General features: G+C 41.7%; 10 protein-coding genes and 3 long non-coding RNA genes across 23 annotated transcripts; 9 read left to right on the top strand and 4 right to left on the bottom strand.

Moving 5' to 3' along the window:
- Positions 1–8,047: 8,047 nt before the first annotated feature.
- Positions 8,048–21,421, top strand: sncga (synuclein, gamma a). Of its 2 annotated transcripts, XM_078160647.1 has the most exons (6): positions 8,048–8,297; positions 15,769–15,810; positions 16,153–16,280; positions 17,285–17,311; positions 19,468–19,524; positions 20,641–21,421. In XM_078160647.1, exons 1-5 carry the CDS (start codon positions 8,177–8,179, stop codon positions 19,522–19,524), a joined length of 375 nt encoding a protein of 124 aa, XP_078016773.1. In that variant the 5' UTR covers positions 8,048–8,176; the 3' UTR covers positions 20,641–21,421. The 2 variants fall into 2 exon arrangements, with proteins under 2 accessions (XP_078016773.1, XP_078016775.1); XM_078160649.1 differs by lacking the exon at positions 17,285–17,311.
- Positions 21,422–26,953: 5,532 nt separating this feature from the next.
- Positions 26,954–30,518, bottom strand: LOC144458408 (uncharacterized). The gene is made up of 3 exons (XR_013487901.1): positions 30,359–30,518; positions 29,588–29,740; positions 26,954–27,540 (listed from the first exon to the last, which is right to left on the bottom strand). It is a non-coding gene; the product is annotated as an uncharacterized LOC144458408 (long non-coding RNA).
- Positions 30,519–38,990: 8,472 nt separating this feature from the next.
- On the top strand, positions 38,991–45,309 carry LOC144467485 (uncharacterized). The gene is made up of 3 exons (XM_078176156.1): positions 38,991–39,189; positions 42,041–42,556; positions 44,473–45,309. The coding sequence occupies exons 1-3, from the start codon at positions 39,111–39,113 to the stop codon at positions 44,517–44,519; spliced, it is 642 nt and encodes a 213-aa protein (XP_078032282.1). The 5' UTR covers positions 38,991–39,110; the 3' UTR covers positions 44,520–45,309.
- Positions 45,310–62,652: 17,343 nt separating this feature from the next.
- Positions 62,653–75,357, top strand: LOC117248086 (uncharacterized). Its single transcript, XM_078176155.1, has 3 exons — positions 62,653–62,867; positions 65,067–65,642; positions 74,561–75,357. Exons 1-3 carry the CDS (start codon positions 62,789–62,791, stop codon positions 74,605–74,607), a joined length of 702 nt encoding a protein of 233 aa, XP_078032281.1. The 5' UTR covers positions 62,653–62,788; the 3' UTR covers positions 74,608–75,357.
- Positions 75,358–78,238: 2,881 nt separating this feature from the next.
- LOC117248066 (uncharacterized) lies at positions 78,239–81,937 on the top strand. The gene is made up of 3 exons (XM_078160839.1): positions 78,239–78,388; positions 80,108–80,419; positions 81,134–81,937. Exons 1-3 carry the CDS (start codon positions 78,325–78,327, stop codon positions 81,178–81,180), a joined length of 423 nt encoding a protein of 140 aa, XP_078016965.1. The 5' UTR covers positions 78,239–78,324; the 3' UTR covers positions 81,181–81,937.
- Positions 81,938–83,950: 2,013 nt separating this feature from the next.
- LOC117247959 (uncharacterized) lies at positions 83,951–91,081 on the top strand. Its single transcript, XM_033612632.2, has 3 exons — positions 83,951–84,101; positions 86,532–86,966; positions 90,893–91,081. The coding sequence occupies exons 1-3, from the start codon at positions 84,074–84,076 to the stop codon at positions 90,943–90,945; spliced, it is 516 nt and encodes a 171-aa protein (XP_033468523.1). The 5' UTR covers positions 83,951–84,073; the 3' UTR covers positions 90,946–91,081.
- A 2,903-nt stretch (positions 91,082–93,984) lies between these two features.
- On the bottom strand, positions 93,985–106,621 carry shld2 (shieldin complex subunit 2). 2 transcript variants are annotated; one of them, XM_078161012.1, is made up of 11 exons: positions 106,479–106,621; positions 101,511–101,697; positions 99,435–100,360; positions 98,575–98,725; positions 97,927–98,034; positions 97,650–97,844; positions 96,795–96,941; positions 95,856–96,062; positions 94,978–95,221; positions 94,693–94,808; positions 93,985–94,512 (listed from the first exon to the last, which is right to left on the bottom strand). In XM_078161012.1, the coding sequence occupies exons 2-11, from the start codon at positions 101,671–101,673 to the stop codon at positions 94,340–94,342; spliced, it is 2,430 nt and encodes an 809-aa protein (XP_078017138.1). In that variant the 5' UTR covers positions 101,674–101,697; positions 106,479–106,621; the 3' UTR covers positions 93,985–94,339. The 2 variants fall into 2 exon arrangements, with proteins under 2 accessions (XP_078017138.1, XP_078017139.1); XM_078161013.1 differs by having other exon boundaries at positions 101,511–101,691; positions 106,479–106,538.
- On the top strand, positions 106,314–130,203 carry LOC117248168 (glutamate dehydrogenase, mitochondrial-like). Its single transcript, XM_033612935.2, has 13 exons — positions 106,314–106,876; positions 116,443–116,523; positions 118,090–118,145; positions 119,594–119,657; positions 120,855–120,949; positions 123,440–123,619; positions 124,833–124,970; positions 125,340–125,477; positions 126,157–126,237; positions 127,423–127,546; positions 127,692–127,783; positions 127,879–127,941; positions 129,934–130,203. Exons 1-13 carry the CDS (start codon positions 106,450–106,452, stop codon positions 130,051–130,053), a joined length of 1,659 nt encoding a protein of 552 aa, XP_033468826.2. The 5' UTR covers positions 106,314–106,449; the 3' UTR covers positions 130,054–130,203.
- A 6,274-nt stretch (positions 130,204–136,477) lies between these two features.
- On the top strand, positions 136,478–168,512 carry nfkb2 (nuclear factor of kappa light polypeptide gene enhancer in B-cells 2 (p49/p100)). Of its 4 annotated transcripts, XM_078160867.1 has the most exons (24): positions 136,478–136,520; positions 138,617–138,749; positions 145,342–145,381; positions 147,197–147,272; positions 149,323–149,363; positions 152,320–152,418; positions 152,605–152,756; positions 154,364–154,476; positions 154,586–154,744; positions 159,663–159,767; positions 160,201–160,289; positions 162,414–162,552; positions 162,894–163,028; positions 163,687–163,914; positions 164,010–164,151; positions 164,619–164,733; positions 164,940–165,147; positions 165,280–165,449; positions 165,541–165,643; positions 165,798–165,970; positions 166,190–166,271; positions 166,415–166,584; positions 166,720–166,831; positions 167,651–168,512. In XM_078160867.1, exons 2-24 carry the CDS (start codon positions 138,733–138,735, stop codon positions 167,722–167,724), a joined length of 2,742 nt encoding a protein of 913 aa, XP_078016993.1. In that variant the 5' UTR covers positions 136,478–136,520; positions 138,617–138,732; the 3' UTR covers positions 167,725–168,512. The 4 variants fall into 4 exon arrangements, with proteins under 4 accessions (XP_078016993.1, XP_078016997.1, XP_078016995.1 ...); XM_078160869.1 differs by lacking the exons at positions 136,478–136,520; positions 138,617–138,749 and adding an exon at positions 141,789–141,890; XM_078160868.1 differs by lacking the exons at positions 136,478–136,520; positions 138,617–138,749 and adding an exon at positions 145,006–145,241.
- Positions 168,513–170,380: 1,868 nt separating this feature from the next.
- psda (pleckstrin and Sec7 domain containing a) lies at positions 170,381–275,436 on the bottom strand. Of its 6 annotated transcripts, none has more exons than XM_078160866.1 (19): positions 275,057–275,436; positions 269,731–269,764; positions 241,926–242,040; positions 237,240–237,514; positions 236,864–237,150; positions 233,441–233,675; positions 233,107–233,366; positions 205,488–205,685; positions 205,321–205,401; positions 204,731–204,843; positions 202,675–202,733; positions 200,584–200,673; positions 186,939–186,982; positions 184,302–184,492; positions 182,339–182,409; positions 181,547–181,704; positions 181,148–181,292; positions 180,907–181,050; positions 170,381–176,712 (listed from the first exon to the last, which is right to left on the bottom strand). In XM_078160866.1, exons 5-19 carry the CDS (start codon positions 237,145–237,147, stop codon positions 176,365–176,367), a joined length of 2,421 nt encoding a protein of 806 aa, XP_078016992.1. In that variant the 5' UTR covers positions 237,148–237,150; positions 237,240–237,514; positions 241,926–242,040; positions 269,731–269,764; positions 275,057–275,436; the 3' UTR covers positions 170,381–176,364. The 6 variants fall into 6 exon arrangements, with proteins under 6 accessions (XP_078016992.1, XP_078016991.1, XP_078016989.1 ...); XM_078160865.1 differs by having other exon boundaries at positions 241,932–242,040; XM_078160863.1 differs by lacking the exons at positions 269,731–269,764; positions 275,057–275,436 and adding exons at positions 245,317–247,924; positions 264,411–264,627.
- Positions 192,463–198,107, top strand: LOC144458405 (uncharacterized). The gene is made up of 2 exons (XR_013487898.1): positions 192,463–194,312; positions 196,457–198,107. It is a non-coding gene; the product is annotated as an uncharacterized LOC144458405 (long non-coding RNA).
- LOC144458404 (uncharacterized) lies at positions 207,262–209,957 on the top strand. Its single transcript, XR_013487897.1, has 2 exons — positions 207,262–207,395; positions 209,437–209,957. It is a non-coding gene; the product is annotated as an uncharacterized LOC144458404 (long non-coding RNA).
- A 3,528-nt stretch (positions 275,437–278,964) lies between the features above and the next one.
- LOC144458426 (cystatin-M-like) lies at positions 278,965–279,930 on the bottom strand. Its single transcript, XM_078160892.1, has 3 exons — positions 279,754–279,930; positions 279,346–279,468; positions 278,965–279,150 (listed from the first exon to the last, which is right to left on the bottom strand). The coding sequence occupies exons 1-3, from the start codon at positions 279,928–279,930 to the stop codon at positions 279,085–279,087; spliced, it is 366 nt and encodes a 121-aa protein (XP_078017018.1). The 3' UTR covers positions 278,965–279,084.
- Positions 279,931–288,358: the final 8,428 nt, after the last annotated feature.

Genomic DNA, 288,358 nt, shown 5'->3' with positions numbered 1-288,358 from the left:
TTTTCAATAACTTTACTTAAAACGTCAGTTTGAAACAAGCCAATAGTTTTTCAAGGACTCAGCATCATTTGTAAAGTGCTAATTCTTTAGCTATTTAGATATTCAAACCGTGTGTTTCTAAAATATCATAAAAACTGTTGTTTGAGGATACACTGGCCACAGACACGTCTGACTGCACCCTCGAGCCTGCAGCTCAGCTGACTCAACTAGTGCCATCGCCGGATCCCGGCTAGCGCTAACACCGGGAGCTAACTTTCCTACTCTTCTCCGTGAGTGAGAGCGATGTTTTAGCCTGGCTACATTTTACAATGCTAATTGCAAATGTTAGCTGGGCTGCCGGGCTACTCACCTAACACAACCGTAACGGCTGACCCATTGCTGGGACCGAGCCGCTAATAACTCAAGCTCCGGACATTAACCCATGCTACGATTATAACATTAAATTTAATTGAATCGACATAGCGACATGTGCCTAACGTTACTGTAACACTAATTAAAACAGACATTTGACTTTATGTTGTACCTGTCCAGGAGAAGAAGAGCTAGCTCCGAGTCAGATTGTAGCCCCTTTAGCTCTCGCAGTGCTCTCCACCTTGGAAATGCAAGGCCAATGTTAAACCGAGTTCTGTCTCTTCCTTTATCCGACAACTTCTTTGCCAACAACCATTGTTTCTTAAGAGGTAATGTCAGATCCTGGTCTTCTTCAGGTGGACGTTTCGTTCCGCTCTCCGCCATTTCGCTTCGAAAATACGCGCTGCCATTGCTCACTGACTGTAGCTTTTTATAGGGAGGGAGGGCCAAGGGCTCCGAGAGGAGGGAGGAGGCAGCGATTCACATCAATTCAATCAATCAATTTTATTTATAAAGCCCAATATCACAAATCACAATTTGCCTCACAGGGCTTTACAGCATACGACATCCCTCTGTCCTTATGACCCTCACAGCTGATCAGGAACAACTCCCAAAAAAACCCTTTAACGGGGAAAAAACGGTAGAAACCTCAGGAAGAGCAACTGAGGAGGGATCCCTCTTCCAGGACAGATGTGCAATAGACGTCGTACAGAACAGATCAACATAATTAATGAATGTACATGAACGCACAGCCAGACCGGCTTGTAAACAAGGGGCTGGAGATCAACACAGAGAGGGGGTGTGTGACGTCATGCTATACTCCAGACAGATCACATGGAGAAACTGTCCAAACTTTAAGCATCAACTGTTGTAAATAAAGACTGTTAGATTTACAAGTGCAAAACATGAAGGAAAGTTATGTTTGTATGTTCTGTTCAAGGAAAAAAATACCCACATTAAACATTTCTTGGAACAACCATAAAGATAAAGACTGTTAATCACTGCGGTTATCAACCACATGTTTCCTGCCACGTCCACCAGGCATCAAGCAACATGTGTGTTAGATTATGCAAGACGTGTCAGATGTGACCTTTCTCTGAGGATACGGTTTGTATGTTTTATTCAGACAGTGGTGTGTACGATTATCTTTGTTATTAAGGGTGTAAAACAGGAACATTGACAGAGGTTTTCAGTCCTGAATTGTTTGCTAACATTAGTCTTTATCTAAAGATGCAGAGTAAAAATTAAGATGACTGAAAAGATGTGTAAATGTCCACGAGGCTAATTTAACTCAGTTTTAAAGTTGTGTTTTTTACTGTTTCAGCAGTACAGCAGTGATGTTCACGTTAGAGTTTGAGTGCAAATGCTGCACCTGCCAGAAACCAAGTTAAAATGTGTGCACGTTACATTTGCATCAAGAAAAGGAAAAACAGTCTGTGGAACATTAGGCAACAACAAAAACATCAGACTAAACTATTTAGGATGTGGCGTCCCACACCTGCATGTTATCTGTATGTCTCATCTTGGTGACATTTATGCACATGAAATAAACTTGTCACAAAATGACTCAAGGTGACGAGAGGGGAGAATTAACCAAGAACCAAAAATAAGTAATTCAGTGAACATTTAAAGGGAAACCCTGTTTTTTCATGTCTTTGTGTCACAGTGACAAATGGAGACAGCAATTTTTTAAATTGGTCTGGTATAGAGTGTGCCAGGGCTGACGTCAAAACCCAGAAGTTTAGCATTGCGCTGGTTCCCGGAAGAGAAAGTGAATGTGATTTTTGCATTGCGTTTTGGATTATGTCAGAAAATAAGCTCTGTGGCTAACACAAGTTTATGATACTTACAGGTTTTGTTCAGCGAGATAATCTTCACATATGAACACCTTTCATACCGCATTTGAAGCTTAAATGCGATTGCCAGAAGTAAAAAGCTAACGTTACGCTTTAACGGACTACATGACTACTCCACGGTCGCATGACTCTTGACGTCACCGCCATTAAGCCACTGGTCAGCCTAAACTATCAACATTCAGTGAGCGGCGCTATGGCAGGTGTCACAGTACACGGCATTTCACAGGAGGCAACTGATGATTTTTGGAGACATAACGATCAGATGTCATTGAGAAGTAACCAAAAGGGCCTAAACTACGCATTGGAGGGATATATTCATCATTTTATTGTTGAGAAGGTCGATGAAAAGCTTAAATTACAAGCCAAAATTTACAGGTCACAGTGTACGCTTGTGAACCGCATCTGGTTGCCGTCACCATCAAAGACAACAAGTTAAAGTGCCACTGAAGTTAAGGTTTTTGGCTCAGAATATGAGAAAAGGATAACGGCCTTTTTACCATCTTTACCAAGAGTGTCTCTCCGTTAGTTTGGTGCTACAGTATTTACACTGAATCATTCAGCATAACGTTTGCCAACCTTTGTTATCTCTGCCATTACAGATAAGTTAATGAAGCTAAGCTCCAGAAGTTAACGTTAGCTTAACTAGAGCCCTTTGGACAACAGCTAACAATGATGTACGATCACCAAAGTACAAAACTAGAACAAAATAGGCTAATGAACTCCCAGCAAACAAGGTGACATGATGAACAACGCAGCTAGGAGCTAACGTTAGGCTAACTTTAGCTAACGTTAGCTAGAGATGTTAAAGATAACTTTATATTTCTTTCCAGCAAAGTGACAATATGTTGCCTCAAACACAATGTTGACTTATCTTAGAACAGATGTAGACATCATTGTTAATCTTATTCACGTTGAGTTGATGTTGTGGTCTAACGTTACCACACAACTTTATCCATAGGAGACACTTTTCTCGCTTGAGATGTGGTTTAAAGTGTACAAAATACACCTGGTCGCCCAGCCTCTCAGGATACCTTGTGTCAGAGTTGCATGTACCCCATAAAACCGAACAAAACTGACTTTCTGTAATGCATTTCAATGGATGTCCAGGCAGAGAATGTCCCAGTGTATGGGAATGGCTATACGCACTGTGATTGGCTCATTGCGTTTGAGGGCGGGACTTAGCCATAGGTGAATTGTGCATCGCCGATCTACGTCCATTACAAGTGCTTGTTTTTGCCAGTGACAGGCTCAAGTAGTTGTTAAAGGTGTCTGACAGTGTTACGCAGAGTTTGTCTGTTAGTGCTTGAAGAAAATCAAGTTAGAGCTTCAGCAAAAAAATAAACCACAAAGAGATGCAAAACAACCAATTAAAGACTCAACACAACACACAGACACAAACCTGTGTTTCAAACTGTGCCTTAGTCTTTATCAACATTATGATCACAATACTGGACCTCACAGGGTGTGGCAGCTGTGATCTGGAGGATCTAAAATCCCACAGAATCTGAGTCCAGTCCTGTAAACTGTGTGAAATGAGATTTAAAGGTTGTGTGGAGGTGTTAGCTGTTGTTATCTATGAGGAGCGCCTGGTTCTCGGAGGATCTCAGGGCTGTACAGCTCGCTCCAAATCACCAGAGCGAGGAATCCAACACCAGCCTGCTAATTGATAGGTGCGGTGTTTTAACGAGTGTGTGTGTGTGTGTGTGTGTGTGCGTGTGTGTGTGTGTGTGTTAGTTTTGCTACATGCCTGTCTCTGTAATCATTTAGTTTTCCTAACAGCAGTGACATGAATGTTTCTGCAGACGCAGCAACAGCTCAGCTCCGCCCAGCTTTAACAGGTCGACCTCCGCCAGAGACACTTTGCTAGCTGTGTTTCCTGCGCTCCACCTGGACGGATGTTTCTGATGTTGCCTCTGCACCACACATGACACACTTTGTGGTATACAGTAGTGTCCTCAGTGCAGAGACGTTCTGCTCGTGGTACAGATTATTAAAACTGTTTTAATACATCAATGACAGCTGAGCAGGCAAATCGTTCTGTTTGCGCATGAGGGTTTATAATCAAAGATACTCGTGCTTCTGAGCAAAACTACAAAACCATCTAAATATCTAACAGATGTTTCCAGCGTCTTCACTACCATTATATTGTGAGGCGACCTGCCCCACCCACCAGACACCAGGCTCCACCTGACCAACTCACAACTGTCAGTTTCACTCATTGATTTTTTATTTTTTTTTAAATAAATAAATGGATATTTAGAAATACACTTGACATTTAAAGTGAAACGATGTCCCTTAAACAGGTGTAGCAAGGGTCATCAACAAGGTGTATCCAAGAGCCAGACTTTTCCTAAGCAGACACTGATGAAGGCTTAACTTAAAGCTGCTACAAGGAACTTTTAACTGGATATGCAAAAGTCTCTTGTTTCTGCTGATGTCTGTGCGTGACCTACAACAGCAAATGAGACCATCGGTGTGAAGATAAGCTATTTCTATATAGTGTATATCCATACCTTTAGGAAACTGTCTCCGGGTCCGCCCCAGGTCGCTTCCAGGACCAAACGATTAACGGCACTCAGACGGCACACGTCATCTTACCTAGCTGTTTACATGTATAATGACACTTATAAATAGTCGCTATTCCTCCTCCTCGACCCGACGTCCGCGGGGAGTTAAAATAGCAGCAATCATCGGGTAAAAGTTCTGTGAAAGCACTGGACTCACCAACAGTCAGCCACGTCTCAGTCACACAGATAAAATCCAATCCTCAGGAAGTCAGGAAATCCTTCAGGATAAACGTTTTGTTCGCTAGCGATCTAGCATTTACCAGCCCAATCCTGGCAGGAGCCGGCGGGTCCACGGCGTTAGCTGTCCGGGGAGCCACACACAGAGGCCGCAGGTCTCGGGGACGAGGAGAGCAGGGGCCGCGGGGCTGGTTGGGCTCTACATTCACACAGGAAGTGAACACCAGGCTCCAGAATGGAAGTGTGGTGTTGTTGGACCCATCCCCGTCTGTCCCACCCGCCCTACAGGGACTTCCCAGCTCCTTAAGTTACGTCGTTACAGGAAGTGTTTCAAGCTGATGCCAACCAGCGGCGTCTCATACCGCTGTGAAAGGTGTCTGATGCTGAGTCGGGAATAAATTGAAAAAAACAAAAGTAAAGTTAAGATTACTCTGTGTGTGTGTGTGTGTGTGTGTGTGTGTGTGTGTGTGTGTGAGTGAGTGCAGGCTGATGGCTAGTATTGATCAATACTGTCAGCTCTCATTGCCACGGTAACCCACAGCATCCCATAATGTTGCAGCTGATGTGTCGGCCCACCCGTCCTGGAAAAAATGAAATGAAATGTGATCTAAAAATAGACGCGGCGCCAGTTGCTAGCCAATCAGAGACTGAGGGGTGAGGCAGCCAAGGGTGTGTCTGGGAGCGTGTGTGTGTGTGTGTGTGTGTGTGTGTGTATGTGTGTTGTGCTGACTCACATTCAGGTTAGCCATAGCGTTAGCTCAGCTGACTCTCAGCACTAATGCAGTCAGCAGGAGGCGGAGTTAGCATTATGAAATATAAACCAATGGGCAGAGTTGGAGGAAGTACTCAGATACTTTACTGCAGTAAAAGTACTGACACTACTCTGTACAAATACTCTTTTTCCTGTGACAGGAAGTGATCCTCTGTTTTTCTTCTTCCTTTGTGTCTTTAATGGAGGAGGAGAGCATGCTGGGAGAAAAGACAGAGCAACTTCTCCTGCTCTATTTTTACTTCAAAGCTTTGTGTGTGTGTGTGTGTGTGTGTGTGTGATCATCATTTGATTAGAATCAGCCACACAAATCACAGATACTCTGTACTTTACTGATATTTTAAATGTTTTCCAGATATTTTTAAGTTATTTTATTAATATTTTACAGGTGACTTTCCCTTTCATTTTACCCACCTAAAATGAAGTGCAACACATAATCCCACAAGACAATACATATGATTATAGACATTTTTCAGATGACTTACTGCAGCTTTTGAATTTTTTTTATTTAGGTTTTTTGTTTGTTCTTTGGAATTTTGCTGATTTTGTTGGGGGTTTTTTTCAGACATTTTCCAGATGTGGTGCACAGTGGGTTCCTGGTTTGAACCCTGGGTGGGAGGAGCCCTTCTGTGTGGAGTTTACATGTTCTCTCTGTGTCAGCGTGGGTTTCCTCCAGGTGCTTTGACATGTTCTCCCTGTGTCAGTGTGGGTTTCCTCCAGGTGCTCTGACATGTTCTCCCTGTGTCAGTGTGGGTTTCCTCCAGGTGCTCTGACATGTTCTCCCTGTGTCAGTGTGGGTTTCCTCCAGGTGCTCTGACATGTTCTCCCCGTGTCAGCGTGGGTTTCCTCCAGGTGCTCTGACATGTTCTCCCCGTGTCAGCGTGGGTTACCTCCAGGTGCTCTGGCATGTTCTCCCCGTGTCAACGTGGGTTTCCTCCAGGTGCTCTGACATGTTCTCCCCGTGTCAGCGTGGGTTTCCTCCAGGTGCTCTGGCATGTTCTCCCCGTGTCAACGTGGGTTTCCTCCAGGTGCTCCGACATGTTCTCCCTGTGTCAGCGTGGGTTTCCTCCAGGTGCTCTGACATGTTCTAACTGTGTCAGCGTGGGTTTCCTCCAGGTGCTCCGACATGTTCTAACTGTGTCAGCGTGGGTTTCCTCCAGGTGCTCCGACATGTTCTAACTGTGTCAGTGTGGGTTTCCTCCAGGTGCTCCGACATGTTCTCCCTGTGTCAGTGTGGGTTTCCTCCAGGTGCTCCGACATGTTCTCCCTGTGTCAGCGTGGGTTTCCTCCAGGTGCTCCGACATGTTCTAACTGTGTCAGCGTGGGTTTCCTCCAGGTGCTCCGACATGTTCTCCCTGTGTCAGCGTGGGTTTCCTCCAGGTGCTCTGACATGTTCTCCCTTTGTCAGTGTGGGTTTCCTCCAGGTGCTCTGACATGTTCTCCCCGTGTCAGCGTGGGTTTCCTCCAGGTGCTCCGACATGTTCTCCCTGTGTCAGTGTGGGTTTCCTCCAGGTGCTCCGACATGTTCTCCCTGTGTCAGCGTGGGTTTCCTCCAGGTGCTCCCACATGTTCTCCCTGTGTCAGTGTGGGTTTCCTCCAGGTGCTCCCACATGTTCTCCCTGTGTCAGTGTGGGTTTCCTCCAGGTGCTCCGACATGTTCTCCCTGTGTCAGTGTGGGTTTCCTCCAGGTGCTCCGACATGTTCTCCCCGTGTCAGCGTGGGTTTCCTCCAGGTGCTCCCACATGTTCTCCCTGTGTCAGCGTGGGTTTCCTCCAGGTGCTCCAGCTTCCTCCCACAGTCCAAAGACATGCAGGTTAATTGGTGACTCTAAATTGTCCGTAGGTGTGAATGTGAGTGTGAATGGGTGTCTGTCTCTATGTGTCAGTCCTGTGATAGTCTGGTGACCTGTCCAGGGTGAACCCTGCCTCTCACCCAGTGTCAGCTGGGATAGGCTTGAGATATTTTACCAATTTTTTCAAGGGGACTTTCCTTGATATTTCTTACTTATTCTACTGAAATTATTTTGTAGATTTTCTTGACATTTTTCAAACGTTTTACTGGAATCCTACAAGACATCTGAACCCTGACAGACACTGTGTGAAGAAAGACCAGTTTTAATCCCAACATTTTCCCCTGCTTGCTTCCTCCTCCACTTGTTCTCTTCTTCCTCGACTCTTCATCTCTTTTTCTTTCTCCGCCTCTCCCCACCACTCTCCTCTCTCACTCCACTGCACAACAACAGTCCCATGTTGACTCCATATATCACTCCCTCTCTCACGTGCCCTCTCTCCACCCCTTCCCTCCCTCCCTCCCTCTGGTCCATTAGCAGGAGGAACAGATCGCTGACAGAAGAGAGGAGACGAGACGGTCGAGGCAGACGGAGCAGAAGAAGGACAGGCAGAGGAGACAACAACTGAGAAGACAGAATAAGATAAAAGAAGAAGACACAAAGCATCATGGAAGCTTTCAGGAAGGGACTCTCCAACGTGAAGGACGGAGTGGTGGCTGCCGCAGAGAAGACGAAGGCCGGTGTTGGGGAGGCCGCTGCCAAGACCAAGGAGGGGGTCTTCTATGTTGGTGAGAGGGTGGATGGATGGATGGATGGATGGATGGATGGATTAAAAGTACAAAGTGTACTTTTTTTGTGGTGGAAAGTGAGACGGATTGTTAATAAAAGTAAAAGATGAGATAGAAAAAGATGGTTGGAGGAAAAGGGAAGAAGGGATGATGGGGAGATGAAAGGAGGGAGAGTGGGGGAGAAATAAAAAGAGAAATTACTAAAAAAAAACTTGAATTTGACGTAGAAATCAAATCTGAAAGTCGTCAGATGGAAAGCGAAGGAGGGAGGAGATGAAGGGCGTGATGGGTGGAGTGCATCGTGACATTGTTCATTGCATTTGACATAAAGGTAGCGACAGGACAGAAAGGAGGGAGGAGCAGATGGATGGAGAGAAGCATAAAAGGACAGAAGAAGGGATGGAGGAATTAAAACTTCTCATCTGTGGGTTTTTTGGCAGGACGGGTGGAATTCTAGTACAAACTGGTATGATGCAGGGAGGGATGGAGGGAGTGACAGGTGGAGGACAAGAATCTTTGAATATTAAAATCAGAAAAGAAAAAGAAAAGTGAAATTCATTGTGAGATGGTGAATTAAATTTGAAGATGTGGAGCTCTGTTTGGAGCAGAAATGATGGGAAAAGGGCAGATGGAGAGATAAAGGTGAGGCATAACTGGAAGAAGCAAAGGAACAAAACTTGATGTGAAATTTTACATCAAATCATCGAAACTTGAGTTTTTGGTGGAAAGCAAAGAAGGGATGGGTGGAGGCTGAGTAAAACTGGAGATGAACGGAGGGATTAGAGGGAGAACAGGAAGCTGAATTTTAAAATATTAAATCAAATATAAGAACACGAAAGTGAAATTCATCGTGACATGGTGCATAAAATTTTAAAATCTGCAGGAAGGAGGGAAGACAGGATGGATGGAGGGATTCTGGGAGGAATTAAAAATGGCGAAATGAAAGTAAATTTTCTTTCAGATTTCACGTCAACATTTTGATCTGTGGGGTTTTTGGTGGAAACCGAAGGAGGGATGGACGGAGGACGAGAGAAATTCAACAACAAGCTGGCAGTGATAGATGAAGGACCGGAAGCTGGATCGTAAAATATTCAAAATGTAATTCATTGTGACATCGTGCATTAAATCTTAAGATGCTGAAGTCGATATGGAGCAGGAAGGGGGGGGGGGGGGGGGGATGGAGAGGTGAGGGGGAGGGACAGAGAACTGGAGGAGGTTACTGAAGACTTTTAGGCTTTCAGAGCGTCTGTCGGCTTTTCCAAGAAAAAGACTTGTCGTGTTTGTGGCAGGACAAGTCGTCAACGGCGCCATCATGAGGACAGACAGGACGTCGCCTGCTACTGCTGCTCTCATCCAGCAGACAGAGCATGAAACACTCTCTCAAAGTGACTGGAAACTTTTTAGATCATAAACATTTTGACAGCTAGATGCCAGAATGTTGCTTAAAACAAACACAACACTGATCTCCTCGTCACTGCCTTATTTCCACAGTTTATTGATCAGAGAAACAAAGTGCAGCTTCACAGCTCTGAGAATAAGGAGAGATGAAACAAACTGTGTGTGTGTGTGTGTGTGTGTGTGTGTGTGTGTGTGTGTGTTTAGTCTTTGTTGACATGACACAACACACAGAGGCCCACAGGAAGTGATGTCACACTCCCCCTGTGGTCCATGTTGTTGTGTTTTGCTCTCACCTGTATTGTGGGCTGCTGACGGATGGAGAGACTGAGGGAAGGATGGAGCTCAGTGAGTCTGTCAATCATCAGACTGCAGTCTGATCTGAACTAAGAGGTGAAATCTGCAGACACATGAACTGTGCTTTGTGGGATGTGGATGTATGAAATCAGGCCCCTCATCTCATTTGTCGGTTCGTACATCCTTGATTCCTTTCCTTACCTCCTCGTCATGGGTACCAGATATTTGGTGTAAAGTCAAACATGTTGTCAGTGGTCGTTGGCCTTCAGCAGGGTTGTGCCTTTTCAGTGATTCTGTTCTTCATTGACAGGATCTCGAGGTACAGCCAGGGGGAGGAAGGGGTCCAGTTTGGGGACCTCAGAATTGTGTCTCTGCTCTTTGCAGATGATGTGGATCTACTGGCTCCATCACACCGTGACCTCGAGCATGACCTTGGGTGGTTTGCAGCCAAGTGTGAAGGTGTCGGGATGAGAGTCAGCACCTCCAAATCTGAGGTCATGGTTCTCTGCTGGAGAACGGTGGATTGTTCCCTCTGTGTTGGGACAGAGTTGTGATTGATTGATTGAGTTACTGCCTCAAGCGAGGGAGTTCAAGTATCTCTGGGTCTTGTTCCCGAGGGCACATTCACTGTGCCTGGTGAAGAGGGAGCTGAGCCGGAAGACAAAGCTTACGATTTCCTGGTCCATCTGCGTCCCAACCCTCACCTATGGTCATGAGCTCTGGGTAGTGACTGAAAGAATGAGGTCACAGATACAAGCGTCTGAAATGAGTTTCCTCTGTAGGGTGTCTGGGCTCAGCCTTAGAGATAGGGGGAGGAGCTATCTGGAGGGAGCTCGGAGTAGAGCCGCAGCTCCTTCGCATCAGAATGCGGTCTGTTGAGGTGGTTCAACATCTGATCTGGATCCTCCTGAACACCTCCCATTAGAGGTGTTACAGGCACATGCCACCGGTAGGAGGCCCTGGGGCAGACCCAGAGCACACTGGAGGGATTATATATCTCCTGTGAGGAGCTGGAGAGTGTTGCTGAGGAGAGGGATGTCTGGAGTACTTCACTCAGCCTGCTGCCTCTGAGACTCAGCCTCAGATAAGTGGATGGAAATGGATTGAAGGATGGATCAATGAATGGGTGCAAGAAGGACTTCCGCGATCCTTCAAGATGGAGCGCTGAGATCGATTTCCAGGTCACAGGCAGAAGGGCAGAGGAGACGGGGAGGCACTAAACAGAGAAATAAGAAGGCCCTGGGACGTCTTTATGGTCACAGGGTCCTCTGTTCCCCAGTTTCATATGACATGTAAGAAATGAGAGGGCTGATCAAGTTCTACAAAATAAACAAGACCACGTGTTTGTTCTTTACTTGTAAACCATTACTGGATGTTAAAACATGCCGTACTCTAACTTTGGGTTATTCTTCAAACATTCATAAATGTATGAATCTAGTGAAAAATCCTGACTTTATCATAGAGTTTCAAATGATGGTTTGAAAGAAGAGACTCGGACGATCGCAGCAAATTAAACCTCATGAAATAACGTGGCACCACTCCGGAGCTCCACCCTGTCAAAGATGCTTCTGTTGCTCTTCTTCTGTTTTGAGTCTGTCCATGTGTCTCCTGATATGAATGGACACTGAGAGACATATGAAGGATGTCTCTGCAGATCTAACTGCTAAAGAACAAAGGGAAATTCAAGGACATTTGAAATGTAGTTTATTCTGGAACAATCTGTTCAGCCACCATGAAGACATCAATGTCGAAATCAAAAAAAGTGTCCTGATTTGTAATTTGAACCTTGTGTCAGTGGGCTGTGGACTGTGTGTTTGGTTTTGACATATTGACCTGCAGGGAAACAGACATTACTGAGAACATTAAACCCTTTAAAAGCTCTCCTTAATGTGTCGTGTGAGGAGGATATTGAGCTGCGGTGAAATCGGGAGCAAGCTGGAGCTCTGACCTGGATTAACCTCTGATTCAGACCAGAGCAACTTCACTGAAAGAACTTAGTTCAGGATGAAGATCACAGTTGCGTCAACACTGTGTGAGGAAATGTTGTCTTTCCACAGAGACGTCTGATGTCGTCTGATGAAACAGCATTTTTGTTGAATTACCAAGTAGGATTTTTATGATGTGAACCCAAACTGTAGACCGGACTGAAGAAGCACGTGTGACACTCAACTGTCCCACTGTGACCACAGACACATGAACTAACCACTTCCTACTTATCATAAATATGCTTTTGAAGTGAGTCACATGACTCCATGTTGAGAGAGTCTCTATTCCAAGACTAGATTTTTATGGCTCCACATCAGCGACAGACGTGGTCGGAGGCATTATGTTTTCGGGATGTCCACCTGTCTGTCCATCTATCCCACTGTTACATATATATATATATATATATATATATATATATATATATATATATATGAACTTGATCCATCTCATTCTTGTGAACATGATACCTCAGGAACGCCTTTAGGGAATTTCCTGAAATTTGGCACAAATGTCCACTTAGACTGATGATTAAACTGATAAAAATTTGATGGTCAAAGGTCACTGCAACCTTGTGTCCATGTTATTCTCATGAATGTGATATCTCAATGTCTGAATTTTTGTTTTTTAAATTTTGCACAATCATCCACATGGACTCAATGATGACCTGATTAGAATTTTCTGATCAAAGGTCAAGGTTACTGTGATCTTATTTCCTTCTCATTCTCATAAACGTGATATCTCAGGAAGGCTCTTAGGGAATTTCCTGAAATTTGGCACAAATGTCCACTTGGACTCAAGGATGAACTAAATAGTTTTTGGTGGTCTGTCTGTCTGTCTCATTCTTGTGAAAACTATATCTTAAAAACACAATGAACACCTTGAGTGTTGGCACAAATGTTCACTTGGATTCAAGGATGAGCTGATTAAAGTGCAAAAGTCAGTGTGACCTCACAAAATATGTTTTTGGCTATAACTCAAGAATTCATACGCTAATTATGACAATAACTTACACGATTGTTGAACACCTAAAATGATGAAATGATGATATTTTGTGTGTGAAGCGTCCATGTTCTCACAAACATGGATGAAAACAGTTGGTGCAACTTGGCTGGTTTACAGGGCATTCAACCCAGAGGCAGTAATTCTAGGTAGTCATTAGAATTGTTACAAACGTCACAGGGATTTGACGTTTTCTTAAGTTCCACTTTCACCGTTTCTCTGTTCTTAGACCTTCACCGTTAGGAAGGTAAAACTCTGAAGTTTGTCTGAGATTTGAAAAGTCAAATTGTTCCCTAAATCTAAGGAGTTGATTTCAGACTCAGATCGTTCCTTATGGGCGTCTGCCAGAGATTAGAACACAATGATTCTTTAATTGTAGTTGCACTGATCCACAGTCAGGAAAGATAAAGCCTCCATTAGAGGAGATAAAACCTGCAGGCTCATCAAATATGCATCACATCTGGTTATACAGTCAGCTGCCTTCCTGTAAGGGACTGACTGAACTGAGGCTGATGGATCAATCATCAGTCTCAGTTCAGTCATCAGCCTGGTCTCATTCCAAAGTTGTCAAATTCTGGTGCTTGGGCAGTGACTTGCAGTGTCAGAAACCAACAAAAAAAGCCGTCCTTTCATGTCGGCATAATACACGATTGGTTGCTGTTAAAGTTTAACGGTTCCCGGTGGTGTCTGGGGAAACGCAGCGGGACAAGGACAAAAGCTAAGATGGCGAAAGTCAGAGTGGGGCAGGCGGAAGGGGTGGTGAACTGGTCCAACAAACCACGACTTTCACCCAAGAGAGCGATGTTCACTTTGTGTAAGATTATAAAGCCAAACGTTCTTTTCTCCTAAACCCAACCATGTTCTGTTGTTGAAGGGAAAAAAAGTCAGTTCACAGCGTTGTACCAATGTAGTGCTTTTATTTTCAAAGAGACTGCATGTAAATGTTAAATTTCCTGTGAAAACAGAAGTGTATTTTGAAACAACACATCCAGGGTACCTTGGACGCTGTACGTGGACGTGGAAACCAAACGTCAGTATGTGACGAGGTCGGGGTGAGGATGTGTTGTCAGCCTCAGTTCCGTTATCAGCCTCAATGGTTCGGCCGCCTGTGTGGAAACAGCTGCTGTGTTTCCACACTGAGCTGCTGTAACTGTAACTTGTTTGTCTGAGCGAACACAGTCCGTGATTCACTGTCTGCTGCTCACACAACAAAGAGTCTGTTCACTTTAATCCGTCACATGTCCAACCAGCAGGACGCCCACTGGGAGAAACATCACTCTCAATCTGAATCTGGACCGGACAACAAGACGCCGGCTGAGAGCTGAAGTCCACTTGATACTGATCCAAAAATCTGAAGAAAAAAACAAAACAAAAAAAACCCCAGAGACATGAAGGCTGTTGTTGTTGAGTTTGGTCCAATCAGAGTCTGGAAAAATAGGACACAGTCTGAGAGAGACAATAAAGTAATGATAAAATAATGAGAGCAGAGTGGGGTCGATGCTGCGCTGGTCGTCTGCGTGTAAACTGGGTGACATGGATAAATAATGCAGAGAGCAGCTGAGAGTAAACCAGGTCACGTCCAGAGTCACTTTCACACTCCAGCTGAACAGATGTTTGTTGAAGCTGCAGGCAGAAGTCGACCACAATTATTTTTATTTTCTTCACCTGTCATCATATCTTAAAAAAGTCGCCACTATTTTCTTTTTACGGAACTTCACCGGCCAACCGTTTCACTGTGCAGAAGGAAGCATGATCTGTTTGGTTCTGACATTTAAAAAAATCACATTTAATCTGAACTTGTGATATATATTAAATCTAACTGTTGATTTGTCAAATCTTAGTGTTAAATCTAAATGTTAAATGTTAAATCTAAAATTCGAATCTAAATTTCAGATTTGAAATCTAAAAGTTAGATGTTTAATCTATGTGTTTACTATGTATATCAAATCTAAATGTTGACATTTTTGAAAAAAATTAAATGTTAAATCTAAGTTTTAAATATAAATGTTAAATGTTGAATCTAAACATTAAATGTAAAAGTTTCGTGTTGTATCTAAACTTTAAATGTTAAATCCTAATACTAAGTCTAAATGTTAAATCTGAACATTAAGTCTAAATGTTGAGTATCGATGTTAAATGTTGGATCAAAAATCGAAATGTTACATGTTAAACCTGAATGTTAAATATAAATATTAAATCTAAATATTGATTCAAATTTTTAAATGTTAAATACAGGTATTAAATTTAAATGTAAATTTTAAATCTAAATGTTAATTAAATTCTACGTTGCCACGTTTCTGTTCTCCTGCTGTGTAATTACTGTCAGTGAAACTTAACATTTCCTGCACATTTCAAAATAAAAGCCTGACAAGAAGCAAGAAGAAAGGTGCACTTCAAGCTGGTAAAAGGCTTTTAATTTGAAACACCTGCAGGACTGAAACCTGAGACAGTAAAAGAAATGAGACGTAATCAGACTGTTAAACAGAGCAGAGCACTGAGTGTGTGACGGGACGCTGTGGTTTTACTGGTCGAATGAAATTACTGGAAATTCTATTTATTATGTTATATGATAATGATTATAAAATTAAATTTAAATTAAAGCAAACATGGAGGAAGTGTTGGTTTGTGTCAATAGAGGGTTAAAAGAGGAGCAGATCAGGAAACAGACTCATTACTTTTAAATTATTGCTATGAATGAAATGAGAAATAAAAGGCCTTTCTCTACTATTAGACAGGAAAATAATATAAATGTATTCACAGTTCAATCATGTTTTGTTTTTTTCCTCTTTTCCAGGAAACAAGACGATGGAGGGAGTTGTGACCGGTGTTAACACAGGTACACACACTGCTACACACACTGCTACACACTAATTAGCACCCAGACAAAAGACGTTTTAAACTTTTCTTGAGTGCCTCCGACATTCCTGTCCACGCCCCGGATCCTATTTATAAGCTGAAGCTGTTTGTACAGATGCACTGGGAGACTGAACTCAGGGCGTAAAAGCCTCTTTAATCAAACCACTGACTCGACTGCAGGGGCCAAGAAATGAATAAACAACAAATAAAACTTTAATATTGTTGTAATATTTACAAACTTTTCATCAGTTGTGTTTAACATGAGGAAACGGCATCTGTCACGTATCTGTGTTATGTTTACTTCCTGTTTCCTGTCATCCAGTCGCCCAGAAGTCGACCGAACAGGCCAACGTTGTAGCGGACACTGCGGTCACCGGGGCCAACGAGGTCGCCCAGGCAACGGTGGAGGGGGTGGAGAACGCAGCTCTGGCCACCGGATTCGTCACCAAGGTGTGTGATGTCACATCACATGACCCAAATTAGACATTTTAATTTTGTAAATTAAAATGATCTATTAATGTTGTTGTTTTTTTTTAAATTTACTTTCCTTTCATTATTCTTTAATTGTAAGTAGAAATAATTATTTCAATTTAAAAATGTTAATATTAGCATTTTATTTAATTACCCGTGTAATTAGTTGCAGCTGTCTGAAATTATCTCTAAATGTGTAATTATATATTTAGACTAATTAAAGTCAACATTTTCTTATCAGTTTTAATCAGTTTTAATTTCAGTTCATGAATGTTCATTTTAACTTTGATCTAATTTTATTATTCATGTTATCTGTTTATGCTGTTATATATATTTGAATATTAATTATTAAAGTTTACATTTTATGCTTTTTTATTTAAAAAAATAGCTTACTTTAATTTCAAAAATTTTAATTTTAACTTTTAATTGAATTTTATTATTTTTATTAGTTATGCCTGTGTAAAATGATCTATCAATTAATATTAAATATTTAGGTATTATTAAATATTTAAATATTAGTTATTTCTATGTCTTCCTTTAATTTTAACTTCATCAGTTGTCAACATTCTATTTATTTATTTATTTATTTATTCTTAGTTAATATTGTATTTTAATTATTTTTAAATGCAGTTTTGGTTTAGAGGGGAAGTGATCAAGGTATATCAACACGTTCAAAATATTATTCTATTATTTTAGAGGCAGTTGTTGCAGGTATTAGTGATGTAAACAGTAAAGTCTAAAACATAAGGTTTTTATTTTCATTTCCACTGACAAAATAAAATGTTTCACAGATAAATAAATAATAAAAAAAACAGTGAATATGAAGAAAAACAAATGGTAGTGGCATAAAAGACAAAAATAGATTTTCCTCTGCCTCAGTTATAACACATATAATCCCACAACAATTAATATTATAATTTTTGTTGTGTCCATAACTTTTATTTTTTTCTCTTCATGAATCTCTGCTGATTGGCTGGGAACAGGAGGAGGAAGAACCAGTGTCTGAGGAGGTGCCTGATTGGTTGAGGGGGGATTACGTGACTGATTGGCTGCATGGCATGACGCTCGTTGCCCGATAAAACTTTCTGACTTTAAAATGCTTTTTCAGGACTCACAGCTTTTTACATCAAACTCAGGATTATCTTCAGAGACGTTATTACATTTGAATCATTTACTTTTATTTAAACATCTGCACACTGAGACTGAGTGCGTGTCATTAGCATCAGTGGTAGTACTGGGAGAGTTAACTGGTCAAAACATTCTTGTGTCCAACTTTTGAATACCGATGCTCAGTCAGTGGCCATACACACCAAAATATGGCGCTCCAGATGCTCCTTCAGCGTCACTTCTTATCGCTCACGTGTGAGTTTACACATGCTTAGTATCTTTTCAGAATGAACAAATGTTTTCACAGGAAACGCACAGTTTCCACTCATTAGATGTGTACAGCCTCTTTTCAAAATAAATGTACAGCATAAGTTTAAAAACACTTTATTTTTAGGTTTCCTTCCTTAAATCTTGGTTTGGCTTAAAATAAGGACTTTTGTTACTAATATGTCATCATATTACATATGTCACCACGGTAGAATGCTACACACACTAACACACACAGGAAATAAACAGTGGGCTTTGTTTGACCCCACCCACCTTCCCTTTGCAGAGTCTTGCTTTTGAGGGTCAAAAAATGCTGCTGCGCGGTGCCTCTTATACGGCAGCTAGATGTAGCAGTCCTGTGTTGGTTATTAGTCATGGTTGTGGCAGTTGTAATAGTAAGAACAGATTAGCTGAAAGAGCAGTAAACATTATCTACTTTTTTAAATCTTTATTTAACCAGGAAGTCCCATTGAGACTGAAAATCTCTACTAGATGGTGCTCTTGGTTTAAAGAGAGAGGCTCCAAGAATAGCAATTCAGTGTGCCTTCAACCTTTTGATGAACAAAAAGCGCCATCTAGTGGGCTCAGAAAATAAAGAAAAAGCTTCATGAGGCTTCATTTGGCCATCACTACTCTCAAGCCTAGAAGCCTCTTATATACAACCTAACTTTTATAACAGATATTTAAACAGAAATAATACATGGCTGAGGCACCCAGTAGCTCAGTGGGTAGAGCGGGCGTCTCATGTACAAAGGCAGTGTCCTTGCTGCAGGGGCCCGCGGTTGGATTCGACCCTGCAGCCCTTTGCTACATGTCATCCAATCGCTCCCACTCCTTCACACTCACCACTGTCCTATAAATTAAAGGCCAAAAATATAATCTTTAAAAAAAGAAATGCTAGAAGGGTGCTGATATCAATGTGTGATGACAAACATTATTTATTTAAATAAATTTAGTATCTTTTTGTAACTTTTAAGCTGTGTGCTTCCTCCTTTTTGATGCGGCCTTTGAGCCAGATCGTGTCAGTTTCCTCTGACACATTTATAAAACTAACAAAGCATGAAGAAGAAAGAATGCATGGAAAAGGAAAGACTGTTTGCTCTGCTGAAATCCTCTTAATGTTCGCTGTTATGCCGATGACGCCTTGCTTTACTTCACTAACAACAACTGCACCCTTCAGAGAAAGAAAGTTTACGTCGTCGTTCTACTTTCAGAATCTATTGTCTTAACTGTTTATAATTATGTTTGTTTACTGAGTTTAGTTCGGATGGGTTTCACCATGGTGATGATTAACATAGCATCCTGATGGTTGTGTTTACCTGAAATCTGGGAAACAAAGAACAAAGAAAAAAGCAATAAGAAAACTACAGATCAGGTTGGAAATGAGTTTTAAAGGGTTTATAAATATTCAGTCGTGACATCAACACTGACTAACATGGCTGTCTCTTTCAGCTTCAGCTCATCTTTGGCTTCATCTCAACAGAAAGATTTCCCTGCTCTCCTGCTGCTGAACCGTTCTACAGATACGAAGTTACACTCCTCCCATAGCAAACGATTGTTAAATGGTTCAATCAGACGGGACCAATTTAAAAAGTCAGTTTTGTAAACAGGATGTTGTGATGTGTTAAATCTTCAGTTTATTAGTAACCATTTAAACCTTGAAGAGACAAACACGTCATGTCATTAGTTCCACCTGCGTAACTTGTTCTGGGAGAAGTGTAGTTTTGTATGTGAATGGATTTGTACAAAGTTTGGTGGCAGTCATGTGACCTCTGCTCCATCTCTCCTGCAGGCCAGCCTCCCAAAAACAGAAGCCGAGGGAGAACAGACTGAACAGGCTGCACAGTAGGTGAGAAAACTACCAACAATAAAATCACATTTTCAACCCAAACAGGAGGAAAAGGAGCTTTGCCTGGGGACTACTGGCAGATTTATCCACATTTGATGCTTTAGTTTAGGTTTACTTTAGCTTTACCTCTGCTGGTGGCAGCTGTCTTTCCCAGCTGCCACCAGCAGAGGTAGATGTTGATATTTGGTGGAATTTAGGGTTGTGATGTCAGGGGACCAAAATACAGTTAAAGCCAAGCCCCCAGCACCGCCAGTCAGCAGTGATGTCACGGAGAGTCACCCAATCGGTGCTAGGCGTCTGCACCTGGAGAGACACAAAGATCCTCACAAGAAACGAGAGCTCGGACTCTCCTGAAACATCACCGCTGCCGCACAATAAAAGATACACATTGAATGATACAGCTGGTCCTAACAGGGAGCTTGGATGTACAAACAGGACGTGAATGGGCGAGTGGTGAGGCTGGAAACAGGACAGTAGTGTGATGTGTCGCAGGGCGGCGCCACTGTGGGGTTGTACAGAAAAAATAATAGGCGGCTGTTTTGAAGCGCGCTGTATGCAGCGGTGTGTTTTGGACTTTAGGAGGAGTCTTTCAGTTTGTTCCACCTTGGCTTTATTTAAATATTCACCCGAAAATTCATCATCCTGATAATCGGCACATCTGGGTGATGCTATCAGATGTGCGTTAGCATGTTGGGTGTGTTTCCTTTCATGCACAAGTCTCTCTTCAGTGTTGTCGTAGTTGAGAGGGAGCCTGCAGGCTGCTGTTTCATTTGCGCTTGCAAAGGCGTGACTGACTCACAGCCAATCGGCTTGTTGTGCTGACCTCAGAGCATGTTGCGAACAGCGTGTGGTTAACAGTTTCTGAGAAGAACTAACACTCATGAACTTTGGTTCCACATCACATGCATCAGGCGACACATTGTGTGTTCTTCACGCACCAGACGGCGATCGTTCAGCACAAACCGTTACAGCCCTGCTCACCGAGATGAACGTTGATCCAGCGTGGGTCGACGCCGACACTGTGCTGCATTAACTTTGGGAAAATGGTATCTAAATATCAAACCACAAAACCACTATTAATTACCTTCCCTTCATTTTGTTTTTCTGTGTCTCCAGAATCTCGTCTTTCTAGACCTGCAGCCACTTCCTGTTTCTTCCTGTCCAATGAGCAACGAGAGAAGAGGAACCTTTACATTTTATCTGTCACTCAACGCTTTGACCTCTGACCCTCCTCATCCACTGTGTGTAACCTAACCTCATTAACCAAGAGAAACCCTCCTTCTCAACATCATCATCTACCCTCCTGTTGCCATGGTTACACTGCCTCAGCATCATAACTCCACACACTCACACAAACACTGATGTCACTTTTTAACACTCTGAATTGAATCAGGTCGTACAAACTCATGCTCTCAGCTGATTGGTCTGTGTGGGATGACATCACCCACCAGGCCGAGAGTTCACATGGCTATGCCGCAAGTGTCCTACAAGCCACGCCCACCCCCTGTCAATCACCAGACTGACTCCGCCCCTCCCCCCGACAGACAGATATCTGAAGCCTTCTAAATGCATGTCGCTTTACTGACACACACACACACACACACACACACACACACACACTAATAATTAACCCTGTGATTCACACACACACACACACACACACACACACTAATAATTAACCCTGTGATTCACACACACACACACACACACACACACACACTAATAATTAACCCTGTGATTCACACACACACACACACACTAATAATTAACCCTGTGATTCACACACACACACACACACACACCTGCAGTCTGTGTGTGTGATATTAACGGAGCTTCAGAGCTGATTTCTTCTTTTACAAAACAACAGAAGTGAAATAAAAACAAAGTTTAAAATCCACCTGAGTCGCTTCGTTTCTTCTTCTCTGTGTAATCAAAGTAGAATCATATAAATCCTGTCAGCGCACAAAAACAAACAAGTGAAACTAGGATATATGAGCGCACTTTGTTCTGGACCACAGTAAACCTGTCAGAGGGGCTGAGGCAGACTCAGTCCTGACGCAGAGTTTCTTTCAGGACCTCGGCTGCAGAAACTGGGTCAGTCTGATTTATTTACACCTTCTCCTCATCGTCTGGGTGATGCTGCTCCCTCTGACACACACTCACACACAGATCATGTCCCTGAAGCTCACAGCATGATGCTGAGACACGATATCTAAATGTATGCAGAAGGAACAAGATAATCGCACATTATGGCCACAGAAATGAACATGGGACAGGTCCCCGGGCACAGATACGCAAAGGGCCCCACCACCTCTGCTCTTCCTAGTCGGTACATGTTAATTTGACATCGGACGTTTTGCAAGAAAAGGGCGGTACAGGGCATTCTCACCACAACACATGACCAAACAGGAGTTGGTCTGTTTCAGGAGAGCATAACACATGTTCATAGCCCCGTATGTCCATAAATGTGTCCACATCTCTCACAGCGAGGGCTGAAACGATTCCTCAAATAATTCCAATAATTTGATTACTAAAAAGTAATCGTTAAACTCAGCACAAATATACAGCGCGCTGAGTTTTGCATGGACAGTTGTTTCTGTTGCACAAGCTGCGCAGCCGTAACATGGATGTAGTGTGGTTTGCAAAACGATGGAGGAAGAGAGACAAAAAGAGGAGACACCAAGGAAAAGGACAGGAAGTGTAGAGCGTGGGATCACTGCAGGTTAAAATGACAACAGTTCAGAGTGTGTTGCAAATCAGAGTTAGCATGCCACAGCAACACGTCCTCAATGCTGCAACATCTAAGTCAGAAACATCCAGTGTGTGATCGAGGTCACCGACACAACAAGGTACTTAACGTCACGTTTAATTACTGATCATACTGATCAGATCATACGTGTGTTATGGTTTTATAACAGCTGATCAATAAGAGAAGTCAGCGCGGCGGCTAACGTTAGCTGTGATGTGTCATGTGTGTGAGCTGCTAGAGAATACAGCAACACATGGAAACTAAAATGCTGAGGTCAGTTTGTTGAAGCCTGAGCTTCATTCATGTTATTATGTTAGTCACACACACACTCACTCACACACAGCCCTCACTCACTCACTCACTCACTCACTCATGCACACATGCACCCCCTCAATCACTCTCAGACACACACAGTAGAAAATGGATCCTAGATGCACAGATGGAGTGCAGCAGGTGTGAGGCACCAACTGACCACAGTGACAGAGTCTGAACTCCCCGTCACAGGAACTTTAAGGATGATAATTATGTCATAAATATCAAGTAAAAAAAATGAATTATACTCTGAAGTCACAGAGTCGTACTTTGGCAGCTTTGTGCAGAGGGCTCCACCATGTTAACTGAGTTTACACACAGCACATGCATCATGTCACCTGTCACAAATGTTAAAGTGCACACTGCAGACAAATGTTGAATTTTGCTGCTCGTCTCTGTCGTTTCACACACTGTTATTATTTCTGTTCTCCACAGTGAGACCAGACTGTAAAACTCAAGCTGGTCCTCACAGAGACAACAAATTAAAGATGCTTTAACATATGAGAGGAGTTCCAGATCATTGTTCTTAATAGTGTTATTAAAATAGAAAATATATTTCCCAGTTCATGGTATACCCACCTTACACCAACCGACTCTTCAAGTGATTTTACTGTCAGAGACAAATGAAAATTGACAATTGAACTGAATTGAATTGAATTGACGAATTGACAAATTTCCAGCGTGTGAATAAAATCATGGGAGTTTCGCTCCTGTGAGTTCAATCGTTCAGTGTGAGGTGGTTTTAAACTCAGGCCGAGCTGTCTCAAAGCTCCAGTGTGTCAGATTCAGGAGGACTGAGTGACGTCTGTCAGTGAGGATTACAGATTACAGATTACAGATTACAACCATCTGAAACTTCTCCTGGTCAGAGTCCCTTCACTGCTCAGGAGCTGAATCATCCTCAGAGGTCTCTTCACACCAGGAAACACTCTTGTGTCATGTTTTTGTCACGCTGCTTGTTACAGAGGGGCTGCTAACAGCGGTGGCTACAGCCAGGGTTTGGTTTGTCCATTCTGGGCTACTGTAGAGACATGGACATCTCCCTGTGTGGTGTGATGTGTTCATATGTTTGACCTGATTCTTTTTCTCTGTAGAGCTGTTGCAGGTCTCCCTGAGGACCTCCCTCCACATGGTCATGTGACCTCTAGCATCTGATTAATGCCCCACTTGGCCACGCCCACTCTCTGTCTCTTCCTTGTTAGATTCATTTGACAATAAACTTTATGTGACTGGACATATGTTGTTGACTCCTCTGTGTTGCTCCCCTGAGCCGGGGCGTAATATCTTGGGGCCTCGAGTTTCTTTGTCGTCCTTGGCTGAGTAGGTTTGTGTATGTTTGCTCGGTGGCACGTGGTGGAGGAGGGCTGCTGAGTTATCTTCCTTTTGGTGAGTATCTATGGTATGTCTAGTGTTTTGGTGCAGTTTGGTTTTTCAGTGATCTCCCTGGTTAGTTAGGGAGTGATGGCTGGATCGAGTCATTGGTCCTTCCTTCAGTCACTCGTTTCTTATTTTGCCTTTTTTGTTTCAGGAGTAATCCTGGGTGGAGACCTGGTTTTCTGGCAGGGGTAAGCGTGTCAGGGCCTCGGCCGTGTGGTCGAGTGGTGGTTTGTGCACTCAGACACTGGCTCACTGTGGGACTGTGGTGAGATGCTGGCAGATGAGTTGAGTTAGGTGGGTAAGTTGCAGCTCAGCTACTTGTGGTGTCCGTGAACCTGACTGATGTTGATCAGCTTTTGGTTTGTCAGGTTTAAGTATTGAACTTGACTTTTGGTGGGCCAGATTTCCTTGAGTTGAGTGTCGTGAGTGACACCGGTGGTCACCTGAAGGAGCGACTTTGGGAACAATTTGGTGCAACTTTTGTGGCTTGAAGGGTTCGTTCTTTGTGACTGTGGCTTTGATATCCATTAGAGAGAACCTTTAAGTTGCTGCTGTTGTGTGGACACTTTTGATTGTGGGCTTTATACACACTGGTTTGTTTTGGTGTCCCTTTGAAGGACGTTAGTGTTTGGACCTCAGTTGTGATTCAGTGCAGGAGAGACCTTAAATGCAGCCTCCCTTGATGACTTTTTTAAAGCACCTTCAGAGGAGCTGCTTGATCAATTTACCAAAGATCAGCTGCTGAAACTTTAACGTTCAGATTACTGCTGAGTATTAAAGATGATGATCTTTCCAAGACTGATCCTGCACCACAGGTCTCAACTGAGTCTGCAGATTTCTGTCTGACCCATCCGAAGATTCAACAAATGTGTCACCTTCACTGTCAGATGCTGCCGCTCAGCTGAGGTTACAGAGCTGAACGGACAGAAAAGAGAAACGAGTGCTGTTGGAACATGAGCTGGAATTTGAACACGTCTGAACTGTCTGAGTTTGGCGTTAAAAACATCAGCCTGCTTCCATCATTTGAGGAGAAGGATGCAGAAACATTTCCCTCATTTTGAGCGTGTTGCAGCTGTGTGGCCTCAGCAGGCTCAGACGCTGCTTCTCCAGAGTGTGTTGGTAGGAAAGACTCAGGAAGCCTGTTCTACTCTGAGCCATCAAGAAAGTGAAGGTTATGATGCAGATAAAAATGCTATCCTCGAGGCTTATGAGCAGGTTCCTGAGGCCTGTCGCCAACGATTCAGAAGCATTAGTGAGCCTGATGAGCAAACTTATGTGGAGTCTGCAAAGGAAAAAGTAAACAACTGTTTATTTCAGGTGGTAACATGTTTCGTGACACTGTAAATGTAATAATCAAACCCAAAATCCAGTGGATCATGTTTGTTGCTCCTAAAACATAATATATTACTGTAACTCCCTGACGCCAACTGTAAACGTCTCATAACGAAAACACAATGATTCTTATTTTCAGCTGAGGGAAACACATTAAATATATTTTTCCCATTTCTGCTGAAATATCAAAATCAGTTTTGTGTCACATGAGAGAAAAACAGCTGGATCTGGGTCACATGGCCTTAAAGGGAGCGCTTGCTTACCTGTACATCTGTGTTTGCATCACAGTCTCGCACAAGCGCACACACGTGAGGGCGGTGCCCAGAGAGGCAGTCAGAGCTACAGGCTACAATGAGGCTAAAAACAGAGTTCAAATGAGGTTTTTCCAAACAACTTTTTATGTCGGGGCTTCAGGACACTTGGATCACTACGGACGAGCAGTATGGAGATATTTTGTGGTTTCAATGATGTGTTTTTGGACGTTTGAATATGGGGCGCCGTCAGCCTCCATTAGGTGGAGTTGTGTTGCTACCTCCTCTCCCCTTGGATCTCTGCAAGTGATGTGAGGACTCTAAAACTTCACCTGAGCCTCCCTCGGCATATGGGTGAGTAGATAATGGCTGAATCTTCATTTTTGGGTGCACTATCCCTTTAAGTCTATGTGGCGATGTGAGTGAAGAGGAGGGACGAAGGAGAAACTGTGACACGATCCCCATTTTCTTTCACTAAGGTTTCAGGCTTGGTCGCGCCGGCCAGCTGTAATAAAGACTGGCTCTGTCCAACTTCATTTGTAGCACCTGCATGCAGGTGAAGTTGGTTATGTTGGTCTGGCTGCACTGAACCAACACAGTCAGCAGGTGGAGCTGCTGCACAGGTTAACGTACTTTGGAAACACACAGAAGTTTCTATGAAATATCACGCTCCTTCTCAGAGGCAAAACTCATTTTTTAATTTTCACTGTGACTTACACTTCCTGTGGACATCACTATCTCTGATGTCCGTCCAAAATAAACGACCGATAATCATAAAAACAGACGCTGCAGAACTCGTCTGAGAATCATCATGTTTCAAAGTTTCAGCTGTATATCTGGTCTTATTAGAAGATTCTGACTCATGCATTCATGAAAAATCAGGATTTTTGAGATGGAGCTCATTATGAACTGTTAGCTAATGATTATTTTCATTGTTGATTGATCTGATGATTTTCTCCATTAATCAACTGATCGTTTGGTTTGTAAAAAAATAATGAAAAAAGTGCTAAATGTTTGTCACAATGAAGAGACACCTTCACTATGTTTGTTTAACCTCAACATTATTACTGAGTCATTCAAATTATTAACATGATTCACAGGAAACATTTGCAAAATACTGATACGAGAAAAATGACTTTAACCAACAGAAATCTGTCGATCAGCTAATTGATTAACGGACTGATGGTTTCAGTTGTTTATAGATAAACATCAGACTCCATAAACTCTTGATGTGTTTTAATGTGTAAAGTAACTGAAGCATGAGAGAAACATGTAGTGCAGCAGAAGTAGAAATACTCTGATGAAGTAAAGTACTGTGAGTTTATACTTGAGTAAATGTACTTAGTTACATTCCAGCACTGTGAATATTTAGTGACAGAAGATCAAACAGAACAAAATCAGAACAAACTGCTGCTGAAACTGTTTAATTAGCATTTGATCACAAGAGACAATTTGCACTGGTGTTTAATACATTTCATTTATGACAATGACTGTTGAACTGAATTAATGACACAAAGGACTGCTGTGTCCATGTGACATTACAGGTTTTTAACCAAATATTAACACAGTTTATAATATTTTCAAATCTTACCTACCAAACTTCACAGATTTGGACTCTACAGATAATACATTTTAATTTGAGTTCACTCTCATGGTGTGAAACCAGTAAAGAAACATGTCAAAGTGTTTGTCACCAGCAGGAGCCAGTCACTAACATTCAATTTAACTTTAAGTTATGTCATTGTGCATGTTTCATACAGCTATGTTATTTTTATGATTTAATGTTAGAGGGTTTGAGGATGTCTCTGGTGGCGTCACGTTTTCTGTGTAAAACTCAAAAACAAATCATTTGTAAATATTGAAAGCAACAATGTTCCAGCAGTTTGGGTGGAGTTGCTCCTCTCTGAGGACACTGCAGGTGGAGCCTCGATGGACGTGGTCTGCAGGGTGTTTGTTAAAAGAAGCTTTTGCCAATATTCAACACAGCATCCATCCCTGAAAAAAAAGACAGAAAACAAAGAGAATATTAAAACTTTACCACAAAACATCAAAACAAACTGCTGATGATCAGATCAGTTATAAGAGCCTGGTCTCACTCTGAAGTTGCTGAAATTCGGCGCTTGGTCAGTGACTGACAGCGTCAGAAACCAACGAAAAAGGCATCCTTTAATGTCAGCATGATATGCGGCCCGCTGCCGTTATAGTTTAACGACGCCCAGTGGCATCAGGTGGAAACACGACGGGACAAGGATGAAAGTTAAGGCGGCGAAAGTCCAAGTGGGGCGGGGCGGTGGATGGATCCAACAGACACTGACTTTCACCTGAGAGAGCGGTGTTTGTGTCCTGTAAGATTGTAAACCCTGTTCTGTTTTCCTAAACCCAACCACATGTGTTGTTGAAGGAAAACAACATCAGTTTGAGGTGTTGTACGGACGTAGTGCTTTTATTTTGAAAGAGACTGTATGCAAACTGTAAATTTCCTGTGAAAACAGAAGTGTATTTTGAAAACAGACAATGCATGTAACAGGCTGAAGTTGACACGGCGTCCCAGAACGTCAACAACCAACACACCCAGGGTACCTTGGACGTCATATGTGGACGTGGAAAGTCCATGACCAAACGTGGACATGTGACGAGGTCACAGTGAGGATGAGTTAGTTATAACCACAGTTTCAAACTCTTTGACTTTTGGCATAAATTTGTGCTTAAAAAAAACCTGTGAGACTTTTTTTGATGGGGTTAGTTAGTCACAGTGACGTTTCCTTCTCCACAGTGAGCTCAGTCGGTCAGACCGGACTCTGTGATGTTAGCGGAGGCACTCAGGAGTTAGAAATACTTCAAGTATAAATTCTTTCAGTATTCAGTGTATCCCCTCACTATGATGTGTCAGAGCATCACACCCACGTGTTGACTGTAGCACATATTTGTTATGTTGATATGTGAAACACTTGTGTTAAAAACTTGTGACAGTTTTATTTCTATTTTATTACCTAACATTTACATACTTCTATTTCATACTCTTATTCTTCCTTCTCATAATTCTGTGCTCTTTATACCAGAGCAACTGTAACCAATCACAGATTCCCCTCAGGCATTCTGATTACCCCATAATGCACCACACAGCGCCACAGGAAGTCATTCCTGCCTGTTGCCAACAACCTGTACAGCTCCTCCCTCAGACTGACATCTGGACTTTATTCACACTCTGAATTTATAATTCTTAATTATCTATTGGGTGCAGTTATTCAGCTGCTGCAATATTTCTTTATCCTGCACATGGTTCTGTTCTTGTTTGTTCTATCAATGTATATATTGTAGTTATATTTCACTCTTACAGCCTCAGCTCAGTGACGATATTCTTCTTCAGTATTTTTATATCTTAAGCACTAGTGTTAAACACTGCAGCATAATGCACATTCTACTTTATATTTGTTATTTTAATGTACATTTTCATTTCTATTTTATTTAATTTAATTTTATTGCTTTAAATTTACACACCTCTATTTTATACTCTTAGTTTTGCTTCTTATTTTTCTGTTCTTTATGTCGAAGCGATTCTTACCGTGAGCAATTTTCAATAACACCTCAGATCACGGCTGCAGGCAACACTGTCGGTGCTGGTGATTTACACAGTGATGTAATATTATTATCCACGTTAGCATGTTAGCATTTAGCTCAAAGCACATGGTGGCAACACGTTCTCATCCCAACTCATCAAATACTTCGTCAGTTGCCGTTAACATCAGCTACGATGTGTTCGGGACCCTCCTGTATCACTTTTGGACGTTCAGGGACGGCGTGCTAATTAAGCTTGTTACATGAATCCTGTCACACGATAAGCTCCAATGGCGTCCAACATTTTGGACCCTGCGGCTCTCCGTCCCCTCAAAGGTCAGCAACATCAAGATGGGTTATGATGAAAATCTGCAGCTTCACCGAACTTAAAGTCAAATTCAATAATCATGTCAATTTAACTGGATTTATTTGGATCTGCAGATAAATTCTGCTGTGAGCAGACCTGAAGTCAGTTTGAAGGACTCACCTCCTCCTCCTCCTCCTCCTTCCTCTTTTTTTTCTTTTTCTTCTTTGTCTTCTTTGTCTTCCTTCTTGCCACCCAAAATGTTGGAGAGCATGCCTCCTTGATTGTTGTCACTTCCACCCATACATTTCTTCACCTGGTCCTCGACGAGGGACCCTGCAGAACAAGCAGTGAGTTGGTCAGCACCTGGTGAGGTCACACTGTGATATACAGGTAGGAGCCCACAGTGATATTTGAATGGCACCGTGGGGCCCCACACAGAGGCCTCTGTGGGAACCAGTATGATGACACAAACTATTTCAGGTTGTAAAATCAGTGACAAGAAGTTCCTGTTTGTCTCTTCATCCAATAGAGCGATTAATAAAGTTGTTTTGAATTTGAAGATAAATTTCAGATTCTGGTTGTCATGCCGATCACACATTCTGCCTTTCAAACTGGAATAAAGATGGACGCACACCTGGCTGTCACAATAAGGCAGAGTTACTCCCTGACGACGACGACGAGCAGATCTCACTGATCATCGAGCTGCAGCTCAGATTATTAAACTTAAAATAGGAACAAGTTTTAATCTAATTTAAACTGTCTGCTGAATGAGACTTTCTGTCTTTGGAAAGTTTCTACTCGAGTGTTTCAAACAAACTCCTGCCTGTTTGATAAAAGCTATAAACACTTCCTCTGAGTGCTCTCTGCTTTAACAAAGTCACAAATAAACGTCTGTATCTTTAAATCTCAAACAGGATCTGATCTCTGACTGATATGATCAATCATACTCACCCGCTATGTTACCGACTTGCTCAGCGCTCACCCCGCAGCTTTGCAAACAGCCTTTGATCGTATCTTCCATACCTGACGATGTGTCGAGTGTGTGCTGAGTGTGTTGAGAGTGTGTGTTAAGAGTGTGTTTCTGGGTGGAGGAGGTTTGGTCTTATAGCAGCAGGTGTCCCTGCAGGTGACGCCTCTCTGGTCTCGCCCTGTTGAGCTCGGTGACGTCACTGCAGCAGCACAGTGAGTGTCACAACTAAATCGATTTGCACCTCGAGGTCATAATGATACCCACATTCCTCGAGGCAACGAGGAATTTTATTGTGTCTCAGGAGGCAGAGCTGGTCACCCACCAGTTGGAGGATTGGTGGCTCCATCCCAGCTCCCCCAGTCCGCATGTCGAAGTGTCCTTGAGCCCCAAATTGCTCCTGATGGCTGCTCCATCGGTTTGTGAGTGTGTGTGAATGGTTACTGAGTAGCAGGTGGCACCATGTATGATAGCCTCAGCCTCAGACACCAGAGTGTGAATGTGACTCAGAGTGTAAAAAGTGCTTTGAGTGGTCAGAAAACTAGAAAAGTGCCATACAACTGGGGCGTCGGTGGCTTAGTGGTAGAGCAGGCGCCCCATGTACAAGGCTGTTGCCGCAGCGGCCCGGGTTCGACTCCAGCCTGTGGCCCTTTGCTGCATGTCACTCTCTCTCTCTCTCTCTCTCCCCTTCACGCTTACCTGTCCTGTCCATTAAAGGCTAAAAATATCTTTAAAAAAAAAGTGCCATACAACTGCAGTCCATTAACTGTCAGGTGTGTGTGTGTTGGTTCTTTGTTCAGCGTCCTCCCTTCAAAGGAATTTAAAAAACGCTGCCTGACTCATCACAACACTTTTATTTATCTGCACATGAACGCCCTTCGACAAAGAGTGTGAATAAAAACGATTATTAATTGGCGAGTCCTTCAGAAAAACACATCTTCACTTGTAGAGATACTGAATGTTCAGACCCACTGATAATGACTGTGGGGAGATCTGAAGATGTAGAGAAACTAAAGCAACACGACCTGACATATAATATGATCTCATTACTGCAAAAAGGTCAGCAGTATTTTATATAGACCCTTTAACTGTTAGTAAACAGCATGACGTTCTCCACATGAAATTCTCCACAGACATTAGCTAGCGCTAGCTAACAAGTTCTGTTGTCTTCTTTTAGACAATGATACAAGTCTCTCTGAATCGTGTGTGCACTGTGGTACTTGGGAGCGTTGATAAATTGGGAGCGCTGTCTGAATGTAGCGTTGGGTTATCCAGAGCAGCGCACTCTCAGAGTGGCAGAGCGCACTCTGGACACTCTGTCTGTGGAGACGGAGCAGCAGAGCGCCGAGCGGAGTGAATGTGTGATTAACTTAACCGTTGGTTCATTCATGTAGAAATATAACGCTGCGTTTCTTCCACCAACAGGGCTCTCATTTTAGTGTAGAGCGTCAGACTGAATTTACCAACGCACCATGTCAGGTCACTCACTCTCCGGGACCGCCAGTGTTACTTGAATAAGTAAACAGTGACCAACGGGACCAGACTGGCCGACCCGTATGCTCTCACTCAGTGGATGGATGATGTCACAGGAAGCCAATCTTACAAAGGAGGACCACACTTGTTTGTTTTGCTATGGAAGCTAACGTTAGCTAATGTGCTAAAAAGTTAGCGTTGCAGAGAAATCCAATCTTCCTCTTAATCCCTCCCCAGTTTCTGATGAGGTGGACATGATAACCCTTAATACACATAACCTTATTCATCCCTACAACAGGAAATACTTTTTCCCTAACCTGGGCCGCTGCAGCTAAAGCCTTGTACATAAAGCGCCTGCTTTATCCACTAACCCACCACCCTATTGGCTAGTATTTTGTTGGCTAAAGTTGACATGCAGTCTTGTCAAACTGTTCAGTAACAGCTGATATTCCCTGAGATAAGCTCTCATTGTTTTCCTTTTGTGCAACAAGTGATCTCATTCAGGAGGCTACAACATCAAATGAAGACATGACTTACTGTACACATGTGATAAGGCACCCTCGTCTTGTGTGTGCACCCTCTTCTTGCTGCAGCAATGCTATTTTCTGATTGGCTGATGGGGAGCTGTGTCTTATTTGTATTGGCTGGAGCGTGGCAAGCTCTTGTTGAGCTCTACAGTACCCACAACGTCTTGCCACACGTTCCATTACATATACAGCAGTGTAACTTGGTGGGCGTTTATTATAATCATTTTTTCATGTTTGAGAAATACCCGGCGTGGCGAGGGAGAGTGTGAAAAGGTTAAAGTGCGTGTCACACTCTCAAAGTGTGAGACTTGAGAGCCCTGCAGCAACGACTTCCAGGGTCAGGTCAAACCATCCACCACCACTCCCCCCCTTAACCTGCCTTATTGTCCTGCTGCGTTTCCCCCTGACACCACTGTGTATCTTACCAACATTACAGGACGTGTTTCATGTGCATGCTGACTGCAGGTTTCCACCAGAGATGAACTGAATGTTCATTTTACATTCAGGATCGTCTGACAGCAGCCACCTCAAACAGCTGGTTTGCACAACCAAAAAACTTCAGCACAAACCGTCAGAACCGTCTCAGGGAAGCTTATCTGCTCGTCGTCCTCACCAGGGACTCGACCTGACAGCAGTTGAGTGGGCAGCTGCTCACTGTCGATGGCGTCGATGGCGTCGATGGCGCGTATAAACAGCATCATATTGTCATATTTTTGTGGGGCAATTTGTTATTGTTGTCCCAATGACAAGTTTAGATTGTTTTATTATACAAATTATAACAAATACAAATTCAACAGACCTTCAACAGACTTTATCTTATGATTATTAATCACAGCATATTTAACTCTCCTTAAACCTGTGAAAAATGGGAAGAAAAAAGTGTGTTTACATTTCTGCTCAGTGTTAATATGTCTCTGCTTCAGTTAAAATCAGTCACTGTCACTTTAAGGCTGAAACTATGTGGATGTGTCAGAACTTTCACCTGACAGACGGGTGTGATCAGAAGTTTTGTCTGATGAAACACTCAAAATAAAAACAGCCTCACAACAATAGACAAACCTGTTTGTCAGAGTGCGGCTGAAATATTTTAATGTGCTGCTTTATCTTCTTTGTTGAGCAGCAGAGGGGCGTGTCCACGTCATCGGACACCAGTCAGGGGGGTATTCCAGAAAGCGGGTTCAGTGAAAACTCTGAGTGTGTTAACCCTGAGATGAGGGAAACAGAGAGGTAAGTCAAACTCTGAGTCAATCACCATGGCAACTGACTCTGTGAACCTAACCTGCTCACTGGCAGGTTTTCTATAAGACACCCTGAGTTCACCCTGTCTCCTCCCTACTGCTGAGCCTGAAGCAAGCTGGCAGACACACATGGGCTGTTCGTATGTAGGCAGAATTAATTCACAATGCTTTACGCTGGGAGAGGATCTTCACACCCCGTCTAGATGTGCTGTCTTTCCCCAATGAATATCTGAACCGTACCGTTTTTCATCAGACTCAATCATTTACCGGCCACACATGTCAAATCTGACACACTGCAGACGTGCGCTCTCATCAGAGCAAATGTTTTTTTGTGAACGGTAGCTTTTATATGACATTGGTGATGATTTGCGGCCTCTGCCTTCTTTCTGTTGGCTGAGTAGAACTCAAATGTTACTCAGCAGGATATTAGGCAAGAGGACACACAAGCTGAAACAGTATTTTTGGGGGGTTTAAATTAGTAGTGACCTACAGTACATAATGACATAGCCACTGAATGACAGGTTATTGAAGCTACTTTGTTTAATAAATCAAATATGAATCAAACTAAAGGAAGGTACAGTCATGGCCAAGTCAAATGTGTCTTACCTGTTTGAATGATGTTTTTATATTTCATTTGAAGCTGCTTCCAAGTGTGTTTTTCCCCTGTGAGATTGAACCTACATGAACATCAGATTTTATTCAAAACCACTGTTTCACCTGTAAGCTACGATTTTAATTAAGTGTGGTTAAATGTTGAATTAATGGACTGGTGCGTTCAAACGTACGCATTGACTCGGGCAGCAGTTTTCCCCCATGATGCCTTTCTCTCCATTCATGAGCGCCTCCAATTCCACAGGTGTAAAATAAGTTGATCACTTTTTCTCTCCGGTTGCCATGGTGACTCAAGGTATCAGGGCTCCAATGATGATGGCTTTTTATTGTGGTTGTGCACGTGCTACAGATTCGAGGTTGCTGGACAGCGGCACGGTGGAGACTGATTTGTTTGCCCACGGGCGGCTGCCGTGGCAGGGCCGCGTCACCGTATCCTTGATTTTCGGTTTTCCAGCAGACCATTCAAGCAAGTCCGGCTTCTCTGCTGCTAACGCTGCTGCCGGGATACAGCTGAGGAGGAGCCAGCTGCTAATGCTATGTACTGGGACACTGCTAATGCTGTTTGCCGTGCTGCTGTAGCTCAGTCGTAACTGTAACTGATGCTGAGACTCCACTGACTGCGTGACTGGTAGACGGCGGTGGGTGGCGCAACAGGCCAAAACACAGATTCAAAACATAAACATGATTTGCAGACCATAAAATATTTTTTTAAATGCGAATATTCTGGCTGTACTTTTGTTGTCAGTGAGATCAGTATGTTATATGAACATTATTCCTTAGTCTCTGTGACATATTAGGAGGATTTTACGACTATTTGCTTTAGATTTCTTACATATAGCTCCTTTAACTCAAGGTGAACATACTCAGAGTTGATTGAACTAATTCAAATCAGCTGTTCTGGAACTGGATACTCAGAGTTTGTTGAACCTCCTACCTGGAATACCCCTCATGAGTCATGGTTATAGTTGTTTATAGAGTTTCAAAGTAAACTGAAATCAATAGGTGACAGACAATGATCTATTTAATGACGCCCATCTGAGTCCAAGTCCTGGTGGCAGCACGGGGCCCAAACATCTGTCTCCTAAGGTCAGACAGGATGTATAATCCCTCCAGGGTGTTCTGGGTCGTCTGCTGGTCTCCTACCAGCTGGATGTGCTTGGAAAAACCTCCAGAGCTCCTTAAACCGTTTCTACTGCAACACGATATCAGCCCGACCCAACAGCCGTACGAAGACAGGAAAGGTTCATGTCCTGTATGAAATCAGAAGTCAACGACGAATAAATTCAGGTTACATACATAAGTCCACTTAAGTAACATATGTAAATTAACTGACATAACAGGTGTACTTATGTGAACCCAGATCACAGTCTCTCCCATGACAAAGAGTAGTTTTTGTGCCTAAACTTAACTAGAAGTTTATTTTGAAAAGACACGGTGTGTTGACCAATAGGAGCGTCCTTCAACAGTAAAGATAGTGAAGACAGAGGAATGATGTTGATGCAGGTGAAACTCAGACACGTCACCAGGATCAAACAGACGCTGTGTTTGTTTACATTTTTTCCAACTGAAGTCAGTCGCCGTAGCTCCTCCCTCCTTTTGACATCACACAGGTCATGAAAGAGGGTCAGCTCTGATTGGCCAGGGACCAATGTGTAGTCCGTCAAGTCTTTAAGTTGAGCCACGTTAAGACTTTAGACACTGACCATCATAACAGACACAGAGAAACTCTGTTCAGCCGCTTATATCCACAGTCTGGATCAAAGCTACGGTCCAGTACAGCACCCACATTCCCAGTCCACCTGCTGGCCCACACTCCTTAGCCTGATTTAAACTCCTCTAACTGGGACAGTGCTTCACGGTCCACCTGAAGGGTGATACACCAGCAGAGTGGACGTGGGTGTGCTAACTGGTCCAGCTGCAAACCACCCCAGTGCTCCCAGTCTGAAGACACCAACAGAGCCACATCATCAAAGGAACAAATGCATCATCATACCTCATAGCATCAACCCTGGCACCCTGCACTCCTGCAGAGTCCTGGACAGACAAATGCATTTACAGCTTTCCACCATGTGGCTCAGACCTCCTCCAGAGGTGGTTTCAGCAGCCAGCTTTTAATGAGATCTGTCTGCACAATGTCTCCTCTCTGCTAGCTCTGCTAGTTTTGGGCTAATTAAGCTTCTTATTTCTATTTTGCAAGGGCTGGTGGTGCTTCCTGTGCTTGGCGTTGGACGATGGTGGCGTGGGGCTGTGAGTCACTCACAATGACGAAGTTAACTCACCAGTCCTTCTGCTCGCTGGCCAGGTCGAGTTTTCAAATGTAAACATCAAGACAAGATACCGACGGCTTTTCAGGCTGCTGCACACTGATGCATCAGCAACTGTTTAAAAAACAGCTGATGTTTTTACACTAAACACACACACACAGAAAACATACTGATTATATTATATTTGATTTCTGCCAGTATGCCTCCAGTAGAACTTTCAACATAATACACATATAAAACTTATTAGATTTATGAAGTCACTCATTAAATTAGATTACAAATATGTCTCTGCTTCAGTTAAAATCAGTCACTGTCACTTTAAGGCTGAAACTATGTGGATGTGTCAGAACTTTCACCTGACAGACGAGTGTGATCAGAAGTTTTGTCTGATGAAACACTCAAAATAAAAACAGCCTCACAACAATAGACAAACCTGTTTGTCAGAGTGCGGCTGAAATATTTTAATGTGCTGCTTTATCTTCTTTGTTGAGCAGCAGAGGGGCGTGTCCACGTCATAAACTGAGTGACAGCTGCATAATGACTTCATTTATACAAATGTAACGCCCAAATACTGGGCGAGGTCGGACACCAGTCAGGAGTCATGGTTGTAGCTGTTTATAGAGTTTCAAAGTAAAGTGAAATCAGTGAGAGATGAAGAATCATCTATTTTCTGACGCTCGTCCAAGTCCAAGTCCTGGTGGCAGCACGGGGCCCAAACATCCGTCTCCTGAGGTCAGACAGGATGTATAATCCCTCCAGGGTGTTCTGGGTCGTCTGCCTCCAGAGCTCCTTACCGTCTTTAATGCAGAGTTCAGATTACACAACATCAGCCCCACACACAAACGAAGTCAAGAAAATGATGGGCGCAGATACAATACTTGATCATTTTATCCCATTCAACGTCCCAGGGCCGTCTCACTTCCAACTCGTCAAATATAGCAGCCCAGTTTGCGACCCTACGTGTTACACCCACACTACATCACTGTAGTTATAATGACGGGAGCAAAAGAGGTGACGAAGTATAAAGAGCAAGATGGATGATCAAACACAGAACTTTGATCCAGGAGACTGCCGTTCATGTCTCGTAGCAACTTATTTCATTGACAAAAACTGCAACATTCTCTCCATGACAAAAACGTGACAAGCTAAAAATAGATCTTGACGATAAAAACTAAGACAGAGTCTATGTTTCAACGAAAATGTTAGTGGTGGACTGTCAGACACTGAAAGCAGTGAATGGCCGTGCTTGTAATTATCTTCAAATGCAGCATGAGGGACAGGCTGGTAAACTCCAGTAAATAGTCTGCACCGCGATGTTTCAGTAGCCAGCAGAAACAGTCAGAGCGGAGCAGCGTCACCCCCTTAACCTGCCTTATTGTCCCGCTGCGTTTCCCCCTGACACCACTGTGTATCTTGCCAACATTACAGGACGTGTTTCATGTGCATGCTGACTGCAGGTTTCCACCAGAGATGAACTGAATGTTCATTTTACTACAGTGAGATGTCTCCAGTGTTGTTTCTGTGAATTTGGCAGTACATCCAACCAGCCTCACCAGCTCAGGACGTCTACATCCAACGTCTTCACTTTCAAGTTCATCTTAGAGCAGCCACTCAAACAGCTGATGGAACAGTTGGTTTGCACAACTGAAAAATTTCAGCACAAACCGTCAGAACCGTCTCAGGGAAGCTCATCGTCGCAAACGGACGTGTTTTTTCCTTCACCAAACACACGTGGTTGGGTTTAGTAAAAAAGAGTTTGGCTTTACAATCTTACAGGAACACTGCTCCCCTGTGTGAAAGTCAGTAGTTGTTGGACTCATCAACCACCCCTAACCCTACTCAAAATTTCACCGCCACAACTTTCCTTCTTGTCCGGCCGCGTTTCCCTGACACTGACCAGCACTGTTAAACCAAAAGGGCAACCAGCGGCGTATCATGTTGACATGAAAGGACATCTTTTTTCATTGGTGTCTGACGCCAGAAGTCACTGACCAAGCGTCGGTATCCAAAGATTTCAGAGTGAGACCAGGTTGTCACATCTTACACTGAACATGTACTGAACAACAACAACAATGGAGATGAAATACGTTCATATTCTGTAGGTTATATTTCAATGTTTCACCACTTTGGGTACACAGAGTTGTGAAATGTCCCTGGTGTTAGTGTACAGCACTGAATCTCTGATACTGCGACTGATTAATTAGTTAGTCAGTTAGTCATTAACGTGTGTTTTCTAATTAAAAATCTTCCACCATCCACCGACTCACATCAAACACATTTTCTTTTTTCACGTGTCATGCCAGGTCACATCACGTTGGCAACAAGGTACATGTGTCATTATTGTTGGGTGTGACCGGCCCAACACATAATAAACACACACACACACATGCGGTTGATTGTCCCGGGGCAACACCTGTACTCAGCCACCAGACACCTGATCCTCCTCCAACATCCAGGTTCTGACACTCACTGTGCTGCTGCAGTGACGTCACAGAGCTGTGATACAGACCGACCTGATTCCTCAACAGGGCGAGATCAGAGAGGAGTCATCTGCAGGGACACACACTGCTATAAGGCCAAACCTCCTCCACCCAGAAACACACGCAACACACACTCAACACCATGTTTAAAGCTTTGGGGGAAATCGCCGGGGATGATGTGGTCAACGATTGCATGAGGGAAATCGCCATTAAAAAAGCAGGTGAGTGTCATTTCTAAAATCAGTCAGAGATCAGATCCTGTTTGAGATTTAAAGATACAGAAGTTTATTTGTGACTTTGTAAAAGCAGAGAGCACTCAGAGGAAGTGTTTATAGCTTTTATCAAACAGGCAGGAGTTTGTTTGAAACTTTCCAAAGACACTAAATAATAATAATGAGGCTGAATTTGGGGTGTAAAATGTTAATTACATATTTGATTTGTTGGGTTGGGACATGTCTGAACTTAAAGTGGGAACAAGCTAATAAACGATTTTCAGGATGTATAGATTATTTTCAGACAATGTGGAACAGTTATATTTTTATAAGATATATTTTAATAAGACCTATTATCATTTTTCACATTTAAATTTCGAGGATTTCTTGAATCTAAATATGTTCATTCTTTTAAAATTTCAACATTTAATTTTACATTTAAACTATTTTGAGATTGTTACACCCCACCCTTGGGCGGCCCCAAAATAAACATGAGACACTTTTAAATGGGATTTATTAACAAAAATCATGCAAACAAGTAAAATCTCTGGCTGAGAGTCAACAGGAGCAGCAGTCCCTGCACCACATACTCTGACAGCCAGTTATACGTCTTTGTTCCAATTCTTGGGGCAAAACTTTGGGGCGGCTGTGGCTCAGAAAGTAGAAGATCATCCTCTGAGATCAGGGGCTCAATTCCAGCTTCCACAGTCTGCGAGTCAGAGTATCCGAATCTGTGATCGACATGTTAACAAAAATATGAAATGTACCTTTTCCTGTAAATGCTCTTCAGACAGATGTGCGGGGGGATCTGCGCTGCAGTCGCCTCCAGCATTTCAAATTAAAAGCATTTGTTTTAATCTCCTGGGAGGAGCAGACGTGTTGTTTTCACAGTTAGTCAGCTGGTAGAGGCCTCGAGGGAATTTAATTCATGATTTTACCTTCAAATATGTTGCACTCCCCACCCATCTAATTCAGCTGCTGTTTTCATGGGAAATACTGAGAGAGAACCTGGAGGAGAAAACAGAACTTCACAGGGTCTCACTCTCCTGGTGGCTGTAGAGGGGAACGATGTACATGTTATTCCTTCATACGTGACCATTTCTCAGGTCTAGGACAGTCCAAAAATATCAGTAAACATGAACAACTCTCTCTCAAATCCAGAAACCAGAGTGTTGAAACTCAAATTTGTGATGTCCTCAGGTATAAACAATGGAGCTGCTCCATAGACAGTGAATAGTGAAAGATGTTATAGATGACAGACCAAAGAGTCGCGATAAGATGAGTTGAAACAAGCAACTACTGTCAATGCTCTGTTCTGTAACGTAGTAAAAAGCTGCCAGTCCACAGGAAGTGACCACCATGAGACGGCGTATCATCTCTAGTCAACGACTCTCTGTGCTTCTGATCTGTAACACTGACAGGAAGTGACCACCATGAGACGGCGTATCGTCTCTAGTCAACGACTCTCTGTGCTTCTGATCTGTAACGTTGACAGGAAGTGACCACCATGAGACGGCGTATCGTCTCTAGTCAACGACTCTCTGTGCTTCTGATCTGTAACGTTGACAGGAAGTGACCACCATGAGACGGCGTATCGTCTCTAGTCAACAACTCTGTACTTCCGTTCTGATTTGCAGCTTTTCAGACTTATTTTGTGGCTGAATATAATTTGTAGCTTCTTAAAATCTGAATGAGGATATTGAAACAAACAAAACAGCATCAGATGGACTGTATTCATAATCATGTTTTTTGTTTTGTGTCATGGACAGGCTGCAGTTTTTGTTTTTGTTTTTAAAAGTCAAACCAGCATGTTTGTGTGCTCCTTCTCTGAGGAAATAGCCAAGGGACTGTCTACACTTTGACTGAGCAATTATTTTTGAGAAAAGTGGAGCAAAGTAAGGCCTCCACCTTTGATTCATGAGATCAGAGGCTCATGTTAGAGTCAACGATCAGATATTTCATGTGTTTCATGACATTTTTGCCATTGATTTCCTGTTATGTGCGCCTCATATAGAACACCGTTGGCAGACTAGTGTAGCCAAGAACAGACAAACCAAACACTGCTCCAGATAGAGAGATTTTCGTGTTTTTGCATTGGCCGCTATAGCCAGCAGCCCCTGTGCAATGAGCAGCAACTGAAAATCACTGATTTTGTCACGTAAAATTCTTTATTCAGTGTTTTTACCAGTTTAAACCACCGGGTACGTTTGTTTTGGAGAGGAGGAAGAGACGGATTGTTTTTAGAGTCACTCAGATTATAGAGGCCTCAGGGGAATTCAACTAATTAATTTACTTTCAAATATTTTGTCATCCCCACGCATCTGAGGAGACCACTGTGAGTAATTCAGCTCCCGGTAAAAAACCTCCTGCATGATGAACACTGAAGGAATCCTAACCAGAAGTTTCAGCTGGTTGTAATTTACAGTCCTCACCACTAGACACTAAATCCCCCTACATCTGACTCACTATTCCTTTAAATTAAACTATCAAACAATAATTTGGTGGTCCCTCTGCAGTACCTCTGAGGACCTCCTAGGGGTCACAGACCCCCTGTCAAAGACCAAGGCCCTATGACATCACAAGTTTGAGACTTACTTCTGTGGTTTTATGTCTTTATGAGAGAATCACTCATGTTCACAAATGTTGACTAAACTTTGGTCGGCCATGGAAATAATGGAGTTTGGAGTTCTTAACTGTTTCTGTCATTATACTGGTTCCCACAAAGGCCTATATATATATATATATGTGTGTGTGTGTGTGTGTGTGTGTGTGTGTATTGAAACATCACCGGGGGCTCCTACCTGTGTATCAATGTAACCTCACCAGGTGCTGGCCAACTAAACACCTGTTTGTTCTGCAGGTGATGCAGTTGAGGATGGACTGAGGAAATGTCTGGGTGGTGGAAATGACAAAAGAGATGGAGGTGACAGCAAAGGAGGATTCGACATAGGAAACATCATCTCAGGCGCGTGTGGCGGGAAGAAAGAGGAGAAAGGAGGATTTGACATAGGAGGTGTCATCTCAGACGTCTGTGGTGGCAAGAAAGAGGAGAAAGGAGGATTTGACATAGGAGGTGTCATCTCAGACGTCTGTGGTGGGAAGAAAGAGGAGAAAGGAGGATTTGACATAGGAGGTGTCATCTCAGACGTCTGTGGTGGGAAGAAAGAGGAGAAAGGAGGATTAGATGTAGGGAACATCATCTCAGACGTCTGTGGTGGCAAGAAAGAGGAGAAAGGAGGATTAGATGTAGGGAACATCATCTCAGACGTCTGTGGTGGCAAGAAAGAGGAGAAAGGAGGATTCGACATAGGAAACATCGTCTCAATTGTTGGTGGTGGAGAGAAACATGATGACAAGAAGGAAGAGGAAGGAGCAGGTGAGTCCAAACCGACGTCATAGCAACATTTAAAACGGCAGAATTTCTCAGTAATGTCTGTTTAGTCCAGAGGAATCAGTGCAAATAGTGGACTTGAAGTTCAACTCTGGTGAAGACATGAATTTTAATCGTGAGTCGTCCTGACATTATTGACCTTTGCAAGTACACATAGTGAGAGGGTCCAAAATATAGGAAGCTATTGTTTTCTCAACGCGAGGAGTTCAGAGCGCTGCGGCAAAAATGCCAGGCCCCTACAGTGCAGAAACATGAGGCACGTCACAATGCAAAAACACAAACAAAAAGCTTCCTTCTCACTAAAAACTATTACAAAAAGTTTCATTCTCATTAAGGAAGGTTGCAAAACATTTCATTCTCATCAAAAACTATTTCAAAAAGTTTCATTCTTATTAAGAACTATTTCAAAAAAATTCATTCTCACTAAAAACTATTACAAAAAGCTTCATTCTCACTAAAAACTGTTACAAAAAGTTTCATTCTCACTAAAAACTGTTACAAAAAGTTTCATTCTCATGAATAACTATTACAAAAAGTTTCATTCTCACTAAAAACTGTTACAAAAAGTTTCATTCTTACTAAAAACTGTTACAAAAAGCTTCATTCTCACGAAAACTGTTACAAAAAGTTTCATTCTCACTAAAAAACTGTTACAAAAAGTTTCATTCTCATGAAAAACTATTACAAAAAGTTTCATTCTCACTAAAAACTGTTTCAAAAAGTTTCATTCTCACTAAAAAACTGTTACAAAAAGTTTCATTCTCATGAAAAACTATTACAAAAAGTTTCATTCTCACTAAAAACTGTTACAAAAAGTTTCATTCTCACAAAAAACTGTTACAAAAAGTTTCATTCTCATGAAAAACTATTTCAAAAAGTTTCATTCTCATTAAGAACTATTTCAAAAAGTTTCATTCTCACTAAAAAGTGTCAGAAAGGTTCATTCTCATTAAAAACTATTTCAAAAAGTTTCATTCTCATTAAAAACTGTTAGAAAAAGTTTCATTCTCATGAAAAACTGTTACAAAAAGTTTTATTCTCATTAAAAACTATTTCAAAAAGTTTCATTCTCATTAAAAACTATTTCAAAAAGTTTCATTCTCACTAAAAACTGTTACAAAAAGTTTCATTCTCATTAAAAACTGTTAGAAAAAGTTTCATTCTCATTAAAAACTATTTCAAAAAGCTTCATTCTCACTAAAAACTGTTACAAAAAGTTTCATTCTCATTAAAAACTGTTAGAAAAAGTTTCATTCTCATTAAAAACTATTTCAAAAAGTTTCATTCTCATTAAGAACTATTTCAAAAAGTTTCATTCTCACTAAAAACTGTTACAAAAAGTTTCATTCTCATTAAAAACTATTTCAAAAAGTTTCATTCTCATTAAGAACTATTTCAAAAAGTTTCATTCTCACTAAAAACTGTTACAAAAAGTTTCATTCTCACTAAAAACTGTTAGAAAAAGTTTCATTCTCATTAAAAACTATTTCAAAAAGTTTCATTCTCATTAAGAACTATTTCAAAAAGTTTCATTCTCACTAAAAACTGTTACAAAAAGTTTCATTCTCATTACAAACTGTTAGAAAAAGTTTCATTCTCATTAAAAACTGTTAGAAAAAGCTTCATTCTCATGAAAAACTATTTCAAAAAGTTTCATTCTCATTAAAAACTACTTCAAAAAGTTTCATTCTCATTAAGAACTATTTCAAAAAGTTTCATTCTCATTAAAAACTGTTAGAAAAAGTTTCATTCTCACTAAAAACTGTTACAAAAAGCTTCATTCTCACTAAAAACTATTTCAACAAGTTTTATTCTCACTAAAAACTGTATTTATTGTTTTGGTGTTTTGTGGTTTATCTTTTATATTCTCTTGTCTTTGTCTTTCTGTCACTTTCTCTCAGGGCTGGATGTGAAGGACGTCATCGGAGGACTTTCAAAACTCTTTTAACAAACACCCTGCAGACCACGTCCATCGAGGCTCCGCCTGCAGCGTCCTCAGAGAGGAGCAACTCCACCCAAACTGCTGGAACATTGTTGCTTTCAATATTTACAAATTATTTGCCACCAGAGACATCCTCAAACCCTCTAACATTAAATGATTGAAAATAATATAACTGTAAGAAACATGCACAATGACATAACTTAAAGTTAAATTGAATGTTAGTGACTGGCTCCTGCTGGTGACACTTTGACATGTTGGGTATGTTCATGTTTCCTTTGCTGGTTTTACACCATGAGAGTGAACTGAAAACATGATGGAAATTAAAATGTATCTGTAAAGTCAAAACTTGTGAAATTTGGTAGACAAACTGTGAAAACATCACTTCACTGGGTCAGTATATGGTTAAAATATCTGTAATCCTGAAGCCTGATGAAGCCTCCTACATGAGGAGAAACGCTGTTTATTTGTTTGGTGTGGGAATAAAGCATGGGAGCAGCAATACTTCATGTGCGACAAATCTTGATTTTCTTAAGTTTTTCCTTTGATGTCAGCACCGATTAGAAAAAGTTTATTTGGAGGATGTGCATTCTTTATATTTGTTTCACTAAAATATCTGTAATGTCACGTGGACACAGCAGTACTTTGTGTCATTAATTCAGTTAAACAGTCATTGTCATGAATTGAATGTATTAAACACCAGTGCAAATTGTCTGTGTTACACTTCTGTTTTCACAGGAAATGTACAGTTTGCATACAGTCTCTTTCAAAATAAAAGCACCACGTCCGTACAACACCACCAACTGATGCTTTTTTCCTTCAACACACACATGTTGTTACGTTTATGAAAAAAGTCTTTACAGTCTCAACACCAGGGTTCTCAAGTTTTGATCTCAGTTCAGAGTGAGGTTTTTGCTGGGTGGCAACGGGCCTTGGGTATGATAGTTTATAAAGGATTAAAAATTCAAATAAGTCATCAACCATCTATATGTGTTTAAAATAGCTGCTGAAATTAGCAAGGATTCTTTTTTTAATATTTTTTGGGGGCATTTAGCCTCTAATTGACAGGACAGTTAAGCATGAAGGGGGGAGAGAGAGGGAGTGACGTGCAGCAGGGGCCACAGGCCGGAGTCGAACCTGGGCCACTGCAGCTAAAGCCTTGTACATAAAGCGCCTGCTTTATCCACTAACCCACCACCCTATTGGCTAGTATTTTGTTGGCTAAAGTTGACATGCAGTCTTGTCAAACTGTTCAGTAACAGCTGATATTCCCTGAGATAAGCTCTCATTGTTTTCCTTTTGTGCAACAAGTGATCTCATTCAGGAGGCTACAACATCAAATGAAGACATGACTTACTGTACACATGTGATAAGGCACCCTCGTCTTGTGTGTGCACCCTCTTCTTGCTGCAGTCAGATCACCTGTGTCTTACCCAGATACAGCAATGCTATTTTCTGATTGGCTGATGGGGAGCTGTGTCTTATTTGTATTGGCTGGAGCGTGGCAAGCTCTTGTTGAGCTCTACAGTACCCACAACGTCTTGCCACACGTTCCATTACATATACAGCAGTGTAACTTGTTGGGCGTTTATTATAATAATTTTTTCATGTTTGAGAAATACCTGGTGTGGCGAGGGAGAGTGTGAAAAGGTTAAAGTGCGTGTCACACTCTCAAAGTGTGAGACTTGAGAGCCCTGCAGCAACGACTTCCAGGGTCAGGTCAAACCATCCACCACCACTCCCCCCCTTAACCTGCCTTATTGTCCTGCTGCGTTTCCCCCTGACACCACTGCGTATCTTACCAACATTACAGGACGTGTTTCATGTGCATGCTGACTGCAGGTTTCCACCAGAGATGAACTGAATGTTCATTTTACATTCAGGATCGTCTGACAGCAGCCACCTCAAACAGCTGGTTTGCACAACCAAAAAACTTCAGCACAAACCGTCAGAACCGTCTCAGGGAAGCTTATCTGCTCGTCGTCCTCACCAGGGACTCGACCTGACAGCAGTTGAGTGGGCAGCTGCTCACTGTCGATGGCGTCGATGGCGTCGATGGCGCGTATAAACAGCATCATATTGTCATATTTTTGTGGGGCAATTTGTTATTGTTGTCCCAATGACAAGTTTAGATTGTTTTATTATACAAATTATAACAAATACAAATTCAACAGACCTTCAACAGACTTTATCTTATGATTATTAATCACAGCATATTTAACTCTCCTTAAACCTGTGAAAAATGGGAAGAAAAAAGTGTGTTTACATTTCTGCTCAGTGTTAATATGTCTCTGCTTCAGTTAAAATCAGTCACTGTCACTTTAAGGCTGAAACTATGTGGATGTGTCAGAACTTTCACCTGACAGACGGGTGTGATCAGAAGTTTTGTCTGATGAAACACTCAAAATAAAAACAGCCTCACAACAATAGACAAACCTGTTTGTCAGAGTGCGGCTGAAATATTTTAATGTGCTGCTTTATCTTCTTTGTTGAGCAGCAGAGGGGCGTGTCCACGTCATAAACTGAGTGACAGCTGCATAATGACTTCATTTATACAAATGTAACGCCCAAATACTGGGCGAGGTCGGACACCAGTCAGGAGTCATGGTTGTAGCTGTTTATAGAGTTTCAAAGTAAAGTGAAATCAGTGAGAGATGAAGAATCATCTATTTTCTGACGCTCGTCCAAGTCCAAGTCCTGGTGGCAGCACGGGGCCCAAACATCCGTCTCCTGAGGTCAGACAGGATGTATAATCCCTCCAGGGTGTTCTGGGTCGTCTGCCTCCAGAGCTCCTTACCGTCTTTAATGCAGAGTTCAGATTACACAACATCAGCCCCACACACATACGAAGTCAAGAAAATGATGGGCGCAGATACAATACTTGATCATTTTATCCCATTCAACGTCCCAGGGCCGTCTCACTTCCAACTCGTCAAATATAGCAGCCCAGTTTGCGACCCTACGTGTTACACCCACACTACATCACTGTAGTTATAATGACGGGAGCAAAAGAGGTGACGAAGTATAAAGAGCAAGATGGATGATCAAACACAGAACTTTGATCCAGGAGACTGCCGTTCATGTCTCGTAGCAACTTATTTCATTGACAAAAACTGCAACATTCTCTCCATGACAAAAACGTGACAAGCTAAAAATAGATCTTGACGATAAAAACTAAGACAGAGTCTATGTTTCAACGAAAATGTTAGTGGTGGACTGTCAGACACTGAAAGCAGTGAATGGCCGTGCTTGTAATTATCTTCAAATGCAGCATGAGGGACAGGCTGGTAAACTCCAGTAAATAGTCTGCACCGCGATGTTTCAGTAGCCAGCAGAAACAGTCAGAGCGGAGCAGCGTCACCCCCTTAACCTGCCTTATTGTCCCGCTGCGTTTCCCCCTGACACCACTGTGTATCTTGCCAACATTACAGGACGTGTTTCATGTGCATGCTGACTGCAGGTTTCCACCAGAGATGAACTGAATGTTCATTTTACTACAGTGAGATGTCTCCAGTGTTGTTTCTGTGAATTTGGCAGTACATCCAACCAGCCTCACCAGCTCAGGACGTCTACATCCAACGTCTTCACTTTCAAGTTCATCTTAGAGCAGCCACTCAAACAGCTGATGGAACAGTTGGTTTGCACAACTGAAAAATTTCAGCACAAACCGTCAGAACCGTCTCAGGGAAGCTCGTCGTCGCAAACGGACGTGTTTTTTCCTTCACCAAACACACGTGGTTGGGTTTAGTAAAAAAGAGTTTGGCTTTACAATCTTACAGGAACACTGCTCCCCTGTGTGAAAGTCAGTAGTTGTTGGACTCATCAACCACCCCTAACCCTACTCAAAATTTCACCGCCACAACTTTCCTTCTTGTCCGGCCGCGTTTCCCTGACACTGACCAGCACCGTTAAACCAAAAGGGCAACCAGCGGCGTATCATGTTGACATGAAAGGACATCTTTTTTCATTGGTGTCTGACGCCAGAAGTCACTGACCAAGCGTCGGTATCCAAAGATTTCAGAGTGAGACCAGGTTGTCACATCTTACACTGAACATGTACTGAACAACAACAACAATGAAGATGAAATACGTTCATATTCTGTAGGTTATATTTCAATGTTTCACCACTTTGGGTACACAGAGTTGTGAAATGTCCCTGGTGTTAGTGTACAGCACTGAATCTCTGATACTGCGACTGATTAATAGTCATTAACAGTGTTAATTTTGACAAGAATTTTTAATTTCATTTTAGTCTTAGTCACTCACTAAAGACTGGATTTAGTTAAAGACACATTTTAGTCTTTTAGTTTTGTTTTGTTTTAGTTAAAATTTAGTCAGTGGAAATCAGTTTTAGTTTTAGTCTCATTTTAGTCTTTTGATGTAATTTGACAGTTTTGTTATACTGTAATAGATTTTGCAAAAGGATGTTTGTCATGGTAGTAAAAACTCCATTGTAAGCATAACTTTAACTGTGTGTTTAGTCATTTAAACTAAGAATGTACCATATTACTCTTGTATAATAAAAATGAATGTCTAAGGCTTGTTAGAAAAAAAGTGCAATAATCATGTCCTTCACAGGTTCTTGTTTATTTTCTGTATATTTGTACAACAAATGACTCACACCCTGCAAGAATAAAGCTCCAGTCCTCTTAAGACATCAAAAGAAGATCATAACAGCTTAACTGTTATTATGCCCATTTTAATTTACTATTTTCTTACAAGGGCATCAAAACACATTTAATCATATGCCCATTTTAATTCAGTGTTTGTTAAAGGACCGCCAGGATTACAGCGCCCCTCCAAGGGCCGCAACGGTCATGTGTAACTTCATTGTTTATGCTGCCCGTGTGCTCAGAAGCACACAAAAACATGAATTTTTGAGTAATTTCCGAAAAGTTATGAAAAAATAAAAAAATATTACAGACTGACAACCACTGTCCAGTGTCTCATGTTAATTAATTAACACTATTTATCGGCTTTTTATAATGCCTTTTTTTTTTTTTTTTTTTTTTTGCTGCAGCACTGTCTCGAGTTGAAAGTTGTGATTTGCTGAATACATTCTACAATAATAAATTAGATTAACTTTTGGTCTGTAATATTGTTGGCTAAATTACACACTTTAATAAAAAATAATTTAAGAATAAAAGAAATAAACACCAAAATAGTTAGTGGAAACTTTTTTTTTATTGATCCTCCTCTCTGACATACTAACACACACACACACACACACACACACACACACACACACTGAACACGCGACTGAATGAATGAATGAACATTGGAAGCGGTTCAGCCGCAGTCCCGCCCGCTGGCGTGGTCACTGTAGAAGTTACATTCGTTTTTTATTATTAACAAAATCTTTTTTTATTGACCATATGAATGGTTTCGTTTTCAAATAAATATTTGGAAACAAAAATGTATGCTTTGGGTTACTTTTACAGAGTTTTACAGGCGTTGTTGTTCCCAGCTTCGCGCTGCGGAGCCAAGGCTTGTGTGGCAAAACTGGACGTGCACCGCCACCGCACGGAGGGCGGGGGGAGGTCATCCAATCAGAAAGATAGACTGAGAGTTTGAATTTGAGTTAAGATAATTAATTGGTTAAAAAGGAAAACAATCAAGGCATTGAGGACGGTTGTAATCCAGATTGTCCGGCCGGCCAGCGTCAGCTTCTTCGTCACGTTTTTACTCGTCACTTCATAATGAACAGAGATTTCGTTTTAGTTTTTGTTGTCAGTACTTATTCAATTTACGTTCTCGTCACAAATTAGTCACGGAATAAAGGGTCGTCAACGAAAAGTTTTTGTTTAAGTTTTAGTTGACAAAATTAACACTGGTCATTAACGTGTGTTTTCTAATTAAAAATCTTCCACCATCCACCGACTCTGTATGAGAGACTTTCTCATGGAGGTGGTAACCGTGGCAACCTTCCATCACCTCTCAGGTATTTGCATCTCAGAGCATCAAACACATTTTCTTTTTTCACGTGTCATGCCAGGTCACATCACGTTAGCAACAAGATACATGTGCCATTATGGTTGGGTGTGACTGTCCCAACACATAATAAACACACACACACACACACACACACACACACACACACACACACACACACACATGCGGTTGATTGTCCCGGGGCAACACCTGTACTCAGCCACCAGACACCTGATCCTCCTCGCCGCCATTAGAGGTCATAAAACTCTTTTGTGATGAAGCAGGCTGGCCGGTCTGACCACAGAGATGACACAACAGCAGTGTCATCAACACAATCAGAACAACTCCAGTACAAGAAATAAAATACCAACAAAGTCACGGCAATCTGGACGAATTAACAAGTTCACATACAAATTAGAAACTCATGAGTTTACGGATTAAAACTGATTTAATTCAATCTAAAAAAAATAATCAGATTTAAAACTTTGTTCAGTTTGTTAGTTTAAAGGTCCGGTCTGTTTCATAACCAGCTGAAACTAAGAACCATGTTTGTTCCCTCAGAATGAGCTGTTTATATCTACACAGGGAGCAGGTGCTCGTCTACAGAGATCACCATGTTGCTCCACCATGTTTCTACAGTAGCCCAGAGCGGACAAACCAAACACTGAGTCTAGACTGAGACTTTTGTGTTTTCGCATCAGCTGCTGCAGTTAGCAGTCCCTCCACAATGAGTCAGAACTACAGAATGATGAGGTCTGTGTCTATAGATGACATCCCCACTTTAACCTGTCGTCCTGGCTCCCCTTGCCTCGGCATGTTTGTTCAACCAGGTCTCACTCCAAAGTCTTCGAAATCCTGCACTTGGACAGTGACTCGCAGCATCAGACACTGATGAAAAAAGCCATCTTTTAACATCAGCATGACACCCGAAAAGTTCCTGTTACAGGTTGACGGTCGGGGGGAACACGGTGGAACAAGAGCGAAACTTCAGGCAGCAAAAGTCTGAGTAGGGCGGATGGGAGGGGAGGTGGATGGGTCCAACAACCACCGACTTTGACCCGGGAGGTCGGTGTTTACTTCCTGTAAGACTGTAAAGCCAAACCCTGTTCTTTTGTCCTAAACCCAAGCACGTGTGTGTTGCAGGAATATAAACGTCAGTTTGTGGTGTTCTGAGCACTGCAGTTAGTGTTTTTAGCACTGGAGAGCAGCGTACATTTTGTTTTATCTGCATTTAATACAAGTTTGAGGTTTATAAGTGTATCTTGCAAAGCACTGGAAAAAGTCCAACATTATAAAATCGTGTCATCGACATCAAAGTGGACATTACAGTTTTGCAAAGACAAAACTATCTGTGTGTTCCAGTCCCAATGCTACTGTATGATATAGTATGCCAGTAAAAGATTCAGTATGTCCCAGTACACAGGATGTCAAATGCAGTACACCAAAAATTCCAGCATGTTCTACTACATCTGGTCAGATTTTGTAGTTTGCAATCCCGCATGCTTTTCTGCTATTCTGACGCACAACCCACTGCACAGCAGACGATTTATCCTACCTGGTCTCTCTCTGAGGTCGTTGAACTCTGACACTTGGGCAGTGATGTGCAGCAACTGACACTGACACTGTTGGACCTCATCAATCTGTAGTTCTGACAGTTGGCGTTGGGTTTTGAGGCACCATACATCCTACATCCTCTCACTGGGGTTACTTGCGTAGTATGTATGCTCTAGTCCATCTACGTCTTGTTCCAGTCACTCATTTCTCATCAGGATGCCCTGGTTCCTCAAAACCTGGTGCTGTGTCAACCTGGGCGGCGTCCAAGCTGGTATGACTCCTGTGTTTGTGCTTTCACTCCTCCTGAGGCGTAAGGGTCCGGACTTGATGTGTGTTGCCCGCCCTGACCAGGAATCAGATAGTTATTTTGTTTTAATTTTGTTTTGTTTTGTTTTTGCAGTGATGGGATCATATTATATGTCAGGTTGTGTTGTTTAACTCAACTCAACTTTATTTATAAAGCGCTTTAAAACAACCACAGCTGAAACAAAGTGCTGTACATAGGAGGTCATAAAACAACAAAACAGTGAGATAATAAAAAGCAGTTAAAACAAAAAAAACAATAAAAACAGAGTGAGGTCTCATGCTGGGTTCAAACCCAGTGAGTAAAAGTAGGTTTTAAGGTTGGTTTTAAAAACAGACAGTGAGGAGGCCTGTCTGATGTGCAGAGGTAGATTGTTCCACATTTTTGGAGGAGCAACAGAGAATGCACGGTCTCCTCTAAGTGTTCGCTTGGACCTCGGTACCTCAAGGAGCAGCTGATCAGCTGACCTGAGGCACCGGGCAGGGGCGTAGGGGTGAAGAAGCTCAGAGAGGTAGGGCGGGGCGAGGCCATTTAAAGATTTAAAAACAATTAAAAGGATCTTAAAATGAACTCTAAAGTGCACAGGCAGCCAGTGGAGGGAGGCCAGGATGGGTGTAATGTGCTCTCTCATTCGTACTCCTGTTAGCAGATGAGCGGCAGAGTTTTGAACTAAGTGGAGACGTGCAAGAGAGGACTGGCTGACTCCAAAATAATTGCAGCAATCCAGCCGAGACGTGATGAAGACATGGATTACTGTTTCAAAGTGCTGATGTGCAAGAAAAGGCTTCACCTTCACAAGCTGCCTGAGCTGAAAGAAACTCGACTTTACTACTGCACTAACTTGGCGCTCCAATTTAAAATCACTGTCATTCTTAGTAACAGTAGACTTCGCATAAACTGCCAAAGGACCCAGATCAACAGGGGAGGAAACACAGGAGCCGCTGGGGCCAAACACCATCACCTCTGTTTTTTTCCCATTAAAATTTAAAAAGTTTTGGTTTCTCTACATCTTCAGATCTCCCCACAGTCATTATCAGTGGGTCTGAACATTCAGTATCTCTACAAAAAGTGAAGATGTGTTTTTCTGAAGGACTCGCCAATTAATAATCGTTTTTATTCACACTCTTTGTCGAAGAGCGTTCATGTGCAGATAAATAAAAGTGTTGTGATGAGTCAGGCAGCGTTTTTTTTTAATTCCTTTGAAGGGAGGATGCTGAACAAAGAACCAACACACACACACACACATACCTGACAGTCTCTGCAGTCAGCGCTCACTAACCTGCAGACTGACTCGTGTGTGTTTACATGCAAAATAAATTAAAGGGGCAATAAGCGAAATTCATCATTTCTAGACTGTACTCTTCTCCGTGAGCCTGGCGGGCTCGTGGGCTCATGGAGAAGAGTAGGGACGTTAGCGTGGCAGCGGAGTAGTGCTAACACTAACAGGAAAGCAGGGAAGTAGCTAAACACAGTGAGACTGAGAGTGAGTGAAAGACATCGCTAACTGCTAAACTAAGCCAAACTAAGTTGGCTGTTCAGGTTTTATTTCCTCGCCCCTGTAGCGAGTGAATCTGCCTGTAGTGAAACCGGTGCTAACCGGTGCTTCCTCCTCAGGCTCCACTTCACTCAGCTGCCAGCACAGCCAGTTAGCCTCCGCTAGCTTCCCAGCTAACGTTAGCCCAGGCTCTCCGTTTGGATCCAGCCGGAGCACCGAGCCCTGGTTTGTTATTCAGGTTAAAGTGGGAAGAAGCAGTGGGTTTATCAGGCAGCTGAGTGAAGTGGAGCCTGCGGAGGAAACACCGGGACCGTCTGGATGTAATAGTCCGTGGAGATGCTGTGGTGCTCGGCTGCACAGACGAGGCGAGTGGGGGGTGGAGAGCAGAGGTAGAGGTAGAGGGAGGAGTGGCTCATGACACACTTTGTTTTGGTCTACAGGCAGTGCACAACAGCGAACCTAGCGGTGAAACGATTTCACTTTTTGCCCCTTTAAAGTTCCTGACACACTCACTGTGCTGCTGCAGTGACGTCACCGAGCTGTGAGACAGGTCGACCTTGCAGCGACACCTGATTCCTCAACAGGGCGAGACCAGAGAGGCGTCACCTGCAGGGACACCTGCTGCTATAAGACCAAACCTCCTCCACCCAGAAACACACTCTTAACACACACTCTCAACACACTCAGCACACACTCGACACAATGGCATTTTTTAAGAATATAGGTGATTCCTTGGAGGACACTGCTGCTGATGCTGGCAAAAAAATCATGTATCAGTATGATTGATCATATCAGTCAGAGATCAGATCCTGTTTGAGATTTAAAGATCAGACGTTTATTTGTGACTTTGTTAAAGCAGAGAGCACTCAGAGGAAGTGTTTATAGTTTTTATCAAACAGGCAGGAGTTTGTCTGAAACACTCGAGTAGAAACTTTCCAAAGATATGAAATAATAATAATAATAATAATAATAATAATAAAGAACAGAAATGAACGGAGCATTTAAAGTGTGAGTTCAGAGGTGATGAAGGATGTGAGCAGAGGTCAGTTTTATTCTCAGGCTCTTCGCTGACGTTGCCTCCGTTATATGAAATGAAAAGTATCAGTGTGAAGCTCCTGGGAGGATCAGATGTTTTCAGTGTCAGGCAGGTCGAATCTATAACTGCTGCTGTTTTCACAGGAAGTACTGAGAGAGAACCTGAAAGAACAACTTCCTGTCGCCGATTTTACAACCTGAAATAGTTTGTGTCATCATACTGGTTCCCACAGAGGCCTCTGTGTGGGGCCCCACGGTGCCATTCAAATATCACTGTGGGCTCCTACCTGTATATCACAGTGTGACCTCACCAGGTGCTGACCAACTCACTGCTCTTTGTTCTGCAGAGAATGAGATCAAGGACTTGTTTAAGAAACCTGGGGATGATGAAGAAGACAAAGGCGATGGAGGTGACAACAAGGTATTATCCATGGTAAAAGACATCGCCTCAGACGTTTTGGATGGAGATGATGACAAAGGATCCATGGCAGGAAACATCATCTCAGGCGCTTTGGGTGGAAATAAAAAAGAAGAATCAGGTGAGTCCTTCAAACTGACTTCAGGTCGGCTCACAGCAGAATTTAACGGACTGTATCAAACTGTACATTTCCTGTGAAAACAGAAGTGTATTTTGAAAACAGACAATGCATGTAACAGGCTGAAGTTGACACGGCGTCCCAGAACGTCAACAACCAACACACCCAGGGTACCTTGGACATTGTCTCTCGATAAATTGATATGCTGTCCATCAATGTCCAAAACAGATGCAGTAGGGTGCCTGAGAACGTGTTGCTTTGAGCAAAATGCTAACAGGCTGATGTTTCCCTCCAGAGAGTGACGCTGCTAACATGGATAATTATATTACATCACTGTGTAAAACATGTAAATCATCAAAACCAATCTAACTGTGCTGTGATCATCTGCTGCAGCAACAAACTTTAACTGCAGTGTATTCTTCTAAATCAACAGTGTAAATGTTCCTAACAGTGTCAGCTGCAGCTGGAGCCTGAAGTCTCAGGCTGCTGTCAGCCCTAGAGTGGTCTCCTTTGGTCTGAATCAGGGACTCATGTTGTTCCAAAGTTGTATAATTGCCTAGAGCTGGTTCGTGTTCTCACAGCAGCATTTACAAGAGGACCAGATCAAATGCCTTGTGTGAGAAAGCTGCTCTTGATTGGTCAGAATTTCCATGTGGGAAAAATCCAGGAAGTAAAGCAAACATTGAAGAAGAGTACACTTGCAAGATAAATGTGACACTTTCTAATGTCACAATGGAGGGACAACTACACAGGTTGATTTTAGCGCTGCTCATCGTGGACTATATTGCTGTCATTGTTCATTTTAGTCAAACCATACAGTTTGAAAACGAGGCGCGGCTCCAACTAGAAAACAATGTTTTGATGCATTGGATGTGCTGAATGTGCATATTAAGGCAGTACAGGAGGAGGTGCACATTAATAATCCTCCAGGACTGTAACATGCTCATGTTTAACCCAAACAATGTGTCATGTGACTGCAGTTGCTTCACATCCAGGTCGCAACACCTTCTCACCACAAACCAACCGCACCAGAGTTCCTTTGGAACCGGACTGAGACCACCTCTTCAAGAAGGTCTCGGTCCGGTTGTTTTGGTGCACAAACACCGCTCTCTCAGGTGAAAGTCAGTGTCTGTTGGATCCATCCACCGCCCCACTTGGACTTTCGCCGCCTTAACTTTCATCCTTGTCCCGTCGCGTTTCCGCCTGATGTCGCTGGGCGTCGTTAAACTATAACGGCAGCGGGCCGCATATCATGCTGACATTAAAGGATGCCTTTTTCGTTGGTTTCTGACGCTGTCAGTCACTGACCAAGCGCCGAATTTCAGCAACTTCAGAGTGAGACCAGGCTCTTATAACTGATCTGATCATCAGCAGTTTGTTTTGATGTTTTGTGGTAAAGTTTTAATATTCTCTTTGTTTTCTGTCTTTTTTTTTTCAGGGATGGATGCTGTGTTGAATATTGGCAAAAGCTTCTTTTAACAAACACCCTGCAGACCACGTCCATCGAGGCTCCACCTGCAGTGTCCTCAGAGAGGAGCAACTCCACCCAAACTGCTGGAACATTGTTGCTTTCAATATTTACAAATGATTTGTTTTTGAGTTTTACACAGAAAACGTGACGCCACCAGAGACATCCTCAAACCCTCTAACATTAAATCATAAAAATAACATAGCTGTATGAAACATGCACAATGACATAACTTAAAGTTAAATTGAATGTTAGTGACTGGCTCCTGCTGGTGACAAACACTTTGACATGTTTCTTTACTGGTTTCACACCATGAGAGTGAACTCAAATTAAAATGTATTATCTGTAGAGTCCAAATCTGTGAAGTTTGGTAGGTAAGATTTGAAAATATTATAAACTGTGTTAATATTTGGTTAAAAACCTGTAATGTCACATGGACACAGCAGTACTTTGTGTCATTAATTCAGTTCAACAGTCATTGTCATAAATGAAATGTATTAAACACCAGTGCAAATTGTCTCTTGTGATCAAATGCTAATTAAACAGTTTCAGCAGCAGTTTGTTCTGATTTTGTTCTGTTTGATCTTCTGTCACTAAATATTCACATGTAACTAAGCTGGAATGTAACTAAGTACATTTACTCAAGTATAAACTCACGGTACTTTACTTCATCAGAGTATTTCTACTTCTGCTGCACTACATGTTTCTGACAGCTTCAGTTACTTTATACATTAAAAGGTGTGACTCCTCCCACAGTCACACCTCTCGCTCCACAGAACCACTCGTCTTCTCCGTCCTGGGTGAAAACTGAGACATGCTGAGCTCAGAGCTTACCAATAAGCAGCTGTCTTTACTCGTCTGAACCAAAGAAGCTGGGGAAACACACAAAAACGCTTTCTAAAAATTACAATTACAAATACAAATTACAAATAGCATGAGGCCCAAAAATATATCAGGGAAACCTCTGCTGTCAGCTCAATATGGGGGAATTGTACATTTATACCTGGAAGAGAAGATGCTGGTTTAAAAACAAGGGGGGAAAGGGGATTTAGCAGGATAATGGATTCAACAAACATGGAACTAACGTCATTTATTGAACTTCAACCTAGTGATGGCCAAATGAAGCCTCATGAAGCATTTTCTTTATTTTCTGGGCCCACTACATGGTGCTCTTGGTTTAAAGAGAGATGCTTAAAGAATAGCAATTCTGTGTGTTTTCAACCTTTTGTTGATGCCATCTAGTGGGCTCAGAAAATAAAGAAAACGCTTCATGAGGCTTCATTTGGCCATCACTACTACAACCCCAATGCCAAAAGAGATGGGACGCTGGTACATGAGCATGTTTACTACTATGTGACATCGCCTTTTCTTTCAACATCACTCAGTCAGCATTTGGGAACTGAGGACACTAACTGTTGAAGTTTTGAAATCTAAATTCTTTTCCATTCTTGCTTGATTTATGCCTCAACAGTTCCCCAACAGTTCAGGTCTCTGATGTCGTACTGTATGCTTCATCATGTTCCACACATGTTCAGTGGGAGACTGCAGGCAGGTCAGTCTGGTACCTGCACTCTGTCACTACGAAGCCATGCTGTTGGAACACGTGCACAATGTGTCTCATTGTCTCGCTGGAATAAAATGGTACGTCCCTGAAAAAGACAGCGTCTGGATGGCAGCATATGTTGCTCCAAAACCTGTATGTACCTCTCAGCGTTCATGGAGCCTTCGCAGATGTGAAGTTACCCATAAAGCCATGGGCACTTACACACCACCATACCATCACAGATTCTGGCTTTGAACTTTGAGCTGGTCACAATCTGGATGGTCATTCACACCTCCTTAGCACGGAGGACAGAACGTCCATGATTTCCAAAACCATTTTAATTTGTGGACCACAGCACACGTTTCCACTTTGTGTCAGTCCATCTCAGATGAGCTGAGGTGCAGACAAGTGTGAGCCTCTCACTCTGCATGGTAGAGTCTGAACAGTCATTGGTAGGTGCAGCAATGAACTCTGTGTTCCTGAGCCCATGTAGTTTATATAATCAAGTCAGGTCAAAGGTCACAGGCATTCAGTACTGGTGTTGCTACAGATTCTCTGAATCTTTCAATGATATGATGGATTGTAGATGAAATGATTAAGTTCTTCGTAACTGTGCTTTGAGAAATGTTCTTAAACTGATGGCCTGACAGTAAAGTGACCGTCCTTGCTTGTGAACACCTGAACCTTTCAAGGACGCCCCTTTCATATCCAGTAATGCTGTTCTGACGTATGTTTTTTACATGTTGAATGTTCCAAAAAGGAGTTTTTTTTAGTAATCCCCAACGTTCTCAGTCTTTTGATGCCCCTGTCCCAAATTCTTTGGAATGTGTTGCAGGTGTCAAATTCAGAATGAGTGCATATTTACAGAAAACAATAAAGTTTATCAGTTTAGATTTCTTGTCTTTGGACTGTAAGCAGCTGAATATAAGTTGAAAAAGATTTGCAAATCATTGCATTCTGTATTTATGTATGTTTTACGCAGTGTCCAAACTTTTTTGGAATTGAAGTTGTACATGAAAAGTTTGATATTCCTTCAAGGTACTTCCTGAAGTTTTATCTCCGTTTCTAAAAACCACTCATTTGCACAGATATCGCTGCTCTGTAAAATGTTATCAGACAAGTCACCCGAGGCTTCAGAGGATAAACTTCACAGCTGAAAGCTTCACTTACAGGAGGAACTCTCAGAAGAGGAATGGTCTGAGACGTGCCTGAAGGCTCAAACACAAACAGTTAACACGTGGCTTCAGTTGCTACAACACAACTGTATTTCAAGAACAAATATATCGACACAAAACTACACATATGCTTCAGATGTAATAGTGCTGAAGGAACACTTTCACTGTTTAATGTTAATAAAAACCAAACTGGATTGAGATTATAAAGTGTAGCAGCCCGTGTGAACTTCATGATTACTGCTGACTCACCTCTGTTTTCATGGAGTTTGGTTTTTTCTTGTTTGCATGTTTGTTTGATGGTTTAGCATATTTGCAGACTGACTTTTTATTCAATAATAATTGAAAACCTCAATAAAAACATTGTTAAAAAAACATGAATGTGAACAGTCTCAGTCAGGTCTGGGGAAATGGCCTGAATTCAGGATGAAGCTCTGTGACTGTGATTTAAGTGCAGATCCTGCCCTGACCACCAGATGTCCTCTGTTCCCACCTCCTTCATCAGCCACTCACTATTTAAAGCACTTCAGTTTCTTTGTTCTCTGTTAGTTCATGTTTCATGTGGTTACCTGTGACATCACTGCTCAACTAGTTTGATTTTATAACGTATTCCCTCAGCTGAGAATCTCTGTCGCTTGAATACTGACGATGAGCAACTCAGAAAAGCTGTGAAAGATGATCTTTGCTTCAAACCGAAACTTGGAACATTGACTGGTCAGGACCATGTAAGCCGTGCAGTGTAAGTTACCATGGTGATCTGTCCAGGCTAAAAAAGCGCCAACTTCATGACTTTGGGAAACTCTGAAGTTCAGACCAAAGATTCACGACAAGACGAATCATGTCAGAGAAAAGTGTCAGCGGTGTGAACTGGCCGGTCTGAGCTGGACTCAAGCCGGCTGATGGTGTCACCTGACACTCAGCTGGTCAAATGGCCGGCGGCTGGTTTTAAAGCACGTCACCTGTTTCAACAGCCAATCAGCTTGTAGTGAAGTCAGCTGGTCAAGTCACAATGACCACAGACGGCGTGTTGGCTTGCTGAAGCAGGTGCTCCGTCCCCACCGAGCCCTCTGTTTCTGTCCTCACGAGTTGTTGACTGGAGATGATACGCCGTCTCATGGTGGTCACTTCCTGTCAACGTTACAGATCAGAAGCACAGAGAGTTGTTGACTAGAGATGATACGCCGTCTCATGGTGGTCACTTCCTGTCAACCTACCTGCACAATAGAGCGTTGACGGTCATCGTTTGTTTCAACTCATCTTGTTGTGAATCTCTGGTCTGAACTGGACTTCAGGCTCAACATACCTCGCTGACCCCCAGAAAACCAGCACAAACATAACTGACAGATATGAACTCCTGATTCACATATGTTCATATTAAACCTGTAGAACCTGTCAAAGGGCCTTCATGTGAACATAAATAAAAGGGAGAGTGGTGATGAGTCATGCAGCCTTTTTTAGATTCCTTCAAAGGGAGGAACATGGGACCAACACCTACACACACACACACACACACACACACACACACACACACACAGACACCTGCCCTGCGTTCCAATACCCATACTACCATACTATTTAGTATGCCAGAAAAAGAATTAGTGTGTCCCAATACATAGTATGTCAGATGCAGTATGCCAAAAGTACCAGGATGTTCTACTACATCATCATCATATTTCGTCATATTTCGCAGTATGCATGTCAGCATGCTTCTTTGGCCATTCTGACCCACAATCCTTTGTGCAGCGGAAGTTACGTCACACTGACTGAGCTGCGTGTACAACCAACGCCCACACTTCCTTTCATACATGGTTTATTTAATTTGAGATACTAAGACACTACATATATTAGGACTGCAATGATCTGATTATATACTGTCACATATCATACAGTTTTGCAAGAACACGGTTACAACATTCAACTTTACTGTGATTACAGTATAATCAATGTTAGGGTTCAACTATGACTACAATATAGAAGATTCTACCAGTACAGGCAGTGGTGTAAGTGTGGTATAAATAATGAATGAATATGACTAAAGATGAATACACTATGGGCCAGGTATGAGCAGTATAGACTAGTAAATATATAAAGAGTAAAAGTCAAACACATATTAAGTAATGTAGTAAGAATGTGCAGGTATGTTACACTACAAATAAAAGTAATGTGAATGTAAGGCTGCTTCATGTGCAGACAGAATATAGTGCCAGCAGCTGCACAGCTGTAAATATATTTAACATCAAACATCTGCCAGCAACAGAGAGCTGTGTGTGAAGGGGTTAATGTGCCTACTGGTGACTAGTTCAATAGACAGGTCACTAATAATAGGCTTGGAACTGTTTACGTGAACACATCAGTTTATTAGAAACAACAACATACATTACGACATAACAGCAACAGAGCTCTCCGGCACCTCCGACAGTACGCACGACTCTGGTGAGCTCGACGAGAGGAGATGTGCTGCATCTCCGAAGTACAACAAAACAAAATATTCAAATGTGGCGCTACGGACGGTGGCGGAAGTGAGCAAGAGGGTCAGAGTTCAGGGAGCGATGTGATGGCATACTGCATACTACACTACATACTTTTTAAGGGCAGCTGCAGTACATACTAAAAGTATATAGTAGAAGTATGCGATTTGGAACGCAGGGCTGATAATATGTGCAGTCTGTGCTCAGTAGCAGCAGACTGTCTGTTTACATGCAGACGGGGCGACTGTCAGGAAAAGAGGCCTCTGATGGTCACTCACATTATTTTTATACAACACATTATTACACCTCCTCCACTGCCACTTTTTTTGTTGTTGTGTAAAACTTTTGACTCCGCCCTCTAGTGCCATCTATTGGCTGTATCTATGCCAACATGAAGGACACATGGAGCATGAGGGCACTGACAACTTTAGAAACAGACATATCTATTTCTTGTACGTAAAGGGAGTATAAATAGCCCCTTAGTTTGGACTGTCAGACACCTGCCTGTAACTGTCATACACACATTTCGTACAACCACAAAGGAATAGAGCCCCTGAGGGCTTCTTGGCCGCGGCCCCCCAGAAGTCTTGGAAGACCAACATCCAGGTTCTGACACTCACTGTGCTGCTGCAGTGACGTCACAGAGCTGTGATACAGACCGACCTGATTGCTCAACAGGGCGAGATCAGAGAGGAGTCATCTGCAGGGACACACACTGCTATAAGGCCAAACCTCCTCCACCCAGAAACACACGCAACACACACTCAACACCATGTTTAAAGCTTTGGGGGAAATCGCCGGGGATGATGTGGTCACCGATTGCATGAGGGAAATGGTCATTAAAAAAGCAGGTGAGTGTCATTTCTAAAATCAGTCAGAGATCAGATCCTGTTTGAGATTTAAAGATACAGAAGTTTATTTGTGACTTTGTAAAAGCAGAGAGCACTCAGAGGAAGTGTTTATAGCTTTTATCAAACAGGCAGGAGTTTGTTTGAAACTTTCCAAAGACACTAAATAATAATAATGAGGCTGAATTTGGGGTGTAAAATGTTAATTACATATTTGATTTGTTGGGTTTTCCTCAGTGACAATAAGACATGTCTGAACTTAAAGTGGGAACAAGCTAATAAACGATTTTCAGGATGTATAGATTATTTTCAGACAATGTGGAACAGTTATATTTTTATAAGATATATTTTAATAAGACCTATTATCATTTTTCACATTTAAATTTCGAGGATTTCTTGAATCTAAATATGTTCATTCTTTTAAAATTTCAACATTTAATTTTACATTTAAACTATTTTGAGATTGTTACACCCCACCCTTGGGCGGCCCCAAAATAAACATGAGACACTTTTAAATGGGATTTATTAACAAAAATCATGCAAACAAGTTAAAAAAAAAAAAAAAAATCAGTAAATATGAACAACTCTCTCTCAAATCCAGAAACCAGAGTGTTGAAACTCAAATTTGTGATGTCCTCAGGTATAAACAATGGAGCTGCTCCATAGACAGTGAATAGTGAAAGATGTTATAGATGACAGACCAAAGAGTCGCGATAAGATGAGTTGAAACAAGCAACTACTGTCAACGCTCTGTTCTGTAACGTAGTAAAAAGCTGCCAGTCCACAGGAAGTGACCACCATGAGACGGCGTATCATCTCTAGTCGACGACTCTCTGTGCTTCTGATCTGTAACGTTGACAGGAAGTGACCACCATGAGACGGTGTATCGTCTCTAGTCAACAACTCTGTACTTCCGTTCTGATTTGCAGCTTTTCAGACTTATTTTGTGGCTGAATATAATTTGTAGCTTCTTAAAATCTGAATGAGGATATTGAAACAAACAAAACAGCATCAGATGGACTGTATTCATAATCATGTTTTTTGTTTTGTGTCATGGACAGGCTGCAGTTTTTGTTTTTGTTTTTAAAAGTCAAACCAGCATGTTTGTGTGCTCCTTCTCTGAGGAAATAGCCAAGGGACTGTCTACACTTTGACTGAGCAATTATTTTTGAGAAAAGTGGAGCAAAGTAAGGCCTCCACCTTTGATTCATGAGATCAGAGGCTCATGTTAGAGTCAACGATCAGATATTTCATGTGTTTCATGACATTTTTGCCATTGATTTCCTGTTATGTGCGCCTCATATAGAACACCGTTGGCAGACTAGTGTAGCCAAGAACAGACAAACCAAACACTGCTCCAGATAGAGAGATTTTCGTGTTTTTGCATTGGCCGCTATAGCCAGCAGCCCCTGTGCAATGAGCAGCAACTGAAAATCACTGATTTTGTCACGTAAAATTCTTTATTCAGTGTTTTTACCAGTTTAAACCACCGGGTACGTTTGTTTTGGAGAGGAGGAAGAGACGGATTGTTTTTAGAGTCACTCAGATTATAGAGGCCTCAGGGGAATTCAACTAATTAATTTACTTTCAAATATTTTGTCATCCCCACGCATCTGAGGAGACCACTGTGAGTAATTCAGCTCCCGGTAAAAAACCTCCTGCATGATGAACACTGAAGGAATCCTAACCAGAAGTTTCAGCTGGTTGTAATTTACAGTCCTCACCACTAGACACTAAATCCCCCTACATCTGACTCACTATTCCTTTAAATTAAACTATCAAACAATAATTTGGTGGTCCCTCTGCAGTACCTCTGAGGACCTCCTAGGGGTCACAGACCCCCTGTCAAAGACCAAGGCCCTATGACATCACAAGTTTGAGACTTACTTCTGTGGTTTTATGTCTTTATGAGAGAATCACTCATGTTCACAAATGTTGACTAAACTTTGGTCGGCCATGGAAATAATGGAGTTTGGAGTTCTTAACTGTTTCTGTCATTATACTGGTTCCCACAAAGGCCTACATATATATATATATATATATATATATATATATATATATATATATATATATATATATGTGTGTGTGTGTGTGTGTGTGTGTGTGTGTGTGTGTGTATTGAAACATCACCGGGGGCTCCTACCTGTGTATCAACGTAACCTCACCAGGTGCTGGCCAACTAAACACCTGTTTGTTCTGCAGGTGATGCAGTTGAGGATGGACTGAGGAAATGTCTGGGTGGTGGAAATGACAAAAGAGATGGAGGTGACAGCAAAGGAGGATTCGACATAGGAAACATCATCTCAGGCGCGTGTGGTGGGAAGAAAGAGGAGAAAGGAGGATTTGACATAGGAGGTGTCATCTCAGACGTCTGTGGTGGGAAGAAAGAGGAGAAAGGAGGATTTGACATAGGAAACATCATCTCAGGCGCGTGTGGTGGGAAGAAAGAGGAGAAAGGAGGATTTGACATAGGAGGTGTCATCTCAGACGTCTGTGGTGGGAAGAAAGAGGAGAAAGGAGGATTTGACATAGGAAACATCATCTCAGGCGCGTGTGGCGGGAAGAAAGAGGAGAAAGGAGGATTAGATGTAGGGAACATCATCTCAGACGTCTGTGGTGGCAAGAAAGAGGAGAAAGGAGGATTAGATGTAGGGAACATCATCTCAGGCGTCTGTGGTGGCAAGAAAGAGGAGAAAGGAGGATTCGACATAGGAAACATCATCTCAATTGTTGGTGGTGGAGAGAAACATGATGACAAGAAGGAAGAGGAAGGAGCAGGTGAGTCCAAACCGACGTCATAGCAACGTTTAAAACGGCAGAATTTCTCAGTAATGTCTGTTTAGTCCAGAGGAATCAGTGCAAATAGTGGACTTGAAGTTCAACTCTGGTGAAGACACGAATTTTAATTGTGAGTCGTCCTGACATTATTGACCTTCGCAAGTACACATAGTGAGAGGGTCCAAAATATAGGAAGCTATTGTTTTCTCAACGCGAGGAGTTCAGAGCGCTGCGGCAAAAATGCCAGGCCCCTACAGTGCAGAAACATGAGGCACGTCACAATGCAAAAACACAAACAAAAAGCTTCATTCTCACTAAAAACTATTACAAAAAGCTTCATTCTCATTAAAAACTATTATAAAAAAGTTTCATTCTCATGAAAAACTATTATAAAAAGCTTCATTCTCATTATAAACTATTACAATAAGCTTCATTCTCATTAAAAACTATTATAAAAAAGTTTCATTCTCATGAAAAACTATTATAAAAAGTTTCATTCTCATTATAAACTATTATAAAAAAGTTTCATTCTCATTAAAAAACTATTACAAAAGGTTTGATTCTCACTCAAAAACTATTACAAAAAGTTTCATTCTCATTATAAACTATTACAATAAGCTTCATTCTCATTATAAACAATTACAAAAAGCTTCATTCTCATTAAAAAGTATTACAATAAGCTTCATTCTCATTAAAAATGATTAAAAAAGGTTTGATTCTCACTCAAAAACTATTACAATAAGCTTCATTCTCATTATAAACTATTACAAAAAGCTTCATTCTCATTATAAACTATTACAAAAAGCTTCATTCTCATTAAAAAGTATTACAATAAGCTTCATTCTCATTATATACTATTACAATAAGCTTCATTCTCATTAAAAACTGTTACAAAAAGTTTCATTCTCATTATAAACTATTACAATAAGCTTCATTCTCAATAAAAACTATTATAAAAAAGTTTCATTCTCACTAAAAACTATTACAAAAAGTTTCATTCTCATTAAAAACTATTACAAAAAGTTTGATTCTCATTATAAACTATTACAAAAAGCTTCATTCTCAATAAAAACTATTACAATAAGCTTCATTCTCATGAAAAACTATTACAAAAAGCTTCATTCTCATTAAAAAGTATTACAATAAGCATTCTCATTATAAACTATTACAATAAGTTTGATTCTCATTAAAAACTATTATAAAAAAAGTTTCATTCTCATTATAAACTATTACAATAAGTTTGATTCTCATTAAAAACTATTATAAAAAAGTTTCATTCTCACTAAAAACTATTACAAAACGTTTTATTCTCATTAAAAACTATTACAAAAAGCTTCATTCTCATTAAAAACTGTATAAAAAAGTTTCATTTTCATTAAAAACTGTATAAAAAATGTCATTCTCATTAAAAACTATTACAAAAAGTTTCATTCTCATTATAAACTATTATAAAAAAAGTTTCATTCTCATGAAAAACTATTACAAAAAGTTTCATTCTCATTATAAACTATTATAAAAAAGTTTCATTCTCATGAAAAACTATTACAAAAAGTTTGATTCTCATTAAAAACTATTATTAAAAAAGTTTCATTCTCATTAAAAACTGTATAAAAATGTTTCATTCTCATCAAAAACTACTACAAAAAAAGTTTGATTCTCATTAAAAACTATTACAAAAAGTTTCATTCTCATTAAAAACTATTATTAAAAAAGTTTCATTCTCATTAAAAACTGTATAAAAATGTTTCATTCTCATCAAAAACTACTACAAAAAAGTTTCATTCTCATTAAAAACTGTGTAAAAATGTTTCATTCTCATCAAAAACTACTACAAAAAAGTTTCATTCTCATTAAAAACTATTACAAAAAGTTTCATTCTCATTAAAAACTGTATAAAAAAGTTTCATTCTCATTAGAAACTATTACAATTAGTTTCATTCTCATTAAAAGTATTATAAAAAAGTTTGATTCTCATTAAAAACTATTACAGAAAGCTTCATTCTCATTAGAAACTATTATAAAAAAGTTCCATTCTCATTATAAACTATTACAATAAGTGTCATTCTCATTAAAAGTATTATAAAAAAAAGTTTGATTCTCATTAAAAACTATTACAAAAAGTTTGATTCTCATTAAAAACTATTACAAAAAGCTTCATTCTCATTAAAAACTATTACAAAAAGTTTCATTCTCATTAAAAACTGTTAAAAAAAAGTTTGATTCTCATTAAAAACTATTACAAAAAGCTTCATTCTCATTTAAAACTATTACCAAAAGTGTCTTTAGCATTATAAACCATTAACAAAAGTTTCATTCCCACTGAAGAACATTACAAAAAGTTTAATTCTCACTAAAAAGTATTACAAAAAGCTTCATTCTCATTAAAAACTGTTACAATGAGTTTCATTCTCATTTAAAACTATTACCAAAAGCGTCTTTCTCATTATAAACCATTAACAAAAGTTTCATTCTCACTGAAGACCATTACAGAAAGTTTCATTCTCATTAAAAACTGTATAAAAAAGTTTCATTTTCATTAAAAACTGTATAAAAAAGTTTCATTCCCATTAAAAATTATTACAACAGTTTCAAGTTTCACGTTTCAAGTTTATTTATTTAGAAATGGGACAATGCATATTAATGAACATTTTAAAAGAAAAAAAAATGTAAATATGAGAAGAGATTGTAGCCGTACGGCTAATTTCCATCTCCTGTCCCACAGGCAGGTAGGTGTAAGAAGAGAAGAGGAGGGAGGAAGGACAATAAGAACTTTCCACAACAACCACAATAACAACAAAATATTCTATATTCTATTGCAGGGTGCCCGGCCATAATAAAGTGCTGATTCATACTGCAGAAATGCCCGTAATAAAGTGCTAATAAGTGCGATAATCTATTACCGAATGCCCATAGTAAAGTGCATCATGCATACAACAGACAACATCATGCATACAACAAACAACATTTTAAGATACAACAGCATACAGCAAATAGACAAAAAGTATACAAATTTAAGTATGACCATGTTCACAGATCTGGTTTTCTAGTAACCATGCTTTAAGATGATTGGAAAATGATGCAATGGTTGGTAGTTCGCGTATCGTGCTCGGTATATATAATATATATGTTTTCGATGCACGATAGGAGAATGTCGCTTGTCCAAATGTACTTTTCCTGAGTGGTACCGTACAATCACCCCTTGAGCCTGCTCTGGTGGATCTGTTTGAGTTTCTTTTGACAAAGACTTGTAGTGGTGGTGGAGCTTGATCATGAAGAATTTTATAAATAAGTACAGAATCAGTGTATTTCACAGGATTTTCCCAGTTCATTCGCTCATATTTGTTCAGAATGCGACAATGATGGTACTGTTGTTATGCAATATAGCATATGTGATACAATCATTGAGTCAAGGTACAACTTAGCTGTTTCAGTAGTCAGGTTATTTCGAATAAATCTAAAAGTGGACAAATTAAATTTCATTCTGTTGACAATTTTTTTAACCTGTTGTTTTAAATTAAGTTGTGGGTCAAGAATGACTCCTAGATATTTAAATTGTTGTACTGCTTCAATTATTTGATTTTGAACAATAACATCGGGGTTAATATCATTAATTCTCTTCTTTGAGAAGTACATACACACAGTCTTGGATACATTAAGGTGTACGTGTGAAGTCTCAAGCCATTTGTACACATTATTCATGGAAGCTGTCAGGTCTTGTGCAGCTTGTGTTTTGTCCTTCGCATGCACATACAAGACTGCATCGTCAGCATACATTTGACAAGTTACAGTGGATGGACAACAGTTTGGTAGATCATTTATAAATAAACTGAAGAACAACGGCCCCAGCACTGACCCTTGTGGTACCCCAAGACTGTTGTTACGTAACGCTGATTTCATGTCCTGTACCCTGACACATTGCATCCTTGATGAAACATAAGATCTTCACCAGTTCAATGCATTCAGAGAAAAGTTGAAATGAGACAGTTTGGTCAACAGTATTTCATGATTAACAGTTTCAAAGGCTTTTCTAAGGTCAATGAAAACAGCACCAACAACACCACCGCATGTATCAAGCTTTGATTTTATGCTTTCTAGAAGAAAGCAGACAGCAGGTTCAGTTGAGTGATATTTTCTAAAGCCAAACTGCATTTGGTGAAGGATGTATGGGCTATTATTCAGGTGTTTAATGATTTGCTCTGCAATCAGCTTTTCCATGATCTTGGAGGCTGTGGGGAGTATACTTATCCGTCTGTAGTTACTAACTAGTGCTGAATTACCTGATTTATGTATTGGTGTAATGACAGAGCATTTCCAGGAGTCTGGGAAAACTCCTTCGTTTATGGAGTTATTTATAATGACTGTTAGTGGTGCTATTAAGGATTCCTTATGATTTTTTAAAAACATAGCATCCATACCATATGTGTCTTTGGCTTTAGAGCTTTTGAGACCAGTGATAATCTTGTCAACCTGTGGCTGGGATACTGTGAGAAGATCAAAGACTGGCTCAGCTGTGTTTAAAGGCATCAGCAAGAGATGGCACATTTCAGGATCAAAACTTCGTGCCAGGTCATTAACAGAGTCAACAAAATAATCGTTAAGTGCTGTTGCAATTTGTTTCGGATCATAGATTGCATTTTCCCTTAGTTGTAATTCCCTAATTTCTTTACTTCCTGTATGGTTTCCTGTCAGTTTTTTAATATTTGACCAGATTTCCTTGGCATTTCCTCCTGCGTTGCTTATAATTTTAATAAAAAAGTTTGCTTTTGCACGTCTAATCTCCTTCACAACTTTATTTCTTAGTGAAGTGAATATCTGTCTGTCGTGCACCATTTTTGTTTTCAACGATTTTTTTAAGAGCCTGGTCTCTTTGTTTCATCAGTGTCCGTATGTTATCATTTAACCAGGAGAGGTGATTCTTTTTCTGTGGTTTTAACTTGTTTTTTTTCATAAAAGCAGACACTGTTTCTTGAATAACAGCTGTGAACACATTACAGTTGTCATTAACATGATTGTGGGTGAGATGGTCAGCCCAGTTGATGTTATTCAGTGCCTGTGTCAAGGCAGGAATCTCCCTCTTAGGTATTCTCATTTGCTCAAGTGTCCTCCTTTGTGGACAGGTGAATCTATTATTTGTAAGTTTCCTCGAGAATAAAATTAAATTGTGATCAGACAAACCAGTTATCAAATTAAACGTTTTTTGAATTCTCTCACACTTGTTGCTGAAGACAAGGTCTATACATGTTTTTGAGGAAGTAGTTAGTCTGGTGGGTTCTTTAATTAGTTGAGAGAAGTCGAACTTGTTCAATAAAGTTTTTAGATGTTTCCGATTGGTTTTGTCAAGCCAATTAATATTCAGGTCTCCAAGTAGGATAATTTCTTTCTTTGTATCGCATTCCTAGAGTAAACCCTGTAGTTCCTCGTAAAATACTGTGGGAGTTGAGGGAGGTCTATATATACCAATCAACAGTATTGACATTTGTGGGGAGAGGATTATTTTAAGACCAATACATTCAAGGTTGTTTGCACAAGTCCATTCAATCTGAGTGCACTGTAGGTGTTCCCTTACATAAAACATTATGCCCCCACCCCTACTCCCCACTCGGTCTTTCCTAAAGATGTTATAACCTGGTACATATAGCGCAGCCGTGGGAGAACTGGTATTAAGCCAAGTTTCCGATAGACATAGAATGTCCAGATTTGAGTCACTTACGCCGGATTTCCACTGGATGCGTGTCCGTTGCGGAACGGCAGCGCTGGTTATCTGCTGCTTGCTCCGCCGTCCGTCAATACCCACTGGCTGCGTTTGCTGTGCGGTGCGGTGCAGCTCTGCCGGAAGACATCTCGGTGCACTGCCATGATTAATTTCTCCTCGTCCATGGTGTTCACGGGGTGAAATGACGTCTGAAAACCTCTGACCTGTTGATTTCAGGCCTGCCTCTGCCCATTATGTAGTTTTCAAGGTGTAGTGCAGGGAAATATGATCCACTGTGAACACTGTGTATTTTGTTTTGAAAATTAACCAGATGTTTTATCGTGTTTCTGTGCACGACTTCCTGCCCCGCACGATCTGCTCTGTGCTGAATTGCTGCGTTGTGCTCCGGCGTCCAGCAAAAATAGAAGTCTTGTGTATCTGCTGCGGAGGGCTCCGGAGCGCCGCAGCTGTGACGGAGCCGGAACGCAGCACAGCCGCAGCCGGTGGAAACAAACACATTGACTAGAATTGAATCCTATCGGCTCCGCTGCCGTGCCGGAGCGGAGACGCAACCAACACGCATCTGGTGGAAATTGGCCATTAGTAAATGGTGAACTTGCTCGCACTTGGGAAGAATACTCCGGAAGTAAACCTCTAGGTTTACTTTGTGGATCCCAGATCACTTTGGCTTGATTCAACGTGTGATTTATTAGCTTGATGGATCTTATTTTTTTAAACACAGGGTTTCTAGTGTTGATCTTCCTCGGACCAGACTCACCTGTCCCTGGCCCTGAACTCAACTCCTCTGGGTGTGCTGATTTTTCACTGACGGTGTCATTGGCCTCCAGCTGCTGAGTTACTAGCCCTCGGCGCAGGCCCGCTGGGTGAACCGCCGCTGCACCGATGGTGCCCGGGCAGTACAGACGGGCCGCCGCCTGGGCGACGGTGCTGGGATGGCGGATGCCACCGCCAGTCGTTAGCCGCTGGGCTAGCCCAATGCACGGTCTCGCTGAGAGAGCCGCGGCCGTGCCATCGGGACGGTGGATGCCGTGGTTAGCTGCCAGCTGCTGGGTTGTTAGCCCTGAGCACGGCCCTGCTGGAGAAGCCGCTGCTGAGCCATCGGTGTCGGGACGGTGGACGCCGCCGCCGCCAGCTGCCAGCTGCTGGGTTGTTAGCCCTGGACACAGTCCCGCTGGAGGAGCCGCTGCTGCGTTGTCGGTGTCAGAATGGAGGATGCCGCCCGCCGTTAGCTGCTAGCTGCTGGGCTGTTAGCCCCGGACACGGTCCCGCTGTAGGGGCCGCTGCGGAGGTGATGGTGTCCAGGTGTAGTAGATCGCCATCAGCCCCCAGCTCCGGAACCAGCCCCCGGCACAACCCCACCGGCCCCAACCACGGCAGCCGCTGTTGCAAAGGTGGATGCCCGGTGTTTTGAGTAGAGCATATTAGCTGTGTGGATTGGTGAGTCAGGTCGGTGGCGTTAGCTGGTTGTGGGCCCGGGTTAACTTCCACGTCACCAGCCAAGAGTGCTATGATTGTCAAGTAAAGTAGCCTTTGAGTTATATTAATTGAGTTCATTTGCTCACGTAAGGCAGAGGGCACTCTGAGTCGTCCATGGTTTAAGCCTGATTTATGGTCCTGCGGCGTACCTACAACATACCTACATTGTTGCCGTGATGCCGTCGTGAACCCTTCGAACTTCTCCGTCACTCCATTTCGTCGCGGTGCAATTCACCGCCAGAGTAGTAGGAGGCTGCGTTCCTTTCCTGAATGGTTATCGTCGTCTCTAGTTGATTCTTTGTTTAGCTTCCGGCTTTTCCGGTCACAGAGAGATGAACGTGGAGCACGGACAGACGGCTCCGTCCGTATCCGTATTGAACATTGAGCATAAATGGGCCTTAATACTGCAACATATGTGCAACATCTACATCGCAACAGAAGATGTTTAAAGATGGCAGGGATGGCGCAATCTGGAAATACAGAACCGGAAATGCGTTGCTACCAAGCAAACCAATCACAGCCCTCTCGGTCTGCGCTGGGTCTGCGTCGCCTCAACACGTAGTTACATTTTTGGGGAGGTGCACGTCAGGCTACGCCGGGGGCTACGGGGAGCCTTCTGCGTAGCCACGTACCCTACGACGTAGCGACGTCGTGGATTTAACGCAGGACCATAAATCAGGCTTTACATTTTTGGGGAGGTGCACGTCAGGCTACACCGGAGGCTACAGGGAGCCTTCTGCGTAGCCACGTACCCTACAACGTAGCGACATCGTTGATTTAACGCAGGACCATAAATCAGGCTTTAGGAGTGTGGAGTACTGGAGGTTCTGGCTCCCAGTTGTCGGACAGTAAACACTGTCCCTGCTTGTTTTGACGGTTAACCGTTGTCTTGTCGATAAAGAAAGCAGGCAGATCGTAAAAACCAGACTGGAGATCCAACTGTAGGATGGAGTTAGTGTTCGTTTGATGGCTGGGATTGGTATGTGAGGTACACATGCAGCGCCTGCCACACTGCACGAGCACACGGCAGCCAAAAGCTTCATTCTCATTAAAAACTGTATAAAAAAGTTTCATTCTCATTAAAAACTATTACACAAAGCATCATTTTCAATAAAAACTATTACAAAAAGTTTCATTCTCCTTAAAAACTATTACACAAAGTTTCATTCTCAATAAAAACTATTACAAAAAGTTTCATTCTCATTAAAAACTATTACAAAAAGTTTCATTCTCCTTAAAAACTATTACAAAAAGTTTCATTCTCATTAAAAACTATTACAAAAAGTTTCATTCTCATTATAAACTATTACACAAAGCATCATTCTCAATAAAAACTATTATAAAAAGCTTCATTCTCCTTAAAAACTATTACAAAAAGTTTCATTCTCATTATAAACTATTACAAAAAGTTTCATTCTCATTATAAACTATTACACAAAGCATCATTCTCAATAAAAACTATTATAAAAAGCTTCATTCTCCTTAAAAACTATTACAAAAAGCTGCCTCCAGCTGCCAAAACACTTTCTGTGTGATCGGGGTCTTAACCAGCAAAACTTCAAACACTGACCCTACAAAAAGTCACACATTATAAATGGTTGTTGTTTCTAAAAGCTGAGGAGTTTTCAGGTATTGTTGTAACTGATCTGATTGTTCTTGATCTCTTTTGGTGTTTTGTGGTTTATCTTTTATATTCTCTTGTCTTTGTCTTTCTGTCACTTTCTCTCAGGGCTGGATGTGAAGGACGTCATCGGAGGACTTTCAAAACTCTTTTAACAAACGCCCTGCAGACCACGTCCATCGTGACTCCGCCTGCAGCGTCCTCAGAGAGGAGCAACTCCACCCAAACTGCTGGAACATTGTTGCTTTCAATATTTACAAATTATTTGCCACCAGAGACATCCTCAGACCTTCTAATATGAAATCACTGAAAATAATATAACTGTAAGAAACATGCACAATGACATAATTTAAAGTTAAATTGAATGTTAGTGACTGGCTCCTGCTGGTGACACTTTGACATGTTGGGTATGTTCATATTTCCTTTGCTGGTTTTACACCATGAGAGTGAACTGAAAACATGATGGAAATTAAAATGTATCTGTAAAGTCAAAACTTGTGAAATTTGGTAGACAAACTGTGAAAACATCACTTCACTGGGTCAGTATATGGTTAAAATATCTGTAATCCTGAAGCCTGATGAAGCCTCCTACATGAGGAGAAACGCTGTTTATTTGTTTGGTGTGGGAATAAAGCATGGGAGCAGCAATACTTCATGTGTGACAAATCTTGATTTTCTTAAGTTTTTCCTTTGATGTCAGCACCGATTAGAAAAAGTTTATTTGGAGGATGTGCATTCTTTATATTTGTTTCACTAAAATATCTGTAATGTCACATGGACACAGCAGTACTTTGTGTCATTAATTCAGTTAAACAGTCATTGTCATGAATTGAATGTATTAAACACCAGTGCAAATTGTCTCTTGTTTTGGTGAAGTTTGCTAATAAAATACTAATTAAACTGTTTCAGCAGCAGTTTGTTCTGATTTTGTTCTGTTTGATCTTCTGTCACTAAATATTTACAAACTTCAGGTTCAGATATGATTGTTCTCTCTGCGGTCTCATGGTCAGTGATCAGAATTGTGTCAGATTTAGAACCACATATGAAGGAAGCCCAGATCTGATGGGGACAAAAAAAACAGATTTCTGTGTCAGATAAGAGCAGAAATATTGGATTTGGGCCACATTTGTTTGTAATGAGAACGTGGACTGTCACATGTGGTCCTGAATCTGATGCATACCTGTTGTTGTTGTTCCAATGTGCATGTGTGACATTATTGTGAAGCATTTGAGGGCAGAGATCCTGACGTCAGGTAGGGGTCATTTCAAACATGAATGTCAACAGTCTCGATCAGATTTGGGGGAACAATCAAAACTGAGCATTAAGCCCTGAAATGTTAATATAGCTGTAGTGCAGTTCCCAACCTGATCACCAGATGTCCTCAGACTACACCAGATTTCCTCATTCACCCTCCTCTGCTCCCTGCACACCATGAAGGTGGTTATCAGCTGTCTCTGGGGGTGGAGCCTATCCCAGCTGACATCAGCCCTTTTTAACAGGAGTTGTGCAAATTTGCAGGAAAGCCCAGTCAGTCTTTTTTCAGCATTGGCAGTATAAAAACAAAATCGGGGAGTGCAGCAAAATGCCGCCTACCTACTTTTGTTTATACAGAATGTGCCTTTTTCGGGGCAATGGGGGGCGTGAGCAAGTAACAAAACGTGTAGCTCAGCGTGTGACGTAAACAGTGACGTGGGAGGGAAGCCGCGGCTGGTCAGTCCTTTGGAGATCCTCTCGTAAGTCGGCCCGTTCTTCACCGTCCCCGTCATCTGACGGTTAATGGCCTCTTCGTTTGCGAGGACAAGGAGGGCGCGCAATTCCTTGTCTCCCCAGTTGCTCATCTTTACAGTGTCTGTCAGGTTTGTGTTTCCCTCTTGCTACTAGCTGCTCGCTAATTCCTGCTATCAGCTGTTTCCTGTTTATCCACCGCCATTGGCTCACACGTGCAGCGTCTCAACAGCCCCTCCCACAAGTCATCAACAGCCCCTCCCACAAGTCATCAACAGCTCCTCCCACAAGTCTTCAACAGCTCCTCCCACAAGTCTTCAACAGCCCCTCCCGTTGCAGAAGGCTGCCTCGGTCTGTTTAAACTAAAAGGGTTCCACCAATATGTCTACCCTACGAGGCGGAAAATTGGGCACCTCGGATCAACTCGCCAATCCGGCTCTGTATGTCTAAACGCTCGCATCTTGCCGGCAAAACGGCCCAACATTCGCTGAAAATCTGGCAGTGTAAAAGGGGCTAATGTGTGAGAGGAGGGGTTCACCCTGGACAGGTCACCAGACTATCACAAGGCTGACACATAGAGACAGACAACCATTCACACTCACATTCACACCTACGGACAATTTAGAGTCACCAATTAACCTACATGTCTTTGGACTGTGGGAGGAAGCTGGAGCACCTGGAGGAAACCCACGCTGACACAGGGAGAACATATCGGAATACCTGGAGGAAACCCACGCTGACACGGGGAGAACATGTCGGAACACCTGGAGGAAACCCACGCTGACACGGGGAGAACATGTCGGAACACCTGGAGGAAACCCACGCTGACACAGGGAGAACATGTGGGAGCACCTGGAGGAAACCCACGCTGACACAGGGAGAACATGTGGGAGCACCTGGAGGAAACCCACGCTGACACAGGGAGAACATGTCGGAGCACCTGGAGGAAACCCACACTGACACGGGGAGAACATGTCGGAGCACCTGGAGGAAACCCACGCTGACACGGGGAGAACATGTCGGAGCACCTGGAGGAAACCCACGCTGACACGGGGAGAACATGTCGGAGCACTTGGAGGAAACCCACGCTGACACGGGGAGAACATGTCAGAGCACCTGGAGGAAACCCACGCTGACACGGGGAGAACATGTCGGAGCACCTGGAGGAAACCCACATGCTAACCACATGCTGCCTCTTTGAACTCGATGCAGCAGTGCATTCAGCAGATGTGGAATCACTTTAGTTTTATTTATTGAATATTATCTGTTATAAATTCCAATAGACTAGTTAATTTTCTAACCTGTGTTCTGCCAGCAGTGTAAAACAGACTTCACCAAATCAGGATCAAGTATAAAAACAAAATCCACAGTGGTAATGTTGTGGTGTGGGAGGTGTAGCCGGAGCTGTCGCTATTTCAGTGTGTTTTCAATTCATTAAAGTTAACTGTAACATTTTGGTCACCTGACCAAAAGTCTCGTTCAGCGTTTGGTTGAACTAAAAGACTTAGTCATGAGTCCTGCAGCCTTTTTTTTAAATTCTTTTGGAGGGAGGATGCTGAATGAGGAACCAACACACACACGCACACACCTGGCAGTACCTGCTCACGAACCTGCAGACTGACTCGTGTGTTTACATGTAAACAAATGAAGCTCTGGTGAAAGCTGAGTCGGACGACTGTGCCTTTGCGTGCTTCTGGGTCTGTAATGTTTGTCACACCATCTGCCATTCGCTCCTCTCACATATGCTCACTCATAATTTCCTGCCGTCATTGTCTGCGGCCGTCAAATGAGACACCAGCGGTTGTGTCAGCTATTCAATCTCCCTCAGGAGTTGATCCACCAAAGACTTTCTGTGACATCATCACATCCTGTGTTCACCTGTACACCTGTTTATCTTCCCATCACTCACTTGTCTCTCCTGACTGAATTAAAGTTCCTGACACACTCACTGTGCTGCTGCAGTGACGTCACCGAGCTGTGAGACAGGTCGACCCTGCAGCGACACCTGATTCCTCAACAGGGTGAGACCAGAGAGGCGTCACCTGCAGGGACACCTGCTGCTATAAGACCAAACCTCCTCCACCCAGAAACACACTCTTAACACACACTCTCAACACACTCAGCACACACTCGACACAGCAGTAAACATGAATTTCTTAAAAGGATTTGGGGAAAGCAATGACATTGCGAAAACGGTGGGGAAAGCAGTGGGTGAGTATGACTGATCAAATCAGTCAGAGATCAGATTGTGTTTGAGATTTAAAGATACAGACGTTTATTTGTGACTTTGTTAAAGCAGAGAGCACTCAGAGGAAGTGTTTATAGCTTTTATCAAACAGGCAGGAGTTTGTCTGAAACACTCGAGTAGAAAGTTTTGAACAATTCTGAATTGGGGGAGAGGTCTCAAAAATTATTATTATTATTATTATTATTATTATTATTATTATTATATTATTTTTTTTATTGGCCATTTTATGCAGTCTAATGTAATCCAGTACAACAGCTCTGCCACATCTTCGATCTTTACGAAGCTTAATGGCTGTTTTGGGTTTTTTTTGTTAAAACTGTCCAATGTGCTGAGGTTGTAGTTTGTGGTGTTGAACTTTACTAAAATGTGTCTCTAATATTCTTATCTTTGTGTTTTTAATAAGGCATGTAAACCATAGAAACAACTCTCAATGTACTGTAGTCCAGTTCAACACCGCTGCACACCACGATCTCAGTAAAACACAAATAGTCTGATTAATACATGTCTTTATAAAGGTAGAATTTATATCTGAACTATTGTGCTGGATTGCATTAAATTTTACAGGTTCATACATCATGTCTACGTGTCACTCAGTTTAAGAATCACATAACTGAAGTAAGGGAACAAGCAACTATATTTCTTTCTGTTTTACAGTTAGAAGATTACTGGCTGATGGCTGTGGTGGAGTACCTCTCTGTGGTTTATCATTTAAATTCCGTTTCTGTCTTTGTTCCAATTAAAAAGCCAAAAATCTGTGATCGACAATATGAACAAAGACACATGGAGGGATCCGGCTTCTCGCTGTCACCTTCAGTATTTGAAAATAAAAGGTTTTAACCTCCAGGGAGGATCAGATGGTTGTTTCGGTGTCAGGCAGGTGATTGGAGCCTGGGGAAATTTACTTTATTAGTGTACTCTCAGTTGGTTATTAAGCCCCGCCCATCTGATGCTGCAGGCAGGTTAATCTTTTTTTTATTTAGATATTTTTTGGGGCATTTTGCCTTTAATGGACAGGACAGCCAAGTGTGAAAGAGAGAGAGAGAGAGAGCTGCTCTGTACATTGGACATGACAGAGGACCTGGAAAAAAAAACAAAAAAAAAAAAACAGAACCTACCAGGGTCCAAAATGATCACCCGCCAAACACGAGTAGATTTTCTGTTTAGCGAGTAAATCTCATTTGTATGAAAAAAGTCATGTAATAAAAAACAATGTTGAGAGTCTCTGCTATGTTCTGGTGCCATTTAGGTACACACTGCTCTGCTGTTCCTAAACTGTTCCCGCGCCGTCTGTGTCAAACAGGCTGCATGAAAACTGTTTCGAGCACTACTAGTTTTGCGTCACTGTTTACTGTCCAGGCCATCAGCTGATCCCATAAACGTGGGTCTGCGGCTAGCTAGCGCTGCACCCATCCTTTAGAAGGTAATTAAATAACAACACAGCAGCTCGGTTGTTTAACCATGACGGCAAACTCTTTATTGATTCTGACATCAGCAGCAGCAGCACGTTAGCTTCGCTTCTTTCATTTTTATTTCACAATAAAAGCGGTGAGGCTGTTCCTGTTGGTGTCCAAATAGGCCTCCCTTACCCCATCAGCGTGGAACCAGATCCGTTACGTCCTACCTGTATATCACAGTGTGACCTCACCAGGTGCTGAAGAACTTAACGGCTGTTTGTTCTACAGGAAATGCGGTCGAGAGCGGGCTGAAGAACTTTTTGGGTGGTGAAGAGCAGAAAGACGATGGAGGCAAAGAAGACAAAGAGGGATTCAGTTTCGGAAAGTTCCTCTCATCCGGTGATGATGGACAGAAAGATGTAAATGAAGGATCACCCAGTAGTGGACAGACAGATGACGACAACAGTGGATTTGGTTTAGCAAGCGCCCTCAACCCCGGCGGTGGTGGACAAAACGATCCTGACAACGGAGGACTTGGTTCAGGAGATGCCAAAGGTGGTGGACAGAAAAATGATGACAACACGGGAGCTGGAGAACCAGGTGAGTCCTTCAAACTGACTCAAGGTCACAACAAAATTCAAATCAGTGAAATGCAACTTCTATTCAGTCCAGTTAAATTGCCGCGGATTTGAGCTCAGCTTTGGTGAACCTGCGGATTTTAATAGTAATTTGTCTTGATGTTGCTGACCTTTAAGAGCCGGAGAGTTGAAAATGGACGAAGCTATTGTAGCTTATTAGTTGTTGTTGCACCGTTTATTTAACCTCCTCTGTCAGAGTATAAACTGCTCAGCATCAGAGGAACTCTGCTCTGCAGACAAATGTCAAAGGTACAAATACGACTTTTTAATAAAACTGAGAACTTATTGTCCTGTTAAGGACCAAGCTAAGCTAACAAGCTCAGCAACAAGGTCTGCACACTGACCGTTAGCAAGCTAGTTATCATCCCTCTCCACTAACTTTTGTTTGTTATTGAACAAATTATGATGTGTCTGTGCTTAGACACAGCATACTTTGAGCTACATGCTAACGTCAACATGTTTCCATGTTGCAACACATTTTCATCCCAGGTCGTCACATGTTGCCACTTAATCAGAGGACTTCGATGTCTACATATTATACACCAGTTATCCTCCTGTGTCTGCTGTCGACATTCTAGGACGTTCGGACGATCTGATTCTCCTCTTTGGTCCATTCTGGTCTTTGGTGGTATAATTTTAATATTCTCTGTCCTTGTCGTTCTGTTACTTTCTTCAGGGATAGATGCTGCAGCCGCAGCTCTTGGAGATCTCTTTGACCAGTAATCCTGCAGACCACGTCCAACGAGGCTCTGCCTGCAGCGTCCTCAGAGAGAAGCAACTCCACCCAAACTGCTGGAACATTGTTGCTTTCAAATTATTTGCTTTTGAGTTTTACACAGAAAACGTGACGCTACCAGAAACATCCTCCAAACTTTTGAACATCAGATCAATAGAAAGTGATATACCTGTAAGAAACATGTACATGTCTTAGTTAAATGTTGAATTAAATGTTAGTGGCTGGCTCCTGCTGGGTGACAAAGAGTTTGACACGTTGGCAATGTTTGTTTTCTCTAAATGAAAATTAAATTTTATTCTCTATACTGACAAATTCTGTGAACTTTGGTAGAGAAGATATGAACTAAATGTTAAAACACCAGTGCAATTTATCTTCTGTATTCTGCTGAAGGTTGCTAATGCTAATGCTAATCAAATGCTAATTAAATAGTATCAGCAGCAGTTTGTCCTGATTTTGTTGGTTTTGATCTTCACTAAATATTCAGTACAAACTTCAGGCTCAGATTTGATCGGTGCTGGAATGTACCTGAGTACATTTACTCAAGTTCTGTAACTAAAAGTAAAGTACTTTAAATCTGTACTTGAGTATTTTCTTTTCATGACACATTATACTTCTACTCGATAGAAAGGTTTGTAAAATCTTATGTTTAAAAACAGTTTTTTAAAGTCCAGCTGAAGCCATGAATTCCTTAATCAATTATTGGATTGACAGAATATTAATATAAAACGATGGTGTGTACATGCATATGTGTGAGTGTGTGTTTGATCTGAGGTTTAATGGAAGCAAACAGACACACTAACTTGAAATGCATTGAAACCTATTGAAACTAATGGAGACCGGCTCCTCCAGTAAATTTTCACCTGCTGTTTGACCAATAGAAGTTCTGTAAAACTTTTGTTTGAATATAAATATATAGATATGAGCCCCTCATGTGTGTACTGAAAATTATAACTCTATATTTTTATGACTTATTCTGGGATATTTTCTACGATGATAACAAACTGTATAACCATGTGTAAAAGTAGTGATGGATTGAACTCCACAGATGATCTGTTCATTTGGGCAGCTTTAATCATGTAAAAGCATTTCCCCACTCAACATGGCCACTGAGACCGCCTTTCAGATGAAGGACGGCCATTCTTTATTCACCACAGGTCACCGGGGCATGTGACCCACTACATCACCAGCTCAGTATGAGGGGGAACCCTCCACACCATCATCATCCTCACTGTGACAGATTTCAGGATCAGCGGATGGATTTATTTTTGGTTTAGCTGTTGTAAAAATCACCGATCTGCTGTAATAAAATCCTGTCATTGCTTCGTTTGCTTTCTCACCACAAGAAAACTTTATGTAGTGGTCTTGGTTCAGTTGTTCAGTCCCCACCAAAGTTTGATTGACAGCTTTGACACCAGCCCAAACGAACTGTACTAATAGTTCGTTTCAACCGAAGCAAACAGGTGAGGTGTGAACGCACACTAGCACTCTCGCCTCTGAGAGAATAACTTGGTTAAGAGTGAGCTGAATGATCTGTGAGCGGTTTGCAGTGAACTCATGGATGTACAGATGAGTATCACTGAGAATTATCATGTCTTTAAGTGGATGTTTGGACGTTAATTGCAGATGGAAGTCACATATCCTCGGAAAGCGTGACACACACTGAATCTAAACATGTGTGTTCACATTTCACTGAGTGATGCCTCAGAGAGGGAGGGTGAGTGGAGATGTAAAGTTGGGAAATGGCTGTGTTTTAAATCTCCTCCTGTTTGTCTCTGCTGTAGCTCCACCTGCTACAGAGACACCTTCTCAATGTTTGCCTCGTCCAGACTTTGACATTATGACTAACACGTTACAATAATTAACATTATTCAAAGGAAAAGTTTCTGAAGCTGGAACACTGAAACATTTTACCTGAAAAGTGACTTAAGTCCACTGAGTGATAAATAAATGGTTTCATCTGGATAAACTCTTCACATGTTTTAATTTGTAAAGTAACTGAAGCTGTCACATAAATGTAGTGAGGTAGGAGTGGCATGAAAAGAAAATACTAAAGTACGTGAGTAAATGTACTCCACCACTGGTGAGTCACTTCTTTTTGTCACGATAAAGGGAGGACAGGGACTCACCACACATGCATGGCATTGTTCACATTGTCTCAGTGCAACGTGACCAACCTGCTCTGCAGCTTCAGCTCTGTGGAACAAGCACTCACATCTTTCACTGCGGTAACAACAGAAATACTCTGATACAAGTAAAAGCACTGCATTAAAAAACAAAGGTATCCAAAGTACTCATTTTGCAGAGTAATCTGTATCATTGTATTATAATTACTGATGCATTAAGATGTTGCAGCTGGTGACGGTGGAGCTCATATTACTGATTATATGTTGTATTAATAATCTGAATCTGTAACGTGACTGAAGCTGTCGGATAAATGTGCAATATCTCAGTAGAATTAAAAAGTAGCAGAAAATGGAAATACTCAAGTAAAGTACCTTAAAACTGCACTAAGGCTGAGTACTCGAGTAAATGTACTTATTCACTCTCTGCTGCAGCGACACAAACACACCTCACATTATTCCAACAGGACATAAAGTCATAGATTCAGTCTGTTAATGAGATGCTGTGTGTGTGTGTGTGTGTGTGTGTGTGTGTGCGCGCGCGCGCGTGTGAGAAGCTTTAATCAGGTGGAACCAGTCGGTCCTGTGTGGGCACACCTGAAGCCTCGATGGCCAACGAGGAGAGAGACACCTGAGATGGGCGTCGACAGAAAGAGACGGGGCTTCAGTCTCACCTGCACCTGCCAGAAAACACACTGAGGACACTCGTCACAGACAGAAACACTGATTGACAGACAGACCAACAGACAGATCGACAGAGATGGGTGACTGGTTGGCAAGAAAAATAGGTGAGTAGTGAAAGTGTGGAGGAAAAAGAAGTCTGGGAGATTTGTGTTTGCATGGTCCTGATTTGCATGGCTGCTGTCGGGCAGAAACTCTGTAAACTGTCCACACTAAGACACATTCATATCTGGATAAAAGGAACGTCAGAGTTTAAGTAACTTTGCAACAAAACTTGTTCTTCAAAGTGTTGACGCTGAGCCTAAGGGGAAAGTTTAACGAGGGTTTGAGGTGATGAGTTTCAGGGTGGAGGAAAAGTTTAACGTTTAAATGTCCCACAACACGTGAACAGGACCAAATACTGAGTCATCACCATGAAACTTCCCTGGTCAGACTGTTCTTACAGATTTGTTGTAAGTTTTTGTATGATAAACAATGCGCCCAAACTCGTACCTACCCCACGTATTTTGAAAGAATGTGATCACGTGACCAATGAGCTGACAGAGGTAAACAAGGAAGCAGTCTCAAGTGCTTGTGGACGCAGGTTGTTGTGGTGGATTGGTCACAAAAACTGGACCTTCACCCAGGACTTTCCCCTGGAGTGGTGTGTTTAGATTCGTGTGAACTTTGAGTCATTTTAAGGTGTTTTCACCATGTTTCTGTACCAACACCAAACCTTAATAACTTAACACTTAACAGTTACGTAATTAAGGTAAACGCCTGATTTCCTCTTACATACGTGTACGGAGACGATGCAACCGGAAGTCCATTCATTCCTATGGGAATCTCTGCAATACTCGATGTGCCTGCGAAACTCCTCCCCTCCGTGATATTTTGGTCCAGAATCTTCCGCAAGTATGTTGAAAAAAATTTAACTTTTATGGTGGATTTTGGGGAGACCGTATGACAGTGTGCTAGCTTAGCTAACAGGCTGCTAAATAGCTTCACATTAAAAATAACCTGTTTATTTAGTTTGAACACATTGTGAATCTGAGTAATGTTATTCTGCTAAAATATAGTTATACACTATATACAGTTAGATTGTCATTATGACTCGTTCAGCCGTTCATACATCTTTTTATTTAAATATTTCACAGAACATGCTACATACCTGGCAGACCAACAGCTTCTCTTATTTATGGCCATGCAGTATTGATCCTGGTTTTGTCCCGGTAATGTTCCAAGCGCAGGTAGCTACAGGTAGTTTCTATCAGGTTTCTCTCTGTAAAGAAATGCACCTCCTTGCATTGGACGCAGTTGTTTCACCGCCATGTTGCTACAGTAGCCCAGAGCGGACAAACCAAACACTGGCTCCACACAGGGGCATTGGCGTTTGTGTGTCGGCCATTTTAGTTAGAAGATCCTCCGTGTCAGAACACTTATTTTTCAACATATTCTCATTGAACGGTTCCTACAAATTAGCGGCCAACGTATGACGTTATATCCTCAGCGTACAGTTACACAATTGAGTTAGATTGAGTTAACTGAGAAGTTATAGAGGTTAGTTTTTGAAAAAGAAACATGGTGAAGATGTACCTTAAAGAGGCAACAGACAGCATCTTTTCCTAAATATATCATGATGAAAATAATGTGGGTTGCACAGGGTAGTGTCCACAGTAAAATCAGACTATCAGTGTTTACATAGGTTACTTAGTGGCTTTGCAATCTTTGCAATAAGCTTCTGCCACCGGGGGCGAAATTTCACAGAAAAAAATCTGCTTTACGGCAGGAAACACGTCATGTATTGTGAAACTGGTCGGTCAGCCAATCAGGGGCTGGAGCTGGTCCTTATGAGGAGTTGGGCATGAGATAGAACACAAAAACACAGCATCTGTCACAGGAAACTAATTGATGTGTAAAACAGGAAATTAAAAAGACGTTTCAGGGACCGATTTGTTGAGAATAATGATGATTACTAATGAGAGAAGTTCTGAGGGCCTTTTTATGCCTGAGTGTTTAACCCAAGGCTCCAGTTTTAGTGACAAGGTAAATATTCGATTAGTTTTGGTTTCATGTCAATAATGTGAGCACACTACAGAACTCTACACGATGAACCTACAACCTGTCCTTACCAACTTACCAAGCTGTAGAACTTCCTGTATCAGTCTGAGAGTCTGAACTGTCCAAAAACATGTTTCGACATTAGAAATGAAGCGACCCACGGTTCAGATTGATCTGGACCAGGGTAGCCTCTCTTCATCGTTTGGTGCGAGGGAGGTTTCATAACTGTAATGTTGGTTTTGATCAAACTGAAAAGGTCGGACTGAACGAGGAGTCTGAGAAAAGGCCCTGAGCTGACATTAAAGGTAGTTATCAGCAAATACTCCACATCATTTAAATGTCAGTCAGTCAGCTCATCTGAGCTTCAGGCAAACTTCATAAATGACTTTCAAACATTCTCTCGTCTTTGCCCCCTGAGAAAAACTCCACCCCTCTGGTGCTCCACGTAGGCAAAATCAAACATGTGAGCTGATGGTGTGATGCTGTTTGTTCTGCAGGAGACATGGTGGAGGACAAGGTGAGGGGCGCTCTGGGTATAGAAGAAAAGGACGAGGACAAGGAGAAAGGGTTCTTCTCAAAGGTCTTCGGCAGAGACGACGATGAAGATGACAAGAAAGGGAAGAGGGACAAAGACGACAAAGAGGAAGGGTTCTTCTCGAGGATCTTTGACAGAGACAATGATGACGACAAGCGGAGAGAGATGCAGAAGGACAAAGACGACGAAGACAAAGGGTTCTTCTCAAAGGTCTTTGACAGAGACCATGACGATGACGATGACGATGACAAGTGGAAAGAGAAGAAAAGTGGGTTTGCGGGTCTCTTCAGAGAACAGGGGGGACCAGGTGCTGCCGGAGGGGTCCCAGGAGAAAATGTTGGAGGAGGCGAAGACGGTGGAGGAGTCAAAGGACAAAGTGTGGCAGTAAATGATGGAGGTGCGTATGAACAACCTGGTCTCACTCCTAAGTTGTCAAATACTAACAATTAGTCAGTGACAGCGATGAAATTGGCACCATTGGCGTCAGGGGGAAACGCAGTGGGACAACACCGAAAGTTCAGGGGGTGGAAGTGCGAGTAGGGCGGGTGAGAGCAGTGATGGATGGGTCCAACAAACACCGACTTTCACCTGGGAGGCCAGTGTCCACTTCCTGTAAGATTGTAAAGTCAAACCCGGTTCTGTTTTTTCCTAAACCCAACCACGTGTGTGTGTTGTTGAAGGAAAAATACATAAATTCCCTTTGTTGTACCGACGTAGTGCTTTTATTTTGAAAGAGACTGTATGCAAACTGTACATTTCCTGTGAAAACAGAAGTGTATTTTGAAAACAGACAATGCATGTAACAGGCTGAAGTTGACACGGCGTCCCAGAACGTCAACAACCAACACACCCAGGGTACCTTGGACGTCATATGTGGACGTGGAAAGTCCATGACCAAACGTGGACATGTGACGAGGTCACAGTGAGGATGATGATGATGTGGAGAGAAAGTAATTTACTCAACTCAACTCAAACTTTATTTATAAAGCACATTTAAAACAACCAAGGTTGACCAAAGTGCTTAACAGGTCAATAGAAATAAACAAGCAAATACAATGAGGTACCTAATAGTACACCACAATAATAACCATAAGATACATAAAATACAATACAATAAAATACAAGAGTTATAAAATAAGATCCAAATAAGCTAAAATGTTTGGGTGTCCAGCTCAACCTGAGTTAAAAGCCTGAGAGAAGAAGTGGGTTTTAAGAGAAGACTTAAAAACCTCTAGGGTCTGGGCAGACCTAATGTGCAGGGGCAGGCTATTCCAGAGCCGCCCCAAAGGCTCTGTCACCTCTGGTCTTCAGCCTAGTCCTAGGAGTAGCCAGTAATAGCTGACTGGCTGATCTCAAGGCTCTGGAGGGAGCATGAAAGTGCAGGAGTTCGGTTAAATAAGGGGGTGCCAGCCCATTTAGGGCTTTAAAAACAATCAGTAAAATCTTAAAATCAATTCTAAAACGCACTGGAAGCCAGTGGAGCGAGGCCAAGATTGGTGTGATGTGATCGTGTTTACGCTTTCCAGTGAGGAGGCGGGCTGCTGCATTCTGGACAAGCTGTAGACGGTGTAGCAGTGACTGGTCAATACCGACATAAAGCGAGTTACAGTAGTCCAGACGTGAGGTTATAAAAGCATGGATTACCCTCTCTAGATTCTGGGGGGAGAGATAGCCCTTTACTTTAGCTAAAAGCCTGAGTTGATAAAAGCTGGTTTGTATTACTGATCTAACTTGTTTATCGAATTTAAAAGCACTGTCAAAGGACACACCGAGATTTTTAACAGAGGAACGGATGTTAGGAGTGAAGGGGCCCAGAAAATCAGGGGAGTAATCAGAGGGGTCACATCCAAACATAATGATCTCTGTTTTATCGGGTGTAAGCTGAAGTTTGGCTGACCGGCGGACAGTGCGCACACGTCACCAAAACCTCACAGGCAGGTTTCCAGAATATCAGGCACATTAACGATGCAATAAATACCCACAAAACCACTATTCAATGCAACTATCTGCAATCAGCACATAAATGTATCTCTATATCGACTGTCCCGTCACATCTGATGTCAGATCAAAGGGGATTGGCACCGTTTGGCACGTTTGGCACGTTTGGCACGTGTAATGGAAACCCAACCTGATTTGATTAACACAGCTGCAAACTAATGAGTTCACATCCCTCTCAGCCAACCACACACAGCCACAGCATCAGATAGGGAGTATATATTCAGCATCTGTCATCTTAGAAAAGTCAAAAGAAAAGAAACAGAGTGAGACTGCGAGAGAGAAAGAGAGAGCGCGCGCACGAGAGAAACGCATCATTGATTTACAATTGTGGTGACCTCCTCCCAGGCTACCTTTGCATCATCAGCCCGTGGAGGTCTGCTCGCAGTTCTGTATATTCGGACACTGCGAGCTTGGACCTCCCGGACCAAAACATCAAGTTTCCTCCTGGGAGAAGTTTGGCCGTCTGACGCTGCTGCTCTCTTCTGCCATGGCGAATTGAGTAAACTCTCATTACGCCTTCGTGCGGCACATTTAAGGGCGAGGAGAGGGGCTCATTTGATTGGTGTGATGTGTGTAAAACCCACTCCACGCCTTCTCTCCTCCCTCTTTCCGACTTGCGCCGGTAGGAGGGACGGAGGTGGGAAAGAGGAGTAGCTGCGCCAGGTGCACGGTGTGCCAAACTTACAAAATCCACCTGGCCACACCCAGTTGGCGAAGCGCAGGTGCGCTGCGCCTCGTCTGCGAAACTAGAGGCCAAGATGTTTGAATCATTTCATGGTTTCAGCTTCACAACCTTCGCCTTTGAATAATGTCAATAATTGTAGTGTAATAATAATGATGATGCTGAACGTCCCAGCTAGTCACCAGGAAATGAAACACTTGATGATCAAAATAAAAGCCCAGAACTCCTCTTTAATATGTTTAACACGTGTCCCCTCACAAGTTAAAAGAAATCTTCACCTACGTATCATGTCATTTATATATGACTTACATTTGTGTGATCGACTCTGGTGGGTCACGGTCACACTGCCAGGACCAACGTTCTGTCCCCGTCCCCTCGTTTACACTGAGCCTTTAACTGCGTCTTACTGATTATACTGAGGTACTTTTACTGAGGCAACATTTTCAACACTGAAGTGAAGGATCTGAATACCTCCTCCTCCTCCTCCTCCTCCTCCTCCACTGATGCACAGTACACACACATACATGCACCAATGAGCACGGGTGTGTCATTATATTGTTCATGGTAATATATATCGTACTGTGATTAAAATTTGTTTATCAGGAATAGTTACTGTAAAAGAAACACAGCAACATGTGAGGATCTGATTCAGCTCAGGGGACAGTACTCAGCTCAGATTTAAACAAACATTCAGTCGGGTTTCATTTTGATGATTTTCTGGAGGCTCATGTTGTGTGAATATGAATATGACATCAGTCCGTCCAGGATGTTCTGATGTTGCGATCACAAGTGACACAAATTCAGCCAATCCCTGTGAATTCCGTGCAACCTTTTCCAATTTTTTCCCAGTCGCTGTAACTGAAGCACAAATGTGACTGTTTAAAACGGGTAAAATCTAATTTTACTGTAAAACTGCATGCAGCGTGTTGATTGGCTCAGCCGCCCTCTCTGTGTTCATCATGCTGCAGGAGTCTGATATTCACTGTACTGTACAGTGACAGGGCTAACTGTTAGCATCACATGGCTAACATTACCTCATGGTTATTGATGGTTTTAGGGACATAGTTGAGCCGTTGTGGTGTAAGATGTTAACCACTGCTGCGAGGGTTCTACCACATTGGCAAAGTGTGATGAGTAGTGATGAGATCATGTTATGCTGTGTTAGCGTGTGCTAACAGGAGGTGGTTCTTCAGCGTTGTGTCAAACGGCAGCAACAGCTGATCAGTTGCGTTTACGAGAATGGGATGGACGGATGCACGGACAACTCGACAACATAATGCCTCCGGCTACGGCTACTGCCTGTGTGGAGGCATAAAAAATATTTTTAAACATCGCAATATGCATCACGATTTTATAGAAAAGCTGGTTTGAAATCAGACAATTCCAAAAACTGTGAAATGTGAAATCTGTGTTACTGTAACTAATATATCTGCACAGCTGATTGGTGCCATGAATTCACTACAGAAGAAGAAGAGCTGATCTAAAGAGGTCCAGTTAAAGTTAAAGTGATGGAAATTTCACATTTCTTTGTCATTCATGTATATATGTTTGAATGTCATCTTTGTAAAAGGTCTACGAGGCACATACGACTGTGCAGGTCAAAATAAATCAGACAGTAATCACTGACTTTTGTTCTGTTTTAGATTTGTTCAATGACCTGATGAACGTGGCTGAAGAAACGTCTAAAGGGGACTAAACCACATCCTGACCTCCGAGACAAACTCGACTCTGCTAAAAAGATTTCACCAAAGACTCTAAAAATCTGTTTTTCATTACATTTAATGCTCGTTACTCAGCTTCAACATGCTGGCTTCACAAAGTCAGAGGCTGCAGTGACGTCTTCTGTCTGTTAGTTTACCCTGAAGTTCCATTCACTCTGTACGCAGCGCAAAATATCTTCTGTTAAAATACACTGTATTTGCTTGTCAATGCCTTAAAGGGATAGTTCAACATTCATTCATTCATTTTCCCTAAGCGCTTATCCTGTTGAGGGTCGGGGGGGGTGGAGCCTATCCCAGCTGACACTGGGTGAGAGGCAGGGTTCACTGGATTTATGACGGGGTCACCTTAGCTTAGCATAAAGTGTAGAAACAAGGGGAAACAGTTAGCCTAGCTCAGTCCAAAGTGAAAGAATACAGCTACCAACACCCCTGAAGCTCACTGATGAACATCTTTGTTTATCACGACACGTACTTCATCTCCTAAAGCTAAGCTAACCTCATCATGACTCCAGTTCTGTCCTTTATATTTACTTTCCTAACTTCACAAAATGTTGAACTATCCCTCAACTTATATCCAAAATTGTGTGAGTTGATCATAGTGAGCGTACAGTGACAGCTCAGCATGCTACATCACCCTCAATATTTATTGATTGATTAACTTAACTGATTTGTATCGTGGGCAAAAAGCTAAAACTGATTTCTACAGGTTTTCCATGTTGATAGATGTTTAAAGTTCACATGTTTTTAAGCACACACATTTTGAGGTACTAATGTAAAATTTTGAAGTAATGGGTTGAAATTTTTTCAGGGACACTTGTGTTTCTAGTAAATTACATTAAATTAAGTGATTTAATCAGATCAACAAGTAAATTTGATGTATATTTTAATTGTGGTGATAAATAATGAATAGTTTATGTCAAAACGCATTTAAAGCTGTGATTTTGTATTGATTCTGTTATATAAGAGAAAATATTCTTTAAGACTGATCACAGATTTTTCTGAACCAAACATAAATACCAGTTTTCAAATCCACATTTACTGGTGAACAAAATTACCATATTTTTACACTTTCATTTTTAGTACAAAAGAAATCAAAAGATCGAGAATATAAATGTGTTTACAGATGATTACCTCTTTTATTAATATGACACACGGACGCATGTTTAGAGTTGTCAAAATGTTTTTATGATATTCTGAAATCCAATGACCTCCAATCAGTCCGTAGGAGATGGTGCAAATTATTTCTACAAATACTTGATGGTTGACAAGATTATTGATACCTGAGCTGCAAAATGAGCTTCAATAGGAGGCAAGTCAGTGTGTAAACACAGACGACTCTCAGTTCAGATTTGGTTTATTGACAGCTGACCATCCTCTAAGCCAGTCAACCTTACCTCTCTCATACTGGGACATAATGCAGTTTACATTGAAAACAGTGGCAGATTTACCATTTAAATCCTCAGTGTCTCAATTCTAGCTGGTGAGTTTTGTGAAATAACAACTCTTGTTGGCAGATTTGGTCATCTGTAGCCTTGATTTTAGATTAGCTGAACATAAACTTTGATTTATTTTTTGGCACTTTGCCTTTATTTGACAATTCATACAGACACAGACGGAAGAAGAGGGTAGAGAGAGGGGAAATGCAACACAGGTCTACAGCTGGAAATCAAACTGTGGATGTAGCCGTCATGTGGTATAGTCCACCTAAAAGCAATATAAAGCTGTGGGCTAATGGGCATGTAGCTACTTCCATGTTTCAGATGATACGTCATGTTTGTAGTCGACCAATGAAGATGAGTTTACATATCACCTTGGGTTCGTCCTTCACCTTCTCAAAATGATCCCACACTTTGGATTTCCTGCCCGACATTTTATTAACTAGCCTGTGGAATAACCGCAGGTACCAGCCCTGGAGATTAACCTGACTCCTGTCTGACTGCTGAGCGTGGACACTTCCTGTGTCTGTCCTTTCAAAGTAAACTCACACATGCTCCAGTCATATAGGTTTGGATTTATTTTGACGAGGTGCAGCTCCTCATAGAGTTTCATGTTTGTGTTTGTTTTTTCTGTGACTGCAATGAAATCTTGTTGACTAATGACCTTTCTGGTCGAGTAACGTTTGGTCGACTGTTAGTATGGTTCTCACCTCCCGACGCTCTATGTGATCCCAGAAAAAGTTTTTGAATGGTGTTAAGAAGACTTTGACGAATACTGAACGAAAAACACCAAAAAACTTTCTCAAAACTCCTGAGCAGTGTTATCAAAGTGTCTTGTATCCATTTATGGGCTGATGGAAATCAAAACACAACTCTTTTCACTAGTGTTAATGAACAAAGAAGTTTCTAGATGATCATCCTGTGAGGGCTTGGAACTGTCTTTCGTTTGGCTTCTTTCAAAGTCTGTTTGCACTTTGAGGTTGTCATTTAATAGAAAACTTTTTCTGGAACCATGAAGCATTTTCAAACCAAACAGTTCAGGGGAGCTTCCCTGAGAACTACGTACTTTAATTTCTGTGGAGCGCTGGAGTAACGTAATCTGAGCGGTGGTCAGTGTAGCAATGTTACTTTCGCTTTGACATATTTGCTCAGTAAAGTCTGGACTTCACCGTCCGTTTTTTGCAACGACCTGTCGCTCATGTTTTGTGTTGTCCGTTGTTTACACGGCTAACATGTTTTTTTAAATGGCGGTTGCTGGTGCATCCTTTGCTGTGTTTGACCAGTCAACGTACACCTATGTCACTTAGAACTACGATCATTCCTTGTTCTGACGGTGCTGACAGAACAAACAGGTTTCTTAGAGCTATGAAAAAGTTCTTCCTCTCCTGAGGTGAGTACTGCATCACATTTTATTGTTTTTGAGTGACCTTTACCTTTAACCGAGCTCACTAGCTGATCACACGAACTTCAGCTCCATGAATTGATTCATGACCCCACAAACTGATGTTGTTAGCTAATGACCGCCTCCTTGTCCTTATAGGTTGGCTGGTCATGCTAAAATCAGCAGCTCACAATAGAGCAGATAAACACAGTGTTTAATTCATTTCTTACATTTTCCTCTTGTGGTTTAGGGAAGACTGAAAAAGAAAAGTTCACCACCCTCCAAACTCTTGAAAAGCACTCTTGCTCCACAACGTGTATGGACACAATGCAAAGCTTGACTGGGATTGGGCAACTGGTGTTTGAGGGAGGGGTTAACAATAAAAAAAATCTAAACTGAATCAGCCTTTATGAACCTGATACATAAAAAACCTGGACCAGGTCCTGATCCCGACCCCACTGATGAGCTCAATCCCAACATCCTGTATCAGATCTAACCAGTCCACACTGAGGCAGCTGGGATCTGGTCTGGGTGTTTGTCATACACAGTCCATCAGCTGGGGAACTGAAGGTCCAGCAATGTGAAGTCCTGACTGATGGGGACACTGTTTTCGTCACACAGGAAGTTGCTCTGGACAGTGATGATGAAGGTTTTTCTTGGGAGGGAGAGGAGGGTCTGGATCCTCTCTGCTGCCACCTGGATGTGCTTCACCTCTGAGCCTGGAGCTGAGGGACACAAATTAGAAAGACCCTATGACCTCGGGACTCGTTCAGAATCATCCCGACCCCCTAGGCTGTGGTTCACGGTCGGCGCCGCAATATGTTTGTAAATCTAAACATTATGTGAAGCCAACAAAGTTTCACTGAGTTGAATCATGACTGACAGGAAGTCAGTTTCTGTCCCACCTGAGCTCTTGTGGAGTTTATCAGGCGGAGCTTCGAGGATCTTCTGCAGCGGAACAGGAGGAACCTGAACACACACCTGCCTGTTGGCCCGCCCACTCACTCTCAGCACACCTGGCCTGAAACAAAGACACAAAATAATTAAATTAATTAACACAACACACAAGATGAAAATAAGAAACATTAAAAAAAAAGATCAGTTACTGTACTACAGTACAACTGATTAAAAAATTAAATGTAAAAATAAAAGCTTTCAATAATATGGTCTAAAAAGTCTCAGCGATGTACCTGTAGTAGCGGCGTACGGCGGTGTGGGGCAGGCAGGGGTAACAGGGGCTGTAGATGCCGTTGGCGTCTGTATCGAGCTCAGCAGAGCAGCGACCGCAGCCAGTGTAGGTGATGTCACCGTTCAGTGCTGCCAGGATATCATCCAGCGGTGTGGCGCCGTCCAGGACTGGCTGAGGTGCATTCTGGGAAGGTGGAGAATCCTTAAAGTGGAAGGCGGTGATCTTTACTCTTAGCTCCACGTCACCTGGTGAAGGAGACAGCAAAACCTTTCTCTCAGACGCTGTTTGAATTTGCTGTCATGTTAACATTTTTACCACAAGCCTAAAATTTACCCGTGGTGTACCTCAGGGTCCAAGTTTAGGTCCTCTACTGTTTAACACATATAAGCAGCTCTGATATACTCAATGCCTCAGAATTTAATTTTAGGGCCTAGACATTTCATCACACTGTGAAATTTTGTTTTGAGTGTGGTGTTCCTCAAGGCACAGTTTTAGGGCCTATAAAGTTTATAATAAGCTTGTGGCGTGGTTCTAGGAATGGCAGTGTCAGTCTGCTGGTCAATCCACTTTGGTTCTGGCTGAAATAAACAACAACTATGGAACCGATTCCCATGAAATTTAAATCAGGCATTTGTGGTGCCCAAAGAATTAATCTTATAACTTGATCGATCCTGTTCACCCCCACCAGGTTGACATTTGTGGGTTTGTGGAGTGAAGATCTCTCCACCATGCCACCACTTTGGTGCCGACCATCACCAGTCCAACTACACCACCACTTTGAAATAACTGGACTACTGGAGTTCATTACAGCTCTGGAAAAGTGCCCCAGACAATTTTTCTGACCTTTGCAATGTTTATTTCAAGTTTGCCTGCACTCACCGCTGTATTTCTGAGACAGCAGGGTGTCGAGGTCCAGCTCCAGACTGCTCCTTCCTACTCGAACCATTCGTGGTTGGAGAAAGTCCTGCACCTGCCGCGTGGCGGGGTCCAGAGGCCTGACAGAGCTCCAGGGAGTGGAGTGCAGCTCAGGGAGGTCAGAGTTCAAACTCTCCCTCACCAGGAGGATGTGGAAGTCCCAGACAGTCGCTGAAGGAGATGGACAATTTATTAGAATTTTTTTTTTTTTTTTTTTGTCTGATTTGGGTGAGCTGTAAAGGTAAGTGTCCTCACACAAATATATGTGTAGACCCTTTTAGGGCCAATGTCATAATGACATCATGTTATCAGCTGGAGGTGCAGCTGCCTCTCCCCCACAGGGCTGTAGGCTCCATAGGAGTGTTAAAATGTGTTTGTCTTGTTGTGTTATTGGGAGCCAGAATAGAAGGAGTCATGGCTCAAAACCAGCCGCCACTGCCCGTAAACAAAAACAAAGACAACTATGGTTAAATGTGATAAGACCAAAGGACTGGACGGAGGCCATCATCAAAAATGCTCACATGTGCAGCGCACACTTCATATCAGGTTAGGGAAAAAGTATTTCCTGTTGTAGGGATGAATAAGGTTATGTGTATTAAGGGTTATCATGTCCACCTCATCAGAAACTGGGGAGGGATTAAGAGGAAGATTGGATTTCTCTGCAACGCTAACTTTTTAGCACATTAGATTAGCACTCCCACACTCAGACTGAGTATTTCTGAACGCACTACTCACATCATCTTCCTCCGTTGTCTTAAACAAACCAACAGAACTTGCTAGCTAGTATTAGCTAATGCCTGTGGAGAATTGTTTTGCCTCCAGCTAAGCCCCGCCCACCAAAAAACATCATACTGTTTACTAATAGTGAAAGGGTCTATGGTAAACCTGTTTTTGTTTGTGTACCTTTGTCTCTGTTGAAGCGAGGCAGCCACTTCACAGCTGCTCCCCACAGCAGTAGCGCCCCCTGCTGACCATCCGGCTGCTCCACAGTTAGAATGGCCTGCAGCTGAACAGCCGACCTGCAGCGAGACTCAGCCTCACTCCGCCACGCTAACAAACATCCATTAAATTAATCTCATCTTCAAATGTAAAACAACCAAATCAACAAATACATTTTACAGGGCAAACGGTGTGCCACAGGGATCAATCCTGGGACCACTGTTGTTTGAATTTCATATAAATAATACTGAGCCCAATCTTCTGTTTCCAAATGTCTGTTTCTTTGCTGATGATACTGTTATTGATCACACTCTTTCCCCACAAATTCAGGCTCCCTCTCAGTTTTTACCCCCGCCCAAAAATAGTGATTTAAGCTTGTCTTGACGGCTGATGGAACCACGACAAATTCTAAGTTTCTTCTGAAAAATATTTAGGATTTTTTCCTGCTGATATAATTTTATTTCTGCCCCATATCTAACATCTTGTGGTTTGTATTCTGCTGAAATTTACTGTAATTATTCTCTAATTAGGTCTTCCTGTCCTGTCCACAAGTTTTTATAATAACAGTAAAGAGGTGTGCTTTCGTCTATAAGTTGAAACACTGTTAGCAGCATTTTAATCAGACGTCCAAGCCAGGGACAACAAACCAGACACAGCAGATAAACAACAACATTTTCTTACCCATAATGCTGCTGTGTTATCTTCAAACTAAAGGGGTTTACTGCTGTTAACTAGCTGAGTTCAGCATCTCCTTGTTTGTCCTGATGACTCAGCTGAGTCTGATGTCTACTGACACTCTGTACCTGTGACCAAACTCACCTGTGCTGATGTGTGTATGAGTGATGTGCAGCAGGGCATGGACCAGAGTGTTGACCCTTAGTGACCTCAGGGTGGCGTAGGGGAGGCGGTTCAGGTCCTGAGGGGGGCGGAGGTTTGAAGACACCAGCAGGGGGCGCCGCTCCCGAAGAAAGCCACATAGAGAGCTGAGAGTGCGAGCGTTAACATGCTGAGGAGCTGCAGAGAGAGACAGAGAGCTGGCTGAAGCAGAGGTCAGGAGAAAGGCCACTGATTGGTCACAGGTGGGGTTCAGTCGTACCTGGTGGTGAGGCGGAGGCAGTGATCTGTCCCAGGTTGAGCAGTTTGCTGCTGAAGGTCGACTGCAGCACTGTCTCCCCTCTCCACCTGTCTTCATTTACCTGCAGTCCTGATCAGAGACGACAGGGAAACAATAATCTGCATCATGAAACGGGTGGAGCTGGAAGCTTGATGACATGGTGACTGTCTGTAGGTCGCTCAGTGAACGAGCAGCAGTTTTCTCTCCTAACCTAGATTTGGAACATCAGTGCGTTCTCATTAAATGTGTTTAAGGTTCAGCAACACTATAATTGTCGACTGGTGGGTTTGAGCTGGTGAATTTCTTGTGAAATGATGAAATCTGATGTAGAAAGGAAGGTTTGTAAAACAGTTTGAAGGTTTATCAGACACAAAATCACCTCACAGGTTTATAAGACTTAAAACACACTTAAATCACAATACAGACATTCACAGACCGACGGGAAGTCATTCACAGTGCTGCATTTGGTTGATGCATGAAAAGTGACAGAATTAGTTTCCTACGTTTAAACTTCACAGCTGACCAATCACAGCGTTAAGTGGGCGTGGCCGTTGGGTTGTGCATCGTTACATAATTGTCAGAAATCATCGCCATCATCAGTCCCAAAATGACTTGAGTGTATTTCTGTACCTGTGATGAGCAGAATGTCTCCAGGACTGACGGTCAATGCCCAGAACGCCGTCTGCCGCCACAGCACCACCTTCATCTCAACACCTGATTGGTCCATCACCACGATGGATGCCAGAGGAACGGAGGTCCCTGCCGCCGGCCCGGACCTAACCTTAAATCCAACAAATCAAAGTGTTAACTTCAACATTAAATAATTTATTACAGGATTTCTGAGCACTTCCTGCACACATTTTCTTTGCCGATTTACCACTTTTGTCCAGACGAATATCTCAACATCTACGAGACAGATTGGCGCAAACAATTTGTACAGACATTCATATTCCACAGAGGACGAATCCTACTGACTTTTGTGATCCCCCAACTTTTCCTTTAGCGCCACCAGCAGGGTGACGTTTGTGGTTGAGTGAAACATCCCAACAACTGACGGATGGATTGTGATGAAATGTGGTTCATCGTTCATGCTCCCCTCAGGATGAACTGTAAGAACTTTAATGATCCTCTGACTTTTCATCTCGTGCCATCATCAGGTTGACATTTTAACATGTCCAATACATGCAAAACTGACGACATCACATCAGCCTTAGCTGGACTCTGTGTTTACTGATAATATGCTAAAGCTAGCATGCTAATATACAACAATAAGATGTCAACATTATACCTGCGTAACATCAGCATGTTAGCATCGTCATTGTGTTTATTAGCAGCTGGAGAACGTGGTTGAACGTTCTCATAATAAGACATGATAATCTTTCTTAAAACGATATTGTTAAAAAAAAGTTTGACGTAGGAAATCGTCGTCTTCACATAATTCTGGTTTTATTAGATCACGATAGACGATACGTCTTAACATCTCCACTCACCTTGACCTCCTTCAGGTGGCAGGGATGGACGACTGCCACCAGAACTGAGTACCGAACACCTTGTTTGTCACAACGGATCAGAAGTGTGGTGGGACCTTGGAGCCCGGTGGCAGTGGTGGCAGTGGTGGTGGCAGTAGTGGCTGTGCTGTCGGTCGACACCGCAGATGCTTCAAGGTTTTCTGAGATTCGAGCTTTCTTGAGATTGGGGGATTTAGACGGGGAGTCTTGAGTGGTCTGCTGCTCAGCCTCCTGGGAGCAGAGCACTCCGTCTGTAGTGGCCTCGATAATGACACCTCCTTCCTGCACCCTCGGGGTCGGGCTGGGTTGGCTGAAGAGTTCGGCAGAGGCTTCAGGTGATGGGGTTACCGGGCTGAAGAGCTCTGGGGTGCTGGAGGAGATAGATGGAGGATTTTTGGTATGTTTGGGTGGGGTTCGGGGAGGCGGGGATTTCTCAGGGCTGGTTGCTGACTGGACGCCACACCTGCCTCTCAGGATTAATGCCTGACTCAGAGTCCAGGTGGCGAGGTAGTGAGTCTGGGCGGACAGAGGAGGGTCGGCTGGTGACGACTGATGTGGAGGTTCAGGTTCTGGTTTCTGTGGTTCTGACTGAGCTGCAGGGAAACAGCTGTCCAGATACTCTTGGACTGAAGACGAACACTGAACTTCCTGTTCGGGATTCGTCTCTTCATCTCCAATCTCTGCAGGTCTGTGATCGTCAGAGCCGAGATCTTCTTGATCTGTGTTCTCTACCAGCGCTCGTTCTTCCTGCCCTCGTGATGCCTTCGTGGTCCAATCAGCTTTAGAGGAAGAGACATCCTGATCAGCGTTTGGTTCATCATCCTGGCTTTGTAAACTGGGCTTAGATTGATCAGCTTCTACGTCCTCATGGCCGACTCTTTCCTCCACCAGACGATTTCCAGCCTCGTCTGAAAGATGAGAAAATAATTTGTATTTTTCACCTTCATTTTGGAAAACACACATATTTACCTTCTCGTTAAGAGTCAGGGTCGATTCACATGCTGCGTTTTTTGCACCCACAGAACTAATGTTGTAAATGTCAACGTGCGGAAGGTGCGTTCAAAAGCAAAAGAGACACTTTAGCTGCACGCAAGTGTTCCCAAGCACCTGTTTTTCAGGACACGTAGGCTGCAAACCGAGATCAAAGAACATTCAACTTACAGAACGCAGCAACGCCCACTGCAGGTCATGTGACGAGGAACAACCAATCACAGACAGCAAATATCTGTCCTTTCTCCAAATTCATCACTGCAGTGCAGAGCTACCCAGGGCTGAACATCTGTCCCACGGACGACATATGAGGTCTAACACTAGCACGTTCTCATCAGAAGTCGTCACATGTCGCCGCTTCGTCAGACACCTTTCACATTTATGTATTAAGTATCCTCCTGCGTCTGCTGTTGACGTTCCAAGACGCCGCAACCAATGCCGGAACATCAACAAAAGCACATGGTTAGGTTTAGAAATAAACATCATGGTTTGGCTCTATGTTCATCCGTGAAGCAAAGAGAGGGCTCCTGGGTGAGAGACTGGGGTGTGTTGGACCCGTCCACTGTTCCTACTGTCCACCGTAGAGGGGAATTCCAACTCCTTACGTTTCGCCGTTATCGGTGGCATTTCAACCTGACGTCATCCAGCAGTGTATCATAACACTGTGAAAGGTTACGTTTGGCTGTGTTACAAACTGACATCACCCAGAGGCGTGTCGTACCGCTGTGAGAGGTGGCTTTTGGTATTGGTGTCTGACGCTGCGATCACTGACAAAGCCATGCTTTTTGACGCTTTTTCGAGGTCTGCTGATACACACTTAAAAAACAGCTGGAAGAAGATCGGCCCTGAACTCAGGATTTCTACGATACGCTGCTGGTTCTGACGAATTCTGCACAATTAAAAAAGAAGCAATGTACGTTAATGTCTTGACTGTTCTTGGGTGCTTTTATGTTTTATATTTATATTGAGTTACAACAAAAGACGACAGTCAACACTTAAAATACTTAAAATATACAAAAAAAGAATCTGATCTGACAAACTGACTGTCTCTGTCCCTGAACGCCTCACCTGTAGCAGGCCTCAGACGTCCTTCCCGCCAGGTGAGCTCCAGGTGTCTCCAGTCGGCAGGTGGATGCTGGTCACTCTCCACCACAGCCTCAGACACCGAGGCTGGGGTGGAGGAGGGAGGAGGAGCCCCCAGGAAGACGTGGATCTTTGGCCGGTCACACATGTCGTCTGGACCGACGCTCTGTCACTGTGAAATAAACAAATAAACAATAACAACAATAAATGACGCTGTAAAGCTTCATTCAGACGTCATCATCATCAACTTGTTTCATAAATGACTCTGTGACTTTTAAGAAGGTCAGATGATGTCATACAGGAGATCAGTCCTGACTTTATCTTGTATTTAATTTTTAGAATCAGTTCTTTCATGTTTAATTTTAATTTGATTTGTTTTTGAATCCGTTTTTTCCCCTATTTTGGATTTTAATTTCATCTATTATTTTATTCATTTTTATTTCATTTTGTTTATTTAGATTTTTTCTTCATACAGTTGATGTTTTCTGTGGTTTTCGATTTGTCCTCTTCGTCTTTGTGGTTAAATAAAGATTCATTTCTAGTTCTCTTCAAATCAACGTGACCAATCATGACAGACTTTCTGTGGTTAATATAATACAAAGCTCAGCGTTAATTAATACACAGAAATGTGCAGCTCAGACACTGATCAGACTCCATAAGAAGAAATTAATTTCTGGGTTGTTTCCTTCATAGTTTCATGTTGTGAAGAAAACACTCAGATGCTTACACAACCATGACTCAGCAGAAAAACTCAGACAGATGTGTTTCACAGCTGGAAACAATCAGACCAGGCAGAGCCGCTGAGTCGCCACTGCTCCACCAATCAGACGGCAGGATGCTGAGGGAGGGTCAGCTCAATTGGGGGGTCGGGGGGGGGGGGCTGATCCAAACTAACCCTGACACCTGAACTGCTCCTGTCATCCAATCAGAGGAAGGCTCTGTCCCATCTGTGAAAGAGTAATAACACTATATATAAAACCACTGCTGCTGCTGCTGAAGAACGACCTCACAAAATCTATTATATAATAATTAAATATTTTAATTGACTCACAATTTTTCAGATATTTGACTTTACACGTCTCTGATATAATTTATATATTCTACTGATATTATTTTGATATTTTCCTGGATTGTTTTTAAGATATTTGACTGATATTTTCCAGGTACTTCATGTTTGTATATATTACTGATAATATTTCAAATATTTTAATAGTAGTATTTGGAATATTTTTGCTGTTATTTTTTATAGCTTTTACTGATATATTTCAGATATCCTACTGGTATTATTTTGAATTTTTTCCCTGACATTTTTGTATGTTTTGCTGATTCTCTGAGTACTTTCAGTCATTTCTTTTTTTTATGTTTCACAGATTTTCTGAATATATAATTTTCCCATTTTTTGGATCCTTGTTGCATTTCAAATTATATTTAAGTGAAATATTTGAGTAAATATAGTTAGTTATTTCTGACCTGTGTTTGTTGGTCATTAAAGAAGCAGCAGGTCTAAAGTGAGACTCATGAAACACTTAAAGGACACTGTGAACTGTTCAACCTGTGTGAGTCACCTGTGATCCCTCCTCTGTGTGTGTGTGTGTGTGTGTGTGTGTGTGTGTGCTCAGTTACAGTTTCCTCCTGCAGCTGCTGCTGTCAGTCAGCAGAACCATCTGAGACGTGACTGGATCAGAGTTCCCATCTGGATCACGTCCACTTTACTATCTGACGTCTGAGCACGTTTAATTCAACCTGCTGCAGATCCTCACTGATTTATCCTCTAACTTACTTTATCTTTTTAAACTGAACAATATAAACTGTGACGTCCTGCTCTGACGCCCCCGAGAGGCTGCACACTTCATTACAACATGAACACATGAATCATGTCTATCAGCACCACAGCGGAGACATTAAAAAACGGTTCATCTTATATTGTTCACACAATATTTCTTGAATTATTTATTTTTAATTTTTGGATACTAAATTCATAATTATGTGGATATTTACACGTTTGGGATTTTTCCCGTCAATGTTTTCTTGATATTTCCCAGGTACTTTCTCTGATATCTTTTATATATATTTTACTAATATTGTGCCTTCATTATTTGTGATATTTTCCAGGTATGATATCCATTTGATATATTTTACTATTATTGTACTTATATATATATATATATTTTAAATACTTTCCTAACTTTAAAAAAAAAAATTAATTCATATTTTCCAGGTCATCTCTCTGATATTTTTGGTATATTTTATGAATATTTTCCCTTTATTATTTGTGTTTTCTTGACTTTTTTTGTTAGTATTTTATTATTAATTCTCCCAGGTTCTGTCCCCAAAGTGTTTTGGTGTGTTCATACTTATTTCATCTTCCTGACATTTTTTCCTGATATTTTTTAAATATATCTTACTAGTATTCTAATAGTGTTCTTATATTATTTGTGATCTTATTCTGACTTAAATATATTTTACTCATATTTTCCAGGTATGATATCCATTTAATATATTTTACTGTAATTCTGCTTTTTTTCTTCTTCTTCTTTTTTAAATATTTTCCAAACTTTTTAGAAATAATTTACTCATATTTTCCAGGTTGTATGTTTGACAGATATTCTACTTTAGGTAATTCTGATATGGTTTGGAATATCTTTCTGACATTATCCAGATATTTGTTCAGATATTTGACTGATATCATTTTGGAGAAACAGACTTCATTCATATCTGAACACGATTTTACTCTCCTGACACATGCAGTGAGTTTATTAGTGTGAGACACTGAGAGACGGACAGACCAACTGTCTCAGGACTCTAAGTTTAGACAAGAAGATATTTAAAACCTCCTCGTCTCTCACACACACACACACACACACACACACACACACACACACACACGGTGCTTTGCTTCAAAATGTAACTTTATATTTAGATTAAATAAATTAAGCTTCCTTTCTAACATAAGTTTAGAAACTCTAAAACTAAACTGACTCTAATTTAGAGATAAAAATATATAAATACAGATTGTCAGGAGTCAGGAGAGGAGGTTTGAGGAATGAACCTCCACAGGAAGTTAAATTCAACCTGGAAACAGTATTTGATTTCAAAATAAATGTCTTTCTTACTCTTTTTTTTAAATATACACATATATAAATGTTCCAGATCAGTTTCAGTGTTAATGAGTTATTTCAAATGATTAAAGTCCACTTCAGAAATAAGTTTTATTAAGTGTTATTATCCTGTGTCATTCTTCAATTTTTATGCATTCAAATTTGTTTCATAATTTGTTTTATTCCATTTTGTTTTGTTTTGTTTTGTTTTTTGGATTATTTTATTTTATTATTATTGTTTGAATATATGTTGGTTTATTTTTCCTCTGTTTGTTGAAAATATTTTATATTTGGACTGGTTTGTCCACAATGACAAAGTCAAATAAACTCAAATCACTCAAATTATTGACATGATAATTATCATTTTTATAAAGTGATAAAACCTGTTGAAATGATGTGACTGTAGTTTGTATCAGTTTTTGTGCAAGCTACAAAAAGCCTGAGGCTCCTCAACCCCTGCTGTCATGTCCGTGTCACTTGTATTTCTCTGCAGTTTGACACACTGAGGTCACAGGTCATTAGAGCGGAGTGGCCAAAATTTAAATATATTATCAAATTAGTAGAATCAGCTGAGTGATGACACACTATGAGTACATATTTCTTCTTGTCACTTTATCTTCATATAACTGTTTTACAACCTGTTGAAATCTCTGTATATGTACAGTATGTATCTGTTGAGGGATCATTGGTGCGGCGGTTCGATCCCCGGCTCCTCCAGTCCGCATGTCAGAGTATCCTTGGGCAAGATACTGAGCCCCAAAGTTCTCCTGATGGCTGCTCCATCAGTGTGTGAGTGTGTCACTGAGTAGCAGGTGACACCTTGTGTGGTAGTCTTGGCCACCTGTGTGTGAACGTGTGTGTGAATGGGTGAATGTGACATGGTGGAAAAGTGAGTGATCATAGAACCAGGAGAGCGTCATACAAGTGCAGTCCATTCTTAATATTTATCCCGCAGTATGTGCAGTTTATTCACTTTGAAATGATACATATATATATAATATACATCATTTTTATCTCTACATTTTATATTCTGCACTATTTTTGTGTCAGTTTCATTTTTGGGATTTTCTTTTTATACACATTTAATTTAATTCTAAGCACATGTAAAGGAAGACTAAGGTTGAATGTTTTACAGATGCTAACAAACAAACTACTGAATGGACACTCCAAATGTTTGTGTTTGTATGAGTATAACGATAAAGAGAAAATAAATAAATAAAATAAAACAAAGGAAATAATAATTATAACTGTATTACTAACTGAAGAAATGTTCAGTTTGTGTTGAGAAATATAAAACCTTAAATAAAGTAAAAAAATGTCATCAATATATGCTTTTATTTTGAATGTCACAACCGGAAGTTCCGTGTGTACCTATTCTAGCTAGCTCGACGCTAGCTTAAACAACCAAAATATAACGGAAAAAGTGTAAAATCAGTTTAAAATAAACATGTCTGCCACGTGCTCTTCACTTTCTTTATCTCTGCGTCCTTTTCGCTTTATTTCCGGTGACGTACCGTCACGTATGTTCGGTACAAACACGTTTAAAACGGGTTTTAAAGCGCTAAACTTTAGCTCAGACACGCGACTGTTCCGGGACGTTACTGCCGGTTAAAAAGGTCTCGTGTCGTTTAGTTGAAAAACAGCCGCACGTGCACACACACCCGCACGTGCACACGCTGTCACGCAGCAGGAAGGGGCGGCGGGAAGGAGGAGCCGCGGCTGCGGGACAACTTTTTGTATTCCCCGCTCCACTTCTTCGCCTTCCCCCGCACAGTCTCCAGCTCTGACCGAACTCAGCCGTCGGTAAACCCGCTGAAAACACCAAAATGTACCGGTACCTCGGAGAGCTTCTCACCCGGGGAGCTGGTAGCGTCCTGGCCTCGGGTGGCTCCGCCGCCGCCGCCGCCGCCGCCGCCGCTGCTGACTCGGCGCTCCCGGCGACTGCGTCTCTGCTGCGGTACCGCGGCTACAGCCAGGCCGTGGACGGGCACGACGACCCGAACTTCTTCACCATGGTGGAGGGCTTCTTCGACCGGGGCGCCGCGATCGTGGAGGACCAGCTGGTGGAGAGCCTGAAGACCCGGGAGAGTCCCGAGATGAAGAGGAAGCGGGTCCGCGGGATCCTGGGGATCATCAAGCCGTGTAACCACGTCCTGAGCGTCAGCTTCCCCATCAAGAGAGACAACGGAGAGTGGGAGGTGATAGAGGGCTACCGGGCTCAGCACAGCCAGCACCGGACACCCTGCAAGGGAGGTGAGACCCGCACCGGAGCACGCGCTCTTAGATAGGATGTCACAACCATATTATGGGATGTTTTAAAGACTGTCAGGGAAGTTAAACCAGCTCCAAGAAGTTACAGGAAGATCACAGCAATACTGCGGTATTTATTTATTTACATTAGAATATCAGAAAATCATATCCAGATGTCCTCATATGTTATCATTAAATATATCTGACAGATACCAGTAAAACACCAGTAAAACATAGAACATGTCAGGAAATGTTTATAAAATATTAATAAATTATTTATATGAAAACTATTAGTATAATGTTCAAATAAATTAACAGGGAAAATCTTTGGAAACCATTTGTAAAATATCAGTAAAATATATGAAAAATTTCAGTAAAATGTACAAAAAAAAATAAGAGAAAATGTCAGGAAAACATTTAGAATCATATGAAAAACATCAATGAAATATATTTAAAAAATCAGGGAAAAATCTGAGCAAGACATTTATGAAATATCTGTAAAACATCTGTAAAGTATACAAAAGAAAATGAGGGAAAATCTCTGGAAACCATAAAATACTTGTAATGTTTAAGAAAAATATCAGTTACATGTACAGAAACTCAGGAAAATATTCATAAAATACCGGTAAAATATTTGATAAATATCAATAAATCATGCAGAAAAACAGGGACAGTCTCAGGAAAACATTTATAAAATATCTGAAAAATATCAGTAAAGTGTACAGAAAACAGTGGGAAAATCTTTTGAAAACATTCATAAAATATCAGTAAAATATATGAAAAATTTGTGGATAATATCCCCAAATTATTTCTAAAATATACATGATGTATCTTGTACACCAAGGAAAATAATAAAAAGATGAATAATTCATAATAATATAAGACACTGAGTCATAACTTGATATTTACCACATGTCAGTGGTGGAAAATATGTTTACTCAAGTACTTCAGTACAGTTTTCAGTTACAGGTACTTTACAAGAGTATTTTAATTTGATATAAGTTTATACTTGTGCTGCAGAACATGTTCAGTGATTTCCACTCTGAACTCCTCAGGTGATTTTATTGAAGTAACTGAGGCTCAAAGAGGAAACAGAAGATAATATTTTACATAAAAGCTCATATTGGAGAAACGACACTAAAATGAGTGTTCTTCCCTCGCCCATTAACCATCTCTCGACCCTTCAGATTAACCTGGTGACCATTTGGAGGGGCCCCAACCAAAGGTTGGAAACCAATAACTCTCTAAAATGAACATGAAGTAGCCTGAATCAGTCACAGGGGACATTTTACTGCAGAACCAGGACTTTAACTTTGATACTCAAAGTACATTTTGCCGCTCATACCTGTGTGTGCAGAGTTTTAACTGCAGTCAGGACTTTAAAATAAAGAATAAAGTCATTTTTAAATGAACTTATTAAAGATGTGAAGACACAGACAAGCTGCAAAGAGATCTAACATGATTGGTTGTTACTGTCTCGTGTGGTTTGTGTGTGTGTGTGTGTGTGTGTGTGTGTGTGTGTGTGTGTGTGTGTGTGTCCGGGTGATTCTGTATTGTGTGCAGCATTGACTCATGCTGATGGATCTGTACATGTTGAACGGAGCGTCGGCAGGTTTAATGTGTTTGAAGGTGGTGAGGTTTCCTCCCCAGACAGGAATGCTGACAGTCCGGTCAGCTGCTTGTTTCTGCAGACTGTGTGTGTGTGTGTGTGTGTGTGTGTGTGTGTTCATCCTGACCTGTAGGTGTGTTTGTCCTGCTGGTGCAGTGTGTTCACCTCTCCTCTTTCTGCTTCCTGTTTCTCAGTCTGACCTCGGGTTTGTTGGGTTTGTTCACCCTGACATTCAGACTCAGGTGGTGAAAACATGCAGACAGACACACACGGCGGAGTTTGGTCGTGGTCATGGAAGGATGTCGTTTAAACTCTGGTGCAGATACCTGACTGACCTGTTTTCTCTTGTTTTTCTGCTGCTGTATTGATACTTGTTATAGTAGCTGTACTGGTGGACGGCACGGTGATGCAGTGGTTAGCATTGTTACCTCACAGTAGGAGGGTTCCTGGTTTGAACCTTGGGGTGGAGGAGCCCTTCAGTGTGAAGTTTGCATGTTCTCCCTGTGTCAGCGTGGGTTTCCTCCAGGTGCTCCGACATTTTCTCCCTGTGTCAGTGTGGGTTTCCTCCAGGTGCTCCGACATGTTCTCCCTGTGTCAACGTGGGTTTCCTCCAGGTGCTCTGACATGTTCTCCCTGTGTCAGCGTGGGTTTCCTCCAGGTGCTCTGACATGTTCTCCCTGTGTCAGCGTGGGTTTCCTCCAGGTGCTCCGACATGTTCTCCCTGTGTCAGTGTGGGTTTCCTCCAGGTGCTCTGACATGTTCTCCCTGTGTCAGCGTGGGTTTCCTCCAGGTGCTCTGACATGTTCTCCCCGTGTCAGCGTGGGTTTCCTCCAGGTGCTCTGACATGTTCTCCCTGTGTCAGCGTGGGTTTCCTCCAGGTGCTCCGACATGTTCTCCCTGTGTCAGTGTGGGTTTCCTCCAGGTGCTCCCACATGTTCTCCCTGTGTCAGCGTGGGTTTCCTCCAGGTGCTCTGACATGTTCTCCCTGTGTCAGTGTGGGTTTCCTCCAGGTGCTCTGACATGTTCTCCCTGTGTCAGCGTGGGTTTCCTCCAGGTGCTCTGACATGTTCTCCCTGTGTCAGTGTGGGTTTCCTCCAGGTGCTCTGACATGTTCTCCCTGTGTCAGCGTGGGTTTCCTCCAGGTGCTCTGACATGTTCTCCCTGTGTCAGCGTGGGTTTCCTCCAGGTGCTCTGACATGTTCTCCCTGTGTCAGCGTGGGTTTCCTCCAGGTGCTCTGACATGTTCTCCCTGTGTCAGTGTGGGTTTCCTCCAGGTGCTCTGACATGTTCTCCCTGTGTCAGCGTGGGTTTCCTCCAGGTGCTCTGACATGTTCTCCCTGTGTCAGCGTGGGTTTCCTCACAACTCCAAAATTCACTTATCAGTCAGTGTGAAGTACGAGCAGAGTTAATCCCATTAGAGTGAGACCTCTCTGCAGGAGAACATCTGGTTTTAGAAAGAAACCTGGATCCAGTTTAAACTGTGACTGCTGCTGGTTTCACTGGTCTGTGATCTGAGGGAGAACCAGCAGGACAGCAGCTGGTACTGGAGCTACACAGACGCTGTTACAGTGGCTGCAGTATTAGTACTTGGTACAGTCCAGTACTTGATGTCGTGGCAGTATTGATGGCAGAAGTTGTACTTAATGCAGTAACAGTTGTCGTTAAAGAAGCAGTGCTGGCTGCAGTATTATTAAAGCCCCGTCTCCACCAAACCCTTTCAGTCCAGCACCTTTGGAACCAGCAGTAAGCCTTCAGACATGGTACCTAGACCCTCGGTGTGTTCAGACAGTCCTCTTAAATGTGGGCGGGGTTGTTGTCACTCACTGCTCCGTCCAGCACTCGCTGTATTTCCTCATCAGCGGAGACACAGATGGAAGTCTGCACCTGGTTTATCGTCCACAGAACGAGGCTGCACGCCCACATTTTCACAACAAAATAGAACAGGCTGCAGTGAGAGTCTCTCTCCATGGGATATTTAAAAATAGCAGCTTTGTGCATTTAGTCCTTCTCAGGCAAGCTCAGGGGTTTAGTGTTGCTGTAGCCCACAGGAAGTGAGGATTAGAATATATGACCTTCACATAATCCGCTCCAAATTAATCTATATTTTTAAAGTCATTACTAAAAGTGTGTGTCATCCAAGAGAGACAATAAAAACTATGAATATTTTTAAATTTGTCAAAAAAAAATGTAAATAAAAACAAAAGTCGTCGCAGTAGCAGTAATTTTCGTGTTCCATCATCCTGTTTTCACACGTACAGTATGTAGCTAGTTAGTGTGTGTGTGTGTGTGTGTGTGTGTGTGTGTGTGTGTGTGTATAATAACTAACTGTATTTGTTCAGTTGTCAGTGTGTTCAGGTGTGTGTCCAGCAGGTCACTGATCCTGTTCTACTCTGCTGCTGCTGCTGATGATGATGATGATGATGATGATGATGATGAAGTGTATGTGGTATTTTAGTGTAGTGTAGCAGCACTCTCACTTTTCTGTCCACATTTAAACTCTGGTCTGATTCTCTTTTTTTCACATCCTTCTGTCAGTAGCGTCTGACTTCCTGTCTGTGGCTCTGAGCTTCGAGCTCATTGGTTCCTACTGAAGACAGAAATCTCTAAAAACAAACAAAAAAACAAACAGGAGGAAACAGTGTCTTTGTTGGGGACTATTTCCAGCGGCGGATGAATCCACATTAGGTGCTCTGTGCGTGCGGGTTGAGTGCAGCGCAGGGCAGATGATAAACCTGTTTTTCAGCCTCCGCCGACGTCTTCGTCATCGTCATCAGCTGACATGTCAATGATCCGGTTTAATTCAGGACACAGAGGTTACCTGAGGTGTGTGTTCTCAGGTGTGTCACAGAGATGCGGGGTCTACCTGCTCATTTGTTTTTGTTTATTTGTAGTGCGACTGATGTTGAAGCAGCAGCAGCGTCTGTGGGTGTGAATGAAATAATTCACCAGGCTGCAGACTGTCAGTGTGATGCTGACTCGTGTCTTTTATTTGATGAGTCATTTGATGAAGAGTTTGGAGACGCTGAGGCGACGGAGGATTCAGTTCAGTGTCTCTGTGGTTGTGACAACATGATAATCTTATTAACTCTGACACATTTTATTATCAACAGCCTGAACACAGCATGTTATTAATATTCTTATTGCAGTAGATACAAGATTAACACTTTTTAAAAAATCAAACTCAATAACACGTGCATTATGCCAGGTTCACACTACATCATATCGGCCCGCTTACAGCCCGACGCAGTGTCATACAGTGTCGGCTCTGACCGTTGGTGACAACAAGTGTCGTACGTGATAATCCATCGTTTCATCTGGTGTAGTGTGTCATAGTAGACGACAGGTGATGCCACGTCTGAGACGCCTCATGACGTCCCAATAGGAACCAATAGGAACACAGAGTGATCTGTTGCCATGGAAACTGTAGGACAACAGCAGCCCAGCCTTTTAGATATTTCCTGTAGGGACGTTAGCACACAGAGTAAAAACAGTGTTTCCCACAGGATTTTGGGAAAATTTTGAACATTGTAAATTGAAATTGAAATGAATCAAAATGTACAGAAAGATAAAATCATCAAGTTTTGAAAAAGTATTGCAATTTCATTTTGTCTTTAATGTTATTATCTTATATATCTTATCTTTGTAATATGATTATCTTATATAATGTTATTACTATCCTAAAACATTCTCCAGGTCCTCTGTAACTGCAGGACTTATTTCCACCCTGCCCAGCAGCAGTACTGTGGTGAACGGTCCCTAACTGCGGGGAGAACGGAGCAGGCTTCCCTGGAGGTCCGCCGCTTTTCCCGGTCCCTCTTCTCCACACTTTGGGCTCTAGTTTCGCAGACCGGGCACGGCGGGGGCGCAGCGCACCTGCACTTCGCCAACTGGGTGTGGCCAGGCGGATTTTGCAAGTTTGGCACAAAGTGCGTGCTGGCGCAGCTACTCGTCCGTCCCACCTCCGTCCCTCCTACCGGCGCAAGTTGGAAAGAGGGAGGAGAGAAGGCGTGGAGTGGGTTTTACACACATCACACCAATCAAATGAGCCCCTCTCCTCGCCCTTAAATGTGCCGCGCAAAGGCGTAATGAGAGTTTACTCAATTTGCCATGGCAGAAGAGAGCAGCAGCGTCAGACAGCCAAACTTCTCCCAGGAGGAAACTGATGTTTTGGTCCGGGAGGTCCAAGCTCGCAGTGTCCAAATATACGGAACTGCGAGCTGACCTCCACGGGCTGATGATGCAAAGGTAGCCTGAGAGGAGGTCACCACAATTGTAAATCAATGATGCGTTTCTCTCGTGCGCGCGCGCTCTCTCTTTCTCTCTCGCAGTCTCACTCTGTTTCTTTTCTTTTGACTTTTCTAAGATGACAGATGCTGAATATATACTCCCTATCTGATGCTGTGGCTGTTTGTGGTTGGCTGAGAGGGATGTGAACTCATTAGTTTGCAGCTGTGTTAATCCAATCAGGTTGGGTTTCCATTACGCGTGCCAAACGTGCCAAACGGTGCCAATCCCCTTTGATCTGACATCAGATGTGACGGGACAGTCGATATAGAGATACATTTATGTGCTGATTGCAGATAGTTGCATTGAATAGTGTTTTTTGTGGGTATTTATTGCATTGTTAATGTGCCTGACATTCTGGAAACCTGCCTGTGAGGTTTTGGTGACGTGTGCGCACTGTCCGCCAGTCAGCCAAACTTCAGCTTACACCGCCTGCGCTCCGCCTGCGCTGACAGTAGACCTGGTTTCAGTTGGCGAGCTTTTAGCGCACCTTCAGCGAAGCCTTTTGGCACAAAACTGTCACTGCGCCAAGCTGGATCTGTCGACACCTCCCCCTGCTGCGCCGCCACACCCATCTCAGCGCACCTCGGTCTGCCAAACTACCAAACTGAGTGCGCCTCGTGTTGCGCTGCTCGAAACTAGCTCTGCGCGGGGTTCGCCACCCTGCGCTGCGCCGGGAAACTAGAGCCCTTTGACTTATTTCCACGCTGCCGACAGTGGGACTTATATTCATTGTGCTGACAGTGGCTTGGAAAACCGCCCATAACTGTGTCACACGGGGAAGAGGGAAGGCGGCTGGAGTTCCTCCAACATTTGCGGTTAGATTATCATATTTTTTTATTGAAAAAAATATAGGCTGCTTCAGCTGATTTTTTTTTTATGCGCACATGTGCCCCTAAATATTTTTTACAGTTCGCACACACGTATTTTTAGTCGAGTGAAACGCTCGCACTGTCGAGCGCTGGATCTGACAGCCTGAGCACATCGGCACAAAATGCTACGGCGTTCGAGATATTATTTATATCATGAGAAGTTAATACTTTCTGCAGCCTAAATCTTTTATTTAGAAACTATGGCGGGTCAAATTAAACTATGGCGGGCCGCCATAGTTTCGTTAATTAATGGGAAACACTGAAAAAGGAAACAGCAGAGGCACTTTATCAACCCGCTGAGTACTGCCATTAGCATCAAGCTAGCAGAGAATGTTCTTTCTTCATAATGGAGGATATAAAGGAATCAAACTCACAGATAGTGTCTGGGCCGTTACTCAGCACAGCTGCAGAGGCTACCAGCTGCATCTCAAACACACCACATTAGAGACAGGACGTCATTTATTATTCTATTGTTAGTCTGCTTCTATTTGCCACGATAAATGTTCGTGTTCACGTTCATGCATGACGCAAAGTGTGTCGTACTACATTTAAAATCCAACATGGTTGTTGAGGATTGTGATTAAAGGTTTCAAAGGGCTCTTGATGCACACAATATTTGTGAGGAAAGGAAAATACTAAACAATAAATTGTTTTTCTGAGTGTTTTCCCCTTTTTAGACTAGTTGACTCGACTCGTAAAATTTTCCTTAAGTCGCCAGGAACATCCCTAATTGTGACGTCTCACCAGCAGATGGAGACCTGAAACACTGTTCAGTGTCTGTAATATTCATTCATTGTGATGAATAAGAAAAACTTTGTTTATGTCCTGTGTACAGAGCCGGGGTCGTGTTTGAACGCCAGGTGTTTTCCCGTGCAGACAGAAGAGACGGTGAGCGGACTGTCAGCAGAATATAGTCGCTGGATTTGACAAAAAAACATATTGGATTGAAATTATAGATTCAAAGGAAATTTAAAAAACTGAAATAAAACACTGTCAAATTTTTACAAATTTTATGCTACGTTACATTTCTGCTGTACGACGTCATACAGGAACATGTTGTACTTTTTACTGCACTTATGTGATAACTTTAGTTCATTACAAACTGTCAGAGAGAATTTATTGGGTTAAATTCATTCAGTCATTAATTGAGCTCCACCTTTAACGGCCGCAACTGATCAGTACATTCATGCAGGTTATTATTCATAATGAGCACTTTTATTTTGAAGTATGTTTTGATGTTAATACTTTTGTACTTTAAAACACGGGGTGGTCACTTGTCGCAGGGTGTTTCTGCACTGTGAAGTAGAAGCTGTAGAGACTTGTTACGGCCTCTGTGAAATGTTTTTTGTTGGATCAGCCAACGCTCACAGGTTTCTCCGAACATTAAAATGAAAATGATGAGCGCGCCTCAGTTGCTCTGGCTGAATCTGATCAGCTGCCAAATGTCGTGAAATCCATCTGTGAGTATTGGACGTGTGGGAGGAGGTGAAGGGTGTGTCTGTTTGTACAGAGGGTGAATTAAACTCTTTGTACTGTTTCTTTAAATGTTGTGGTGACCACACCCAGACAGACTCAGTCCTCTCACACCGAAGCTTTCTGCTTCCTGCCTCGTCCTCTTTGTCTGCCGCCCGACTTTCTTTGTGTCAGCGATCCTCTCGTCTCCTCCTCCTCCTGCTCCTGCTCCTCCTGCTGCTCCCAGTAAAACAGTCATCATCATTTTAATACGTTCCTGAGACAGAAAACTTTCCACTGGTGTGTGTGAGCTGCAGCCATTTTGTGCAGTCTCCCTGCAGCAGGCAGTGTTTACAGTGATGTGTGTGAACAGGTCTGCATGTGTTGGCTGCTCTCCACACTCATCTGCAGCCTCACACTCAACTCCCTCAACTCTCTGTGTGTGCTCTGATTTTCCACCAGCAGCTCATCTCAGCAGCAGAGGGAACAAACTAGCGTCTGCTGGTCGGTCTGAAGAGAAACCCCCCCAAACATGTCAGAAATGTGAATGAGCCCTGATCATCTGTTCACGCTGCGGGGCGTTTAAAGCTTCAGCTGATGATGATTTACTGTCCGTGAACCTCGCTGGGCCTCACACAACATTCTCTTCTCCTCTGACATTTCTGTGGGAGGTTCGTTGAGATGAGTCGATTCATCAAACTCTCAGGCAGCAGATTTATTTAAACAAACATGCAGTGGGACAGAAATGTATTTCGAGGAGATGTAAAAGAACCACAAGACAATAAAATAATAAGACACGCTTATGGAGGAATCAAAGTAAAGTGAAACAGAGGATAAAAGAGGCTGAAACAGAAGAACACACACACAGCAGAATAAAACTTAGAGTGCTGTGTGAAACATGAAGAAACATATTCCCATATTTAACTTAAACAAAACAAAAACGTGTTTTTAATGGAGCATAAAAATACATTAAAAGAAAATAAAAACAGTGAGTAAAAACAAAATAAATAAGAAGTTAACATTTTAAAAAAAAAAAAAAAACATTAAAAAGAAGTACCAAAATCAACTTAATTAAAGGTTCTAAATCAATAATTAATAATTAAACAAGAACAAGGCTGTAAATAAACACATGAACAAGTGTTTCTGGGTTTGGGACCAAAAACAATTATTTCCTTTTTGTTTTCTGTGTTGAGAATAAATAGTGATTGGGACAAAAGATGCTACAGTTAGGGGGTCTGAGCTGGACAGGAGCTGACCTGAGACCAGGTTCAGGTCTAGTCAGGTGACAGGTCCTGAAGAGTCCTCACGTCGTTTTCACAAATGTTAAAATGTCTGATGTTTGTGTTTTTCAGGTATCCGTTACAGTACGGACGTGTCTGTAGACGAGGTGAAAGCTCTGGCCTCGCTGATGACCTACAAGTGTGCCGTCGTTGGTGAGTGCACACACACACACACACACACACACACACACACACACACACCTTAAAACCAAGTCTTCCTACAAACAGTCCTTTGAGAAGAAGTGCTGACTGGTGAAATGTCCTCACAATGCAGGAATGTCCTCACTAGAGTTCTCAACCTGAACCAAACCGACCCATTAGCCGTCATTATGTCTCAGTTAAAGCTTCAACTCTTAATAGAGGCCCCACAACCTGACCTGCACCCCTGATCAAACCCCCCCAGGCTCCAGTCCCTCACATGAAGCAGGTTCTCCGTCTCTTTGACTGGATGGTGGAAACATTCAATCACTGCCAGGTTAGGAAACATGTTAGCATGCTCCTTCCACCACCGTCAAACTTCCAAAGCCTGAACTTGGCCCGTCCAAGGTTAACGATAAAATACAGAGCTTGAGCCCAACCAAGCAGCTGCTCCTCCTAAAGATGGCAACAGATGCACCCATCGATCGGCTGGTGTCAAGAATCAGCTGATTGTCAGCTTGGTCGGTCGTGACGGTTCACCAGCCGGTCAGTCTCAGACGAGTAACGCTAAAGTGACGGGAGAAGTTGTGGCGGACAAAAAGAAAATCAAACATGCTAGACTTTCTGTTAGAACGTCGTGAGGCATCCCAAACGTGGCGCTGGTCGTCGTCTACTGTGACACACCTCACGAGATAAAATGATGGATTAATCGTGTACGACACTCTTTGTCATTTACGATCCAAGCCAACATCCTGCGACTCTGCATCAGGCTGGTGTCGTGTCGTCTGAACCCGACGTTAGAAAAAAGAAAATCAGAATGGGCAGGTCGGACGCTGCAAACATCAGAAGAGGCCAAGAAGAGTGCAGCTGCTGCGTCTCTAATAGTGATCCAATCCCTCATCTACACACACACACACACACACACACACAGATGCATACAAGGAATTTTCTTTTTGGTGCATGAAACCAAACACAGTCAGAGAAAATAATACAAGACAGGTTTATTTGTACAGAACATTTCATACAGCAAGTAATTAAAAACAAAATAGGGACAAATACAATAAAAGAAAATAAAAACAAGAAGCAAAATCAACAAAATCAATATTTAAAAATCAGGGAAAATCTGAATCAGAAGCACTTTATTGATCCCCAGGAGAATAATGTAAGTTCTGAGCAGTTCTGTTTGTAGTTTACAGCAGAGCCATGAAACATAAAACATAATAAAGGGTTCAGATGTACAATAAAAGAGTAAAGAATTAATTACCAAATGATTTATAATTTAAAACAGTCACCAGTAAAAGTAGCAAACGTGCAGACAAGAGGTGCACAGATAAACACATCATTTAAAACAGTGTTTGGAGGAGGTGTAGAAAAGGAGCGTTTTTAGCTTTACTGAAAAGTGTTGAGATTCGGAGCTGTGTGACATCGTCTGGGACGTTATTCCAGGTGTGTTTGGGTCTGACTCAGAGTCCTAGACAATAAGAACAAGTGCAGTGTGAAATGTGTGTGTGTGTCGTATTTGTTCATGTGGTGACACAGCTGTTAGTTGTGGTGTTACATTGTTAATCTGATGTGTTCCAGATGTGCCGTTTGGTGGAGCCAAAGCTGGAGTGAAGATCAACCCGAGGAAGTACTCTGTAAGTTCAAACAAGTGTCTCGTCACTCAGGTTGAACTCATCAGGAGGGCAGCGGTGTGTTCCTTTAACGCCCCCCCCCCCCCCCAAACAGGAAACGCTGAGCCATCAGCTGGCAGAGACTCTCCCTCTCTAACATGATGAGTCGATGACTTTCTGTCTCCGCTTAAATGTTTGCTCGCCCTTCGCTCTTTTCCATTTTCTCTGCTGCAGCAACAACAACACGTCCGTCCTCACTCTGAGGCCTGCTGACCTCTGACCTCTGACATGAAGGTATTCCAGGAATCAGATCAGACCAGTGCAGCGCTGTTCAAAGCATGTGTGACTGTTTGGCCTGTGGCGGTGCACTTGACACCGTGCCTCTGACACAGCCTCAGATTTATCATGATGTTCAGAGAGGAACAGTCGTGAATTATTCTGCAACTTAAAACTTTACTTAAGTTAAAGTAGAAAAGTAAGAAGCCTCTTTATGCAGAGTGTGTTCTAGAATCTGTACTGATATACACTGTGTAACACGTTGAGAACAAAATGACCTAACAACAGTCAGTGGAAACCAAAATCATCAACCCACTGAGGGCTGGATTCAAAATCACACCGAAAATCAAAGTAAAAATTGATTGATCCAACTCATCATGTGACTCAGTAGTGTGTACGGCCCCCACCTGCCTGTATGACCTCCTGACAACATCTGGACTCCTGATGAGTCAGTGGATGGGGTCCTGGAGGATCTCCTCCCAGACCTGGATCAGGGCATCAGTGAGCTCCTGGACAGTCTGTGGTGGACGCACCGATACATAACGCCCCATAGGTGCTCAGCTGGATTTATGTCAGGAGAACGAGAGGGCCAGTCAATGGCATCAATGCCTTCATCATCCAGGAACTGTCTACACACTCTGGACACATGAGGCCGGGTCCTGCACCAGGAGGAACCCAGGGCCCTCTGCACCAGGAGGAACCCAGGGCCCTCTGCACCAGGAGGAACCCAGGGCCCTCTGCACCAGGAGGAACCCAGGGCCCACTGCACCGGGAGGAACCCAGGGCCCTCTGCACCAGGAGGAACCCAGGGCCCTCTGCACCGGGAGGAACCCAGGGCCCTCTGCACCAGGAGGAACCCAGGGCCCTCTGCACCGGGAGGAACCCAGGGCCCTCTGCACCAGGAGGAACCCAGGGCCCTCTGCACCAGGAGGAACCCAGGGCCCTCTGCACCAGGAGGAACCCAGGGCCCTCTGCACCAGAAGCAGCTCAAGTTCATCTTATTTAATAAATAACTGTTGACCTTTTTGTCCAGACTGGTTCTCCATCATCCTCTGACCAGTATGATCTTTATTATATGACATTCTATAATCTGGTGAACTCTACAGAAACTGTTGTTGTTCAATATTTTTATTCTTTGTGAGTGTGAGATGTTCAGATGAAATCAGTCTCATGGAGTGTTGTCTGTGTGTTTTCAGGACAACGAGCTGGAGAAAATCACCAGGAGGTTCACCATCGAGCTTGCCAAGAAAGGCTTCATCGGTGAGTGAACGACCTCCAAAACTCTCAGAGTCATTTGAATGAAAATCACCTGGGCGGGCTAAATGTTGAAGGCGTGTCTTTAACTGATGTCGGCGTGTCTTGAGTGATGGCGTTTAAAAGCAGCAGGCTGATCCACGGCTGAAGTCCCTGTTATTGTTGCTGCAGTGAAACATCATATTGTCAAAACTCATGTTTTTATTGAAGGAAAGTCTCTAACAAAGCGCAGGTAATTCAGTGATAAACACATTTCATTTCCTGTAGATTCTCCACAATAAAAGTCCCCTGTTATTTTGTGGTGGAACACCGTGAGGGAAGTGCTTTTAATTTGACACAAACATCCACTTGGACTGATGAACAAACTGATTAGAATTTTAGTTTTCAAAGGTCAGTGTGACCTCATTGGTCTCGTTCTTGTTCTCTTGAACATATTGGATTTTGGGGGTCAAAGGTCAAGGAGGCTGTGTGACCTTGTCTGTCTCATTCTTGTGAATGTGATATCTCAAGAACATCTTGAGGAAATTTCTTCTAATTTGGCACAAACATTCACTTGGATTCAATGATGAACTGATTAGAATTTTGGTTGTCAAAAAGGTCAGTGTGACCTCATCGGTCTCGTCCTTGTGAACGTGATATTTTAAGACCACAGCCAGGGAAGTACTTTAAATTTGGCACAAACGTCCACTTGCCTTGAAGAATGAGCTGTTTAGAATATTGTGCTCAAAGGTCACTGTGATGTCACAAAACATGTTTTCATCCATAACTCCAGAATTCATTCACTAATTCTGACCAAACTTGACACAAATGTCTAACAGGATAAAATAATGAAGGTCATCATCATGTTTTAACGTCATATCTCAGGAACAGAAGGGGAGACATTTGGTCAGATACTGAATTGGTGACTCTAATCTTGAACCTGTGCTGATTGTATAGATCTTCTGTGTGTGAAGCATCCATGTTTTCACTGACATGGATGGAGACTGGAACTCGGTGGGGCGGTAATTCTAGTCGTATTTATTTTAATTTGTTGATTAGTTTAAATATTTTTATGCAGTTTGTAAAGAGCATTTCTGAGGAAACAACACAGCTGAGAAAGAACAACAGAAACCCAAAGCTTTAACCCTGTTTAACACTGAGACACCTGACAGGTGTGTGTGTATAATCACTGGTTGTGTTGTTGGCGTCTCTGTGGCTCTGCAGGACCTGGTATCGACGTTCCTGCTCCTGACATGAGCACCGGAGAGAGGGAGATGTCCTGGATCGCCGACACCTTCGCCACCACCATGGGACACTATGTGAGTGTCAGCTCTCACTGACGATCTGCATTTACTGTCAGTAAAGATGATTCATTCACATGAAAATGTACAAAAAGAAAAACATGAACGGGGCCTGATATTTTTTACACTGCTGGAGCATCCAGGTGAAGACGAGGGAACTCTCTGAGTGCACACGATGCTCAGTGTCTTTTTTTTAAGCAAACACAGAGAAACAACAAATAAGAGACTTTCTTCTACAGAATCCAAAGTGCAAATAAATCTCCTGAAATCTCTGCAGCCTAAACAAACTCCAGACGTTTACACTGAGCTGAGAATCGTTGCCGTGGTAACACAGGAAGTGCAGTTGTTTCTGTTTTCCTCCGCTGCCCTTTCACTTCCTGTGTTTGGTTGTTTTTTTTGCATGTCTACGTTAATGACTCAGTGGTCACATCACAGAGAGGAGAAAAGATTTTAGACAAGTTGTTTGTGATGTGAAAACAAATACAGCAGAGACACAGAAGGTGATCGACTGATAAATCCAGACAGTCTGTGTATTTTGGATCAGTTTGAGTTCAGCTGCTGTGTGTGATTTAACTGGGAGCTGTAGTACCTCCAGAAACCAGACTGAAGCAGACAGATAAGCCTGTGGTGCGTTCACAGAACTCACGGCCGCAGTAAAGAAAGTCTTTTTGTCTTGTTGCTTCACACTTGAAATCACAGCTGTTGTTGTTGTTGGTTGTTGGCAGTCAGACCCCCTCATCCTAATGTCTCGGGGACCAGTGTCTAAGGTAAAGCTCCTCCTCTTAAAGTCTGCTGGGATCTGTAGGGTTGGGTTCTGACTCCCTGGGTTTGTCTGCGGGAAACCCCACATAAGCCCCGTCTCCACCAAACCCTTTCAGTCCAGCACCTTTGGAACCAGCAGTAAGCCTTCAGACATGGTACCTAGACCCTCGGTGTGTTCAGACAGTCCTCTTAAATGTGGGCGGGGTTGTTGTCACTCACTGCTCCGTCCAGCACTCGCTGTATTTCCTCATCAGCGGTGACACAGATGGAAGTCTGCACCTGGTTTATCGTCCACAGAACGAGGCTGCACGCCCACATTTTCACAACAAAATAGAACAGGCTGCAGTGAGAGTCTCTCTCCATGGGATATTTAAAAATAGCAGCTTTGTGCATTTAGTCCTTCTCAGGCAAGCTCAGGGGTTTAGTGTTGCTGTAGCCCACAGGAAGTGAGGATTAGAATATATGACCTTCACATAATCCGCTCCAAATTAATCTATATTTTTAAAGTCATTACTAAAAGTGTGTGTCATATAAAAACTAAAGTGATGGTCAAAGTTGTCACAGTGAAATTTAAGGTGTGCTGATGGATTCACGTCATCAACTCATGCATTGAGTAACATTACAAGTTAACGTTCCACCTTAAAAGTTGCCGGCAGTCGGCCCAGTGAATGAAGTTATTTTTTTCTCTTTCATTTTATAGTTGTAGTTTACTGATGTATGAACAGAGGTTACATAAAACCAGAGTGAGCGTCCTCTACTGACCAATCAGACTGCAGGGTTTCTAGCTCCACCTTTTAGTACCAGATCTGTGTGCTAGGTACCCCAACAGAGGGGGGACCAAACATGGGGACGCTAAGGAACGCTTCTGTTGGTACAGAACTGGACTGAACTGTTCGGTGGAGACGGGGCTTTCAAACAGCTTACCTTGGTGTCTGCTGGTACCTGGGATGTAGGAGGGAGTGTGTCTTTACCTGTTTTCTGATTCAGGCTCCGCCTCCTCAGAAAGGTGTGATCAGATACTTAGCAGACGTTTCTTATTGTTGTCCACTGTGCACGTTTTTATTGTCATCCAATATCTTTATTTTTTATATCATCCAATTTCTGTTATTAATATCGTCTAATATCTGTTTTTTATTATCCAATAACTGCGTTTTTTATCTTGCAATATTTAAGCTTTTTTACTATTAAATATAATCGTTATTACATCCTGATATCAATGTTTTTATCACCCAGTGTCTACATTTTTATCATCCAATATAAATGATTTTATAGTCCAATATTAATATTTTTTCATTTGATATCAGCTTTTTTATTGTCTAGTGCATCTACCTATTTTATCCTGCATTATTCACATTGTATTTTACTATTAAATATCAGTGTGTCTTGCCCTTCCATATTTTCATTTCTACCATCTACATCAACATTTTTTTATTGTCCAATATCTGTATTTTATCCAGCAATATATATTTTTTACCACTCAGTGTCGTTGTTTTACCGTCCAATATCTACATTTTTTTAATGTCCAGCATCTGCGTTTATATTGTCAGTCATTTATGTTTTTAACCCGTCATTATCAGCATTTTTTGTCAGATTGAAGTTTTTAATCTCCAATATTTACATTTTTAACATCTTAAAAATTGTTTTCTATTGTCCAGTATCAATGTTTTTTGATTGTCTATAGTCTGTTTTAAACGTCTGATATTAGTGTCACTTTTCGTCCATTGTCTGGTTGTGTTTCCTCTTCAGGACATCAACGCTCACGCCTGCGTCACCGGGAAGCCCATCAGTCAGGGAGGAATCCACGGTCGCATCTCCGCCACCGGCCGAGGAGTTTTCCACGGCATCGAGAACTTCATCAATGAGGCGGCGTACATGAGCCAGCTGGGGATGTGTCCCGGCTTCCAGGACAAGACCTTCGTCATCCAGGCACGCTCCCTCTTCTTCACATTTACACAAGCTGGTTATATACGTTTGTGTTTTTAACTTTAGTTTGCATCCACGAAATGAAAACTCTTCCTCGCCTCACCACTGTTTCCATCATCGCGTCCTCATGTGATCCCTAAAATCCTCGCTGATGAGTCATCGGTGACTCAATCAAAGCCACAAGTTTTCCCCCAGTTAAATTACAGTCAGAGCGACCCACAACACACAGACCTCTGGATTTTATTATGACACAGTACGCTGAGGTTTCTGGTTTCAGCTCACTGAGAGACAGACTTAGTGTCTGCTAACACTGTGCTCTTGAGCAAGAGAAGCTTAAACTGTAACTCCGTCTGATGAGCAGCGTGACACACAGGAGGAGTGTTGTATCATCCAGGGTGTGTTTGTCTGCCGCCATGTTAGCAGCTCTGTAAAGCTTTGCTTAGAGACAGCAGTGCTTTGAGCTAAATGCTAACACCAGCATCAGGCCCCCAGGAATGCTACTCAGCCTGGCTTCCAGTTTTTCCCAGTGGCCACTCGCAGTACTGCAGCAAAAAAATACCCAAAAAGCATTTTCCCCATAGACCACTGTTATAACACCGACGTCTCGATGATGTCACAGTGACATCATGTTGTCACCTGGAGGTGCAGCTGCCTCTCCCCCACAGGGCTGTAGGCTACATAGGAGTGTTAAAATGTGTTTCTTTGAATATTGGATTTCTCTGCAACGCTAACTTTTTAGCACATTAGCTAACGTTAGCTTCCATAGCAAAACAAACAAGTGTGGTCCTCCTTTGTAAGATTGGCTTCCTGTGACATCACCCATCCACTGAGTGAGAGCATACGGGTCGGCCAGTCTGGTCCCGTTGGTCACCGTTTACTTATTCAAGTAACACGGAGGTTTTAGATTTATTTAAATATCCTGGAGCTGAGAACAGAGATTTAAAATCTGTGATGTCATCAAAATGTAAAGTCTAAGAGCAGAGCAGGAACTCATGGGGGGAGCCAGAGAAGAAACATGACCGTGTATATTCAGTTGGCCACATACCACGAAGAAAACTGGGAAGCTAGAAAGAAATATTGGCGTATGCACCAGGCGAGCAACTCCACTGGACTGAACTGGCGCCATCTTGAGGTCCAGCTATACGTCTATGATCAACATGCTAACAATGACACCTGGGCTGGGTGGGTTTTAATTTACCCTCTATTGTGTCTGCAGGGTTTCGGTAACGTGGGTCTTCACACCATGCGTTACCTTCATCGTTTTGGGGCAAAGTGCGTCGGAATTGGAGAAATGGACGGAAACATCTGGAACCCCAACGGCATCGACCCCAAAGAGCTGGAGGACTACAAACTGGTCAGTACTGGTGACAAATAAACATATAGGACTACAGACTGGTCAGTACTGGTGACAAATAAACATATAGGACTACAGACTGGTCTGTACTGGTGATAAAGTAACAGACTGGAATAAAGATTAAATATTGCAGCTTTAAATTGAGAATCAGCAGACATTGATTAAAACGACAGAGCAGTGCGCCACCTGCTGGAGCAGCAGTGTCGTCTCATGTTAAAACCAGCAGAAGGTTTAATGTACGTCTGTTTTATAATTCTGACTTCTGTGTTTAATCTCACCTTGTTTTTGGGGGGATTATTGTGAAATAGCCTCTGTAACACCTCCATTTCAGGATCTATTGAACTAACTTTATTTATCCTCTGTCTCCAGGACAACGGGACCATCGTGGGCTTCCCGAACGCCACGCCGTATGAAGGAAACATCCTGGAGGCTGAATGTGACATCGTGGTCCCTGCTGCCAGCGAGAAGCAGCTGACCAAGAGCAACGCACACAAGATCAAGGCCAAGGTAACACACACACACACACACACACACACACAGAGTCAATAATCTGATCATTTCTCCAGTTTAATGGATCATAACATGATATTTTTTTGAGTTTTAAACATTCGTCAAGCTGAAATTAAAGTTTGGAGAATCAGCTTGGACGTTTGTCTGTGTGTGTGTGTGTGTGTGTGTGTGTGTGTGTGCGTGACCTCAGACTGACTGCTACAGCTGGTAGATGACCCTGTGATGATAAGGCTCTGTTTGTATTTACACTAAACTAAACGTCACCAGATAATGTCATAAAATAAAATGTGTGACACTGAAGTTTAAAGATGAACTCGACACTGCTGCAGGAGCCGGTTTTACACAGAGATCACACTAAAGCGTCCAAATCGACGTCCCGTCTTTGCGCCGCCTTTGCATTTTTACACAGAACCAAATGATGGCAGCGCCACGCCGCTCCAGTGTGTGATTGTAGACAGCATGCAAGGGTTGTACCGAAGACTGTTTCCCTAAACCTGACCCACACCCTCAGCCCATTTACAGCTGCTGTTCTTCTTCGTTGAGTTAGCTGCTAACTGCTGTTCGCTGTGTGTGACGGTGGGTCGTTGTACACAGCTAGCACACGTAACGTGTCATCAAACCGTCACACCTGTCTCGTCCACGGTCCAAACTGACGTGGTGTCTGTCCTGCTTTCAGATCGTCGCTGAGGGAGCCAATGGTCCGACCACGCCCGAAGCCGACCGCATCTTCCTGGAGAGAAACATCATGGTGATCCCAGTAAGTGGACGCCGATAACAACGATCAGATGTCAACGTTAAATCTCTTTTTAACGTCACAGGAAAATCTGACTAATAAAATTTTATTTGATTCTGTTTCCACCGCTCCTCTCCTCTCCTCTCCTCTCCTCTCCTCTCCGCTCCTCTCCGCTCCGCTCCTCTCCGCTCCTCTCCCCTCCTCTCCTCTCCTCTCCTCTCCGCTCCTCTCCCCTCCTCTCCTCTCCTCTCCTCTCCTCTCCGCTCCTCTCCGCTCCGCTCCTCTCCACTCCTCTCCACTCCTCTCCTCTCCGCTCCTCTCCTCTCCTCTCCTCTCCGCTCCTCTCCGCTCCGCTCCTCTCCTCTCCTCTCCTCTCCTCTCCTCTCCGCTCCTCTCCTCTCCTCTCCTCTCCTCTCCTCTCCGCTCCTCTCCTCTCCTCTCCTCTCCCCTCCTCTCCTCTCCTCTCCTCTCCTCTCCTCTCCTCTCCTCTCCTCTCCGCTCCTCTCCCCTCCTCTCCTCTCCTCTCCTCTCCGCTCCTCTCCTCTCCTCTCCTCTCCTCTCCTCTCCTCTCCTCTCCGCTCCGCTCCTCTCCTCTCCTCTCCGCTCCGCTCCGCTCCTCTCCTCTCCTCTCCTCTCCTCTCCTCTCCGCTCCGCTCCTCTCCTCTCCTCTCCGCTCCTCTCCTCTCCGCTCCGCTCCTCTCCTCTCCTCTCCTCTCCGCTCCTCTCCTCTCCGCTCCGCTCCTCTCCGCTCCTCTCCGCTCCGCTCCGCTCCTCTCCTCTCCGCTCCGCTCCGCTCCTCTCCTCTCGTCTCCTTGTTCCCTCCTCTTGTTTTCTGTACTTTTTGTTGCTCTCCTTGATTCCTCTCCTTGGTCTCTCATCTTGATCCCTTTCCTTGTTCCGTCATCTTTTTTCCTCTCCTTGTTTCCTCTTCTTCTCCCATGTACTTGATCCCTTTCCTTGTTCCCTCTCATTATTTCCCCTCCTTGCATCCTCTCTTTGTTTCCTCTCCTTGTTTCTTCTTCTCTCTGTTTCTTCCTCCTTTTGTCTCCTCCCCTTGTTTCCTGACCTTGTTCCCCCTCCTTGTTTCCTCTCCTCTTATTGCTCCCTCTTCCTGTTTCCTTTTCTCATCCTCCTCCTTGTTTCCTCCTCTCGTTTCCCTCCTCGTCTCCTCTCTCCTGGCGTCCTCTCGTGTCCTCTGTCCTGTGTCAGGACATGTACCTGAACGCCGGCGGTGTGACGGTCTCGTACTTTGAGTGGTTGAAGAATCTGAATCACGTCAGTTACGGTCGACTCACCTTCAAATATGAGCGGGACTCAAACTACCACCTGCTCAGTGAGGGACACACACACGTCACACACTGATGGAGCTCAGTGTCACCTCAGCGTTCCTCTGTGTGACTTCAGATATCAGCCTGATCTCACCGATTATTGATCACCGATCAGATGTTAAACCAAACTTCCTGTCTGTGTCTCCTCAGTGTCGGTTCAGGAGAGTTTAGAGAGGAAGTTTGGGAAACACGGCGGTGCCATCCCCGTCGTCCCCACGTCTGAGTTCCAAGCCAGGATCTCTGTGAGTACACACACTCATAACACACACTGCTACCAATATTACATCATCATCATCATCTTCTTCTGTGGTGTTGTAAACGTGTGGTCTGGTTACAGGGAGCGTCTGAGAAGGACATCGTTCACTCAGGTCTGGCCTTCACCATGGAGCGCTCTGCCAGGGTAACACACACACACACACACACATACACACACACTTTATATTAATGTGCTGTCGTCTCGTGTCTGAATCAGTTTAATTAAAAGTCACAGCTTTAAGTTTGTACGAGGTCTGACCTGAAACGTTCTGTTTCTCTCTGAATTTAAGACTTTAAATAAACAAAAACAGAAATTAAACGTCTTGTTTTCCAGATTAAGATGAAATTAAAGTTTTCATTAGAGCCTCACGTCTCGTGCTCAGAAAATAATGTCAAGGTTAATTTATGTGTCATTTCACAGTTTCACAGTGAAATATAAAGTATAGCTCCTCCATACTGTCCACACACAGAGATACAGATATTTAATTAAATTACAGTAAAGTAAAATAAATAGAGAAGCAGCGACTGTGACATTCTGAGCTGATACTTGTGTTTAAAATAATTTAGCAGTGATTCATTTAGTTTAATTAAACTAAATTGATTAATGTAATTTAGCTGTGATTGGCTGGTCTTCATCACATGGCACGTGGTGCGCTGCTGCGTTTCATAAGTTGAGCTCAGTTTATCTTAAGGTGCAGCCGTCACGCCCTGAAAAATAGGTGCTCAGGAACGTGTGTGCATCACAATGGCGTTGCTGTGGCTTTTGAACACGCCTGCCGTGCGTCTACATTGAAAACGACTCTGAGGGCGCAAAAAAACGCAGGGTGTACGACCTTTAAACCTCTTAAGGTGCAGACACACCAAACCGACATCAAAGAACTAGCAGCGACGAAAGCCAACTGTCGCGTCGTCTACGTCGCCTCACGTCGCCCTGTGTCAGTTGTATTCGAACACACTACACGGACTACATCCGACGGCCAAGTAGCACGTACGTTCTGCGCCTGCGTGAGAGAGAGCGGAGTGAGAGAGTGGTACATCCTGTCAGCCGAGGGGTTTCCTATCTGTGCAGCCGAGCACCGCAGCACCTCCACGGACTATCACATCCAGACGGTCCCGGTGTTTCCTCCGCAGGCTCCACTTCACTCAGCTGCCCGATAAACCCGCTGCTTCTTCCCACTTTAACCTGAATAACAATCCAGGGCTCGGTGCTCCGGTTGGATCCAAACGGAGAGCCGGGGCTAGCTCAGAGACTAGCGGAGGCTAACTGGCTGTGCTTCCCTCCGGTCATGCTGCGGCTAACGCTCCGCTAGCCGCTCCCAGCTAGCTCCGGTTTGTTATTCAGGTTAAAGTGTGAAGAAGCAGCGGGTCTGTGGGGCAGCTGAGTGAAGTGGAGCCTGAGGAGGAAGCACCGGTTAGCCCCGGTTTCACTACAGGCAGATTCACTCGCTACAGGGGCGAGGAAATAAAACCTGAGCAGCCAATCAGAGTGATCTCTCTCACCGACAAGCTCCGCTGCCGATTCAACATGCTCAATCATCCAAAAAGCCGCAGACGCCGAAGTGCCGACGGTGCGGGACACACCGCAAAAACTAGGGCGACAGACGCTCACCGACGGCCCGACTTTGGTCGACGGTCGACCGTCGGCTTGGTGTGTCAGGGCCTTTAAAGTCCTGCTCTGAGCAGTGTTTCACCTGAGGAGCTCCTCTAAGGTCTGAGATGCTCTGTGAATAACTTTTACCTTCACAAAGACTTACTCTTAACTTTAAGGGGAAATTCTGAGAGAACGTCACAGTTCTGAGAGAGACGACACGAGCGGCAGGAAGAAACTGTGAACACAAAACTATTCAACAGATTTATAAACCTGCACTAATAAATCTAATCAACAAACAGCAGAGCTCTCTGATGACTGATGAAGGAGGCGACCTTCATCCTTCACACTCATCATCATCATCATCATCATCGACAGAAGTCTTCCTCTGTCATGAGCTCAATGTGTAACAGCTGTACCTGTTTTTGTCCAGCGGGGGGCAGCAGAGACCAGCTGTCAACAACACTGACATCATCCCTCTCCTCTCCTCCTCTCCTTCTCTCCTCTCTCCTTGTCTCCTTCTCTACATCCTTCCTCCCTCTCATGCAGCAAATCATGCGAACAGCCAACAAGTACAACCTGGGTTTGGACCTGCGGACGGCGGCGTACGTCAACGCCATCGAGAAGGTCTTCCAGGTTTACAACGAGGCCGGCCTCATCTTCACATAGGCTCTCCTCCATCGTCTCTCCGTCTGTCTGTCTGTTACCCGTCTGTCTTCCATCACCTCTGCAGCGTTTACAGTGTGGATGAATGTGTGTGTGTGTGTGTGTGTGTGTGTGTCAGTGTGTGTTCATTCCTTTATCATCACGTCTGTTTACCTTCTTCTTCAGGAACTTCCTGTTTTGCAGCTTTAACGCCGCCGTGCTGCTTTAAACACATATCATCCCAAATATAGCGAGAAGTTCTCGACATGTATCAGAGTCTTAACGCCTCAGAGGAACTGTGTCACTGTTTGCCTTCAGCACAGCGTGTGGCCAAAAATATGTGGACGCCATCGTTCGCCAACTTCAGCTGATGTTTGGACTCGAGCTGAAATGATTAATGAAACTAGTGTTGTATAACCTGGAGACATTTTTAACTATGAAGTAAATTTAACATTTCAGCTGCACAAAATGTTAATTTTGATCTTTTCTTTTGTGAATTACAGGATTGCTTTCAGGCCTTTTTTATTTTAGAAATTATTCAGACAAAGCAATAAAAATCTGTTTACGACACTAAAAGCCAAAATAATCTGGATTAGACAACTGACACAAAATTAATCTTCAATCGTTTTGATTATTAACAGATTTTTTATGCAGAAATAAGGAAAAATAATCTGATTTCAGTTCTCCGATGTGAATATTTCCTGTTTTTTGTCGTCTTTTATGACATTAAAGTGAATCTTGTTGAGACAAGACATCTCTGTGGTCTTTAGGAAACTATAATCAGCAGTTTTCATTGAAGAGATCCAGTTTATTGTCATAAAAGATGAAGAAAAACAGAAAATATTCACATCTGAGAAGCTGGAACTGGATCATTTTGCCTTTAAAATAAAAAGGAATTCATGTCTTATCAAAACCATTAAAGATGAATTCTCTGTCAGTTGTTAAATCCAGAGGGTTTTGTTTTGTTAGAATGATTTTTAATAGGCCTGAAACACCTGAAAGTTTCCAGATATTGATTTAATCAAAACTGAGAAAATCTGGAAACATTTTTACTTTTTTAAAAACACTGTAAGCAGATGAGTGGAGGCTGTTTGAACGCGTCCACATACTTTTGTCCACGATGTGTGTTGACATGTTTGTCTTCTATAGATGTCTGTTGTTTTTGTATAATGCAGTTTACATGTGCCTCAGGACTTTAAGCTTTAATATTTACTGGACTTATTTTATTAAAGGCTCATTCTGCTGTTTTTAGTGACGTGCCTCAAAGTCAGCCTACAGAGTCTGACCCAGTGTGTTTTTGGTTATAAATACTGTCATCCTTCAGTCTGAACTCAAAACTGTGTTTTAATGTGACGGTGATATTATCAGTGAGTTCAGAGAAGAGTTTCTTTACACGTGACGACATCAGCGTCCAGATGGAGGGCAGGAAACGCTGAACAAACACCTCTGACTTGTGTTCGGCTGTTCAGTCGGACTTAAACAACTTAAAGTTCGGAAAATAGTCAGACTTAAAGAATGAAAATAAAAATAAAAGGTAACGGTACACCGCTGTCTTCAACCTTCCTGGAGGTGGATGCAGTCACAGTGTGCTGTAACTACTTCTCGTTTTTAACCATGACCCAAACTTGTAACGGGTTTCAGCAGACAGATCTCTGGGAACAGTTAACGTAGTAGGTAGAAAACAGTAGCTAAAGTTAGGTAATGTTAGCTAATAATGTTAGCCTGGCAGCATTTCACCAGACCTCTGGGAACGGTTAATGTATAAGTTAGAAAACAGTAGCTAAAGTTAGCTAACATTAGCTAGTAATGTTAGCCTGACAGCGTTTCACCAGACCCCATGGAACAGTTTACCTACTGGGTAGAAAACAGTAGCTAAAGTTAGCTAACATTAGCCTGACAGCATTTCACCAGACCTTTGGGAACGGTTAATGTGTAAGTTAGAAAATAGTAGCTAAAGTTAGCTAACATTAGCTAGTAATGTTAGCCTGACAGCGTTTCACCAGACCTCTGAGAACAGTTAATGTGTAAGTTAGAAAATAGTAGCTAAAGTTAGCTAACATTAGCCAGTAACATTAGCCTGTTTTTTACCAGACCTAGTAGGTAGAAAAGAGTAGCCAAAGTTAGCTAATGTTAGCTAGTAATGTTAGCCTGACAGCTTCTTTCATCACTTCCTGTCCTCATTATCAGAGGTCACATGGTTACAAACAAGTTATTAATAAATCTAAAACACCACAGAATTCTTTCAGCGGTAAAATGTTGGTTAAAACATGAAAAAGAAAAACAGCAGAATGATCCTTTAACTTTTAGCTGTTAGCTTTTAGCTCTTTGCTCATCTCGTCTGCCATTAGCTGGCGACATAAAGTCGACTTTAAACCAAAAAACTTTGTTTTTAAATTTCAGGTCATGACACGGTTGCAGCTTGTGCTATTGCTAAAGCTAATGCTAATCTATGCAGTTAAAGGAAGCAATATTAGCCTTGTTAGCCGGTAAACTCTGAATCGTTCTGTCAGAGTTCTGCATCAGACGGAAACAAAACACAAACAGTGTGAAGGTGGGAAACAGAAAACTTCGTACAGCGTCGCGTAGAAACTGCACAAGCAAAACCGTGACACAAGAAATGTTTCCGTCTTTGATGACGACAGATTTTGACTCCGCAGCGAGTTTGTGTTTGATTTTCTCTCCTGATGCTGAACTGTGTGAGAGTCTGATCTGACTGTAACTATGCAACCCCCACTGCTCACTGGTGTCCCAGTTAGTCTCTGTAACTGGTCATCAGATGCACAAATGAAAGCTTCAGCTGTTGTTTTCTGTCACAGCGCCCCCTCGCTGCCACGCTCGAAACTGCAGCTCTCAGCTTGTTCAGCAAAGAGTCACCTGGAACCTTAAAGAGGAAACCTTCATCTCTCAGGGTCGGGGGAGGGGACAGGGGGACGGGGGGGACGCCAGGGGGCGGGGTCATGTGCTGCATGTGGAGATTAATGGATGAAACAAACTCTATTTTCTGTGTCTCGGCTCTGATTGAAAGGACTTGGGGATCCTGTGTGAGGGAGATTTTACGCCTTTTTGTTAAAATGTAACAGTGAAAATAAAAAACTGAAAAGACACCTGTTCACGAGTTTTTATTTGTATTATTATTTCATTAAAGGTTGATGCTGTTTTAATGTTTGAGGGAACTCCTCATTTAAATTTTTAACATGTTTTAATTGTAACTTTATTCAGCAGACGACAGCAGCACGTCACATGTCACAGTTATTTTAGTTTTCGCTCTGTAAGGCGCCTTTTAAATAAAATGTATTATTATTATTAAAGTTCAAAATGACATTGAAAATAATCCGAGTTACGACTGTAATAATTTTCTATATCGTTATTCAGCCTTTAGTGAGGGAATATTTTGAGATTTGAAGATTTTATTTAGAATTATAAGTCGAGTCTAAAACAGACACAAAATGTTCATTAACGTCATCGTCACCACGTCACAGTTACAGTCAGAATTTTGACGTGTGACATTATTCTGAGTCACGTAAAGAGATCCGGTGTTAAAATATCTTATTGATGTAATGAAATATTTCAAAATATTTGCTTTTTGTTTTCAGGTTTTTTTCCCCTCAAAGAGAAAAAGTTTAAAAAGAAAACAACTAAAGATAATTAAGAAAAATACAACAAAAGATAAGTGACGTGACACCGAGCAGAAAAACGAACTAATCAGTGAACAATAATTAAATTTACAAAAGAACTATACAAATATAAAAATACAAAAACTTGATGCAGAGAGAAGAAACACGTCAGAATATAATCAGACTTCATTAGATAAAATTTTCTGAGGATAACGAGCTGATAAGATGTTGGTGTGGATTATTTAAATATATCAAGTTGATGAAGGTTTATATGTAACATTAATATTTATATATATTGTAAGTCACAGCTAATTGGTGATGTCACATACCCAGGTTTGTGTGACAGATACTTGGTCATCAATATTATAAACATGCAGGGAATGTTTTTGTGTAACACATTTAAGGTTTATAAGTTTATGCGAATAAGGACGTTGTCTGTTTTGTGTCACTCTAAATCAAATCTTTAATCAAACTAACTGTACACTGATTATTTCTCTGTCTGCTTGTATGTATCATAATAAATATCAATAACATATCAAATGTTTCATTTTCTGAGAATTATTACAAATGATAAGATATTAAATTTGACAGTTTCTCATGATGTTTATTAACCTGGAGTATTTTTATTTTTGTCCTTATTTCTCTCTTTTTGTGACACAGCTAGGCTTCCATACAGGTCCTTATTTTTAATAAGAAATAATTAATTAAATTTAACTTAATGAAAAGTTTGACAAAAATTTTAACTAATAATCAACAGTTTCACCACTGAGTGTTTATTTGTGGGTGTTTATTATAATTAAGTCACATATAAATTTATTATGTTGTAAATTTAAAATATTTGAACATTAATTTATTTTATCATGTTGTTCTTTAATTATTTGATCTGATTATTTTCTTTTACTCTGAATTTATTTGATAAAATCAACAACAACAACAGTAATTATATCTGCTGCGCAGTGATGGGTCGGGTCCGGGCATTTTTAGGCAATTCTGAGCAACAAGCAGAAGAATTGGAAGATATTTAGCAACACAATCTGTCCTTTGCTTCAGCTGAGGCTTGAACTCACAACCTCTGAGACTAAGAATCAATTTCTATCTCACTGAGCTAATTAGTCAGTGACAATTCATGTGTAGCTTCACAAATTGACTAAGCCAGACGTGCAGGTTTAGCAGCCGTCTATGCATGGAAAAGCAGATTTCAAACCACTGTAAAAAATTCAGTAATCAAAACAAAAATCTGAAAATACACATATTGCATCTAGACAGCATGGAGATGTTGGTAATTTGTTTGTAACAATGATTGATTTGCTCCATAAGTGAAAAACTGATGTTTAAAATTGCCATTTTTACATTGACTCCAATTGTTCACATTAGAGCAAAATTCAAAATGCTGTCAAAAATTCAGTTTTTGAGATAAAATTCTGAAATTTGCCACACATCATCTACCATGACTCTAGAATTTTGTCATTTTTTCATGAACATTGAAGATTTATTTAGCAAGAATTTGCATGTATATGTTTACAGTACTGTTTACAGTCAAACATTTTGATGCACTGTAGGCTCAATTTTTGATAAATCAAAAATCTGAGAAACATAGTTTGTGTAGGACAGTCTGAAGATGCTCTGTAGCAAGTTTGGTGTCAATTGAGCAAAAATTGTGGGAGGAGATAGGTTTAAGAAGTTTTACAGTTTTTGAAAAAAAACAGTGATGAACTTCATAATTTTTAATAGGTTTAAATGTACAAAGGTTTCTTCAGTATTGGGGCTACAGTTTGATGAAAGTTGTGAAGTTGTAGCACGTATGGTTGATTTGTTATGAATTTTCAAAGTTTTGAACTTTAGACGCTTGCTGTAGCGCCACCATCAGGACTATTGGCTTGAGTTTACAGCTGAGGATATCTGGCATGAGACTGGACCTTTGTGCAAAGTTTGGAGAGTTTTCACCCATGGGAAGTATGATTTCCTCAGAAGAAGAAAGAAGAAGAAGAAGAAGAAGAATACCTAGGATTACAATAGTGTCCTGCATGGACCCTAATAAATAAATAAATAAATAAATAAATAAATAAATAAATAAATAAATAAATAAATATAAATGCATGTACTCGGCGGTGGGCGGGTCTCTCCTCCTGCCTCCACCAATCAGCGCGCTGTATTTGCCACGTTGCGCCGGAATTCCCCGCGAGCTCCGGGGCTTTCCACTCTGACTGACAGGCTGCTGGTTACCGTGACAACACCGCCGAGCTGCTTCCGGTTCAGAGAGCTGACCTTCAAATTAAAAGCCTCTGTTTACTGAACTCTGCGGACAGCTGGAAATAAAAGTTTAAAAGAGACCAAAAGTTTATTTCAAACCAAAATGATTATTATTTTCTATCATATTTACTTTAAATAAGATCAAGTTTATTTATAAAACACGTTCAGAAACACCAAAATGATGTTTAAGTTAAAGTGAGAGGCACAAAAATAGGAGTAAAAATTGAAATAACAACAACAACAATAACAATATAAAACACAATAAAACTGGAAATCGTGATTACATGAATGCAAAGGTTAAAAATGACTCAAATAAATTAGTTTTTCTGCATTTTCTCTGAACAAACTCCACATATTAATTTATTATATGATTGAAAGATGGGATATAAGTGAAACAATCAAACCCAAAAACACAGACAAGAGAAAAAATATGAAAGTGATGCAAAATAAAAGACTGAGTAATAATGTATTTAAAGGGCCAATAAAGGAATACAAATAAATGCTTTCTGTTCCAGCTAACTTTATTTTGAAAAGCCCGAACAGGAAGTTGTCTCAGGTGTGTTTGCTGCTGTTTGTTGGGAATTTAGTGTTTTTCGGGAAACAGACAGACGGAGCTGCAGCACACAGGTAAGGCTCACCTTTAAACTCTTTATTATGCCTCTCTGAGCACAGGCTGATGCATAACTCATCCATTACTGATCGATATCTGATCCATAACTGATCCATAATTGATCCATAACTGATCCATAACTCGATCAGCTGCAGACACTCAGACTGATAAATGTTTTCACATCAACGTCAAACTGAAATGTGAATTTAAATCAGTCACTTTCAGCATAAAAAAAGAATTTGATCCCAAACAGAAGAAAAGAAGTGAAACTTTGATTTAAACAAAATTTAAAGTTTATTTTCTTCTTTAAAATCAGAGATCAGCTGATTTATTAACCTGGAAACAGCTGATCATTATTATTATTATTATTGTTAGTAACATCAATGTTAATGAGCAGCTGAGTCAGAGGGTGAGTGTGTGTTAATGAGGACAAACAGATTTAATTTGTTGAGATGTAAAAAGAGTCAAACAGCTGCAGTTTGATGTGACTGTCACTGAGCAGCAACATTTATTTATTAGTAGAGTTATTACACTTTGTGTTTTATTCTCACTCTGCTTCAGTAACTGAAACTGTGACTTCACGTCACTGTTAGAATTCAATTTGATCCTCAAGAGACAAAAAACAAGAACTAAATGTTGTTTTTCTTAACTCAACTTGGTTAGAGAGAAATGTTTGTGACGTAATCCAGATTTATTCTCAGGCTCAGACTCATTTTACTTGAATGTATCTTTGATTAAAGTTTATCAGCTTTGTGTTTAATGAGCCAACACATCAGCTCAGATACAAACTGCAGCTGCACAGGTCGTTTCAAGTCAAAGGAACAACTTCAAACACAAACATGACGAACTCGTCCTTACTCAGATTTAATGTTTTAAAAACAGATATTAAATAAAACACTTCCAGCAGAATAAATTCAATCATCTGATTTCAATGATTTATAAACTTAAAACGTGACAAAATAACTTGAGGTGCGCAACCTCCTCTTTACGGAGCATTGATCCATTGACCAGCTTCATCTGGAGCTTTCAGCTGCGTCTCACGGTCTTCATCATCCAGGAGTTGAGTCTGTAAACATAACAGTCGGCATGCTGACACGTGAACTCGTCAGCTGTTAAAACCCCTTTGATTTTGGACAAAACATCCACAGACGAAGACCATGACATGAAGCTGAAAGCTCAGAATACAAGCTAGTAAGTCGATCTTTAGTCATCAAAATGTATTAGTAATTTGAAGAGAAAAAAAATCTAAATTTAAAGTTCATTTTAACGAGTTTATCTGTTATCAGTTATCAGAGTTTATCAGTTTCCACCTGCTTCCAGTCTCTGTGCTAAGCTAGGCTAACACTTTCCCCCTGTGTCCAGTCACTGTGTTTAGCTAGGCTAAGAGTTTCCCTCTGCTTCCAGTCTCTGTGCTAAGCTAGGCTAACAGTTTCCCTCTGCGTCCAGTCACTGTGTTTAGCTAGGCTAACAGTTTCCCTCTGCTTCCAGTCTCTGTGCTAAGCTAGGCTAACAGTTTCCCTCTGCTTCCAGTCTCTTTGCTAAGCTAGGCTAACAGTTTCCCTCTGCGTCCAGTCTTTGTGTTAAGCTAGGCTAACAGTTTCCCTCTGCTTCCAGTCTCTTTGCTAAGCTAGGCTAACAGTTTCCCTCTGCTTCCAGTCTTTGTGTTAAGCTAGGCTAACAGTTTCCCTCTGTTTCCAGTCTCTGTGCTAAGCTAGGCTAACAGTTTCCCTCTGCTTCCAGTCTCTTTGCTAAGCTAGGCTAACAGTTTCCCTCTGCGTCCAGTCTTTGTGTTAAGCTAGGCTAACAGTTTCCCTCTGCTTCCAGTCTCTTTGCTAAGCTAGGCTAACAGTTTCCCTCTGCTTCCAGTCTTTGTGTTAAGCTAGGCTAACCACAGACATTAAACTGATGTTTGTCTGGAGGGAAAATGGGCGACTGTTCCTTTAAGAGGAGCAGCAGTTTGTTGTTTGTTTGGGCTGAAAGTGGAAGATCGTTCCCAAATAATCACAGGGAGGAGGAGGAGGAGGAGGAGGAGGAGGAGGAGGAGTGGAAATCCCCTCTGATGGATTTAGATATAACCCTGGGTGCTGATTATCTCCTAATTTGGTGTCTGCAGGGAAAAAAAAAAAAAAAAACGGAGCGAAGAAGACCAGATCATCCTCCTCCTGCAGGGAGCGGAGCCTTCATCATCACCTTCATCTTCATCATCATCATCAGTGTTTCTGCGGAGTCATGGCGGGAGCTCTAAGGTGTGTGTCATTTTAATGGATATAAACAAAACAAACAAACATGTTTGATCTGTAGATGTTTTGGTTCAAACAGTCGGGCGGTAAAACTGAGCACCTGAACACATGTAGCTGAACACATGTAGAAGACATCTGTGCGTCACAGATCGGCATTCTGATGACTGGTAAAATTCAATATGGCCGCCACCTGAAAACAGTTCGGGCAGTAACCTTTGAACCAGATGAGCTACAGAAACAAGCTCAGTGTCTATGTTGAGGTTTTTGACCAAAACAATTTAAGGTTTATTTTTACGATTGGATGCGATTTGGTTCTTCCTGAGTGTCCACAAACTTCAGTTCTGGCCATCAGTGGAGATTATGGGATGTGAACCTCCAAACATCAGGCATAAATGTCAAACACTTCGGCTTTGGAACAGACTTGTAAAGATGTCGGATCAGAGACTGATTAAAAAGGTTTTTACCTGGGACGCCTCCCACTGTCGTCCCCGAGCTAACGAGCCGAACAATTAGTCATTTATTTTCCAGAACAGGTGAACCTGTGATATTCGAGCTGGTCTCACTCTGAAGTTGTTGAAATCCGGCACTTGCGCAGTGACTTGCGGCGTCAGAATCCAACGAAAACAGCCATCCTTTAAGGTTGGCGTGATACACGTCTGGTTGCTGTTATAGTTTAACGGCGCCCGGCGGTGTCAGGGGAAAACGCCTCAGGACAACAACGTGAGTTAAAGGGGACGAAAGTCGGAGTGGGGCAGGTGGGAGGGGAGGTGGATGGGTCCAACAACCACTGACACCTACTGAAGGGAGGTGTTCACTTCCTGTAAGATTGTAAAGCCTGTTCTTTTTTCATGAACTCAACCACGTGTGTGTTGTTGAAGGAAAAAAAAGTCAATCTGTGTTGTTATACTGACAACACGTACATTTCCTGTGAAAACAGAAGTGTATCTTGTAAGAGCGTCAACAACCAACACACCCAGGGTACCTTGGACGTCATATGTGGACGTGGAAAGTCCATGACCAAACGTGGACATGTGACGAGGTCACAGTGAGGATGATGATGGATAATCAGGAGATCAGGAGTGAAATGTTTTGCAGAACGATGGTCTGTTGACTCATGGTATAACCTAAAACTATGAACTTGAAAGAGCAGCTAAAGTGTGGAAACATACGTGAAGTATAATCTAAACAAAAGGCAAAGAGTGCCCAGTTGCAATCAGGAATGTTAGCATCAGCCTCAGAGACTGGAAGGTTTAACGCCACCCGTGGAGGACCATCATCATCCTCACTGTGACCTCGTCACATGTCCACGTTTGGTCATGGACTTTCCACGTCCACATATGACGTCCAAGGTACCCTGGGTGTGTTGGTTGTTGACGTTCTGGGACGCCGTGTCAACTTCAGCCTGTTACATGCATTGTCTGTTTTCAAAATACACTTCTGTTTTCACAGGAAATGTACAGTTTGCATACAGTCGCTTTCAAAATAAAAGCACTACATCAGTACAACACTGGGAATTTATGTTTTTTTCGTCAATAAACACACGTAGTTGGGTTTAGGAAAATAGAACAGGGTTTGGCTTTACAATCTTTCAGGAAGTGAACACTGCTCTCTCAGCTGAAAGTCGGTGTTTGCTGGATTTATCCACTCACCCCACGCAGACTTCCACAGTCTTAACCTTCGTCCTTGTCCTGCTGTGTTTCCTCCTGACGCTGTCAGGTGCTGTTAAACTATAACAGCAACCAGCCACATATCATGCCGACGTTAAAGGACGCCTTTATTTCATTGGTTCCTGACGCCACAAGTCACTGCCCAGGAGCTGGATTTCTGTTTGTTCTGTTTGTTGTGTAACTTCGGTGAAGTTGAGAATCACTTCCTGTTTTTCCTGTCCGATGATGAAGACATAAGGAACGTACTTTTCAGTAAAATGACCTCTGTCTTTGTTGATTTCTTTTGGTTGGATGATCATCAAAAGTTTTGTTTCAGAAGGAGAACCTTTTATGTGGCTGAATTTCTTTGCCCGGCCTGAGGTAGAAGGCCGAGGATTTTGTTTCTGGACTGAGTAGTTAAATAACACACACTCTTGATTGTTACTGCAACATCAATGTAATGGTGTCTTGTAAACCTGTGAGGGTTGGGCACATGTAAGTGTGCATGACATGGCCTGGGATCACCTCAGGGTCCTCCAGGAGGAGCTGGAAAGCGTTGCTAGGGAGAGGGATGTCTGGGGTTCTTTGCTCAGCTCGTGCTTTGCTGCTCCTGACACTCCAACCCGCATGAGTGCATGAAAACGGATGGATGGAAATGCAGCAATATCTCAGTAAAAACGATCCACCCATGAGGGCTGAAAAGCTGCTGGAAACATGACATTAACTCACTAAAGCACAACTGGTTTTATTGTGTGTTGGTGTTGAACAGTGGTCTGCAGCTTGGCAGGCATCTCTCCACCATCCCCTCCACCTTCTGCTTATATTATACGTCACTCACTGATATGATACGTACGAAACGTGTCTGTGGTTTGCAGAAATGCACAATGCTAACATTTTCTTCTGCAGACCGAGCTGCTACATGCAGGTCAGTGTTTTCTCTGAGTGAATCCTGATTCTGTCAGAAACATGAACAACGTAATGTCTGAGACACGACGACTGTGTTTAAAGCTTGTGAACAAAGGGACAGTAAAGCAGCTGTTTGTAAAGGTCTCACTGTTTGTTGGTTTGTTTGGTCCTGACTCAGGTGTTTTGGGGGAAGTTTGTGAGGACGTTGATATGAGGTTACATTTCATCAGGCTGATAGGAACAGAAGGTCTGACACGTTTCAGAGAAACAGAAAAGTAAAATCACCTCTGTGGATTCCTGCTGAGGTCAGAGGTCATGCTGAAAATACCCCGAACACAAACTTCCCCCGTTGGGTTTTCTCTCCTCGTACTCTACCTGCTGTGGGTTTATGTTAATGAACAGCTGCGACCTGATTGGCTGCTCTCAGGGGGGGCTGTCCCACCTGGAGATGATTGAGATCAGATTTGAGTCAGAAGGCGGGTTTTGTCTGATGCTGCGGAGCTGAGGAGGGACAGGAAGTCAGAGTACTGAACCAAAACACCATCAAAGAGACAAGCACAGAGGAAGTACAGAGACACTGAGCATGAACCAGCAGGTCTGTGTTTGTTATTTGTCCTTTGATAAAGTTTGTGTCCTTCTCTGGTTGTTTTCATGTTTATCTGAGAATTATTTAGTTTGGATTAAACTGTCAGGTGTTTTTAAGTGAAAGATTTTTGTCATTTAGTCTGTAAAATATCAGAAATAATCCCAGATGTTCGTCTCAGGTTCTCAGTTTCATGCTTATCTACATTTGCTGTCCTGCTCAGATATAGAAAACAACTAAATATCTCATCATACGCAGACGACACTTGTGTTTCCGTTCGTGCACAGAGCAGGAGGCGCAGTTAAACAAAGGTCAAACTGAAAAAACTTTCAGAGCTGAATGTGAACGATGTGAGATCAGAGCTCAGCCACAGGTTGTGGTTTAGTCCTGGATGCAAACCTGCATTAAATCATTCACATCAAGACGATAACAAGATCATCCGACTGCCACTTTAAGAATCTGAAGAGTTAAAGGACGTTTGTCTCAGCAGGATTTAGAAACATGCGTCCATTTTAGTTACTTAACAGATTAAACTTCTACACATACAACCTAAACTGATTTTATAAAATTTTACGAAATATTAATACAGTTTGGTAGTGTAAATGAACTACCACAGTAGTAATAGCAGTAATAGTACTTGTAATAACAGTCAGATAATGCAGTTTATGATACAGTACCATTAAAGTGGAAGGGGCTATTCTGCTGCCTAATGAGTACTGTCACTTTAATACTTGAAGTCTGTTTTGTCGCTGAGACTTAAAACTTTACAAAAAAATTGAATGCAGGACTTTTACGTGTAACACAGTATTTTTATAGTTTGACAGTCACACTGCTGCTTTTACTTTAAGCTCCAGTATGTCAGATTTAAAGTGAATATAATCTAATCAGTCTGATTTCTTTAATGATCAATGGTTTCATTCATTCATTAATTTTTCATAAGTGCTTATCCTGTTAGGAGTCACTAGGGCTGGAGCCTATCCCAGCTGACACTGGGTGAGGCAGGGTTCACCCTGGACAGGTCACCAGACTATCACAGGACTGACACATAGAAACAGACAACCATTCACACTCACATTCACACCTACGGACAATTTAGAGTCACCAATTAACCTGCATGTCTTTGGACTGTGGGAGGAAGCTGGAGCACCTGGAGGAAACCCACGCTGACACAGGGAGAACATGTCACAGCACCTGGAGGAAACCCACGCTGACACAGGGAGAACATGTCAGAGCACCTGGAGGAAACCCACACTGACACAGGGAGAACATGTCAGAGCACCTGGAGGAAACCCACGCTGACACAGGGAGAACATGTCAGAGCACCTGGAGGAAACCCACATTGACACAGGGAGAACATGTCAGAGCACCTGGAGGAAACCCACGCTGACACAGGGAGAATATGTCGGAGCACCTGGAGGAAACCCACACTGACACAGGGAGAACATGTCGGAGCACCTGGAGGAAACCCACGCTGACACGGGGAGAATATGTCGGAGCACCTGGAGGAAACCCACGCTGACACAGGGAGAACATGTCGGAGCACCTGGAGGAAACCCACACTGACACGGGGAGAACATGTCAGAGCACCTGGAGGAAACCCACGCTGACACAGGGAGAACATGTCAGAGCACCTGGAGGAAACCCACGCTGACACAGGGAGAACATGTCAGAGCACCTGGAGGAAACCCACGCTGACACGGGGAGAACATGTCGGAGCACCTGGAGGAAACCCACGCTGACACGGGGAGAACATGTCGGAGCACCTGGAGGAAACTCACGCTGACACAGGGAGAACACGTCAGAGCACCTGGAGGAAACCCACGCTGACACAGGGAGAACACGTCAGAGCACCTGGAGGAAACCCACGCTGACACGGGGAGAACATGTCGGAGCACCTGGAGGAAACCCACGCTGACACGGGGAGAACATGTCGGAGCACCTGGAGGAAACCCACGCTGACACAGGGAGAACATGCAAACTCCACATAGAGGGGCTCCCCCACCCTGGGATCGAATTAGGAGCCCTCTTGCTGTGAGGCTACAGTGCTAACCACTACGCCACCGTGCCACCTTCTGTAGTGTTTAATCAGCTGAAAATCAGAATCGCTGTGTTTTCGTTCCCTCAGAATGAGCTGTTTCTATCTACACAGGGAGCAGGTCCTCGTCTACAGAGATCGCCATGTTGCACCGCCATGTTTCTACAGTAGCCCAGAACGGACAAACCAAACACTGACTCTAGATAGAGACATTCAGGTTTACATAATAAGCAGCCCTCTGCAATGAGTAATATCTGAACAACACCAAAATGGTGTTTTTTTTTCTTTTTTTTCTTTTGGCCGGTCTCTGGCCTCGCTGCTTCCTGTCGTTGTGCTAAGCTAACTGGCTGCACCTTCATATAAAGACCTCAGAGTGAAAGCCTGACTCTCTGAGAGAAAACAAATGGATGTATTCCTCAAGATGCTGAACTGTCCCTTTAATTATCAGCTCATATTTGCTGTCTGATCAGAATTTTGGGGAGAGGTGGTTTGGCGTGGCGTTCAGGGAACCTCTGTTGAATAATGATGCGTCTGGATACAGTCCTCGGGCTCTGGAGGTGCTCTGATGTCCCAGATGAAGGTTTCTATTGAAACTAAACATTTTCAGATGTGCACGACTGTGAGGAGGAGGAGGAGGGTCCAGTTCACTCTTTTCTTTAGTACGAGTTCAGTGGTTGGATGAAGCTGTGCAGTAAAGTGTTTCAGATGTTTAATAACCTTTTTACTGTCTTTGGTTCGACCTCTGTGGAAGTCTGTTTGCACTTCAGACAGCTGGGAGCTTTCTACAGCTTTATATAGTTTTCCTTTAACGACAGGCGTCTCTGTGAGCAGAGGACAAACTCGTCTCTGCTGTCTGGTCGTGTCTTTAAAACAGTTCCCTGTTTTCCTTCAGACAAAATCTTCTTCTTCTTCCTCTGCCTCTGCTCAGAGTTTGTGATCAGCAGCAGCAGAGTGACATCATCACCAGCAGCTCCGCCCCACTCAGATCTGGAATTCTGGGGGTTTTCCTCAGCTCGGCCACTTCCAGGAAGTGACTGAAAACAGGCCGAGGGGAGGGGGAGGGGGAGGGGGAGGGGAGGGTGAGACAACACACAGACACAGACAGAGAAGAAGAAGAAGAGGGAGGGTGGAAGAAAAACAGCAGAGAAGAAGAAACAGAGAGAGGGAGTGTGTTGTGTTCGAGGCTCTCTGGTCCGTCATGTGAAAGTGAAACTGCTCCAGATCATTTTTATTTTTCTGTCGTTTGGTTTGTTTGTTTGTTTACTTGTTGTTTACTCGCTCGTTGCATCGAGACTCTTGTTCTTCAGACGGGATTTAAAGTGACTCAGGTCAGAGTGTTTCCTGTTTCCTGTTTGAACTCTTTCAGGTTTAAAGCCTTTAACAGTCTGTGTGTGTGTGTGTGTGTGTGTGTGTGTGTGTCTCCTGCAGGATGACTGAAGCTCAGTTCATCAACGTCTACGACAACGACGTGAGTCCTCTTTTCTGTTCAAACACTCAAACTGCTCTCTGATCTGTAACCTGATCATTAGTGACTCTCCCAGATTATCAGTCAGGGTGTTGATTGGAGTTTTGTCACGTGTACGGGCTCCTGTTAGGGTCAAAAAGATCTTGTACCACTAAGACATGACTTACACATCATGACTCTGCTGTGTGCTTCAGTGTTCACGCTGACCGTCATTTATGATATATTTATTATCATATATAATGTTAGACAGATGTCACGCTGCCAGCAGCTGTTTGCTTTTGTTGTTGTTGTTGTTGTTGTTGTTTTAAGAATCAGCTGTAATAAAAATGTAACTATCAGGGTGAGGAAGATTTTAAACTCGTTGTTAATCATCGTTTGTAAAACTGAAAGAAACAAAAACGTATCTGTTGATGCTGTTTTGTTTGCAACCTTTCAGTTTCCCAAATTCACCTTATCAATACAAAGTTAAATCAAATCAATAACTCTGTCTGTAAAGCTGTAAATAACTCTGCAGGAGAAATCCAAACTTGTGAAGGTGGAGAAAAGATTTTTAGTTCAGGATGTGTCAATAAAATGTGCACAATGTCACAAAGACTGAAAAGTGAAACTCTAATTTCCCACAGCCATGTTTGACCCTGAAGCTTCACATGAACATAATGTTAACTTAAAATAAAATCTGCAGATGAAAATATATTTGGTTGCTGTTTTTGTGATTCGTTGACTCGTCAGTGTCGAAGGAACAAACTCTGCTCAGTTTCAGTTTCAGCTCAAAATCTAAAAGTTTAGCTCCGAACGTCAAAATCTCACAGATGAGAAAAAAATTTCCTGTTTCTGCAGAAGTCGATGTTTTAATCAGTGTCTTCTTCAGTGTCAAACCCAGTGTGGGAACTTTGGGTTTCCTGCTTTGAGTCTAAACTCCAGTCTTTTTTCTACACTTTGACAAACTTAAATTTTTCATGCATAATGTTTTTATAATAAATACAGTTACATTATTGTTGCAGATAAAATGAGGCAACAGATAAAACAATACTAAACTAAAAGATAGGACTTAAAAGTCTAATCAGATTTCTCAATTTAAATGTCTTTAGATTATATTTAACATAATTCAGAGGTTAAAACTGTGTTTTTGGAGTTGATACAAGTGTTAATTTCCCTCCACTGATGAATGCAGTCATGTGTAAAAATGTAAAAACTAAATGCAAATGACAGAACAAAGTGAACGTGTGACTGATAATGAGAAAAGAGAGCCGCGATGTTTGATTTCAGTTTGATTAATAACTTCCTTCAGTCTATGAAATGTTAAAATAGTTATAGATGTTGTCAGAGATCAAAATTTTCTTTCATAATTTGACACAAAGTCTTAAAAGAAATTCAGTTTATTAAAGGTCACATCAGACGCTCTGTAGTCAGATTATTTTAGGTTTGTTTTTTTCTCTGAAGGAATGATCAACATGATCATCAAACTGATTGATCAATAATCACCCTGATACCAGAGACGTGTCACTTTTTACTGATAACTGATGATTGATAATAATCCGAAGTACTGCTCAGACTACAAACAGATACTGGAAATGCTTCCAATACCGAAATTTTGAGTTATAGCTTCTGCACATGTATATTCAGATATCTGTTACTGATGATTGATAATAATTCACACCGAAGTTCTGAATGACGATTTTTGTGACCTTTTCACTTTTCAGGGCTTCTTAGAAACCTTAAAGATCGAGACACTGATTGATCGATGACTAAATGATTGTCCGATTATTTATATATGATCTGTTACAGTTTTACATGTTGAACATATTTTTTCTTCTTCAGCTGCAGATGAATTTGATGCAGTACGACTACATTCCTCCAGTGGACATAAAGACTGAACCCTACATACCTGAGACAGGTACGCAGTCAGACCACACATCAAGATTTGCTGCCTGAAATTCATCAGACAGCCTCCGAACACACGACTCAGTTCTCAGAACATATTTATATTTAAATCAAGTGATTCTGATTGAATATTCTTTTCATTTGACCACATTTCAGATCTTTTCATTCTGTAATTAAAGATTTTACTTCATGTTTATCATGTTCTCTGAATAACTACCATCAGATAATAACTCGTATCTGTACCTGAACGCAGCGGCCAGGCCTCAGTACTCAGATCCAGCCTGTATTTTACTTGAAAATGAAAACATCATCCACAATGATTACTGATGAACAAGTACCATGTAACTGACCATTTAATGAGATTAAAGAATCGACACCATCAGAAAAGTTTTCATTCAAAACATTGGGAGACGTTAAACGTATCAAACCTGCAGGTACATGAGAACCTTCACCTGGACTTTCTAGAACCTTATGTTTGCTCTCAGGCTGCTGTCAGCCCTAGAGTGGTCTCCTCTGGTCTGAATCAGGGACTCATGTTGTTCCAAAGTTGTATAATTGCCTAGAGTTGGTTCGTGTTCTCACGGCAGCATTTACAAGAGGACCAGATCAAATGCCTTGTGTGAGAAAGCTGCTCTTGATTGGTCAGAATTTCCATGTGGGAAAAATCCAGGAAGTAAAGCAAACGTTGAAGAAGAGTACACTTGCAAGATAAATGTGACACTTTCTAATGTCACAATGGAGGGACAACTACGCAGGTTGATTTTAGCGCTGCTCATCGTGGACTATATTGCTGTCATTGTTCATTTTAGTCAAAGCATACAGTTTGAAAACGAGGCGCGGCTCCAACTAGAAAACAATGTTTTGATGCATTGGATGTGCTGAATGTGCATATTAAGGCAGTACAGGAGGAGGTGCACATTAATAATCCTCCAGGACTGTAACATGCTCATGTTTAACCCAAACAATGTGTCATGTGACTGCAGTTGCTTCACATCCAGGTCGGAACACCTTCTCACCACAAACCAACCGCACCAGAGTTCCTTTGGAACCGGACTGAGACCACCTCTTCAAGAAGGTCTCGGTCCGGTTGTTTTGGTGTGTTCACACCTGCACAAATGAACCGCACTGAGGGGGCAAACAAACTTATTTTTGATTGAAGCAAACCAAACAGAGCAGATGTGAAATATTAGAAAATTGAGTTGGAACCAAAGAACTAATTTAGGACCACAATTCCAGAAAGAGAACAGTTCTTGTAAGAAGTCTGGCATTTTGCTGTAAACCTTTTAAAACCTCTGATCTGTAGAAACTCTGTTTTTACCCTGTGAAATTACATAAACACAGAGTTTGAAGAACCTCAGATGACCTTTACGTTTACATAGAAACTGTGTGGAACCTCCAGTGGGTAGCCTACCTAAAAATCTAGACCTACAATTTGTAGAAACTTTTTGGGTAATTCATTCAAGTGTTTAGTAATCTATTACTAAACTGAGCCTAAACTTCTCTAAACCTTCATCTAGTACCTGGACTCACCTGGAATTTTGACATAGTCATTATTTCCAGAACCTCCCAGTATTTGAGAGTTTCTGGAAACCTCCTTCAAGAACCTCTTGTTTGCACCTTGAAGCTACACAAAAGGATCTTTGACCAGGAACAGATCATGGTCAACCCCCCCGCGTCGATACCTGGAACCTTGTAATTCCGGCCTAATGTTGAATCATACCTGGAAACGAGGACAGAGGCATTTCACAGCTTTGTTAGAAACAACAGTACCCATCAGTACTTGGGGACTCCGACATAAGCTTATGTTCTCCTGTTACCAGAAACAGAGATCTTGTTTGTCCACAGACTGCAAATGAACGGTACCTGGGAAGCTGCAACTTTCCAGAACTTACTAAGAGGGAAAACACCATCTACCTTTTGACTCTGAAGAACTATCGCTGGTAAAATTGTGAAAGTCAACGGTGATGTTCAGAAACCGTCAGTCATGGTGACCACTGGGTTTTAGGCTGGTGTAGTGTCAGTTTCTGTCCATGTCATTGACTCAACTTTTATTTGTGTTTCAGCTCATGGTCCCTACATTCAAATCATCGAGGAGCCAAAACAGGTGAGACTTATATTTTACTTCCTGTTTGTAGTTATCAAACTTAGAAATTCTCCCTTGCAGTGTCGACATTTAGTTTCTACTCTTAGTCTACAAACCTAAGTTTTTGGACCAGCTGCGCTAAAAACAACAAACAGAAAGAAAGTCGGAGTCAAATTAAAAGTTCAAACATTTAACATTCATTTTTATGTTAAAAAAAAAGAGAGACCTTAAAGTCTTAAAGGATTTTTTTTCCATAAAGGCGTACCACAGGGATCAACATCAGGTCCCCTACTATTTTAATTTATTCTCAAACTGAGCATTTAAGCATCCTTTTTTATGCAGACGATACTGTCTTTATACCACTAACCTGCCACAAATCTTTTCCAGATTACAGTCCAATGAACTCCAGACCTTTTTTATTAATTACAGTTTGTTCCTAACTCCTGAAAAACACAATATTTGCATTTCACAATGTAAAAATAAAACTTAATTGATCTCTGTGTGAAGATTCATATTACAGCTGAACAGAGAGAAGTAAAAACCCTCTGTCCCTTTGCTGTGGCGTTGACAATACAAACACGCAAAAGAAAAAACATGGAAATGAATAAAAGTCACATTTTTTAACAATTTAATTTTCATTTATTATTGTTTTAGGCCTTGAGAAATTCTTAAGTTCTCCAATTGTAATAATACGGAGCCTATACACTTAATTAAAAAATGTTTTAATACCTAAATGTGGATCATATGTCTACGGCCCGGCGCCCTTTCCTCTGGGTCGTCTTGAGTCTAGCTGGGCTGACTATGGATCCCAAATCCAAAAAAAGTAAAAGTCTAGAAGGAAAATTTAAAAATTCACAAAGATTTGTTTCTTTTACCACAAACTCTGGAGTTAAAGTAGCAAATGATCATAAATATCCCACTGCAGTGGCCACAATGTAGTGAAACATATTAATGAATGCTGGTTAAGACCTGTTAGTAGTGTATACATAATATACATAATAGGTTGTGTTACTGACATTATAAGGCTCAAATATGTTTTGCAGCTCCAGAACATTTTCAAAATTATTATCTTTGGTCAAATATGGCTCTATTGAGGGTAAACAATGTTGACCCCAGCTCCAGGGGAAATGGCCAGTATCTGGGAGAACTCATGTAGCCTGTGAAAAATCCCGGCCAAGACTTTGTCTTCTTTGTGCTGCTTTTTGTTTGCAGTTTGATTAGCAACTTGAGACAAGTCTAGACAACATTTTGACTAATTTCAATAAACAGGTTTCAGCATATAGATGCTGATAAATACATAGTTTGATACAGTCTCTTTCAAAATAAAAGCACTACATCAGTACAACACCAGCAACTGATGTTTTTTAACCTTCGCCAACACACACACATGGCGATGTCAAAGCCTTTTTTTGTCAGTGTCTGATGTCGCAAGTCACTGCCCAGACTTTGGAGTGAGACTGAGTTGACCTGCCACTGTAACGTGATTGGTCAGTACTGCTCAGACTACACAGATACTGGAAATGCTTCCAATACCGAAATTTTGAGTTATAGCTTCTGCACATGTATATTCAGATATCTGTTAACACAGATTAATAGACTAGAGTAGCCATGATGACTAAACTCAGCGAGTTGTATGTAAGTATGATGAATAAGTGGAATATACATGGTAATAAATGATTAATATGATGTTATATATAATATTATGTGCAGTGTATGTAACATATAGTACCAACACTATGCAGTAATAGTCCAGCACAATGAAGCATAACAGATACATGATAAAGCATGTAGTAATGAAAATATGCACAGTATTATTATGTGGAGCTGTAAGTAGTACAGTAACTGAAATGTGAGGTGCTTTTATGATTTTTGCTTTAGTATTAACAAAACCCAGGTGTACAGGTGTTGTTGCTGTTTTAGGACCTAGAAGAACTTTGTGAGAACAAAGGCCTGTTTACTGTCGCTACATGAACATGTAGTACTGTTGGCAGTGATTCCCCCACTCAGGCTGATCCACACATTACTGGAACAGTCACTTCCTTTAATCCAGGGTTTTCCCAACAGTCATACAACAACATGGGACTGAGCAGCTGAGCACAAACAGGCTGCAGGACGTCAGGGAGTTTCTGCAGATAAAGGTCATGTGACTCTTTATGCAAATCAAACAGCAGAAGAAGAACCAGGTTTACGCAATCAGGAAGTGACATGACTCAGTGACTGTTGGTGCCGCTGAATCACAGACGTTTGACTCGTTATAATGAAACAGGTCACATGAACAGGTGGCCTGTCAGCAGAGGGTTAACGTCAGATAACAGCAGGCAGTGTGACACTGTAGGGACATAAACACACATTATAACACCCAAATTATAAAACTAGATCCATATAATAACAATAACAATAATAATCATAATGATCATTATTGTTACTGTTATAATAAAACAACTGTACTTATAAAACATCTTTTACTTTTATAACAAAGTGTTTTACATGGTTGAACCAGCATTAAATAATTTAGATAAAATCTGATAAATAAAATAAATAAAATTCCCATTGATACTGTTTGTTTTTGAAAAATAAATAAATAAATAATAATAATAACTGTGTAAAAAAGCTTTTAGTAGATAAACAGATAAATAATTAAATGATAACATTTTAAAACGTGATTATCACATAAAATCCTACAGTGCAGCCAAGACTGGTTCATGTCTGAAAGAATAAATTATCTGAGATATGAAATGATGTAAATATGAAGATGAGCGGTGAAGTCTGCAGTAAACAAAAAGCATCAGACTGTGTTGTGTAAAGGCACAGAGAGAAAAACATACAAATAATTTATATGTGACAGATTCATCATCAGATCAGGTCCATGAAAGTTTTACTTTCAGTGTTTATAAAATAAAATTCGGCAGAGAGTGAGACGTGATCAGCTCTGAGGTGACGAGCTGCTCAGTAACGTGCTGTGTTTGTGTGTCCTCAGAGGGGCTTTCGTTTCCGTTATGAGTGTGAGGGTCCATCCCATGGTGGGCTCCCAGGGGCCTCCAGCGAGAAGAACAGGAGAACCTACCCGACCGTGAAGGTGGGTCTGACAACACTTTAACAACATGTCAACAACCTCTGCCACACTCACACACGTGTAGTTTTTAAAGGAACATTTCACCTAAAAACATCGTCTGAGTCTTGTGTTGCGTTCATGTCACGTAGGAGTTCACATGCACGTGTTTCCAGCTTCAGACTTCTCACATTTGTTGTGTCTCTGTGTCAGATTAATAACTACATGGGTCACGCCCGGGTGGAGGTCCAGCTGGTGACCCACACCGACCCTCCTCGTGTTCACGCTCACAGTCTGGTGGGACGTCACTGCACCGAGAACGGCACCTGCACGCTCGACATCGGCCCCAACGACCTCACCGCCTCGTCAGTATCCAATCACATCGCTGCATTCAGACTGAATCACAACAAATCAGACAGTAACAAGAAGGTTTTTAATCCTCGTCAGACGCTCTGGTTACTTCTAAAGAAAAACTCCAAAGAAGAAGTCAGAATTTTCTTTTATAAATTCAGCTTCCAGGAAACATTTTTATCACCTTTTATTGTCAGATTAAAGTCCAGAGCAGAAAATATGGAGAGAGACAAACTAATATATGTAAATAAATTCATAACACTGATGTTGGAGTGGAAATGTGCTCACATTAACACCAGGAAGAAAGAAATACAACGATAACTCAACCCTCACAGGGGAATTTTATTTAAGAAGTGACTCATAGCTCCGAGGGATTTCTTAAAAATAGAACATAAAACTTCACACAACATCAATGTGCTGGTTTAAAAATGGACAAATACAAGAAATATTATTATAAAATAAACAGGTATTTTTTATCAATATGTGTCAACATATCTGTGGATAATTTTTAGATTAAATTCGTAAAACTGTCGATAAGATTAAAGGAATTCAAGTGAAATAATGAATGTAAAAAAAAAGAATATATTAAAATAAATACTTGAATATGTAAATGTCTATATTAAAAATAAAGAATATGAAATAAAAACATAAATAAGAGCATTTTTGGAAAATTACTGTAGAATTTAGAATAAGTAAATGTATCTATAAAAATAAAGAATACATTTGAAATAAATACAGAGGAGTTTTATTAATAAAATATTTTTAGAATTGAAAAAAGAAAATGTATATATAACAACTAAAGAATGTCAATCAATCAATCAATTTTATTTATAAAGCCCAATATCACAAATCACAATTTGCCTCACAGGGCTTTACAGCATACGACATCCCTCTGTCCTTATGACCCTCACAGCTGATCAGGAAAAACTCCCCAAAAAAACCCTTTAACAGGGGTAGTAAAAAAAATAAATAAATACACACACACACACACATATATATATATATATATATATATATATATATATATATATATATGTATAGGATTAAAAAAACACATATAGATAGATATAGTATATATTATAAACACATAAAGTCTTTGTAAAATATTTCACATTAAAAAATGTATATAGAAAATAAAGAATATGAAGAAAATAAAATGCATAGATAATCGGGTCTTATTTTATAAAATATTTTTAGAATTAAAAAAAGAAACTGTATGCATAATAAATAATATATATAAAATAAACACATTAAGTGTTTTTTGTAAATTATTTTAGAATAAAAAAATAAATGTAGATTTATATATATATAAAACGTGAGGAATGTATATAACATGAATGCATAAATAAGAGGAGTTTTTTATGAAATATTTTTAGAATTAGAATAAAATTTAACACTAACTTTTTTGTAGAATATTATAGAATTTAAATATTTATATACAAAATAACTGATGTACAAAATAAATATATAAATAAGAGAGGTTCTTTTAAAATATTTTTAAATTGAACCATTGTTTTACAATAGAAAATATGTTTATACATTATATACAGTCTGTATGAAATAAGACAAAGTTCAGTTAGAGATGTCTAGGAGTAAAATACTGTGATGTCACTTCCTGTAGATTCAGTAACCTGGGGATCCTCCATGTGACCAAGAAAGGTGTGGTGGATGTTCTGAGCCGAAGACTGCGAGAAGAGAGGAAGAGACAGAAGGGAGCTCACTATCACCTGACAGGTAAACTCACCTGTAACGACACATGGTCACCTGACAGGTAAACTCACCTGTAACGACACATGGTCACCTGACAGGTAAACTCACCTGTACCTACACGTTGTTTCCTCAGAGGCGGAGGAGATCTCCATCCTTAAGGAGGCCAAGGAGCTGGGCAAGGCGATGGACCTGAACATCGTCAGGTTAAAGTTCACTGCCTACCTGCAGGACAGTAACGGAGGCTTCACCAGAGGGCTGAAACCCGTCGTCTCCAACTGCATCTACGACAGCAGTGAGTCTGGACGTCCCACAGTCTGAGTTTTTACTCACAAAGACATGCTTACATTCAGAGTCAGAGCTTTTCTGACACTTTTAGTGAAGATTAATAAATGAAATATTTAGAAGATGAATTGATAATAAAATTAGTCCTTAGTTGGGGGAGTATAAGAAGCTGCAGTTGAATATTGAATACAGGAAGTATTATATATTATTATGCCTTTAATACGATTTAATGGGAATAAACAATACATTTTGGAAGGTATAAAGTAAGTATCCACTAATATTCAGGAATTATCAATTAATCTAAAGGTAAAAACTAATAAAAAGTCATTTTACTGCTATGTTAACAAGAAGTCATAGTATAGCATGTCGTCCGAAATTATTAAAAAACGTCACAGTATAGCATGGTATCAAAAATCATGAAAAAAACGTCATAGGATAGCATGTCATCCGAAACCATCTAAAAAAGTCATAGTAGTCGTCCAAAATCACGTAAGAAAATCATATTATATTATGTCGTCTGAAATCATGAAAACAACTCATAGTATAGCATGTCGTCCGAAATCATGAAAAAACGTCATAGTATAGCATGTCGTCAAAAATCATGAAAAAAGTCAGTATAGCATGTTGTCAAAAATCATGAAAAAAGTCATAGTATAGCATGTCGTCCGAAATCATGAAAAAAAAGTCATAGTATAGCATGTCGTCCAAAATCACGGAAAAAAGTCATACTATAGCATGTCGTCCGAAATCATGAAAAAAAGTCATATTACAGCATGTCGTCCAAAATCATGAATAAAAGTCATAGTACAGTATGTCATCCAAAATCACGAAAGAAAATCATAGTATAGCATGTCGTCCGAAATCATGAAAAAAAGTCATAGTATAGCATGTCATCCAAAATCATGAATAAAAGTCATAGTACAGTATGTCATCCAAAATCACGAAAGAAAATCATAGTATAGCATGTCGTCTGAAATCATGAATAAAAGTCATAGTATAGCATGTCGTCCAAAATCATGAATAAAAGTCATAGTATAGCATGTCGTCCAAAATCATGAATAAAAATCATAGTATAGCATGTCGTCTGAAATCATGAATAAAAGTCATAATATAGTATGTCATCCAAAATCACGAAAAAAAAGTCATAGTATAGCATGTCGTCCAAAATCATGAATAAAAATCATAGTATAGCATGTCGTCTGAAATCATGAATAAAAGTCATAATATAGTATGTCATCCAAAATCACGAAAAAAAAGTCATAGTATAGCATGTCGTCCAAAATCATGAATAAAAATCATAGTATAGCATGTCGTCTGAAATCATGAATAAAAGTCATAATATAGCATGTCATCCAAAATCACGAAAAAAAAGTCATAGTATAGCATGTCGTCCAAAATCATGCAAAACAAAGTCATCATATAGCACGTCGTTCGAAATCATTAAAAAACGTCATAGTTTAGCATGTCGTCCGAAATCATTAAAAAACGTCATAGTATAGCATGTCGTCCGAAATCATGAAAAAAAGTCGTAGTATAGCATGTCGTCCAATATCATGAATAAAAGTCATAGTATAGTATGTCATCCAAAATCACAAAAGAAAATCATAGTATAGCATGTCGTCCGAAATCATGAAAAAAAGTCATAGTATAGCATGTCGTCTGGAATCACGAAAAAAAGTCATAGTATAGCATGTCGTCCAAAATCATGAATAAAAGTCATAGTATAGCATGTCGTCCAAAATCATGAATAAAAATCATAGTATAGCATGTCGTCTGAAATCATGAATAAAAGTCATAATATAGTATGTCATCCAAAATCACGAAAAAAAAGTCATAGTATAGCATGTCGTCCAAAATCACGAAAGAAAATCATAGTATAGCATGTCGTCCGAAATCATGAAAAAAATTCATAGTATAGCATGTCGTCTGGAATCACGAAAAAAAGTCATAGTATAGCATGTCGTCCGAAATCATAAAAAAAGTCACAGTATAGCATGTCGTTCGAAATCATGAAAAAGTCATAGTATAGCATGTCGTTCGAAATCATTAAAAAAGTCATAGTATAGTATGTCGTCTGAAATCACGAAAAAAAGTCATAGTATAGCATGTCGTCCAAAATCATGAATAAAAGTCGTAGTATAGCATGTCGTCTGAAATCGCGAAAAAAAGTCATAGTGTACTATGTCGTCTGAAATCATGAATAAAAGTCATAGTATAGTATGTCGTCCAAAATCATGAATAAAAGTCATAGTATAGTATGTCGTCCAAAATCATGAAAAAAAGTCATAGTATAGTATGTCGTCTATAATCATGAAAAAAAGTCATAGTATAGCATGTCGTCCAAAATCATGAAAAAAAGTCATAGTATAGCATGTCATCTGAAATCACGAAAAAAAGTCGTAGTATAGTATGTCGTCCAAAATCACGAAAGAAAATCATAGTATAGCATGTCGTCCGAAATCATGAAAAAAAGTCATAGTATAGCATGTCATCCAAAATCACGAAAGAAAATCATAGTATAGCATGTCGTCCGAAATCATGAAAAAAAGTCATAGTATAGCATGTCGTCTGGAATCACGAAAAAAAGTCATAGTATAGCATGTCATCCAAAATCACGAAAGAAAATCATAGTATAGCATGTCGTCCGAAATCATGAATAAAAGTAATAGTATAGCATGTCGTCCAAAATCACGAAAGAAAATCATAGTATAGCATGTCGTCCGAAATCATGAAAAAAAAGTCATAGTATAGCATGTCGTCTGAAATCATGAATAAAAGTCATAGTATAGTATGTCGTCTATAATCATGAAAAAAAGTCATAGTATAGCATGTCGATTGAAATCACGAATAAAAGTCATAGTATAGCATGTCGTCTGAAATCGCGAAAAAAAGTCATAGTATAGCATGTCATCCAAAATCATGAATAAAAGTCATAGTATAGTATGTCGTCCGAAATCATGAATAAAAGTCATAGTATAGTATGTCGTCTAAAATCATGAATAAAAGTCATAGTATAGCATGTCGTCTGAAATCACGAAAAAAAGTCATAGTATAGTATGTCGTCCAAAATTATGAATAAAAGTCATAGTATAGCATGTCGTCTGAAATCACGAAAAAAAGTCATAGTATAGTATGTCGTCCAAAATTATGAATAAAAGTCATAGTATAGCATGTCGTCTGAAATCACGAAAAAAAGTCATAGTATAGTATGTCGTCCAAAATCATGAATAAAAGTCATAGTATAGTATGTCGTTTATAATCATGAATAAAAGTCATAGTATAGCATGTCGACTGAAATCACGAAAAAAAGTCATAGTATAGTATGTCGTCCAAAATCATGAATAAAAGTCATAGTATAGTATGTCGTTTATAATCATGAATAAAAGTCATAGTATAGCATGTCGACTGAAATCATGAATAAAAGTCATAGTATAGTATGTCGTTTATAATCATGAATAAAAGTCATAGTATAGCATGTCGTCCAAAATCATGAAAAAAAGTCATAGTATAGCATGTCGACTGAAATCATGAATAAAAGTCATAGTATAGTATGTCGTCCAAAATCATGAATAAAAGTCATAGTATAGTATGTCGTTTATAATCATGAATAAAAGTCATAGTATAGCATGTCGTCCAAAATCATGAAAAAAAGTCATAGTATAGCATGTCGACTGAAATCATGAATAAAAGTCATAGTATAGTATGTCGTTTATAATCATGAATAAAAGTCATAGTATAGCATGTCGTCCAAAATCATGAAAAAAAGTCATAGTATAGCATGTCGTCCAAAATCACGAAAGAAAATCATAGTATAGCATGTCGTCCGAAATCATGAAAAAAAGTCATAGTATAGCATGTCGTCTGAAATCACGAAAAAAAGTCATAGTATAGCATGTCGTCCAAAATCAGGAATAAAAGTCATAGTATAGTATGTCATCCAAAATCACGAAAGAAAATCATAGTATAGCATGTCGTCCGAAATCATGAAAAAAAGTCATAGTATAGCATGTCGTCTGGAATCACGAAAAAAAGTCATAGTATAGCATGTCGTCCAAAATCACGAAAGAAAATCATAGTATAGTATGTCGTCCAAAATCACGGAAGAAAATCATAGTATAGCATGTCGTTCGAAATCATGAAAAACGTCATAGTATAGCATGTCGTTCGAAATCATTAAAAAAAAGTCTTCGTATAGCATGTCGCCCGAAATCATGAAAAAAAGTCATAGTATGTCGTTCGAAATCATTAAAAAAGTCTTCGTATAGCATGTCGTTCGAAATCATTAAAAAAAAGTCTTCGTATAGCATGTCGCCCGAAATCATGAAAAAAAGTCATAGTATAGCGTGTCGTCCGAAATCATTAAAAAAAAGACATCGTATAGCATGTCGTCCGAAATCATTAAAAAAAAGTCACAGTATAGCATGTCGTCTGAAATCATTAAGAAACGTCATAGTATAGCATGTCGTCCGAAATCATTAAAAAAAAGACATCGTATAGCACGTCGTCTGAAATCATTAAAAAACGTCATAGTATAGCATGTCGTCTGAAATCATTAAGAAACGTCATAGTATAGCATGTCGTCCGAAATCATTAAAAAATGTCACAGTATAGCATGTCGTCCGAAATCATTAAGAAACGTCATAGTATAGCATGTTGTCCGAAATCATTAAAAAAAAAGTCATAGTATAGCATGTCTTCAGAAAAAAAAGTTTGATAGTTGTCATGGGAAACACTAACACCTGACTTACCTTTTCACACAGTATTTCTACACTTAGCAGTTTTATTAAAGTTAAACATGGCAGAACTTCCTCCTCGGCTGGACCCTTGTTCGATGACAAAACAAAGCCACATCCAACAACACAACATTAACTGGAGATAAATAAGGGATTCACACAGTGATTTAATGACTCATCATGTTTAATCTGCAGAGTCACCAAACGCCTCCAACCTGAAGATCTCTCGGATGGATAAGACATGTGGCTCAGTGCTCGGAGGAGACGAGATCTTCCTGCTCTGCGACAAAGTCCAGAAAGGTGAAAACATCCGACATATATCCGACATGTATCTGACATGTCAGACATGTATCCAACATGTGTCAGACATGTATCTGACATGTATCCGACATGTGTCATACATGTGTCAGACATGTGTCAGACATGTATCTGACATGTATCCAACATGTGTCAGACATGTATCTGACATGTATCCGACATGTGTCAGACATGTATCTGACATGTATCCAGCATGTGTCAGACATGTATCTGACATGTATCTGACATGTGTCAGACTTGTATCTGACGGCTGTGTTTGATGTACTGTGGATTTTCTCCTGTTGGATGGAGCCGGTCAGGAAACCTGGACATACAGTTATTGTATGTTTAAAATCAGCTGTTAGTGTTTATTATGACTTTGTTGTCTCTGACACTGGAGACGTATCCCATCATGCCTCTGTGCTGCACGTTACAGATGACATTGAGATCCGTTTTTATGAGGAGGATGATGAAGGAGGCTGGGAGGCATTCGGTGACTTCTCACCTACAGACGTCCACAAACAGGTACACAGTCTGAGTGTGTGTGTGTGTGTGTGTGTGTGTGTGTGTGTGTGTGTGTGTGCGTGTTATTCACTGAGGCCGGAGCTTGTGTGTGAATGAGTCACACACACTGTCTGTCAGTTACATGAAGGAAGTGTTGAATGTTTTGAAACCACAACAGAACAAGAAAAAAAGCAGCAGTTTGTCTGTTGGCGGAGCTGAAAGGGGAATTCCTCCAATCTACACACACACACACACACACACACACACACACACACACACACAAAATTCAAACCAAACACAACTATGTTTTTTTATGAAATCATTTGTTGTTATTTTGTCTAAAAATCGTAGAACCAGAGAAAATGAAACATCAGACAGCCGGCTGTATTTCACAGGCTCCTGTTGAGATAAATAACATTTAGATTTTTGATGACGTGCATCAACCTTTGTATTTATTTTAGGATAAAATCTTTATTGTCTGTCAGGTGGTCAGTACTCTGTGTGTGTGGCCTCACTGTCGCTATAATTTGTACAGAAAAAGTTTTATTATTATTATTATTTATTATTTATTTTTCAACTTTTTATGCGTAGTCTTCTGGCTGCTGTGAAACTGCTTCTACTCGGGGCGACCAAAAAGTTTATCTTGGGTGCGTCGGTACTTCATTCTTTATCCCCATTATTCGTGGTTCTCTTCCTGGGCTCCACACAGGACGTCAAAACAAGAGAAAATATTAAATTATGTGGGTACAACAGATGACCAAGAAAGGACAGCAGAGGACACACCCGCACACCAACACAACTACAAAATGTTCACAGGCTGAGATCAGTGCAAAAAAATGTACTCTATAAATATGTATCTAGAATAAACGTGCACAAACAGACGGGCGTTCAATAACACAAAGTGAATAAAAACAGCAGCAAACATTTTGTCCTCGACTATGAGTGGTGGCTCTCTGGCCGTCCAGCCCAGGTGTGTTGTCTGTGATCTCGTCTGCCGTCAGTTTGCTTCTGCACATTCACAAACTTCTTATTTAAAATACTGATACACAACAACAGGCTTTAAAATCATCAATAAATCAATTCACAAACTCAGAATCTTGAAAAGTTTGAAAAAGTACAGTATAATCACATCTGTGTTCACATGTTCTTACACACACTGGATATTTACATGAAGTCTTTTATTGGAAATCAGAAAAACAGATTTTATTAAAGCAAACGCAGAGAAGTGACCAGTGAGCTCAGAGGGTTTCATTTGTTTCTCATACAATCATTTTTTTTCCAAGAGTTTTCTTGAGTCAGATTTGATGTCTCCTGATTTCAGCACAATGATCTGTCTCACTCAGTCTTAAATCTTAAATGCTGAAAGTGAAACTGACTCTGACCCAGCAGAGCTGAATTTAAACTAAAGTCCAGCTCAGATCAAAGATTCACCACGACACGAGTTCAAACAAATGTGCCGTTCTTCTCCGCTTCACACCGAGTCGATACGGAGAGACGGTGTGTCATCTCTCATTTGCTGCTGAACTACAGCTCACAACTCGCACCAACGACTGACGCTGCTCCGCTCTGACTGTTTCTGCTGGTGCAGACTATTTACTGGAGTTAACCAGCCTGTCGCATTTGAAGATAATTACAAGCTTTCAGTGTCCGACAGTCTGCTGCTGACATTTTTGTCTCGTCTCGTCAGTGCAAATGAAACGCAGATGTTGTCTTAGGTTTTATTATCAAGATCTATTTTTAGCTCGTCATTGTCTCGTTTTCATCGTGGAAAACAGGTTGTTGAGGAAAAGATTTTGTCTCAGTTTTTGTTAACAAAATTAAGACCACTTGGCAGCGCTCTGTTCTGCACTGTTCTTTGGCCCGTCTTTGGTCTGAGCTGGACTTTAGATGAAGCTGTAAATTTAACCGTGGTTTAAAAAACAAAGAAACAAACTTGTGCACAGGTCATTGGAACAATCTCATTAAAAGTTAAACCATCTTAAATGTGAGTTTAAAGACGACCAATAAGAACAGGAGCTTTGAATTGAGCTGTTGATCTTGAAAACAGACGTTAAACCAATTAACCTTCACTCTGGGTTCACTTATCAGCCTTACCCGGACCTCCATCTGATCAGTGTGACCTCACAGTGCGTTTTCTCTCCTCAGTACGCCATCGTCTTCAAAACACCGCCCTACCACAGTGCAGAGATCGAGCGGCCCGTCACCGTCTTCCTGCAGCTGAAGAGGAAAAAGGCTGGCGACAGCAGCGACCCCAAACAGTTCACCTACATACCACAGGTCCAAGGTCAGCCATCATCACCATCACCATCATCATCATCATCATAATCATGAACATCACATTTAATGACCTGTAAATCCCCGCCGACAGCAGGAGGTTTGTTTTTGGGTAGATGTTGACAGTTTTGGGGTTTCCCTCAGTGGAAACAGTCGGCACGCACAGAGTTTCAGTCTTCACCTACTCACTCATCTTCATCATCCACAGATTCGTGACAACAAAAACAAAATGAAGGAAATTTTAAGCGGGGAAAACAACATGTTTTTTTTTTTGTTCAGTCTTCCCACTTCTGTTCTTTTTACCTTTTGAACGTCAGATGTTTCTTCTCATCACTTCCTGCTTTCTCTCAGACAAAGAGGAGGTGCTGAGGAAGAAACAGAAGCCACTGCCTCACTATGAACCCTGGAGAGGAGGAGGAGGAAGAGGCGGAGGAGCTGGAGGATTTGGAGGAGGAGGAGGAGCTGGAGGAGCAGGAGGAGGAGGAGGTAGGGATTTTATTTTAAACATAGTCAGTTTCCAGAGAAACACGGTGTCATCACCACATCAGGGGATTTTGAATTTTTCAGATTCCCTCAAGAATCACAAGATTATTGTTAACGCATTAATCATACTGTAACTGCCTGGAATTGTGATTTAGCTATCTTAAATAATGTTTTAGCTGCCTGCAATCATACTTTAACTCACTGAAATCATACTTTAGCTTCCTGGAATGACGTTGTACATTAATGATATTATGATTTAGCTACCTGGAATCATACTTAAGCTGCCTGAAACTGTGATTTAGCTATCTGAAATAATGTTTTAGCTGACTGGAATCACGCTTTAATTTACAGAAATCACAATTTACCTGCCTGGAATCATGCATTGACTTACTGAAATCATTCTTAGCTGCCTGGAATCATACTTACTTAGCTAGTTATGCTTGAGCTGTCTGAAACCATGATTGAACTTAGTCTTGTTTTTGTTGCCTGAGATCATCCTTTGGCTCACTTAAATCATGATTTATCTGTCTGAAATCAGTTGTCAGCTGCCTGGAATCAAGCTTCAGCTGCTCAGGATCATGCTTTAACGTTCCCTCTGTCCAGCTGACCACAGCATTCTCACACTGGTTAAACTGGGAGTTCACTCTGTCTCCTTCTGCAGGATTCCAGTTCAACCAGCAGATGAATGGAGGAGGAGGAGGAGGAGGAACCGGCGGAGTCTTCTTCCCGGGAGGCTTCACAGGCTTCGGCGGAGGGACTCAGATGTCAGGCTCTGCCCCTCAGACAGGGGTTACCCAGCAACAGACAGAGGGAGAGACAGGAGGACAGACAGGAGGACAGACAGGAGGACAGACTGGCTCACCACTACAGCAGCAGCTGTTTCAGCTCGGTAACGTTCGATGTCCTGCTCTGATTCTTCGCTGATGATGTGACGCCGTTTCTCTCCAATAAAAATCGGACTTACGTTCTGCTTCATATTTCCAGCCGCCGCCCTCCACAGCCGAGCCTCTCAGAGCGCCAGACAGACGGCTGCTGCCTTGCTGCAGTACTGCAGCACCGGGGATGTCCGCGTCCTTCTGGCACTCCAGAGACACCTCTGTGGCGTCCAGGACGGCAACGGAGACACGTGAGTTTCTGAACTCTACAGATATTTTTAGAAACACAGTCATTTTTATTTCACATCACCGTGGACTGTTAAATATAAAGGTATCAATTATGTATGAATAAAATAACTAATCATTTATTAATTGATTTGTTAATAACGCCAAAGGAAAACGAGCTCACTGCACAGGCTCAGAATCTTCTTCTCTGGTATTTGACACATCATTGACACAGCCTTTATCGCTGCTTACTGGCCAAGAGTTGTTTTCACGTTCTAATAGTTACAAAGATATTCTGTAAAATAAATAAATTAATTAATAAATACATTAATTTTCTTAACGGAGGGTAAAAATGTCTTAGACGGGTCTGAATTTAATTACTGTCTTGTCCTACATGCTGGCCGAGAGGACATCTCAGAGACGAACGTGTCGGAGGACGTTTTATCGTTTCTGAATCTGACAGTCTGACGTTGTGGTTTTTGTTTTCCCACAGTCCTTTGCACCTGGCTATCATCCATCAGCAGACAGGTGTGATCCAGCAGCTGATCCACACTCTGCTCAGCAGTCAGCAGCAGAACATCCTCAACACGGCCAACCACCTCCGACAGGTAGTGAACCCTCAGCTGACTGATGCTAACATCGCTAACCAGCCCGTCTCTTGAACCACAGCTGATCTCTCTACATCACAATTAACTCACCTTCACACCACAATAAAGCTCACTATGACAGGGAACTGTTCCCACCAGCTAACCGTACACAGTGTCTTAGAATCTCACCTGCCCACTGACTCCTTCACTTCCTGTCGTCTTCGCAGACTCCTCTCCACCTGGCGGTGATCACCCGGCAGGTGAAGGTGGTGGAGGTGCTGCTAAGGGCGGGGGCCGACCCCAGCCTGCTGGACAAAGATGGCCGCAGTCCGCTCCACCTGGCGGCGCTGGCTGGAGACAACGCCACGCTCCGCCCCCTGCTGGCTCACCTTGGAGAACGCCACGCCCACCTGGTCAACACTCCGGACTTCCATGGTGAGAGAAACGCGACTGTGAAATATTTACCGACGACTGCGACACTCTTATTTAAAATGAATAAATCTTTATCGACAGTAGTGAGATGTTTTTCAGCCAGACTGAGGTATTATCTGTATCTGTCTGTCTCAGGTCTCCATCCTCTCCACTTGGCGGTGAGGCGGGACGGCGAGCGCTGCCTCCGCCTCCTGGTGGAGGGCGGAGCCAAAATCAATGCACCTGAGCAGAAGAGCGGAAACACCGCCCTCCACCTGGCTGTGAGGGAAAACCTGTTCAAGGTGGCCTGCACTCTCATCACAGAGGTACAACACACACACACACACCCACACACACACACCTGGACACCTGTCCATCAGTGACATCACAGCGTTAACTCAATCTGTGCATTTACAGCTGAAGGCCGATGTTAACGCCAGCACGTTCGGAGGAAACACACCTCTGCACCTGGCCGCCAGTCTGGGCTCACCGACCCTCTGCTCCATGCTTATCGCTGCAGGTCAGACACACACACACACACACACACACACACACACACACACCTGTTCAGACCTCTGACCTGATTTTCAGAATTAAAGTTCTATGATGTATAAAAACGTAGGATGGTAACTCAACACACCTGACACACTGAGTGACGATGGTTTCTTCTTCAGGTGCTGATAAAAACGTGGAGAACGACGAGCCGCTCTTCTTCAGCTCCTCCTCGGACGAAGAACAGGACGAAGACGAACCAATCAGAGAGCAAGAGGCCGCCTCACAGCCAATCAACCCTCGCAAGAGACCAGCAGGAGGACACACCCCCCTGGACCTCGCCAAGTGCCAAAAGGTAGCGATCCTTTCAAAATAAAAGCACAGGACATAATAACATACCGTTTGTTGTCATTGTGGCTGTCGAGGCATTTATGGCGCAGTTGCTGAGTCCAAGACAAATTTCCCTTCGTGGGTCAATAAAGTATATCGTATCGTATCGTATCGTAACACTGGAGAGTCAATCCAAAGATGAAGATGCTAATAGTCTCCTTGTCTCCTTGTCTCCTCTCCTCAGGTGAGGAACCTGTTAAACTCCAGACAGAGTCCGAAGTCGAGTCGTCACAGCAGTAAGAAGATGAAACCGAGCAGCTCTGAAGGTTCGTTCTTTACAAACTCTGGTTTTCATGTGTGAGCTCGTGTAGGTGACGTTTTTAATGATGATGTCACAGGTGACGTTTTTAATGATGATGTCACAGTCTGGCGGTACAAAATAAAAAACTCTTGTGTGATGGCGTTGCAGAGGCGGAGGCTTCGGGGCTGGACGAGGACACGCTGTCCCGGCTGGTGGAGGTCCTGAGTGTCGGAGACGTCCCCTGGAGGAAACTGGCAGAGAAGCTGGGGATGATGACGCTGACTCACCTGTACATGGACAGTCCGACGCCCTGCCACCACCTGCTGCAGCACTACCAGGTAACTAACGCCTCCACCCAACACCTGCAGCTGCCGTGTTACTGACTCGGGTTAAAGCTGCGACCTGAAGCCTCACTGTACAGTTACACTTACTGACCTGTGTCTGACATATGTGACGTGTGTCCCCGTGTCCAGCTGGGTGGAGGTGCGGTCGAAGGTCTGGTTGACGCTCTTCAGTCTCTCGGTCTGACAGAAGGAGTCCGACTGCTGAGACACGCCGAGCTACGAGACGACAAACACAGCACAGGTAAAAAAAACCAAAACAAAACAACTCTTCCTCACTTCACCTGCGTGACGTCTTTTTATTCAGCACAAACTCAGTGACGAGTCTGACGTCTCATTTTATTAATTTCAAAAAGAGTAAAGCTGCCAGGAGCCAAAACAAATGACAGCAGTGTCTGTGAAGATGTAAAAATATTAAGTCATCATCTCTCATGTTCTCACAGAGCATCAAGGACGTAAAGCGAGTTTCACTTTTATTTTACTCACAAAAACAGAAATCTAATAAATAAAACTATAAAACAGTCTGTGAACATCTCCAGAGATTTGATCCACTCTGATTTTCTGCCTTTTTTATTGACAATCTCTAAATGTAAATAAATAAATACATAAATGAAAATGAAAAATAAAAAATTACAGATTTATTAATGTGTTAAAACTTCTCATCAGTAAATACAGTTATGATAGATTACGTTTTATAAATATAGTTATGTTCCTATTAATAAAGTTATTTTGTCATAAATTAAGTTTTGACAAATCAAATTATGTCACTTTGAATAAATTTGTATAATAAAGTTTTATAGATATGAATAAAGTTATGTTACTATGTATAAATTTATATTATAAATGAATATTAGAGAGATTTGTAACTATAAAACATTATTTTATAAATAAAGTTTTATTATTATTTATGAAGTTATAAATGTAAGTTTTATTATTATCCGAAAACGTTTTGTTATAAATAAAATTCTGTTGTTAAAAATAAAGTCATGTTACCATACATTATGTTAGTGTCAATTAAAAAAAATAAAAAACCCACCTCTTTCCATTCTTTCTGTCCAATCAGACGCCACGGTTGACAGCGGCTTTGGCAGCCAGCCAATGGAGGAGGAGGAGGAGCCTCCTGTGGCCAATCAGTGACAAGCAGGAGATAAAATCCCATCTGGAGGAACTTCAGGAATGTCGTTTGGTCTCTGCTGCGGGAGCCTGGACGGACGGACGGACGGACACGTCCAGCAGAGACTTTGATTCTCGGACTCTAACGTGTGTTGACCGGCGGACGAGATGAAGGCTGCGTTCCACACCCACTCAGAAATGATGAACTCACAACACAGGAAGTCAAAAGTTTTTTAAATTTAAAAACAGGAATTCACAGAAACTACAATTAAAGTTTTTCAATTTTTAACTTTGTTACATTTTTTTCATTAAGTTATATTTTGTTTTTCTTTCAGTGTTTTTATGAAACAATTATATTTCTCTTTCTGTCCGTGACGTCTCTGACGAACTTTTCAATCCCAGGATGAACTTTGACCTTCGACCTGCCCAGAATTCTTTCAATGATGATCAATTATACTTTAAATATTTAAATATGAATTAAAGGAAGTGAACGCAGAGTTGAAACGTGTCGATGAAGAGGAGCTATAAATCTGTGTGTTTACAGTGTGCGTGTGTGTGTGTGTGTGTGTGTGTGTGTGACCTCGCGCCGATCTGCTTCTTCATCTCGAAGGAAAATGGGATTTCTGATTTTTCTGTCTGGTCTGGAACGCAGCACGTCTCACCTGTCTCAGTCAGAGCAGTGACATCATCAGTTACCCACCTGTTCTCAGTTTCTTTGTTTGTCCATACTTTGATCTCGTTGATGTCAGAATGAAAAAGATTTTAAATGTTAAATGTTATGAATGTCGAAAATAAAAAATACTGAAGGAAAATTTCTAATTTGTTCAGTCACACTGAGACAGAAATACATTTTGTTTTATATAATCGAAATATTTCAGACTAAATTAAGAATAATTAAGACAAACAGAAACATTATAGAAATATTTTCTACTGAAGGTGAGACACTGCAGGTGAACAGAGTAACATTTTAAAATAATGGATATCATCAGCTGATTACTTAAAATAGTATGAAAAAAATGTATTTCAAGTTTTTAAAATATTAATGTTTAATTATGCAAATTAGCATATCTCATTAAACATGCGCTAATTTGCATATATTTTAGGAAGATAAATCTGAACATCTGATAAAGCCAAGTGCAAAATTCTTTTTTTCATTTTGTTTACATATATGATGAAAAAAGAAATTACAGAGGGATTTAAGGATTTCTGCTTTATTACCTCGAAGATCTAAATATACTGTCCGTAGCCTTAAAAAAAAAAAGATTTTCGCCATATTTTTGGGAATAAAATGTCACATAAATCAGGCTAGGAATGATATATTAACAAACCCCTCCGTAGATATCTTCAGTATATAGCTATGTGTATAACTGGAAAGTTTGGTGTACATAGGTGCTACAGAGGCCGAGACGTTCGACTACGAGTATGACAAAAAACTCATTTTGAGAAAACGGCATTCAAAGATTTACATAATAACATAACATTATGCAAGTGGACAAAATGTGATCAAATAAACATCTAAATGTATAATTTGAATCTTTTCTTTACAGCAGTTTGAAAGAACACATATTCAAGAAGTAAAATTGCTCAAAATCTAAAAATTGACCACTCGATGTTTTTGTCTGCCTTGTCTCGCCTTAAAAAGTCTAAATTTTGGGATTTTAATGTCAAAATTATTCGATAGTAAGTCATTTAATATGATTAAAATTAGAATGATAAAATGGTGACGTAAATAAAAAGATACAAAAACATTTCAGCAGAATTATAAGACACTAAGGTCACACTAAGGTCACCATCATGACAATTTAACTTGGTTGAAATTATTAGTGTTTTATTTAAATTATGAAATATGCAGTGTTAAAATTATGTGACCCTAAACCGGTTAAAAAAGTTAGAAGAGAGTTAATTCAGTGAAATGAAAATTGTAAAACAGTCAAAATAAATTTAAAAGTTTCAAATTCATGAGATAAAACTGACAACTGTTCATTTTTCTGTGAAAAATAATGAAATAGGTCAAAATTTTGACTATTTTAAAATTGTGCAATAAAAAGCCTGTTAAATAAAAATATTTTAGTATTGGTTAAAAATGTTTAAAAAAAAGGTTCTAATAAAGTCAGTTAAATAAAAATTAATTTTAAATTTTTAAATTCCAAACTGTGAGATACATCTGACAACATTTATTCTTCTGTTAAAACTCTGACATAACAAACCAGATAAATAAAAATATTTTGCTATTAGTTAAAAATGTGTTCATAGTCTAAATATGACTTCAAGTTGTAAGAGCAAAAAGTCACATTCGACATATAAGAATTAAATGTCATATTTATGATTTACAGTTTGATAATTTTAAACTTAGCTCGAGTGTTTTTATTTTTAACTTTGGAACATTTTGAATATACACCTTCTACATTTCTTAAATGGCGACTCTCCTGAAAAAGTGAAGTTGTGAACTATATTCCGAACTCTTAGCTGTGCAACATGAACATCTTTTATTTCTCTGATGTTTACACATAAACCTTGTTGCTCTGCAGGAGCAGCGTTTCCAGCTGAGGCTGTGTGTTTTTACTAATACTGTGTATTCATGTGGTTTCTCTTTAATAACCAAGCAGCCTGGAAGTTAAATATCAGTGTGAGAAATAAATGGCGCACGGTTTCTGAAACTTTGAATAAAAGACTTTCAGACTTTGTTTTCAAAATGTTGTTTTTTTATTTTTGCCTCTAAGCCTTCAAAATGATACAAACATGTTGTTTGTGTTTCACTACGACCAAAACCTCACAGGATGTGGACAGTATGTACAGCTATCGATCGGCGAGCCGGCGGCGAACATTCAGACCGCAGCAAAGCCGGAAAAACAAAAAACTTTCACAGAAACTAAACTCGGTCTTCGTCGTCGATCGGAGACGACAACCAACAGAATAAATAAAGTGGTGGAATGAACCTCTCTGACGAGGTTTAATCTGCTCTCACTCTAAAATATCTAAACCAAAGTGCCCTAAAACGCAGCAAGCGCTAGCCGGGCGTTCAGCCCAACTACAATATGGCTTCTCAATGTGAACTTGTACATTTATTTACAGGTTTGGACACAGACAAAGAGCTGAAAGCGGCCATGACTTTTAGACAAATTCATCCTATGCTGCTTTACATTGCACAGTGCGACAAATACACCCGATGTACACAAGTGTTACTGGATATTTGAGGGAGTAAATACGACCCAGCGGGGGTCAAACAGCTCAGCAGGGACGATGAATCTGAACCCTGCTGTCTGCTAGTGACTCGATAAATTCCTCCTGCATCAACCAGCGTGTCGATGTCCGTCTGATGGAGGACGAAGAAGAGAAGGACAGACTGAGTCAGACGTCCTCTCCGATCTTCACGGTCAAACGAACCACAGAGGTCTTTATGTGTGAAGGTCCGCTAATAATTTCAAAGGTACTCGTGGAATCGAGAACTCTCAGTGAAATGTTGACATTTTGAAAGTGATCGTCATCGATCGATGAAACTAAAGGCTTGCAGCAAGTCACAGACAGACGACAGGTCCTGGTCCCAGTTAGGACGATTAAAAACATGACGGTGATGCAGAAGGATGATGCGAGCCGATGTTTCCAACGTAGTGCGACGATTCACAACACCTTCATCGCACACATCTGACAGCCTCAAAACTGATGTCGTACAATCTGACACAGGTTGAGTCCAGGATTTTATTAGCGTCATCCATCCATCTATTGTTTTTACAAGATACCATTAATTTGAATTGAACCTGGTGTCTCTCTGAAAATTAAAGTCTCAAAAGTCGACCAGCTGCAGAACGTGAGGAACCTGAGGAAGGTTCAAAGTCATGCAAACGTCCTCTGACACAACCAATCATCTGGTTCTCAATCTCTGATGAAACAGAACGTCAAACTAAATGGAGGAAAAGCTGATTAACGGACCCTCTTTTCCCAATCAGAACTGAGGATATAAATGACCTATGAGCTTCAGAGATGAAGACTTGTTGAGTCTGTACGAGAATAGGAAGTAAAAAAGGCAGCCACATCCTTTGAGCTCACTGCGGCGGATCTTGAGCCTCGTTTCCACCAAGCAGTCGGTTCTGTTCAGTTTAGCTCGTTACACATTAGAACGATTATATTTGTGTTTCCTTTGGTGAAAAATGTGGATGAACCAATAGAACTGCTCCATTCTGTCCCATTTGTTACTCTCTGTTGAGGTAATGTGCACACTGAAAGGCGGGGCTAGGAACCCTGCAGTCCATTGATTGGTCAGGAGAGAATCATCACTCTTACTTGAAAAGCGTTCTATTTTCAAACATCCAACCGAATGCGACAGAGACTCTAAAAACACACCAGCCCGTTCGTTTTTGTTCTGAAAATGCTGGAGTGTAACGTCATCACGTGGACGATCAATGAGGTGCAAACATTCCTCTGCATCGTCAGTGAAGAGTTTATACAGCGAGAGTGGAAACAACCCCAACTACATTTAAGAGTACTGTCTGAGGAGGAAACGCTAAACAGATCTCGGGTCTGGGTACAAGTCCATCTGGGTTACGGACCGGTTCTGAGGGTACTGTACCGAAAGAGTTGGAAATGCTGCTTATAAGATCTGGTGTGTTGTGGGTCTGAACCACCTGAACTGACTCCCTTCTCTAACTGGGAACCACCACCACAAACAAGACGTCAGGGACGTGTAAGTGCTAATGAAGTGCTAATGACTCCAACCTGGAGGACAGTGTCACTGCCCTCAGTGTGCTGGAGTCTACTGTGTCCAACATCAAAGATGCTTCAGAAATGCAGCTGCTGTGGACTAAGACGGATTTCTCATAGCTGTGATCTTTATGTTTCAGTTGAATCCACAGCTTGTGACCTGTGATGAGGACCAAGATCCGGACCGACTGATGCAACCAGCGACGAGCGTGGACGATTGTGGTTATCACATGGTAAGCTGAGAATCTGTTATTTTGATCTCAAGAAAACGAGTGAGGTTATACAATACCTTTCGGAGCATGATGTAAAAAACAAAAAACAAAAAACAAAAGAACATGGCTGTAATTCTCTGTAGAGGCTCCGTAGTTTTGATTCTGTCAGTACCTTTGAAATTTGTGTTTTTAAAGTCCTCTGTGGTGTTTTAATGAGTCCTTACAGTCTGTTCAGCCACTGAAGAACAGACGTGATGATCCACGTATGGACCGCAGAGAAAAAAACAAAAACAGCTTCATTCAAAAGGTCAGACTTTCTCTCTTTATGTCTCTGAGAGCTTCCAGCGGTATAAGACTAATTCCTGGAGGGTAATCTGTCCAACAGCACAAACAGAAGCATCAGTGTTTGTAATCCATCGAAAGTTTCACACTGAAGCTCCAACGCTCGCTGAAGAATTGTTCCCGATTGGAAACAACCAAAAAAAACAAAGGAAGAATTCCCTTCAGAGAACAAAGCTTCCAGCTCTCCTTCAGTGTTTTCAGGTTTTCTGGAAACACACATTAATATTTGGGATGAAAAAGGTTCCAGCTGTTTGTGTTCCTGATCACAAACCTGACAAACTACAGAAACCTCCAGAGTTTGACTCTTTAGAGGATCTGATCTCTGGATGTGAAGATAAGAGCAAAAATAAACAACACTTTGAGTGTTTGGCTTCTTTTACTCGTCACCTGTTAAACCTGCAGAGTCTGCTGCCACCTGGTGTTCGTCTGCTGTCAGTACATCTGCTCTCTGTTGAAACATGAAGCTCCTTCTGTTCACTTTGATTATTCATAATCAACGACCAGCTGCGGTGTTACATCACAGGAAGGAAACCAAACATGACGGCATGTTTTTATGTTTTACTGACACTGAGGGGGCTGAATATGGAAGCCTGGCACTGCCAAAATTAATTAGAATCTCAAGACCTGGATGGAGGGTGATAAATCTACTTTGGATCTTGGCTTCACAGCTGTCTTATAAGATCTTAATCAAGTTTTAGTCTTTCCTTATTTGCAATTTTTTTGTTAAATCATGAACTGTACCTCAGCCCTACCTGAACCACTGTGACTCTGACGTTTGTGACTCCCTGGAGGAAAGTAATCAAGAACATTCACTAAGGTGCTCAGGGTTCCTCCATATTTTTACTGATTTTTACATGACTAACAAAATTCGATGACCGTGCACACCGTATATCACTAACAGACCTGTTTATTATACTTGACTCCAAATGTAGAAAGAAACCTTTTCCAGAGTCGGTTGGTTATGTTGGTTTTATACTATGTGGAAGGTTATCAACCGCAGATTACTGTGGACAATTTATTTCATTACACACGACATAATTCCTTGATTTTTCCAGATTTTCCATGACCGTGGGAACCCTGAGTACTCTACGTAAGTAGTTAAGTACTGTCACTTTATGCTACTTTATACTTTTAACTGCACTCCATTTATCTGACAGCTTTAGATACTTTACTAAACTCAGATTATTCAGATAAACACATGAATGCATCGATAATTATATGACAATACTTTTACTTTTGCTGTTACTTTTCTTTTAGTTAAGTTTTGAATGCAGGTCTGAAAACTACTCAATGAAAGTAAACATGTTAAGTCTACAGTGTGACACTCTGGTGACACCAAGTGGCAGCAGGAGGAAACTGCATGTTGAAAACCTCATTACCCAGAAATCCCCTCTGGTGTCTGGTGGTGAAAGTGATCAGAATTTTCTTAATTTGAGCTCTGAGGTTTCTGATGTTTGTTTCATCCCGTTAACAAACACACGATTTAAACTTCTGAACTTTCGTCTCCAACAAACCAACAAAGATCATTTTCAGCACAATACAGAAACGTTAAGAAAGAAAACAGGAGTGTGAGGAGAAAGTGGACGGATTCAAACGTTATTCAGTTTCCAGCATCGTTTTCAGCATAAAAAATCTATGGACGTTCATTAACGACAAAACTACTGAGTGAGCACAAAACAGAATCAAACTGAAACCAGTCTGAGAGACGCTTCACAACACTTTGTTGAAATTTTACATCAAAAGAATTTTAATTTCAGGACACAATCATTTTTATATTTTAATGTATTTTAAATTTATAATCACAAACATGAATTAAGAAAGTCTGCTGCCTTTTATTTTCAGATTTAATGTCAAACAAAGAAACACAGAAATTCCTTATTTTATTTATACTGATGTTTAATACGTACATTCTGAATTTTTTTATATTTGGGAGCTGTTTTTTGGAATTTGCAAAAAGGTTAAGATAAAGGATGTAAACTGATTTTGTTTTGAGAAAAGTTTGTCCTACTCAGTCCTAAATGCGTGATTGTATTTTTTTAATTTAATTATATATATATAAATATATATATATATATATATATATAAATAAATGTTGACTGTGAAGCTCCACCTTTGGCCCCGTATGTATGTTTTTCTTTTAAAATGTATTATAATTATTATTATATTTAATCAATATAAGGCCATATGTTCCAACTGGGGGCGGGGTCTTAAATCATTAAACATGTTTACAAAAAGCTCCGCTCAACCGGGGGATGCGTATTGATATTCGGTACCATTATGGTTTTAAATAAATGCAAAGAACCCAGCAGTGAGCAATTTATCAAACACGCAAAATATAAATTTACAGAAATTTGACGTCTTTGTCACGTCGGCTCTCCATAAGGCAGAATAAAAAAATATTAATCAATAAATATGGGATGATGTCGCTGACTAAAGTCTGAATTATTATTGTTTCTGCTCAGTCAGTAGTTTTTGGTCACTAATGAGCTTCCGTACAGCCTGTTTGTTCCAGCAGAACTCAGCCAGGAAAAAAACAACAACAACATAAATAAATGAAGTGCAGTGACTCTGATCAGCCTCCATCAGTTAGTATTTACACTCCTGGAAGTACGACACACACACGCACGCACGCACGCACGCACGCACGCACGCACGCACACACACACACACACACACACACAGTCTGTGAAGTGCGGAGGAGGAGGAGGTATTGTGTTCTGTGACGCATCATCACAGCCTCGGTCTGTTTGTCTGTTTGTTTGTTTGTTTGTTTGTTTGTTTGGCCGGGGGAGTCCTGACTCCAGAGTCTCTCTCCCCTTCCTCTCTGCTTCCCCTTCTGCTCGGTCGCCACGGCAACAGTCCCACGCGCTCTGTCTGTCATATCTGGTTGGCATGGCAACCTGCTCCCCCGTCTGTTGCTAGGAGAAGCAGCAGAGCGGCGGCCGTGCAGGAGGTCAGTACCTACAAAGTGTTTGTGAGCAGCCGGCTGCTGCAGGAGGTTCAAACTCGCTCAGAGAGTCCCTGAAAATAAAAGGTCTGACAGGAAGTAAAGCTTTTATTGTGAAACTCTGACCTGCTGAGGTGGATGTTTGGACGAGAAATAAACTCAGAGTGACGCTCTTCAGATTTCACACATCGTTCGTGTTTCCTGAATGTTTCGACTCGTGGAAGAAAAAAAAAAGAAAAAGAAAGGCGCTCCACTCGTCCGTACGGTCGTCCTCCTTTGTGACGAGCGTCTCCTCTCCTGCCGCCCTCAAACGTCTCAGCCGGGCTCTGGAGGAAAATCCCCTCAGCCAATCAGAATCTCACTGAGGTTTAACAGAAAAGGTTTAAAGGAGGATGTCAGCCTGCTACCCATGATGCTTCATGTCCGTCTCCAGCTACACACTCTGTATCAAACCTGCTTCTCGCCGCCTTACGGCGCCTCTTCCTGTTTGCTGCTTTGTTTCTGCAGCTCCGGCTGCTGGTTGTTCCCACCGCCACCGCCTCCACCACCGCCGCCATTCTTCTTCTTGCTTGCCTCTTTGGCGCTGCCGCTGGTCTTGGAGGTCGAGGACGAGGAGGACGTGACCTTTAAGCTTTTGGACGTCTTGCCTCCACGGGTCTTCTCCTTGTTGGCTGTCTCCTGAGGCAGCGTGGGGCTGGAGTGTGCCCTCTGCAGGCCGCCGTCATCAAACAGCCGCGCCTCAAAGGCCGACAGGTCCTCGTCTCCACTTGACAGTTTGGCCCGAAGCAGCATGGCGTACGTACCGTAGCGGGTTTTCTGTAGGAGGAGGACGGAGAAAGGAGACAAGAGTTAATGATGCTAACGTCAGGTCGTAACTGACGCAATGAATCCTTTACACGGAACGATTAATACAGTTTCCCTCCAAAACTAGAATCACCACCCTGTGGTTGTATGAGTCCGCCCACCAGTCCACCCTGTGGTTGTATGACTCCGCCCACCAGTCCAGTGTCTCTGACAGTCTCCATCCATGTCAGCACAGTTTCAAGATTAGAGTCACCAATTCAGTATCTGACCAAATGTCTCCCCGTCTGTTCCTGAGATACGAAAAAAACATAATGATGTCACAGTCAAGCTGACCTTTGACCTTTGACCTTCATTATTTTATCCTGTTAGACATTTGTGTCGAGTTTGGTCAGAATTAGTGAATGAATTCTGGAGTTATGGCCAAAAACATGTTCTGTGAGGTCACACTGACCTTTGACCTTTGACCACCAAATTCTAATCAGTTTACTCTTCAGTCCAGTTGGACGTTCGTGCCAAATTTATAGAAATTCCCTGAAGCTGTTCTTGAGATATTATGTTCATGAGAATGAGACAGGTGCAAGGTCACAGTGACCTTTGACCACCAAAATCTAATCACTTCATCCTTGAGTCCAAGTGAATGTTTGTGCCAAATTTGAAGAAATTCTCTCACGTTGATCTTGAGATGTCGCATTCACGAGAATGAGCTAAACAAAGTCACAGCAACCTTGACCTTTGCCACCAAATTCTAATCAGTTTATTCTTCAGTCCCAGTGGACGTTTGTGTCAAATTTGAAACTATTCCCTCAAAAATTTCCTTCTTTAGATATTGCATTCACAAGAATGGAACAGACATATGTATGGACAACCCGGAAACATAACGTCTCCAGCCACTGCTGTCACCTGCATATAAAAACATTTATCGAGAAATAAACAGTAGACGTTACTTGTCTCACAAACTTTTTGGATATTAAAAACGTTACAAAAACATTTGTGCTGGACAAAAACGGCTCCTCGCTCCTGAAAATAATAGGAGATGCTCTTATTGTGAAGTGCTTTGTGACTTCTAATCCTTACCTACTGAGACACAGTAGAGTTATTGTGTTTTCCATCTTTATGACCATACCTGAACTCACCGTATTTGTTTATCAGATTTGTGACTGAAGAAAGCAACAGGAAACTTTCTCAGGTTGTTAAAGTCAGTCCTGCTTCTACATCCTCGATTGATAACTCATCAGGTGTCTCTGAATCAGAACCAAACGCTCACCCGAGAAGACAGAACTCTGTGTAACGAGTGCGGTGCAGGAAAGTAAACAGCAGACTGGTCCTTTAACTGAGCACCGTGTTCCCGGCACAGTGTTTGTGTCTCTGCAGCCTGTTTGACACCAGACAGACTGATTCAGCGACAGTTTGTGATGAAGACGAGCAGAAGGAGCCGCAGAGAAACTGTCACTTATATTCAGACCTCAGAGGGATTCAGTGCACGTTTAACTTCAGATACAACACGTGACTTCTGAAGGGGTTCATACTGCTGCAAAGGAACTGTGGAAGATGAAACCTAATGCATCTGACTGAGATGTTCACGTACTGTAAAGGCAAGGACTGTGATTTCTGTCCGAGGGTTTGTGCACGCTACAGTTAGAGTAAATGTGAAGATGGAAAATAAGTTAAAGGTGAAAGTCAGGTACATTTCTACTTCAAGTAAGAACATTTATCAAGAAATAAAACACCAGGACCGACCTGACAGAAGCTGAAATTTACATAATGACTCAAATTACTCAAAAATTTAGTTCCAAATTTCAGTGAATTAATACAGAATAAATTCAGACTGGATTTTAGGGGTGGGGAAAAAATGGATACAGCATAGTATCGTAATATTTTGCGTGGTGATACTGTATCAATACACGGACGCAAGTATTGATGTTTTACTGTAAACATTATTATTTTTGTAAATACACATTTGAATCCAACTTTTGGTCCTAGAATAATAAAATCAGTTGCTTTCTCAGTCCACTAGATGGTGCTGATGTTTTGTTCCTGGTGAGGTCAGCAGAGGTCTCAGTCAGCGGCATCTGGCAGGAAGTTCATCACAACAAAGAAAACAGAAATGTGCTGTCGGTGTTTAAATCAAACATCTGGACTTATTTTGGATTTTTGAACACAGAAGGAGGACTTGGACATGACACATGATTTACAGCAGTGTCATATGAGAATAAAATATTCTGGGAATACTTAATACGTAAGTGGGACGCAGTGCAAACAGTGGATCAAGCCATTAGCCGGTTGAAGCACCAGGAGATCATGGGAGTCTTGCAACCAGGCAGGACTGGTCTTGGCTGGGGTCCCGCGGCCAAGATGTGGTCCAAAGCCAATGTGAAGGAGAGACAGGACCTGGTAATCTCTGAGGTGGTGAGGATGGAAGAGGAGTCCTACAAGATCAAGGCAGTTGGCCAGCGTCAGCAAGGGAGGTGGACAGCCTGGGAGGCGGTGATCAAGCGATCCGTCACCTGGGCTGACATGTGGCGGATACCACAAGCACGCCTCAGCTTTATGATCAGGGCAACTTATGACACCCTTCCAAGCCCCCAGAACATCAACCTCTGATACGGTACTGAGGAGAGCTGCCAGCTGTGCGGCTCCCAGAACCCAAGTCTGCAGCACATCCTCTCTAGCTGCAAGTCAGCGTTAACGCAGGGCTGGTATAGATGGCGCCACGACCGGGTCCTGCAAAAGATCGCTGAGATCCTGGAAGCACGCAGGCTTGAGGTGAATAAGTACAGCACAGTACCTTCACAGAGACGCATCCATTTTGTTAGACAGGGAGACCAGGGCCTGTCCAACACCGCTAGGGCTTGGTCCCTCATGACTCCTGGAGTGGAGTGGAACATAATGGCTGACCTCAACCAGCTGCTTAGGTTCCCTCAGGAGATCACCTCAACCTCCTTGCGACCTGACATCGTCATCTGGTCTTCCCTCACCAAAACGGTCTTCATGATCGAGTTGACCATCCCGTGGGAGGATGGAATGGAGGCTGCCTTCGAGAGGAAGAAGGACAGGTATGCAGAGCTGGCAGCTGCATGCTCACAAGCTGGGTGGAGGGCGTTCACATTCCCAGTGGAGGTTGGGAGCAGAGGCTACACAGGAGCATCAGCCCAGCGCCTCTTTAAGTCCTTGGGCATTAGAGGTGCCAAGCTGAAGAGGGCCATCAGGGACATTGCCGAGGAGGCAGAGCAGGGGAGTTTCTGGCTCTGGCTTCGCAGGAAGGACAAATCGTGGGGGAAACAGGGATCTTAGGGCCAGCTGCAGGGAGCAGTAGGGAGACGTCCCTATTGCTGCTCCACCACCCAGAGATGTTCCGGGATTAATGGAGCGAAACATCAGTGAAGGGTGGCTCCCGGCCGATGACCCTGCAGCTGGCGCAAAGGCACCGTCGGAGGTGTGTCAGGCAGTGATGCCAAGCAGGCAGGTCCATCTACCTGTGCTACATACTACCAACATGACAGCTCACCTCACACGACACCATCCAGAGACAGTGTTAGCTGCTGACGGCCAAGCTAACACTAAACCCGCTCTGCCGAAAAATCACCCAACACTGGAAACACTTAGCTCGACACAACTACCATCAGAAAATAACACAGTCCATCACCTACTTCCTGTGCAAAAATCTGCGTCCATACAGCGCTGCTGAAACAAAGGCTTTTGTTACACACTAAAAACACGTGAACCCAGGTATGTGACTCCGCCCCCTCACAGCCGTACCCAAGCTCTTCTAAGTGAAGCATAAACTAAACAACATGTGCTTGGAAGTAGTGTGTGTTGAAACCCTGTCTGTGTGTGTGTGTGTGTGTGTGTGTGTGTGTGTGTGCATGCTGTTTTTAGACCCTCCCCACTCAGCTCTTATTGGCCAGCTGAGTTTGATAACACTATACTATTGGTGGAACTAACCATGTGCTTCACTGAAAATCAGAAGATGATTCGTTAAATGCTAACTTGTGCCAAGTTGTTGCCACAAAAAAATAAAATAAAATAAAAAAAATACAAGAATTGTCCGTCAAGCCGGAGTACTGTAAGCCCTGAGCATATTGCAGTAACACTGTATCATGACCTAAGTATCATCCCCACCTCTACTGGATTTGTGCTTGTCTTCACTTCAGTTCTCGAACGACCAAACATTTCTGTGTGCCTGTATATTGCTGTGAATCCTCTCACCTCAAACTCCAGGTACTCCTGTCGGAGTTTCTGTTCCTCCAGCTCGCGACCTTTCACCTTCCGGTCTGGTGTGGAGGCCGTGAGCTCTGCCAGCTCTGAGGAAACCGCCCTGAACCGGTTCTCATGGGATTTAACCTGCTCCTCCTGTCGGGACAGACGTTAAAACTCAGCTCTGGGTTCTGATGTTTCCACATTAAATAAAGCCTTTATTGAACGAGGTGTGAACACACAGCGTCTCTACCTGGGTCAGTTTGGTGTTGGATCCCGGTAACAGAGGACGGCTGAATTTCTTCTGGGAGCCAATCGCCGCCGGGAATGGAGGAGCCGAAAACATGGCCGCCACGACGTTGATGCGTGTGATCCAGGACTGCATCTGTTCTGCGTTTCTGCAGGAAGGTCAGAGACAATAACACTCAACCTGAGAAGTCAACACTTCCTGTTTGTACTGTAACCATGACGTCATTCACGGCATCACTCTGACAATGAGGACGATGTCTTAGTTTAATGATTGAAGGAAAACAGTGATGTCCGTTTCCTGTTAGAATCTGAGCCGATGTACGGATGTCTACCTCTGATGACAGACAAATAAACACCGGACAAACAAACAAAGACGTATACAGTGTCTCTGCGTGGTTCTTACGGAGCCTGCAGCAGGAAGACTCTCCAGTCGGCCGTCCTCAGGTAGAAGACGTTCGGTCTCTTGCTGTAATCAGCTGCTCTCATGGCCAGAGAGTGATGGATGGACACGGCGTTCTTTACGTCCTCCTCCGTCAGCTCTCGCTCCGCACGGTACTCATCCTGTCGGCCAATCACAGAGCAGCGTGATATCTGTCAGCTGGTCGTGTTCAAACTTGGTCAAACACTCACAAAGTCAACTACAAGTCCCAGAAAGCATTGCTCTCACGACTAAAACTAAACCGAATCATTGGCTGTTTAGTTACGAGCATAAAAACATGTCATTATAACATGAAAATATTTGATGAAAAAAATGATGTCAAAATGACATGTCAGTGATATTATAGGGACGTATTTTTCTGGATACTTCACAGCAAATTATTGTTTTCACAACATCCTGGTCTTTTTATTACAACATATCATTTTATCTTATATATCACACGTTACCTCATCAAAATGATTCCAGTCAATGTCGATGTTTTCTCTTCATGCATTAACTAAATCTTTGTCATTTTAACAACATGTGAATTATGTAATAACAAAAAAAGCTTGTTACTGTAATAAGATGAGGCAAAGGTAATTCATTTATAAAGCACAGTTCACACACTAAGCAGTTTATTTACAAACAAACTAATTAAGATAAGTCACGGCGTACAATTTGGATTCTGTGTTATAAGAACAAAGAGTTAAAAACACTTAATGTGGACGGACTGACATGTATGAACCAGCAGGGCTGCTGGGAAATGTAAATGTTTACCTTCTGCAGGTAGAGCACCAGACCCTTCAGCATGGCGTAGAAAGACTTCCAGCCCCTCTTGCCCCGCGGAGCTGGAGAAACAAGGCATCATGAGATACTAAACCTCATCAGAGCAGGTTTGATGCGTCATTATGGCTTTTATGAAACTTTTACAATTTAAAAGAATTAATCCTAATGAACAGCTCAATAAATGTACTTCACATTATTCAATCAGCTTCATACTTTATGACTTTCAGTATAATTTTTCATTTGTCCGTGGCCTCAGAAACTCCAGCTGTAATATATATATTATAGGAATGTGGTTACTTGGTGGCAGATGAAGGTAAATATGAGTGGCATCTACATAATCATTACAGTTGATATCATTGTTTTGTTTAATGTGGCCCAGTGGAAGCATGTAAATGTAAAACAGAAGAGGACTGAGGATTGAGCCCTGGGGAACTCCACACATAATGTTTGTCCAGCTAGATTCTGAACTACAAATCAAGCTAAAATAGTTCCTGTCCCAATAAATGACTTGAACCACCTGAGCAATGAGCCAGAGGACCAAACCAAGACTAGACCAATGACTGACTGCTGTCGTCAGTAGATTTTTATGCAGCACTACACCTATCATTTAAGAAAATAAACGATCAGACTGTAATACTGACGTAGAAGAACAGGGAACAGGAACTTAAAGTGTGTACGTTGCCTTTTGTAAGCTGTTTTTTGTGTGTGTTGTATTTTGTCCTTGTTGCTATTCTGCCTTGTTTGCCTGTTTCCGTTTTTGTTTGTTTCTGTGTAGTTGTTGATTGCTAAATATGAGGTGTGGTTAAAAGGGTCGATGTTATCAGCTGTAGCTTCAGCCTGCAGCTTTTTTTGGACAGCAGAAGTGTCTGAGTTATGTTAAATTACTTTACTGTAATGTTTTGCACTGTAAAACTTAAGTGTCTGCCATTTTCTATAAGATGCTGTGACTTTATTTACATAGATTTGTAGATTAATACATGATGTTCTTATTTTTATTTGCATACCAAAATAAATTCTAATTAATTCTTATTCATAAAATCCCAAAGAAATGTATTTAGATTTCTGTTTTTGGAGGTTTTTAAGAGTTCATTTAGTTTCACTGCTGCTTTTATCTCATGTAACTGTCTTAAATGTTGCTTATGTCCTTTTTTTGTCCTTAAACAACTACTGCTTGCCTGAAAAGTGCTCTATAAATAATGATAATAATAATATTAATAATTATAGTTATAGTTGTCGTTGATGTTCCCATATAGGGTCTGATTATTCTAGTGAACTAAAACTAAATTAAAAGCTAAAAGGAGGTGTAATTTTTTTTTTTAAGTTTTATGAAACAAAAATAAAAACTAGACTCAAGAAAATCAAAATGAACTGAAACTATACTGTGTTCTTACAAAACTAACTTCCCAAAAACAATACACAGGAAATGTCTTAAGTTTTAGATTTTGTAGATTTTGTAAAGTTTCCAACAGGAGCGTGAGGAGCTGTTGGTGCAGCTGTTTATAGACACTGGGATGTCGACATAAATCTAAGTCAACTGCCTTCACAAAGTGTTGTGTATATATTGTCATACCGAATCTGAACTTCTTAAATCAAATATCCCCCAAAATAAATAAATATATATATATATATATATATACATATATATAATATGAAAAAACTAAAACTAATAAAGAAGCTAATAAAAACTGAACTAAAACTAAACTATTTAAACACTAAAGTCTAAACTAAAAACAATAAACCCACTCTTGAAACTAAACTGAACTAAAAACAAAAACTGAAAATGAAATAATAATAAAAACTAATCAAAACTACAAAACTATAATAACTGTGGTAAAAAAAAATAAATAAATAAAAAATCTACAGAACAAAAGAGTGATGTACAAGATTTTGGGCTTTGAGAACAAACCATCACTGAAAAAAACGAATATGAAGATGAAGAGTCAGAGAGACGTACTTCTCTTTCCGTCAGGGTCCGCGTGGACTTTGCGGACCAGGAAGCCGCTCTTGTAGAGCTCGCCATCGGCCTGCTGGGCAACGCCCACCAGTGGGTTCCCTCCACTTCCCAGGCGCTTCATGGTGTGGGAGGCCGAGTCTGTTCGGACGTCAGCCAGCTCCGACATGGACTTCCTCAACTCCTCCTCATCACTTCAGGAGACAGAGGACAGAAGGAGCTCGATGAAACTGAGCGGCTGGTTATTCATCACTTATTATGAATGGTTTTATTTCCATCATCTGACAACATGAGATCTGACTGAGTCAGCTCTGCAGGTGATTATTGATCGGTCACGCTGTATGTTTACTGTTCAATTAACCAGATCAGCGTGGAGAAAGAGGAGGGTGTAAAAATCAACTGATATACGTTAAAAAAGAATAAACAGAAATGTTCACACACCTTTTTATTTTATTTGTATCTGTTGGGTTTAAACTGTGTTTTAACTTGTTTTATGTTAATCTTGTTTTACTCTGCGCTCCTTTATGTCTCTGTGCTTGTATGTTCGTGTCTTTGTTTGTCTGTGTGGTAAAAAACCTGTTGTTGCTTTTTTAAGTGCTGTAGAAATGAGAGCAACTTGAAAACTCAACATGTGCAAACATGGCAACCCTCAAAAAATACCTGCGCAGAGTAAGACAGGTCCTGAAAAGTCGTCCGAACGGAAAGAACAAGGTCCAGGCCAACAACATACATGTGCTGACAGTCATCTGTTACCCCGCTGGTATAATAAGCTGTACACTAAGTCTGGCACCCTGAGACTGTACACTGGGTCCGTCCCAATACTCACACTTCCCCTCAAAGTTGGCTCTTGTTTTTGTGCGTTCCCACAAAGGGCTACGGTGTCCCAAACTTTAGGGAAGTGCTTTTCAGCCCTTAAAATCCCCACTTAATTTGAGGGGCTGGTGCACACTTATGAACCCATCTCAGCTGAGGGGAAGACTGAATTTCATAGGATGCACTGAGAAACTATCCAGCCAGGCAAGTTTTCCAGGAAGATGGCAGCCTCCATGAGAGAGCCATCACACAATTGTAAGTACTATTTTCACAAATTAGTATGCAAAGATTCCAAAATATGTTGGGACGTGTTGTTTCTGCATATCAGTTGTTATCTGTAAGTGTTAAGTTAGAATATGAAAGCTTGAAAATCACTACTTCACGATGTAGCCGACATGAATATCTACAGTTCTCCGTGAAGCCATTAATGCTGCACACATCTATTTGCTGCGTTTCTTCTCCGTTGATTTGTTCAGTGAAGAAGGATGAAGACAGCCAACGAAACAAGTAATACAACCACTGGAGCTGGCATTTTGGAAATGAGTGCAAGAAGCCTACGTTGATGATACACATGATGTAGGTGAACATGTCTGTTACGCTAATTTGCATGAAGTGGCGTCCCAATTTGTAGGTAAAATTCCATACCCCTCAACACTACCCCTTCGTCGTTGAGGGGAATCTATCGGGCAAGTGCACTTGAAACCAAGGGGTAAGGTTAAGGGAAGAGAATTGGGATTGGCTCCTACTGGCACCCTGAGACTGAACACTAAGAGGGAACGAGGGGGGCTGAGGACTGGTGAGCATCAGAGACACTGTCCAGGACCAAACGACAAAGATCCAGGAATATGAAATCACGGCCATCAGATATCTTTCCCTTCTGCTGTAGATATTCAGTCTGATAAACACGGAGACATTGATCATGTTAGTGCAGGGCTAGCCATAATAATGACATAACTCTGGTACATGTAACTAGTTTCTCCCCAACACTGCTGGTTGTATTATACATATATATATATATATACAGAAATATATACATAGATGTTTCTGAATCCTACATAGTTTGAGCTTCTGTCGGTAAAACAAATCTTTATTAAAGAAAAACACTACTACTTTTCTGTTTTGTTTTTTCTAAATCGCTGTTAACACCAGTGCGAGAGAGATGAAATATGAAAAGACAACAGAACCAAGTTTCTGACAAAAAATAAACAGACTTTACGTCGACAGAACCAATTTCCTGTCATTTCATTTCTTTACATCATCACCTCATCTGTTCAGTCACCATGTTTTATTTCACTGTCCTGAGCGGTCTCATCACATCAGCTCCTCATCCTATAAACTCATCTCATTTTCATTTCCAATGTCTGATTTTTCTCGTCTGTTTCGTCGTGTCGCCATCACAACGTGTTTTTATCACACGGCTGCAGAGGATTAAAAACCTAACCGACAAATGACTCCAGAGTGAAAGAAAGAAATAAAAGACGGGCTGAACATGAGGGAGGACAGATGCTCCGAGCACACGAGACGCCTGCCTGTGTGTGTGTGTTTTATACATATAAATATACGTGTGTGTGTGTGTGTGTGTGTGTCCACAGTTAAGCATGGGCGTTGGGATGCTGACCTGTAATTACAGCGAGGAAAGAAAGCAGGGAACAGTCGCCATGGCAACAGAGGCTTAAATAAGAGAGTCAGGGCAGCAGGGACACACACACACACACACACACACGCGCACACACACACACACTTCAGATGTTTGTCGTGTGTGTTATAAACCAGTGGAAACCAGTTGATGGTTTGTACTGGAGGAAGAAGAGGAGAGGAGGAACTTACATGGTCCACTGAAGCTTCTCATTCTTGATGGAGCTGTAGAGAGTCTGCAGAGACACAACACACACGCACAGTCAGATATTTGTACAGAGTGTGTGTGTGTGTGTGTGTGTGTGTGTGTGTGTGAGAGAGAGACTGAATTTTGGGACCTTTGGCTTTCCTTATTTGACTTTCCTTTAAAAACATGACAGACAATCGAGTCTTGACTTTGTGCGACCCACCGCCGGGGGTTTTAAACGATTTAAAAGCTGAGGCCAAAAATGTCCGCAAATCATGAGAAAAGGCACCCAGGAAGTGCGCCGCACTTTGAAGCCAGTTTTCGAAGACAGTTTTCGTAGTGGCCAAACAGTGGTACTGTAATTTCTGGGGTCCGTCACCTGATGACGCCATAGGGGACCGAAAAGTGTTTTTTCCATTGACTTACACTGTGAAAGAGTCGTCTATAAATCAGTGGATAGATTTTTTTGAGCATCACGACTCCTGCAAAATGACTCATTTTGATATCAAGATTTGATCCATTTGGTCCGATAACACAAGATTAAATGATGCAGCGCTCAGTGGCCATCAGGCTCTAGGGCGCCTGCTCAGTGATGCAGAAACAGCGCTAATCATCCACGTTGTTTCATACTGCGGACATGGAGCGATTTTGGCTTCACTGAGCATCTGTTACAGGAATGAACAGAGCCCCGCCTCCAACGTGTATCCAGGACTCTTTATACATCCGTGGTGGAGACGATAATGTTTAGGAGCTCCTTACCCTCCGTGCAAAAGCGAGACTGACTCGCTCCCCCACCCTGGGTTCGGACCAAAAACCCTCTTGCTGTGAGGCAACAGTGCTAACCACTGCACCACTGTGCTGTCAGGGCCAGGAATCTCTTAATTCAGGACATTAAAAACACTTCTATCTATGATAATCAACACCCTGCGGCCAATCACAATCAAACCAGCTTCATAGTGTATGAACAACAGCAAAGACAACCAATTAGAAACAATTAATCAACAGCAAATCAGTGTTTGTGTCATAAGCGTCACCTCTGCTTTGCTGTTTGCTGCACAAACGTTTCACACAATGAAGAGTTATGAAATATGAAAACAAAATTAAATTACATGATGAAATGAGACGATGAAGTAAGATTTAAATGAGAAGAGATTATATTAAACTTTGACCAACAAAAATTAACATTATCTTTCCCTTGATTTTCACACTTTTATTGTGAAAATTATGCAGAAGCATGGTTGTTTCTTTGACAGCAGCTTAACAGCGATCGAAAAAAATTTAAAAGTAGAACCAGTTGTAAAGAATTAGCCAATAATAATAATTTCTGTTATATGCACATAATCTTTTTCTGTCCTCATGCGTTTATTGTGAGGCAAAGTTAACAGCATTTAAAAAAATAAAATGCCAAAGTAAAATGGACTGGAAACAATAAGACAGTAAAAATGTGTTTTATGATTTTAGCACTATAAAGTACCTTCCTGCATAAAATATTTCTCAAAATAAGGGTACATTCAAATGTGGTGATATGAAAAAGGATGATGAAATAGCCAATAGCCAATGACGAGATGTTAAGATGATATAAAAAAAAGACTGGTAACACCAACAGTCTCTCAGCAGCTCTGCGGACATCGTCCTTCGATTTCCTGAAGCTTTTACTGTGAAAAGTCTGAAATAAAAGTTGAGTTTAAGTTGAACTGAGTTAAATCGATGTTTCTTGGACGTGTCTTTGCTCAGTGGAGTCAGGGACTATTTTGCCCAAATGTTCATGGAAACATAAAACAATGACTATTAAGACTTGAGAGACTGATTTAAGACATTTTAACAATGACTATTAAGACTTGAGAGGCTGATTTAAGACATTTTAACAATGACTTTAAAGACTTTTGAGAGACTGATTTAAGACATTTTAACAATGACTATAAAGACTTGAGAGGCTGATTTAAGACATTTTAACAATGACTATTAAGACTTGAGAGGCTGATTTAAGACATTTTAACAATGACTTTAAAGACTTCTGAGACTGATTTAAGACATTTTAACAATGACTATTAAGACTTGAGAGGCTGATTTAAGACATTTTAACAATGACTTTAAAGACTTTTGAGACTGATTTAAGACATTTTAACAATGACTATTAAGACTTGAGAGGCTGATTTAAGACATTTTAACAATGACTTTAAAGACTTGAGAGGCTGATTTAAGACATTTTAACAATGACTATTAAGACTTTTGAGAGACTAATTTAAGACATTTTAACAATGACTTTAAAGACTTTTGAGACTGATTTAAGACATTTTAACAATGACTATTAAGACTTGAGAGGCTGATTTAAGACATTTTAACAATGACTTTAAAGACTTGAGAGGCTGATTTAAGACATTTTAACAATGACTATTAAGACTTGAGAGGCTGATTTAAGACATTTTAACAATGACTTTAAAGACTTGAGAGGCTGATTTAAGACATTTTAACAATGACTATTAAGACTTTTGAGACTGATTTAAGACATTTTAACAATGACTATTAAGACTTTTGAGAGACTGATTTAAGACATTTTAACAATGACTTTAAAGACTTTTGAGAGACTAATTTAAGACATTTTAACAATGACTTTACAGACTTTTGAGAGACTAATTTAAGACATTTTAACAATGACTATTAAGACTTTTGAGAGACTGATTTAAGACATTTTAACAATGACTTTAAAGTCTTTTGAGAGACTGATTTAAGACATTTTAACAATGACTATTAAGACTTGAGAGGCTGATTTAAGACATTTTAACAATGACTTTAAAGACTTTTGAGAGACTAATTTTAGAAATTTTAACAATGACTTTAAAGACTTTTGAGAGACTAATTTAAGACATTTTAACAATGACTTTTAAGACTTAAAAAAGCTGATTTAAAGCATTTTAACAATGACTTTAAAGACTTTTGAGAGACTGATTTAAGACATTTTAACAATGACTTTAAAGACTTTTGAGAGACTAATTTAAGACATTTTAACAGTGACTATTAAGACTTTTGAGAGACTGATTTAAGACATTTTAACAATGACTTTAAAGACTTTTGAGAGACTGATTTAAGACATTTTAACAATGACTATTAAAACTTGAGAGACTGATTTAAGACATTTTAACAATGGCTTTAAAGACTTTTGAGAGACTGATTCAAGACATTTTAACAATGACTTTTAAGACTTAAAAAAGCTGATTTAAGGCATTTTAACAATGAATATTAACACTTGAGAGGCTGATTTAAGACATTTTAACAATGATATTAAGACTTGAGAGACTGATTTAAGACATTTTAATAATGCCCCATAAGACTTTTGAGAGACTAATTTAAGACATTTTAACAATGACTTAAAAGACTTTTGAGAGACTGATTTAAGACATTTTAACAATGACTTTTAAGACTTAAAAAAGCTGATTTAAGGCATTTTAACAATGAATATTAACACTTGAGAGGCTGATTTAAGACATTTTAACAATGACTTTAAAGACTTGAGAGGCTGATTTAAGACATTTTAACAATGACTATTAAGACTTTTGAGAGACTGATTTAAGACATTTTAACAATGACTTTAAAGACTTTTGAGACTGATTTAAGACATTTTAACAATGACTATTAAGACTTTTGAGAGACTGATTTAAGACATTTTAACAATGACTTTAAAGACTTTTGAGAGACTAATTTAAGACATTTTAACAATGACTATTAAGACTTTTGAGAGACTGATTTAAGACATTTTAACAATGACTATTAAGACTTGAGAGGCTGATTTAAGACATTTTAACAATGACTTTAAAGACTTTTGAGAGACTGATTTAAGACATTTTAACAATGACTTTTAAGACTTAAAAAAGCTGATTTAAGACATTTTAACAATGATATTAAGACTTGAGAGACTGATTTAAGACATTTTAACAATGACTTTAAAGACTTTTGAGAGACTGATTTAAGACATTTTAACAATGACTTTAAAGACTTTTGAGAGACTAATTTAAGACATTTTAACAATGACTATTAAGACTTTTGAGAGACTGATTTAAGACATTTTAACAATGACTATTAAGACTTGAGAGGCTGATTTAAGACATTTTAACAATGACTTTTAAGACTTAAAAAAGCTGATTTAAGGCATTTTAACAATGATATTAACACTTGAGAGGCTGATTTAAGACATTTTAACAATGATATTAAGACTTGAGAGACTGATTTAAGACATTTTAATAATGCCCCATAAGACTTTTGAGAGACTAAGACATTTTAACAGTGACTTTTAGATTTTTTAAGGATCCCGCGGACCCTGCATATTAAAAGACAGTGACAGGCAATGTCAACCTCCACTTCCCTGATCACTAATGTTTTATTTCCCCGCCGTGGCTGACTGTCATTTTATGGCCTTAAAGTCAAAACTATAAATTTGATCTAGTTTAAAATGTCGACTGATTTCAACCTCGCAGGGCCCTTTTCTAAAAATGTAACATGTAGAGGACCCCGCCAAGTCTCAAGCAACTAAAACTTTTCTTTTTGCTGTATTCACCAACACGTTTGCGTCTCCATGACCAGTGTGAGCAGCTCGTCTGAGTGAAATCTAAATTAAAGTGAGTGCACCTGTCTCCAGGTTCTACCTTCTTCTTGCGGCTCTGTCGGTGCTGCTGTCCGTCCTGGGTTTTCCCCAGCAGGTCGGGGAAGGCCAGCGGTTTGAGGGAGCGAGAGCGAGGGGTTCTGGGATACCTGAATGGGTCTGTGTCCCTCGAGTCCCGCCCGCTCCGGACCGAGCAGAGCGACCGCGACCGCATGCGGCCTGATGAGTGGATGCCGGTGACGCCAATCATGATGAGTTCAGAGTTCAGAAGAGGAGCATCTGATTCGAGTCTGACTGAATTTTACAGTAAAAAAAAAAGAAAAGATCCAGGAAACTTGAAATGAAGACCAAAAATGTCTTTAGGCTTCAGAGAACAAATGCTCACAAGTATGGCTCGGAGAAGAGAGCACGACCTCCAGATGACCTCCGGATATTAAGAAAGTATTTGATGAGAATCTCCAGGTGTTTGACCAGAAGCCAACCTGACGTGAATATAATGTCTTTAGTCCAGTTTACATCAGAAACAGATCTGACTCCACTTTGGCACCAGCTCTGACGGAGTCTCCAAACTGGAACTGTTTAGATTTCATGAAATAAAGAGCTGGTGTTTGGAACAGAGTGCGGGCTGCTTCAGCTGAATTTAGTGTGTCCTCAGCGGAGCTCAGCCTGCTGCATTATGGATCCAGCTCTATTCATTATGCATAAAAACACAGCAGCATTTCATCCGGCTCATAATCCTGCTGGCTGACAGCCGGCAGCTCGCTCAGGTGTTTGGAGGCAAAGCCACAAAAACAAAAAGACGCTGCCAACAGACATCACAGACGACTGAGACTCCACCTGCTGCAACATTTATGTTCCTCTGGTTACTGATGTCGTTCAGGCGTGGACGTACAGAAACATGATGTTTGAGTCTGAATCTGCTGAGAGATTTATTGTCTACGATCCTTCAAATGATCAGAAATCTGTTATTCTGTTAAATAATCTGAGACAGAGGGTAAATTATTGTTTCAATAATGAATGCAAATGATCATTTGCAGTTATTACTCAATAAAAAGAAACAAACAGTCAAAAAAGTGAAGTTTCACTGTTGTAAAATAGCAAATCTGTTTTGTTTTGGAGAAAAAAACTTTACAAATACTGTTCACTTTTTGAACATTTTTGGGCTAATTTTCAGATATATTTTTATGGATAATTTTATTTAAGAATAATTCTTAGGTATTTCTTTGTAAAAATAAAGTTGAAAGTCCGTTTCACAGTCACAAAAAGTCAGAAACATGAAGATCTGTTGATACAAAACAGCAAATCTGTATTTTCATTGGTTAAAAGATACAATTAATTTTTGATAATTTTAAGGTATTCATTTGAGAATAACTTTATTTAATGATCATTTTTAGGTATTCCTCATTAAAATAAGGATGAATTTGCATCTAACAGCGACCAACAGTCAGAAACATGAAGATCTGCTGATATAAAACAGCAAATCTGTATTTTTATTGAAGAAAAACTTAAAATATACAATTAATGTATGATAATTTTTAAGTATACATTTAAGGATAATTTTGGTTTATGATACCTTTTGGTAATTACTCGTTAAAATAAGGATAAATTTCTAAAACACGATGACCAACAGTCAGAAATAGGAAGATTCGCTGATACAAAACAGCAAACCTTTAGTTTTATTGGTTAAAAACTTAAAATATACCATTAATTTATGATCATTTTATATAGGTATAAATGTGGGTATAATTTTAGTAAATGGAGATTTTTAGGTATTTCTCATTAAAATAAGGATAAAAATCGATCTCACAGTGACCAACAGTCAGAAACGTCAAGATTTGCTGATACAAAACAGCAAATCTGTATTTTAATAACTTTACAATACGATTAATTTTATGAATAAATAAAATTATTTTTGGAGTTAAAAATAAGTTTCAACACAAAGAGGGAAATATTTTCTCTCAGCAGCTGAAATATTATAACAAACAATAAATGAATAAAGTCTTTGAAATGCGTAAGATTTTAAGTTGTCAGGTGGAGTCAGCTCAGACTTCCTGTTGACGTCTCGTTAAAGCGTCACATCAGCACAAACACACAAACTGTCCCGTGTGTGTGTGTGTGTGTGTTTAATCCCTCCACTGTTGAGAAGCAGTGATGCGTAATTCATCAGCTCGCACTCCTGCAGCAGAAAAACATCCAAACATTCAGTCGAAAAACATCCAAAGCCAGACTTTCATCTTCATCATCTTCTTCTTCAGTTCTCCAAATATGTGAGTTTTCAAAGTGGCTGTTGAACGCAGCCTCCTGACGCAGTGGTGGCGGCGGTGGCGGAGGAGAATCCCTGGACTGCAAATAAAGCTGCGTGACGGAGGAAACGCATCAGCAGCGCCGACAGCTCGCTCTCACATCCAAAACACTCACCAAAAAAAGTGAAGGCGAAGGAGCACACCCACACATGCAGACAGAGGGACGAGAGCACCCCCAAATCTGACGTCAGCTTCCTCCTGAGACGCCACCGCTGACTGAAGATGGAGGGATGATGGAGGTGCAGGAGGGAACAGAGGGATGAGCTGAGGGGGAGCAGTTATAGCAGAGAAAAAGAGGAGAGTTTCTCCTGTTGCATTGTGGGGAAACAAAAAAGACAAAAAAGGAGAGAGAGAATCCCTCCTTCCTCCTCCTCCTCCTCTTCCTCAGATGTTGATCTCTTCGTCCTCCAACTTCACTCCCACTCTTCTTCTCCTCCTTCGCTTGTTGTCGTCTTCGTCCTGCAGGAGAATCCCTCTGTCAGGTGAGCTCACTCCTCCTCCTCCTCCTCCTCCTCCTCTTCTTCTTCTTCTCCTCCTCCTCCTCTCGGTGCCGAGAGTCCGAACTGTTGAAGAGCGCTGCTCGCCCTCCCTCCTCCTCCTCCTCCTCCTCCTCCTCCTCCTCCTCTCTCTCCTGCTCTCTTTTTTCCCTCGCTCTCTCAATGCGCATTTTCTCTACAGCAGCAGCCAATCAGAGCGCAGAGACGGCAGCTTCAGCCCGCCCCCCCTGCTCTCCTCAGAGCTGTCAATCACAGGATTCACAGAGCTGAATGTAAATGCAGCTGAAAGACCATCACACACACGCACACACGCACATACACACACGCGCACACACACGCATGCACACACACACATACACACACAGAGCCAAAATCAGTTGCAAATATTAAAATCATGACTCAGCAACATCTCAGAGAGTCTGTCACCACACTGACACACACACACACACACCATGTGAATGAGTCTGTCAACATGCAAACAACATGTACACAATAAATCAGTATCTAAATATAATGAACGTTTAATTTCACCTGTGTTTAAAAAGCTTAGTCACAGGTTAGAAACGGTGACACATCATTATGTTTTTACAAACATTTAGATTTTTTTTATATTTTCAATATTTTACACTTTTTGTCAATATCTAATATTTGCACTCTGTATTTTTACACATTTTAATGTTTGATATTTTTCCTTTAGTTTCGTGTTACATTTCACTAACTTTTATAGTTTTTTATACATTTATATTTAACAAAATTGTGTATTATATTTTATTGAATTCTGTACTTTTTAAACATTATTATTTTACAAAATTTATTATGTTATATATAATTAATTTATTATATATTAATATATATTATAAAATTGTATATATATATATGTTCATATTATACTAAATTTGATTTTTAAAATATTTCTATATTTTACAAAATTTTATACTTTTTTATATGTTTTTGCAAAACTTTACATTTTTATCAATTTCTGTTTTTTAACTGTCTATATTTACGGGATTTTATATTTTTTATACACTAACATTTTCCTGAATTTTATTATTTTTCATATATATCTTGCTACATTTTATACTTATTTTATATGTTTATATTTTGCAAAACTTTTTTTTTTTTATCTATTTCTATTTTTTTAACTGTCTATACTGACTGCTTATATTTGACAAGACCTTATGTTTTTTTTAATCAATTTTAATTCTTTGGACATTCATATTTTACTAAATTTTGGAATTTTATATATTTTATCTTGCTAAATGTAATACTTATTTTATATGTTTATATTTTACAAAACTATACTTTTAAAATATGTTTTTATTTTTTCATACACTTATAATTTACTACATTTTATACTTTTTATATGTTTTTTAATACTAAATTTTATTTGTATGTAAAATCTAACATTTGATAGTTATCACAGTTTATCTTTTTATAGTTCTGCATTTTATTCTTAACATATTTACATATTTTATATATTGTAATATTTTATTCAATGTGTTTTATTTCAGTTACCATTTCATACCTTTAAATGTTCTATCAATGTGATATATATTTCTGGACTTTATGTTCAGATCAAACAGATCAGAGTTAGGACGGAAAAACACAAACTGCTGAGAGAGAAATTAATTAGCAAATGAGGTACAATTCATCAACACACACACACACACACAGATTCCATTTCATTAAACAGCTGCAGAGTCAAACATGAAGCTCAGATTTGTACTGACTAACTCAGCGTTCTCTGCTGCGACATTCATGTTGTTGATTCAGTTAAAAGAAAGATTAAATTATAGTTACAACAGGCTGTAAATCATCATTATTTTTGGTTATTCCAGAGTAAAAAAATGAATCTTCATCTCAACATAAAGATTCTCTGAAATGTAAAACTGGATTTTTATTGGACAAAAACACAATTAACTAAAACATTTATAATTTTTAATCTAAATAAAGTTTGAATTTATTAAACTTAATTAACAGTGAATTGTTTTAAATGATCAAGATTTTAAGTTTTGATTTGCAAAGAGGAGTCAGCTCCTACTTTCTGTTCACGTCTCATTAAACCGCTGAGAGAACTGTGTGTATGTGTGTGTGTGTGTGTGTGTGTGTGTGTGTGTTTAATCCCTCAGCTGAAGCAGTGATGTGTAACTCATCGGCTCACACTCCTGCAGGAGGAACATCCAAACACAACTTCCTGTCTGAAATGCACATTCAGCCAACACCAAACAGGAGGAGAAGGAGAACCTCCACTTGCAGGATGAAGCTCATCCAGGAACTCCTCATCATCACCAGGTGTGCAGTTTGTGTGTCCACATAACACCAACATCTGCACGGGCTGCCATGGTAACGACGTAGGCACCAGTTAATACATATGTATGCTGGCGACAGAGCCTTCCAACGTGGACACGTGAGAAATGGAGGTCGCTGTGCAGAACTCAGCGACGATGAGGCTGGTTCCCACTGCGATGTTTGGTGCGACAAGAGGTGTGGTGCCATCCTGTACTGACTGCTGGGAAGACAGAAGTCCTCATGACCTTTGATGGCGATTTCTAATTGTAGAATGTGGCGGGGGACGTTTGTCCGTCTACGAGCGGTGAGGAGTGACACAAAAAACACTCTGATATGAGCACTCAGTGCAGAACGAGCGGAGGGAAACATCTCTGCTCCCTGATTTTTACTCTTTAAGCTAACGGACTACCTGCACACTTATACACTTAAAGGGTGTGTGTGACTGTTTGAGTATTCAAACAACATAAGACACCGTCACGGTGTCTTATGTTGCCTTTAGTGCTTTTACTTGATGTATGTTTTATGTAAAGCACTTTGAATTGCCTCATTGCTGAAATGTGCTATAGACAAACTTGCCTTGCCTCTGTAGACTGAGGCACGTGAGGTGGAACCAAAGTTTAGAAGCAAAAGTTCCACCCGGGAACTTCTAGCTGTATGCCATTAGCAACATGTGCTGATGTTAGCAACATGTGCTACTGTTAGCAACATATGCTGATGTTAGCAACATATGTTACTGTTAGCAACATATGCTGATGTTAGCAACATGTGCTACTGTTAGCAACATATGCTGATGTTAGCAACATGTGCTACTGTTAGCAACATGTGCTGATGTTAGCAACATGTGCTGATGTTAGCAACATGTGCTACTGTTATCAACATGTGCTACTGTTAGCAACGTGCTGATGTTAGCAACATGTGCTGATGTTAGCAACATGTGCTGATGTTAACAACATGTGCTACTGTTAGCAACATGAGCTGATGTTAGCAACATGCACTGATGTTAGCAACATGTGCTGATGTTAGCAACATGTGCTACTGTTAGCAACATGTGCTACTGTTAGCATCATGTGCTGATGTTAGCATCATGTGCTGATGTTAACAACATGTGCTACTGTTAGCATCATGTGCTGATGTTAGCATCATGTGCTGATGTTAGCACAACGAGCTGATTGGCTGTGAGTCCGTCACACACATGAAACGGCGGCGCTGTTACAGTTACAGACAGTTGTATAGAAGACGCAGGCGGCGTGTCAGTGTTGTGAGCAGAAACACATTCAATGTATTGACACACATTTGACATCATCACCCAGATGTGTTGCTCATCGGAAGAAAAAAACCTGTAATTTAGGATTTCAGAACCCGCCGCTAAGTTCCCGCCATGAGAGGTGGAAGCAGGTAGAGCTGACCAACACGGCGCTGATGAAACTCACAGGCCAGTCACCTGTGAAGTGGATAAAAACGACGACACAAACACTGATGAAAAGAAAGAAACCGCAGAACCTTGGAGATGAAGACTCTTCGAGCGCACATGCAAAAGAGATGATGAAGACACATATCGAAAAGTGAGTCCACTCAGGACGCACATGGTATTAAGAAGCACAGAGGGCACTGATCTATCGGGAGCCCATTAACTCCAGGGTCGTCTCCGCAAGATTCCAAACCACCAATAAACCGATTAACCTCCAAGTTGCACAGTGTCTTACACACTGAAGGACGACTTCATCAACAGACACTCCTGGACAGACGAAGAACATCCTGAACAAGATCTGGAAATCCAGAAACACTTCACTCAACGCTCCAGCGTTCAAATCGTACTGCTGTATGGATCCATAACCATCATCATCATCATCATCATCATCAACAAGCTGCAGACATTCATCAACATCAACCTGTGGCAACGGAGACCGTGCAGCCGGACTGGTCACACACTGAGTAGAAGCAGAACAGTAACACCTGAGCAGCAGTGACACGAAACTCACAAAGCCAGTGAGGATTAGTCTCGCCACCAGACAATCAGAGATCTCCACCTTCTGATAGTCTGGGGACACTCCTTTCTAAAGTGTGTTTAACACACCGGAGAAAACGGCCGGCAACAACAAAACAAACACACAGAGAGCTTGAAAATGGATGCCGAGAGATTTAACTCCGTTTTATCAAACGTGTGCTCATCCGTGAAGAAAATATTTTTTCCAGCGGATGTCTTAGTTACAACATGATTGAGCTAACTGGAGTAGTTTCATGTCGTATCCGACAACGGGAGGCTTTTAACAGATGACGTCCTGATGTTAGCTTTGCTGCTGCTGTTAGCTGTCCCTGTCAGCTGCAGCCACTGATGCTTTCTAGACATCGTGATTTCCCAAAACTGAATAAATACCACACATAGCAACACAAAACTGCTTTGCTAGCTCAATCACGTCGTAACTAAGATATCCGCTGGAAAAGATATTTTTTTCACGGACCGTTTAATGAGTTATTACCTATTACAGACACCGCTAACGGCTAACAGCTAACGTGCACACAGAAATAGTAATGTTTGTTCAATCATTGTGTTTATAGACTTTACAAACATTGGATTAGTCCAAACAGTGATACAGTGATGTGAAAAATGTGATATATAGGCTACATATATATATATATATATATATATATATATATATATATATGTAGCTAAAAGCTCTGCTGGTTTTCTACCTGGAAGTATTTGTAAACAACAAAGCGATTCCCTCTATAGTCCGGCCGGACGGATGAGTCATGGCCTTGTAAAAGATTATGTTTGTTTCTTTTAGTTGGCGAGAATGTGTCGCCGCAAACGCGACAAACATCCACTAACTTTGACGGCATTTTCTGCGAGCAAGGCTGAGCCATTTTGTACCGCTACACGTGTTTCTAGTGGGACTATGTTTACGAGCACAAGAGTTCAGCAGCCACCGAAGGACCGCCCTGCAGATTTACTATTGGTTCTGCAACGTAGGGAGTTTTTTTAAACTCTGAAATTGTATCCGCCCATCTAAACACAAAATCAGGGAGAAAGACATCAGTCTTTAGTTAAGCAAAGCGTCTAAAGACTGACTTGTGAATCTAGTGAGGGTGAGGCACTTTGTGACTGAATGTGTGATTTATATTCATTCATTCATTTACTTATCCTGTGTGGGGTCATGGGGGGGTGGAGCCTGGGAGAACCACGAACCCTCTTGCATTGAGGTAACAATGCTAACCACTGTACCGCCGTAACGCCCATGTGCCATATGAATAAAGTATATTATTTATTTATTTATTTATTTATTTATTTATTTTTCGGAAAATCTAAAAACATTTTTTCTTCTGACTGAAAATAATTCAGATTTTTCTGTAATACATCTACTGCATTCAGTCAGAGTCAGAGCTGCTGCTGCCCACACACTCACCGCTCCATCATCAACACACACACACACACACACACACACACACATTAACAGAGTTACAGAAAAGGATGATGATGATGGAGGTGAAGAGGTGACGCAGATTCATGTTGAATGCTCAGAGGCTGAGATGGAAACAAAAGAGTGGGAGAGAGAGGCTGAGACACACACACTAATAAACACACACACACACACACACACACACACTAATAAACACACACACACACACACACACACACACACACACACTAATAAACACACACACACACACACACACACACACACACACACACACACACTAATAAACACACACACACACACACACACACACACACACACACTAATAAACACACACACACACACACACACACACACACACACACACAGAGGTTCAGCCCGGCGGCTGCACGGCGTTGAATTTAATGCGTCTCCTCTTTTTATTTTTCTGCTCTGACAAACACAAGCCAAGGATCCCTGTGTGAGTGTGTTGTGTAACAGTGTGGAAGTGTGTGAGTTGTGTAACAGTGTGTGTGTGTGTGTGTGTGTGTGTGTGTGTGTGTGTGTGGTACCTTCAGCAGATCTTTGGGGAAGTCTTTTCCGTCGTTGAGACCCTCCAGGTTGGTGATGAACTGACTGCAGGACATCCTCTTCCCCACATTCTACACACACACACACACACAGAGTCAATCAGCTGTTTTTCTATAAAGTTGGTCACAAACGAGAGACTGAACACAAGGCGGCAGCAGAGGTGGAAACATCGGATTCTGCAGTCACACTAAATCCTACATTTCCCATGATTCAGTTCCTCAGGTGTGCAGACCCAGATCTCTGAGCCAATGAGAAGTCACACAGAGATGAGGTGTATCACTTCCTTTAGGGAGTCCCTCCAGGATTTTGTGGCATCTTTTAGAAACCATTTTCTAACCCCATCGCCACCAATCAGGTGTTGCTGCTGACTGATGCAGCGCTGAAGGACCGCCTCCACCTCGTCCGTCTCCTGCTGCCCGGTTACCACGAGCTCACACAGTGTGACATCATCTCATCACTGCTCGTCACATTTTGCTGCTTGGGCAGAAGCCTCTCAGCAGCAAATATCCGACACCGAGCTGTTGACCTCACACGACACTTAGCACCTAGCATTCACGATGTGGCGTGGGCTTAGTTTGTGCGTGTCTCCAGTGCGCTCTGTGCTCACAGCCGTGTTCACTGCATCGTTTTTACAACTCAAAAACTGACACTTTAAAATTGTGCATGTGGTGATCTGTGTTTACAGTGTTGGAAGATATTATCAGAAACTGTTGATGCTCTGGTTTGTAATTATTCAAAGCAGTTTGATGTGCGCACCACCGCTGACCACGAGGGTCAGCTGCTCTCCTCTGATCTGCAGGCGATGGCGATGGCGAGACAGCGATGTCAGTTAGCTTTTAAGTTTTACAACTGACGGGTGTTTATGGTAAAGTCAGGGCTCAGTGGGATCTATAAGTAACGTGTAGCATGAGGCAAACAGACATGATTATAAAACTAATGACGTCACTCACATTTAATTTCTACAATTTGGCGTCAGCTCACCACGTCGCCATCTATCTCCAAAATGTCCAGGGGTCACAGGTTCCCTACAGGTGCGCACCTTCTGCCGTCAAGTTTTGCTTTTATAGGTCACATCTTTAGCGTGTGAAATGGCGTACGCCTCTGTCAGGCCTCGTTTTGTGTGTGCTCAGTGTTTATAAATGATCTATTTAAACATCACTCTGTGCTCTTACCACATTTACTCAGCGACCTCACTGAGGTGCACACACATGACGACCTTATCTGACGTGACAGGACGTGAAGGAGTTAAAATCACCTGCAGCAGTGAGACAACACCTGAACGCAGCATCAGATTCCTCCATCAAACATCACATACTGACTTCTATTGTGATGAGTAAACATCTCATCTCTCTCACACACAGAGGAAGTGTGCAGAGGACTGTGTGCAGCTCAGCGTGTGATTTGACAGCTTGTTGCCGCGGCAACGGTCATCACTTCCTTAAACAAGTTAGCAGAAGTGGCCGTCGCCTCGGTGACTCCATGTGCACAGTTCACACCGTGATGCAACTCAGATTCATTATCACCACAAACTGAAGGCCGTCTCCATGACGACGGAGCAAAGTGCCATCTGCTGAGGGAGACCACGGCGTGTGGTGGAGAGCTCTGGGACGGCGGCGGCGAGCGGCAATATTATGACAGTAAGACGTTTAACATGAGTCATGTTGGAGATAAAGAAATAAACTGGTGTTTGGTGACATGGATACAATTACATTTCATATTGTGTGTGTTGTCACAGATATCTGCTGCACATAATCAATATTATAATATCAATAATGATCAATGCTCCAATACACAGACTGTGACACTGCCTCACCGCTCTCAAACTGCTCCCGTCATTAACTTCTTCTCTGTTCATTCTGCTGATCAGCTGTTATTGATTACATCAGTGTAACTATGTGATTATTGATAGAAGTGATGGACAGAAGCTCAGAGGGGACTGATGATAAACCATCAGCCAGCAGACACAGAGGACGTGGAGCTGCTTCACTCCACCATATAAGGACTTCCTGTTCCTCCGCTGACTGACGGACTGATCAAAGATGCTTTGTATGAAATATTAAAATCAGACTCACGTTCCCGTGAAGGTCGGTGTTCAGCAGCATGACGGCACAGGTCAGAGTGTGGACGCTGTCTGAGGGACACACAGAGGGACAGGTGAGAGCCAAGAGTGTTAAAGTCATGATACTCCAGACACACAGACACAGACAGACAGACAGACAGACACACAGACACAGACAGACAGACAGACAGACAGACAGACACACAGACAGACACACAGACAGACAGACAGACAGACAGACAGACAGACACACAGACAGACACACAGACAGACACACAGACAGACAGACAGGTACCAGAGCTTAAACCAGTTTGATTTTATACAAAGAAGAAGTGTCTGTCAGTCTGACACCATCTGACAAATCCATCAGTCTCCATCAGTGGTTCCTTACTGGTGGATCACAGGTCCACTCTGGATGAACAGCAAGTGACTCGCAAACGTGTCAAGTTTGTAAAAAATCACACTTTATTTTTAACTACAGTGAATTTCCAGCACAGAGCTTTTATTTTGAAGGGCTGTTTCCTGCTGTAGAGTGAGCGACTAACAGACAGATATTGGACAGAGACAGCAAACAACAAGTGTGATGCTGAATGTATTTAACCATGTGGACCTTGAACTAATGACTGAGGAGGAATCTGGACTGGCTGGACCAGTTGGGAACCAGTGATCTTCATCATCAACCAGTGCTGACACCATCACGGCGCTGCATCAGTGATAAACAATAACACAGCGTCCATCCATTTTCAGCTGCTTATTCAGGACCAGGTCTCAGACGCAGCAGGCTGAGTGAAGTGTTCCAGACGTCCCTCTGCTCAGCTCCTTCCTCCAGCTCCTCCTGGAGGACCCCGAGGTGTTCCCAGACCAGATGAGACCTATAATCCCTCCAGTGTGTTCTGGGTCTGCCCCGGGGCCTCCTACCAGCTGGACCGGGAGGATCCTGATCAGATGTTGAACCACCTCAACATGAAGGAGCAGCGGCTCTACTCCGAGCTCCCTCCAGATGTCTGACTCCTCCCCCTATCTCTAAGGCTGAGCCCAGACACCCTACAGAGGAAACTCATTTCAGACGCTTGTATCTGTGACCTCATTCTTTCAGTCACTACCCAGAGCTCATGACCATAGGTGAGGGTTGGGACGCAGATGGACCAGGAAATCGAAAGCTTCACCCTACTGGCTCAGCTCCCTCTGAACCACGACAGTCTGGCCCAGTGCCATCATTCAAGATTCAAGATTCAAGATTCAAGATTAACTTTATCGTCCCAAGAGTGGGAAATTTGTCTTTGGCTTCTTCACCCCTGCTGCAGCCATAAAACACACTGGTGGTAACACAGCATAAAAACAGGTGATAAATAAATAGTGCGACGTAGTAATAAACAGGAAATTAAAACAGTAAAGAAACCTAAAATAAACAGCATACAGCAATTTAAAAAAACTGCATCACTGCAGACGCCGCACCAAACCACGATCCATCTCACGCTCCATTCTACCCTCACTGTGAACAAGACCCAGAGATACTTGACCTCCTTCTCTTGAGGCAGTAACTCTCTCAACCCCGGGGGAAACAATCCACAGTTTTCCAGCAGAGAACCATGACCTCAGATTTGGAGGTACTGACTCTCATCCTGACTGCGTCACACTCAAACTGCCCCAGGTCATGCTGGAGGTCACGGTGTGATGAAGCCAACAGAACCACATCATCTGCAAAGAGCAGAGACACAATTCTGAGGTCCCCAAACTGGACCCCTTCCTCCCCCGGCTGTGACAAAGTGATTAATACGATATCATATTTGTTAATGTACGGACTAAGGGTGTCTGATGGGCTGCGAGCCGAACATGAAGGAGGTCACATGACAGTGGAGGTGGGAGGGGCAGAGCAGTACACACTGTGTTTGTTGAGGAAGAAAACTGATGTGTTTTGGGGTGACGAGACGAGACGGCTCTCTGAAGCCCCTTCTGCTCCACTGTTTAGTTTAATTTAAACCAGTTTGTAAAGTTTACACTGGCCCAAGACAGACAGACAGACAGACAGACAGACAGGCAGACAGACAGACAGACAGACAGACAGGTACCTTCAGTGGTGAGGCTCTCCGGGTTACACTGTCTGTATCTCCTGGAGAACTGAGCGAGGACTCTTTCTCTCTCCTGAGTTTCTCCCATCAGAGCGAAGCGGCTCAGAAACGTCCTGAACACACACACACACACACACACACACACACACACACAGAAAACTTTATTCACCAACTGACAGCAGCGGCTCTGTGATTGGCTGTCTGTCAGTGAGATGCACCCTGGGAGTTGTAGTCGACTCTTCTGACTTTTTAATTTACGTGTCAGATATTTTCTGACGTCAGAGATGTGTATTAGTGAGAGTTAATAAACATGTTGTTGTTGTTGTTATGTTGTCATGGCAACAGCATGTGACTGATGTTTCATGTGAGCTTCTTTTATAGATTGATGATGACGGAGCTGCAGGACAAATGATTCATTCAGAAACAGTCTGTGAAGCTTCTGACTGTAGAAACATCATGTTATCGAGTTATTAATTAGTTTTTAATAAATTAATCTTCTGTTGTTTCTTTTGTTTTCAGGTTTTATTCATTTTAAATAAATGTAACATGTGATGAGTTCAGCTGAAGTTTCTTTGTGTTGCTGCACTGACCTGAGCGCCTGATCGATGGTCAGACCGCTGAAGCTGAAGTTACTGAGATATTCCTCCGCCACCATCTGACTGAACTCGTTACTGTGGACACAAACAGGAGAGTGAATCCAACCAATCAGAGAGCAGAACACACTCAACATGTGACCAGGACACAAACACACACTGACTTCTTGCTGAGGTGTCGAGCCACGTCCGACTTCCTGAAGCCGTCCAGGTTGTAGAGGCGTTTGGCCAGACGCTTGGCTGCCTGCAGGTCGGGCTTCGTGCCATTGGCCAGTGCATCGTCGCTGCCGCCGAGCGCCAGACGCTCCGCCACGTCGGCCTGTGGGTACAGCAGCTCGGGAGGACGGTTCACCGGACGCTCCCTGACAACACACACAAACACAAACACACATTGCTTGAGGACTTTCAGGTCCTATTTTCGTTCTGCTGATGAAGTACAGCAACAAGAGTTCTGGTTCCTGTTCTGAGTTCCTTCTTTAAACTACAGCAGGTCAGTATACATGAACGCAGCAGGCATGACGGACGACTTATTTTGTGGCTGAATATAATTTGTAGCTTCTTAAAATCTGAATGAGGATAGTGATAGTGAGATACTGGCTCCAGTGCTGAAACAAAGCCAGCATCAGATGGACTGTATTCATAATCAATACGCCACAATAATATAAATAACCAGCGCCAATTCATCAGTCAGTGAAAATGTGTGTGTGGGCGGGGCATAAGCACATACAGCCAGCAGCAGCAGCGACCCACCGTCTGACACCGGCACACTGTGAGGACAGAAACAGAGGAGCACCTGCTGCAGCAAGCCAACATGCCGTCTGTGGTCATTTTGACTTGACCAGCGGACTTCACAACAAGCTGATTGGCTGTTGAAACAGGTGACGTGCTTTAAAACCAGTTGAGTGTCAGGTGACATCATCAGCCGGCTTGAGTCAAACTCAGACCGGCCAGTTCACACCGCTGACACTTTTCTCTGTGACGTTCTAAAACGGTTCGGTCTCAACAAGAATCTTTGGTCTGAGCTGGACTCCCAGGGAGTTCATGTCCCATCATGTCAGATATCTGTGAGGTCGTTTTAAACCCTTGACACCAGTCCTCCAGGGGGGAATCAGAGAGCCGATCAATGAACCTTTCCTCATGCTGCGCCATGACATTTAAGGGTTGAACATAAACATAGGTAAAAGAAAAAGGAGGTCTTCAGGATGTTATAGCCGACTCCTCAGTTCTCAAAGGTTAGAAGACCTTTTAAGCTGAATATGTGGTTACAAGTAAAGAAACAAAGGGCTTATTTCCAGACAGTTTGTGCATGTTCTGCCATAAAGAGGTTTGAAGATGACACTTACTGGCGTAACAGAAATGCTCCTTGACTCGTCTGAGGTTAGCTACTGTATCAGGTCAGCACACACTTCTTTAGACTGAGGCCTGAGAAGGTGAGGTCGTTTTGGATTTTTCTGTACCTCTCACTATAGAAAGGTTTTGGTGCTGTTGCAGCGTGTTGGCCCTGGCTGGCCACCGTACGAAGGAGAAGTTGTACAAAGACAAATGAACCTTGAAACTTTGACAGTAAACAGTGTTATAGTTATTATTCCACACAAACAACCTTCAGTAAACAAGAAAGGAACCGGCTGAACCCGCCCTCGATGCAAATGATCTCATCTATCCAAACTACATGTAAAGCAGCGTCTCATTCATGTCTCTACAGCAGCGCTGTGGTTGGTTCTGTTTCCTCCAACAGCCTCACAGTCTATTAATAACTGCTGCATCGAGCAGCGCCGCCTCAGGGATCAATACTCCCTCATTTACTCTCATTTCAGCCTGGCTCGGGACAATTAGCTTTAATTCAAACGCACCTATCTGCCGCTGCTGAGACGAGTCCGTTCTCCATCAGCTCCTCATCGCTGCCTCGCTCTGAATGAACCCACTCTTTGAGACGGTAACACGAAGTCGTCCGTCAGGAGGAAATGAAGTCGGAGTTGTGAATGAAAGTGAGAAGTGGTTGAACCTCAGCGTGGACTCTGCGTCTACTTCCCCTCATGAACTTCAGCTTCCTCTCAGAGGATCAGCTGATTCAGGTAAACAGCAACACTGACCGAGTACTCTGAGCTTTTACTGTACGAACACAGCAGGGTAGACACACTCTGTTACAGGTCAAGATAAATCTGACTCTTATAAAAGTACTGAAAGTAAAAGTACTCATTCTGCAGAGTAACTTACATGATATGTGTCGATCAGTTAAATGTTGCCGCTCATTTTAATGACTTTATATCCTGCTGGGTGGATTCATCTTTAATAAAACATCATCATTATTTGTTATATTTTGTCTTGATAATCTGAATTCAGTACAAGTACTCCTTCAGTAGAGTATCTGAGTATTTACTGTCCAGCCATACTCACAGTAGAGGCTGACATTTTTTCGGGAGTCCCACGGGATGGGAATCAGTTTCACTATTCTTCACGTGACTGGGACAGGATGGGAAAAAAGTCAACGGGAGCGGGCGGGACTGAGAATCATAATAACAATAGTCAAGTTTTTATTTACAAATATTCAGTTCCACATTGAATAAAAGCTATTTCCTTATTTTTAACATAAAGCTGGTCGATCTGTTGTCTTGTTTTATTCATTTTTATTCTCTCATGTCAGGTGGCTGGCTGCAACCAACCAGCAACCAGCCACCTGACCAGCGCATGACGTATATGGATGTTGACGCACGGTGCAGCCAGCCACCAAAATGGAGTGGGAGGAGTTAGGGAAGGCAGCATTACAAGTGAAAGTGAAGGACAATGATCCGCACATCACCCTGACAGAGCTTTCAGCAAAGTCTGGAGTACTAAAGAATTTTTTACTGTAACTGAAACACAACACAGGAGCGGGATGGCACAGGACTGAAAATCAGAGTTGTACCGATACCAGTATCAGAAATGCCTCCGATACTGCCTAAAATGTGGTATCGGGTATCAGCGAGTACAGCCTATGACCAGTCCGATACCATGTAATGCCTCACGTCATTACGCATATGCACGCTACAGGCAAACAAAACAGAAACAGAGCGGAGTTTAAAAAGCATTCTACTGTAGCCTTTAAATGTCTTTTTTACCAAATTGTGTGGCTGCACTTTAACCTGTGTCTTGATCTGTGTCAACACTGGATAATAATAATAATAATAATAATAAAAAAAGTTTTATGGCATTCATTCTACTATTATGTATTTATTTCTTAATATTTTACACAGAGTTTTAGGAGTTGAGACATACAACAATTCATATCCCATCCTTTTTTATTTTATGCGCTGGTTTTGGATCGGTTCTCGGTATCGGCAGATACCTAACGTTCAGGGATCAGAATCGGTATCGGGAAAGGAAAAAATGGTATCAGTATATCTCTACTGAAAATCCACTCCCGTGTCACCCTCTAGCTCACAGGTCAGAGACAACAGAAGAGTTTTATTTTGTTAAAGGGAAACTCCACTGATTTTACTCATAAAGTTCAGTTTACTCATCGTCTTCATCCTGTTGGAACTGTCGTATAACGTCCTGCGTGTCCCTGACGGGAGAATAATTCTGATATCTCAGATTAAAATTAACTTTCATTATCGAATCATCTGCTGATGATGTTATGGTCTATATGTGTCCTCATGGACGTCTTTAAGTGTCAGTTCAGTTAAAAACTGTAAAAAAGAAAAAAAAAACAAGGAAACCAACAAATTATCAAACTGATTATTTGCAGATTGATTATTGATGATCAGTAGTTGATTCAGGCCCTGCTAGAGCACAGCAGGTAAAAGAAGTTCACCTGTTGAAGGTGAGCTGTTTGTGTGCAGCTCTTCATCATCATCACCATCATCATCATCATCACCATCTCACTGTGGCTGTTTATGATTTTACTCTTCCTCCCTGCTACTTGTCTTTATTGAAAAAAGCTTCTAACAACGTTCCGCTAATTCAGCGATAAACACATTTAATTTCCTGTAGATTCCTCACAATAAAAGTCCCCCATTATTTTGTTATGTAAAAACTTTTATTGTGAAGCAGCAAATGAAGAAATGTTTCCGTCAGCAGTAACTTCACACTATCTCCACCACTGATGAGATATTCTGTCAATCTGTGTTTCTACAGTTATAAGACAGGGGGCGCTGTTACACATCTTGTGAAATAGAACAGCACTGCAGTGTCCAAAATGAAACGAAGAAGATCATCTGCTGGACACTGGAAGAAGATGTTGTTCATGGAAATGTAGCAGCTTGTAAACTAAAGCCGTGGAGATGTTGACCGTGACGGTGACAAGACGACCACAGAGGAGACGGAGACGACAGAACACTGAACGATCCCTGAAAGTGACGACGTGTTCCGCTGCTATGCCTCAAAGAGAATATTATTTTCATCATTTATTATTATTATTATCATTATTCATAGAATTCAGACTGATGTGAGGAAATTAGAAAAACAAAAAATGTAAATATGAAATTGATTTTGTTGAAAATGACTCATTTCTCATCTTTTTGTCCAAAACGTTGTTGTTTTTTTTAAGTGTTGATAAAAGAAATGGAATAAGATAAAACCAATTGTTTTTTCTGACCAACACCAGTCAGTGAATGTTTCGTCTCCGTCTGTCAGTATAAATAAAGTTTTATGTTTGACCTGTGGAGTCAGAGGGAGTTTCTGCTGCTGTTGTGACTCTGATGAGTCGCTGGGTGTGAACCGAGTGAGCCAACTGATGATTAAAATACAGCTTGACGTGTTGGAACTGAACTGGGAGGAAAGAGCTGGTTAACACTAACTGGTTTTACTGGGAATTCGCCCTGACATGACACTGGTGTGAGCGCAGCACAGTCACTGCGTGCTGATCCGCATGTTACATCTCGATTGTTTCATGTGTGAAAAAACAGAAGTGCGGTTTGACGGGCGGGTCGTGGGCCGGACGTTTTTGTGGTCACACAGAGAGAAGTGAGAATAAAAAACCCGCTCAAACAGTGAACACACTTACGCCTCAGGAAGTGAACACACAGTGACGGTGTGTGTCCATAATATTTCCTCGTGTGTGAATGAGAGTCCGGATGTTTCTGTCGACCGCTCCTTCCTCCACCAACACAAACCCATTCATCCAGGACAGAAATAACCTCGTCACTCAACAGGACGGCAGGAAACTCTTGTTTTTTATTTTACCCAGCAGGCAGTGGGGGTCGGTCCATCTCTGATCCACTTCCACTCATTCAACAGCTCATAACTCCACAGATGATGGATTACAGATTATTAGATTAACACAATAAAACTGTCTGCTGCTTCTTTCATTACATTTACAAAAATAAATTATATCTTCCATCAGTTTTAGAGTTTATTAGAGAAGATTATTAACGACGAACATATTGTGTCTGTTAGCGGATCAGCAGGTCGTTTCCTGTGTGAAACCAAAAGTCAAACGATTTTTAATTTTATTTTCTATTTTAATAACAACATAGTGTGTTCGTTTGTGTAGCAGCTACGTTACAGACTGCACATGACTTTACATGACATTATTATCATACTTATTTTAAGCCAAACCACGACACTGATGAAAAAGCCGTCCTTTAACGTCGGCATGGTACGTGGCCGGTTGTCCCAGAACGTCAACAACCAACACACCCAGGGTACCTTGGACGTCATATGTGGACGTGGAAAGTCCATGACCAAACGTGGACATGTGACGAGGTCACAGTGAGGATGATGTTGTTAGAGCGTCATATTTTGACATGTCATTCTTTTCCTGACAATAACTGACAGAACAATAAAAGTCTGAATAAACAGACAGATGTCGTCATGGCGGTATCACTAATCGGGCCGACCTGGCTTCCACCTGCAAAATCAATCAATCAATCAATCAATCAATTGTATTTATAAAGCCCAATATCACAAATCACAATTTGCCTCACAGGGCTTTACAGCATACGACATCCCTCTGTCCTTAAGACCCTCACAGCTGATCAGGAAAAACTCCCCAAAAAAAAACCCTTTAACGGGGAAAAAAAAATGGTAGAAACCTCAGGAAGAGCAACTGAGGAGGGATCCCTCTTCCAGGACGGACAGACGTGCAATAGATGTCGTACAGAACAGGGTTCACACACATTTTTATGGACAAAATTTCAAAGCTTTTCCAGGACTTTTCAAGAACCCATGATAACATTTTCATTTGGGAAAAGCATGCACACTACGTCACACAGACATGTAGCGTCTCAGAGCAGAAGGCTCGGCTGATAGTCAATAAAATAAGAACTGTGCCAGTTGTCCGTTTGTATCAAGCAGCAAATAAGTTGTCTGAGTTAATTTACCTGACACTGCACATCCTTCGATGGGACTATAATGATAATGACACATATTACAGCAACATTACGTCAACAGCTTACTCAGGGAAAATAACTCTGCTGTCATGTTACATCATGTAGAAGGTTTTCCATCTATTCATTTCATCACAAACTACAAAAATTCCATGACCTTCCAGGTTTTTCATGTTTGTGGGAACTCCGCTCATTTCAACACACACCGACCAGGAAGAGACACAAAATGGCCGACAGAATAAATCCACGTAGAGATGCAAAAACACAAAATGACGACAAAAAAGGACAAAACAACCACAAAGGGAGGTAAAACCACTGTGAGGTCTTGGTCCTCTGTGGCAGGGGTGGAGGGGCCTCTGCTAGTCTGTGCCCAGGGGCCCACTGTCTCATAATCCATCCATGTATGTTGTTAATGCACAGTATTTTATCCCTCACACACACACACACACACACACACACACACACACACACACACACTCTGTTATTACACAACCTTATGACTGACTTCACCAGAGATGAAACCACCAGCACAGAAATATGTGAACCAGATTCTCCACCCAACTCTCCAAACTCAGATTCACTCTGACCAAAGACACGGAGGATCCAGAGCCAAATAAAAGGACTCGTCCCAGTGCAGAGAGAAAAGAGGATTAAAACAATGAGTCACTGAGCGAAGGAGAGAAAAGACTGAATCAGACATCAGAGGTGAAAGACAGGAAACAGAAACAAATACAGAGAAGGAGAGAAGAAAGAGTATGAGACACACACTGTTATTTTCCAGGGTGTGTCCGTCAGCTTTCATTCATCCAGTCTGAAACCACAACAACCCAAACACCAGCGCACGGTCCGACTTCCTGTCTGAGGCTCGCTGCGTCTTACTGAAGATCTCTAGAAACACAAAGACTCCTCAGTCGTTTCCTCAAACAGCTGCTCACAGAAGGTTTTATCAAACAAACTGGACCAAACGGTGACTTTGTGTGGGACTAGTTTCAGTGGCGGATTAATCCACAGTTGGAGCTGTAAGAGAGTGGAGTGATTGAGTCAGCAGGATGGTGTGTAAAATAAGCTACAGTGTGTGTGTGTGTGTGTGTGTGTGTGTTGATGGTGATGAATGACATGTGATGTGGAAATTAAAATGACTACGTCTCCACTCAGACGTGTTTTTATTCTGCTTACGTCCTCTAACATTTCCGACCTCCACTGTACCCACTGTTGTTTCCACCTTCCTCCACTGGTGTCTGAGCACCTCCCTAAATCTGAGATTCAAATGTACACCAGGCAGATAGATGAGCTACATCACTGTCTCAAAAGGCCTGTTTCCACTGAAGAAGTTCCTGGTACTATTTGGGGGGCAGGAACTACAACAGGGACGTCCTCTCGCTCGGCCCTCTCAACCACCGTGTCTCCACTGAGAGAGCGGAGTACGAGGAAGGTTCCTGTAAAGTTACGGGCTCTGGATGTGACGTAATCGTTGCGTGACCATTTTGACCGGGGCAACGTAGGGGCGCCGTTAGCCATTAGCGGTGTCTGTAATAACTCTGGTCACAGTCCATGAAAAAAATATTTTTTCCAGTGGATGTCTTAGTTCCAACATGATTGAGCTAACTGGAGTAGTTTCATGTCGTATCCGACAACAGGAGGCTTTTAACAGATGACGTCCTGATGTTAGCTTTGCTGCTGCTGTTAGCTGTCCCTGTCAGCTGATGCTTTCTAGACATCGTGATTTCCTAAAACTGAATAAATACCACACATATCAACACAAAACTGCTTTGCTAGCTCAATCATGTTGTAACTAAAATATCCACTGGAAAAAATATTTTATTCACAGACCGTTTATTGAGTTATTACAGACACCGCTAACAGCTAACGGTTAGCCCAGCTAATCTACGATAACCATGTTGTTATTTACAAAACGTCACATCCCGCCTTGAGTATATCCAATCAGCACCAAGTAATCCCCAAGCCCCAGCCAGGAGTTTCTCGGGGCCGTTCTGAGTACCTACCCCGAGGCAGGGACTTGTTTAGCCCCTGTAAAAGTTCCGTAACTCTGTGCTTCGGGGGTGGTTCCTGCGGTGGAGACACGCACCAACGGCCCCGGCCCCGTAAAATTACCCCGAAGTTCCTGCGGTGGAAACGGGCCTATACAGGAAACACATCCATGTTCATGCTAATTTTCACTTGCAAAAAAATAGCCCAGTCACCACCTGCCCCAAAACACAGGTGTATTTTTAGGAACACATCTGTGTTTCCAGCAGGGACAGAGCCATGAAACGCAGCGATTTTTACCAAAACATCATTGCGTTTCCTGCTGGGTGACCTGTGTCTAGTTTCCAGCAGCTTATTCAGCACCACACATCAGCGTTTTGTAGTGACTTGTCACTGTTTCAAGCGGCTGTTTAGGCACCACATGTGATTGTTTTGTAGCGACCCAGGGCTGCTTTTCCAGCAGTTTTTTAGGCACCACACATTGGTGTTTTGTGGTGACCCCTCACTGGGTTTCCAGCAGCTGTTGAGGCATCAAATGTGGGTATATCTTGGCGATTTAGCAGATTTTAGGCACCAAACGTGATTGTTTTGGTGCAACCCATGGCTGTTGTTCCAGCATCTCTTGAAGCACAAAACATGGGTGTTTTGTAGCATCCCATCACTGTTTTTCCAGCAGCATTTTTTGCCTCTAAATGTGGATGCTCTTTACCCATGTTAAGCCCCTAAACATGGGTATTTTTTGGGAACTCGTCACTGTCTTTTCAGCAGGGATTGTGCCCCTAAAACCAGGTATTTTAAGCAAAGATATGATCTTTTCCTAACAATAACCAAATGTTAAGCACAGCATGTTGAAACGTAAAGTTGAATGTATCCACTAACATGCAGATGTAATGCAATTCTTCTAGTAAAACTAAATCTGAATCTCATATTGGTTCCCTCTCTTCTGCTCTCTGATCTTCGCTGTGTGTTTTGTCAGAAAGCAGAAGGTGGTAAACAAAGTTCAGCTGTCACGTGTTCCACTCAGGCCTCCATGTAGAACAAGTGCTTGATCTATAATGGATGCTCAGTAGAAAAACTTTAACCAGCAGCAAACTTCCTCCCAAACTGCAGCGGAGATGCTCCGCCTGCAGGGCCTTTAATCCAGCAGAACGCTCTGGATTCACTAAAAAACACAGGAAGGTTCATTATGGATTCTGTTTGAAGTGATGCAGAGCGAAGCCTGCGAGCAGAGCCCGGCTCCTGCTGAGTCAGATCAGACTGTTCAACACTGAAACTGACGCAGAAAAACATGGGGAGCTGCTTCAGATCCAGACCTGACTGAGGTCCATGTATTTCAGTGAAGGTATCTGGAGTCAGTGTTGTCCTCCCCGAACACATCACTGTTTTATTCCTCCTCTCCTTTTTCAATCCCTCATTTCAGCTTAAAGAAGCCGACCTACAGGAAGCTACAAGGGTCAAATAACTGCACAGTGGGATCGAACTTCACTGGTGTGCTTCATCAAAATCACGTTTAAAGAAGATAAACATTCCTCTTATGTTTTATACGTCCTCACGGAGGGTATCGCAACTGTTCATCGGTTAACTGCTGAGAATATTCTTCATCAGTTGTGTGTCAGTCTCCAGGTTTATCTTGCTACTCTTAATAATGTAAAATATGTCTTCATAGAAGTTGTGATAGTTACCTAACATAATAAAGATGGTCTTCTATCTGCTCAGAGCTCCGTTAGAGTGTGTTATAAACATGTATTTATTGTTCATACACTGATTATAATGCTGAATATTAATATGATGCTGTTTTATATCAAATCAAAACAAACTATTCTACAATTTGAAAAAGTGACATGAGACATAAAGTTGACAGTGTTGGTTTCACGGCAGGTTTACACACTCGAGTCACTTCACCTCCTTCCTTCCTTCCTTCCTCACTCACTTCTCTCCTTCCTCTCCTCACGCTGTGAATAAATCACCGCCACATGTTTCTATTGATAAAGCTTCTTGGAGGCGTGTCGCTGCAGTCTGATACGAGAACTAGCAACAAATGTTTGAATCACAGGGTAAAGACTTCCACGTTTCACACTGTTACATCACCATAACAAAACTAAAACATTTTCTGTTTGTAAAAGTGAAAAACAGAAACTCTGGAAGTCTGAACGAAGGACGGAGACCAACTGACTGAAATGAGAAACACGCCGTAGAGTTGTAAACAATCTGCATCAGACAAACACGGCAGGATAAAAAACTCAGACTGCATTCAAAACCGCCGACTGTCGAAACAGTACGTGCTGATTTCGCCAAAATGTAGCATGTAGTCAAACAGAAGGAAAATCTCATCAAACCAGTCTACCTCAGCAACTGTATCCCACAATGCAAAGATGTTTTTCCTGATTGAATCTTGTGTAAGTGAGCGATCTGTACCTACATCTGTCCTCCACCCACACAGGCAGGCTGTGAAACATCACATTTGGCACTGATGGAGGTTTATATTATATTATACATATATTATACATAACGGGTCGCTGCACATTTGGCCTCTGATCAATAACTTTCGCCTTTAGTTGGACATTTGTCGCAGCTGGTTAGCACAACAAGCCAAAGTTCTACCGAAGTATCTAAGTACTGTTTTAACTGGCATTAAAGGTTAAAGACGACCCTGAACTTTATCCAGTGAATTCTCGGTCAGCTGCACAGACATGGTGCTACGACGTCCTTTATTTACTCCGCCTTTCCATTTTTACACAGAACCAAACGACAGCGGCATCATGCTGATTTCAGACTGCATGCTGACATAGCGGAATCAAAAGAGGCGTGACATTAAACACAACAGCGTCAGCCTCCAGTGTGACATATAACCTGTGTGTCAGCAGCAGCGCTTGTAAACAATAACAATGACATCACATGTCAATAACAATCATTTAGCATCCCTGTTATATGGCTCCTGGACCTCACTCTTGTGCTTTTTTGAATTAGCTTCTAACTGCTAACAGTTGCTCCTCTTCTTCTTTGAGTTAGCTCCTAACTGCTAACAGTTGTTCTTCTTCTTTGAGTTAGCTGCTAACTGCTAACAGTTGCTCTTCTTCTTTGAGTTAGCTGCTAACTGCTAACAGTTGCTCTTCTTCTTCTTTGAGTTAGCTGCTAACTGCTAACAGTTGCTCTTCTTCTTTGAGTTAGCTGCTAACTGCTAACAGTTGCTCTTCTTCTTTGAGTTAGCTGCTAACAGTTGCTCTTCTGCTTCTTTGATTTAGCTCCTAACTGCTAACAGTTGTTCTTCTTTGAGTTGGTTGCTAACTGCTAACAGTTGCTCTTCTTCTTCTTTGAGTTAGCTCCTAACTGCTAACAGTTGCTCTTCTTCTTCTTTGAGTTAGCTGCTAACTGCTAACAGTTGCTCTTCTTCTTTGAGTTAGCTGCTAACGGCTAACAGTTGCTCTTCTTCTTTGAGTTAGCTGCTAACAGTTGCTCTTTTGCTTCTTTGAGTTAGCTGCTAACTGCTAGCATCAGTACCAAGAGTCACCAATTCAGTATCTGACCAAATGTCTCCCCTTCTGTTCCTGAGATATGACGTTAAAACATGATGATGTCACAGTCAAGCTGACCTTTGACCTTTTGACCTTCATTATTTTATCCTGTTAGACATTTGTGTCAAGTTTTGTCAGAATTAGTGAATGAATTCCTGAGTTATGACCAAAAACATGTTTTGTGAGGTCACACTGACCTTTGACTAGTTCATCGTTGAGTCCAAGTGGACGTTTGTGCCAAACATGTTCTTGACATATCACAGTCACGAGAATGCTAAAGAAAAGGTCACAGTGCCATTGACATTCAAAATCTAATCAGTTCATTGTCAAGTCTGAGTAACGTTTGTGCCAAATTTGAAAAATATCCCTCAAGGTGTTTTTTAATTATCACATTCTCAAAAATAAGAAGGATGCAAGGTCAGAGTGACCTTGGCCTTCGACCACCAAGTTCTGATCAGTTCATTGTTGAATCCAAGTAAACGTTTGTGCCAGATTTGAAGAAATTCCATCCAGGCATTCTTGAGATATTGCATTCACGAGAATGAGACAGATTAATTCATAGTGACCTATGACCACCAAAATTAGTGAGTCCAAGTGAACGTTTGTGCCAAATTTAAGAAAACTTCCTATAGGACTTGTTAAGATATCATTTTCAGGAGAATAAGATGGATGCAAGGTCACAGACCTTTAAAACATAATCAGTTTATTATTAAGTCCAAGTGAACATTTGTGCCAAATTTGAAAAAAAACCAAACACCCTCAAGGTGTTTTTTTAAATATCACTTTCACAAGAATGAGACAGATTTAGCCGTTTGTGCCAAATTTGAGGTAATTCCTTTGAGGCTTTCTTGAGATATTATGTTTACAAGGATGAGACAGACGTACGGACAACCCAAAAACATAATGCCTCTGCTCTGGCGTTAGCCGCAGCCGGAGGCATTATGTTGAGAAGGAGCTAATGTGTAGAATAAAGAGGGAACATCAGATCTAATCAGACAAACCTCAGCAATCACCAAGTCAACAATCCATTTCCTGCAACTTTCAGGAATATTTAGTGTGCACTGTAGGCCATTGTGAAAAATGGCTGCCATGTCCCTCAGGGGCCAAATTTACACTGCCCCGATAATCTGTGTCTGAAACTGTTCTGAATATCTTACCTCGTTGCTCCAACAATAACAAAGCCTTAACATTGCAGTTAGCCCGCTAAGCTAACATTTGATATGATAAAGACAGCGACATTAACCTCAGCGAGCTGTAAACAAGAAAACAACTCAACAAACATAAATTAATTAGGTGAACTGATCAAGTTATATTTGTGTCATCAGGGACAGAGGCAGTGATTTGCTGGTCAATAACGGCGACCGGCTGCGTATCATGCTAATGTGAAAAGACGGCTTTTTTCATCCATGTCTGATGCTGGAAGTCACTGACCAAGCAGTGCATTTTGACAACTTCAGAGTGAGGCCAGGTTGTCATGGTTCACAGAAAGGTATAGCGCCAACATTTTCTTCGGGCGACTGGGCTCATTTTTCACCCGCGAAAATTAGCATTAGCATTTAAGAGTTAACCATAAACTATAACTTTACTGTGTTGACCAAGCTAGCAGCTAGCATCAGGGTTAGCGCCACCCTCTTGTCCAAATATGGTCACTTCCAGCTCCAAAAAAATCGTGGTGGTAACATTTAGAATAACAAATTCAAGGCTTCAAAATGGCCGACTACAAACCAACAGGTGACATCACAGCAGTTACGTCCGTTATTTTACAGTCAATGTTTTTATAAAGACTCGTGACCACAGTTTGAGGTGTGACCTCTGAGGGTCCTGAGCTGACTCACCTGTACACGGCTGGGTAGGGCGGGGCATACAGGTACCTGTCCTCCAGAGCCCCGCCCCCCCAGCACAGCAGGTAGCTGGCCATGTTGGTGTGGCCCCGCCCACTCTCACGCTGTCACCCTGTGATGTCACAGAGAGAGAGAGCCACCGCCAATCAGCCCACATCCACAACATCGAGAGAGGGAGGAGACGTCACCGAGGGAAACTGAGCAACGTCATCCACACGTTAATCCGATGATGTCATAACGACATGACTCTTCATCGTCTGTTTCCTGTCAGTCTGTCCGTCTGTCTCATTCAGAGTGTTTCCCTCCGCCAGCAGCAGCACCGTCTCCTCCTCTGATCCGTCTGCTTTTAGTCCTCCTCCTTCGTCTGCTTCACTTTGCCTCCTCGCTGCTCCGTCAGCTCCTTCCTCCTCCTCTTCCTCTCTGTTTCTTCCACACTTTAAAAAACCTCCACGCCGGCTTTTTCTCTCAACAACTTCACTGCACAACTTTCTCTCTGTCTCGTCACAGTCAGAGCGTCTCCTCCCTCCACTCTCGTCCATCAGCTGCTTATTTTCCCTCCACTGAGGGGGGAGGAAGAGGAGGAGGAGGAGGAGGAGGTATGTGTTTCCTCCCCCGTTTGACCCGGGACGCCCCTCCTCCTCCCTCTGTCCTCTCCTTCCCCTCTTTGTCTCCTCTTACCTTCCTTTCACTCCATCGACCTTCCTGGAAGTTTGTGTCTGACACTTTTCCAGCAGCTCCATGAACCTCAGCTCTGCTCCGTCAGACATGGAGTTTGACTCAGCGTGACATCAACAGAGGAAACACGCCGCAGCTTCTACGACTCAAACAACGTGAAATAATTAAGTAATAAAAACTGAACTGAAAAAAGGTTAGCTCCTTCTCAAGTTTAAAAAGAAAAACTTATTTTACCTTGTTTTTATGTGTATTTTTGTTTCTTTATGAAACTACTGCATCTTATAGTAAAAATAAAAGTGCTATAAAATTTTTATTATTATAGAAAATGAAATGCAAATGACGTCCAAATGTTTCAGATTTGTCTTTTTATTTATGTGTTAAGAAAATAATTTTTTTCTGACCATTTTACAAGTTTGTACTTAAAAAAATGCAAAAAATTAAAAACAAATAAGAAGAGACTTTTTTATTCTAATATTTTTTCAAAGAAATGTTTGTTTTTTTAAACTAAGATACCTGAGTTTCATTTTAAAATAATTCACCATAATTTAATTTTTTTTTTAAAAAAATGACCGAAACTAAACTTTCCAAAATAAAAGTCTTGTTATTCACATTTTTCTTTTTCTAAAGAGCACATTTTATTGTGTATTTTGGTAGGAAATTTTCTATACAAACCCCTATTTATTTTTACTTATTAATTATTTTCCAAAAATACAAACGTTGTTCAAATGTTTTTGTTTTGTTTTGTTTTTTATTAACAGGGAAAAGATAATTAATTTTGGCATTTCCCCTGACCATTAACAAAGACCTGTATATATTTTGTTTCATTATAACAATATTAAAGAAAAATAACTAAAATATCTAATACCTAAAATAATTCTACCTGATTTAGATTTTAACAAAAACTGAAAACTCTGTTTACAGACTGGATAAAAATAATTGATGTAGCCATAGTGATGTCTCCTTCTGGTTTGTGGACTCATCTTTGAGTTTGGCATTGCGGCCGTCACCATCTTGATTTATTTTTGGCTGGAATTTTTAGATTTGGTCAAGAGGGTGGAGCTAACGGTAATGCTAGCCTGTTACATGCATTATCTGTTTTCAAAATACACTTCTGTTTTCACAGGAAATGTTCAATTTGCATACAGTCTCTTTCAAAATAAAAGCACTATGCTGGTACAACACCGTGGATTGACATTTTTTTCCTTCAAAAATAAACGCACATGATTGAGTTCAGGAAAAAAGAACAGGGTTTGGCTTTACAATCTTACAGGAAGTGAACACCAACCTCTTGGGTGAAGGTCGGTGGTTGCTGGACCCATCCACCTCCCCTCCCATCTGCCCTACTTGGACTTCCACCACCTTAACATTCCTTGTTGTCTCGCCATGTTGACATGGATGCTGCAATAACAGCGACCGGCCGCGTATCATGCTCACGTAAAAGGACGGCTTTATTTGTCAGTGTGTGACGGCAGAAGTCACTGACCAAGCGCCAGTATTTAACAACTTTGAAGTGAGACCAGGTTGGTTGTTGTGTCTCTGTCAGCTTCTCAGTCACCAAGCCTGGGTGTTTGGCAGCAACCCATCGGCGGGGATAGTGTCATTTTTTGCTAAGACATCTCTGCTGCTCCAGTGGGGACTGGGCCCACAAAACCAGGTATTTTAAAACACAATATATTCTAAACCATGAACGAGTGGGTTTTGTGCCTAAAGATAAACACGTTACCCAAAACATAAAGTATCTGCTACAGAATAAAGTACAAAGATAACGTGTCCTTAATGAAATGTGAGGTACATAAAAATTCAGCCTCATACAACTGTCATCAATGTTGAAATGAGCTCTACAGACCAAACAGGCTGTAAACGTGTGTTTCTACATGTTAACACGAGGGTCTGTGGGGACTGACTCCCTGTTGGAGTCAGCCTCAAGTGGACATTAGAGGAACTGCAGGTTTTGGCACAACTGAACTGACCTTTACAAAATAAAAGTCCTGTTGCTAATAACACCATTCAGACACTGCAGGAAGGTCTGCATGCTTCAGTTCCTGAAGCAGCACTTTCACCGACAGCTGAGTGAGAGCAGGTCAAAGGTCACAGCACCCAGACAGCAGATGGAAAGGATCAACACAGAGAGGAGGAGGAGGAGGAGGAGGTTTCAGTGAAAACATTTGAGAGTGTGTTTTCTGACAGGAGTGGGAGGTCTTTCTCTCCCGCCCGTCTCTGAGCTGGCTGAATGAATCCATCTGGAATTTCCCTCTATAGACTGATAAAACTGTGTGTGTGTGTGTGTGTGTGTGTGTGTGTGTGTTGTTTGGGTGTGATCACGTTTGAATTCTCTGCTTTCAGGAAACTCTCTCTGCGGTTTGATTTGTTTTCAACTGGGAACAATAAAGTTTGTGTTTGAATTTGAATTCTCTGTGTGTGTGTGTGTGTGTGTGTGTGTGTGTGTGTGTGTGTGTGTGTGTGTGTGTGTGTGTGTCCACACCCAGTGGAGGGAGGCCAAATGAAAACAGTGAACTCCTCCAGACTGAGACTCTGAACCCTCCCAGCAGCAGCAGCTTCGCTCTCTTCACTTCATTCCTCAAATATCCGAGTGACTCTCTGTGACTGTTCTCAGGTACATGTCAGAGGTTCTTTCCTCCAGTATTTCCTTTTTCTGATACTCTTTACATTTATCTGACAGCTTTAGTTCCTTTACAGATTCAGATTATTGATCCATGCTGTTGTACAAGAATGAACAGGCCCTCACACCCTCTGACCAACAGGGGTGCAGACAGGACGCCAGTGGCCGTGGCTGTGTGTTGCCGCAACAGCTTGACACTGTGTGCACGACTGAAGGCCTACGCTGCTGTGAGCATTTATACCTGTGCGGTGGTGTGTCTGTGTCACTCTGCAGTTACACCTCCAAAACACTAGTCAGCGGTGGGGTTTCTGTGAAGTGCTGGAAAGTTTAGTTGATTCAAAACACACACTAAACACACATTAAACACACACTAAACACACATTAAACACACACTAAACACACACTAAACACACATTAAACAAACATTAAACACACACTAAACACACATTAAACACACACTAAACACACATTAAACACACTAAACACACATTAAACAAACATTAAACACACACTAAACACACATTAAACACACATTAAACAAACATTAAACACACATTAAACACACACCAAACACACATTAAACGCACATTAAACACACATCAAAGACACATTAAACACACATTAAACAAACATTAAACACACATTAAACAAACATTAAACACATTAAACACACATTAAACATGGCTTAATAGAGACAGTGTCAAACACAAATCAGCTTCACTATAACTCGCAGCATTCACAGACAAACACTTGTCTTTATCTGGACACATTTTCCCCACAAATACAACATGCTAACATTATTAGCACAAGCCTATGGCATTTTACATTGTATACATTAGCCTAGCAGCTAGCAGAGATTTCCTCTGTTCATATTTCAGCCAGGATAAATCACACACAGTGTGTGGAGGCTTTATTGTCTTCACAATTTATTGTTTCTTATCTGTGAAATTAAAGTAAATCAAAGCTTTGTTTCCACTGAGGGAAATGGTGTCAGCTCTATGTCTACACAGAGCCTACGCCATAGGTGCGGCGTTGATTCGACGCAGAGGTATAAATCCCCCCATTAGAGCCTGTGTCCACATCGTGTTTTTGTCCCAGCACCGGCCTCTTTTCTAAATCATTCCCAACTTCTGTTGTCAGCAGGTGGCGCTATGAGTCAGTGTGGTCTGTGGATGTCTTCAGGTCTGCACTCTCATCCAGCATGTGAAGACTGGGGCAGATCCAAAACGCACAAACTACAAAATTTTGCGTCGTCAAGGTCTTGAAGTCTTTTTGCCCAAATTTGAGGAGGATGTTGTCAACGTGGTAGAAGCACGACATGAAAGTATAAAATGTGATTTCCTGTTGCCGACTGAATATTGCCACATAGACGTCCTCAGGCCGGGACTCTTATCAAACCTGTGCAGTTTGGGGCAGACTGGGCAGATCTACCACGGAATTACAAACCACTGTTTTGACTGGAAATTTGACGCCTTGCCACGGTGACGACATTTGATGAAAACTCAAAAGCTTCGCAAATAAACAGGTCTTTAGATCGTGCTGCCCAAATTTGAAGTTAATTCGGTAAAATCTGTACAAGGAGTTTGTTAAAGTACAACGCCTGGAAATGGTACAAAATGTCACAAAAATGAAATTCATTCAAAATGGCTGACTTCCTGTTGGGTTCAGGGCATGGCTCCAGCGTTGGGATGTTACATGTGCCTCCAGTTTTACCACACCTCTGGGTGAAACCTACCGCGGTGGCTGTGTTATTTTTCTAGGGGGCGCTACTGAGACATTTCGTCACACTCACACAAAACCCAGAAGATAATCAGTGTTTCCACACATTCATTTATTGGCGACACCACAGTTACAACATCGACTGCCACGTACTGATGTTTGATTTTTGGAGCTGGACCGTTCACGAGTGACGCTGGAACATAGTTTGGCTCTTCATTGCTTCAGAGCAGCTCTGGGCACAGCTGAGCATCAGGCGCAGTCAAAGTCAAACTTAACCGTTCATCGCGATGAACGACTCAAAACTCCACAAACCTCAGAACTTGGATTATTTATTATGTATTACTCGACTTCTGTGGGAAACACTCAAATATGGAAATTTTCACCACTTACGAGTCACGTGTGAAGATCAGCTTCTCTTCCTGAAAGTACAATAAACAAAGATAATACTACAGTCCTCACAGCAGCCGGTGCTCAGGCCCTGAACATATTTGATGCTGCAGAATGAGTTTAGACTCTTTTTGTGTTTGTAAACAGTAATGACATATTTTGTGGGCGGAGCCTAACTGGTGGCAGAAAGTGACAGTAGTGGTGTCGGTATGAGCACCAAATAAAACGTAAAAAACACTATAACGTTTTTATTTCTAAACCGATCGCAGTGAGTCCTTTTTATATCCATGAGTTTATGATCTACGTGTCGTGGGCAAAAAGTTTTGTCTCCAGTTAATTATAATCTGGATATTTAATCACTGCTGCTCAGTGTGTGTTTGGATTATTTGGATTATTTAATTATTAACGTGGTGAAAGATAAATTATCATAAGAGCTGTAAAAACTCACGTTTGTCAAACATGGATTTGTCTTATTGTCCTTGATTAATAGTTGTGGAGACGTCCCTGTGTTACATGATTTAATGTGGAAGTACAACTTATCAACTTGCTAGCGCGCTAGCTAGCTAACACTGTCTGTTAATTAACATCTTGATCATAACGTATATTAACTTTCACCACTGCTCACTTTAGAAAGGACACCACAGGAAAACCTATGTGTGTTTAGATCGGTTCATCTGCATCCGGGCAGGGAAAGTGCTCGCTAACATTAGCGACATAGCTAACGTAGCTGCTACAGCTGATCGCTGACAGGTCGAAACAAATGATGATCTAGTGTCTGTTTGATAATCTGAACAAAGAACATGTTTTCTTGTGGCGTCCTTTCTAAAATGAGCAGTTTCTATATTCTGTTCTGATCCAGGAGTTCATGAACAGACAGCGTTAGCTAGCTCGTCACAAAGGTGTCTGATGTTACTTCCACATTAAATGATATTATATGTTGACGTCTCCTCAAGTTTGAACCAGGGACAATAACACAAATCCATATTTCACAGACGTGAGTCTTTGGATGATGAATTATCTTTCATCACGTCAGTAACTCAGCTCATGTAACCCAAACACACACTCCTCTACTGAGCGTGCAGCAGCCACATTGTAATTTACTGGAGACTAAACTCTATCTTGTACCACAGCGTTCTCAGTGACGTTTTTATTCTGTGTTCCTGTTCTGACATCCAGCGCCACAACAAGACATTTTTACTCTGGGTATGTCGACTGTTTCTCTTCGACGTCCGCTGTTTTTCTGCCACCAGCATGTGAGCGCCACTGCTGCGACGTAACTGTGACGTCCACTCAGAATTGGTCTATTTTTACTGTTGGTACTTTGAGGATATTTTGATGCTGATACTTGTGTACTTGTAGCAGAGTATTTGTGAGCAGTCAGTGTGATGTAATGTGTCCTCTGCACACAGACTGATTCACCTGCAGACGTCTCCACCTGTACAGGTCCTCCAGAGACACCATGCCAACACACAGAAATAAACCCGCCTCTCTTTTACAGTGCGGGGACAGTAGAGCTTTAAACAGAGGTTTCCTGAGGTGAACTGACACAAAGACGTGGAGGGAATAATAAGATGCTGACTCATCGTTAAATACAGACTTTACAGGCGGTGTAATAGCAGAGCAGCAGCTCGACCAAACCCTCCATCACAGACCTGAGACGCTCACGACATGTGAACTGAACCGGGAGGAACCAGAACTGATGAGAGAACAGCCACAGACCAGAAGAAGAAGAGCACACAGGAACACAGTCTGTGAGGACTAAACACTGTGAGGTGTTTTACTGAACTCTTCCTGCGTGTTCTGCATCATATTTATCTGACAGCTTTAGAAACTAACACGGTCTTCATTTCATCTTATTTTATTTTCTCAGCCCTCCTCAGCCTCCTCTCTGTTTCTCCTCACATATTTGTTTCTAAATAATGTTTTGTGTTGTGATATCTGATCCAAGAGATGGGAGACAGGTAAAGTAACCTTGATTATATCACTGCTTTGTCAGTGGACTTTCACATCTACATATTACGCACAAGGTGTCCTCCTGCGTCTGCTGTTGATGTTCTGAAACAACCTGGTCCCACACAAAAAACAGTGCTTGGTCAGACACCGACGAAAAAAGCCACCCTTTCACGTTGGTACGATACGTGGCCAGTCGGCCTTATTGTTTGACAGTGCCTGGCAGTGTCAGGGGGAAACACCGCAGGACAACAATTAAAGACACGGCATGAGTCCAACAAACACCGACTTTCACCCAGGAGCCTTCTGTTCACTTCCTGTAAGATTGTAAAGCCAAACCCTGTTCTTTCTTCCTAAACCCAACCGTGTGTGTGTTGAAAGAAAAAGACAATTTATGATGTTGTACCAATGCAGTGCTTTTATTTTGAAAGAGGCTGTATCAAACTGTACATTTCCTGTGAAAACAGAAGTGTATTTTGAAAACAGACAATGCATGTAACAGGCTGAAGTTGACACGGCGTCCCAGAACGTCAACAACCAACACACCCAGGGTACCTTGGACGCCATATGTGGACGTGGAAAGTCCATGACCAAACGTGGACATGTGACGAGGTCACAGTGAGGACGTGTTGTCTGGGACACCACAACTGATGTCGGGACGTCAACCAAATCACATGGCTAGCTTCAGAATAAAACACCATGGTTTGGCTCTACATTCACACAGGAAGTGAACAGCAGGCTACCAGGTGACAGTCGGTGGGTGTTGGACCCAGCCGCCCTACTCAGACTTCCACCACCTTAACTTTCATTGTTGTCCAGCTGCGTGTCCCCCTGACACTGCCAGGCGCTGTCAAACAATAACGCCGACTGGCCACGACATGAAGGGACGGCAAAGAGATAAAGTGCACCGGTTTATTGTTAGCCCAGAACAAGTCTGCATGTTTGTACCTCAGTGGTTTGTTTAGACATTTTGTTTTGTTAAAAAGTTACTACACCCAATATTTATAATCATGATTTTTATCTAGTCATTTTAATAACTTTTATTGTGTAGGGAACAACAACTGATTTTATGATCTGTGGACACATTGCTGCTTGTTTTATTCACTATGTCTTGTACGATGGCCTTGAGTGCTCTGACAGGCGCCTATAAATAAAATGCATTATTATCATTGTCATTATTATATTAATTAAAGTGCCTGCCTTAGCTTTAATGGAGGAAAAATAATCATCAGATTTGAGTGACCTCCAGCTGGTCACGTGACCTCCAGCTGGTCACGTGACCTCCAGCTGGTCACGTGACCAGCTGGAGGTCACGTGACCTGTGCTGCAGCCTCTCTTCCTGTCAGTGTGTCAGACGCAGGTGCTGAACCGTAACACAACTTCTCCCTTTTGTCTATTTTAAACCCTCGACATCTCACGCTCCAGAAGTTAATCTGATGTTGCCGTGGTGACCGGGGCTGGCCAGGCGCCAGGTCTGATTGGCTGCCCTGACAGGAAGGACCAGGTACGACAACAACACAACAGAGAGCGGACGGATGAGACGGACTGCAGAACACGTTGAGACAGAAAGTCTTGGTGTTATAAATAAGTGAGATCAGATCAGTGTTTAAATGTTTCAGGTGCAAGTCGACTGAGACGCGGCGATGATCTCTGACTCTTCTTCACTGCACAGTGACACATGATTACACTCACACCTTCTTAATCTGTCAACACAAAGTGTCGTCAGACTTCTCAGGTTTAAATATTCTCCACACAAACACACTGAAATCACAGCTCAACATATCTGAAGGACGACTCTCAGCACAGGAAATGTTTCAGACAGAAAACCTCTCGACGAAGACGAATGTACGGGTGGAAAAAAGTCAACACCGCACAGTATCCCTGCATTTCATGTAGGGTTGCAGTGACAAACTGGTTTATAAGGCAGGGGCGTAATTAGCAGCCCTTTTTAACAGGAGTTGTGCAAATTTGCAGGAAAGCCCAATCAGTCTTTTTTCAGCAATGCCAGTATAAAAACAAAATCAGGGAGTGCAGCAAAATGCCGCCTACCTACTTTTGTTTATACAGAATGTGCCTTTTTCGGGGCAATGGGGGGCGTGAGCAAGTAACAAAACGTGTAGCTCAGCGTGTGACGTAAACAGTGACGTGGGAGGGAAGCCGCGGCTGGTCAGTCCTTCAGCGATTCTCTCGTAAGTCGGCCCGTCCTTCACCGTCCCCGTCATCTGACGGTTAATGGCCTCTTCGTTTGCGAGGACAAGGAGGGCGCGCAATTCCTTGTCTCCCCAGTTGCTCATCTTTACAGTGTCTGTCAGGGTTGTGTTTCCCTCTTGCTACTAGCTGCTCGCTAATTCCTGCTATCAGCTGTTTCCTGTTTATCCACCGCCAGTGGCTCGCACGTGCAGCGTCATCAACAGCTCCTCCCACAAGTCATCAACAGCTCCTCACACAAGTCATCAACAGCTCCTCACACAAGTCTTCAACAGCTCCTCCCACAAGTCATCAACAGCTCCTCCCACAAGTCATCAACAGCTCCTCCCACAAGTCTTTAACAGCCCCTCCCACAAGTCATCAACAGCCCCTCCCACAAGTCATCAACAGCCCCTCCCACAAGTCATCAACAGCTCCTCCCACAAGTCATCAACAGCTCCTCACACAAGTCTTCAACAGCTCCTCACACAAGTCTTCAACAGCTCCTCCCACAAGTCATCAACAGCCCCTCCCACAAGTCTTCAACAGCTCCTCCCACAAGTCATCAACAGCTCCTCCCACAAGTCTTCAACAGCCCCTCCCACAAGTCATCAACAGCTCCTCCCACAAGTCATCAACAGCTCCTCCCACAAGTCATCAACAGCTCCTCCCACAAGTCTTCAACAGCTCCTCCCACAATTCATCAACAGCTCCTCCCACAAGTCATCAACAGCCCCTCCCACAATTCATCAACAGCCCCTCCCACAATTCATCAACAGCTCCTCCCACAAGTCATCAACAGCCCCTCCCACAAGTCATCAACAGCTCCTCCCACAAGTCTTCAACAGCTCCTCCCACAAGTCATCAACAGCCCCTCCCACAATTCATCAACAGCTCCTCCCACAAGTCTTCAACAGCTCCTCCCACAAGTCATCAACAGCTCCTCCCACAAGTCATCAACAGCCCCTCCCACAAGTCATCAACAGCTCCTCCCACAAGTCATCAACAGCTCCTCCCACAAGTCTTCAACAGCCCCTCCCACAAGTCATCAACAGCTCCTCCCACAAGTCTTCAACAGCTCCTCCCACAATTCATCAACAGCTCCTCCCACAAGTCATCAACAGCCCCTCCCACAATTCATCAACAGCTCCTCCCACAAGTCTTCAACAGCTCCTCCCACAAGTCATCAACAGCCCCTCCCACAATTCATCAACAGCTCCTCCCACAAGTCTTCAACAGCTCCTCCCACAAGTCATCAACAGCTCCTCCCACAAGTCATCAACAGCCCCTCCCACAAGTCATCAACAGCTCCTCCCACAAGTCATCAACAGCTCCTCCCACAAGTCATCAACAGCCCCTCCCGTTGCAGAAGGCCGCCTCGGTCTGTTTGAACCAAAAGGGTTCCACCAATATGTCTACCCTACGAGGCGGAAAATTGGGCACCTCGGATCAACTCGCCAATCCAGCTCTGTGTGTCTAAACGCTCGCAGCTTGGCGGCAAAACGGCCCAACATTCGCCGAAAATCTGGCAGTGTAAAAGGGGCTAGAGACAGTGCAGGCAGCGTGGTTACACTGGGGCCAGTGAGCTGGGGGCCCATAGATAGAGCGGGCCCTTATGAGTGATTGTCACCTTGGAAATCTGCCTGTGCTCAAACAAGAACTTATCAAATTAAAAACAGCCGTTTGCTTTACATGCCGTTGGAAAAGGGAAACCATCTCTGTCATGTTTATTTTCATTTTCTTTTTTGGAAAACAGTCAATAACATCTATAACTGAATAATAAGCACATTCTATAACTATAAATCAACTGTTCAGATGAAATCAAAAATGTATTATTTTCTTCTGTATTTTTCGTGATACACAGATATGCAATGATGATTGCTTGGAAAAGTAAGATTTATACTTCTGTGTTGAACTGACGCTGCAGCCTGACGTGCACCTCCCCAGAAATGTAACTCCACAGTGTCACAGTGACGCAGACCTCCTGTCTGTCTCTGTGAGCTGAAACCATTTCCCTCAGTGGAAACAAAGCTTTGATTTACTTTAATTTCACAGATAAGAAACAATAAATTGTGAAGACAATAAAGCCTCCACACACTGTGTGTGATTTATCCTGGCTGAAATATGAGCAGAGGACTGTGTTATAAAAATTGAGGGTTATCATACTCTGTACATTTGCTTATCTGCAATACTGAAAAAAAATGGACTGAACGAAGAATCTTTCCTTTATTAGTTATTTTTTTAAGGGGAGACTTTTTGCACAAACTTCCGTTAACAAAATGGTTTCAAGTTTCAGTTAAAGTAATAAAATGTTTGTTCAACCAACAATAACTTTCTGTTCTCATTCCTTTACAGATCATTCTGACTGATAATAAGATAAATTCTTTAATACCATAAAACCGCAATATTTTCTGAGACAGTTATCGTGCTACAAAGATCTCATACCGATGCAAACCTAGTTTCATGTGGAAATATTTTATCAACACAGAAACACTAAGTGTTGATTTTTTAAAATATAAACTCTGGGTCTTTAATAACTTTTTGAAAGGTGTTGCTGTAAAAATAAAATATGCCTGAAAATGAATCCAACATAAAACTAGAAAGACAAGGAGACGACTGGTTGCTCCGTGTAAACAAACGTAGATCAAAACGTTTTATCGGGGAACAACAGGATGGACAGGAAGGCGATCCAGGCCCTCCGAAAAAATATAGAATAATGAGGAAGGAAATATTAAAAAGCCTTTACTGTAGTGGCTGAATCATTACAAGAGCCAGCATGTTTCCACCACTGCAGGTCTGCGTCACGGCTTTAAATTGATTTCAAATGCTTTTAAAAGTTTTTAAAACCCTGATTCAGCCCACATTTTCACAACAAAATAGAACAGGCTGCAGTGAGAGTCTCTCTCCATGGGATATTTAAAAATAGCAGCTTTGTGCATTTAGTCCTTCTCAGGCAAGCTCAGGGGTTTAGTGTTGCTGTAGCCCACAGGAAGTGAGGATTAGAATATATGACCTTCACATAATCCGCTCCAAATTAATCTATATTTTTAAAGTCATTACTAAAAGTGTGTGTCATATAAAAACTAAAGTGATGGTCAAAGTTGTCACAGTGAAATTTAAGGTGTGCTGATGGATTCACGTCATCAACTCATGCATTGAGTAACATTACAAGTTAACGTTCCACCTTAAAAGTTGCCGGCAGTCGGCCCAGTGAATGAAGCTATTTTTTTCTCTTTCATTTTATAGTTGTAACTGTCGTCATGAAACTAAACACGTGAGAAAAGTGAACGAGCTTCAGTTTGATTCCTCAGAAAGAGACCGAAAAATCCAAAACACAAAGTCGCTCAGTGTCGCACTCTGTATAGTCTACACACCGTGTGTGTGTGTGTGTGTGTGTGTGTGTGTGTGTGTGTGTGTGTGTGTTCAGCTCAGCTACACGTCAGACACTCTATAATTAAACTCATGTGTTGTCTCACAGCCGGAGCGTACGGTCCACACACACACATGCACTCGCACACACATCTGTACTTCAGTATTTGTGAGGACGCTCTCTGACATCATTCATTCCTCAGTTTTAACCGTCACACAAACTTTTACAGATTCAGAGACAAAATGTCTCCACTGTCCTCAAAAAGACGTCCTCACTTTCCAAACACACCTGGAGGAAGTGAGGTCCAAGCAAGGCGTCCTCACTTCACTAAAATGTCCTCTCTCACACACACACACACACACACACACACACACACACACACACAGAACCAAGTGAGCTGTTAACACATGGTGTCTCTGTGGTGACATCATGTGGCTGATTTGTGTCACTGCAGCAGATTTAATGAGATTTGATTGTTTGTGTCTAAAATACATTTTAAATCAAGTTTGTTTGTGATCATTCGATTAAATTAGCTTCAGATTTTTCACCATGTCAGATTAATATAACTGAATTACTACATGTGATAACAGGTGTTATTAAGATATTTGAATTAATGTCTCCTGAACTATGGAGGATCATTTTTTAATGACCTAAGTATCAACAAATAACAAAATCTAAGACTAACATTTATTAAGAGTTAAACTCTTAATAACCAAAACCCACAGAATATTCTCTCCCTCCACTTCGACTGCTGCTTATTCAGTCATGAATATTTAATATTTCTATATCAATATATCTGAGCTGTTAAATATGATCACAGTATGTTTGTGCAGGAGATAAAAATGAAACAGAGACCCACAGGTATAAAATCTGCTCTGTTGCTGTTCAAGGTCAGATAATCTGTGGGGAGCCTTCAGATGAATTCTGGGTAAAATATGACCTCACATGTACGTTCACACGCAACCTTAGAGCTTCACATTGTTCCACCTCTTGTCTCAGTGACGCACATCATCAGAAAAATGTGCAGTCAATCAAATAACCACAACATGACACAGACTGCTGGGAGCCTTCGGGCCCCCGAGGGCCCGGGGTCTGGTCTGCACAGCGTTTAGTGGAACAACAGATTTGGGATTTCTGGTGTGACACAGTGCGTGAAGAAGAGACAGGAAACAGCCTTAAAGGGTCCCTCACAAAGGAAACAAGCCCTTCCTAACGTTGGACTTTGACTCACCTGGGGCTGCTGTGAAGCGACGGGGCTGAGCTCGCCTTGCGGAAGCCATCTTTGAGGATGGAGCGACGCCACGACTCTTTCTCCGACTTGGACCGAACCGGAGGGCCCGGGTCGTCTTTGGAGCCGCCGCGTAGCCCCGTCCCCGAGGCACTGAGGGTGATTTCAGAGCGGGACGTCTCTGAGGGAGCAGACGGGTCGGGACGGGCCAGCGGGGCGAAGCTCAGCTCGATGATCTGCTTGGCGCTCTCGCAGATCTGACTCTGAAGACACAGAGGCATCGCCGTTACCTCCCGCAGTCGTACATGAAGTGATCGTTTCAGCTCAGCTTTCTTACCTGGATCTCCGGCGTGAGGGTGGGCAGATCGAAGGTGAACACAGACGTGGATCCAGAGGTCAGAAGGTCCACGCTGTCCAGGCTGCTGTACGAGGTGCCTTTGGCTCGGTGAGACTCCATGATGCTTTCAAAGTGGCGGCTGAAGGAGTCCAGGTTGCTCTCGGAGGGTCGGCGTGGGCTGCCGATTGAGATCGGAGACTTGAGGCCGCCATGTGAGTCGGACGTCCCCAACGGCCTGGAAAGTAAACAAACAGATCAGGGGACACACGTCCCAACGTGTCCTCCAGTATCCTGATAGACGGTTTGTCCTATGACCTACTGGACTAAATCTGGTCAACAGGAAGTGCTACCAGCTGCAGCGTGGGTCAGCGCCGTTAACGATACTGAGTCTGATCCTGACAGAGAGGTGTCTTCTGGGACTTTCAGAGGTCTAAGATCCAGAGGTGGCAGGTTACTGACATTAGGGCTGAAAGGAACCAAACAAAATCTTGCTCGACTCAAATTCTACCTGCTCTTCAACCGACCAATCAAAACACAACACACACTATTTCTACATGAACTCATTGGCCACAGCTCACTGAGCAAACTGTCTGAGAGCGCTGTGTGTATTTTTCTGAGGACCATAATTCTTGTGTATTTACACTTTTTTCTCTTGGTCTACTTGCCGTACTTTTTCAAGACATAACAGATTCAAACTTTATTCAAAGGCAATTTCAGCTCGCAGCATTACCGTTACAAGCTCTCTTTCCTCCCAGCTTCCATTTCTCTTCTGAATAAACAACCTGCTGTATGTTAAAAGGTTTTCTTTTGCTTTTCTTTTTTTATTGAGGAATTATCCCCTCTGCCTTTTTGTCTTCCTTGGTGTGCAATTATCGATTGCTTTTACTACTCTTATCTTACTTCTGTTATCTTTTAACATGTTTTAAACATGTCAGTGCTGTTGCATCATTTTTATGTTTTTATGGTTTTATTTTCTGTTTGTAGGAGAATGAGCTGCTAGAACAGTAGTTACCGTTCTATTTCTTTTCTTTTATCATTGTAAGTTTTTATTTTATTCTGTGCAGTACACTCACAGTCAGTGCAATTATCTGTGATTAAGGACTTGTGCACTTTAAGTGGGGCGGTGCAATATATGTCATTTAGAGTGTCCTGTAATGCTATTTATTTATACACAGAAGTTAGGCGCTGACTCATGTCGTGTGTCTTTTTGTATGATTACTTTGTTGCATTGTGATACGTGTGAGCGATGAACTGTAACTGCAGCTGTGGCATTGTTGTCCAAGACAAATTTCCCTCCAGGGACAATAAAGTCTAACCTTAACTAGGAGACAGAGGGAGAAAATAAAGAAACGTATGTGATGGTAAAGAAAACGTCACAAATCAACAATAATAACAGCAACGTTACGTCATCAGCTACAGAAAATATATTTGCTGTTATGTAACATTACTTGGTGGGTTATCTACGGAAGATTACTGTAACTATTTCATTACACACAACAACATTCCAGACCTCTAATGATTTCTACTAATTTCATGACTTTTCCAGGTTTTCCATGACCGTAGGAAACCTGTAAAGCCTGATTTATGGTCCTGCGATGTACCTACGTCGTTGCCGTGACACCTTCGTGAACCCTTCGAACATCTCCATCACTCCATTTCGTCGCGGTGCAATTCACCGCCAGAGCGGTAGGAGGCTGCACTCCATTCCTGAATGGTTATCGTTGTCTCTAGTTGATTCTTTGTTTAGCTTCCAGCTTTTCCGGTCACAGAGAAATGAACGCGGAGCACGGACAGACAGCTCCGTCCGTATCCGTATCCGTATTGAACGCTGAGCATAAATGGGCCTTAATACTGCAAAATCTACATCACAACAGAAGATGTTTAATGATGGCGGGGATGGCGCAATCTGGAAATACGGAACCGGAAATGCGTTGCTACCAAGCAAACCAATCACAGCCCTCTCGGTGTGCGCTGGGTCTGCGTCGACTCGACGTGTAGTTACATTTTTGGGGAGGTGCACGTCAGGCTACGCAGGAGGCTACGGCAAGCCTCCTGCGTAGCCACGTACCCTACGACGTAGCGACGTCATTGATTTAACGCAAGACCATAAATCAGGCTTAACTGACATGAAACAACAACTGCCCCCCCGACAGTCGACCAAAGGTTAGTCAACCGGAAAGGTCATAAGTCAGCATTAGTTGCTTAGTTGCAGAAAACAAACACAAACATGAAACTCTATCAGGAGCTGCACCTCGTCACAATAAATCCAAACCTATCTGACTGGAGCATGTGTGACTTTACTTTGAAAGGACAGACACAGGAAGTGTCCTCGTCAGGTTAATTTCCAGGGCTGGTACCTGTGGTTGTTCCACAGGCTAGTTAATAACATGTCGGGCAGGAAATCCAAAGTGTGGGATCATTTTGAGAAGGTGAAGGACGAACCCAAGGTGATATGTAAACTCATCTTCATTGGTCGACTACAAACATGACGTATCATCTGAAACATGGAAGTAGCTACATGCCCATTAGCCCACAGCGTCATTAACAGGCGGCTCGCTCAGTGTGTGACGTGCACTTGGAGATAAAATATAGGCCTATATTAATGAAGGTTCATTAGTACGGTTTGTATTTCTCTGTAATGTAGCACAGTGTTAACAATGTTACTGATACTATTCTTTCTCACACCTTCAACTCAAACCACCAAAATATATCATTTAATCATTACATTCATATCAGAAACATGCAGGAGACTAGTCCACTGATGGACCCTGATGAGGACCGTCGGTCCACTGATGGACCCTGATGAGGACCGTCGGTCCACTGATGGACCCTGATGAGGACCGCTGGTCCACTGATGGACCCTGATGAGGACCGTCGGTCCACTGATGGACCCTGATGAGGACTGATGGACCCTGATGAGGACTGTCGGTCCACTAGGAACAGTCTTAGTCGGGGGTGCAGCCCTACACGAATCAATCTTAACTTAAGTTTCTCCTGAACAACAAGATTAAATTTGTTGGTTTTCAACCATGTCACAGCTGCGAAGTCACATACGTTTAAGGAAACACGAGACGACACAACATAAAGTGGTACCGTCTTTAAACCAGTTAACATACAGCTGCTCTACAGAGTATCCACACTGGTGACAGATGGGCCTCAAACATGTTTTTAATGAAGTGAATAACACAAAGATGTCCGGGCCATGTGAAGGGAGAGACATGAGGTAAACAGGAAGTTACTTGTTGTTTATTCTGCTGGCTTATCAGCAGGAAGCTTTCGAGGTACTTTGAGTAGTTTCCTCCACCATCGTTAATAATTTAACGTCAAAACTGAGTTCCTGGCTGAGTTAAATGTGAACACAGACATGACACGTGTGTTTAGACTCAGTGACACACACACTGATGTAAGTGTTGGAGCTCTCACCCCTTCAGCAGCAGACTGAACACCTCGTCCTCCTCCTCGGTAGCTCTTTGTCTCTGTCTGTCTCCCAGCATCCGCACACTGGCCCAGCTCACCACTCCCTCCTCTTCCTCCTCCTCCTCCTCTTCCTCATCCTCCTCCTCCTCCCCATCTTCCTCCACCTTCCCCACACCTGTCCGGGGTTTTGGCGAAGCCTCGGCGGGGCTGAAGCTGGAGTTTCCCAAGACACTGCGGTTACTCCCAAAGGCCGAGTCCACCTCCTCGGCTGCCTCGGCCTCCGCCCGCATCACCTACACAACAGTAACCAATATTTATCCAATATGAACGTGAAGACGTTCCAGATGAGGTGAACGACTTAAATCAGGTGTGATGAAATCACCTCGTCCAGGTCGGTCTCCCTGTAGCACCGCAGTGGAACGGCGTCAAGATCTGTCTCAGAGTATTTGATGGTTCGGCGGATGATGCCTGTCTTGGGGGTGGAGCCACGGGAGTCAGGGGTTACCAGCTCCACCTCAATCTGCCGCACCTCGTGATGTGACAACTTTGGACCCTCGTTGTCCCGCCCCCTCCTCTGGTTGGCTGGTTTCAGATGAAGGGAGGAGGGAGGGGTGGGGCTGGGAGAGCCGCTGGTAGGAGGCGTCGTGGACGGAACGTCTGCAGGAGAAAACAGGTGTGTTGATTTCTATGTTTCATGTCTGAACTCTGAAATATAAAAACCCAGTCACCAGAAGTAATGCTGGCATCGTATGTTTCTGGAAACCACAGACAGGTTACATCTGTACGTTATTATGTAATAGATACACTGAAACTTTGTGTGTCAACAGCTCTGTGGTTCACGTGTGGTTATGTTTAGGCACAAAAACCACTGGGTTATGGTAAGGTGAAGACGTATTTTGTCTTAAAATACCCAGTTTTGGGGGCACAATCTTCGCTGGAAATGCAGCAATGTGTCGGTAAAAACAATTTCTTTTCAGGGCGTTATCCACTGTTTGAAAAAAGCTATGGGTTGCTACATGCATGTTTGTTGCACAAATAAAAGCTTGTAAAACAGCAAGAAATTGCTAAAAACCTCACACATTTGATGGTGTATCACCTGATATTAGCATCGTCATCGCTGCATATATCTGCAGATAAGCAGCAGTTAATGTCAGAAGAGAAATGTTTGAGATCTTTCAGAAACAGTGTCTCCATTACAGAGTTTGTCCACCAGAGAGCGATGGCAGGATTTTTTTACACTGTAAAATGTTTACACTTACCAATTACTACCTTTGATAACCAAATTTATGGGATTCCTAAAAATTTGTTTGTTTGTAATTCTTTATTTAAATCAACTGATGGGAAGTTGAAGGGAAAACTTTTTGTTTTATCTTATTTTTACACTCTAATTAGTTATTAAACAAACAGTAGTTCTTAATGTATTCTGTTATATTTTGGACTTGTCTAATAATCTTTAACAATCTGAGCTCCAGACCAGAGGCTGACATTTTTTTGGGAGTCCCACGGGTCACGTGATTCCCACGGGATGGGAATCAGTTTCACTATTCTTCACGTGATTGGGACGGGATGGGGAAAAAAGTCAACGGGAGCGGGCGGGACTGGGAATCATAATTAGGCTGTCGCATATGCGATAAGTCGGTTAATTGCACGGAAAATTAAAAGGGAGACGGTAACTTTTCCTGTTTGTTTTCCTCATCTCTCTCCACCAAAGAGACTGGACGACAAGAGTGTCACTGCCGTGCATCGTCTGGCAGCCAGGTGAGTTGGTTCATTAGCGTAATGAACGGAGGGAAAGCTCTTGTCATCGAGTGTCTTTGTCTCTGTGGGGGAGGCGGGGCTATGAGCTACACACACACACACAGTGCGATCTTCATGAGGGGGAGACGAGGCGGAGAAAAAAAAAGACAGTTGAGCGTCAGAGAAAGACAGGGAACTTGTTCCTAAACCAAAAGCCACGGCCCCTGTGTGGGAGTGTTTTGGATTTAAACCAAATGACGAGGGCAGCCCAGTAATGTGGACGAGCCGGTGTGTCGGGTTTGTTCTAAAACCATCTCAACAAAAAGAGCGAATACGACCAACTTAACTGCACACCTGAGAGTGAGAGACTGACAGTCTATTTTTTGTATTTATAAGGTCTTAACTTATTTATTTCAATATTTTTACGTGTTATTTCAGATATTTAAATTTTCTTTTTTGCATTCCTAATTAGTCTTGTTAAATAAATGTTTATTTCTCTTTAAAAGGTTGCACTTGCATCAATATGCCTTTATTATCATTATAAAAGTTTAAAAAAAGGTCTAAAAACAGCAAATTTACAACAATAATAAAAACGGTCTTAAAAGCACAATATTACGCAATATTATCGCAATAATTTCTGACGCAATTAATCGCCCAGCAAAATTTGTTATTGTGACAGGCCTAATCATAATAACAATAGTCAAGTGTTTTATAAAGTAGTTGAATCTAGCTCCAGCTCCAGCAGCTACAACAGTAACATGCTGCTCTGACACTGATGCTTCAGTATTAATAATCTAATGATGTCATATATAATAATATCAGTCAGAGGAACCAAACACTACTTTAACAACATTTTTCTCTCTCAGAACTGGTTCTTATGACGTGTTGTCTGACCACATAGGAAATCAAATGTGTTTCATTCTGAACAGCTTCAAGGTGGAGTGAATGTAAAAATAATTAGGCAATAAACATCAAAACACAACATTAGATGTCATATTTGGGTTTATATTCAACTAAGGTAGGCATTGTGTGATCCATGTACTATAGAAATTTTTTTTTTTTTTTACTGTAACTGAAACACAACACAGGAGCGAGATGGGAGGAGTCATTCTTGTGGGACTGGGACGGGACAGGTTTTTTTTTTCTTTTTCATGAGATTGGGATGGGATGGGATTATTTTTGTGGGAGTGGGATGGGACAGGACTAAAAATCCACTCCCGTGTCACCCTCTACTCCAGACTACTCTGCTGATTAATGGTTATCTGATCTTTTAAATCAGAAAAAATACTATTGGTTTTGGCCTTAAAAAATTCAGCAGCAAACAGACTACAGTGTCTGTGAAAGGCAGGTAATATTAATCATTAGATAGCACTAGATTTAACATGAAAAAAATATATATTTATCCATAAAATGTCCTTAAAATGTTGATGAAATGTCCGCAAAATTTGATTAAATGTCTGAAAAAAAAAAGTCAATAAAATGTCCAAAAATATATTGATAAAATGTCCACAAAATTGATAACTCAAAAAATGTTGATAAAATGTCTGAATAAAATGTTGACAAAAATGTCCAAAAAAACCATTAACATGTCCAAAAAATGTTGACAAAATGTCAAAAAAACTGTTGGTAATATGCCCAAAAAAATGTTGATAAAATGTGAGAAAATGTTAATAAAATGTTGAAAAAAATTGATATGTCTGAAAAATGTTAATTAAATATCTGAAAAGTATTTTTGAAATTTCAGAAAAAATGTTTATCAAAACTAGATTTTTATTGTTGTTTTAAAATAAGCAGGAGAAGATGTTTGTTTTTGTATCTGTTCTGGATTATAGTGATGAGGTGACTCTTAAAACACTGACAACAAACAACAAAATTAAATCTGCATATTGATTATTTTTTCAGCTGAGTTTCTTGCTGTGATGATTGTGGAGCAGTTTTAACTATTTAATCAGTTTGTCTCTCCTTTTGTCTTTTCTTAAAGATAAATTAATAAACTGTTAACTGAAGCTTAAAGTAATGAGGATCATGTGGTTAGTTATATGTAGTAGTGCTACCTTAGATATTCAACACAAGTATGAATCAAGACACAGATATCAGAGTACAATAAGACCTCGAGTCTCCACAGCCAGCAGACATTGATGACTTTGTTTAATTAAAACAAAACCCTGCTTCGCTTGTTTTAAAGTCTGACAAAGATGCTAAATAAAGAACAGGAAGTGAGTAGTGGTAGTAATGTAGTAATACTTGTGAGTAGCTTTGTGTACAGTAAGACCTGTTCCAGCTGATGTTAAGCTTCAGCTAATTGGCTTAGAAGAAGCTCCTGAAGCTGCTTGTTTACTTCACTGAGTAAAGAAACAACACAAGAGAAAAGACAGAATGGCCCTTTAACCTTTTACTGCCGCTACTACTGCTAATAATACCATACTGATACTGCTGCTGTACTCCCAGTGTGAAGGTGTGACACTGTTTGGGAATACAACACTGATGGATTTTTAAAATTACATTTTTCTGTACAGGGAGGAGTGAAGTTATAGAAGTCCAAAAAACACTTATGTCCAACCTGACACTGGTTAGCGAGAGCTCAGAGGGGTTGAAAAGGCTGTTTTAAAGGATAAATGGTTGAAAAGTCCAACTGCCTCCACTCAAAGTGAAATTCGTCCCTCCAGCAAAAAAATAATCAAATTAGACAAAACCTAACCATCTGTAATTCCAGGATCACTGACTTGGATGAACAATCATTGGAACAATATTTACCTTTATAGAAATAGTGTTAAATAGCATCCAGTTTCAAATCAGTTGGCATTAACACAGGTGGATCCTGATGGCAGAGTACTGGAGCTGATTTCATCAGGCTGTGAGGGTATGTCTCACGAAAAATGTTATTGAACAGTCAAAATGTACATCGAAATAAAGTTGGGACTTTACTGATGTGTTTTTACTCTTCTTTTGCTTCTAATTATTCTTTTTCCTATTTTTTTTCATTGAAATCCAATCAGTTCAACGCTGAGTCCAGGTCAACATTTCTGCCAAATTGGAAGACGTTCTCTCATAGTGTTCTTGAGATATCACGTTCACGAGAATGAGACAGACAAGGTTGTAGGGACTTTGACTTTTGACCTATGATCACCAAAACCTGATCAGATCATTGTTGAGTCCAAGTGGACCTTTGTGCCAAATTTGAAGAAATTCCCATGAGGCATTCTTGAGATATTGTGTTTACAACTTTGGGACGTTCGTATGTACAGATGGACGGACAATCTGAAAACATAATCCCTCCGTGACCACAGATGTCGCCGGCGCAGAGGCATAAAAAACTTTAAAAATAAATTACCTTTACCTTTACTGCAGCGACTCTCCTCCGTCTGACCTCCGAACAGGAACTCCCACTTGGCACGGGCGATCTTCTGCGACCGCGAGGATGGAGTTGTCGTTGAGCCGCCGTCAGACTGCGTGAGGAGGAGAGACAGCGGTGTGATGAAATAATGCGTCTCTGACAGAAATAATCTATAACCAGAAATCATAGCTATCAGTGCTCGTGTGTTTTGGTGTTTGACCTCTTCTGAATTCTAGCAAACTAAATCCAACTGATTCTTCAGGTTGTATTAGTGAGAGGTTTGAAGCACATGCACGTTCAGTTTTAAAGCAGAATTAAAATAAATTATAATTGAACTTTTAAAATGTCCGAGCTGCAGAAGAAAGTACAAAATGCAGGGTGACATACACCAATGCTTTTAAAGAATACTTCCCTGCAAAACGACCATTTGTTTTTCAACTACTACCCACCTGTCACCTCGAGTTTGTGAAGAAAAACGTTTTCCTCGCATGACTTAATGCTGAACGAATAATCCAAAAATGATTAGTTGAACAATTAACAACAGCAAAACTATATCAAAACATCTGGATACAAACTCTCAGACAACTCGTGCAGAATAATCCAGGTCTCATTTATCCAGTTGGACGTTAAGTACTACACAAACAAACGCACTTTCACTGAAATACTACAATTTAAAACACTCCCGCCTAGCCGGGTCTCGGGGGCAGCAGGCTGATCAGAGTTTTCCAGACATCCCTCTCCTCAGCGATGCTTTCCAGCTCCTCCTGGAGGACCCCAAGGTGTTCCCAGACCAGACGAGATATGTAATCCCTCCAGTGTCTTCTGGGTCTGCCCCGGGGCCTCCTACCAGCTGGACGTCCCGGAAACGCATCTAACAGGAGGCGCCCAGGAGGATCCTGATCAGATGTTGAACCACCTCAACCACCACCCTGTGGGCCCACCACCTGCAGGGATAGGCATCTGAGCCCGGTGAATTGTGTGCCGGGCAGCAGGCAGGGGTGGGGACGTGGGAGTGTGGACCCCTGGTTTCACAGACCGTTTGTAATGAAGTGTTGACGTTTTTAGTGAAGAGTCATATGTTTGTGAAGTACTGAGCGTCCAGCTGAATGAGACTTGGATTATTCTTCATGAGTTGTGTGAGAATTTGTAAAGGGATGTTTTAATGTACAGTACAGGCCAAAAGTTTGGACACACCTTCTCATTCAATGCGTTTTCTTTATTTTCATGACTATTTACATTGTAGATTCTCACTGAAGGCATCAAAACTATGAATGAACACATGTGGAGTTATGTACTTAACAAAAAAAGGTGAAATAACTGAAAACATGTTTTATATTCTAGTTTCTTCAAAATAGCCACCCTTTGCTCTGATTACTGCTTTGCTCACTCTTGGCATTCTCTCCATGAGCTTCAAGAGGTAGTCACCTGAAATGGTTTCCACTTCACAGGTGTGCCTTATCAGGGTTAATTAGTGGAATTTCTTGCTTTATCAATGGGGTTGGGACCATCAGTTGTGTTGTGCAGAAGTCAGGTTAATACACAGCCGACAGCCCTATTGGACAACTGTTAAAATTCATATTATGGCAAGAACCAATCAGCTAACTAAAGAAAAACCAGTGGCCATCATTACTTTAAGAAATGAAGGTCAGTCAGTCCGGAAAATTGCAAAAACTTTAAATGTGTCCCCAAGTGGAGTCGCAAAAACCATCAAGCGCTACAACCAAACTGGCACACATGAGGACCGACCCAGGAAAGGAAGACCAAGAGTCACCTCTGCTTCTGAGGATAAGTTCATCCGAGTCACCAGCCTCAGAAATGGCAAGTTAACAGCAGCTCAGATCAGAGACCAGATGAATGCCACACAGAGTTCTAGCAGCAGACCCATCTCTAGAACAACTGTTAAGAGGAGACTGCGCCAATCAGGCCTTCATGGTCAAATAGCTGCTAGGAAACCACTGCTAAGGAGAGGCAACAAGCAGAAGAGATTTGTTTGGGCCAAGAAACACAAGGAATGGACATTAGACCAGTGGAAATCTGTGCTTTGGTCTGATGAGTCCAAATTTGAGATCTTTGGTTGCAACCGCCGTGTCTTTGTGAGACGCAGAAAAGGTGAACGGATGGATTCCACATGCCTGGTTCCCACTGTGAAGCATGGAGGAGGAGGTGTGATGGTGTGGGGGTGTTTTGCTGGTGACACTGTTGGGGATTTATTCAAAATTGAAGGCACACTGAACCAGCATGGCTACCACAGCATCCTGCAGCGACATGCCATCCCATCCGGTTTGCGTTTAGTTGGACGATCATTTATTTTTCAACAGGACAATGACCCCAAACACACCTCCAGGCTGTGTAAGGGCTATTTGACCAAGAAGGAGAGTGATGGAGTGCTGCGGCAGATGACCTGGCCTCCACAGTCACCGGACCTGAACCCAATCCAGATGGTTTGGGGTGAGCTGGACCACAGAGTGAAGGCAAAGGGGCCAACAAGTGCTAAACACCTCTGGGAACTCCTTCAAGACTGTTGGAAAACCATTTCAGGTGACTACCTCTTGAAGCTCATGGAGAGAATGCCAAGAGTGTGCAAAGCAGTAATCAGAGCAAAGGGTGGCTATTTTGAAGAAACTAGAATATAAAACATGTTTTCAGTTATTTCACCTTTTTTTGTTAAGTACATAACTCCACATGTGTTCATTCATAGTTTTGATGCCTTCAGTGAGAATCTACAATGTAAACAGTCATGAAAATAAAGAAAACGCATTGAATGAGAAGGTGTGTCCAAACTTTTGGCCTGTACTGTAGTTTAACATGGAGCTCGTTTACTTCAGCTGATGAAGAATGTTAGCCTTTTTGGAGTCCTCGTCTGTCATGGAGATTTGAGGAAAAAAATTCCTTCACAAATTCAACATGACACATGAAAAGTATTTCATATAAAAATGATCATTTTGCAGGTGAAGTCGTCCTCTAGAGGCAGGAATATTTCAAAACAACATCAAAAACCATGTAACATCACTTTAAAATCAGAAGTGATACTGATAAAATAACAATCACTACTTTGTTGAGAAAAAATACAAAGTGATGCATCCAGCCGCCTGGAAGCTGAAGACAAAATGTTTTGTTAGCATAAATCAACACATCTGTTAGTCCCAGAAGTGCTGCAAAGGCTCATGGGAGATGTAGTTGTTGAATACTAATTAGATACTCTGATGATGTTGATGATAAAAAAAACAGAAACTTCGTCTGCTGGAAAAGAACTTTGGATTTCAGTTATTTATTGTTATTGAAGTAAGTGTGACAATAAGTCATCGACAGAGAACCTCCCCCTCCACACAGACCCGACACATACACACAACGTACAGCCAAACCCTCACCACCCTCCCACCCAGCCGACCTGTAACCCCGAGCCGGTGTCTGTCGTATCGTGGCTGGACTGGCTCGAGGTTTCGGGGGACAGACTGTCGTTTCTGTCCAGCTGCGAACTGTCTCCCATGCTGCCTGTTACTCCACTGGAGCTTTGAGAGGACATCCCAGCAGCCCCGCTGTGATCCTGAACCTCCTCCCTCTCATCCTTGGACACACTTATAACCGGTGTGTGGTACTCCTGTACTGATGTCTTTAGCATTTTGTCTCCTCCGACCTTCCTGTGGTACTCCTCTTTGCTTGGAGTGTAAACTCTTGAGGTGGACTGTCTGTAGTTGTCTTCACAGAGTTCGTCCCCATCCTGGACTGGTCCAGCTTCCCTCCACTGCTGGTGCCTGGAGGTCCAGCTCACAGGCAGTGCTTCTGTGTTCTGGCTGGAGAGAAGTCTCCTGGAGAGTTCAGGGCTGTCCCTAAGTGATCTGTCAAAGAGGTGATCATGTTGCTTCCGCTCCATGCCAGGCGATCTGTGGTCTCCAGTGTACTGTGGCTGCTGGTAGCGGTGCAGGGCTGACACATCCTTAGTGGGTGATGAACCCCGTTGATGCCGTGGGTCCAAGACTGGTGATTGACAGGCGGCTGCACGGTGCAACCTGGCTGGCAGGGCTGGAGATGCTGGTGAAGACAGGCCTTTGTGGGGTAAGAGAGGTGAGATACGTCCTGGTCTGGTCTGAGGTATTGCTTTGTCTGGTTTCCATCTGTGGTTCTGGCTGTCGGCCTGCACAGGCTCAGGGGAGCTTCGCCCATGAAGAGTGGCATAAGGTTGGGATTCTCTCAGGAACGACCCTCCCATCCTGGGACTCTCTGACCGCAGTGACTCAGCTTGAGAAGGTGTTGGAGAGGGAGTCCTCCTTTCGGCAAAAATGGTGGACAGTTTGGTAGCCTCTGCAGCTAACCTAGAAGCCACTTCAGCATTTGGGGATGGGGAGATGCTCCTCCTGCCATTGGTGGGGCTGGCTGTGTCACTGGCTCTGCTACTGCAGCGTGACGATTTGTAGTGAGACTTGCTGGATAAGTTCTCATTAGTACTGAAGTGTATACTGTCTGTAGCATTATGACTGGTGTTGGTGATGTTAGCACTGTAGCTACTATTAACACTGTGTTGGGGGTTCCCACTAACTTGGTAGCCGGAACTGGAATGGTTGCTGGTAGGGAACATGCTAGTTGGAATCTCATGCTGGATGTCTGTGGGTCTCCCTGCTGGTAAAGGTGGATGAAATTTGCTGGACAACTTGGGGCTCTCGTCCCCCATCCATGGCCTTTGTTGGCTCTGGGGTGGGCCATGAGAGCGAAGGATTGGGGCTGGTGACTGGGAGGAGTACCCAATGTGGGCACACAGGTGGTCAGAGGCAGGACTTCTGGGTAATCCATTCACTGAACTACGGCAGATTCCCCTGTCCATCTCCAGAAGCTGAGCCTTGGATGGCAGGGTGTGGGTATTGCGGGGCAGGACAGGTGAACCCCCCCAGGACCGGCAGCGAGGGGACTGGTAGTGCCGTGGTAGGGTTGGGCTGCAATTCTCTGGGCTGTGGCCAGCAAATCTGCGCCTAAGCTCTGGGGATCCAAACTCCTCCAAGGCCCTGTAGGTGGCATCTCTGGCAACTGCATCTGCCACAGCCCTCTGCAGGTAAGGCGAGCCCTGTGGGGACTGAGTCTGAGATGGGTATGAGTGACTGGAGTAAGGGTCGCCCTGCTCTGGCTGCCCATTGTACCACACTGGGTCACTCAACCTCTTTCGGAGGTGGCCAGGCAGCTGCTGCCTCTCCAGTCTGTTAAAAGTATTGTCCAACTCACTTTGGCACATAGAGCTACGCCGACCCCCCATGCTGTGAACATTAGATTTCTCTATGTAGCCAAAAGTCACTACAGATGTCTTCCCCTCCTCACCCTCCACCCTTGGGCCTTCATAGGACCTACGGTTGCTGGTAGGTGTGGAGGGAACAGTCAGCGTCCCAGAAGATGTAGAAGATGGGGAGATAAGCACTCTTCCCTGGAAGGGATTCATGTCAGAGGAGCAGGTGCGTCCCAATGAGTCATGCTGGCCTGGACCAGTCGATCCAGGTGCAAGCACCTGGAGGAATTGACTGAAACTGTCATGAAATACATCCTGCCGCTGGAACTGGGTGGGGGATCCTGTGGCATCAGGGTTTTGGAGTTGGAAGCTGACTGAGTGCCTGGAGGAAGACTTTGATGGGGGTAAGCTGTGGCTTCCGACCCCACTTTGGTGTTGAGGAACTGGAGAAGGATTCTGACTGCGGTTGGGGCTGGAGCTTCTCTGGGAGTGAGGGAGGACGTCTGGGCACTGAAGCATCAGGTGAGCGGTCCCATCATCTCCTCGTCCCTGCACCTTTCCTTCCTCCTCGGTGACCGACCTCACCTCAACGTACAGGTGGAGGACTTTGCCTGCCTGGGACATGCTGGCACCCGAACACCCGATCTTTCTTTGTCTTTGGACCTTTGCTATTTGTGCAAAGGGTCTGTCAGCCTCCTGGTACCCAGGAAAGTGCCAATCTGTTTGATGGGTGTCAGAGGTCCAACTGGACTCCCAGATCTGTCCTCCATTTGCTCATCATCTCTTCAATCTGCAACAGGAAGCAGAGACAGAGACAAACGTTACTATGGCGGTTTATCATCTACAGACATTCATAAGCAACTGAAAAGCAGAGAATGTCTAAACCTTCTTCAAGATCTCACAACCCCATTTTCATGACACACAGCCTTCCCCTATAATCAAAAACAAGACAAAACAAAATGCAGATGGCAGAAAGAAACAAGATCACTTGGAAAGTGAAGTGCAGTTACAGAAAAGTATCTCCTTCTTCCTACCCAGGTCCAGGTAGTCCTTATTCCTAAGGTCCCTCAGCTGGATAGTCTCCACCACACACTCAAACAGACATTCAAACACATACAGGTTTGCGTTGTGTGCTCTGATGCAGGGCTTTGCATGGAAAATGAACTTATTTTAATAAGTTACTGGTTCAAAGTAAATGCCTCTAAAATACAGTTAAACTATATATTAGCCTTTCTCTAGCTATGAACATCAACAGGAAAGTCTTCTACTAAATTGGTTCCAGATATCATCAGCAGTTCTTGATAATAAATCAGAATTGTCTCTTCAACATTTACAAACAATAAATGTTACTTTTTTGTTCTGAAGTGTGACCTCATGAGGTTTTCCACCCTATTAGCCATAAACCTCGTGGCTGTTGATAAAGTTTGACCCTTAACACTCCAACAGTTCTCTGTGAATCTTCTATGCAGGTCAACTAGTGTCCTCAGACAAACTGGTTCACTGCTACAATCAGAAACCAAAGACCTCATGTGTTATTCATCACAGGCAGAGAGCAAGTCAAACACTACAGACAGCCATGTTTGCAGTGTTAAAGCAAAGTAAGCGTGAGGAAATATGCTCATTATATCTGTTCAGTTTCCAAGTGAGATAAAGTGCAGCAATGAAACACCACAGTGATGATCACTAAGCAATAAAAATCAAAATATAGACTATCAGTCTAAAGTCTTGCTGTTGTTCCCTTGACGCTGCAGTGTTCATTATAAACAACATACTAATGATAAAGCCTGAACCCTTCACAACAACGCCCCCTACATTTTTTAGAGAATCTAAAATAATCTTAGAGGGCTCTTCAAAATGCCTTAGTCATTAAGGAGGTTCTATGGGACATTAAGACATTAAGTCTTGGGGCCCTTTAAGAGGTTTCAGTGGCCCCTAAGGTGGTTCTAGAATACTTTAGGACATTTTTAAGGCTCCAGCAGTCTTTATAGGGGTTCCGGTGGTCTTGTAGGAGATTTAGGGGAACATTAAGTTGTTCTAATAGTCACCATAGAGGTTCTAGTGGTCCTTTAGGAAAGTGTAGTGGTTATTTCTGAGGTTCTAGGGGACCTGTAGGATGTTCTGGGGGTCCTTCACCATGCCGTGGTCATTAGGTAGGTTCTATGAGACATTAAGAATAGTTGTGGGGTCCTTTAAGAGGTTTAAGTGGTCCCTGAGGTGGTTACATGAAGACAGTGGTTCCCAACTGGTGGGTCACATGTCCATTCTGAATGGACCACAAGTGACTTGCAGACGTGTCAAGTTTGTAATAAACACACTTTTTACACTGAATTTCAGCTCAGAGTTTGTCCCTCCTGTACAGTTCTGCAGGTTTGGAGAATCTATGGAGAACTGAAGCTGCTCTGAACCCAGGTTGGGTTCTACTTTCATTTATCATCCATCTGTAAATGAACAAAACGGCTTCTGTTCTGGTCCTTTAAGACCACCTGTGTGTTCTTATCCTCCGATAAGGTCAAATGTAATTACATGTCCATTCACATCTTTGGCCGTCCTCCAACACGGAGGCGGGAACGTGTGGACCAGCAGGCGCCAGGTGACACATGCGAGTTTGATTCGTCTATAAATAGATGAGTTAAAGTAGCTTGGACGGTGTTCAAGTTTTCAGGTTTTCAGGTGAGAACAGCCATCGTAGGAGCGGTCTGATGTTGCATCATCTTACAGTCAAAGTCTGTGTTTGCTTTTTGATGCATGTTGTCTGTCTACAGTCTCAATCTGTGTGTTGCTGCTCATCTATCACAGGTTTTACGGTTAATCTGCAGCCTCAGTATGAATCAGGAGAAACTACAGCAGTTTTTGTTGACGGAGGTCAGCGGTTTAAATCGTGAGAAGAGTCTGCAGTCACATGACAACACAAGAGGCTGCAGGAAATCCAACACACTCACACACTCAGGGGTGCTGAGGAGACGATAGAGACAGATTGTAGAAATAACCCCCCATAAAACAATTATAATATTAAGGTCGCCACATTAAATCAAACTGAGCCTCTCAAAGCAAACCAGTTCACACCACATGAGGATTAAGTGCTGGTGCAAGTTTTACTGCCGTCAGTGTTTAAACACCAGCTGACACTTCGACTGTCTGAAGCACTTCACATATTTGCTTAACAATGTAAACAATTTATTGATTATCAAACAAGCTCGAGAGGAAGATGAACGTCTCTGTTGGGAACTGTGTGGGATGTTAGATGTTAGCGAGCTAGCTTGTTTTACAAAGTGGAGATGGAGGTATGAGCCTGGGAGTTACAACAGCACTGTTGTGAGTATGAATATTAATGAAGTACATACTAGTGAGCCAAATGTTAGTCGACCAGAAAGGTCATTAGTCGGCAACATTTCATTGGTCACTGAGTCGCAGGAAGAAAAAGAAAAGTAAACTTTATTAGGAGCTGCAACTTTTCAAACTAAATCCAAACCTATGACACGTGTTACTATTCAACTGCTTTCAGTGATTAAACACAAACCAACAACTCAACTGTCTGCAGGGCTTCAACCTCACTCTCAGGACTCAAACTTCACTGGAGAGAAACACTTCAGCTGCTTTCACTTCAAACTACGTCATGATTAATCTTCATGAAGTGTTGAGACTCAGACTGCAGCTCCCACACAGCCGAGCGTCTCACAGGCACAGAAACAACATGTGAAGACGTCTTTACCTGTTTGTTTTTGAGCACATTTAAATCCTCAGAAAGTTTCACCTTTTCCAGTTTGATTTTTATCATCTGTGAAAGTGTAAAGAACACAGTGAGGAAGTGTTATATAAATAAAAATTACATCACAGCCAGTGAATCACTGTGACCATGATTCATCAACGATTAGACCAAACACAGAACAGCTGCAACTTTTCCAGCAGCAAAAATCTGCTGCAGAAACTGAAGAGCACGTGTTTGATCCCCAACAACACTCACGAAAACTGCTTCCTGCTTGGATAATATTAAAAAATATATAAAACTGAATTTCTACTCGAGGGATTAATAAAGCAGGGGTGCATGTTAATATCATCACGTCTGCAATCACATGACCAATGCACTGACAGCAGTAGACAAGGAAACGCTTGTAAGGAGGCAGGTTGGATCACAAAAAGACAGACTTTTCCCCGGAGTCACGTGTTCAGATCTGTAACTTTACATTACTTACGTAAATATACGTTAAGGACGTAACATCATTCATAGGGCACAAATTCGTAGGATATCATATGAACTGTTTAATAAGAGTGCGCTGGTTGTATGATGGCCGTAAAGCTGTGTTAATTTCATTAACAAACACTGTGACAAAAAAATGTTTGTCAACAACCTTTCTTCCATGACAAAGAAGATAACATGCTAAAAACAGATTTTCATAATAACAATTACGATGATTTCATTTTGTACAAATCTATGACGCAATTTTTTTCTTCAACAACCTTTTTTATCATCAAGAAAACAAGCTGAGCTAAAAATAGATGTTGATGATAAAACCAAATCAAAATCTATGTTTCACTTTCATTGCTGAGACATGATGTAAATGTTGGTGGTGGACTGTCGGACACTGACAGCTTGTAATGATCTTCAGATGCCTGATGAGCGACTGGCTGGTAAACTCCAGTAAATAGTCTGCACCAGGATGTTTGGGTTGGTGCGAGTTGTGAGCTGTAATTCAGCAGTAAATAATCAGCCGTGTGTGTCTGACTGTGGATGGTGGAGCTGCTGAATGGATTTGTGGAGTTTGTTAGTTGCAGCGGTGGCTGTTAGCAGCTAGCTCCGCTCGCAGCCTTCACAGCTTCACCCCGCAGGACTCCACTCAGTCCGGACTGGAGAAGGTTTGTGGGTTGATGGTGTTTGACAGGCAGGTAGGAGGCTCAGTTATCTGTGAGTGTAGCTGTGCTGTAAGTAAACAGTCTGAACTCAGATCAGTTTTCTCTGACAGAGATGAAAGTTTAGTTTGAATCACCAACTCTGTGAGAGGACACCAGTTTAAACCTCCAGACTAACATGTTGCACATGAAGAAACAAGTTATGTTTCTGCTTCTTAACAGTCACATGGATAAGTCAGAGTTTACAATGAACCTGGGGACAAATCCTAGTTGGCTCACATTAGTTATTTGTTGAGAGCATAAATAGAGAGATGTTGAGCTTTTCAGATGATGATCAGTGAGTGTGTGCTCGTAAATCAGCCCTTAAACCTGTCACACACTGCTGGAGACATGACACACACATTATTTTATACAACCTGTCACCTTGAGTCTGATTTATGAGACGTGAACTAGTTTAAAGAGAAAAACACAGACAGAAAACATCTGGACTAAAATGTGACTAAAAATAAAAAGATTTCATCTAAAACAGCTGCCACACTGGACACTGCAGTAAAGTGCATGTTGACAGTGAACACAGTTGCTGAGGTCGTCCATCAGCAGAGACACAGAGTCCACTGAAACTCAACCCGGCTGCTGTAAGACGACCTCAGGTTTGTATTTCAATCTATTTACATCAAACAGCATCATCTCCATTAACAGTGTCAACATCCTGTCAAAGCTCGCTGTCTGTCCCAGCCCAGAGGGACACCAGGACGTCCACACAGACATGGTGTCTCCACACACTGAGCTGGACCTGTCTGACTACAGGGCATCATGGGAAATAGTTAGGATCTCTGTGTCGGTATGTAGAGCAAGTTTGGTCATGGACTTTCCACGTCCACATATGACGTCCAAGGTACCCTGGGTGTGTTGGTTGTTGACGTTCTGGGACGCCGTGTCAACTTCAGCCTGTTACATGCATTGTCTGTTTTCAAAATACACTTCTGTTTTCACAGGAAATGTACAGTTTGATACAGCCTCTTTCAAAATAAAAGCACTACAATAAATAAACAAATAAAAGTACAACACTGTGAATTGATGTTTTTTCCTTCAACAACACACACGTGGTGACGTTTAGGAAGAAAGAACAGGGTTTGGCTTTACAGTCTGACAGGAAGCAAATCCCAGGTGAAAGTTGGTGTTTGTTCCTCAACCAGCCCCACTCAGACTTTTGTCCCCTGAGCTTGAGTTGGCGACTGCTTACATATCATGTCCACATGAAAGGACACTGTTTTGCGTCCATGTGTGACACCTTAAGTCATTGACCAAGCGCCGGTATTTGACGACTTCAGAGTGAGAGCGGGTTGTGTGCTCCAGACTTAAGACGGAGGTTTTTGATCCACGTCTGCCGCTGTCAGTTTTTTTAACGTTATCATTTTCAGGTATCAAAAGTAACTCCTGTTTTTTCCTGGTTTGATGGATTGGATCTTAAACAGCACAGATGATGGACATTTGCTCAGTGCTGGTTGTCTCTGCCTCCACCTGGATGGTGCGCTGATGTATGACATCATATGCAGAGAAGCTGTTACCTGACACAGGTACGCAGTGACGCTGCAGAGTGAATACGACAGTGAGAGGTTTGGTCCAGTCGGCAGAGAAGAAGAAGAACACCGAACGGAGAGCTGTTCAGACCGTTTAAACAGCCACTCAGTGTTTATTGAATTTAGCCTCTCTGCTGCTCAGACATCAGTCCTCATCGTCGTCACGGTAACGTCGACTTTAATCTGATGACCTTGAAAATGGAGCAGGATGACATCTCGTGAGCAGAGTTCACGTTTCACTTTAAAACTAATTTAGTGCCAGTGAAATAAAACTAATGAGGTCAAAGTGAACGGCTGAATGTTTTCTTAAACGTCTGGACCAGACAGACTGAATATTCTGTCCTCTTTATGTCCCACTGAGACAGACGTCTGCAGACACAAGTGGAGCCCACAGTTTCTGCTTCATGACAAACAACAGACACTCAAGTGGACGTCTGTCCAACACAGAGAAAATATGTCAGCGTCTCCGTCCAGTGGCGTCCCAGTTACCCCGTTAGTGACAGTGTCTGCTCCATTAAAGTGAAGCAATATTGTGAGAAACAGTGCAGCCTCAGGAGGACACCAGCAGCTGTGTTTGTGTCTGCGCTGCCACTCTGTCCCTCTGGTGGACGGGCTGCTGAACGATCATATGAGGTGAATAAAATCAGTCATGCACACAGTGTACTGACTGTCAGCTGCAACCTTTACATTTATCTTTCATATCTGGGCTTTTACCAAACAGTGGTGCAGCCACCTACTCATCACATCCCATTCTTTTGAAATATTTGTGTATATGTGACTTAAACGAGAGGAAAGTGTTACCACTCTGCTGCTCACAGGTGTAGTTCAGTCATTAGCTCAGTGCTGCAGGTGACTTTATATGTCGGGCACAAACAATAACAATAAAGTTGAAAACCAGATGGAGACGAACAAAGCTGAGCGACGAGTGAGCCCAACACCCAAACAGAGACAGCAGGAAACAACACAAGTAAAGTCATGTCATGTAATATTAGTATTGTGATCAGTTTGGTGGTTACCTTCTTTTTTTACAAACTCTCTATTTTAATGTTTTTGTTTGATATTGTCGTAATTGACCTATGGCTAAGCTCCGCCCTCAGACGATGATGAGCCAATCACAGTGCGTATAACCATTCGCATACACTGGGACATTCTCTGCCTGGACGTCCATTGAAATGCATTACAGAAAGTCAGTTTGTTCGGTTTTATGAGCTTTTTCTGAGATTTGAAGTTTAAAAATGGTCAAACGGTGTGCATGGGGTACATGCAACTCTGACACAAGGTATCCTGAGAGGCTGGGCGACCAGGTGTATTTTTACACTTTAAACCACATCTCAACCGAGAAAAGTGTCTCCTTTGGATAAAGTTGTGTGGTAACGTTAGACCACAACATCAACTCAACGTGAATAAGATTAACAATGATGTCTACATCTGTTCTAAGGTAAGTCAACATTGTGTTTGAGGCAACATATTGTCACTTACTTCTCAATGACATCTGATCGTTATGTCCCCAAAAATCATCAGTTGTCTCCTGTGAAATGCCGTGTACTGTGACACCTGCCATAGCGCCGGTCGTTTGTCCGAGTGAGTGGAGGGGGCGTGGCTTAGCCATAGGTCAATTCAACTGACACAATATTCTGTGTAATAATTCAGCTGTGCAACATTTTTCACCTCTTGAATGTCGGTATCAATTCAACATACAATGCACATACCGTATTTTTCCAAATAGTAGCCCTGGCGTTTATTTCACAAAATCGATTTTGACCCCAGGCGTTTAAAAGAACCAGGGGCTATTTGCTCAAGGCTTTTTTTTTCTTTTGCACCGACCTGCACCAGGCCGTTATTTGGTTACAGTTCCTGTCCAGTATGTTTTTGGTGCAAAAATACTGTATAATGTAGGGGTGAGTTCGTGTACAAAAATCTCTAAACATTTAGAGTGGGTCATTTTTTTCATGTACACGTGTACACGGGTTTCACCGCTGGGTGGTGCTATTGCATTATACCAGTAAAGCCCCAGTTATCTGAATACCAACCGAACGGGCCATTTAACCAACAGTTACAGGCCACCACACCGAAATATCACCATCCCGACGGTCCGCCATCCTGAATTCTGGTCCCTGAGTCCTGACAGTAAGCTATGGCGAGCCTGTAGAAGCTGTATTCCCCATGCATGTCAGCGATTTTCACCGGGGACGCACGCGAGTAATTCAGACATTACCTGCTTTTCAGCGAACTCTTCTGGTAATTTTGTTAAAAGGCATGGCATATAGGTCCACAGTAACTTATTATTATTATTATTATTATTATTATTATTAACATTGGGTCTTATAAGAGTGGGCTACAATGAGTACTGGGCCATCAAATCACAGCATCCGCGGTGAGAGGACACGGAATTGTGTGCGCTTTCACGCACGCAGGTCAAGGCCATCACGGATATTTGCCAGATGTATTACCTGTTTTAGATACGTGGCTATCCGTCCGTCCTTAGCACGAGTCATGTGCACCACTTCACCACCGACCCATGCGTAAAAGCACAAACAGCCCCTCAAGGAGGGACAGCCATGAGGCAATGAATGAGGAAATAATCGCCCGGGCGTTTAATTGGACCGGTGTTTAATACACAAAATGGGGTCAAACCCCCGGCGGGCGGCTATTTGCCACCAGGCAACTATTAGGAAATATACGGTAACTACATATTCCTCATGTTTTATTCTGTCCCTGTATATACTGTAGTTAAATCATCTCACTTACAGACTCAGCACAGTGACAATGCATATTTTATTTTTAATATCTTAAGTACTAGTCTTAATCACTGGAGCATAATGCACATTTCATTTTTATTTTAATGAACATTTGATTTGATTTCATTGCTTTATATTTACACAATTCTATTTCATACTCTTATTATCACGTCTTATAATTCTCTGTTCTTTATACCAGAGCGACTGTAACGAGTCATAATTTCCCTTTGGGGATCAATAAATAAAATTCTGATTCTGAAACCAAATGTTCGCATATTTAATATCTTGACAATGTTTTTATCTATTTAGAGTTATTGTTGAACATTTGGTTACTCAGTGTTTCCTTAAGAACTGTTTTTGCTTTTTTCCTCAATGAAAGATTTTCTGTTTGGTCTGATGATGAAAATTATTTTCAGTTTTGATTGAGCTTATTCTCAGACTAGTTATTGTCCTGTTTACCTTCATCACCTGTATGAAGTTCTCTTGTCAACAAATATCACTTACATTGTTAATAAATATGCCTGATCTTTGTCAACAAAACACAATTTATTTTGCTCATAAATTTCTTATTTTGTTGTTGACTTTTTTGTTAATGATAATAATGATCACTTATTTGATAATACGACTTAAAATATTGACGACACAACTTATTTTGTTAACCGGCCACCCATCACTATTTTGTGTTAATTTATTTTGTCAACAAATATCACTTTGTTAGTACACATGACCTAGAGAGTTCATAAATTTGCCTCATAATGTCAACAAAATACAACTTATTTTGGTCACAGATATCATCTATTATTTGTTAATAAGTACGCCTTATTTTGTCAGAAAAATAAAACCTCTAATAAATGAATATTACTTCTTATGCTAATAATATGATTTCTTTTAAAGGGTCCCAATATAAATCTGAGGGGTCGGGAGATGATCTTATTCTTTCTCCTTCGTCCTGTGAAGTGTTCAATATTTAATTTCTTCAGAACTTGAATCGAGTAAAAAACAATTGTTGAAGTGTTTTCATGCAGCTGTGACACAAACTGTCACAAGTTCAAACCAAATTATAAGACAATATTAAATTTGACTAAATATAACTCAAGATTACTGTGGTGTCCCCAGACATGTTAGCAGCTCCTCCATTTCTGCAGTGTTGCATTGTGGGACTCTGGACTCCATTCACAAATCCATAAGTGCTTTTACCCGACCGCTCTCCATTGTAGGGCTGCAGGTAACGACTGTTTTCACCGCAGACTCATGTGTTTTTATGTCTAAATTGATCTATTCATTGATGAGACTGTAAAGAATCAGAAAACTATGGAAATGTCCAGTGTGACATCTCCATGGCAACAGGCCACAGATATTCACTTTACTGTCGTATAAAACACAGAAGATTAACAAAACCTTCTCCTGGTGTCGTTTCCAGAGGTTGCGTTAAATTCCTCAGCTGTTAGCTAAATGTGATGTATGTATTTGAGCTGACATAATGATAAGCTGGAAACATTATTGAATAATGCTGTTCAAAGCAATCAAGTTGGGGTGCGCTGGGCAGGAGCTCACATTTGGCTTAGCTTAGCTTAAGGTAAATGGTAAATGGATAGCGCCTTTCTAGTCATCCGACCACTCAAAGCGCTCTTTACACTCCGAGTCACATTCACCCATTCACACACATTCAAACACAGGTGGCCGAGGCTACCATACAAGGATCAAGGATACTTCGACATGCAGACTGGAGGAGCCGGGGATCAAACTGCTGATCTTTCGATTGGTGGACGACCCGCTCTACCTCTGAGCCACAGCCGCTCTGATAAGGTTACCCAAGTAAGCACAAGTTGTGCGGATATACTTTATTTTCATGAGGTTTTGGGGTCTACACATTTGTGTACGGGTTAGGCGTAGGGAAAATACCAGGCTAGCTTCTTGTATTTTGTGTTTATACAGTATATATATGTCACTGTCAAGATTACTGCACGTAGGGAGACTTTCAAGTGACGCAGTTTCTCCAGCTTCATATGATTAACGGTAACGCTGTGTCCCAGTTAAACTGGTGAGTTGTAATGTTAAATCTCTTAATCACCCTGTAAAACGTAGCAAACTGTTCAATCATTCAAAGTTTCTTGAAACTGCTGTAGCTTTCCTCCAGGAAACTCATTTGATTAATTCGGGTCACTTTCTGCTAACAGGGGGATGGGTGCGGCTGTCGTTTCACTCCAATTTTCATTCAAAGGCCAGAGGAGCTGCTACAATGATCAGTAAGTACAGTTTGTGGCAACAAATGTCGAATCTGATTCTTCAGGGCGTTTTCCCTGTCATCTTGGCCATGTCTACGCACCCAACTGGGATGACCACATGCTTTTCAGCAACTTCTTTTCTAAACTGCCAAACATGACAACACATCGCCTTATTAATTGTGTTCTCTCACCTATTTTAGACCGCAGCTCTCCTAAGAAGGTTTCTACTTCAAAATCAGCACAATCAATTCAACATTTGAACATTTGAAGCCGACTGACTTTTCCATTATGTATCCCTAACACAGTCCAACTATCGTTCTTGGAAGCTAAATCCAGCTCTTCTCTCAAATGAGGCTTTCGTGACTTATATTATATCTGAAATAGAGTCTTTTCTGAGTACTAATCAAACCCCAAGAATGTCCCCATCAATAGTGTGGGAAACACTAAAGTAGGGCTGGGCGGTATGACCTAAAATTCATATCACGGTATAAATCGAATCCCTTCACGGTAACGGTATATATCGCGGTATAAATTTAAGTGTAAAAGTTATAATAGAAGTGTTTCTGAATGGGTTTTGTAGTCCCTTAGCAAAGCTAAATTGATAAAAAAACAACAACAACAACAAAAGCAAAGATATAATGTATTTTTTAGAGCATTTATTGTGCAGAATGCAGATCTCAAAACTCAAAATTAAAACCCAGTACTCTATGGTGCAAAATGTCCCCTGGGATCTATATCAAAAGGTAATTTCCTTCTTTTAGCAAAATCCTAAATGACTGAGTTGTTTTTTCCACCTGGACCTTTATGCTCTGCCATTTCTCCTCTAATCATCATGCTGTAACCTGTGACAGGCTGCTTAACTCACTCACTCACAAGTTCTCCAGCAACGCATGTTGCACGTCCTACGCTAAATCACGGATGTGAACCAGCTCCTCTTGCTCCGCTGTCTCTGTGCTCGCAGCCATTTTCACACTGAGGCAGGTGCGATGACGTCATCGACGATAGGACGGTAGAGCGCAAATCTCTACCGTGGGCCAAATTTATATCATTTCTACCGTCTACCGCATATACCGTGCAGCCCTACACTAAAGGCATATCTAAGAGGCCAAATGATTTAATTCGTGCACACAAGAGAAGAGTAAAAAAACGAATGTCTTAAAAAAATATCAGTTCAGATACTGGAGTTAGATTTGTCACATCGTCAGACGCCCTCTCCAGTAACACTGAAAAAGCGCCTGATTCTACAAACAGAATATAATTGTTGAGCAACCCAACAAGCTGAATATCTGATATTTCAATTACAGTGTAACTTTTATGAGCATGGGGAGAAGGCAGGGAAGCTCCTAGCCCACCAGCTGTGCCAGAGAACAGCTGCTCAGTCTGTCCCTGAAATATGTGATGAACAAGGTCTGTAACAAACACATAATACAGAAATTAATTCATGCTTCTACAGATTTGATCAGTCACTGTATTCCACAGATCAAGCTACTAATCCAACAGAAACTGAATGTTCCTTCAATCCATCCAGAAATGGTGGCTAAACTGGAAAGGACGATAACCACCTCGGAGATACGGAGTATGCAGACCAGGAAATCTCCAGGCCCGGATGGATATCCTGCCGAATCTTTCAAAAAATTCTCCACCCAGCTCTCTCCACTACCACTATCTGTTTATGAAGAGTCTTTCTTATCCCACTCCCTTCCCTCTACCATGTCTCAGGCTGTCATCTCATTCATTTTGAAAAAAGATAAAGAGCCTCTTGAATGTAACTCCTATCGCCCAATTTCACTTGAAAATACGTACAAAAAAAATCCTCACAAAGGTTCTCGCCCTACGAATGGAGAAGACCCTGCCACTAATCCTTTCACCTGATCAGACGGGATTCATAAAAGATCGGCACTCCTTCTTCAACATCAGGCGATTTATAAATATTCTATATGATCACTCTTCAGCCGGCACTCAGGAAGTAATTCTCGCCTTAGTTGCCGAAAAGGCGTTTGATCGGGTGAACTGGGACTTTCTGTTTTATACTTTGCAAAAGTTTGGCTTCGGCCCTAAATTTATATCATGGATTAAGGTTCTTAATTCATCCGTAGGCACTGCAGTGCGTAACTAATAATAACATATCGCCCTTTTTTGAGTTACAACGCAGCACTAGGCAGGGATGTCCTTTATCTTTTGTTTGCCATGGTAATTGAGCCACTTGCCATAGCTCTGAGAATGTCCGCAGATATCAAAGGGGTTAAACGAGGAGGCCTAGAACATAAAGTGTCATTGTTTCCTGACGACATGTTACTTTATATATCCGATCTGTCATCTAGTTTTCCATACTTATAAGATCTGCTTAATGAATTTGGTCAATTATGTGGCTATAAAGTCAGTTTTCAGAAAAGCGAATTAATGCCAATTGGGACTGCAAACCAAGATACCTCCCTTTCGTCAATTCCTTTTAAAATCAGTCCTAAAAAAATTAGATATCTGGAGATTTGGATTACATGTGACTATAAAGACCTATACAAAGTTGTCATGCATGAAGCAGGACTTTGACTGTTGGGACTCGTTAGCCCTATCTCTTGGAGGAAGAATTAACTCAATCAAGATGATTATTTTACCTAAACTCTATATTTTTCAGAGTTTGCCAATATTTCTTACAAAATCCTTTTTCAGCAATTTAAATAGTCAAATTTCAACCTTCATTTGGAACAAGAAACCATCCAGAATCAAGGGAAGAATATTACAGAGACCTTGTAAAACAGGAGGCATGTCACTGCCAAATTTTCTATACTACCTACCTCCGCTAACATTAGAGCAACATTATATTGGTTAAGAAATGACGTTACTGATAGCTGGGTGATAATTCAATTTCAATTTCAATTCAATTTTATTTATAAAGCCCAATATCACAAATCATAATTTGCCTCACAGGGCTTTACAGCATACGACATCCCTCTGTTCTTATGACCCTCACAGCTGATCAGCTGATCAACTCCCCAAAAAACCCTTTAACGGGAAAAAAACGGTAGAAACCTCAGGAAGAGCAACTGAGGAGGGATCCCTCTTCCAGGACGGACAGACGTGCAATAGATGTCGTAATAATGGAGAGAGCATCCACGCAGTTTAATCCCCTATCAATGTTATGTGCTGAACTGCCACTATCACAATGTTTATCCAACGCCACACCAAATCCAGTTGTAAAGTATGCTACTAAAATTTTTCATCAGTTCAGACGGCACTTCAAACTAGTGGACCCTTCGCTTGCCGCACCAGTAGCAAAAAAACCTAATGTTCACTCCGTCTACAAGAGATGCAGCATTTGATATATGGTCAAACAATGGAATCACCTACGTGACCTCTATATTGACGGCCTCTTTCCATTGTTTTTATTTTTTTTTTTATATTCATTTTCTTTTTTTCTATATTTATGTATATATATTTTAAAAAAAATATATTTTTTATTATTTTCTTTTTTTTGTTTTGTCTTTTATTTCCACTCACTGGTCTGGCTTTCCTCATTTGTTTCTGGGTTAATTGGTGGGTGAGGCTGATTTTTGTCCTTGTTGGTTTTACGTTTGTTAGTTGATGCTTTGTGCATCTTATTGAATAATCAGTAAAAATACCTTGTTCAAAAAAATGTTACATTATTCTGTGTTTATTTTACTATAGATGCATTTTTAACTTTTGTCTTTTTTTACTTTTTTTTTTCTTCATTGATACATTTTGATTTTAGCGTCGAGGTTATTGAGTCTCAGTATTTGTGAAAATTAACACTAAAAAAATAAATCCTCACACTGGTTGGAGTTTGTGCTTGAAAAATAACCAGGGTTTAGGGTTCCAACGGTAAGAGATTTTCACAGTATGGTAACTGCGGTTTCACAGTATCACGGAATTTATATTATTATTAGTTATAATGAGCCTTAAAGGAATGAAAACAAAAGGGTCATTGTTGGTTAAATGTTCTATTACTGTAATTGAAACTTAAAATCATTTTGTTATTTAAAGTTTGTGTAAAAAAATCTTCCTTTAGAAAATAACTCAGGAAAGATTCTCTCTCCAGTTGCATTTTTTTAATATCAAAGATAAGCAAATGTACACGGTGTGATAACTGTCAACTTTTATATCATGATACCTTGAAACCAGAATATCTCTGCAACCCTTCGGGGGCTCCTACAGCTGAGCACAAGTGGGATTTAAGACTTTTTAAGATTTTTTAATGCCACTCAGAGGGAAATTTAAGAAAAAGGAGAACATGACCTGACTTCAGTTTTTTGCCCAAATATTTCTTGTAACATAAAACATGACTTTATGGTGATTTTGATGCAAAAGGTGTTCGGTGGATTATTTTCATCTTTTTTGAAGTTATTTTTTGAGGTTTTACAATACAGTGTTAAAAAACATAAAAATCCTACTTCCCATGTCTTAGTATTTTTGAAAGTTTTAATACCAGTTAAGGCCCGATCACACAGAAAGCATTTTGCAGGCTGCAAACACAAAATGCACTGCCTTTTATTTTTAACTGAATGCCACTACTGAGAGGCTGTCAGCAGATAAACAGAGATCTGTGTGGGTACATGAGACCCTAAAAAAGAGGCTGGATCATGGGGAGTACCACCAGTTGGTCCAGGAGCTTCTCCTCCATCATGGACGTTTACAGGCAGATTTTAGGATGACTCAGGGGCAGTTTGACAACCTGCTGTCTATTGTGAGGCCGTATAGCTCTGGGTATCCAGCAACCACTACCACCAGTTTCTCCTCCATTGTTTACCAACTGTAAACATGTTGTTGTGACCACCACAGAAGCCCCGCCTCTCTAATCATCCCATTGGACAATGGGGAAAAAGAGGTGACGTGGGTGCTTTTGTTGCTCTGAGTTAAAGGTTTTTCAACTCCAGAGCACTCCAGGAAAAACGCCAGGCGCCTAGAGCGCAGAAACATGAGGCGCGTCACAACAGCGAGCAAAAAGCTTCATTCTCATTAAAAACTGTTACAAAAAGCCGCCTCCAGCTGTTGAAACACTTCCTGTGTGATCGGGGCCCGAGGCCTTAGATTTACATTAATGCCTTTTAAGACTTTTTAGGGATCCAAAGAGTCCTGACGAACTGAAACGTCTGTACAGCTATCAAACCTTTTTGTCCACCTGCCACTTTAGCTGGTGGATTCCCAAATCTAGCAGCCACTTGCACATTTTACCAGCTTCTGTCTGGTGTCTGCTGCTAATCTCAACCCTGAAGTTAATCAGCGACGGCTTCAGCCCCGATTTTGTTGTTTTTATGGCGTTCAGCTAAAACAGTGATGAAATAAGAAGCCTCACGTCGGCTGACTTTAATCTGACGCTGAACTCTGTACTCTGTTTACAGTTTACAGCCATGTAACCAGAGGTGTAGTGAAGAGTATATGCAGGTATACGCTATACGCTCCTCTTTTAATGGCTGCTTACAGTCTACAAACCTGTCAGCTAGAACGCCACGGGAATATACAGGAGAGTGGACGAACTTCCCGTCAGTACATCAACCACCACCACACCACTGCATCTACATGATTATAACTGGAGTCTGACACCTGAAGAGAGCCTTCACACTGACTTCAGATCAGCTGATTCAACCGTCAACAAAACTTTATTTAGACCCTCAGATGTACAAAGAAAAAAGCTGGAAACCTTCCTGAAGTGTGTGTGACAGACTGATAAGCACACACTTAGAGCCCTACTTTTCCTGGACTCTGCTAATAGGATTCCTCCTCCTCCTCCTCCTCCTCCTCCTCCTCCCAGCATGCACTGCTCAATCCACCAACACACACGCTAATAAAACCACACGTATGCAGACACATGCACCAACACACGCACACACACACACACACACACACACACACACACACAGCAGCTGTAACCTTACCTGCGTGTCCTGGTGTCCTCGCCGCCACTGCAGCGACGTCCCAGGAGTTGCCGTGGTAACCTCCTTTTCTGCTCTCTCCCGTCCCGTCACTCTCTCCCTCTGTTACAGAGTAACCTGGTTTTATCCTCCCTCTCTGTCTGCGCACACTTGTTGTCTGCAGCAGAGCCGGCTCATCGTGGATTTACAGACTCGACTCAGCTGCTCTTCCTCCTCCTCCTCTGACTCCTCCTCTTCCTCCTCCTCCTCCTCCTCCTCCTCCTCCTCCTCCTCCTCTCTATCAATCAGCTGACATCCCCGCCCCTTCTTCCAGGCAGCCTGCCAGCCAGTGTCGTCTTCAGACATTGCTGTCTTCAGCCAATCAGCAGCAGCTCTGACAGATGGCAGGTCAGCTTATTACTGGGTGTTGGTGGGGGGTATCAGAGGGTCAGCTGACCCGGTCAGACCTGTCTGGTATCAGGACACTGGAGATGCTTTAAATTAACGTAAAGATACAGGCTGATTAAACAATAAATCACACACTGCTCTACTGACCACGCCCCCAACTGTGATGTCACAGTGCACTGGAGTACGGTGGTACGTAGGGCCGGGCGACAAAACAATCTCAAAAAGGATCACAATAAAACGTATGTCGATGATAAACTCTAGTCATTTTTCCTGGACATGGACAGACCTAGACTGATCAGCTGTCGGTCAGTCTGCAGTGTTGGGGATGTGCATGTCGTTGTACACGCCCATTTTGTTACTGCAAAGTTTGAGTCGAGGTGAGGAGGAAGTGAGAGTAGCTTGGACGTAACAAAAAGAGGGGAAATGAAGCTGAAGAAGAGCTCGCGTTATCCTCAAAAATGGATGTTGATGAAAAGGTCACACAACCTCAGTAATTTAGAAGTGGTTTGGCTAATTGAAAGGCGACGACACACGGACAGCGGCGGTCAGTAAAACACGTCGTCAGTTGGGGCCAACCAGGACAGGAAACGCAACACGCCTTTTCCATCACCTGAGAAGGTGGCGTCCCAGCGACTACACTGAGAGCATGGAAATCTGCAGTAAGTTCACCAACAAGTGTTAAACGGCCGAGCACATCTGCTGCTGTGGGCGGGGCTAGAGGGGCGGCACCAAAACACCAATCAATAGTGTCGTCTTTTGACGCCATAAGCCCGTATGAGAAGTGATGGGAAAGGAGCAGAGATGTAACAGACGCAGTGTCGTACTTTCTCATCAAAGACGTGACGCCCATGAGCTCCGTGGAGACAGACGGGTCCAAGAAATTAATTAAAGCGTGAGACTGCAGGTACGAGCTCCCAGGCAGGAAATACTTTTCTCAAACTGCTCTGCCGCAGCTTTACGACGAGATTATCAGGATACTTTTTAACTCGCAGCATTGTCAGGTTATATATCGTGATAAATATCAATATCAATCATTACAGGGAAGATTATCATGATAATATTTTTTGCCATATCGCCCGGCCCTAGTGCAGTGGTACATCAAAGTGTCTGCGGTTAGTTTGCTGTCTGTAAAAAACACGGATGTGTTCAGGGACCTGGATACAGCGTTGACGGCTGAACCCAGTTTATTGTTATGAAAGCTGCTCAGCGGAGCACGACGCCAAAAAATGCTCGATGTCCACTGTACAACATCACACAGATGATCAATGCTAATCACGCATCACTGGGTTCATAGAGCAGACGCACTAGACTTATGACAACGGCACTGACTACTTCCTGTGCAGCGCTCCGTTAACTTGGAAGGGATGAAATGATGTAATCTTACGGCTCTTCCAGACTTTCAAAATGTTATCGGCCTGAATGCCTTGATCCTGAAAGTGGAACGAGTCATTTTGCAGCAGTTGTGACGCTCAAAAAACGTATCCACTGACTTCCAGACGTCTCTGTCTAAATGTAAGTCAATGGGATCAAGTGTTGTTGGGGTGAATGACATCACATGATGGACTCAGAAGTTGTAATTTCACTGCTACGAAAAATTGGCTTCAAAGCCGGACGTGCTTCCTGGAGACCTGGCTGAATCCAAACGTCCACACTTGCAGATTCACGGACTTTGCAAACGCATTCCCTGGAAGTCTGGGAGTGCTGAGGACTCCAAATCCCCAATTCAACCAGTTCACAGGACTACCCAAGAGGACTTCCTGCAGACCTCCAGAGAGTCCGCCTGGGGAGCAGACATCACTGGTTTAATTACCCACGATTCATTGTACTACAGATGTTACATCAGGTGCCTTCTGAATCACATACTTTGGTCACATTACACACAACTGAAGTCTGTGAGGGCTCAGTCTGCAGATCCAGAGGGCGGACATTTGGATTCAGCCACAGACTGTATAAATACTGGACGTAACCATGGTGACGTCGCCCATTTGTTTAGGGATGTCTGAAACAGTTCTGCATTTCAGCTGCCGCCGTCTTGTTTTTTTGGAGCCAGAGGTGACCATATTTGGACAAGAGGGTGGAGCTCACCCTAAAGCTAGCTGTGGCTAATGCTAATGCTAATTGTTGCTAGTGAAAAACAGGCTTAAAGCATTTAAATAATATGTACTTACTGTTTTTTGTACACACGTTTACAGACCATAACTCCTGCTGGTTAAAATAACAAACCACCTTCTGACGGCTACAGTCTGCTTCAGTCCGACTGCTGGTCGGATCGTCTGATAGTGTCAGAAATCTTCTTCTCAATTTCTGTAGTTTTTCAGTACTGACAAGCCAACAATCCCTCTGCGCTTGAATCCAACTGGAGACCTTTGCTGCATGTTCCCCGTCAGTCACTGTCCCCGTGTGTCTGATGGTACTTTAAAGTTAATTATAAGGAAACAGCGTTCACTTCTATGGAAAAAAACATGTGTTTATACTGGAACTGGACAATATATTGATATTACTTTGGTACGATGATATGAGACCAGTTATTGTCTCAGGTTTCTGATATGGTCATACTGCCAGTGTCGCCTTTTCCTGGTTTTAAAGGTGATGTCATGTTTTGCACCCATCAGACTGTTCTATTATTAAGGCGGAATTTATACTTCTGCGTTGAATCAATGCTGTAACCTACACCATAACCTACACCGTGCACCTCCCCAACTCCACAGTGTCACAGTGACGCAGACCTCCTGTCTGTCTCTGTGAGCTGAAACCATTTCCCTCAGTGGAAACAAAGCTTTGATTTACTTTAATTTCACAGATAAGAAACAATAAATCATGAAGACAATAAAGCCTCCACACACTGTGTGTGATTTATCCTGGCTGAAATATGAGCAGAGGAAATCTCTGCTAGCTGCTAGGCTAATTTATACAATGTAAAATGCCATACGCTTGTGCTAAAAACGTTAGCATGTTGTATTTGTGGTGAAAATGTGTTTAGTATAAGACAGCTGTTTTGTCAGTGAACCTTGTGAGTTGTAATGGAGTCGAATATTGTAACGTTACCTTTGTTACATGTTGCTGGTTTCATATGAGTAGAGGAAATCTCTGCTAGCCACTAGGCTAACTTATACAAGACTTGTGCTAATAACGTTAGCATGTTGTATTTGTGGGGAAAATGTGTCCAGATAAAGACAAGTGTTTGTCTGTGAATGCTGCGAGTTATAGTGAAGCTGATTTGTGTTTGACACTGTCTCTATTAAGCCATGTTTAATGTGTGTTTAATGTGTTTAATGTGTGTTTACTGTGTCTTTAATGTGTGTTTAACATGTGTTTAACGTGTGTTTAATGTGTGTTTGTGTTTACTGTGTGTTTAACATGTGTTTAACGTGTGTTTAATGTGTGTTTAATGTGTGTTTACTGTGTGTTTAACGTGTGTTTAACGTGTGTTTAATGTGTGTTTAACATGTGTTTAACGTGTGTTTAATGTGTGTTTACTGTGTGTTTAACATGTGTTTAATGTGTGTTTACTGTGTGTTTAATGTGTTTAGTGTGTTTACTGTGTGTTTAATGTGTTTAATGTGTGTTTAACATGTGTTTAATGTGTGTTTACTGTGTGTTTAATGTGTGTTTACTGTGGGTTTAATGTGTTTACTGTGTGTTTAACATGTGTTTAATGTGTGTTTACTGTGTGTTTAATGTGTGTTTACTGTGGGTTTAATGTGCGTTTACTGTGTGTTTAATGTGTGTTTACTGTGTGTTTAATGTGTTTACTGTGTGTTTAACATGTGTTTAATGTGTGTTTACTGTGTGTTTAATGTGTGTTTACTGTGGGTTTAATGTGCGTTTACTGTGTGTTTAATGTGCGTTTACTGTGTGTTTAATGTGTGTTTACTGTGTGTTTAATGTGTTTACTGTGTGTTTAATGTGTGTTTAGTGTGGGTTTTTTACAGTGAATAAAGTTGTATTCAAATATTAAAAACAAAAGCACAGAGTTGTTGGAGAGAGACGAGGGCTGGGAGGCTTTTCACAATGAAACTCAGCAGGCTCAAGTTTCACATGAATTTAACAGACTTTCTAGGCTCACAGTGACGCTGGACTTGTTGTAGTAAAGTTTAGAGCTGTGTGTTATGATTATTTAATAATGTTGATGGATATTGTGAGGAGGGATGGGAATCGAGAACCACTTTACTTATTCTTTAAACATAAATGTTTTTATTTAGAATTCTTGACTTCAGAGTTCCCACAAATTTTTACCAGAAAATTTTCAAAACTTTTATGATTTTTTTTGCTGGCCCACATGTTAACTATCTTTCGTCGCTCATTTGACATTCTCGCTGCGGACCAGATGGGCGCATATGGGTACTCTGACAAAACGTCAAGGCCACGCCCCTTTTCTCCTGTAGATTTTAAAGAACTCTGATGTGTTTGGATTCTAATTTTGACAAACTTTGTGTGCATGTTTTGGGATGTTTATGAACATATTTCAGACAAGACAAAATCATTTACATTCAAAACATTCTGTTGATTACAAACTATTGCCTGGAAAGATTTTAACCCTTTTCCTGGAATTTCGTGACCATGGGAACCCTGCGACTTTCTTTCTTCTCTCTTATGTTTAATGTCGAGCACCAAAACACCCAAAGGTAAATTCATCTGATGTGATAAACCTGATTCTGATCTTAAGTTTTGAATGTTCAGCTCATCTGAAGCTGACTGACGTCTTTAACACACACACACAGCAGACGGACCTGAAACAGAGGTCGACTCAAACCGTCTTCTTCTGTGGTGCAAAATAAAATGACAAACTCCATGAACGTCTGTGAGGACCTTTAAAGGATTCAACAGACTGTTCAGGACTCTGCAGGGACGTCTACAGCTGAACAACAAGCATCACTCAGTCTGCATGCTGTGTGTGTGTGTGTGTGTGTGTGTGTGTGTGTGTGCGCTGCAGTACCTCAGGAGGCGGAGTCACGCAGACAACAGGAAGTCTGAGAGGAGAGAAGAAGTTCAGATCAGTTAAAGCAACATAAACTGCGTCTCAGTCATAAATCACACGTACAGACAAACTGACGATGAATGAGTCCTGATGAGTGACTACAGTCGACTTAATTACATCCAGACAGACTTATTTAAACACACTGTGTCCCAGGAGATCTGCGACAATGGAAGTTAAATAAATAAATACACAAACAAAACAAAGTGCAAGTATGAGTTCATGTCTGTGAAAACAGACTGATATTATGTGTGAGGATTTTATCCATCGTAACTTATTTACAGCCAGAAGAATGTTGGCATCGTGCGTTTCTACAAACTACAGAAACATTACAGTTCTGTGTTTCATACGAATCACATCAAAGTGACGAATTAGATCAGCTGACTTTGTCCTCAGGAGGTGGAGGGGACGGTGGATGGTGGGACACCTCAGAGAGATCACTGTCCAACACCAACAATCAACATTTAGTGTGTCACTGATGTGTTTCCAGCAGCTTTTAGGCCTGCAGAAGTGGATGTTTTGTAGCAACCAGTCACTGTGTTTCCTGCCAGAACAGCGCCTTAAAAAACAATGTTTTTTTACCAACACATTGCTGCATTTCCTGCCAGGAAAAAGCAGTTGTTTTTCGGCAACCCTCTGCAATACTTCCAGCACCTTTTCAGCCACCAAACTTGAGTGTTTTATAGTGACGAGTTGCTGCATTTCCACTGGGGAAAGTGCCACAAAAAGTGGCTGTTTTTTGGCGACCCTTTGTGATGTTTCCAGCACCTTTTGTGCCACAAAATTTGGGTATTTTGTAGCAACCAGTCACTGTGTTTCCTGCCGGAACAGTGCCATGAAAGACAATTGTTTGTGACAGTGACATTGCTGCATTTCCTGCTTGGATAGTGCCACAAATAGGGTTGTTTTTGGGTGACCCTTTGAGGTGTCTCCAGCGGCTTTTAAGCCACCAAACATGGGTGTTTTGTAGCGACCAGTCACTGCATTTCCACTGGGGAAAATGCCACACATCTTATTGTTATCTTTTACCAAGACATTGCTGTTTTTCTTTCTTGGACAGTGCCACAAAGAGCAGTTGTTTTTTGGTGAGCCTTCAGGGCGATTCTGGCAGCTTTTAAGCCACCAAACATGGGTGTGTTGTAGCAACCAGTCTCTGTGCCACAAAAAAACAATTGTTTTTCTACTGAGACATTGCTGCCTTTCCAGCAGGGACTGCACTCCACACGTATTTTAAGCCAAAACATGATCTTCCCTGACCAGTATCGTTAGTGTTTCTGTGCCTAAACATTAACCATACGTTAACCGCGGCAGTGTTGAGATGTGAAGTTTCAACAAATCAGCTACAAAATAAAATACAAATGTAACGTATCTGTGGTTTAAAGAAACGCACAATACAAACACTTCCTTCTGGTGATTGGGTCATTAGTTTCTCTCCTCCTGTTCCAGACTTTGAAAATATATATTCATATAATTAAATCAGAATGTTTCTATTAAAGCTCAGTCCTCTCTTCTGATCAAATATAAACCTGGAACATTATTGTAGAGCACTGGTTCCCAACCTGGAGGTCCCGACCCCCACTGGAGCTCACCAGGTCTTTATTTCAACATTTCATTGTCTTAATTTTTGTGAGGAAAACTAAATTAAATTGTTCATTTTAAAGTTTAGATTAGCACTCCAGATATAAACTTTGAAAAACTCTCCCAGGGTGAGGACGCAGTGAAGACATGAACACAATCTGTCACTCACTGTTAAACTAATCGTCAGTTATATATTTTCCACATTTCTAAAATAAACAGTAACTCCTCCTCTGTTTGGGGTTTTGCCAGTTCACGTTTTCAGCTCCGACATGTTTGGACTCCTCCATATTTATTTCCTGGAGATCCTCAGATCCACATTCTTATGATGAATCAGATATGTCAGCGCACTGTGTGTCTCTACAGCCTGATATCGTCCTCTGTCCTGCTGACACAAACACTCACTACAGCTCCAAATGTGGATTCAATCAATCAGTTTCAATCAATTTTATTTATAAAGCCCAATATCACAAATCACAATTTGCCTCACAGGGCTTTACAGCATACGACATCCCTCTGTCCTTATGACCCTCACAGCTGATCAGGAAAAACTCCCCCAAAAAAAACCTTTAACAGGGAAAAAAATGGTTCATCCGCCGCTGAAAATAGTCCCCAGCACAGTCACTGTTTCCTCCTGTTAGTCTGATTAAAAAGAAACTGCAGTGAAATTCCTGTGAGATTGTAAAGCCAAACCCTGTTCTTTTGTCCTGAACGTAACCACTCAGTTCACGGTGTTGTACCAACGTAGTGCTTTTATTTTGAAAGAGACTGTATTCAAACTGTACATTTCCTATGAAAACAGAAGTGTATTTTGAAAACAGACAATGCATGTAACAGGCTGAAGTTGACACGGCGTCCCAGAACGTCAACAACCAACACACCCAGGGTACCTTGGACGTCATATGTGGACGTGGAAAGTCCATGACCAAACGTGGACATGTGACGAGGTCACAGTGAGGATGTGATGCAGAGTCACACACACATTGACAGGGCTAACTGTTAGCATCAACCAGCTAACGTTACCCAACATTTGTTGATGGGTTTAATGTAGGCCCCCCCCCCCCCCCCCCCCCATAGTCGACCAAACATTAGTCGACCAGAAAGGTCATTAGTTGGCGAGATTTCATTGGTCACTTAGTCACAGAAAAAACAAACACAAACATGAAACTCTATCAGGAGCTGCACCTCGTCACAATAAATCCAAACCTATCTGACTGGAGCATGTGTGACTTTACTTTGAAAGAACAGACACAGGAAGTGTCCTCGTCAGGTTAATCTCCAGGGCTGGTACCTGCGGTTATTCCACAGGCTAGTTAATAACATGTCGGGCAGGAAATCCAAAGTGTGGGATCATTTTGAGAAGGTGAAGGACGAACCCAAGGTGATATGTAAACTCATCTTCATTGGTCGACTACAAACATGACGTATCATGTGAAACATGGAAGTAGCTACATGCCCATTAGCCCACACCGTCATTAACAGGCGGCTCGCTCAGTGTGTGACGTGCACTTGGAGATAAAATATAGGCCTATATTAATGAAGGTTCATTAGTACAGTTTGTATTTCTCTGTAATGTAGCACAGTGTTAACAATGTTACTGATACTATTCTTTCTCACACCTTCAACTCAAACCACCAAAATATATCATTTCATCATTACATTCATATCAGAAACATGCAGGAGACTAGTCCACTGATGGACCCTGATGAGGACCGTCGGTCCACTGATGGACCCTGATGAGGACCGTCGGTCCACCGATGGACCCTGATGAGGACCGTTGGTCCACTAGGAATTTGTTTAACGTCAAAGTCTTGCTGTTGGTGTGAGACGTTGAGACAGTTTAATGGCTCGATGTCGGATGTTAGCCGCTGTTGCTGTGTTAGCTCGTGCTAACCAGGCAGAGAGCAGCTCACGGGGACAGACCTTCAGCGCTGCTTCCAATGGCAGCAACAGCTGATCAGCAACAATCAGCTGTTGGCGATTATAGACTATCATCCTGAGGGAAACACTGTATGCTCATGATAATAAACTCTGAACAGCACAACTATTTTTGCCATTTTCACTTGCTCCTATAAACCCATAAACATCACAACATGCATCATAAATTTTTAGAAAAGCTGCCGTAGAATCAGATTTCAGCAACGATGCCAACAAACAGTGTGGTAACTCCTGCAGGGACTGTGACACAGACAGGGCTCTGTTACAGAACAACACCGTCCTTTAACCAGTCAGTGTTTCATTCTTTGCTATTTTCATTATTTCTAATGCAACAAACGTGACGTTACTGAGCCATTAAACATTTATAACATTACTGAAACGTAACATCTGTCAGTGAGGATGTTTACTCTGCTCTGCAGTAAACAACAACAACATGTGAAGCTCTCAGTGTTTAACAATGTTCATTATTTCATCTAAACTACATTTTCATACCTGCAGGAACAAACCATCAGAGACGTGTCACCACAGAAACACTTAGAACCAGCATGTTTAAGACGTCACTAAATTCATGACACTTTGATGCTTTATTATTTATTTTAATCATTTTAAGTGAAAATCTCAAACATTTACTGGTTATAGTTCACATTTTAAATTGACCGGGCAGTTATTGTCTGGATTAATCTATAAAACGTCAGAAAACAGTGAAACATGTCATCTCTGTGTCCTCAAATGTTTGTTCTGTTCAGTGCAAAGATATTTATTTAAAATGACATAAAACATGTTTAGATGTTTGGAGCTCTTCACGCGATTAATCACTGAAATTACTCATTGAAACTGCTGCCAATCAATTAAAGCACAAGTGATAAATCAAAAGAAAAGAGCACATTTAGGACACTGCTTTAATTTCATAACCTTTGTTCATCTGTGACATTTTAAAGACCAGCTGATAAAATATGGAGTAAAAGAAAATGATGCGTAGGTTCATTAATTCAGCCCACAGACACATTTCTAAGCACTTTAAATCTAAATGCATTCATATGTATTTGTGTCTTTTATTTCTAACTCCTTTTATTCCAACACTCAGCAGCGATGTGATGCTTCAAACACTGAGTCATGACCCCCCGATCCCGATCCTGTTCCTGATCCTGATCCTGACTGATGAGGCTCAGTTTATGAATTATCTTTGCAGTTCGATCCATGAAACAAAAATGCAAACATAAAACATGCTCATGTGTAGTCTATCTGAGAGAAACGAGGCGGGTTTGTTGCACAAAAAGACACGTTTTTGCTGCTTTTACGAGCTCCGACACCCGCTGCTCTCTGGAGCTGCGAGCACGCCTGAACTCCTTTCAGAAATGTGTCGGTTTAACGCTGCTCTGGGTGTTTCTGCACCGTAACCTCGGTCTCAGGTATCAGTCAAAGTCTTTTATAAATGTCATGGCAATACTTTTCAGTACGGCGTGCATATAATCAGCCAACGAGCGCTGCCTTCGCTGAAATGTCGACTTTCCGACAGACTCGCGTCGCTGCTGGCCACCGCTCAGCAGGGTGGACCGTGATTTTGAAAAGACAGCAATTAGCGGACAGTGGGTTGTAAAAGTGGACATTTTACCAACAGAAACCGCAGTTTGCTGGTGTCATATGTGCGCCGATATAACGAGAGGGTGTAAGTCAACCAGGAAACATGTTCATTTATAATAACACGTTTATAGATTTTAGCTAATTTTTAAAAATGTTTTAAATTGGATGTTTTTCAAAGGAGTTTGGTACTCACCTTCCAGGGAGAGGGTGATGTCGCGGGGTTTGGAGCTTTCTAGCGACCCGTCAAACACCACAGCAGCACCGACGTGGACTCTGAGTCACCCGGTGGGTCCATTGAACGTTAACGGTGTCGGTAACGGGCGAACCGACGGCCACACAGCGGGCAGATGTTACGGTTAACTGACCGGAGAGTAACGGCTAGCTAAGTTAACGTTCATGGCGGCGGCGGTGAAAGTGCAGCCGGAGGTGAACCGTCCGCCGTGTTCGGTGCTCACTCCGGTTCTTCTTCTTCTTCTTCTTGTTTCTCTTCTGCTGCTTCTTTTCTCTGTTTTTCAGGCGGCTGCTTGACATTAGTTTACGTTCTCCACGGTGACTTCGACTTCCGCATCGTTGAGGTGACGTCACGGTGACGTAAGGAGACGTCAGACTGGACCCGCCAGAAGAAAAAAGATTTCATGAATAAAGTCGTAAAATTAAAACTTCATCAACAACATATAACCACTCTTTACTTGTTGTTATTTCATGTAGTAATGAGAAAAACAAGAATAATTATTAAATTAATTTAAATTTAATTAAATCAAATCAAATTAAATTAAATTAAATTAAATTAAATTAAAACAAGAAAAACATCTTTATTCATTTGCAGAATTTTAAATGAATCAATAAAAGCATTTAAGTTATTCACCTCCTGTTTTGATTAATATGTGAAAAATATTTCATTTCTACGTGTTTATTACTGAAGTCGTTAAAATAAAAATTTACTCATGAAATTTTACGTCTTTTTCATGTTTTTTTTATTTGTTTCTTGATATTAAGTTTTTATTCTCTTCCCTGGAGTTCTGTTCAATATTTTGGGTCATCTGTCTGCACGGAGAAAAAACTAAGAAATCACTATTTGCACATAAAATATTAACTTCCTGTTTAGATTTTTATGTTAAAAAAAAAAAAAAGAAAAGAAAAGAATATTTAATTGATAAGATTTGATTTCCATGTGTTTATTAATAATGTTGTTAAAATTATTATTATTATTTTAATAAAATTATTATTATTATTATATTATTTTTATCATTGAAATATTACAACTTTTTTCTTGTTTTATTCTTTAAAAAAAAAAATAAAGTTTTAATTTCATAAAAATGTCATAATATTTTTCCAGAACGAAGTCATCTAGCAACTCAAGGTCGAAAGCTCCAGAAACACTAAATCAACCCTGAGTTAAGATTATTTCGTCATTAAATTATGATTTAATCTTGAATTATTTTTAATTTATCTCGTAAAATCAAAATTTTCTCCTTATAACATTACAACATTTTCTCTGGTTGAAAGTTCCAGTGAAACATTAGCTCCTTTTACACTGCCAGATTTTTGGCGAATGTTGGGCCGTTTTGCCGCCAAGCTGCGAGCGTTTAGACACAGAGCCGGATTGGCGAGTTGATCCGAGGTGCCCAATTTTCCACCTCGTAGTGTAGACATAAGCCCTTTTTAAACAGGAGTTGTGCAAATTTGCAGGAAAGCCCAATCAGTCTTTTTTCAGCATTGGCAGTATAAAAACAAAATCGGGGAGTGCAGCAAAATGCCGCCTACCTACTTTTGTTTATACAGAATGTGCCTTTTTCGGGGCAATGGGGGGCGTGAGCAAGTAACAAAACGTGTAGCTCAGCGTGTGACGTAAACAGTGACGTGGGAGGGAAGCCGCGGCATTGTAGGGTAGACATATTGGTGGAACCTTTTTAGTTTAAACAGACCGAGGCGGCCTTCTGCAACGGGAGGAGCTGTTGATGACTTGTGGGAGGAGCTGTTGATGACTTGTGGGAGGAGCTGTTGATGACTTGTGGGAGGAGCTGTTGATGACGCCACACGTGCGAGCCACTGGCGGTGGATAAACAGGAAACAGCTGATAGCAGGAATTAGCGAGCAGCTAGTAGCAAGAGGGAAACACAACCCTGACAGACACTGTAAAGATGAGCAACTGGGGAGACAAGGAATTGTGCGCCCTCCTTGTCCTCACAAACAAGAGGCCATTAACCATCAGATGACGGGGACGGTGAAGAACGGGCCGACTTACGAGAGGATCTCCGAAGGACTGTGGAACGCCGAATGGACCAAAATGTGTAATTCGACGTCCGTATTAAGTCATCAAATTTGTACCTCTTAAGATGACAGAAAATGCCGTATTAAAACGTCAGTTTTTAATGTCTTAAGATGTTTGGTCCGTTGTTACTGGTTGGCATCAACATACCCACCTCCTTTTGACGTAGCGGCTGCGTTGGGCTGTACATATGCCTTCGTTGTGGTCTTGTGGTCTCTTGGCAGAGGGTACGTTTTGCCTACGTACCTGTGAAGTGTCCTATGATTAGCATTTGGGACAGTCCATTTCCATGAGGGTGGTGTGCCGGTAATTTTGAACTCTGGTAGGACCTCAGAAGGGTCTCTCCCTCAGAAATAGACGAAGTGGTAGCACCCAATTAAACTGACGTGTCAACATGGCATTATCTGTCGTCTTAAGAAGTACAAATTTGACGTCTTAAGACGGACGTCGAATTAGACGTTTTGGTCCATTCGGCGTTCCATACAGGACTGACCAGCCGCAGCTTCCCTCCCACGTCACTGTTTACGTCACACGCTGAGCTACACGTTTTGTTACTTGCTCACGCCCCCCATTGCCCCGAAAAAGGCACATTCTGTATAAACAAAAGTAGGTAGGCGGCATTTTGCTGCACTCCCCGATTTTGTTTTTATACTGCCAATGCTGAAAAAACACTGATTGGGCTTTCCTGCAAATTTAATTCCTATCTAAAAAGGGCTTTTGTTAGTTATGTTGTAAATATATTTGTTTTGTAAATCTGTGAATATGTTTATAAAATATTCATATTTCCACATTAAATGACTGTAAACATGTTTTTCTTCTAAAGATGCATCTTTATCTCTGAATTTCTTCTTATAAAATTCTGACTGTTCTCAGTTTTATGACTTGTTTCTTAATATTATGTATTTATTCTCTTATGATTTCTTTCTTCTTCTTTTTTCACTTCATCGTCTAAATGTCACATTTTATTTCCCTCACAGCGTTCTGTTCAATAACGTACGCTGCTGGACGTGTTTAGGTCGAAACACTGCTGGTAACGACGTAATATACAGAGAGCCCGTATAGGGTTGGTAGGAGGGGCGGTGGATGGGTCAAACAAACTCCGGACTTTCACCCAGGAGCCCAGTGTTCACTTCCTGAATGTTAAACCAAGATGCTTTTTTTCTAAACGTAACCACGTGCTTTTGTTGATGTCATGGTGTTGGTAGAGTGACCTGGAACATCAGCAGCAGACACAGGAGGGTGCGTAACACGTCATATGTGATCGTAAAAGATGTCTGACAAAGTGGTGGCATAAGTATGTGTGAAGGGCTTTTGATGTGTAAAGTTGTCACTCTATGATGTGACAGAGCGCTCTGGTGGCGACGCTGCGGGACGGCCAGTGACAGAGTTTTAAATGTGTTAATAACTGAGCTGAGATATATCAGTCACAAAATGGTAGATACAGCACATCATCCCACTGCTTACAGTGTGACCGACCATGAAACACTTTGTCTCCTATTTCTCCATCAAAACTTTAAACAATAATGATGATTGATTATTTCAAAGGGTTATGGATGCAGATGATTTGGAAAGTTTTATATCTGCAGAAAAATTTGAGATTAAACGTCTTTATGTGTAAATTAATGACATTTTGAAGAATTCAGTTCTGTTTTGCGATTAATTCTGATTTTACCAGCTGATTTCTTTGGTATTATTAGTGTGTTATGGCTGCTGTTCATGATTGTGACCAGCAGGTGGCGTCAGCACTCAACACAACCACAGATTAAAGACGACACAGTTTCTTCTTCACTGCATCACTGAGGGTTTCTGCACAGGAAATAAATCTGCAGGAGAACTTTTTAAATGCTGGTTTTATTTGTAGTGAGAAGTTTCCAGGTGAGAGGAGGCGGAGAGCAGACAGGTGGAGGATGAAGATGATGCTGGAGGATGAAGGCTGGAGACAGCTGGTGGCTTCAGGGGTCACATATGAAATCCTTGATGTTGACCTCTCCATGTGACATAAAGAACTCAGGGTGACACTGTAATGTCCAGAAAGCACAACAAGCTCTGTCATGAACACATCAAAACAGACGTGTTGTGTTTTTACAGGATGTGGTGACAAGACTCCAGGAAGTAGTCCGGCACAGAAGCTCCTGATCTAACTTAAAATCAAAACGTCCTCAGCACACTCCCCAAAACATCAAACTGTCCCCGTCCTCGCTGCTGAGACTCACCTGGCGCCGCTCGCCTCTCTCAGGCTGAAGGTCACAGGTGAACGGATTGCTGTAGTCTTGTTTGCGGCAGCCGGTTTTGATCATCTCCAAGTCTACGATGTACCGAGACTTGTCTTGAAAAACCTGAAACACAGACGTACAAGAAAAATGCAAGTACCTCAAAACTGTAATTAAGTACAGTAAAGTAAATGTACTCTATTACTCTCGTCTGAGTGTTAACACATCAGATTTTTTACTTTTCATAATTTAATTTTGATGCAAATACTTTTTACTGTAACAGAAACAGTTATGATCCTTTAAATTAACTTAACAAATTATAAGTGATTCAACTTAAGTGATTCTTTAAGTTGATGTTGACCTGCCTTTGACCTTTGACCCCACAGACATGATGTCTTTCCTGTCTCGTACCTGCCTCCGTGCTCTGATGATGGTGGAGGGTGTGAAGTAATAATCACTGCTTGATCCGTGGTTGTTGTAGTAGTGGATGGCGCTGGTGAGTCCCTGCTGAAGTTCGTAGTCACTCTCGCTGACATCCGTCCACGGCCCGAGCGACATTGTGCGTCGCTCGCCCTGGGCCAACGCCATGACTGCAGAGGAAGAGGACGGCAAGCAGTCAGACCTGCTTTTATCTGACAGCTTCACACATTAAACACACGAAGAGTTCATATGATCTGGTGTTCAGTTATAAATTCAGCTCCAGACAATTCGTACAAATCATCAGTCCGTACAAATCATCAGCTCGTACAAATCATCAGTCCGTACAAATCATCAGTCCGTACAAATCATCAGCTCGTACAAATCATCAGTCCGTACAAATCATCAGTCCGTACAAATCATCAGCTCGTACAAATCATCAGTCCGTACAAATCATCAATTTGTACAAATCATCAGTCCGTACAAATCATCAATTTGTACAAATCATCAGCTCGTACAAATCATCAGTCCGTACAAATCATCAATTTGTACAAATCATCAGTCCGTACAAATCATCAATTTGTACAAATCATCAGTCCGTACAAATCATCAGCTCGTACAAATCATCAATTTGTACAAATCATCAGTCCGTACAAATCATCAATTTGTACAAATCATCAGTCCGTACAAATCATCAATTTGTACAAATCATCAGCTCGTACAAATCATCAGTCCGTACAAATCATCAGCTCGTACAAATCATCAGTTTGTACAAATCATCAATTCGTACAAATGATCAGTCCATACAAATCATCAATTTGTACAAATCATCAGCTCGTACAAATCATCAATTTGTACAAATCATCAGTTTGTACAAATCATCAGCTCGTACAAATCATCAATTTGTACAAATCATCAGTCCATACAAATCATCAATTTGTACAAATCATCAGTCCGTACAAATCATCAATTTGTACAAATCATCATTTTGTACAAATCATCAGTCCGTACAAATCATCAATTTGTACAAATCATCAGTCCGTACAAATCATCAATTTGTACAAATCATCAGTTTGTACAAATCATTAGCTCGTACAAATCATGAATTTGTACAAATCATCAGTTTGTACAAATCATCAGCTCGTACAAATCATCAATTTGTACAAATCATCAATTTGTACAAATCATCAGTCCGTACAAATCATCAGCTCGTACAAATCATCAGTTTGTACAAATCATCAATTTGTACAAATCATCAGTCCATACAAATCATCAATTTGTACAAATCATCAGTCCGTACAAATCATCAATTTGTACAAATCATCAGTCCATACAAATCATCAATTTGTACAAATCATCAGTTTGTACAAATCATCAGCTCGTACAAATCATCAGTTTGTACAAATCATCAGTCCATACAAATTATCAATTTGTACAAATCATCAGCTCGTACAAATCATCAATTTGTACAAATCATCAGTTTGTACAAATCATCAGCTCGTACAAATCATCAAATTGTACATATCATCAGCTCGTACAAATCATCAATTTGTACAAATCATCAGCTCGTACAAATCATCAATTTGTACAAATCATCAGCTTGTACAAATCATCAATTTGTACAAATCATCAGTCTGTACAAATCATCAGTTTGTACAAATCATCAGTCCGTACAAATCATCAGTTTGTACAAATCATCAGTCCGTACAAATCATCAGTTTGTACAAATCATCAGTCCGTACAAATCATCAGCTCGTACAAATCATCAGCTCGTACAAATCATCAATTTGTACAAATCATCAGTCCATACAAATCATCAATTTGTACAAATCATCAGTCCGTACAAATCATTAGCTCATACAAATCATCAGCTCATACAAATCATCAGTCCGTACAAATCATCAGTTTGTACAAATCATCAGTCCGTACAAATCATTAGCTCATACAAATCATCAGCTCGTACAAATCATCAGCTCATACAAATCATCAATTTGTACAAATCATCAGTCCATACAAATCATCAATTTGTACAAATCATCAGTCCGTACAAATCATTAGCTCATACAAATCATCAGCTCATACAAATCATCAGTCCGTACAAATCATCAGTTTGTACAAATCATCAGCTCGTACAAATCATCAGCTCGTACAAATCATCAGTCCGTACAAATCATCAGCTCATACAAATCATCAGCTCGTACAAATCATCAGTCCGTACAAATCATCAGCTCGTACAAATCATCAGTCCGTACAAATCATCAGCTCGTACAAATCATCAGCTCGTACAAATCATCAGTCCGTACAAATCATCAGCTCGTACAAATCATCAGTTTGTACAAATCATCAGCTCCTACAAATCATCAATTTGTACAAATCATCAGTCCGTACAAATCATCAGCTCGTACAAATCATCAGTTTGTACAAATCATCAGTCCCTACAAATCATCAATTTGTACAAATCATCAGTCCGTACAAATCATCAGCTCCTACAAATCATCAATTTGTACAAATCATCAGCTCGTACAAATCATCAGCTCGTACAAATCATCAGTCCGTACAAATCATCAGCTCGTACAAATCATCAGTCCGTACAAATCATCAGTCCGTACAAATCATCAGCTCGTACAAATCATCAGCTCGTACAAATCATCAGTCCGTACAGATCATCAGTCCGTACAAATCATCAGCTCGTACAAATCATCAGTCCGTACAAATCATCAGCTCGTACAAATCATCAGTCCGTACAAATCATCAGTTTGTACAAATCATCAGCTCGTACAAATCATCAGTCCGTACAAATCATCAGTCCGTACAAATCATCAGCTCGTACAAATCATCAGTCCGTACAAATCATCAGTTTGTACAAATCATCAGCTCGTACAAATCATCAGTCCGTACAAATCATCAGCTCGTACAAATCATCAGTCCGTACAAATCATCAGTCCGTACAAATCATCAGCTCGTACAAATCATCAGTCCGTACAAATCATCAGCTCGTACAAATCATCAGTCCGTACAAATCATCAGTCCGTACAAATCATCAGTTTGTACAAATCATCAGCTCGTACAAATCATCAGTCCGTACAAATCATCAGTCCGTACAAATCATCAGCTCATACAAATCATCAGCTCGTGCAAATCATCAGTCCGTACAAATCATCAGCTCGTACAAATCATCAGTCCGTACAAATCATCAGCTCGTACAAATCATCAGCTCGTACAAATCATCAGTCCGTACAAATCATCAGCTCGTACAAATCATCAGTCCGTACAAATCATCAGTTTGTACAAATCATCAGCTCCTACAAATCATCAATTTGTACAAATCATCAGTCCGTACAAATCATCAGCTCCTACAAATCATCAGTTTGTACAAATCATCAGCTCCTACAAATCATCAGTTTGTACAAATCATCAGCTCCTACAAATCATCAATTTGTACAAATCATCAGCTCCTACAAATCATCAATTTGTACAAATCATCAGTCCGTACAAATCATCAGCTCGTACAAATCATCAGTCCGTACAAATCATCAGCTCGTACAAATCATCAGCTCGTACAAATCATCAGTCCGTACAAATCATCAGTTTGTACAAATCATCAGCTCGTACAAATCATCAGTCCGTACAAATCATCAGTCCGTACAAATCATCAGCTCGTACAAATCATCAGTTTGTACAAATCATCAGCTCCTACAAATCATCAGCTCGTACAAATCATCAGTCCGTACAAATCATCAGCTCGTACAAATCATCAGTCCGTACAAATCATCAGCTCGTACAAATCATCAGCTCGTACAAATCATCAGTCCGTACAAATCATCAGCTCGTACAAATCATCAGTTTGTACAAATCATCAGCTCCTACAAATCATCAATTTGTACAAATCATCAGTCCGTACAAATCATCAGCTCGTACAAATCATCAGTTTGTACAAATCATCAGCTCCTACAAATCATCAATTTGTACAAATCATCAGTCCGTACAAATCATCAGCTCCTACAAATCATCAATTTGTACAAATCATCAGTCCGTACAAATCATCAGTCCGTACAAATCATCAGTCCGTACAAATCATCAGCTCGTACAAATCATCAGTCCGTACAAATCATCAGCTCGTACAAATCATCAGTCCGTACAAATCATCAGTCCGTACAAATCATCAGCTCGTACAAATCATCAGCTCGTACAAATCATCAGTCCGTACAGATCATCAGTCCGTACAAATCATCAGCTCGTACAAATCATCAGTCCGTACAAATCATCAGCTCGTACAAATCATCAGTCCGTACAAATCATCAGTTTGTACAAATCATCAGCTCGTACAAATCATCAGTCCGTACAAATCATCAGTCCGTACAAATCATCAGCTCGTACAAATCATCAGTCCGTACAAATCATCAGTTTGTACAAATCATCAGCTCGTACAAATCATCAGTCCGTACAAATCATCAGTCCGTACAAATCATCAGCTCGTACAAATCATCAGTCCGTACAAATCATCAGTCCGTACAAATCATCAGCTCGTACAAATCATCAGTCCGTACAAATCATCAGCTCGTACAAATCATCAGTCCGTACAAATCATCAGTCCGTACAAATCATCAGTTTGTACAAATCATCAGCTCGTACAAATCATCAGTCCGTACAAATCATCAGTCCGTACAAATCATCAGCTCATACAAATCATCAGCTCGTGCAAATCATCAGTCCGTACAAATCATCAGCTCGTACAAATCATCAGTCCGTACAAATCATCAGCTCGTACAAATCATCAGCTCGTACAAATCATCAGTCCGTACAAATCATCAGCTCGTACAAATCATCAGTTTGTACAAATCATCAGCTCCTACAAATCATCAATTTGTACAAATCATCAGTCCGTACAAATCATCAGCTCCTACAAATCATCAGTTTGTACAAATCATCAGCTCCTACAAATCATCAGTCCGTACAAATCATCAGCTCCTACAAATCATCAATTTGTACAAATCATCAGTCCGTACAAATCATCAGTCCGTACAAATCATCAGTCCGTACAAATCATCAGCTCGTACAAATCATCAGTCCGTACAAATCATCAGCTCGTACAAATCATCAGTCCGTACAAATCATCAGTCCGTACAAATCATCAGCTCGTACAAATCATCAGCTCGTACAAATCATCAGTCCGTACAGATCATCAGTCCGTACAAATCATCAGCTCGTACAAATCATCAGTCCGTACAAATCATCAGCTCGTACAAATCATCAGTCCGTACAAATCATCAGTTTGTACAAATCATCAGCTCGTACAAATCATCAGTCCGTACAAATCATCAGTCCGTACAAATCATCAGCTCGTACAAATCATCAGTCCGTACAAATCATCAGTTTGTACAAATCATCAGCTCGTACAAATCATCAGTCCGTACAAATCATCAGTCCGTACAAATCATCAGCTCGTACAAATCATCAGTCCGTACAAATCATCAGTCCGTACAAATCATCAGCTCGTACAAATCATCAGTCCGTACAAATCATCAGCTCGTACAAATCATCAGTCCGTACAAATCATCAGTCCGTACAAATCATCAGTTTGTACAAATCATCAGCTCGTACAAATCATCAGTCCGTACAAATCATCAGTCCGTACAAATCATCAGCTCATACAAATCATCAGCTCGTGCAAATCATCAGTCCGTACAAATCATCAGCTCGTACAAATCATCAGTCCGTACAAATCATCAGCTCGTACAAATCATCAGCTCGTACAAATCATCAGTCCGTACAAATCATCAGCTCGTACAAATCATCAGTTTGTACAAATCATCAGCTCCTACAAATCATCAATTTGTACAAATCATCAGTCCGTACAAATCATCAGCTCCTACAAATCATCAGTTTGTACAAATCATCAGCTCCTACAAATCATCAGTTTGTACAAATCATCAGTCCGTACAGATCATCAGTCCGTACAAATCATCAGCTCGTACAAATCATCAGTCCGTACAAATCATCAGCTCGTACAAATCATCAGTCCGTACAAATCATCAGTTTGTACAAATCATCAGCTCGTACAAATCATCAGTCCGTACAAATCATCAGTCCGTACAAATCATCAGCTCGTACAAATCATCAGTCCGTACAAATCATCAGTTTGTACAAATCATCAGCTCGTACAAATCATCAGTCCGTACAAATCATCAGTCCGTACAAATCATCAGCTCGTACAAATCATCAGTCCGTACAAATCATCAGTCCGTACAAATCATCAGCTCGTACAAATCATCAGTCCGTACAAATCATCAGCTCGTACAAATCATCAGTCCGTACAAATCATCAGTCCGTACAAATCATCAGTTTGTACAAATCATCAGCTCGTACAAATCATCAGTCCGTACAAATCATCAGTCCGTACAAATCATCAGCTCATACAAATCATCAGCTCGTGCAAATCATCAGTCCGTACAAATCATCAGCTCGTACAAATCATCAGTCCGTACAAATCATCAGCTCGTACAAATCATCAGCTCGTACAAATCATCAGTCCGTACAAATCATCAGCTCGTACAAATCATCAGTTTGTACAAATCATCAGCTCCTACAAATCATCAATTTGTACAAATCATCAGTCCGTACAAATCATCAGCTCCTACAAATCATCAGTTTGTACAAATCATCAGCTCCTACAAATCATCAGCTCGTACAAATCATCAGCTCGTACAAATCATCAGTCCGTACAAATCATCAGCTCGTACAAATCATCAGTCCGTACAAATCATCAGTCCGTACAAATCATCAGCTCGTACAAATCATCAGCTCGTACAAATCATCAGTCCGTACAGATCATCAGTCCGTACAAATCATCAGCTCGTACAAATCATCAGTCCGTACAAATCATCAGCTCGTACAAATCATCAGTCCGTACAAATCATCAGTTTGTACAAATCATCAGCTCGTACAAATCATCAGTCCGTACAAATCATCAGTCCGTACAAATCATCAGCTCGTACAAATCATCAGTCCGTACAAATCATCAGTTTGTACAAATCATCAGCTCGTACAAATCATCAGTCCGTACAAATCATCAGTCCGTACAAATCATCAGCTCGTACAAATCATCAGTCCGTACAAATCATCAGTCCGTACAAATCATCAGCTCGTACAAATCATCAGTCCGTACAAATCATCAGCTCGTACAAATCATCAGTCCGTACAAATCATCAGTCCGTACAAATCATCAGTTTGTACAAATCATCAGCTCGTACAAATCATCAGTCCGTACAAATCATCAGTCCGTACAAATCATCAGCTCATACAAATCATCAGCTCGTGCAAATCATCAGTCCGTACAAATCATCAGCTCGTACAAATCATCAGTCCGTACAAATCATCAGCTCGTACAAATCATCAGCTCGTACAAATCATCAGTCCGTACAAATCATCAGCTCGTACAAATCATCAGTTTGTACAAATCATCAGCTCCTACAAATCATCAATTTGTACAAATCATCAGTCCGTACAAATCATCAGCTCCTACAAATCATCAGTTTGTACAAATCATCAGCTCCTACAAATCATCAGTTTGTACAAATCATCAGCTCCTACAAATCATCAATTTGTACAAATCATCAGCTCCTACAAATCATCAATTTGTACAAATCATCAGTCCGTACAAATCATCAGCTCGTACAAATCATCAGTCCGTACAAATCATCAGCTCGTACAAATCATCAGCTCGTACAAATCATCAGTCCGTACAAATCATCAGTTTGTACAAATCATCAGCTCGTACAAATCATCAGTCCGTACAAATCATCAGTCCGTACAAATCATCAGCTCGTACAAATCATCAGTCCGTACAAATCATCAGTTTGTACAAATCATCAGCTCGTACAAATCATCAGTCCGTACAAATCATCAGTCCGTACAAATCATCAGCTCGTACAAATCATCAGTCCGTATAAATCATCAGCTCGTACAAATCATCAGTCCGTACAAATCATCAGTCCGTACAAATCATCAGCTCGTACAAATCATCAGTCCATACAAATCATCAGTTTGTACAAATCATCAGTCCGTACAAATCATCAGTTTGTACAAATCATCAGCTCGTACAAATCATCAGTCCGTACAGATCATCAGTTTGTACAAATCATCAGTCCGTACAAATCATCAGTTTGTACAAATCATCAGCTCGTACAAATCATCAGTCCGTACAAATCATCAGCTCGTACAAATCATCAGTCCGTACAAATCATCAGCTCGTACAAATCATCAGCTCGTACAAATCATCAGTCCGTACAAATCATCAGCTCGTACAAATCATCAGTCCGTACAAATCATCAATTTGTACAAATCATCAGTCCATACAAATCATCAGCTCGTACAAATCATCAATTTGTACAAATCATCAGTCCGTACAAATCATCAGTTTGTACAAATCATCAGTCCGTACAAATCATCAATTTGTACAAATCATCAGTCTGTACAAATCATCAGTTTGTACAAATCATCAGTCCGTACAAATCATCAGCTCGTACAAATCATCAGCTCGTACAAATCATCAATTTGCACAAATCATCAGTCCGTACAAATCATCAATTTGTACAAATCA

Source organism: Epinephelus lanceolatus, chromosome 17, assembly GCF_041903045.1.
Source record: "Epinephelus lanceolatus isolate andai-2023 chromosome 17, ASM4190304v1, whole genome shotgun sequence".
Lineage (NCBI taxonomy): Eukaryota > Metazoa > Chordata > Actinopteri > Perciformes > Serranidae > Epinephelus > Epinephelus lanceolatus.
This window is presented reverse-complemented; position numbering and strand designations above follow the sequence as displayed.

Excerpts from the sequence above, each read along its gene's own strand:
- sncga (XM_078160647.1), top strand. The coding sequence starts at position 8,177 with ATGGAAGCTTTCAGGAAGGGACTCTCCAACGTGAAGGACGGAGTGGTG. Across the intron at positions 8,298-15,768 it reads GGAGGGGGTCTTCTATGTTG|GAAACAAGACGATGGAGGGA; the intron begins GTGAGAGGGTGG and ends CCTCTTTTCCAG. Across the intron at positions 17,312-19,467 it reads AAGAACCAGTGTCTGAGGAG|GCCAGCCTCCCAAAAACAGA; the intron begins GTGCCTGATTGG and ends TCTCTCCTGCAG.
- LOC144467485 (XM_078176156.1), top strand. The coding sequence starts at position 39,111 with ATGTTTAAAGCTTTGGGGGAAATCGCCGGGGATGATGTGGTCAACGAT. Across the intron at positions 39,190-42,040 it reads AATCGCCATTAAAAAAGCAG|GTGATGCAGTTGAGGATGGA; the intron begins GTGAGTGTCATT and ends TTTGTTCTGCAG. Across the intron at positions 42,557-44,472 it reads GAAGGAAGAGGAAGGAGCAG|GGCTGGATGTGAAGGACGTC; the intron begins GTGAGTCCAAAC and ends ACTTTCTCTCAG.
- LOC117248086 (XM_078176155.1), top strand. The coding sequence starts at position 62,789 with ATGTTTAAAGCTTTGGGGGAAATCGCCGGGGATGATGTGGTCACCGAT. Across the intron at positions 62,868-65,066 it reads AATGGTCATTAAAAAAGCAG|GTGATGCAGTTGAGGATGGA; the intron begins GTGAGTGTCATT and ends TTTGTTCTGCAG. Across the intron at positions 65,643-74,560 it reads GAAGGAAGAGGAAGGAGCAG|GGCTGGATGTGAAGGACGTC; the intron begins GTGAGTCCAAAC and ends ACTTTCTCTCAG.
- LOC117248066 (XM_078160839.1), top strand. The coding sequence starts at position 78,325 with ATGAATTTCTTAAAAGGATTTGGGGAAAGCAATGACATTGCGAAAACG. Across the intron at positions 78,389-80,107 it reads AACGGTGGGGAAAGCAGTGG|GAAATGCGGTCGAGAGCGGG; the intron begins GTGAGTATGACT and ends TTTGTTCTACAG. Across the intron at positions 80,420-81,133 it reads CACGGGAGCTGGAGAACCAG|GGATAGATGCTGCAGCCGCA; the intron begins GTGAGTCCTTCA and ends TACTTTCTTCAG.
- LOC117247959 (XM_033612632.2), top strand. The coding sequence starts at position 84,074 with ATGGGTGACTGGTTGGCAAGAAAAATAG. Across the intron at positions 84,102-86,531 it reads CTGGTTGGCAAGAAAAATAG|GAGACATGGTGGAGGACAAG; the intron begins GTGAGTAGTGAA and ends TTTGTTCTGCAG. Across the intron at positions 86,967-90,892 it reads TGTGGCAGTAAATGATGGAG|ATTTGTTCAATGACCTGATG; the intron begins GTGCGTATGAAC and ends GTTCTGTTTTAG.
- shld2 (XM_078161012.1), bottom strand. The coding sequence starts at position 101,673 with ATGTGTGACCGGCCAAAGATCCACGTCTTCCTGGGGGCTCCTCCTCCC. Across the intron at positions 98,726-99,434 it reads GCCACCTGAAGGAGGTCAAG|GTTAGGTCCGGGCCGGCGGC; the intron begins GTGAGTGGAGAT and ends GTTGGATTTAAG. Across the intron at positions 98,035-98,574 it reads AGACATTCTGCTCATCACAG|GACTGCAGGTAAATGAAGAC; the intron begins GTACAGAAATAC and ends GTCTCTGATCAG.
- LOC117248168 (XM_033612935.2), top strand. The coding sequence starts at position 106,450 with ATGTACCGGTACCTCGGAGAGCTTCTCACCCGGGGAGCTGGTAGCGTC. Across the intron at positions 116,524-118,089 it reads CTACAAGTGTGCCGTCGTTG|ATGTGCCGTTTGGTGGAGCC; the intron begins GTGAGTGCACAC and ends GATGTGTTCCAG. Across the intron at positions 119,658-120,854 it reads TGCCAAGAAAGGCTTCATCG|GACCTGGTATCGACGTTCCT; the intron begins GTGAGTGAACGA and ends GTGGCTCTGCAG.
- nfkb2 (XM_078160867.1), top strand. Across the intron at positions 165,148-165,279 it reads CAACACTCCGGACTTCCATG|GTCTCCATCCTCTCCACTTG; the intron begins GTGAGAGAAACG and ends TGTCTGTCTCAG. Across the intron at positions 166,832-167,650 it reads AGACGACAAACACAGCACAG|ACGCCACGGTTGACAGCGGC; the intron begins GTAAAAAAAACC and ends CTGTCCAATCAG.
- psda (XM_078160863.1), bottom strand. The coding sequence starts at position 247,758 with ATGTCCCAGGCAGGCAAAGTCCTCCACCTGTACGTTGAGGTGAGGTCG. Across the intron at positions 237,515-241,925 it reads TCGCTGCAGTAAAGGTAAAG|ACGTTCCGTCCACGACGCCT; the intron begins GTAATTTATTTT and ends TTTCTCCTGCAG. Across the intron at positions 202,734-204,730 it reads GGAGAGCCTCACCACTGAAG|ACAGCGTCCACACTCTGACC; the intron begins GTACCTGTCTGT and ends TGTGTCCCTCAG.
- LOC144458426 (XM_078160892.1), bottom strand. The coding sequence starts at position 279,930 with ATGGCGTTGGCCCAGGGCGAGCGACGCACAATGTCGCTCGGGCCGTGG. Across the intron at positions 279,469-279,753 it reads TCATCAGAGCACGGAGGCAG|GTTTTTCAAGACAAGTCTCG; the intron begins GTACGAGACAGG and ends TCTGTGTTTCAG. Across the intron at positions 279,151-279,345 it reads AGAGAGGCGAGCGGCGCCAG|TGTCACCCTGAGTTCTTTAT; the intron begins GTGAGTCTCAGC and ends TGGACATTACAG.